The sequence below is a fragment of the Choloepus didactylus genome, chromosome 19, assembly GCF_015220235.1.
Source record: "Choloepus didactylus isolate mChoDid1 chromosome 19, mChoDid1.pri, whole genome shotgun sequence".
NCBI lineage: Eukaryota > Metazoa > Chordata > Mammalia > Pilosa > Megalonychidae > Choloepus > Choloepus didactylus.
The window spans coordinates 10,713,981-11,002,338 of NC_051325.1; the positions used below are offsets into that span (position 1 = coordinate 10,713,981).

At 44.0% G+C, this 288,358-nt stretch overlaps 4 protein-coding genes, 1 long non-coding RNA gene and 2 pseudogenes across 15 annotated transcripts; 3 read left to right on the forward strand and 4 right to left on the reverse strand.

Annotated features, from left to right (window-relative positions):
• Positions 1-10,479: 10,479 nt before the first annotated feature.
• Positions 10,480-76,603, forward strand: NAPB (NSF attachment protein beta). Of its 4 annotated transcripts, XR_005213030.1 has the most exons (13): positions 10,480-10,659; positions 26,100-26,179; positions 53,106-53,222; positions 55,162-55,208; positions 55,365-55,442; positions 61,059-61,114; positions 61,334-61,418; positions 69,598-69,702; positions 71,986-72,054; positions 72,400-72,450; positions 73,514-73,627; positions 75,916-75,978; positions 76,394-76,603. XR_005213030.1 is itself a non-coding variant. In XM_037811366.1 (12 exons), exons 1-11 carry the CDS (start codon positions 10,562-10,564, stop codon positions 73,622-73,624), a joined length of 897 nt encoding a protein of 298 aa, XP_037667294.1. In that variant the 5' UTR covers positions 10,480-10,561; the 3' UTR covers positions 73,625-73,627; positions 75,916-76,603. The 4 variants fall into 4 exon arrangements, 2 of the variants coding, with proteins under 2 accessions (XP_037667294.1, XP_037667293.1); XR_005213029.1 differs by having other exon boundaries at positions 73,514-75,978; XM_037811366.1 differs by having other exon boundaries at positions 75,916-76,603.
• A 1,977-nt stretch (positions 76,604-78,580) lies between these two features.
• Positions 78,581-88,895, reverse strand: GZF1 (GDNF inducible zinc finger protein 1). 7 transcript variants are annotated; one of them, XM_037811363.1, is made up of 8 exons: positions 88,489-88,895; positions 87,899-88,000; positions 86,750-86,799; positions 85,225-86,618; positions 83,709-83,803; positions 81,930-82,097; positions 81,076-81,233; positions 78,581-80,694 (listed from the first exon to the last, which is right to left on the reverse strand). In XM_037811363.1, exons 4-8 carry the CDS (start codon positions 86,595-86,597, stop codon positions 80,344-80,346), a joined length of 2,145 nt encoding a protein of 714 aa, XP_037667291.1. In that variant the 5' UTR covers positions 86,598-86,618; positions 86,750-86,799; positions 87,899-88,000; positions 88,489-88,895; the 3' UTR covers positions 78,581-80,343. The 7 variants fall into 7 exon arrangements, with proteins under 7 accessions (XP_037667291.1, XP_037667286.1, XP_037667285.1 ...); XM_037811358.1 differs by lacking the exon at positions 86,750-86,799 and having other exon boundaries at positions 87,899-88,052; XM_037811357.1 differs by lacking the exon at positions 86,750-86,799 and having other exon boundaries at positions 87,899-88,259.
• Positions 88,896-88,936: 41 nt separating this feature from the next.
• LOC119515846 (NTF2-related export protein 1-like) lies at positions 88,937-137,127 on the forward strand. The gene is made up of 2 exons (XM_037812057.1): positions 88,937-89,167; positions 136,585-137,127. The coding sequence occupies exon 2, from the start codon at positions 136,779-136,781 to the stop codon at positions 137,076-137,078; it is 300 nt and encodes a 99-aa protein (XP_037667985.1). The 5' UTR covers positions 88,937-89,167; positions 136,585-136,778; the 3' UTR covers positions 137,079-137,127.
• Positions 119,910-134,399, reverse strand: LOC119516069 (annotated as a pseudogene).
• Positions 137,128-139,814: 2,687 nt separating the features above from the next.
• LOC119516211 lies at positions 139,815-139,970 on the reverse strand (annotated as a pseudogene).
• Positions 139,971-144,272: 4,302 nt separating this feature from the next.
• Positions 144,273-147,269, reverse strand: NXT1 (nuclear transport factor 2 like export factor 1). Of its 2 annotated transcripts, none has more exons than XM_037811507.1 (3): positions 147,115-147,269; positions 145,726-145,787; positions 144,273-145,011 (listed from the first exon to the last, which is right to left on the reverse strand). In XM_037811507.1, the coding sequence occupies exon 3, from the start codon at positions 144,976-144,978 to the stop codon at positions 144,556-144,558; it is 423 nt and encodes a 140-aa protein (XP_037667435.1). In that variant the 5' UTR covers positions 144,979-145,011; positions 145,726-145,787; positions 147,115-147,269; the 3' UTR covers positions 144,273-144,555. The 2 variants fall into 2 exon arrangements, with proteins under 2 accessions (XP_037667435.1, XP_037667436.1); XM_037811508.1 differs by lacking the exon at positions 147,115-147,269 and adding an exon at positions 146,345-147,108.
• A 234-nt stretch (positions 147,270-147,503) lies between these two features.
• On the forward strand, positions 147,504-159,697 carry LOC119515541. Its single transcript, XR_005213084.1, has 3 exons — positions 147,504-147,590; positions 155,326-155,469; positions 158,149-159,697. It is a non-coding gene; the product is annotated as an uncharacterized LOC119515541 (long non-coding RNA).
• The last annotated feature ends 128,661 nt before the right edge of the window (positions 159,698-288,358 follow it).

Consider the following 288,358-nt stretch of genomic DNA (forward strand, 5'->3'; position numbering starts at 1 on the left):
AACACTCTGGTTTGCTACCAAATGTTTAACTGCCTCCCTTTTCTTCTGCTGCTCCTCCTTTTCCAAGTTCTAAAGCCACAGTTGTGCTCTTTTCCCTCAAACCTGTTTTCTTCTCCCTAAATGGCACTGTACTACTCCTTCAGTTGTGTGAGTCAGGAACTGCAGTCACGCTGGCCCCTGTCTGCCTCACTCCCACCCGTCCCACGTGTTCAGTGTCTGGGAACCTGCCCGCTCCTCTCATCTCCACCACCCCCAAGCAACTCCCACCCTGGCGACAGGCTCCTGCTGCTCTCTCAGCCATCCCAGCTCTCCTCCAGTGTATTTGCGCTCCCTCCACTGGAGTGGCTTGGAGGTACACGCATGAGACACAGCCGCCTGCTACACCTGAGCAGCTCCCATTGCCCTGGGAACCCCCAAAGCCCCAGAGGTCTAGCTCTTAGCATATGCTTTCTCTGTCTTCTTGCTGCAGGCTCTGTGCCCTAAAATTCCATGCTCCTTCTGACTGCCTGGATCCCCTGCTCCATGCCAGAGACCAGACAACTCCTACTCACCTCTCGGAAGTCAGCTCAAATGTCACTTCCTCAGGGAAGCCCCTCCTGACCACTCAGACCTGGTGAGGAGCCCACACCCCTATACTGGGGTAGCTAGATAGAGCATCCCCTGTCCCACCAGTCCGAGAGTCCAGACACTGTGGTTCATTATTCCCGGTGGCGCTTTGGGGTGTCAGGGCTGCCGTGAGGGTTGGGGTTGCTAGGTGACTCAGGGTGCAAGAGAGGGCCACATAGGCAGCCTTTTTTTTTTACACTGAGAAAAATTTGTCACTTTAATCATTTTTAAATGTCCAATTCAGCGGCATTAGATAAATTCCCGATGTTATGTAGCACCACTACTATCTAGTTCCAGAACGTTTTCATCACCCCAAAGGCAAGCTCCATACCTGTTAGCAGTCACTCCCCCTTCCCCCTCCCACCTGCCTCTGATGACCTCTAACCTCTGCATTTGCCTGGTCTGGACATTTCACAGAAATGGACTGGAACACATTCTTTTTCACTGGAGCTTGTCCAGTCGCTTCACAATATTTCCTCATTGCAAAGTTAGTATAATAATAGTAAACATCTCACAGATGATCATGAAAATGAAAAATGGTAAAACGTATAGGAAGTGCCCAGCCCAGCCCCCGGCACATCAAGGCTCAATCCACAACCATTTTAATAAAAAGTAGATGAGGGTCTCTTCCGGGGGTCCATGGAGCAGGACAAGCAGGTACAATGGTGCTGGGGCCTCCTGCTATTTCTGGGAAGCCCCCCCCCCCCTCCATGCCTACTGCCATCGATGCCAACTCTGACAGAATCCCACTTGCAGGAGAGGCATCGGGCAGCGCAGATCTCCATCAGCCTCCTCCGGTGTTGCAGGCTCTCTCTTCTCTCTGGGGAAATTAGAAGTCTTTTTAAAACAACAGTGCTGAGCTCCATTGGTTTCTTCTCTCTGTCCTCTTACAATTTTTTTTTGTTTTTGTTTTTTTGTTTTTTGGAGCATTGGAAGTCTTCTTTGGCTGCTGGCCTGGATGTAACCCAGTCAGGAAACAGATCAGTTTTTGACCTACCCCGTGGACCTGCTTGAACATCCTCCCAAGTGTGGCTGCAGGGGAGACTGCCCCAGCTGCCCGCAGCTGCTCCCACTGCAGCCCTGAGCCCTGAGCCGCTGCAGGAGGACTTGGCTGACCTTGCCTGGAAATGCCTTCTGTGCCAGCAGCAGGCGCGTGGAATATCAACAACGGAGAGGTGATGCAGATGGTTCACCACTGTCCGTTTTCTCTTTCCCAACTCAGAAACCTGAGAAATGGTGACGCTCAGAAAGTTGGAGAGGATCACAACAGGCTGAGCAGTTTACAGGGGATCCCACCTGGGAGAACCAAGAGATGAAGGGTTTGTCCCAGGCAAATGTCGTCATCCAGCTTTCTGGCTCCTTTCTGAAGAATTTTCCATAACACAGTACAGGTTTATGAGCTCCCAAACAGGCTATTCCATTTTACAGCTATCAAGTCCCATTTGAAAGCAAATAAAAGACACTGAGATTGGCAGGGTGTTTGATTTTTCTGCAGGGAACAGATGACTCAACTGTCCTACCAAAGCAATGAGCAGCAAACCTAAGAGGCAAAGACGTTAGGAACTTCAAGTCTTCAAGTTCAAGGACTCATTTTCGTTCGTGGTTGCTTGTCTTCCATTGATTTGCACCATTTCTTTATTCTTAGTAATTGCTCTTTGTGGGTATAGGTATTGCAGATATCTTTTTCTGGGTTGTGGCTTGTCTCTTCATTTTATTCATGGTATTTGGTGAAAAGACTTCTTAATCTTGATGTGGAAAATGTATCGATTTATTTCTTCTATGGTTTGCATTTTTGATGTCCTATTTAAAAAATCAAGGTCATAAAGCTATTTTCCTGTGGCTTCTTCTAAAACTTCTGAAAGTTTTTAAGTTTGGCATCTCCTATTTATGTCCATAATCCTTAGACTTTTGTGCGTGCCATGTTGCCTAATGTTTGATTCAGAATTTCTGCATCGATGTTCATGAGTGAGGCTGGCTTATGATTTTCCTTTCTCTTATCTTTTTCTGGTTTGGATATCAAGGTTATATAGGGCTCATACAATGAGCTGGGGCATGCTCACAACAGGAGACGCCATGTGAGATTGTCTTCAAGGGGGGGTATTTACAACAGGGTGGGTGCTACAGAACCACTGACAGCCACATAAGCACATGGGCCAGTTTGGATGTATTATGGCCCCCAAAATGCCATTGTCTTTGATGCAGTCTCGTGGAGGCAGACGTATTAGTCTTAATTAGGTTGGAAACTTGGGATTAGATTGTTTCCAGGGAGATGTGACCCACACAACTGTAGGTGATAACTCTGATTAGATAATTTCCATGGAGGTGTGGCCCCACCCATTTAGCATGGGCCTTGATTAGTTTACTAGACCCCTATATAAGAGCCCAAACAGAAGGAACTCAGTGCTGCAGCTTACAGAGACAGTTTGAAGATGGATGTTGAAAGCTGACAATTTGGAGAACACCATTTTGAAATGCAACCTGGGAGCAAGCAGACACCAGCCATGTGCCTTCCCAGCTAACAGAGGTTGTCCCGATGCCAATGGCCTTTCTCCAGTGAAGGTACCCTATTACTGATGCCTTACATTGGACACTTTATGGCCTTAAGACTGTAACTTTGTAACCAAATAAACCCCCTTCATAAAAGCCAATCCATTTCTGGTATTTTGCAAAAAGGCAGCATTAGCAAACTGGAACACACCCCCCTAGCCCTGAAGGGCGAGAGGAGATTCAGGCAGTGCCAGCTGGCCACCTTGGGGAGAAAGCCACCAACACACAGCATCTTTACAGGGGAAAATCGAGGGAATAAATAAATATTCTGACTTCACTCACTGCTGGGGACTTGATCATGTTCACCCCCAGCCCCCAGAGACACGTTCAGGTCTTAATCTGCACTCCTGGGTGTGGGAACCCATTTATCAATAAGACCTTTGAAGATGTTAATATCAGTTAAAGTGTGGACTCATTTTTAATAGGATCGTCAAAGATCCTCTTTAGATGAAGCCAAATTGACTCAAGTGGGCCTTAATCCATATGACTGGAGGCCTTGCAAGCAAAAGGAATTTGGATGCAGTCAGTCCATAGAAGCCAGAAGTCGGTGGAAATCAGAGGGGCAGGTACAAGGAGAGAGGGGGCCGTGTGATGGAGGATGGGAGACAGCCAGCCCCACCTGTACTTTGACATTGGACTTCTGGTCCCCCAAACCATGAGACAATAAATGCCAGACTCAAGGAAGAAGGGGGCCATGCGACAAGAGGATGGGGGACGGAAAGCCCCGCCGATACCTTGATGTTGGGCTTCTAGTCTCCCAAACTTGTGAGACAATAAATGCCTGTTGGTTAAGCCACCCCACTGTGCAGTGTTTGTCATAACAGCCCTGGCAAACCAGGGCTAAAAGTGAACAGGTGCCACTGCCACACCCGAAAAAACACAGGCCAGTGATGAGAAAACTCCTCCCTCTTCTCAGGACAGACCCAAAATGTTTTGGTAATAGCCAAATTTGATGCAAACCAAATATGCCGCAATAGGAAAGGGTTATGTAAAATTTGGTGCCTTGAACTATTAGCTGTCAACAATATGAAGACTTTGTAGCCAAACACAAATAGCCAAAATAAAACTGTGAACAAATACACACCCAAATAATACTTCCCCCACCCCCCACTCCTCAGCATTCAAGCAGAGGCCAAAGCAAACCCCCAGGGCAATGACAGGTGCTGGTAGCTGGGACCAGCCCACATGGAGCTATTACGTGCTATCATGTGCAGAAGTTTCCTCCCTGACTGTGGAACCAGAAGGGGGCGGGGGAAGGATGGCAAATCTACCCCTGCACTAAGTGAGCTCAATAAAGGGCAGCTGCTTCTGGAGCACTGAGAAGTGGGAGTCCCCTGCACTCAGCTCTGTGGGAGATACCTGTGCCTGCAATGGACCATCAGGACACCAGCCCCCAGCAGTCCTGGAGGTGCCCTTGGCACTCCCCCACCTTGCTAGACTCCACCCAGCCCCCTCCCCATGCTGCAGCCCACATACACATCCATGCACAGATGCAGGCAGAGTCACACCTGCTTCCACACACATCTTCTGACCCTGCCTCTCTTAGAGCTGGGCAGCTCAAGTGGCTTCTTTGTGGACCACCTCTTGGGGTGGAGAGGGTGGGCACTTCATATTCCAGCCTCTCTTGGGGACTGATTCAGGCTTAGCACCCCTGTGTCCACCTCATCTGCTCATAGGAAAAGGCCAGCAGGTTCTGTTCAGTTTCATCTTGCTCAGGGTGCAGGATCCTCCTTTCCCACTCTTTCTTCTTAGAAAGCATCTGTTATGGGTTGAATTATGTCCCCCAAAGAGATGTGTTTAAGTCCTAACTTCTGGACCTGTGAATGTGCCTTTATTTGGAAATAGGGCCTTTGAAGAAGTTATTAATCAAAATGAAGTCAAAATGGATGAGGGTGGGCCCTAACCCTATGGGACTAATGTTCTAATAAGAAGAGGGAAATTTGGACACACAGACCTAGGGGAGAAAGCCACGTGAAGACCAAGGCAGAGATTAAAGTGCGGCAGCTAGCTGCAAGCCAAGGACTGCCGAGGATGGCTGCAAACACCAGAAGCTAGAAGAGGCCAGAGAGGGTTCTCCCTGACAGGTTTCAGAGGGAACATGGCTGAGCCAACACCAGGATTTTGACTTCCGGCCTCCAGAATGGAGATAATGCATCTCCATTGTTTTAAGCCACCCCGTTTGTGGTACTTGGCTGTGGAGGCCCTTGGAAAGTAAACAGTGTCCAAAGTCTCCTTCTCTTTTCTGGCAAGTGTCCGGGTATGCCAGAAGGCAAGTTGTGGATAGTCCAGCACCATCCACTGGAACTTTATTTAATGATAGAAACGTCCTATATTTTTGCAGTCCAAAATGGGAGCCACCAGCCAGGTGCACCTATTGAGCACTTGAAATGTGGCTGACGAGGAATGGAATTTTTAAATTTTAACATTAATTTGTTTAAGTAGAAATCTAAACGGCCACAGGTGGTGAGTGGCCACCCTGTGGGACAGCACAGGTCTAGATGATGGGTCCTTTGGCTCTACTCCAGGACAGCTCCTGCTCTGAGGCATTTTCACTCCCTCCCTAACACGGATGGGTGCTTCTCCTTCTCCATCCCACTTGCAAGATTCGTTGTTTCTCTCTAGCCAGTCCTTACTCTGCTTGCCCCTCTGCTAACCTAGCCTCTAGGAGGAGAAAACAGCATCTGCAGAGCAATTAAATCTTAAAATTTCCCTCCACTTTGGTGTGCACTGGAGTGGGGGTGGGGGGTAGGAGCACCCTCAGGTTTCCTGTGAGAAAGAAAAGAGTGAGAAAACACCCAGAAATAACCAAAAATGTCAAGATACACCTCTGCCACTCAAAATCGCAAGTTCTAGCCTAGAGGAGCAGTCCATCCTGGCTCCTTTTTTTCTCTGTCTCACACAGTTTATTTAACAATAGGTAATAAGAAATCAAATTTAACAGTCTATACAGTGATCCAAAGTTCATATTTATAAGTAATCAAATTTAATTGTATGATTTACAACAGTTGAGGGTTTTTGCTTTCTATTTTCAAGTTTTACAGAAAGTGTGTGTGTGTGTGTGTGTGTGTGTGTGTGTGTGTGTGTGTGTGTGTGTGTGTTTAGGCCGGATAGGGTAAGAAGGAAGAAAGCAAGCTAAGAAACCTCAGGGACATTTTGCATGTTAAAATCATCCCGCTGGAATCATTTCTTACCCTCTTTTTAATTTTTTTCCTTTGTTAGATGTAAAAATAACAAAAAAAACTCTTTCAAGAAACAGAAACCACAATATATAATGCGGGACACTGATTACGTGCTTCAACTTGGCGGGCCTGGGCTGGGGGACCGGATCCACCCCTGGGGAGGGTAGTGGGTACGGGTGACAGCGCCCTCCACAGCCCCCCGGGCCTGGGAAAGTGAGGCCGGAGGCAGGCCCCATTTCCTCACCCAAAATACCACTGTTAGGGGAGGCTTGCCGGAGGGAACCGCCTTTTCCCCACCCCCTTATCTTGCCCGGACACTCCCCGTTGCCAGTGCAACTCCCATCACCACCAGTGCGCATACATTGTTGCCAGACACCGTTACCGGAGCAACTCTCGCCCCTTTTCAATCAACCTCCGCGCCCTCTCAGAACCAATCCAAGCCTTTAACCCTTACAGCTACTCCGCCCTCTAAACCGCCCGATATAAGCTTGTACTCTCCCCCAATAAAGTCTCTCTCTCTTGTTTTCTTCACCCTAAAAGAACCGTGTCCCGCCTGTTCCTTTTTCGCCGCCCTCCACACCTTGCACGCCACCGCCGGGGACCTGGCCAAGTCCCCCGCCTCGCCTTCGCCTCCGGGAAAGAGCCCCCGCCGCCGGTACCCTCTGAGCAGTCCTGAGAGCCTAGGATTTAGCAACCGGCCGCCACCCCCCCCCAGACGAATCAACTGCGACCGCAATATAATACATCAATTTGGCAGCTGCCCTTGTATATTTTGAAAAAGTCATTTTTCATTCTACATGTACAAATTACTTTAATACCTGAAGTTTTACGTTCAGACTTATGGAATAGAAAATTTTCTGGAGCACAAAAGTTGACTTGAAGCAAGGGGAAAGGGTTTTTGTTTTTTTGTTTTTACAGTTTTAAAAGTATGGCCATCCTTGTACCCAGAGAAAAATTGTTGTGTGTGTGTGTGTGTGTGTGTGTGTGTGTAATGTATATATACATATATGGTGTATATGTATATATACATGGAATGTAATTTTAAAGTAACATTAACCCCTTTTGTCCTCTGGTTTTAGAAATGTTTTTTTTTTTTTTTTAACTTTTCCATAAAGTGAGGAAAATAGGGAAAAGTGTCAACCATCTGCACCAGTAAATAACTATTAATATTACATATTTTCATTAATTTAAAAAAATTATAAAACCTATTGGAAGTGCAAGGCAGGAGCATGTGGTTGGCTTCACAGACCTCAGCCTCCTCCCAGTGCACACCTGAACCACACACACAAGGGGAAAAAAAGACCGATGGTAACCAGCCATAACAAAAATATATTCTTTATATTCTGTCTTCCCTCAGGTTCATCTTGCATGTTTGCTTTAAACCACAAACAGTTATTGCACAGTTCCTATGCGTTCCAAGGAAAATTGTCTTTTAGGCTAAGAAAGATTCAAAAAAATTGTTTTCAGTACAAAAAGTGTTGTTAAGAGAAAATAAATTTTTTGCTCCCAAAATACTACCAGGTGTCTCTAGTGTATGGCTAGTGTACTCTGTGAGAGGTTTGCCTTCAAGCCTGCATTGTCCAGGTCCATGGCACTTGCACCATGTCGGTTTGCCATGCCTGAATTGCATCCTAGCTCCTTTTAAGCTGACAACAGATTTGAAAATCTAGAATTATTGTGTGCATTAGAATAGTTGTGCTGATTTGAAGCTCTTATGTACCCTGGAAAAGGACATATTCTTTTAATCCATTCCTGTGGGTGCAGACCTGTTGTAGGTCAATTATTTCAATTGAGATGTGACCTGCCCCATTCAAGGTGGGTCTTAATCCTTTTACTGGATTCCTTTATGAGAGGATAAAAGACAGAAAAATTTGAGAGCACTTGGAGAGAAAAGCCCCAGAGAAGCTAAGAGAGGACCCACAGAGGAAGCCACTGGAACCAGAAGCTGAAAGCAACAAAACCCAGGAGCAAAGGACCAGCAGATGCTGGCCATGTGCCTTCCCATGTGACAGAGGTGTCCCAGATGCCAGCAGCCTGTGTTCAGAGTCCACGTATTATCCTGTTGACGCCTTAATTGGGACATTTTCACAGCCTTAGAACTGTAAAACATAAGTTAATAAATCCCCATTGTAAAAGCCAACCCATTTCTGGTGTATTGCATTCAGGCAGCTTTAGCAAACTGAAACAATAGTGGTGGAGAGTTCTTTTTAGAATGTACACTTCCTAGACTCAGGGAGAGGAGATCCTGGTACAAAAGCCAGCAGCAGCCCACGGGTTAGTGTTTCTTGAAGATACCCAGGAGTTTCTGAGTTGAGCAAGGTTTGGGAACTGCACTAATTCATACAGTGAAGTACTCAGGAGATTTTGAGTCCGCTCGTCACCTACCAACCGCTCTGCTTTTCAACTGCCTATGTCTTCTTTTTTACCATTTTTTCTCTCTTTACTTCTGCATTTACTGCCACCTGCAATCTTCTGCCTCCTCCCCCCCACTAATACCACTCCAAAAGCACACACACAATTAGGTTTTTGAAGTTAGAATAATGCATGTAGTAATAGCAAATAAGCTCTGCATGCAGAGCTGAGATTTCCCCCTTTCCTCAGTGCCTTGCAATGTAATATTAAGTAAAGTAAAACTGCCACCCACATTGGGCATTGCAAGGCAGCACCCCTCCTTAAAAAAGGATTTTCCGGAAGACAAAAACAATGGACCTGCAGGGGCTTGCCAAGAAAATGGAACAATAGAATGCACCCTGTAGAATTGCAGATAAGCAGATAAACAAGTTTCTGTCCAGCAGAGTTAGTTTATCAGAATGGACAAGCATACCATACTAACCAATGTGTATCTGCTCCCCACCCCCAATGTAAAATGGAAACTTATTATCAATCAGAATATTTCTCCACTTGATTCCATATTTGCCCTATATAAGGTCCCCTTTCCCAGTCCCTGGGTGGAGATCCTTTCCACATGCAGTTCAGATGCTGCCTGACTCATGAATCATAAACTACTCAAACTCCCAAAATTAATATCTTGTCTAATTTTTTTTTAACAGTATGAATTCTGTGACACAGGCTTTATTATCTTTCTTTCTAGGAGTTTGGTCCTTTCTTGCCTTGCTCTCTAAAGACAGGCTACATTTTCTTAGATAAAGTTTGTGTGCCAGTGTCCACAGTGTATTTATTAATAGTTTGAAATTGTCACAAAACCTCATTTGGCAGTGATTTTTATATTGGCTTTGCCATCTCTGCTTTAGCATTGCCAAGTGTAAATGGTCTAGACATTGAATTAAAAAATAACTCTCTGTGGGCCAGGTCTGGAAATCTCTGGCACAAGGGTGCAGCTAAATCTATGGATACTTCTCCCAGGAGATTAGACGTTTTCCTGGCAGGCAGGAAGTTTGTCCCAGAAGACCCACCACCTATGGGCAGCCTTATATAATGGATAAGGGAACTCAATCGTGCACTCAGAATTAAATCAATATAAAGAGTGGATTATGCATATTAAATGCCAATTTATTTATAACCAAGGAATAGAGGACCGACAAAAAGTTGCAGTTTGGGGGGAGGTAAATATAACTGAATTCCTATTGGATGAAGATGATACATTCTTAAACATCCTGTTCTTGGAGATAAAACTGGCTGTTTCTGCCAGCTGTTGTCTTTTTGGTGGGTGGATGTGGGCATCACATGGCTGACAGAATTACTTTCGGTGACTGCATTAAAAATTTAGACTCCCTTTTGCGGAATTTGCATCTGAGAGTTCCAGTCTGTATCCCCTGGTCCTTCATTCATCCCTTGTCAATCGTCCTGAACCAACTGGAGGTTGCGTGTCTTCGGTGGTCTTTACTGGAAGCTAAGCGTCATTTTCCAGGGAAAAGAGTGGTGGAACCACTAGAAGGGATAAAATCCTCAAGTCCCTGCACACCTCAAATACTGAAGTACATCTAGGCCTAGGACTCCTCCAGCAGGTCACGCCCCCCTCCCCGAACCCGAGAGCCGGGGGTCTGCAAGCTCGGATCACCCGCCCTGCTCCGTGGCCTTCTGGGAAATGTAGTTGTCCCCTCGCGCATCCCGGCCGCCGCGGCAACTTTACGGACTACAACTCCCGGCAGGCAGTGCGAGCGGTGCTTGCGCACCCGGGCTGCAAGGAGGGAGGGCGGCAGCGCGGAGGCGCGTCGCGAGCTTGTAGAGGAGGCTGTGGTGGCGGCTGTGGCGGCGGCGATAGCGGCAACATGGACAACGCTGGGAAGGAGCGTGAGGCTGTGCAGCTGATGGCGGACGCCGAGAAGCGAGTCAAGGCCTCCCACTCCTTCCTCCGAGGGCTGTTTGGGTGAGCGCCAGCCCACGCGCGCCCCAGGGGTCTCCGTCCCGGGACCCCTTCCCGGCCGGTCGCCCTCATGCACACCCCAGCACCCCTTCGCAACCCTCCAGATCACCACCCCCCCCCCCCCGGGCCCTCAGCCCCCATGCTCCCCTCAGAGACCTCCTAGAGCACTTCAGAGTCCCCTGGGCCCCCAGACCCCCGTGAGATTCTGAGGGCTCTCTCGGAGCTTCCCAGGGGCTGTCAGTCCCCACGCAACCCTACCCCCGGGACCTGTTAGGGCCCCTCCGAGGCCCCCCCTGAACCCCCGACCCCCTGATACTCTCCCCGGGTCTCCCCAGGCCCCTCCCGGCCAGCGCTGGCCGCGCGCTGGGGCAGGGATCCCTTAGCTGCGCGAGTCCGCAGCGCCCCGAGCCCCGTCCCGTGGAACCCCCCCGCCACCTGGTCGAGCCCGCTGTGCTCCTTTGGCCGCGGCTCTCGGACAGTCACTCGGGAGACCCGTGTTCGAGCGCTGCGGCCTGGGGGTCGCAGGAGAGCAGTCCGGGGACCCCGGTGGGGGCGACGGATCCCCCGCGGAGGGGTCCGCATTGGGGGTCCCTGTGCCGGTTCGCCTCGAGTCGGGAGCTCTGCACCGAGGTGTCACTTAACGAATACTGGTTGAACAGACGAGTACGCCTTCTCAGCATAGCATTTTTTTTTCATTAGAGATTGATTTACTAGCCAAGGCCTCCTGCTCGATTAAAAGACCACGAAGCTCAGGGTTAAGTCACTGTCTTTCGGGAATCCCGTTGATTTCCTGTAATTCTCCCCTGCTCTCCCACGGAAGGTTTAAATTCGAGACCTCTTAGATAAACCAGAGCCCGCACTGACACCCCTGGGAGGAATTCTGGGCTATTGAAAGTGTGAATGATTCAGCTGTTTAGGATGAGAGAGGCTGAAATTTCGTGTGTTTTTTTCCCCCTTCCTTTGGAAGTGAAACAGCCTCTGCTGACACCAAGAGCAGATTTTTGTTTATTCTTGAGAAGGACCAGTGGTTCATACTTAACCACTGAATTATTAGACACAATTTTATTTCTGTACAAATTCAGTTCGGAACCTTAGTTCCAAAAACACAGGTAAGGGACTCCTGACTTGTACCACTTTCATTCTTGTGGCTATAAATAATTTTCTAGTTGTGGCTACATCTCCAGGAAATGCTTAAGTGCAAGTTGTATGCAATGCAGAGTAGTGTGGGATACAAAGAGACATAAAAACATGGGTTCTTGTCCTCGAGAACACCTTAGTTGGAGGGCACTCAGCCCAGCTGGTTTCTTAACTTTCTCACCTGATAGTTCTTTAAAAATATGACAGTGAATTCTAAATTTTGTTTCCTCTTTAAATGTTATGACAGTGCATATAGAACAGTCCCTAAATACTTAATGCCAACACCAAACATAGCTTTTTTCTCTGCATCACAAAACATTAACAATTTATTCAGATGAAATTTAATGTCATAGCACCTCTTGCCCTGGGGGTAGCTTAATGTCACACCATATTTCAGGTCGGGATATGCTTTTCTGGCAGGGAATCTGCAGTTGGTAGAGGAGAAAAGCTTGTTGTGACAGCACTTGATGCTTGTCTCAGGCTTGCGCTCCTTTTTGTAAAGAGGTGTTCTGTTGTTTTTGTGAAACTAGGCCAAATCTTGCACCAGTAATCCTAAAAGGATTTTTGAAAAGGCTTTTTGTTTTAGAGAAACATCTTTTTCCCCATACACTGTTGATCACCTATTTCATAGGCTGTCCAGGAAGACTTCCATCTTTAACGGTCTCACTAAGTTTGCACTACAGGCGTTGCATCATGTATCTAACCTAGATGCAGCAGGTCAGGGGTATTATCCTAGCTTTAACTTGGGCCTAGCAACAGCCTCTCTCTGTTTCTTCTGTTGTAAAGTGGAAATAATAATAATAGGACATCTCATAGTTATGAGGGTCTGATGCGTTTTTATGTGTAAAATGTTTAGAACTGTGCCTGTTGGGGTTGATGATTATGAAAGTATTAATTAACATAGTCATCAAAATTGCCAGTACCACTTTTTTTATCAAGGAAGCAACTGAGGGCCAGAGTGGTTAAGTGGCTTTTCCAGAATTTCAGAGCCAGAAACCTTTAGGACTAGATCATTAGTCCCTAAATTGAAATAAAACATGTAAAAGAGTTTTGTAATCAGTTAACATACCACATAAGTGTTATTTGTACTATGAGGACTGTACTATTTTTATTAATACTCTACTCCAGGAAAGCTTAGGGGAAGGAAAGTATTCAGAGTTGCTTATTCATGAGAAGGGATCAGCCACATAGATTATCTGCCTGCGAAGCTCAAGTCCCATGCCTTGTGTGAGTTTAGATAGTGTTATACATTTGTAATAAAAACCAGGCCTAGTTTCTCCATCAGTTAAAATAGGAAAATAAGAATTTTTTATTAATTCAAGATGTTTAGAATCCTGAATTATATCTAGCATCACTTTTCTATCATCTCTTCATCTAGGTTACTTCCACAACTCACCTCCACCCCCCATTCTTTAGCTGCTGAATTTTCCCATCTTTGTTATTAATTATCAACACATTATCTTTTATTCAAACTATAGTGCAGTCCATCTCCATATCAGACTCCTGGATTAATAAGAACACACATTAGCTCCCAAAATATGGACACCAAGTGTCATCCAAGTTCACATTCAAGAACTGAATAGATACACTTTTTAGGGGACAGATGATGTTCTTTCAAGGAAGTGGTCACCATTTAAAGCTGTTGAGCATACTGCAGATATTTCACATCCCAGCCTCATTCTCAGTATCCTAACTACAGCTTAAAGTCCCTCATGAGTTCATCTACTGCTTCAGTGTTTATCTACCACCCACCCTGGATTTGTGGCAGTACTGTGTTCTCAGCACTATTCTGCAGCTTCCCTTTTTTGTTGCTTTCCATAAAATGAGATGAAACTGCGTCACTTACTCATGAGAAGGGGCCAGCCATCTATTTCTTCTTTGTGTGAGGCGAAGGTCCTGTCCCTTGCCTGCTTGCTATGTGAGGTGTCAGAGTTCTTTCCCCATTGCCACCTGCAGGAAAAGAGCTGGAGGGGGACGCAAGCACTGTGAGGAACCACCATGAGCCAGGACTGTTTTTCTGCCTAACTGCCAGTTGGTTAAACAGTGCTATGTCTTTGTATTTGTGAAATTAAATGAAAACTTGACACTTTCTGAAGGGTATACTTTCTGAAGTATAGTAAAACTGCTCCTTTAAGAGTAGTGCTGTCATGTACTTTGTGGCCGTATACAAGCTATAGAATTATGTCATTAATTGCAAATTCTAAATTAGAATCTTAATAAGCTGCTAGTGGGATTCTAAACTGGCCTGGGACTGATGGTAGGTACTTTTGAGTTGTGGGGGGCTCTCTGACTAGCCTCTCCATCCTGTCACCAGGAAAACACAGGTTGTAGGTAACCTACAGGATGCACCTCTAAGAAAGTAGCTGCTTGAGAATGACAGTGAAAGGTTGCTTGATGGTTAATCCTATCTTCCCTTGCTTTTGAATGTTCTTCATCCTCAAAGCTCATAAAAGAACCATAAATCTAGCAGCCTCAGTGTAAAGTTAATAAAATGTCCTGTTGGGTTATCTTGAAATAATCATGAATCTATAATTTATTTGCTATCTGTGATAATCTTGAATATTCCTTAAGCATTGCAGCTATTAATTGTTTATCAGCACTCAGCTGAGCTTCACTTTGACAAAGATTAAACATTTAAATTTTGCCAAAATATGGTGAGGCCCCGTGATATAGTGTTTATAAAGCATTTAGGTCTTCTCCAGTTGTAGTTGATATTTAAATGCAGATTGGACTTTTTTTTTTTTTTAATCTTCATTTTATTGAGATATATTCACATACCATGCAGTCACACAAAACAAATCATACATTCAGTTGTTCACAGTACCGTTACATAGTTGTACATTCATCACCTAAATCAATCCCTGACACCTTCATTAGCACACACCCAGAAATAACAAGAATAATAATTAAAGTGAAAAAGAGCAATTGAAGTAAAAAAGAACACTGGGTACCTTTGTCTGTTTGTTTGTTTCCTTCTCCTATTTTTCTACTCATCCATCCATAAACTAGACAAAGCGGAGTATGGTCCTTGTGGCTTTCCCAATCCCATTGTCACCCCTCATAAGCTACATTTTTATACAATTGTCTTCGAGATTCATGGGTTCTGGGTTGTAGCTTGGATTTACTTACAGGGACAAGTGCTGTAGTAAAAGAAATATTTATGTATAGAAGAAACAGAATAGTATATGTAACTATTTATTTGCATATATTATTTGCATATATTATAAAATATATTATAAGAAATATAATATATTATGTATGGGAGGACCAAATATGGACCCTAGTTCTCTCGTTTCCTACTTTGATGACCCTGGCCGAGTAAGTCATACTTGTACTTCTGGTTTTCTAGCTTTGAAACAGGCAGAGGAACAAAAGCTACTTTTCAGGATTGTTGTAAGGATTGAATGAGATGTCAGAATGCTTATTAAGCTGCACAGCACTGTATTACTGTTAATTATAACCATTTAGTTTTCTAATTTCAGTGTCAGGTTACAGTTTGCAGGTCAAATGATACGCTAGTACCAGTTTGGCCTTTTTCTGTTTGAATTTTTATAGTGTTCACATATAATCTCATTCTTCCGAGCCTTGTGAGATACAGTGCTGCTGAAAAAGGTAGGGAGGACCCAGTGGTGGCTCTAGAACAAGCTCCTTGGGAGTCCTTCCTATTTACTGGCTGTGGCCCAACGTCTCCCCCAAGACATGGTGAATAGGCATGTGGTGAATATTGGTGGAGAGAATGTGTGTGAATGCTAATAAAAATACTGATAATGTTTTCTTCTATTCTTTTGTCTAGTTTTCAAAAGCAAGTATGTGTAAAAATCAAGGGAATTCACATCATGTTCTTCCATGTTTTACTTAAATACTTATTATTAAAGCAGGAGAAAAACTTAAGGAATACAGATGGATTTCAGTTGAAAAGTAAAATTCTCCCACAGTCTTCTCTTTCCTACATTTTACTCCCCAGAAGTAATCATTTTTAACTATTTCTTTTTAGTTCTTCTGATGTTTATCACCATAATCTAAATAATTGTAGAACATTTCTCCTTGCTTTTTAATTATAGACAGTGTTTATTGGTTTTGCTAAAAATGACGAGGAATTCCGCTTAGTTTATGTGGCTTCACATTTCCCTCTTTATGAATCTCAATTTACTTAGTTACTTCTCAGTCTCTAAGTGTTAGCTTTGTTATGTAAATAACATATTTAAACTTCTTAATCTGTCTTTCCATGGTTTAAATAATTTATAAATCAGATTGCCAGTAAAAAAATAAAGTAATTTTTTGTTAATCAAAATAATTGTTTAACACCTTTGGTTTTTTCAAATAGTTTCCTCTTTCTGTGAGTGGTCATGAATATTTTGTCCAAACTAGGCTGTTTTTGAGATGCCATGAAAATGAGTGTGAACCTACAGTGTCTAGGCAGCCAGGACTCAGGTGTAGAAAACTTTATTCTTATGCTTTCACTCTGTATTTATTTGATTAGATGATGCCTCCGAGGAATTTTCAGTGAGTGTTACTTATACTTCACAGGGAACTTGGAAGTAGAATTTCAGAATGTTAACTTTACATTTCTGTATTTATATGGAGCTTATTGTAAGTAGTGATAATTTAATTAAAATCTAAAAACTAATAGAGCAATACTTCTTTTGGACTAAGGTATGTATTTTTTCGTGGTAGGCAAGAATCTGTCAAGGATGTTTCCATTAGGGATTGGTGTTATGTTTTGAAGACCTTTTCAGTATTTATGGAGAAAAACATGCTTTCTCTCCTTAGAATTATTAATATGTTAATTCACGGGTTTCCTCATTTTGACCTCTTTTTGCATTCCTGGAATAAATCCCCTCAGTTGTAATGTATTATTTTTTAATAGGCTGCTGGATTCTGTTTTTAAGTACTTTATTTGAAATTCTTTTATTTACAATTCTGTTATGTGTGTAGTCTATCGGTTGAAGTATTATGTTACAGGTACTTCATAAAAAGAATTTGGAAGGTTTTTTTTTCCCTATCATCTGGTCTTTGAAGGCTTAAGTAGAATTTCCTTGTAGTGAAGCCTTCTGAGGGTTTTTGGTAGATGTTTCCTTGATAACTTTTTTCTCCCTCTCTGGAAATTAGAATGTTTAAATTTTCTATCTATGCTGAGGTCAGTTTTGGTAAGTTATGTTTTCCTAGGAAATTATTCATTTCATTTACATTTTAAAACTTATTTGCAGAATTGTGCAAAATAGACTTTTATGACTTGAAATGTTCTATAAGGTAGACTTTTATGACTTAAAAATGTTCTTTTCCAGTATTTTTTCCCCTTGCCACTTTTTTTGTATTTGTGTGTTTCCCCTTTTTCTTGATTCTCTAGATTATTTTTTCCAAAAACCAGTGCATTTTGATTTATTCTGCTGATTTTCTGGTTTCTGCCTCATTAATTTATGCTTTTACCTTTATCTCTTTCTTTTGATTTACTTAGTTTTTCTCCCTAGTTTTTTTGTTTGTTTGTTTGTTTGTTTTGTTTGTGATTGGGAAATTTAATTCACTTATTTTCATTATTTTATTTGCACGGATCCAAACATTCAAGGCTATGAATTTTTCCCTAACTGCTTTAATTGTGTCCCATAGATTCTGACGTTGCAGTTTGGCAGGTCCACTCACAGAACTCACAGAAAAGGACTCACACAACTCAGCAAAGCTGTTAGTCTCACAGTTATAGTTTTATTACCATGAAGGATACAGGTTAAAATCAGCAATAAGAAGAGGTGCATAGTGCTGGGTCCAGGAGACACTAGGCACAAGCTACCAGTTGTCCTCTCCCAGTAGAGTCATGCAGACAGTGCTTGCTTCTCCCAGCAACTGGGTGTGACAACGTGCGTGGAGTACTGTGTATTAGGGAAGCCCATTCGAGCCTTGGAGCCCAGGGTTTTTACTGGGGCTTGGTCAGTGTAGCCGTGGCTGACCACCTGCGTGGCTGTCCTTAGTCTCCAGTCCCGCCAGAGATCAAGGTGATACGGCGTCACCCAAGGCTCCCAGGCACACAAAGTTACTCTTTGTAGCCAGGACATTCCAAGGGCTTAGAGGTTCCCTCCCAGGAGCTAGGGGCAAGGGCCAAACCTTTCTTTGGGCAGATGCATAGTGTTTTCATTGTTTTGTTTTCCCTTTGACCCAAGAGTTGTGTAAGGGTAGAAGGGCCTTTTTTTTTTTGTATGTTGTTACTAATTTCTAGCTCTATTTCATTGCAATCAGAGAACTCACTGAGGATTTTTTTGCCACGTAATATATGGTTGGTATTCATGAATGGTCCTTGTGCAGTTGAGAAGAACGTGTATTTTCCACTACCAGGGTATATAGTTTGATAGAGATGCTTAAGATCTAATTATAAATTATGTTGTCTTAACCTTTTGTGTTTGGGTTTATTTTTTGTCCAGTTGACTAGAAGGGGTATATTAACATCTCATAGTGTATTTCTATCTTCTTTCATCTCTTGTAGTTTCTGTTATAAAAGTGGCTGCTGTGTTTTGGTACATAAATATTCACAACTAATGTAATTTCATTATGAAGTGAATTTCTTTATCTCATTTAACGCTTTGAGCCCAAAGTCTACCTTGTCTGACACCAAGATAGCAATCCCTGCTTTCTTATTGTTTGCTTTTGCCTGCTTGAGGCAAATTTTTCTGCTTTCTGTGAGAGGATTATGCATTCTGCCAGTTGCCCTGTAACTTGTGCTCCCCAGCTCTGGAAAGAGTCTACTTCCCCTCCCCATTGAGTCTTGTCCATGTGTCTGGCTTTCAGTGATGGAGTGTGAGTGAAAGTGATGCATGCTATATCTGAGCAGAAGCTGCTGGGGCCATCTTGCGCTTCTTCTGCCGTAGCCTTTTCCTCTCTGTCAAAAGAGTGCGTCCCAGATAAGGGCTGCTTCTTCAGCATGCATTACAGGGTAAAGAATGGTGACACGTGGAGGAAGGCCACCACCAACCTGCTGTGAACAGGTAAAGTGAGAGAAGCCTTTGGGAGATCTGGGGGTTGTTTGTTGTTGTGACAAATCTAACAAAAGCTGATTGATAAATTTGGTATACCTTTGACCGTCACTTTATTTTAAGCCTTTCTGAATAGCTTTATTTTAGTTGTGTTTCTTTTATTGAGAGCAGAGTTGGATTTTGTTTTATGAGCAAATCTGAAACTTTTTTCAGCCCATTTACCGTCTCGAAATGACTGGTATATGACTGGTTCTTAACTCTGTCAAACTATTGCACATTATATTTCCTGTGTATTATGTTCTATTTGCTGATTTCTTCATGTGATCTCTTTGTTTTTTATTTTGGAAGGTTTGTATTTTTGTTCTACTAGATATCTTTATACCCTATATCTTTTTTAATACCCTTACCTCCATCTCCTTACTTAGGCATCTGTTATCTTGTGTCTGCTTTGAAAAACACCTATTTCCTTAAGTGCCAATCAGTGAATGTGTTTTACTTCCCACTTTCTCCATTGTTCTTATGTTTTTGTTGTTTTAAATTACTTCTACTTTTTCTGAGTACTTAACATTTCCATTCTATTCTTTGACCTTTTCCCTACTTTTACTTTAGTCTTTGATCAATAAGAAAACGTAATCAGTGCTACCCCCAGTTTTCTTTCTGTTGTTTCCCTAGCCATCTCTTAGTAGGAAGTCTGTGCAGTTCCGTATTCCTTGAGTTCTCACTCACTTAAAGTGCTTATATCAATGCTACTTGATAGATGGCATAGCTGGTCATATAATCCTTGGCTTACACTTTTTTTTTGATCTTGAATTTCTTGAAAAAATGTTCCTCCTCTGTTGTCTAGTTTTGCGTGTGGCTGTTGAAGTCTGCTCTAACCTGGTTTTCTTTTATAACTTTTTGCCTGGAACCCTAAAGTTGTTTGTTTTTTTTTTTTTAATCTATAAAATCTTATATTCTCACTGTGGGGTGTGCTTCGGAGTTGACCACTCTGGGTCACATTTCCCAGCACATAATAGACCCCTTCAGTATTTAGATTCACGTCTTCTTTCGTTTCTAGAAAATTTTCTGATATTGTAGTTTTAAATATTAGTTCTGTTCCATTGGGTCCCCCTCCCCCTCCCTTCTCAGGGACTCTGTTTACATGGATACTGGTTCTTCTGTGACTGCTTCTTGTCTTTTTCTGTTTATTTTAGAGTGTCTTGGAGTTTCCTGACCAGTAGTAGCATGTGTGTCTTTGACAGGAGATGGGGGTTTGGGTGGCTTCACAGCTTCCTTAGTTTGAATCCTCTCTTTAAGGAGCGGTGTCTTGGAGGGATGGGTAAGGGCTTGGTGTGACTTCTAATTCCTGTGTTTCAGTTAAGAGTCTTAATTTATTTCCACCACTTGCTTTCTTTAACCTCACTGCTAAGGCTCCATAGAAATGCCTCCCTTTCTCTCAGAAGCCCTGTCTCTTGAAGACTTCCACCCCTGGTCCAGCCCCTTTCCTTTATTTCCTACCTGCCGGTGCTCTGGTCCCCCAGGTCTGCCTGCTCCCAGTCTGTCCCACTCAGGGTGGGACCTGCTCTTGCTGGACTTTTACTCTGTTTTGTCCAGATAGTTCCTGCTGACTTCACATCTCAGCTTGGGCTCTCATGTTCGCTCTGCTAGCTTTGGACTTTTATTTACCCAGTTATATTTAAATTGATGTTCTTTGTATTCTGTCTCCTAGTTTTGCTGCTTGCACGGATTACGGGCATGCATTTGCTCTTTGTTGGTACGTATGGTGTTTGGAGGATGTGTGGAAAAATTCATATTTAAGCAGCCACTACTATCCTTTGGGAACCAGAAATCTCATTAATATTTTTTAAAGATTGAAATTCACTTTAAAGAGGATATTTATAAAGATTGAAATTCTATTTAAGAAGTATTTTTGTGTCTGACATTTGTTTCTGAGTTTCCCCCTAATTATTTTTCTTAGCTTTCTTATATATTTAAATATCTTAGTTTTGTTTTGTTAATGGGTCCAATCTGTACGCATTTTCCCTCCATAAGAAAATCTTGAGGCATTGAGACATATTACTGAAATAAAGTCCAACTAGTTTTCTTTGGTATATCTATTCTCATAAACTTCCTTCTGTAAATTATGCTTAAACACAAATACTTTTATCAGATAGTCCTCAAAAAAAGTCTCAGATGGTTTCCTGTGTCTGAGAATCTATGATTATTTTTTCATAAGTAAAGTGAAAAGTTCTCAGAAAATCAAGTCATCGACCAACTGATTGAGGTATTTTGCTAATCCAGGAGTCCGAGGCTGAGCGCACTGCATGTGAGGGATAAAGGCGAGTTCATTGTGCCCTGGTGTGGGGCTGTCATCTTCTGAGGTGAGGAAATAAGTCCGGCTCGGCAGCCAGCTCTGCTCTGCTCTGCTCCTGGCAACACGCCACTCGTAAAAGGCAGCCTTCATCTGTAGGTAGTCTGACTCCAAAATCCTCATGCTTTCCACTACCCTGGGCTTCTTTATTACTGGTTTGTGGAAAAACAAAGGAACGTTGAAATGCTGCCTCAATGTTGTGGTCCCAGGCTCCCTCTGGCTGTGAGAATGAAAGGAGCAGTATCTCCCTCCTGCCTTCCCCTACAGTGTCCCCTCTGGGGCCTCTGCATCTCCCCGTAGCAGGCTGCTCTACTTCCTGCATCCCTTGAAAAAGGTTGGACTGTTTATAAATGTATTAAGCCTAGAAATAAAATAGCCTTGGAAGGGTTAGGGAAAACCCGAAGATTTTAGAATCTTTGGAGATTACAGAAATGAAGCATCAGATGAAAATAAGTTGCTATTAGACGGTTAAAAAACAACACCACAGAATAGTTCTCTGTGGTGGAGTAGGGTTTTGAAATTTCCTCTCCTTTTCTGGATGCTTTCTGTATTTGCTTGTTGTCTGGAGGGACACATGGGAAAATTCTTTTTTTTTTTTTTTTAATTCAGTTTTGAGATTGTTCACATACCATACAGTCATCCAAAGTGGGGAATTCTTTTTTAACCTGCAGTGTAGATAGTTTCCTCCATGCACACGTGACGCAATCACTGTGTGCCAGGCCCTGTGCTAGTCCCCTTCCCACCCCAGCATCGGTCCATTGGGTGAGGTAACATCGCTAGGGAGTTGATGAGAAGAGGGTCTAGCCTAGTTGTTTTCCCCCCATCCCCCAGGGTTTAATATTAGGTTCAGGGTCCCAAGTACCACTAAATACTATCCCTGTTTTCTATTCTTTGGCACAGCTGGGTTGATATCTCTATTCTGATAATAGAGCTCAATTTTGTCTCTGTTGTCCTGGGTCAACACCATCAGAGCATTGTTGTTACTCTTTTTGATATTTCTCTCCTAAAGTCTTGTGATCTTAGAGGCAACACTTACCACCTTTTCTTTTGCATACAGCTCATGATGTGTGTACCATTACCCCCAGAGATTCTACTTTAATGTCTCCTTCCTCCCTTCCACAGTTTAAAAACAGTGTATACTATAGTGCCAGAGTTTTCAGGATGGGGGATAAAATCAAGACTTTAGGTTATTTGAAGATAATAATGGCTGCAATTTCCTGTGTTAGTTTTCCCCCACAGCTTCTAAAAGAGAACAGACATGGTGGGACAGTGAAGAGAGGCTGTGACTTGCAGGCTTGACTCCAGCCCTCGTCCTGCTGGGCACTGGCTCTGTCCGGGTGGGACATAGCACCGCTTCTGGCCACGTGTCCTCATCGGGAATGAGGGGTTGGATGCTCTGTCTCCTACCTCATCCAGCCTGGAAGTTTAATACTCTTTCCTCAGTGTTCTGTCCACCTCGTGGGCAAGAGCTTTTTTCCCTTATTGATTTCTGGTACATGTAGATCTCACACATGTTTCCTGAGTAAATGTGGTCATGAATTGAGGGAATTGGGTTCAGCTGGGGCTTCGTGGTGGTGGTGGTGGTTGTCGTCATGCAGGATGCTCCGTGTTTTGTCTTCACAGTGGAGGGCACATTTTCTTCTACAGGTGGGAATATGGTACTCCTTTACTTCCAAAAAAAATGGTAACTTGGCTGCATTTAGCTTTCTTAGTGTCAGTTTAGTGGTAGTACTTAACTTTGTATCACTTTATCATGTAGATTCCCTCCAGGAAGCTTATTTGTATTTTCAAGGATCTTCTGCTCTATGGGGGCTCTGGATAACAATCAGCTGAAGTTTTGAATATGAATTCTGAATATTTGTCCTCTAAAACTGATAAAAAAAAATTATCTTTCATAGATCTAAAACGTAGTAGACATTTGAAGGAATTGCAGAAGTACATTTTTAAGTTTAAAGTTCTGTTCTGTTGATGACAAGTGAGTTTCTTTAAAGTGTTTAGAGTATGACTTCTGGTGATTTAGGAGAGGTGAGGGTCTCAGTCTAGCAGTCTCTTTCAGTATCTTATAAAGATCACTGGAGTGGAAGTCAGCTGTCAGCTCCTACCTCTGACCTTAGCCAGGTGACCTTGGGCAAGCCGCTTACTCTACATACAGTTTTCTCTTCTGTAAAACAAAGATATCTTTTTTTTTTTCATGGTTGTAATAATGAAAATGTGTGGAAATATCTAGCATAACGCCTGGCATAATGTAGGAGTTCTATTATTCTTAGCCAAATCTAGCTCTGAAAATAATAGGATAAAGTACATTTTAATTAAGCTAGTTTTATTTGGAAACCTTTAATAAGAATGATTGCTCTATAATTACAGCTCAGGATTCTTGGTACGCTTTAGAAAAACAAGTCATAAGAAAGGTGGCAGGTTTTTGTTAGCTCCAAGGAGTTGTGGTAAGATTGAAAACTTTCTCATGTTAGATATATTCCACTGGGGAAATCTGTTAGCTAATGGTTTTTGCATATGTTTAATGTGTAGATTTGAAGTGGAGGAAAAGGGACTTGGAGGTGTGAGTGAGAGAAGGCTTTGCATATCCTGACAATTTGTGTAGCTTGTTGCCTTCTAGTTACTTGCTATGTGACATAGTCCCCAGAAGGGTTGTATAGGGCTTTGGGGTTGTTGTTTTTTGTTTTTGTTGGTAACACTTTTAGTAAGATATAATTCACATAGCATGCAATTCACCCGTTTGAAGTGTACAGTTCAATGGTTTTTAGTATAATCACAGAGTTGTGAATCAACACATTGACATCAGAATACTTTCATCACTCCAGAAAGAAACCCTTTACCCTTTAGGAGTCAGTCCCCCCATTTTCCCCCAACACTTACTGCTCTAGGCAAGTACAGACCTACTTTCTGTCTATAGATTTGCCTACTCCAGACCATTCGTATAAAAGGAATCAAATACATTCTGTGTTTTTTTTTTTTTTTGAGTCTGCTTTCTTTCACTTAGCATAACATTTTCAGGGTTCGTCCATGTAGTAGCATGTATCCATACTTCATTACTTTTTATTGTTGAATACTATTCCATTTTATGGATATACCACATTTTGTTTATCCATTCATCTATTGATGGACGCTTGAGTTGTTGCTGCTTCTGGGCTCTTATGAATAATGCTGCTGTGAACATTTGTGTACAAGTTCTTGCATGGATACATTTTTTTATTTCTCTTGTGTGTATACTTAGTGGAATTGCAGGGTTATATGGTAATACTGTTTGACCTTTTGAGTAACCGCCAGACTGTTTTCCTACAGTAACTTTACCACTTTACATTCCCACTGGCAGTGTCTGAGATTCCAAATGTCCCACATTCTCACCAACATTTGTTATTTTCTGTTTGCCTTTTTAATTATTATTATTGTTACCATCCTCATGGGTATGAAATGGTATCTCATTGTGGTTTTGATTTGCAGTTTCTTGCTGACTAATGATATTGAGCATTTATTCATGTGCTTATTGGCCATTTGTTTATTTTCTCTGAGGAAATGTCTATCAGGTCCATTGCCTGTTTTTCAGTTGGGTTATCTTTTTGTTTTTGAGCTGTAAGATTTATATTTATATTCTAAATACAAGTCCCTTATCAGACATATAATATGCAGATATTCGCAAAAGTTTTTATGCCTACAATCTAATTATCATAGCCATCATGATTGAATACCTACTCTGGGTCAAGCTCTGCAGTGAATTATCTCTTTTGATCCTCAGAATAACCCCAAAATCATAGATAATATTATCCTCCGTTTATACATACAGAAACTGAGGGCCAGAGAAGTTCAAGACCCAGCCCAGGTCAAGCAGCTGGCAGTTACTGCCCAGGGTCTGAGTCAAACTCGTCCTGACCCTGAATGCCCAGCTGGCCTTCATTCTGCTCTGGGACTGTCACTGGCCCAGAGCTGCCTGGCTCTGTCCTGGAGTTTGGAGCTTATTTGATTTCCTGGCATGTCTGTGTGTACCTACTCATGTCCAGTTGTGCCCAGGCTCCAGCTGTCAGCCTTGACCTCTCCTGTCATTTAGTCCTTTTATCTGTAGTCAACTATGAGTTTCTCATGTGCACTGCACAGTCTACTATGTCTTGCTTTTCCTCGGGTTATTTTATGCTTATAAATATGAATATAATGGATGGAGATAAATGTCTTTCTTGGTGGAACCTTCACTTAGTTGAGTAAAAACAAGGTTGAATTTGAAAACTCTGCCAGAAATTACAGAGAATTATTTTAGCTTTTGCATAAGAAGACATTTCTAAGCAGCTAAAGCTGTCCCTCAGTGAAATCTGCTGCCTGGTGAAGAACTTTCCAGAGCTGTGTGTCTCCTGAAGCACTTGGAGTGCCATTCTGTCAGGGTGTTGTAACATGCATCTCCACAAGGATGGGGGAGGCTGGACCAGATGGCCTCCGGGGGGCCTCTTCCACATCAGAGAAGGGCTTGTCCTCGCCAGAGCCGACAGATAGTACAGCCGCAGAACAGCGTGGTGCTTTCCCATTATGCTAGGAGATTGAGTTCTGGCTTCAAGTTTTGCTTTATTTAAGTTTGAATAAATATGGTGATAAACTCTTGGAAATTAACAGGTTAAAGATGTATTTATCCTTCAAAATTTAATCTTCTTTGAAAAATATATTTTCAGTTTCTCAGATGTTGAAATTCTTCCTGTTTTCACACGTGGTGAGTAGCATAAGACTGATAGGGGTGAAGGCTCTGGAGTCAGCCTCATCTGTATTTGCATCTCAGGTCCACAGGTTCCTCACTGTGTGTGACTTACTTTACCTGTGTATGCCTCAGTTTCCTTACCCAAAAAGTGGGGCTAACAAGAATATCTCTTTTGAACACCCAATAATATTCTGTAATGCTGGCATATAGTAAGTGCTCATTTTAAATGTTTATTATTTGAGGAAGGGAGCTTTAGGGTGGTGAATGGTTGTTATAATAAAACTTAACCTCATTTTAAAATTTTTTTCAGAGGAAACACAAGGATAGAAGAGGCTTGTGAAATGTATACCAGAGCTGCAAATATGTTCAAGATGGCTAAAAATTGGAGTGGTATGTACAAAGTTTTTGTTTGCTTTAAAGTAGGAAATGGCTGTTTGCATTTCCGATAGATGGTAAGACTGTGTGCATATCTAAAGCCATCATGTTGGTCCATAGACAGGTGTCAGTGCTGAAAAGCTGGTTAGCCACCATGGGGTGCAACTAAAGAACCTTGATGTAAGTGACTCAGCGTGAAAACCTGATTTAAGGTTGAAGTGTAAGGACTGTGTATATTTTAGTTTCTGTAAACTACTTAATACAGAAGACACTTGGTAATTACAAAGATTTAACCTTACTTGGAGTTGGAGTAATGTTTGCTTATCCCTAGTGTGCTCAAATAGATCCAGGGGTCTAAGGAGTGAAAGTTGTGGTGAAACTTACTGAAAGCTAGTAGTATAAATACACTAATGCCTGGTTTCCTTTACCTAAACATTGGTTGAGGATGTCTGACCATTCCCTATTCTGAGAACAGAGCTCTGTGATGACAGATTGTGATTCCATCGAGAATTATGACAGTGGTGAAGTCATTTATATAAACCCCAGAAGACTCATCATCATCATTTTTTTTTAATTAGAAGAGTTGTAGGCTTATAGAATAATTATGCAGATACTACAGAGCTCCTATGTAACCCTTCCACCATACACACATTCATTTTTCCCTGTTATTACCATTTTGCATTAGTATGGTATCTTTGTTACCATTGATGAAACAGTATTATTATAATTATAGTTCATTCTTTGTGTTGGACAGTACTATAGGTTTTGTTTTAATTTTTATTATGATAACATATATGCAACTTAAAATTTCCCATTTATCCACTTGCCATTATACAATTCAGTGATGTTAATTACTTTCACAATGTTGTGCCACCATCACCATCCATTACCAAAAGTTTTCCATCATCCCAAACAGAAACTCCATATCAAATAAAAATTTAGTCTCCATTCCCTACCCCCATCCCAGCCCCTGGTAACCTATATTCTAGTTTCTGAGTTTATGAATTTGAATATTCTAATTATTTCATACAAGTAAGATCATATAATATTTGTCCTTTTGTGTCTGGATTATTTTACTCAGTGTGATGTCTTCAAGGTTCATCCATGTTGTAACATGCATCAGAACTTTATTCCTTTTTACAGCTGAATACTATTCCATTTTATATGTACTTACCACATTTTGTTTCTCCATTCATCTGTTGATGGGCTTCTTCCATTTTTTCGCAATTGTCAAAAATGCTGCTGTGAACATTGGTGTGCTAATATCTGTTCAAGTCTCTGCTTTCAGTTCTTTTGGGTATATCTAGAAGTGGGATTCCCAGGTCATATGGTAGCTCTATATTTAAGTTACTAAGGAACTACCATTCTGTTTTCCACAGGGGCTGCAACCATTACATTCCAACCAATGATGCATGTGGGTTCCTATGGCTCCACATCCTAACACTTGTTATTTTCCATTCTTTTTGATAGTAGCCATTCTACTTGGTGTGAAATGTTACCTTATTGTGTTATTGTTTTGGTTAATGATGTTGAGCATCTCTTCATTTGCTTATTGACCATTTGTATATCTTCTTTGGAGAAATGTTTATTCAAGTCTTTTGCCCATTACTCAATCAGTTTGTTTGTCTTTTTGTTGTTCAGTTGTAGGAATTCTTTATGTATTTTGGATATTAAACCCTTATCGGATGTGTGGTTTCCAAATATTTTCTCCCATTCTGTAGGTTGTCTTTTTACTTAGTTGATAATTGGTGAAGACTTTTGATATACAAAAATGTTTCATTTTGATGAAGTCCCATTAATTTTTTCTTTTGTTGCTCATGCTTTTGGTTTGTAAAATCTAAGACAAGGTCCTAAAGATCCTTCCTTATGTTTTCTTCTATGAGTTTTATAATTTTGGTTTTTATATTTAGGCTCCAACCCATTTTGAGTTAATTTGGTATATGGAGTGAGGTGAGGAGTCCACCTTCATTCTTCTACATATGGATATCCGATTTTCACAGCACCCTTTGTTAAAGAGACTATTTTTTCCCCATTGAGTGGACTTGACACCCTTGTCAGAAATCCTTTGGCCATAGATGGGATGGTTTATTTCTGAACTCTCAGTTTGATTCCATTGGTTGGTCTGTCTTTGTGCCATTACCACTCTGTTTTGATTACTGTAGCTTTTTGGTAAGTTTTGAAATTGGTAAGTGTGAGTCCTCCACCTTTGTTCTTCTTGAATTTTCAAGTGGTTTTGGCTATGCAGGACCTCTTACCCTGCCATGTGAATTTGATGATTGCTTTTCTATTTCTGCAAAGAAAGCAGCTGGAATTTTGATTGGAATTGTGTTGAATCTGTAAACCACTTTGGGTAGAATTGGCATCTTAACAACTACAAGTCTTCCTGTCCATGAGCATGGGATGGCTTGCCACTTGAGTCTCTAATTTCTTTCAGCAATGTTTTTAGTTTTCCATGTACAACAAGTTCTTTACATCCTTGGTTAAATTTATTCCTAGATAATTTGATTCTTTTAGTTGCTGTTATAATTGAAACTTGATTTCCTCTTGAGATTATTCATTATTAGTATATAGAAACACCGCTGATTTTTCACGTGTTTTATATTATACCCCACAACTTTGCTTAGTTCATTTATTACCTCTGATAGCTTTTTTTGTGGACCTTTCTGGATTTTCATACGTAGACTCATGTCATCTGCAATTTCTTCCATTCCATTTTGGATGCTGTTTGTTTCTTTTTCTTGCCTAATTGCTCTGGCTAGAACTTCCGGTACAAAGTTGAGTAACAGTGGTGAAAGTGGACATCCTTGTCTTCTTCCTGACCTTAGGGGGAAATCTTTCAGTCTTTCACCATGCAATATGATGTTAGCTGTGGGTTTTTCATATATGTACTTTATTATGTTTTAACTTTTTAGTGGAAGGACTGTATCCTTCTAGCCATAGTTTTTATCAGGAAGGGGTGCTGGATTTTGCCCAATGCCTTTTCTCTGTCAATTAAGATGGTCATGTGTTTTTCTTCATTCTATTAATGTCATTCTTTTAATTGATCTTCTTATGTTGAATCACCCTTGCACAGCTGGGATAAATCCCAGTTGATCATGATGTATAATTCTTTTAATGTGCTGTTGGATTTGGTTTGATAGTATTTTGCCAGGATTTTTGAATCATATTCTTGAGGGATGTTAGTCTGTAATTTTCTTTCCTTGTGGTATCATTACCAGACTTTGGAATTAGTGTGATGCTGGCCTCATAGAATGAGTTCAGAAATGTCCATTCCTTCCTTTTCAATGTTTTGGAAGAGTTTGAGCAGAATTAGTGTTACTGTTTCTCGGAATGTCTGGTAAAATTGACCAGTGAGGCCACCTGGGTTTTCCTTTATTGGGAAGTTTTTAATTACTGATTCAGGCTCTTTACTTGTTATTCGTCTGTTGAGATACTCTTATTTCTTCTTGAGCCATTGTAGGTGATTGTGTGTTTCTAGGAGTTTGTCCATTTCATCTAGGTTATCTCATTTCTTGGCATACAATTGTTCGTGGTACCCTCTTTGTTCTAGTTTGCTAATGCTGCTGGGATGCAAAATACCAGAAATGGATTGGCTTTTATAAAGGGGGTTTTATTTGGTTACAAATAAACCATAAAGTGTCCAAGGTAACACATCAACAATTGGATACCTTCACTGGAGGATGGCCAATGGCGTCTGGAAAACTTCTGTTATCTGGGAAGGAATGTGGCTGGCGTCTGCTCCAAGTTCTGGTTTCAAAATGGCTTTCTCCCAGGATGTTCCTTTCTAGGCCACAACTCCTCTTCATAGTGTCACTCCCAATTGCTCTTGGGGCGTTTGTCCTCTCTTAGCTTCTCTGGAGCAAGAGTCTGCTTTCAATGGCCGTCTTCAACTGTCTCTCATCTGTAGCTCTTCTCTCAGCTCATGTGCGTTCTTCAAAGTGTCCCTCTTGGCTGTAGCAAGCTCGCTCCTTCTGTCTGAGCTTATATAGTGCTCCAGTAAACTAATCAAGGCCCATGCTGAATGGGCAGGGCCACACCTCCATGGAAAGTATCCAACGAAAGATCTCGCCCTCAATTGAGTGATCACATCTCCACGGAAACATCAATCAAAAGTCTCCAACCCAATCAACACCAATATATTTCCTGCCCACACAAGACTACATCAAAGATAATGGCATTTTGGGGGATGTAATACATCCATACCAGCATACTCTTATTATCCTTTTTGTTTCTGTGGAGTCAGTAGTAATGCAACCCATTTCATTTCTGATTTTAGTGGTTTGCATACTCACTCTTTTTTGCTTTGCCAGTCTAGCTTCAAGTTTTATTAATTAAACTGATCTTTTCAAAGAACCAACTTTAGGCTTCATTGATTCTCTCTGTTGTTTCATTATTCTCTATTTCATTTATCTCCACTCTAATCTTTGCTGTTTCTTTCCTTTTGCTCACCTTGGGTTTGGTTTGCTCTTCTTTTTCTAGTTCTTCCAGTTGTGAGGTTAGGTCTTGGATTTGAGGTCTTTCTTCTTTTTTAATGCAAGCATTTAGAGCTATAAATGTTCCCCTTAGCATGCCTTTTCTGCATTCCAGAAGTTTTGATACGTTTTATTTTTGTTTTCATTCACCTCAAGATATTTCCTGATTTCCATTGTGATTTCTTCTTTGTTCCATTGGTTGTTTAAGTGTGTGTTATTTAATTTCCACGTTTTTTAATTTTCCAGTTCTCCCTCTGTTACTGATGTCTAGCTTCATACCATTGTAGTTGGAGAAGATACAGTGTATGATTTCAATATCTTTAAATTTATTGAGATTTGTTTTGTAACCTAACATATGGTCTGTCCTGGAGAATGGTCCGTGTGCACTAGAGAAGAAGATGTATTCTGCTTTTGTTGGGTGAAGGTGGTCTGTAAATGTCAGTGAGTTCTAGTTGGTTTATAGTATCATTTTAAGTCTTCTGTTTCCTTACTGATTTACTGTCTAGATGTTGTATCTGTTCTTGAAAGTGGTATACTGATCTTTCCTGCTATTAATGTAGAGTCAACTATTTCTTCCTTCAAATTTGTCAATATTTCCTTCATATATTTGGGGGCTCTGCTGTTAGCTGCATATATATTTATAATTGTTATATGTTCTTGTTGAATTGTGACCCATTTATCAGTATATAGTATACTTTTGTCCCTTGTAATAGTTTTTGACTTAAAATCTGTTCTGTCAGATTTTGGTATAGCTACTCCATCTCTCCTTTGGTTACTATTTGCATGGGATTTTTTTCCCCATCCTTTCACTTTCATCCTACTTGGGTCTTTGAATTTTAGGTGAGTCTCTTGTAAGCAGCATATGGGTGGATCATGCTTTTTTTTTTATCTGTTCTCCCATTCTCTGTCTTTTACTGGAGAATTTAATCCATTTACATTTAAAGTAACTAGTAATAGTGCAGAATTTTCTTTTGCCATTTTGCTAATTGGTCTTTTAAGTTTTGTGCTGTATTTGTCCCTCAATTCTTTTTTTTTTTAATTTTTATTTTGAAATAAATTCAAATTTACAGTAACAGTTGCAAAAATAATACATACCGCATACACAGAACTCCAGCATATCCCAACCCCCTTCCCCTGATACCCCCATCTATCAACTTTAGTATTTTGTCACTTTACCATTTCTTTCTTTCCCTCCCTCCCTCCCTGCCTATCATCCGTTTTCTATTGCTCTGTTTCTGAACATATGAGAGCAAGTTGCACACATCCTTGAACAAACAATATAATTCACATATCCTTTTACTATGAACAAGAATATTCATTTATGTTATCACATTAAGTGTGTTTAAGAAGTTCAAGAAATTTAACAATGATACAAAGCTTACATTCTATATTTCATTTTTTTCTTATGTCCCAGTTGTGTCCTTTTGAGCCTTTTCTCCTCTATTCTTAGATCTCATCCAGGATCATCTATGGCATTTAATTGTCATTTTCTATTTAGACTGTCTTTTTTTTTCAATTGTGGAAACGTATATACAGCATAAATCTTCCCATTCCAGCCCCTCCCAAGCATTCCATTTAGTGAGATTAATCACATTCACAGTGTTGCAATGCCATCATCTTCCCACCATCCATTACTAGAAGTTTCCCTTGTCCCCAAACAGAAACCCTGCACTCATTTCTTATTAACTCCCCATTGCCCCTTCCCCCACTTCTCGTAACCCATACTCTACTTTTCATCTCTATGATCATATTCTCTGATGCTTTCTTTGTGTTTACTGTGGGGCTTAAATTTAGCATCTTAAGTCTGTAACAATCTTGTTTTCTTTGGTACCAACTTAACTTCGATAGGACACATAAACTATGTTCCTGTATTCCTCCATTCCTCTGCCTTTATGTAGTTCGTGTCAAAAATTACATATTTTACATTGAATCCAAAACCACTGATTTATATTACACTTTATGTATTTTAGATCCTGTAGGAAGTAAATAGTGGAGTTACAAATCAAAAATACAGTAGTATTGGTATTTAAATTTACCATGTGATCTTTAATGAAAATCTTTATTTCTTCATGTGGTTTCAGTCAGTTGTTTAGTGTCCCTTCCTTTCAGCCTGTACAGTTCCCTTTAGCATTTCTTATAGGGCTGATCTACTGGTGATGAAGTCCCTCAGCTTTTGATTATCCAGGAATGTTTTCATCTCCCCCTCGTTTTTAACCTCCAGGTGTTTGTGGATTTTCTGAGTCTTTGATGATTATTGACTTCTATTTGTATTCCATGGTGGTCATAGAATGTGCTTTGAATAATTTCAATTTTTTTAAATTTATTGAGACTTGTTTTATGTCCCAGCCTATGGTCTATTCTAGAGAAAGTTCCATGATCACTAGAGAAGAATGTGTGCCCTGGTGATTTGGGATGTAATGTGCTATATATGTCTGTTGAATTTCTCTATATCTCACTCTCCTTTCTTTGTTTCTTTGTCAGTAGGGCTCTCTTTAGTATCTGAAGTAGGGCAGGTCTTTTATTAGCAAATCTCAGCATTTGTTTGTGAAAAATTTAAGCTCTCCTTCATATTTGAAGGAGTTTTGCTGGATAAAGTATTCTTGGTTGGAAATTTTTCTCTCTCAGAATTTTAACTGTGTCATGCCACTGCCTTCTCACCTCTGTGGTGGCTGCTGAGTAGTCACTACTTAGTCTTATGCTGTTTCCTTTGTATGTGGTGAATTGCTTTTCTCTTGCTGCTTTCAGAACTTGCTCCTTCTGTTCAGTATTTGACAGTCTGATCAGAATATGTCTTGGAGTGGGTTTATTTGGATTTATTCTATTTGGAGTTCACTGGGCATTTATGCTTTGTGTATTTATATTGTGGAGAAGGTTTGGGAAGTTTTCCCCAACAATTTCTTTGAAAACTCTTTCTAGACTTTTACCCTTCTCTTCCCCTTCTGGGACACTAGTGAGTCTTATATTTGGACATTTTATTTTAGCTATCATATCCCTGAGGTCCATTTTGATTTTTTTCCCCATTCTTTCTTTTGTTCTTTCATTTTCCATTTTGTTGTACTCCAGGTCGCTGATCCGTTGTTCAGCTTCCTCTAGTCTTGTACTGTGAGCATCCAGAATCTTTTTAATTTGGCCAACAGTTTCTTTTATTTCCATAAGATTATCTATTTTTTATTTACTCTTGCGATTTCTTCCTTATGCTCTTCTAGGTTTTCTTCGTGTCCTTTATATCCTGTGCCATGCTCTTCTTAATGTCCTTTATATCCTGTGCCATGGTCTCGTTGTTTGTCTTTAGTTCTTTGGTTAATTGCTCCAAGTACTGTTCCTCCTCTGATCTTTTGATTTGGGTGTTTGGGTTTGGGTTATCCATATCGTCTGGTTTTTTCATATGCTTTAAAATTTTGTTGTTTTGGGGCTCTTGTCATTTGCTTTACTTGATAGGGTTCTTTCAGGAAATGAAGGATTATTCAGACACCAATCTCTAATTTGTCAGATCTACAGCTTGGTGGTGTACAGTTTAACTAACCAGCAGATGGTGTCTGCGAGTCACCTATTCCCCTCAAGTCAGTTCTCCCCAACTTTGTGGTGTGTGGGGATTTGATTCTTGTGGGGTCCAATTGGTGTACCAAGTTTGGGTGTGTCATTGGTGCTGTCTGCCCTGAATGTGGGGCATGTGTCTGAGCGGTTAGGGTGGGAGGGCAGCTTTAATAATCAAACCTCCCAGGTGTTCCTGGAGACTTAAGGCTGTTGCAAGAGTCTAAACCTTCATTTCAATCTTGCCACAGATTGTCTCTCCTGCTGACCCACAGTGCTTGGTATTGGCATAGGGTCCCTGGGATTTCCAGGTGGGTTCCTCTTCCTAGCTGTGCCCTTCTAGGGCCTTTGCTGAGGGAGGGCTGTGTCACGTCACAAGTGTGCACCATCCCTCAAGGGAAGCCCTGGGCCGCCGGGCCATGCAGGGGCGTTCCCGGCCTGCTGTAAAGATGGCTGAATGGGGCGTGTTAATTTCCCCCTTTTTGCACAGCTCCGCCTTTCCAGCTCTGGGACAATTAGCCATGGGTGTGCGAAAGGCTATCTTCCACACCAGATATTGAGGCGTTCGCACAGCCCTTTCCTGCCGCGCTTCACTGTGTGGTTCTCGCTGCCATATCTGCAGCCACTTTTGGGTTTTTTTTTAAAAAAGGACTAGTCTGCCTCCAAGCACCAACCCACAGTTTCCCCACACCGCAGCGAGGCTGCCGGACATTCAACAGGCTTACTCACTCGCTTCAGAACACAGACTCCTGGTTTCACCAAGTGCACTGTCCCTGTGGATTCAGTAGACCTTATCCAGCTGGTGCATTGTTGGAACTGGTGTTCTGGGTCACTTTCTGGCCTCTGTCTAGTATTTTTCACGGAGGTGTTTTTTTGCCCTGTCTCTTCTAGCCCCATCTTAGGTTCTCCATCTGTCCCTCAACTCTTTATTACTGCCTACTTTCATATTTATTTGATTGTTTGTAGTGAATTTTGAGTCACTTCTCATTTCCTTCCCTGTATTTTTCACATTTTTCTTTGTGGTTACTGTGGGGCTTGAATTTAACATCCTAAATCTATAACATTCATGTTTGATTTGATACCAGCATAACTTCAATAATGTATGCACACTATGTTTCCATATCCTTCCACTGCCCACCTTTTTGTAGTACTTCTTGCAAACTATATCTTTATATACAGTATGTCAAAAACCATAGGTTTATTATTTTTTATGCATTTGCATTTTAGAACCTGTAAGAAGGAAAAAGTGGAGTTGTACACCAAAAATACAGTAAAGTAGTGTGGCACTTATATTTATGCATGTCATTGCCCTCAACAGAGATCTTTATTTGTACATGTGACTTCAGTCTGTATCTATTGTCCTTTCCTTTTACCATCCAGAACTCTGTTTCTCGTATTTGGTAGGGCCAGTCTAGTGATGATGAACTCCCTTAGCTTTTGTTTATCTAGGAATATCCTAATCTCTCCCTCATACATAATTTCACTGAATATAAAGTTCTTGGTTGGCAGTTATTTTCTTTCAGCACTTTAAATATTTCATCTCACTGCCTTATTGCTTCCATGATTTGTGATGAGAAATCAGCATATTTAATCTGATTGGGGCTCCCTTGCACATAGCACATTGCTTTTTCCTTATAGTTTTAAGAACTATTTCCTTGTCCTTGGCATTTGACAGTTGACTACTATGTGTGTGGGCATGATTCTCTTCAAGTTTATCATATTTGGGGTTAATTGTGCTTTTTGATTGTGTATATTCATGTTTTTTCATTAAATTAGTTAAATTTTCTGCCATTATTTCTTTGACTATTCCTTCTGCCCCTTTATTTCTTCTGCTTCTGGGACTTCCATAGTGTGTATATTGCTACACTTGATTTTGTCCCACATGTCTTTTAGGCTCTGTTCACTTTTCTTCTTTCTTTTTTCTTTCTGCTCCTCAGCTGGATAATGTCAATTGTCTTATCTTCTAGTTCACTGTTTGTTTCTTCTGCCAGCTCCAATCTGCTGTTGAAACCCCCCTAGGGAATGTTTCATATTAAGGTCTTCAACTCCAGTATTTCTGTTTGGTTCATTTTTATAATCTCAATCTCCTTATTGAGATTATTGTTTTAAAGTGTTTGGGATCTCCATGTACTGATTTTTTTCTTTGTTGGTTTGTGAAATTTTATCTTGTTCATTTGGATGGGCCATCATTTCCTGTTTCCTTGTTTGCCCTGTAATCTTTTATTGCACACTGTCAATTTTAATATTTTAATATGTTAATTCTGAAATTTATTTCCTGAACTGCATGATCCTTAAGTTTGTATTCAGCTAGTGATATTACAGAGATTTCCTTGAGTGCCAGGAACAAAAACAAGCCAATACAAAAAAAAAAAAAAATGCATTTCACAGTCTTTGCGACATTGGCTCCGTATTATCTGGTGTTCTCCTTCAGAGTTTAGCCTTCTACCAGGATCAGCCCTAGTGAATGCAAATTGCAGCATCCTCTCTATCTTTTCGGAGCAACAGCCCTCTCCTGGACATGTGCTGCTGGCCTTAGTAATTCCCCGGTTTACAGGGCTATGAATGCCCCTTCTGCTCCCTTTGAAACAGACTTTCTTCCTGCCTCAAATGCTCTGTTATATGTCTTGCCCAGGGCCCTTTGATTTATTTGACCATTTCTTATACTGCTCTAGTTTTTGCAAGCTACTTCTGCCTTTAGGGCAAGTTCTGGTAAGGTGAGCCAGAAATGAGTATCCTGGCCCAGTCTTTCGTGCTACCACAGGTTAGATTGGCACTGACATACTGGGACCTCCGTGTGCACATAGGGGTTTCTCTGCTCCTCCTGAAACATGGCCAGAGACCCACAGTGAGAGCATAGGCCGGCTCCGTGTTGTGATGGGGAGAGGGTGGAGAAGGGGACAGGAGCTTCTAACACCATTTTTAAGCTGCATTTTCTTGTTTCGGCACTTGCCCAGTTTCTGCAACTCTGTTTTGCAGAGCTATGAAGAAAATGGCTCTGCCAGTTTTGCTAGTTGTTCAGATTCTGTGGGGGAACAGAATCATAGAGTGGCTTATACCACCATCTTGGTCAGCTGGAAGTCATCATCGTTGTGTTTTTTTTTTTTTAATTTTATTTTTTATTATCACATTTTTTTTTAAATTGTGATTGTTCACATACCATGCAATTATCGATTCAAAGTGTACAATCATTTGCTCTGGTACCATCATACAGCTGTGCATCCATCACCACATTTAATTTTTTTTCAATTTTTAGAATATTTTCATTACTCCAGAAAAGAAATGAAGACAGAAAAAAAAAGGAGACTCCGATCTTTCCATACCCCTAACCACCCCCACTGCATTGTTGATTCATAGTATTGGTGTAGTACATTTGTTACTGTTTATGAAAGAACATTGAAATACTATTAACTGTAGTATGTAATTTGCAATAGGTATATATTTTTTTCCTATATGACCCTGTATTATTATCTTCTAGTTGTAGTGTCATACATTTGTGCTGGTTCATGAAAGAGATTTCTATGTTTGTACAGTTAATCTGGAACATTGCCCACCACAAGGTTCACTGTTTTATACATTCCCATCTTTTAACCTCTAACTTTCCTTCTGGTGACATACACGACTCGGAGCTTCCCCTCTCCACCACATTCGCATACCATTCAGCACTGTTAGTTATTCTCACAACATGCTACCATCACCTCTGTTCATTTCTGAACATTTAAGTTCAACCTAGTTGAACATTCTGCTCATAATAAGCAACTGCTCCCCATTCTTTAGCCTCTTTCTATATCGTGGTATCTTATGTTTCATGTCTATGAGTTTACATATTATAATTAGTTCCTATCAGTGAGACCCTGCAATATTTGTCCTTATGTGTCTGGCTAATTTCACTCAGTATATTGCCCTCAAGATTTCTTCATCATCCCATTTTTTTTTAAATGGTTTTGTTCACAACCCATGCATTCCATCCTAAGTAGACAATCGATGATTCCCTGTATAGTCACATATTTATGTGTTCACCACCCTCACCACTGTCAATATAAGGACATCTCCGTTTCTTCCACAAAGCAGGAGGAAGAGTCAGAGAAGGTAGAGAGGCAAAAGAGAGAGAGAAAAAGGGGGAAAAAAAGCATGACAGCTAGGAAGCAGCAAAAGGAAAGATAACCTTAAACTAAAGTAGAATAAAGAGTCAGACAACATTACCAATGCCAAGAGTCCCATATCCCTCCCTTATGCCCCCCTCTTAGATGCATTTAGCCTTGGTATATTGCCTTTGTTACATTAAAGGAAGCATAATACAATGTTTCTGTTAATTATAGTCTCTAGTTTACATTGATTGTATTTTTCCCCCAATACCTCCCTATTTTTAACACCCTGCAAGGTTGACATACATATGTTCTCCCTCATGAAAAAAACATATTTGTACATTTTATCACAGTTGTTGAACACTCTAGGTTTCACTGAGTTATACAGTCCCAGTCTATCTTTCCTCTCTTCTTCTGGTGTCCCACATGCTCCTAACCTTCCTCTTTCAACCATATTCAATTATCTTTGTTCAGTGTACTTACATTGCTGTGCTACCATCACCCAAAATTGTTTCCCAAACCTCTCACTCCTGTCTTTTCCTGTCTGTCTGTAGTGCTCCCTTTAGTATTTTCTGTAGAGCAGGTATCTTGTTCACAAACTCTGTCACTGTCTGTTTGCCAGAGAATATTTTAAACTCTCCCTCATATTTGAAGGACAGTTTTGCCGGATATAGGGTTCTTGGTTGGTGGTTTTTGTCTTTCAGTGTCTTAAATATATCACAACACTTCCTTCTTGCCTCCATGGTTTCTGCTGAGAAATTCACGCATAGTCTTACTAAGCTTCCTTTGTATGTGATGGAGCGTTTTTCCCTTGCTGCTTTCAGGATTCTCTTTGTCTTTGAAGTTTTATAATCTGATTCTTAAGTGTCTTGGTGTAGGCCTATTCAGATCTATTCTGTTTGGGGTATGCTGCGCTTCTTGGATCTGTAATTTTATGTCTTTCATTAGAGATGGAAAATTTTCGTTGATTATTTCCTCTATTATTGCTTCTGCCCCTTTTCCCTTCTCTTCTTCTGGGACACCCATGACATGTACATTGTTGCATTTCATTTTGTCCTTAAATTCCTGGAGACGTTGCTCATATTTTTCCATTCTTTTCTCTATCTGGTCTTTTGTGTGTAGGCTTTCGGGCGTCTTGTTCTCCAGTTCCTAAGTCTTTTCTGCCTCTTGAGATCTGCTGTTGTATGTTTCCATTGTGTCTTTTCATCTCTTGTGTTGTGCCTTTCATTTCCATAGATTCTGTCATTTGTTTTTTCGAACTTTCAGTTTCTGCCTTATGTATGCCCAGTGTTTTCTTTATAGCATTTATCTCTTTTGCCATAGCTTCCCTAAACTTTTCGAATTGATTTAGCATTAGTTGTTTAAATTCCTGTATCTCAGTTGAAGTGTAAGTTTGTTTCTTTGACTGGGCCATAACTTCGTTTTTCTTAGTGGAGTTTGTAGTTTTCTGATGTGTAGGCATCTGGTTTCCTTGGTTACTCCAATCAAATTTTCCCATACCAGAACAGGCTCAGGTCCCAGAATGAGGAAATATTCAGTATCCGGTTTCCCTGATGGTGTGTCTTAGAGGATTGACACACCCGGTGCTTTTCTCCTCAGCAAGTGGCACCCATCAGCCTGTCACTCCAGACTGGTGTAAGGAGGTGTGGCCTGTGGCTGTTTTCCCCCAGGCTCTGGGGTCTGGTTCTGAATGGAAGGCGGGTAGTAGAGCTTGGCACTGCCTTCTTCCTCTTAGAGAAGATATGCCCCCTAGAGAGGGATCATTTGCATATAAATAGATTCTTTGTTTCTCTGACTCGGCTATCTCCACCCTTGTCTGGGTCAGAGTGCTGGGAGTTTAAAATGGCTGAGGCTTTCTTTACTGCAGAGCACTGCGAGCTGAAAATGGCTGATGCTCTCCACTGAGCTGCCCGGGTTGAGAGAGACAGAAAAGGACAGAAAGCCTCCTTTCAGGGTCAGTCTACAGCCCCCAGATTCAGTCATCAGCCAGAGATAGCACCTGATCCTTTGGGCTCCCCGTCCCAAGACAGATACATCCCCTGGCTTTCCAAGGTCACTCATCACCAAAAGCTTCTGTCTGCTTGTAGGGGATTTGTAGTTTGTATTGAGCAGTTAACATTAAAACCCCAGTTGGAGCTGGGCTGAGGTATATTTGCTTGTTCAGAGAGTGCTGCTCTCTAGCATTGCGAGGCTTTGCAGTTCAGGCTGCTGTGAGGGAGGGGTTCCCGGCTCGGGACCGTAGTTTTTACTTACAGATTTTACGGTGCGATCTTGGGCATCTCTCGCAATCCAGATTGTTTCACGATGTGTGGACAGTCACGGTCGTCTCCCAGCAGTTATTCCAGATCTTTAATTAGTCGTTCTTTTTGCTTATAGTTACTCTGGGGGGACTAACTTCCACCACTCTCTATGCTGCCATCTTCTCTCTCCTCCATCATTTTTTTTAAGTAATGCTTTTTACTAGTGAAATAACATATAATAAACAGAATCATTCATTCATTCATTGATCTGAGAGCGGATGGCTCTTTCTAAAACTGATTTGAGAGAGAAATCCACTCTCCTCCCCCTGGAAAAAGAGACTTTCATGGCTCAGTGATAAGATATTTCTGTAGTGAAAATGGAGTGTGTGATGTGACGGAGATGGCATTGGATCAGATCAAGGAAACCTGGATCTCTAGCTCTGGCTCGCACCAGCTGTGTGACCTAAAGCAAGTCCTTTTCTTCTCCAAGTTCATTCCCCCATTTCTTTTAAGGCAGGTGCTTTACATTCATTTCAAAGGAGAAAATGGCTTTTGAACTAGATGAATCCGTATAGTCCCTTCTGACACTAAAGTCCTGTTACGTATTTAGTTTTTAGATAAAGTTTTAGTTTAAAAAGATGCATTATATTTTTAAAATGCACTTACTCATGAATTCTAATGTATTGGAAAAAGATGGAGGAGGTAAAAGTTTCATGTCAGCATTCGCATCTTTCATTTTGTTCACATCCTATAATCATAGGTAAAAAGTGACCTTAACTAAAAAGACCACTTATTTATCTGGTGATCGGATTTCCTGGCCTTTAGAAATTCCATTTCAGAGAGGCCATGTAACATCTAGATACCTAAGGAGGCTCTGTGTGTATTACCCCTCTCCTCTCACATCTGTCTGTTGTCTGGGCTGCTGCTCTAGCTCCAGCTTCTTGGCTGTCTCCATGCTTCTGCTCTTGCCCAGTTTGTTTTAATGAAGGAACCAAAAGAATCTTGTTAGAACATAGGTCAAATTTCAGTAAGGTCTAAAGTCCTCTTACAGTGGCCTTCAAGGCCCTACTGGAACTTTCTTATCCTCCTTCCCATCTCTGACCTCATCTCCAGCTTGTTCCTCTTCTCCACCTGGCTCCCACCTCAGAGCCTGTGCATGCACCATTCCCTCTGTCTGGAACAGTCTCCCCCAGATAGAAGTGTAGTTGGTTCCCTTACTTTCTTCATTCCCTTCCTTGAATGTCATCTTAATGAGCCTTCCATAGCTACTCTTTGCCTTTTCTAGAAATCCCCCTTCCCTTTTCTCCAATACCCTTATGCCCATCTAGCAAAAATAAGTAAAATATATCATGTCTTATTCGTTTGTATTGTTTTTTTATGTTTATTTATGTTTATTTATATTATCTGGCATCCCTCCTTAGAATGGAAGCCTTTGAAGGCCCTATTTGTATATCTTACCTCTGCCATATTTACAGGCCTGGACTATCGCTTGGCATGCTGAAGTCGCTCAGTGTATTTGTTGAATGAATGAATATTAGACTCTGAAATGATAGCCATATGGCAATGTTGGTGAATCACACTACCACCATAGCTCTTTATAGTTTGCAAAGCTCTTTTATGACGATAAACTAATTCATTTGAGAGAACATCTGGACATGTTTTAAGACTGATTTTATAGATGAGAAAATTTAGCCTGAGAAGTTGCCTGACTCCCTGGAAGCCATTTAGTTTGGTATATCCTCCTTTAAAACGCTTCCAAGGCCCTTGGAGAAAGCAAGCCGGCATTTGTTAGTAGTGATTGGAGCGAGTGAATGCTTAAAGTGAAAAAGTAAGCCAGCAGCTGCTTTTGGAAGGTGGAAGCATAAAATGTAAAATTAAGGTCATTTATCATTTTCTGGGGAAACAAAGGTAAACTGAAAAAGCCTGCATGTGCTGGTATCAGAGTCAGTGAAGGAAAGGTGGCCATGCCTGGCCCTGGGACCATAGGTAAACTCTCAAGGTAAAATGCTGCTGGGGCGGGGCAGGGCAGGTGGTAGAAGAAATGTATAGTATGATAGCATTTCTGTTGTTTTAAATGTGCCAGACCACTGGTACAGTTTACAGATATATCTGTATATGGTAATAATAATAGCTAACATGTGAGTAATGTGTTCCAGGCCCTGTTCTTAGCACCTTACCTTTGAGGTCCGAGTTTTTACCACACTCTTCTGGGGCAGATCCCATCAAAGCTGCCATTTAGATGGTACTTGCTTGAACTGCGTGTTGGTAGTAGCTGAGGCCCCAGGTACCCTAGGCTCTTGCCTGCTACCCTGGCAGCAGCCTGGCTGCCCGTCCGACATCCCCAGCTTCGCCATGATTCACCAGCAAGAGGGTTAAAGCCTGGCCAGCAGTATTCTCCAGTCCTAGCCCCAGCATTGTGGCCACCTTCCATTCTGATTCCTTAATGCCAGGCCATGCCGATTTGTCAAATATTTTGAAAAACTCTTTTTGGAAACTGAGGTGCAGGTGGTTGCACAGCAAGTAAGGTTGGAGACAAGCATCAAGCCTGAGCAGACTGGCTCCAGTGTCTATATTACCTCTTTTAAATTACATGGTAGCCTCTGGAGAGAGGTGAGGGGAAAGGCATGGTAGCTGAAGCCATATCTGAATTGACTGTTTTATTTCTACATGTCCATTACTATTTTCTGTACTTTTCTCAATGTTTTTGAAATATTTCATGATTTAAATTTTTTTTTTTTTTTTTTTTACAAAAAGAGATTGTGCTGTTCTTACTCATGCTTGTATTGGTGGTGCAGATTCTTTTCCCTCCATTCCAGTTAGCCCAGACCCTACTGATCTTTGTCCAGATTCCCCATGTCTGCAGAGGCCTTTGTGCTGCCTACTCTATCTGACTCATTTTTCTTAGATGCTCTGCCATGTTGCTTTCCCCAAACTCAGAGTCTCATGATGAAGTGGGTTAATCCAGGTGCAGCCTCCTGACACTTAAACCCTCAGCCATCGACTTCACTGCCTCGCTCACCGATTCTCCCTCTGCAGGCAGGACAGGTACCTGGCGTGTCGTGGCCTCCGGTCCCAGCCTTCTCACCTCCAAGCAGGTGTCTCTTATTGGTGCCACTCCTCTGCTAGGGACTCCTTTTCTCACCCATTTCTGCCTCTAAAATCTATGGGGCCACAGTCACTGATCCAAAACCTTGTCCAAAAAACTTAGTGCTGATACTGTTGTGACATGTCCCAGCAGAGACCTGGGCGGCTTCCAAGGCTCATCAGTGATTCTGCAGGGAAAACGATGGATTTTCACACTAAATGGATAAAGACAGGTTAAACGACATGTAAATTTTGGTGAGGTTTGGCCCAAATTTACAAGAAAACTTTGGATTTTCAGCTGTTTTGTATTTAGAAATTGTTTACCTAATTTTCAGTCTTTAAGAAACCTACTTTCTCCATGAAGCCTTTGTTCACAATTTCTTCACCTCTGCCACTCTGCCTTTGGGAAGTCCTATCTCTATTTAACTTTTTTTTTTTTTTTTTTTCTTTAATTCAGTTTTATTGAAATATATTCACAAACCATACAGTCATCCATGGTATACAATCAACTGTTCACAGTATGATCATATAGTTATGTGTTCATCACCACAATCTATTTCTGAACATCTTCCTTACATCAGAAAGAATCAGAATAAAAATAAAAAATAAAAGTGAAAAGAGAATACCCAAACCACCCCCCCATCCCACCCTATTTGTCATTTAGTTTTTACTCCCATTTTTCTACTGATTTTTTTTCAATTTTTTAACTTTGTTTATCAAAAAATTAAAAACAAACAGGCAAACAACAACCAAAAAAACCCCACAACATTTCAAACAAAGCAATGGATTAAGGAAAACAAATAACCTAAAATAACTACTTTGCTTCCAATATGTTCCTACCATACCCCAAGAAAATTAATAAACCATGTCCAAACAGAGGAGTAAGAAAAACAAATAATCTAAAATAACTACATTGCTTCCAACATGTTCCTACCATACCCCAAGAAAATTAACAACCCCTAAGAAAACAAAGGAATAAGAGAAAAAAAAAACCTAAAATAACTCTATTGCTTCCAACATGATCTTACTATATCCAAGAAAGTTTACAAACCATAATCATTCCTGAGCATTCCCATAACCTTGAGATTACCCTCCATAGTTTATCTGTTCTTATTAGATTATCATTCCCCCTCCACTAATTGGTATCTCTAGGTCCCCTACATTCTACAGTATAAAACATTGTACATTTTTCACAGAATTCACATTAGTGGTAACATACAATATCTCTCTTTTTGTTCCTGGCTTATTTTGCTCAGCATTATGTCTTTTTTTTTTTTTTTTTAATCTTCATTTTATTGAGATATATTCATATACCACGCAGTCATACAAAACAAGTCGTACTTTCGATTGTTCACAGTACCATTACATAGTTGTACATTCATCACCCAAATCAATCCCTGACACCTTCAATAGCACACACACAAGAATAACAAGAATAATAATTAGAGTGAAAAAGAGCAATTGAAGTAAAAAAGAACACTGGGTACCTTTGTCTGTTTGTTTCCTTCCCCTATTTTTCTACTCATCCATCCATAAACTAGACAAAGTGGAGTGTGGTCCTTATGGCTTTCCCAATCCCCTTGTCACCCCTCATAAGCTACATTTTTATACAACTGTCTTCGAGATTCATGGGTTCTGGGTTATAGTTTGATAGTTTCAGGTATCCACCACCAGCTACCCCAATTCTTTAGAACCTAAAAAGGGTTGTCTAAAGTGTGCGTAAGAGTGCCCACCAGAGTGACCTCTCGGCTCCTTTTGGATTCTCTCTGCCACTGAAGCTTATTTCATTTCCTTTCACATCCCCCTTTCGGTGAAGAAGATGTTCTCCATCCCACGATGCCAGGTCTACATTCCTCCCCGGGAGTCATATTCCACGTTGCCAGGGAGATTCACTCCCCTGGGTGTCTGATCCCACGTAGGGGGGAGGGCAGTGATTTCACCTTTCAAGTTGGCTTAGCTAGAGAGACAGGGCCACATCTGAGCAACAAAGAGGCATTCGGGAGGAGGCTCTTAGGCACAACCATAGGGAGGCCTAGCCTCTCCTTTGCAGCAACCGTCTTCCCAAGGGTAAAACCTGTGGTAGAGGGCTCAACCCATCAAACCACCAGTCCCCTATGTCTGTGGTCATGTTAGCAACCATGGAGGTGGGGTAGGTGAATACCCCTGCATTCTCCACAGGCTCCTCAAGGGGGCACTGCATCTTTTTTTCTTCCTTGTTTTTTTTTTTTTTTTTAACTTTCCCTTCTTTTTTAAATCAACTGTATGAAAAAAAAGTTAAAAAGAAAACAAACATACAATAAAAGAACATTTTAAAGAGACCATAGCAAGGAAGTAAGAAAAAGACAACTAACCTAAGATAACTGCTTAACTTCCAACATGTTCCTACTTTACCCCAAGAAAGTTACCTAATATAGCAACATTTCTGTGAACTTGCTCCTACTATATCCATCAGAAATTAACAGACCATAGTCATTCCTGGGCATCCCCAGAATGTTAAATAGCTTATCTGTTCTTCTTGGATTATTGTTCCCCCTTCCTTAATTGCTCTCTATTGCTAGTTCCCCTACATTCTACATTATAAGCCATTTGTTTTATGTTTTTCAAAGTTCACATTAGTGGTAGCATATAATATTTCTCTTTTTGTGCCTGGCTTATTTCGCTTAGCATTATGTCTTCAAGGTTCATCCATGTTGTCATATGTTTCACGAGATTGTTCCTTCTTACTGCCGCGTAGTATTCCATCGTGTGTATATACCACATTTTATTTATCCACTCATCTGTTGAAGGACATTTGGGTTGTTTCCATCTTTTGGCAATTGTGAATAATGCTGCTATGAACATTGGCGTGCAGATATCTGTTCGTGTCACTGCTTTCCGATCTTCCAGGTATATACCGAGAAGTGCAATCGCTGGGTCAAATGGTAACTCTATATCTAGTTTTCTAAGGAACTGCCAGACTGACTTCCAGAGTGGCTGAACCATTATACAGTCCCACCAACAGTGAATAAGAGTTCCAATTTCTCCACATCCCCTCCAGCATTTGTAGTTTCCTGTTTGTTTAATGGCAGCCATTCTAACCGGTGTTAGATGGTATCTCATTGTGGTCTTAATTTGCATCTCTCTAATAGCTAGTGAAGCTGAACATTTTTTCATGTATTTCTTGGCCATTTGTATTTCCTCTTCAGAGAACTGTCTTTTCATATCTTTTGCCCATTTTATAATTGGGCCGACTGTACTATTGTCATTGAGTTGTAGGATTTCTTTATATATGCAAGATATCAGTCTTTTGTCAGATACATGGTTTCCAAAAATTTTTTCCCATTGAGTTGGCTGCCTCTTTACCTTTTTGAGAAATTCCTTTGAGGTGCAGAAACTTCTAAGCTTGAGGAGTTCCCATTTATCTATTTTCTCTTTTGTTGCTTGTGCTTTGGGTGTAAAGTCTAGGAAGTGGCTGCCTAATACAAGGTCTTGAAGATGTTTTCCTACATTATCTTCTAGGAGTTTTATGGTACTTTCTTTTATATTGAGATCTTTGGTCCATTTTAAGTTAATTTTTGTGTAGAGGGTGAGGTAGGGGTCCTCTTTAATTCTTTTGGATATGGATATCCAACTCTCCCAGCCCCATTTGTTGAAAAGACCATTATGACTCAGTTCAGTGACTTTGGGGGCCTTATCAAAGATCAGTCGGCCATAGATCTGAGGGTCTATCTCCGAATTCTCAATTCGATTCCATTGATCTATATGTCTCTCTTTGTGCCAGTACCATGCTGTTTTGGCAACTGTGGCTTTATAATAAGCTTCAAAGTCAGGGAGTGTAAGTCCTCCCACTTCGTTTTTCTTTTTTAGAGTGTCTTTAGCAATTCGAGGCATCTTTTCTTTCCAAATAAATTTGATAACTAGCTTTTCCAAGTCTGCAAAGTAGGTTGTTGGAATTTTGATTGGGATTGCATTGAATCTGTACATGACTTTGGGTAGAATTGACATCTTAATGACATTTAGTCTTCCTATCCATGAACATGGAATATTTTTCCATCTTTTAAGGTCCCCTTCTATTTCTTTTAGTAGAGTTATGTAGTTTTCTTTGTATAGGTCTTTTACATCTTTGGTTCAGTTTATTCCTAGGTACCTGATATTTTTAGTTGCTATAGAAAATGGTATCTTTTTCTTGAGTGTCTCTTCAGTTTGTTCATTTCTAGCATATAGAAACATTACTGACTTATGTGCATTAACCTTGTATCCCGCTACTTTGCTAAATTTGTTTATTAGCTCTAGTAGCTGTATCGTCGATTTCTCAGGGTTTTCTAGATATAAGATCATATCATCTGCAAACAATGACAGTTTTACTTCTTCTTTTCCAATTTGGATGCCTTTTATTTCTTTGTCTTGCCGGATTGCCCTGGCTAGCACTTCCAGCACAATGTTGAATAACAGTGGTGATAGTGGGCATCCTTGTCTTGTTCCTGATCTTAGAGGGAAGGCTTTCAGTCTCTCTCCATTGAGTACTATGCTGGCTGTGGGTTTTTCATATATGCTCTTTATCATGTTGAGGAAGTTTCCTTCAATTCCTACCTTTTGAAGTGTTTTTTTCAAAAACGGATGTTGGATTTTATCAAATGCTTTTTCAGCATCTATTGAGATGATCAATTGATTTTTCCCTTTTGACTTGTTAATGTGTTGTAATACATTGATTGATTTTCTTATGTTGAACCATCCTTGCATGCCTGGAATAAACCCCACTTGGTCATGGTGTATGATTTTTTTAATGTGTCTTTGGATTCGATTTGCAAGTATTTTGTTGAGGATTTTTGCATCTATATTCATTAGGGAGATTGGCCGGTAGTTTTCCTTTTTTGTAGCATCTTTGCCTGGTTTTGGTATTAGATTGATGTTAGCTTTATAAAATGAGTTAGGTAGTGTTCCATTTTCTTCAATGTTTTGAAAGAGTTTGAGTAAGATTGGTGTCAGTTCTTTCTGGAAAGTTTGGTAGAATTCCCCTGTGAAGCCGTCTGACCCTGGGCATTTATTTGTGGGAAGATTTTTGATGACTGATTGGATCTCTTTGCTTGTGATGGGTTGGTTGAGGTCTTCTATTTCTTCTCTGGTCAGTCTAGGTTGTTCATATGTTTCCAGGAAATTGTCCATTTCCTCTACATTATCCAGTTTGTTGCCATACAGTTGTTCATAGTATCCTCTTAAAATTTTTTTAATTTCTTCAGGATCTGCAGTTATGTCACCTTTTTCATTCATTATTTTGTTTATATGGGTCTTCTCTCTTTTTGATTTTGTCAGTCTAGCTAGGGGCTTGTCAATCTTGTTGATCTTCTCAAAGAACCAACTTTTGGTGATATTTATCCTCTCTATTGTTTTTTTGTTCTCTATGTCATTTATTTCTGCTTTAATCCTTGTGATTTCTTTTCTTGTACTTGGTTTAGGATTGGTTTGCTGTTCATTTTCTAGCTTCTTCAGTTGATCCATTAGTTCTTTGATTTTGGCTCTTTCTTCCTTTTTAATATATGCATTTAGTGCTATAAATTTCCCCCTTAGCACTGCTTTTGCTGCATCCCATAGGTTTTGGTATGTTGTGTTCTCATTTTCATTCGTCTCTATATATTTAGCAATTTCTCTTGCTATTTCTTCTTTAACCCACTGATTGTTTAGGAGTGTGTTGTTTAACCTCCAGGTATTTGTGAATTTTCTAAGTCTCTGATGGTTATTGACTTCTAATTGTATTCCATTGTGGTCAGAGAATGTGCTTTGAATAATTTCAATCTTTTTAAATTTATTGAGGCTTGCTTTATGTCCCAGCATATGATCTATTCTGGAGAAAGTTCCGTGAGCACTAGAAAAGTATGTGTATCCTGGTGATTTGGGATGTAATGTCCTGTATATGTCTGTTAAATCTAATTCATTTATCAGATTGTTTAGGTTTTCAGTTTCCTTATTGGTCTTCTGTCTCTTTGATCTATCTATAGGAGAGAGTGATGTGTTGAAGTCTCCCACAATTATTGTGGAAACATCAATTGCTTCCTTTAGTTTTGCCAGTGTTTCTCTCATGTATTTTGTGGCACCTTGGTTGGGTGCATAGACATTTACGATTGTTATTGCTTCTTGCTGAATTGCCCCTTTTATTAGTACGTAGTGGCCTTCTTTGTCTCTCAAAACATCCCTGCATTTGAAGTCTATTTTATCTGAGATTAATATTGCTACACCTGCTTTCTTTTGGCTGTAGCTTGCATGAAATATTTTTTTCCATCCTTTCACTTTCAGTTTCTTTGTGTCCCTGTGTCTAAGATGAGTCTCTTGTATGCAATATATTGATGGTTCATTTTTTTTTGATCCATTCTGCGAATCTATATCTTTTAATTGGGGAGTGTAATCCATTTACATTCAACGTTATAACCGTGAAGGCATTTCTTGAATCAGCCATCTTATCCTTTGGTTTATGTTTGTCATATTTTCCCCCTCTGTCTATTAATATCCTTTATTGTACCCATACCGAATCTCTTTAGTACTGAACCTTTCTCCAAGTCTCTCTGTCCTTTCTTTGTTTCTCTGTCTGTAGGGCTCCCTTGAGTATCTCCAGTAGGGCAGGTCTCTTGTTAGCAAATTCTCTCAGCATTTGTTTGTCTGTGAAAAATTTAAGCTCTCCCTCAAATTTGAAGGAGAGCTTTGCTGGATAAAGTATTCTTGGCTGGAAATTTTTCTCACTCAGAATTTTAAATATATTGTGCCACTGCCTTCTTGCCTGCATGGTGGCTGCTGAGTAGTCACTACTTAATCTTATGCTGTTTCCTTTGTATGTGGTGAATTGCTTTTCTCTTGCTGCTTTCAGAACTTGCTCCTTCTCTTCTGTGTTTGATAGTGTGATCAGTGTATGTCTCGGAGTGGGTTTATTTGGATTTATTCTATTTGGAGTTCGCTGAGCATTTATGATTTGTGTATTTATGTTGTTTAGAAGATTTGGGAAGTTTTCCCCAACAATTTCTTTGAATACTCTTCCTAGACCTTTACCCTTTTCTTCCCCTTCTGGGACACCAATGAGTCTTATATTTGGACGTTTCATATTATCTATCATATCCCTGAGGTCCATTTCGATTTTTTCAATTTTTTTCCCCATTCTTTCTTTTATGCTTTCATTTTCCATTCTGTCATCTTCGAGGTCACTGATTCGTTGTTCAGCTTCCTCTAGTCTTGTACTATGAGTGTCCAGAATCTTTTTAATTTGGTCAACAGTTTCTTTAATTTCCATAAGATCATCCATTTTTTTATTTAGTCTTGCAATGTCTTCTTTATGCTCTTCTAGGGTCTTCTTGATTTCCTTTATCTCCCGTACTATGGTCTCATTGTTCATCTTTAGTTCTTTGAGTAGCTGCTCTAGGTGCTGTGTCTCTTCTGGTCTTTTGATTTGGGTGCTTGGGCTTGGGTTATCCATATCGTCTGGTTTTTTCATATGCTTTATAATTTTCTGTTGTTTTTGGCCTCGTGGCATTTGCTGAACTTGATAGGGTTCTTTTAGGATTTGTAGACCAATTGAAGTCCTTATCTCTACTTTATCAGATCTACAGCTTCGTGGAGTACACTTTCTCTAACTAACCAGCAGGTGGCGTCCACGAGCCACCTGTTCTCCACAAGCCAGTTCTCCCCTGCTTACTCTTTTTGGTGAGTGGGGGAGTGAGTCTTGTGGGGTCCAATTGGTGTACCAAGCTTGCGTGTGTAGTTGGTGTTCCCTGCCCTGTATATGGGGCTTGTTTCTGGGCAGTCAGGGGGGGGGGGGGTGACTCTAACAATCAAATCTCCCTGGTGATCCTAGAGTTTTAAAGCTGCTGCAATAGTCTAATCCTTCAGTTCAGTCCTGCCACAGTTTGTCTCTGCCATTGACCCAGAAGTCCTTGGTATTGGCGTATGGCTCCTGAGACTTGCAAGTGGGCCCCTCTTCCAGGCCGTGCACCCCGGGTCCTCTGTTGAGGGATGACTGTGCTATGTCACAGGTGAGTGCCGTCCCCCCAGGGCAGTTCTGGGCTGCTGGGCTGTGTAGGGAGGCCCCCAGTCTGCTGAAATGATGGCTGAGTGGGGCTTTGTTAATTCACACTGCTCCACCTTCCCAACTCTGGGACAGTCAGCTGAGGTTGGAGGGAAGGCTAATGTCCATGCCCAGTTTTGTGGTGTGTGCCTGTTATTTGAAGCACTTCGGTCACACTGGGTTGTCTGGGGCAGTTCTGGGCTATGGGGCTGGCGATGGGCAGGAGTGTTTCCTGTCCACCAGGATGATGGCTGTGAGCGGACACCCCCCTTTTCTTGGGAAGTTGTGGTGTTTAGTGAATTTTCTCAGCCACTGGATTATTGCGTTTTGTCTCAGAGCTCTCCTAGTTCTGCTCTTGACTTGACCTGCCCAAATAGCAAGTCTTTGAAGCTTTCTGTATTGGGCTTCTTAGAGTAATTGTTTTAGAAAAAGAAAAAAGGATTAAAAAAAAAAAAAAAAAAGGGCCCTCCTCAGAGATCTAATGGGTTATTGAAATGCTAAGAGACAAAGCAACCAGGGCCATTAAGGAAAGGTCCACAGGGCAGAGAGATCAGCTTTTCTTCGGAATTTGCATATGCGCCTCAGGGCCCTTCCCCTTTCTATGTTCAACAGAACTCCAAAAATCCTCCGTTTTTATTTTGGAGTTTTTCGTGTTGTTTTTTTTTCTCTATGCCTGTCTCCTCTCTGCTGGGCTGGCCGCTCTCAGATTCTCTGGTGTCTGGTCTCAGTCTATCTATGGTTGGAGTTTGGATCAGTAGAATGAGATTCCGATGAGGGCTGCCACTGCAGTTCTCCCTTCTCCTTCCCGGAGCTGACAGCCCCTCCTCCCACGGGACTGAGCCTGGCAGGGAGGGGCGCGGGTCCCCTGGCTGCAAAAACATACAGATTTCGCTGATCTCAGCAGTTCCACGTTTTCATGAGTGTTGTATGAAGTATGCCCAAAGTCAGATTGCTCTGTGGTGTCCAGTCCATGCAGTTCCTGGCTTTCTACCTACTTTCCTGGAGGAGTAACTAAAACATACAGCTCACCAGTCTGCCATCTTGCCCCGCCTCCTCTATTTAACTTTAAACAATTATTTCTTCTCTTCAACAATGACAAGTAAAGTAGACACTTGTAAGATAGAAAGATGAGCAAGTTAACATCCTTGATCTCCATGTGTTATCTTTCTTTACTCATTTGTGGCTTGAAGCGCCAGTCTATGTTTATTATTTGCTAATGGAGTAGAATTGAACGGGTCAGGGCTTTGCTGTTGGTATTTAATAGCCAGGTCAGAAAATGGGGACTTGGTGCCCAGGGCACTTGGAAGGGTACCTGGGGCTGAGATGGAAAAGCTTTTATTTGCTGTTTGACTTGGTTCTGGTTATTTTCATAGATGGCTAAGGTGCACTTGCACATATTTGCATTGCTTCTTCCTGGACTATAACTTTGAAGGGGATGCCTTCACTTCAGGCAGGGGCTGCTCTGTGGGGTGCTTCTTCCTCTGTTTTTAATCATAGCTTCTTCTTCTTCAGCGGCAGGAAATGCGTTTTGTCAAGCAGCCAAGCTCCATATGCAGTTACAGAGCAAACATGATTCTGCTACCAGTTTTGTAGATGCTGGAAATGCATACAAAAAGGCAGACCCTCAAGGTAAGACACACTGTGCATGTTGGGCAACCAATCCATATTTCCGCTCGTCAGGTGTGTGCTCCGGTGGACGTGGGTGTCCTTCACAGGTAAGCTGCTGGACCTTTGGAGTAATGGTAAAAAGAATTATTGTACTTCGGAAGACAGGAGATTTTGGTAGCTTTGGCAATTGTTCTTTCATCATTTGGGGCTTTTTTGAGGAGAAAGTGTTAACTGTGTCCTCACTTTTCAGTTGTCAGCACCATTTGTGTAGATTCCATTTATGTTGAATTTTAGAGAATTTTTTGGAAATTAGTTTTAGTTTTATCTCAGACTTCTTACATCTTAGTATTATGAAATACGCATCTTGGTCATAAAAGGAGACCATTGTTCTCTTACTCCTAAATATCTAGTGAGTGTTAAAATACAGTTAATGGGAGATTGTAATATCAGAATGGTTAAAATATTTGCGTAATATTCATCTGTCTTTTAAAAAGTATTTTTCAAAGTATTTATTTTGAGAAAAGAGTGAAATTGGGTATTTAAATTGGTAATATCACATAAATGTTATTTCTTTTTTAGTTAAATAAGTGTTACACTTAGCAATTAAAAGTATTAATTTCTTCCCCCACCACCCATGTAAACTGATAGCTTTTGAGTCTCCTTTCTTTTAACAGTCCATTTTAACATGAATTTAACACATAGTCCCACTTTTATGAATGTATCATAAAGAAATAAGAAACTTTCCAGGGCTTTTGGGTAAAGATTAATTAATCACAGTTTATTTAAAGATTAATTAATCGCAGTTTATTTCCAAGAATGAAAAACTAGAGACTGCCTAAACAAGCAGTCAGAATAGAATGGTAAGATTGTAGTGCATCGGTATTTTAGAATATGAAGCATGCATTAAATCTTTAGTGAACTGGTAATTGTTCACATGGTAATTATTTAAAGAACCACATGGGACTGAATGTTGTATGGTCCCAATTTCAGAAAAAGGTTTGAACACGTAGAAATGCACTCAGAAAACACTGGAAGGAAAGTGCATCAAAATGCTGCAGTAGAGTTGAGTGGGATTGTAGATAGCTTATGTTTCTCTTTCTATTCTTCTGTATTTCTAAAGGTGTAACAATGAATCTACAGTGCTTATATTGTTCAGATTAGAAACAGTAGGGAAAATTGCTTTTAAAATTCATTCTAATGTTAATCTTACTTTCCTTTCTAATTCTTCAGTTGTGACTTTTCACTTTGCTGCCCCTTTTAAACCAAAAGCAATGAACTTGGAGCTGTTAACCATGTGCCAGCATAGTAAACAACATTATTTTATGACGGAAATGTGTTAGTTCACTTTCTTAGAAAATTAATATAATTTATTGGCATTATCATTTATTGGAACTTTCTTTTTCTTTTGTGGATACGTTAATACACCAAAAATGAACATCTTTGAATGTTGTACAAAATGTAACTTCACTTACAAGTTCTTTGAACAGGTACTGCAAAGTCCTTTTGGTTTAGGCTACCAGTAGGCTCTACAGAAGTGACCTATCTTGTAAAGCAGCACGGTCTTTTGAAAACAGATTACATACTATTTATGAAGAATACAGCTACATGTATATTGTAGCACGTATGATCTGCCAATGTTGGTGACAATGCCCATGGTTTTGTTTGCTTTATAATAGCCCCTCACTTGGTGGCATCCTCACCTTAAAGTTCAGAGAGCTGGTCCAGTATTGCTCCAACTCCAGTTTCCTAAGCCACATCATAGCTACTGCAAACAAAGCCAGGCCGGTGAATCCCAAGTTGTGCATGCTTTGTGTTTGCTTTCTGCTAACTAACCTGCCCACTCTCCGCCCCAAAACTGTACCTCATTCGCATTTTAGTAATAGCCAAGAAGGCAGTCTTACCTGAACCCGCTTTGACTGAATGGATTTTTCATTGTTTTTCTTAAATGCCTTCCCTTCAGAGGCTATCAACTGCTTAAATGCTGCCATCGACATTTACACAGACATGGTAAGACCTTGCATTGCTTTAGCTGCTGTGGGGTGGAGTCCCTGAGATGGCTTAGAGTTGTGTGTTTTTCGTTCTGTTTTCATTCATTCCCAGTGGAGATGGCTTTCAAATAGGTAAAACAGGTGAATGACTCTCCTTTGTTACCCCCTCCCCCAGGGAAGGTTTACAATTGCTGCCAAGCACCACATCACTATTGCCGAGATCTATGAGACTGAACTTGTAGACATCGAGAAGGTAAGCGGTTGATGCACTTGCTCATGAACTTGATGTATGCCTGCTAGGTCAGTGCACTCAAGGAGCCCTCTCCTCTCCAAGCAGAGTGAGGGGTGCAGTGTGACCATGACTGACTGCAGGTGGAGGGCTTGGGGGGCCTGACAGACCAGTGTTTTCCTACAGTAAGATGTGCTGTTTTCCTGAAGTGTCTTAAGATGTGACAGTTAGTTAGGATATACCAAACCCACCAGTTGTTTCCACTTCTGTTTGATTCATGTCAAAACATTTGAGATTACCAAAAGAATCTTCAACTCTATCATGAAGGACTCCGAGGTCCTGGGGAGGAAGCTTAGGTACTGAGGGCAAATTCATACCTCTTAAGGCTCTGACCTGGGGGAGGAAGGTAGATGAGGCCGACTTGGGCACCTGTGTGTGTCCTGTGGGTCTGGTTTTCTGAGTGGTGGTTTATGCTAACAGAAGAGAGGAAAGAGGCAACACTTACTGAGCACCTAACCGTTTCCCAGGCTTTGTACTTGGTGGCAGTCCATGAATTTTACTGCATTTCAGGTTTACAACACTGAGGCCCTTTATAGGAGTGGAAATCAGGGCTCTGAAAGCTTGCATTGCCTAGAATCACTCAAGTTGGAACCAGTGGGGCTGACTCCAAAGCTGGCCCTAGCACTTGGGCTTTCTCCTCTTTTCCCTTGTCTCCTTGAAGAAGCAATTGCCAGCCGGGGTGGCAGGTACATTTGTTAGACTCCAGAGTCTGTTTTAACTTAGATTTAAGAAAAACGTCCATATAAAACTGTCCTCCCAAGTACCATGGATGACAGCAGGTGTGACTCAGAAAAACAGTAGTGAAGCTGACTGGTAATTGTTGTCAGATTACAAATGCTAAGCATGCTCACGAGAGATTAAAATGCCATATTGTTGGAATGAGTCACCTCATTCCCTGTGCTTCCAGCAGCATGGGACACAGCTGACTGCTCGCTTCTCTTCATTTCACTCTCTCTCCTGGCATCTGGGGCACCTGGTTTTCCCAACACTTCACTGACTGCTCCCTCCTGGCTCCTTGGTTCCTGTGGTGTGGGGACGCCCTAAAAGGGTTGGCTCCTTGACCCTCTTCTCTCACTCTACACTCACTCAGCATCGCAGTTTTAAATAGCATCTGTATGACTCACAAATCTAGCGTGTCAGCCTTCTCTTTGGATCCTGGAGAAACATGGGGATGCCCCAGAACCAGGGAACAAATTCCCTGGTGCAGAACTGGTGGTGAATGGGAAGGTGCCAGAGCTTTCTCCGAACTCTAGATTCCTGTATCCACTGCCTTCCAGCCTCTCCACTTGGATAACTCTCCAGTTGGATAACTGGTCATCTCAGACACATTCCAAGACTGAGTCTCCACCTCCCCTCCCATTCATGTTCCCATCCAAGCTTCAGGCATCCTTGCCTTCTCTCTTTCTCCATATCCAACCTGTCAGCAATTTCTATGGGCTCTTTCCTGAAAAGTGCCAAATCTCAGCACTTCTTACTGCCTCATTGTCCTCTCAGCTCACACTTGATCACTGCCTTAGGCTCCTAACCTGTAGCCTCCGTGCTTCTACTGTCCTCCACCCCCAAAAGCAAGAGAGAATCTGGAGTGATTGTTGTAAGCACTAAATCAGGTTCTCTTTCTCCACTGCTTACAGCCTTGCACTGGTTCCCTACTTTACTTGGAGGAACAGCCAGAGCCTTGCAAGTAGCCTTCAAGGCCACTGATCTTCCTTCCCCGCTCCCTCCCCCACTCCCCGCCAGCCTTTCCTCTTACTCTGCTCCCCTTTTGTACCCAGCTCCAGCCGCCCTGGCTTCTTGGCTTCTCGTTACACATGCCTGGTAAGCGCCTACCTGCCAGGCACTTTTCCAGGTGGCCACATGGCTAACTCCCACATCCCTAAGGTTGGCTTCACCATGTTCTTCCAGTTTTTGCTCCATTACCATCTTTTTCATGAGGCCTACCGTGACCGCTTAGTTAAAATGACCACCTCACCCCCTGAGGAATACCTAGACCCCCCCCACCCCCAGATGTTTATTCTTTGGTCAGTGCACCTGTCACCTCCATCATGCTCTCTCATGTGCTTGCTCATCCTTCCTGCTGTCCATTTCCTCTCCTCTGCTAGGAAGGGAGCCCCCCAACAGCAAGAAACTCTTCCTCTGGTCTACTGATGTATCCAGGAGCCCAGAACTGGGGGTCACAGTAGGCTCTTGATAAATATTTGTCAGTTAAACAAACGATGTCCTCATTTCTGCTGTCCCAATGTGCCTGCCAGAGCAGAGGGAGTCTTTCCGTCCTGGTCCTTGGAAGCATCTCTTGGTATTAAAGTTGGGCCAGTGTTAACATTCATCCCTTTCTTCATGCTGATCGCCACTTTTTGGCAGTTTTTGTCATAACTGTCATGTCTGTTCTTCTTGATTAAATTAGGGACCCTCTGCCTTGGCAGCATGCATGTCAGCCTTCTCTTTGGATCTTGGAGAAACATGGTGAAGCCCCAGAACCAGGGAACCAATTCCCTGGTACAGAATTGATGGTGAATGGGAAGGGGCAGGGGCTGGCATGGCTGGGATCTTTATGTGCTCAGAGTATCTGGATAGGCACAGCATTTTTATTTATAATTGGTGAGACACAGGGGAAGAGCAGCTGTGAGCAAACTTTTGCCAGCTGAGGCCCTGGGGTACTGTGCCTGCGCTGCTACTGGGGGGTGATCTCAGCCGTACCCCATCACCAAGTGGGGAGAGGTTGTTGGAAATTAAAATGGGCAGGAAGGGAATAAAATAATCTATGGCATACTCTTTTTTTTCCTTCTTTGTTAAAAAAAAAAAAAAAAGAATGGATGATTTGGCCTGGCAGCTTCTGAAATCCCCATTGCCTTATGTTAAACTGGCCATTTGGTGCCATCTCCTCTCATCATTGTGTGGGTCCTTGTAAAATGAGTTTTTAAGAATATTACTGAACACATGCCCATACAGAGTTAACGTCCTGGGTTCCCTGGTGTTTGGGTTCCTGTGTTATTTAGAAATGTCACTGTCTTCTCTTCCCTGGTTGGACTCTCTGGGTTGTGGTCAGTTGTGTGAAGTTAAAGTTCAAAAAATCAGTCACACCAAGGTCCCAGTATCTGGTTTGTTACAAGTGAGTTTCTTCCCTTTTAATACTAGCCACTGTTTGTTCTCTGATTCATTTCACAGATTCTAGGTAGTGGATAATGAAGCATGAAGTTTCATAAACTCAGAGATGGCTTCTTTTACCTTATAAAGTAAAACATGGAACCAAATCCTAAACGGGTCCTCTTTAGATAGCCTTTTCAGTGATCCTGAGGAGCTCTGACTCATTTCCATTTTTAGCCACTGAAAAACATGATTTAATCCAATCTTGTGACAAAGTAGGATGGGTGCATATGGCAGGTTCATGTTAGGGCCTGTCTAGGGATATTTATTCAAAAGAAATGACCCCATTATGAGGCTTTTTCATCTACAAAGCAAACTCTTAAGTTTGAACCCTGAAAATTGCATTTGTTCTGAAACAAATGAACCTAAAGCATAATCATTCAAGCACAGAAGTGTTTCTTTTTCATAAAACTGTCCAAGGTGAATGCTCAGGGGGTGCTCTGCAGTCCGGGACCAGCCTACTGTGGGCTCTGCCACCTTTGACCTGTGGCTTCTGAGGTGGCTTTGCTCTCAGGCTCTCCATAGCTGCCTGCAGGGAGGGAGGCTTTCCGTTGGCTCTGTGTGCCGTAACAGCCACCTAAGTGATTCTCTAGCATCGTCTCCTCATCAGTTTATTTGCAGTTTTCTTGTCTCTATGCTTGTCTTAACTCATTGGCAGCTGCTTTGAAACCATTGAAATGGTGGGCTTGGCTGGAAAGGAGCATCTTTAATCTGATTTTCACATAGTGATAGTTCCCGTTCGGGGGCTTAACTTCTTTTATTTAACGCTGGGGTCTGTAAATCCACCACCTGTTTCTGTATGCCCAAAAGCTAAAATGGTTTTTGCCTTTTTTAATCATTGAGGGGAAAAGAAAAGAAGAATAATATTTTGTAACACTGAAAACTCATATGAAATGGAAATTTCATTATTCATAAATGAAGTTTTATTGGAACACAGCCATGCTCCTTCGTTTATGTTTCATCTATCTGTGGCTGCTTTTGTGCTGCTTTTATCTGGCCCTTTGCAGAAAAAGTTTCTTGATCCCAGTTTAAAGCATTGTTCAGACTTGCCTGCTGCCTTTTGGGGTATAGGCTTTTCTAATCCTGTGAGGCCCTTATTCTGGACTTTGTCTATTTCCTTTCACATATGCCTGGAAACCAGTTCTTCCCCGAGTTCATCTCTCCCCTAAAATCTTGCTGAGAACAGCGGTGCACGCTAATATCTGGCTCTCCCCAGCTGCTTCCCATAGAGCTTCAGGCTCTGGAGGGCACATGCTCTGCCCTCTGAGTCATCACATGCTTGATTTCACTAAATCTTCTGCCACAGCCTGACAAGAGTTTCTAGCTTTCCAGCCTGCAGCCTCTGATTCCTTCCCACATGACTGTTCACTCAGTGCCACCCATGTTAGAAGGCAGCCCCCTTCTAGATGGCACTCACAGTCTTAGTGAGAGTAGTGCATCTCTCACATAACGGTTCAGGGCAGCTGGGTTTGACAATGGTGGGGACACAAGCCAGTGATCCTTATAGTCGTTTAAGACCCAGGTCAATACAAGTTTTGCTTTCTTCAGCTGTGGTGTCCAATATTACTCTAGATTAGGCCGTCGCCGTTACAGATTGTGGGATGGGAAAGGCCTGGAAAAGGATGCAAAGTAAGGTTCATGGACTGTTTCAGTGACCTGGCTGCTAAAACAGATGCCATGCAATGGATTGGATTAAATAATGGGAATTTATTAGATCATGGGTTTGAGGCTAGGAGAAGTCCAAAATGGAGACAATCAGCAAGGCGATGCTTTCTGCCCAAAGACCCTGGCATTCTGGGGCTGGCTGCCAGCAACTCTTGGTCCTTGGCTTTTCTGTCATTTAGGGATATCTTCTCCTTTCTCCTCTGGGTTCTGTTGACTTCCACCTTTTTCCTCTATGGCTTTTTCCCTGGTCTTTTTATAAGGTTCTGGTAATAGGATTAAGACCCAACTTGATACAGTTGGCCATACCTTAACTAAAAATAACATCTTTAGAGAGTCCTATTTACAATGGATTCACATCCACTGGAATGGATTAAGATTAAGAACATGTTTTTCCTAGGTATGTTAATTGCAAGCCACCACATGGGCCAAGCCCAGAAGTGGCCCTCAGCATGTCTGTTTACATTCCATTGGAAGGAACTAGTCCCATGGCTACCGCTAACTGCAGTGGAGGCTGGGAAGGCTGGCGTGGCTCAGCAGCCTAGGTCTAGCCTCTGCCCTGCTCTGGTGGGGAAAGAGAAGAGCAAGTGTTGATGGTCAGTGAGCATTCTGCCACCAGGAGGCTTCTGGAGCTTCCCCTAGATAAAGTAGGTGAAGTTGCAAAAGGTGTGATGTTGAAATAGGGTTACTTATAGAAAAATAGCTATGCAAGTATAATTTTTAAAACCCAACTCTTCAAATAAATAGCTTGTAAATAACATATGTGTGTGTTTTCAGGCTATTGCACATTATGAACAATCTGCTGACTATTACAAAGGAGAAGAATCCAACAGGCAAGTTTTCTTCCTAATATAATTAACTGGGTTTTCTTGCATGTGATAAAAGCCAAGTCTTCATGACTCTCTGTTTGTACCAGGTGAAGGTCTGTTGGGCCTATGCACATGCCATTCATTCATTCATTCGTTGAGTTACTTACTATTTATAAACACTGACATCTTTTGTTTTTTTCCAAATGAATTGTTATTAACTGTACCTCTGGTTCTTGATTTCAGTTCTGCTAACAAGTGTCTATTGAAGGTGGCAGCTTATGCTGCCCAGCTTGAACAGTACCAGAAAGCCATCGAGATCTATGAGCAGGTCAGGACATCATCATCTACTCAACTTAGGATAGGGACCATTCTGAGCCTTTTTCTTTTTTTAATTAAACTTTTAATTTATTTTGATTATTTTTCTTCTTATTGAGCTATAATTAACTTACCAATAAAATTCACTCTTTTAAAAGTAAAATTCAGTGGTTTTTAGTATATTCACAAAGTTATAAAACCATCAATATTGTCCAATTTTGGAACATTTTCATCACTCCAGAAGGAAATTGCATACCCATTGGCAGTCACTCCCTACTATCCCCTCACCCCAGGTCCTGGCAACCACCAGTCCACTCTGACTCTGGGGGTTTTACCTATTCTGGACCTTTTAGGTAAATGGAATCATGCAATATGTGGCCTCTTGTGACTGACTTCTTTGACCTAGCAAAATATTTTCAAGGTTCATCCATGTTGGAGCATGGATCAGTACCTCATTCCTTTTTATAGCTGAATGATATTCCATTGTATCGATATACCACATTTTGTTTATCCTTTCAAAGGTTGATAGGCATTTTAGTTGTTTCCACCTCTTAGCTATTGAATAATTCTCCTGTGAACATTCTTGAGCGTGTATTTGTTTGAATCCCTGCTGGGTTGTGTGATAACTGTTTAACCCTTTCAGGAGCTGCCAGACTGTTTTTCATAGCTGTTGTACCATTTCACATTCCCACCAGAAATTTAAAAGGGCTCCAGTTTCTCCACATTCTCACCAGTACTTGTTATTTTCTCTTTTTGATGGGTTTTTGTTGTTCTTTTTTAATTATAGCTATTTTAGTGGTTGCTAAGTAGTATCTCATTATGATTTCAGTTTGAATTTCCTCAATGACTAATTATGTTGAGCATCTTTTCATGTGTTTGTTGGCTATTTGTATTACCTTTGGGAAAATATCTGTTCACATCCTCTGCCCATCTTGTAATTGGTTGTTTATCTGTTTTTGTTGTTGAGACATTTGGTGGAATTCATTGATTTTTTTTCCCCTAGTTTTCTGTTTCATTTTCATTGACTTCTGCCCTTATCTTTATTATTTTCTACCTCCTGCTTTATTTGAACTCATTTTGCTCTTCTTTTTCCAGGAAATTGAAGTGGGAGCTTAGATGATTGATTTTAGACTTTTCCTTTTTGTTTAAAATGTATGCATTTTAGTGCTCTCCATTTCCATTTTGGCATTGCCTTGGCTGTGTCACACAAATTTTGTTATGTTCTTATATTTTCAATTTTGTTCAGTGTATTTTTTTATATACTTGAGACTTCCTTTTTGACTAATGAATTATTTAAAGTGCTTTGTTTGATTTCCAAGTATTTGGAGATTTTCCTGTTTTCTTTTTGTTATTAATTTCTAGTTTGATTCCATTATGGTTAGAGAGCACATTCTGTATGATTTCAGATCTTATAAAATTTTGAGGTTCGTTTTATGGCCCAGAATATAGTCTATCTTGGCATATGTTCTGTGAGCACTTGAAAAGAACATGTATTCTTTTTTAAGGTGGAATGTTCTATAAATGCTGGTTGATGGCATTGTTGGGTTCTTCTGTATCCTTGCTGATTTTCTTTCAGCTCTTGAGAGAAGGGTGTTGATGTCTCACTGTAATTGTGAGATTATCTATTTATTATTTTAGTTCTGTCAGTTTTTGTTTCTTACATTTTGCAGCACTGCTGTTTGGTGCCTACACATTTAGGATTGCTGTGTTGTCTTAGTGGATTGAAACCTTTTATCACTATAAAATGTCCTTTTTCTGACCGTGGTAATTTTGTTTGCTCCAAAATCTACTTTTTCTGATATTAATAAAGCCATTCTTGCTTTCTTTTGATTAATGTTTGCATAATAAATCTTTTTTCCATCCTTTTATTTTCAGTTTGCCTTTATCATTATATTCGAAGTGAGTTTCTTGTAGACAGCATGCAGTTGGATCATGGTTTTTAATCCACTCTGCCAATCTCTCTTTTAATTGGTGTGTTTAGACCATATCTGCTTAATATAGTTGTAGCTATGTTAGGGCTTAAGGTTCCCATTATATTTTGTGTTTTCTGTTTGTGCTGTCTTTATTTTTGTTTTCATTTTCCTGAGTTCTGTGGGTGCATGAACATTTGTTAGAATTCACTTTTGAGTTTTCTGTAAGGTTTTGAGTGTATTTCTTTTAATAGCCTTTTTAGTGGTTGCTCTGGGTATTATATATGCTTACCACAGTGTAGTGGTGTTGTCATTTGACCATAGCAAATGAAGTATAGAAAAATCTTATTTTACCCTCCCCCATTCAAAACATGATTGTCTTAAATATTTGCTTTGCATACATTTAGAGCCACATCAGCCAGTGCTATAATTTTCGTTTGAACCGTCGAACACAGTTTAGAAAACTCAAGAAGAGAAGGAAAACCTATTGTATTTACCCATATTTTTGCTTACCATGTCCTTTCTTCCTTTCTGATGTTCCAAGATTCCTTTTTTTAAAAACATAGTTTCCTTTCTGTTTAAAGAAGTTCCCTTTACCATTCTTTTAGGGTAGGTCTACAGGTAACATTCTTTTGGGGTTTCCTTGATCTGAAAATGTCTTGATTTCCTTTTCATTCCTGAAGTACATTTACTTTGCTGAATATACAACTCTGAGTTCATCTTTCCTTTCAGCAGTTTACAAATATAGTGCCACTTCTGGCCTCTGTGGCTTCTGATAAGAAATCTGCTGTCATTCTATTTGTTTTTCCTCTTCAGGTAAGGTGTCATTTCCCTCTGGCTGCTTTTAAGGTTTTTTCCTTTGTCTTCAGTTTTCAGAAGCTGGATTATAATGTGGTGTTTTAGTTTACTGAAGCAAACACCATACAGTAGGTTGGCTTAAACAATATGAATTTATTGGCTCATGGATTTAAGGCTAGCAGAAGTACAAAATTGAAGCATCATCAGCAAGGCGATGCTTTCTTCCAGAGGACTGTGGTATTCTGGAGCTGGCATCCAGCGATCCTTGGTTCTTTGCTTTTGTGTTACATGACAGTGCGCATGGCGGCTTCTTTCTCTTCCTGGTTGTGTTGACTTCCAACTCCTGGCTGTTCCCCATGGCTTCTCTTTCTGCCTACATTTTACTCTGTTTATAAAGGAGTCTGGTAATCCAGATTAAAGCTCAGCCTGATTCAGTTGGGACACGCCTTAACTGAAGTAACCTCCTGAAGAGCTCTTACTTACAATGGGTCCCCACCCACCACAGTGCGTACCAAGATCAAGAACGTGTCCAAACTGGGGTGCACAATTTGTCTTGGCATGGACTTGTTTGGTTTTATCCTATTTGGATTTCACTAAGCATCTTGACTCTCTAGGTTTATGTTTCTTGCCGCATTTGGAGAGTTTTCAGCAGAAATTTCTTCCACTACTTCTTCAGCCTCGCCGTCTTTCTCCTCTCCTACCAGGTCTCAGGTGGCGTGAGCGTTCATTCTGTTGCTGTAGTCTCACTGGCCCCTCATCAGCTATTCATTTCTTTTCCTTCAGTCTGTGTTCTCTCTGTTGTTCAGATTGGTTAGTTTCTATTGTGCTGTCTTCCAGTTCATGATTCTTTCCTCTTTTCTCTACATTTTGCTACTGAGCCATTCATTTTTTCAGTTAAGTTACTGTATATTTCAGTTCCAAAATTACCATTTGATTCCTCTTTATATCTTCTGTTTCTTAGCTGTGACTTTTTTTCTTTGCTTGTGTTTTCTGCTTTTTCATTTGCTTCAAGTGTCTTGTAATTGTTCACTAAAGCTACATTTTTTATAGCTACTTTAAAATCTCTGTCAGTAATTCCAACATTTCTGTCATCTCGGTGTTGTCATCTCTGGATTGTCCTTTTTTTCATTCAGTTTGAGATCTTCCTTGTTTTAAGTTTGACAGGTAATTTTCAGTTGAAACGCAGACAATTTTTGCATCATGTCATGAGAGTCTGAAATTTATTTAAACCTTCTTTTACAGTTGACTTTTTTTTTTTTTTTTTTACACTGCTTGAGTAGGGAAGGGGGAGTGTCACCTCATGAATTCCAGATGGAGGTGGAAATAATGGTTCCCCACTCGACTCACTGACATCTGAGGGGGAAGGCCTTCATTTCTGCTGGGCAGGGGTGGGTGTTCGATTCCCCTTTAGTCTCCACCAACACCATTGTGAGGTTGTCTTGTTTACCACTGAGTGATGGTGGAAGTCCTCACACTCCCTTTCACACCACCCCACTGGGGGAGGGAGGCTGCCCAGGTGGTCTCCACTGGCTCCTGTGGTGGGGTTGGAGGGTGGACCTTGTTACTAGCCAGTGTGGATGAGTCTCAGCTGCCTTTTCTTAAACCCTCTTGGTGAGGTTGTTGGGCCCCTTGTTATGGCCTCCAAGGGTGGATGTCTCTTTGGCCTTTGCTGGTGTGGGTGGAGGTGGGGCCATCATTTTTCTGTGGTGTTTGGCTGGAGTAAAATTGTGATTGTCTGAAAGTTTTCTGTCTTGGTAGGCCTGTACCAAGCATTTCTGGGTCATTGACTTCTTTAGCTCCACATCAGGGTTATATGAAGCAGAAAGAAAACGCAGTGGACTCACCATGTCTTTCCTCAGGTCTTGATGTCCCTATCTGGTCTCCCCCTTTTCTCCACCTTTCAGAGTCCTCATGTTTTTTTTTATGTATAAAATATCCAGGGTTTTTAAGTTGTACTCAGTGAAAAGAAAAGGAAAAAGTATTCTACTCCATTTTCCTGCAAGTGGAAGTCCCTCAGTTATTTTTTTTTAATTTAAAAATTTTTTTATTTATTGAGATTGTTCACATACCATACAATTATCCAAAGATCCAAAGTGTACAATCAAATAATCAGTTGCCCCCAGTACCATCATACAGCTGTGCATCCATCACCACAATTTTTTTTTCAGTTTTTAGAATATTTTCTTTACTCTAGAAAAGAAATACAGACAAAAAAAAAGGAAACTCAAATCCTCCCATACCCCTAACTACCCCCCTCCATTGTTGACTCATAGTATTGGTATAGTACATTTGTCACTGTTGAAAGAACGTTAAAATACTACTAACTGTAATTAGTTTGCAATAGGTATATTTTTTCCCTATATGCCCCTCTATTATTTTTTTTTAAAGTTTCAGAATAATATTTAATTTTCAGATATTTATAGTCATCTTATTTGATATCGCAAAATAGTGGCCGTGTTATAAATTTTACAGATGAGGATATTGTTGCATTATTCTCACCATACATAGTTTGCAGAATAAATCTGAATAGAGGTCAATACTTCCCTTTCTTCCTCCTTTGTATATTTACAAACATGCCTACACATAACCCTTGCTATTCAAATTATTTTTATCTGAACCAAGGAACTAAATGCATTGAGATAATTTTGTTTTGTTTATAGGAATTCTCACTGTAAACTATACAAACTTAGGGATCAGAGAGTAAATAGATTTTTTTTTTTGCCAAACCCTCTATCTGAACTCAGAAGCTAAAATGGTTCAGTATTTTCCATTAACTTTGCAATAAATAGCAGCACTTGGGTCCACAATTAATGTTCTTTTGTTTCGGTGTATCAAATAGAAGTTAATAATTGCCACTTAAATTTAATGGTTCAGTGACTACAATAACAGATATCTCTCTATATATAAATAGACATTTTCACCAACACTGCTCTCTGTATGCCTTTGCTCTATATGTCCCATGCCTATCTCCAGACAATGGCATCTCATTACACCAACCAATAAAACATAATTAAGAATACACATTTTTCAGTGGTCTCAAAAAGTGTGAGAGTATTCCTTTGGATTTTCAAAAGAAGTCTATATTTTCAGACTTAAATTTTTTAATACTTTTTAATTATTCTTAGTCTAATTCCTGTTTTATCAGTTAGGAAACTAGGAGTCATCTTACAGGTTAAGTGGGTTGACCACATTTACAATCAGCAAGTCAAAAAAGTAAGGCAAGTATCTTCATCTTCTGACTTCTAGTGTTTCAGAAAGAATGCCATACCATAAACCTGAATTATCCATTTGAAATAGAGTGAAAGAAATGGTAGCATGGAATAGGATGTGATACCAAGTATATTTTCTCCTTCATAGTGTCACCATTCTGCAATGTCTGTTTATTCCTCTCTGAAATATGGAATTAAAAATAATTTAATATAGGGTTGTGTCTTGTGATGACTATGATGATAATAAAGCCAAACTTATATTCAGTGGTCACTATATGGCTTAAAAATGCATCTTCATCTAATATTACAGAACCTTTCTCCATCTCTCTCTGTCCTTTCTTTGTTTCTCTGTCAGTAGGGCCCCCTTTAGTATCTCAAGTAGGACAGGTCTTTTATTAGCAGAATCTCTCAGCATTTGTTTGTCTGTGAAAAATTTAAGCTCTCTCTCAAATTTGAAGGAGAGCTTTGTTGGATAAAGAATTCTTGGTTGGCAATTTTTCTCTCTCAGAATTTTAAACATGTCATGCCACCGCTTTCTCGTCTCCATGGTGGCCGCTGAGTAGTCACTACTTAGCCTCATGTTGTTTCCTGTGTGTGTGGTGAATTGCTTTTCTCTTGCTGCTTTCAGAACTTGCTCCTTCTCTTCAGTATTTGACAGTCTGATCAGAATATGTCTTGGAGTGGGTTTATTTGGATTTATTCTATTTGGAGTTAGCTGGGCATTTATGCTTTGTGTATTTATGTTGTGTAGAAGGTTTGGGAAGTTTTCCCCAACAATTTCTTTGAAAACTCTTTCTAGACCCTTACCCTTCTCTTTCCCTTCTGGGACACCAGTGAGTCTTATATTTGGACTTTTTTTTATCTATCATATCCCTGAGATCGATTTCAATTTTTTCAATTTTTTTCCCCATTCTTTCTTTTGTTCTTTCATTTTCCATTTTGTCGTACTCCAGGTTGCTGATCCGTTGTTCAGCTTCCTCTAGTCTTGTACTATGAGTATCCAGAATCTTTTTAATTTGATTGACAGTTTCTTTTATTTCCATAAGATCATCTATTTTTTTATTTACTCTTGCAGTTTCTTCTTTATGCTCTTCTTGGCTCTTCTTCATATCCTTTATATTCTGTGCCATGCTCTTCTTCATGTCCTTTATGTCCTGTGCCATGCTCTCATTGTTTGTCTTTAGTTCTTTGATTTATTGCTCCAAGTACTGCGTCTCCTTTGATCTTTTGATTTGGGTGTTTGGGTCTGGGTTATCCATATCGTCTGGTTTTTTCATATGCCTTAAAATTTTCTGTTGTTTTTGGCTTGGCATTTGCTTAACTTGATAGGGTTTTTTTGGGATATGTATGCTAATTCAGAGACTTCTCTCTAATTTGTCAGATCTACAGTTTGGTGGCGTACACTTTCTCTAACTAAACCGCAGGTGGCATCTGTGAGCCACCTATTCCCTCAAGCCAGTTCTCCCCAACTTTGTCTTTGTGGTGTGTGGGGGTCTGATTCTTGTGGGGTCCAGTTGTTGCACCAGTTTTGCGTGTGTAGTTGGTGCTGTCTGCCCTGAACATGGGGTGCGTGTCTGAATGGTTAGGGAGTGAGGGCAGCTTTAACAATCAAACCTCCCACGTGTTCCTGGAGATTTAAGGCTATTGCAAGAGTCTAAACCTTCAGTTCAGTCTCACCACAGATTGTCTTTGCCGCTGACCCACAAGTCCTTAGTATTGGCGTATGGTCCCTGGGATTTCCCAGTGGGTCCCTCTTCCAAGCTATGCCCTTTTAGGGCCTCTGCTGAGGGAAGGCTGTGCTACGTCACAACTGCGCACCTACCCTCAAGGGAAGTTCTGGGCCGCCGGGCCATGTAGGGGCATTCCCAGCCTGAGATTTTATGCTGTGATCTCGGGCATTCCTCCCAATTCAGGTTGGTGTATGATGAGTGGATGGTCACGTTTGTCCCCCCGCAGTTATTCCGGCTTATTTACTAGTTGTTTCTGGTTTTTTTAGTTGTTCCAGGGGGACTACTTGGCTTCCACTCCTCTCTATGCCGCCATCTTAGATCTGATCCCTCAGTTATTTTTAACAGTTCGGCACTTTGTTGGGCATGTATTTAATATTGTTTCTTGTCTAGATTTTTCTAATATTTAATATTGAGTTTAAAAGAGTGGATTTCATAGCTAAAGCAGTGTAAGATACTTAAGTATTGTCTAATGGGCAACAGCTGAGCATCAGCTTGCTAAACACAGAAGGTGAACATTTCAGATTTGTTCTGTTCTCTGTACCTAGGTTGGGGCAAACACTATGGATAATCCTTTATTGAAGTACAGTGCAAAGGATTACTTCTTCAAGGCGGCCCTCTGCCACTTCATAGTGGATGAGTTAAATGCCAAGGTAAGAAGTCCTTTATGAGTAGTTTTCTGATACATTTTACTCATGAGAAAAGGCCTCGGTTACTCTGTCTTTCTTGATGTCATTTTATGTGGGTGCTAATAGCAGACTAAACCAAATAAGTTAAGAATAATAGTTTATAATATGTATCCAGGCTGTAATCTTGTAACAGCTGCTAAAGCTGTGCTCTTAAAATTCCCTGGCAGCCAAGTTTCCTTTCGTAGTTTTGCTTTAAAGAAATTGGGGGGCTAAGAGTAATTAATTCTAAAAGTAGAATAACACCCTGTTTTTAAAAACTCCAATATCAGAAATTCTTTATTTCCTTCCAAAATAAACCACATCTCTTGGAATAAAATGCTGACTTGAGTAAGCAGACTTTCTCCCAAATCACCCTTCAGTTGTTTAAGAAGACATGGCTGTGATGTCCTTATTAGCTTGAGAATATTCTCCTACAAGTTCTAAGTTATGTAGATGTATACCTCTGTTTTAAAAAATTTGAACCAGCCTGACTGGCTTAAAATTCTTGCTGACACGCTGTGCACTGGCCTCCTGACCGTGCACCCTCCGCCCTGATAGTCGGTTCTCCCCTCATCAGCCAGAGTGGTGTTTTGGCATCCTGTCGCCTCCCTTCCTTTTCTGTACCCTTCAGGGGCTCCCCGTTGTTCTTGGTGTAAAACCCGCCCTCCTTGGCCTGGCCTGCCGTGTCCCCCACTTCCTCTTGCTCATTGTGCGCAGTCTCCCAAGCCACCTCCGTTTCTCCAATACCCCGTGTTCGCTTCCACCTCAGCCTTTGCGCCTTTCACCTTCTAGTTTCCTCAGATCTCCCTGCAGCGTTGTTTCCTCACTTTGCTCAAGTTGCTGCTCAGATTTCATCTTCTCCAAGAGGCTTCCCTTCCCCCAGCTCACTTCCGCGACTCACTGATTCTTACGAAAAAGAAAACTCCAGGTTTCCCACCTCAGTAGCTGCCACACACACACCCACACACACACTCTCCCACAGGATCCTGCCTTGCTTTCTCACAGCCCTTGTCAACCTGATGTTGAACTGTGTTTGTGTTTGTCTGTTTACCCCCCTGCCCATTAGAATGCAAGGACTGTGAGGACAGGGCTTTGCCTGCTCTGATACTACGGTTCCTCCTAGAAAGTGCCTGGCATGCAGTAGGAGCCCAGACCATACTTGCTTAATGAATTAATGAATGTTGTGTGAACCCTGGCGTTAAACACACACACACACACATACACACACAGTGCTTAAGGGCATGTTTTTCTGAACCTGCCCTCTTAATGCATGTGTTAAGAGGGTGGAGTATAATCAAATAATCTTTCTGCATTATCCTCCTTACACCTACCCATGTGCTCTTCTGGAGTTGGGCAGCAGGGTTTTTTTGTTTGGTTGGTCTTTTGCTTAAGAGATCTGGACTGTATCTACTTAGTGCCCAGTTTAGAACCATACGATTTAGAACCATACTCAGCAAGAGAACTGATGTCTTTTGACATAGACCATTAGCATGTGACCAGGGTATTGCCGGATAATCTTGACTTCTAAGTGAGGGACTTCATCACAGCTGAGGCCATAGTTGAACACTGAAAAGACAAGGGGTTTCCCACCTGAGGGCCTTTAATCTGACTATGTTGTATATAGTATTCCAAATAAGTTACGTAAGAGTTTTCTCATTTGTTTTGATTGTGGCAAGGTAATTTCACTTTATTGAACCAGTCATTCATTCATTTAACAAATCTTGAGCATTTTTTCTTACATATAAAAATTAAACAGTGGTTAAACAGTTGTTTCTCTAGCTACTCTCATCTCATGGAGGATTTGGAGTGGAATGAAGACTGGGGAGAAGTTGGAAAACAAGAAAGCTGGGAGATAAGAGGCCTACACTTAGGTAGCCTTGGTGTTGGCAGTGTCTATCTAGAGTTTGAGGAGCAGAATTGAAGCCACTAAAAAAAAAAAAAGTTCTTCCTGCCAATCTCTATCAGTGATTTAAATGTTATTTATTTGGAATCTGGACAGTATAGGAATTGCTTTTCCATTTATTCAGTGATACAAAGAACCTAGTCTGTAAGTGTTTATGAATTAGATTTGGTTTAGCAAAGTATTCTTAGTTGAAATTTAAAATTTAAAATATGTAGGTTTCATGTGTTGATTTGATGTTGAGTTTAACATGCTTAAATCTAAGTATTAAATAGGATGTAGATAAATCTTTTTAAAGTTATTGAAATGTTGAAACTTGTTTTCTACTTCAGAAAGTCTGACATTAACAAGTGGTTTTTCTCTCTCAGCTTGCTCTTGAGAAATATGAGGAAATGTTTCCAGCATTTACTGATTCAAGAGAATGTAAATTATTGAAAGTAAGTCATAATAGAACTTCAAAGGAAAAAAAAATTGTAAGTGGGATGTGTGCTAAGAGAAATCTTAATTCTGTGAAGCTCTATGAAGTTCAGTAACTGAGGGTATCTGGGATATAAGCATTGTGTTCTGGCACAGGCAATTCAAAACACTGATTAAAAAAAACAAACTCTGTCTCTGACTTGGGTGAATTCTTGGTTTGTATTTGAATATTTCCCCAAGTTTGTGAGGTAATTGGCAACAGCAGTGAATATGATACTAAAGCTATTCCTGTGTTAAAAGTAACTGTTAATAGATGGGACTTCTCAGCCCACCAAACTAACTTTTCCATATTTTTATGCTACCAGAAACTTCTAGAAGCTCATGAAGAGCAGAACAGTGAAGCTTACACTGAAGCAGTAAGTTGTGCCTTTGGGATATAGTACATTCTTTGAAGGATTAGGTAACAGAAACTTTCCTTTACATTGGGCAAATTCTGAACATTTATGTAAATATTTTTCCAGCATACCTCAGCTGTATTTTCCAAATGTCATTTTTTATATATCCCACAAACCTTTAAAATTAGTCCTGTTAGCCATTGCGGTGTTCCAGAATCCCAGTTGCACTGAGCACTGTTTCTTGGCTTAGGCTCAAAGCTGTGATTAAGGCTAGTTCAAAAGTGAGTACCACAGAGTTATAATTTGTTGTTTTAATATTTTCTTTGGAAAATAATCTGATCCATAAATAACTTTAAAGTAAAATTAGCTAAAATACAAGTTTACATATAAAAATTAAGCAGTGGGAGTTTGCAGTATTCTTGGCATAGAAGATTTCTTTTTTACATTATCTTTTTTTGTTTTCCCATCTTTCACCATCTTATGTTTAGAATCAAGCACATTTCTCAGTATCCTCCATTAATATGGTAATCGTGGCTTTGAAGGGATAGTGGAAAGGAATGTTGTACTATTTAACTTTTGCTTCCAAACCATTTTCATCCTACTGAAGTTTCATTCTTTGGTATAACATTGAAATTCATTAAAAGAATTCTGCTTCCACACATCTTAATTTTGCCAAAAAATTTCTCCATGTTAAATAAATAATAGAGCAGTATTAATTTTCCTTGTTCCCTTCTAATTCTTATACAGAAATTCCAATGTTTCCATCTAATTTCCTTTGTCACATTAAATGCACTTTCCAGTTATGAAAGCTGATATGAATCGTTGCCTTGTACATGTTATCCCACAGAAACAGAACCACATATAAAGCTCAGTAATTTGTCAGTAGCACATCAGAATACTCACAGGATAGTGGAAAAGTAAACTACTTTTAATAAATAAGGTTATAAATAGAAATGACCTTTTTTATATTGAAGATAGTTAACTGGATTATCACTGTAAATGTTAAAACACTTTGGGGCACTGTTGTTTTGTGTTTTGATTGTGTTTCCATGGGTTAACTCCTGTCCATCTTCCCTTATACTAGGTAAAGGAATTTGACTCCATATCTCGCTTGGATCAGTGGCTTACTACCATGTTGCTTCGTATCAAAAAGTCCATTCAAGGGGACGGAGAAGGAGACGGAGACCTAAAGTGAAATGTATATATCTTTGTGGCATGCAGCTAACTCCTCTTTATTTTTGACTTAGGGCCAAGTGATCTTTATGGGATACCCATTTCATGGCTTACTTTTGTTGCATATGAACCAGATGATCTGTGTATTGTTTAAACACACCAAGCTGGTGTTAGAATGAAGTGATGAGTGGGAGGCCCCTGTTCATGTTGTGTGTTTGATGGGCTAATTCACACTTGTCAGAATCCCCGGAGTTTTCTGAGAAATACTTCGTAATCTACTCCTATTATTTTGGTATTTACAGAGCCCATAGCTAATCCTGCCACGTGTTTTTATGTCCTTTTTCTTGGGGCTCAAGTACCCAACCCAGTTGTTCTAATACAGGCTTTGCATATTCTTTGTACGTTGGCATCTGGATGTATTCTCTAAATGTGTGTATTTAGTTTAGAGTGGTTGTTAGGAATGAGTTTAGAAGTTTCTCCATTAGAAATTGTTTGTTTTTTCCTTATCCTGTGACTGTTTTGATGGTGCTAGTGACAAGTTTTGTGCTAATGTGCACATGGCAACAGTTCAGAGCAGCCCGAGTCTGCTTGCCTCACTTCCATGGTGAGGAGAGTGCCTGGCAGTTCTTGCTTTCCTGCCTGGGTGAACGTCAAGGTGGATTTGACTGACGTGTCCTTGTGCACACAACCCTACAATATACATTCTATGAGAAGTAGAATTTTTCCTTTTCCTAGAGATATTTTTCTCCTTTTATTTTGGGAGGAAATCCCTTTCTTTTATAGTCACATAATAGTATATTAATTGGCACTTACTTCTTTTGAATTTTCATATACTTTCCCACATCGAGATGGTGGTTTCTGTGCCACAGTCACAGAAGGCCATGGGGTAGGTGATCTAAGTTGAAGCTTAAAAGTGAATGCAATTAATTTTATCTATTTATAGTATGTGCTGGGCATGGTGGGATAAATCTGGCTCGGGTTTAGCTTATGCCCTGTTGGGCAAGAGCCCCCAACTTGCTTCTAAGGGGATTTGATTTTTCTCTTAGCTGACAAAATTATTTTAGTTTGTGTGTTTGAACTCTGTCCTGATTGTTTTAGTTTAAATAGTGTATGCCCTCTTGATTCATGAACCTGATCCTACCCATTGTGTTATATGCAGATATTGTACTTTAGTTAGTCTTGTTTCCTGAATTACCTCTGTAAATATTTCCATGCTTAAATGATTCGTGCTTGGTATGCATTTGTTAGGAGATACAAACCTTGGTTCTTTCAGAATTATGCTGCTGTAATTAACGATAGATAATGAAATCCTCCATTTTATGTCAGATAATAACTAGTATTTGAATGGTGTTTTTATTCTGGGACGGTGCTTAACCGGGATTATCAGTAGGATTTTGTTGGGCAGAGGTAGATTGGTGTGCCCAGGCCAAGCGCAGAGCAAGGGAGTAGGAGTTGGGAATGGTGGGAGGAATGAAGGGTAGCAGGAAATGAAGCTGGAAAGGGCGGACTGAAGCCAGATTGTGGCAGTCCTCCTTCAGGCAACCGAGGGGATTCCCTGCCCGTTTTTGTGGTGGGGACCTGTGCTTACAAGGCAGCCCCGTGGATCCAGTAACTCAGTGATGTCATAGCGTCAGGTACGAGGAGAGGAATGAGCCAGAGGCTTGGATGCTCTGACTGTGGGCCCTGGAATCCGATTGCAGGGTCTTTGGGATTCCTTCCTTCCTCAAGTTCTAGGATTCTTAAATGGAAGTTGAGTGTCACGTAAGGTAAACTCTGGAGTGGAGCCCAGTGGGTACTGCTTCACTTCTTCTTGGAATCCCTTGGGAAAAGTGATCAGAGAGAGAACTGGGGTTTTGTTTTGTTTTGTTTTGTTTTGTTGCTGTTCCTAATAAAATCTAAAATCAGCCAAATGTACTTCTGTGAAAATGAGGCATGCGGCATGAAGGGTGTTTTCGTAGCTTGTGGCAACATTTTATAGTTCGTATAGTTCTCCATTTGGAGAACGTTAAAACATTAAACACTAGCTAGCCCGTATGTAAGTTTCATGGCTAATTCACAAAGTTTCCTTCTATTTCTAAAAGTCTTCTTGTCTGACCACTTAAAGTAAAAACCAGATGGTCCCTTGTAAGGCAGTTATGTTTAGCTTTCATCATAATCTCCTAACAGAACTCTGTCTCAAGAGGAATGGCTTTTAAATATATTATTTGTAAAATTTTATGTCCATCAGAGACTTGCTGTTTATATTGAAATAAACACTGGGATCAGTGCCTGGGTGAGGAATTAATTTTTATCTTTTACATTTCACATGAGAAGAATAAAAATAGTTACAGTGACCAAACAAACATGCCAAAAGGAGGATGGGAGGAAAAAAGCCAGGTAAGCAGTATGCCAACTTATATTCTTTGAATGTCCATTGATGTAAGATACTAACATGTTTCCTTCAAGATGCATACAAGTTAGGTTTTCAGGATTTATAGACTGTTACTTACAAACAAAACATAATGATTAGTTAGGCTACAGTTAGCATATTGTAGCAAATCTGGAGTTACTTCATATTCATGGTTAAAATTTCTTACAGAAAAGCTTTGCTTTTTGTGGCAACATTTTTATAGTTCGTATTCTTTGGGTTCCTTTTTTTATTTAAGATATAAAACGATATTTTTGCAGTTGTGACCTTGTGTGGTGGTGTCACTATAACAAAGTATATACACCAGCCTTTGTGCAGTTCTTGTTTCCTCTGATATTGCGCATTTAAACCGTCTGAATGCAAACCTTTATGACTTTTTTTGAGGATTTGGCAGCATAGCATGTCACCTGTAACCTACCGCCTGTGGTATGAACGGTGGTTATAGCAGGTTTCCTGCCTCGTGAAATTCCAAGCTGGTAGCTGCTGGTGTTCACCTCCCTAACTAACCTGTAACAATAAATCTTCCTTAGCAGAAAGACCATGTATGTTTTATGTGAACCCGTACAATAAATAAAGTGGAAATTATGAGTAATATTTTTGCTAGTCTTTTCTAGCTACATTTACACAGCTCAAGGAGTTTCCTTTCCTTGAAGTTGTTCCTATTAAGTTTAAGGTAATGTGCGTTAATATTTTCTGGGCTATTTGAATACCCATTCAAAAATTAGTTTGACCATACTAAAATCTCAGTCATTTGATAGAAATTTAGGGCCCAGTAACACTGTTCTGCAGGTACTAAGGGTTTATGAAGACAACCCTGGGTTACAGGCTGTTGATGCAGTCCACTAAATTTGCATAATCACTGTGCAAACCTCATATTCTCACCCCTTCCTGCTGCCCCGTTAGGAAATCTTGTTTGAAAAGTGTAGGCTGTCACTTACACAGTTGAGGAAGGAGTGGTTCCTGAAAGACTGTGAGATGCTGGGTAGGTGAGGAACTCTGAAGTCCAACATCCCGCACCCCCAAGAAATTGCTGCCAACTATTTTGGCATCGTAGACACTTCGTTTCACAGATGTTTGCATAGGGATAGCAGGTGCCCCTGGAGAAGGGTTAGGCCCACTGGCCACTTGATCCTGAAGTTCTAAGAGAAGAGGACCCCAGTGTGGGGATAGTGCAGGCTGCTTTATCCTGTTCTAGAACAGTGATTTATTAGAGTCCTAGCAGTACACTCATGATGGCCTAAAACAATTCAAGGCATATTTTTAAAAATGAATGATGGAATGGGCCATCCTATTATTAATTCTCTGGGAAGTTGTTGGTTACTCAAAGTTAGTTTATCATTCAAATTTCTCTTTTTGGAATTATTTTCTAACAAATCAGCACTATGGTTTAAAAACATGATCTTGTCAGCTTTGGTCAGTCCCTTTATAAATCGGCAGAGGTAAGCGGGTAGCTCAGGACAGCATGGCTAGGTGACCCTCTGACTTGGGTGTGTAGCTTAGTTACCTCTAAGCCCAAATGGCCCTTCTTAAATCACACCTGCCCCTGTCCAGTGACATAGATGCCAGCAGCCCCCAACTGAAATGATGTTGATACTTCCAGGTGACATGAATACTGTTCAGTTCAGTTAGGTGGACATGCATTCATTTGGTTTCAAAGAGTTGAACTCCCTGGTGTGACAAGGTTTAACTATCACCAGGTTAGAATTAAATTATAATTTACAATTAAATTAGTTGGTGTGGATATGGCTAATCACCTACAGCAAAACTACATTTCTTTTAAAATCACATGGTAAATTTTTCAAACTCTACTATAAAAATTTTTTGGTACAACCAAAGGTAGCAGAGCTGTTTTGAGTGTGGTCCAAGAGTATTTCACACAAATGGCTGGAAGCCAAGGAATTGCCTCCTAAATGTCCTCTGTGGATGCTCTGGGAGAAGCAGTGTACCACACAGGGGGCATCCTCTGAGGGGCGGATCTGGGGCAGATATACTCAGTGTGGGGCTATCTGTGAAAAAGAGAAATAGGGGGGATACCTTCAGTATCCTCTCTAAGACAGTCTTCTGCAGGATTTGCGGATTTCCCTTTGTCAGAGACAGAGAAACGTATATAAACGAGTCTGTTTTATACATACTTCATATTACTTGGAGAAACTGTGGCACGGTACCACTGCTATTTATACACTCAGCACCATCCAGCTATGTAAGCAGATGTCAGTTTTATGCATCGTGGGTCCTTCATGTCTAAAAAATTAAATGTGGAATCCAAGTAATTAAGAGGAGCACATTTTAAAATATGTTAATCTTAGAACAATCTTAAATAAAGGCTTATAGATCCGGATTTTTAAATTTCATCATTTGTATAATTAGGCAAATGATGCTTCTCTCAATTAAGAATTTTGTTTCTACAGAGCCTAAATTCTAATAATGGAAATAAACTCAGAACTGCAAAACTACTTTTACAAAGCAAACATTTATTAACACCTCAAACGGTTTTTTGTAGAACTTCTAAAGAAAGAAATTCAAGACAAAATTCTTTCAGTAGGTAACAAAATAATCTATTATGTAAATTCCTTTTCATCAAGATGACTTTATTTCATGAAATAGTACATCAGCTGGACAGGTTCATTCTTCTCTTACCAAGAGTAAAATAGTTGTGTGACAGTTTTAGTTACTATTTTTTGTTCTATAAACACAACTATAGGATATAATGACATCATAATTGGATTGAAAATAACTTTGGACTATTACTTTCCCTATTACTTTTGGGACTACTGTTTTCCAGAGTAGGTGGGAAACATGTCAGCACCTAAAACAGTTTATGGTGGCTTTAGTATTTACTTTAACGTTACAAGTTAAAACAAAATATGCTCTTAGGAAAAATGTCTCCCCCCTTTAGTTTCTGGCATAGTACTGCTGTCTTCATCCTGAATAGATAAAGTACCTTCGTCTTAGAAAATGAAACTGTTTTCATAGCAAGTTTAATAAATTAGAATGTAGGAAACAAAAGCAACTAATGAGCAAAAGAACGCTAGTCCTTTGAGGTTCTCTTTTTTTAAATTAATATGTTCAAGGGTTACATGTGAATGAAAGTGCTTCACAAGCATGTGGCAAAAGACCAAAGTTACAGAACCAAAAATTAGGCTTAGCAAATACAGGAGAATTATCTTTTCAATGCAAATTCATTCTGAGCAAAATTCATTTCAGTAGGAGACAGCCAAAGGAGCATTTGAGACAAAAGTTACTGATTCTTCACAGTCACTCTTAAGGTGCAAAGATGAGCCGGCTCTTCTGTCATATTCACACATGCCCCCGAGGAAACAAATATGTGGCAATTACTGACCTACATCAATCTTCATATGTGGAAATGAGAAAGTCTAGATCTCTGAAAATTACAAAAAAAAAGAAAAACCTGGCAAAAATACCAATACTCTGCTCTAAGATCTGCCATAACCACCTCATTCTGTTACGACTACACAGCTTTCAAATGTTCCTGAAGCCTCTTAATATTTCACACCTCTTTGCAAAAAATACACTTTTGCTGCTACAGTCTTTGGTAGGACTGCCTGTACCTAATCGGATTTTTAGGAATGAAACCAGATTGCCACACCTTATTTCAAAGGTTGACTTGATGACAAATCTACCTGCATATGTACTGTGAGTAGACTATCCTGAGCTGTTTTGCAAGTCTTCAATTTGCCATTCCTTTTTTAGTGCCTAAAACTAGTAGAAAAAAAGGAATGCAGTAACCCATTTCTTCAGTCACATTTAAGGGTCCTCAAAGCAGACTGATTTGCTTCAACTTGATAGGGAAAATCCTGGAAATACACAGCCCCAGTTTCACTTCAGTCTTGACTCAGACATGGTAGAAAAATACCTTAAGAAGTATCAGGGAAATAAACTTACACAGAAGGATAAGGCAGGGTGAGAGACCAGGGAGACCGTAATAGCAAGTTCACAAACTGGACCAGTGCTCTGTCCTCTACAGTTAACTCAAGCAGTTGTCCAAACTTCATAGACATCAAGATAAGCATTAGAAAGATAAATGAATACAATCCACCCCAGAATTGAGTGAGGTTATGTTAACTGCCTCCTTTGTTGATAAAAGGGTAGCTGAGATCATGCACATCAGGATTTTTAAGGGAACGCTTTAAAAATGCTTTCATAAAGTCGTGCAAGTTAGCAGACATTCAGGAAAAGCTGTGGAAGCCATTCTAGCCCGCATCTTCTTTGCCCATGGACAATTCTTTTTCACAGTCACTGGCATCACCTTGAGTATTGCTGTAACACTCAAAGACTGGCAGTACGGGACCTAGTTAGCAGGTAACGCCAACCTCTTACTCCATGTTGGTCAGAGAGTGAAGTTGTGGAGGGGCTGAGTCTGTCTGTGGCGTCAGCTGACTGAGGTCACCGATGGTGGTGGCAAGCAAAGTGTCCTGGGGCACCATGGAGTCGTCCGCCTTGCAGGCCACATCTGCAGGGCTGTTCTCTTGCATGGCTGGTATGCTGCCTTGGACTGGGGCCAGGTGATGAAAATGGCCGTTTTCTGCAAAGGATAGCAATTTATCCGGAAGTCTAGGTGGCACATACTCTTCATCAGGCTGTTCAGTCTTGTGTCCCTCATCGTTCTTGGGTGAGCCATCTACAATAACAAGGAAAGACTTCCATGGAGTATTCTTATCATGTATCTATAAATCAAACACAAACAAAAGTCACTCAGTGTGTCAAAGATATCACCCAATTCATAGATACTAATGAGCAGTGCATTTTTTAAAACCACAGTAACTTCAATTTGGTTTCTACTACGTGAAACCCCCTTGTTTCCCTAATTGGCAGGTGTCTTCCTTTTATAACCATTATTGTTTAACAGTATTTATCATGGATTGGGCTCTCCTTGCAACTTGATTCTTTACTCCATTCTCCCTATGAATGTTCTCACTGCAGAGAAAACCTGAGGAGAAAATGCCTGTTGTCTTCTACAGCCACCCTATGGAATGATGACAGGCATTTCTGACTATTTATGGATACATATGTCTAATGCTTCCTAAACAAGCCTGGCTGTTGCTTACTGAGGTATGCCGCCGGAGAGTGGACTTGTCAGTGAAGGTCCGTCCGCACGCGTTACACATGAACGGCTTCTCACCCGTGTGTATCCGATGGTGGCGCTGGAGGGCGTTGAGCTGGGTGAACTGCTTACCACACTGGTCACAACAGTAGGGACGTTCCCCTGAACAGGAAGAGAAGACGACTCACTGGTGGATCTCTTTAGCCTGCAGTTAATTGTGAAAACACTCGGGAATAATGCTGTTTGCAAACCACTGGCAGAGCTTCCAATTCCACTCTGAGGAAGGCTGTGTTAGGTATGACTCAAGGGCCAGCCGACAGGTTCAAATCTGCTATCCCCTACCAAGAGTTCACAGCCTACTGGAAAGAAGAACCAAAATCCCTACCTGCAGCTGGTATTACATCTATAGAAATTATCACCTCTTCCACAGTAATGGAGTAATTTTTAAAAATTCCAAGTCCCTTAATAACTGAATCTGTGTGTGTGTGCGCACACACACAGAAATGTCTAAATCATTATCCTCATTCCAACCTGAAAATGTAAAAAGATTCACAATGTCTACATGCATATTCAAAATCCACACCACCTATAACCTGTCCTTCTTAATAAAAATGCCAAGTAGCAAAGGGACTTGGTTGTCTCTCATTGCACACATAAGTGATCCTACTTTTCAGTTTCTCAGAACCAGAAACAAGAACCTCAAAACAGTAAAAATAAAATAAAAACCTATTATAAAAAATTTGGTCAAAGTTCTCTCCTAAAGCTTAATTCCAAATGATTTTCTAATAAATGTAAAGCCTTTGTCATAATTTTTCCTGCCACGCTGAACTCCCGTCTCTGGTGACGTTCCAGCCGTACCTGTATGGACTTTAATATGCTGGTAAAGTGAATTCCGCTGGGCAAAAGTCCTGAAACAAACTTCACATTTAAAGGGTTTGGATCCAGTATGGATTCTATTGTGATGTTTTAAATATTCTTTAGAAGCAAAACTTTTGCCACATGTTTCACACATAAAAGGTCTTTCACCTAAATGGAAAAAAAAAAACAAAAACTTAAGTTAGAAATAACACAGGCATCGAAAACATAAGGGAAGAGTAGGTTCACTCTCCTAAAACACCTCACCATGGATTCCTCCAAGTGCCCTGGGGGATAGCACGTTACAGCTTCTGGCTAAAACTATTATAAAACCCCTATTCCCGTAAGCTGCTTGCTACTTCCTGAAAGTCAGTGTGAAATATCCTTGGAAATCTCAAGAAAAGATTCCACGGGATCAGAATTTAAAGAGGTCTTATTCAGTCAGCTTGCCATTTTGGAAACAGTCATTCTAAATGAGAAAATCATTTTACAACTTCTGTTTGGAGGAACTGTTGGATTATCTCCAAGGAAACACTTCTGTGCATCTCTATGAGAATAAAACTCCTCCTGAAAGAAGAGTAAGTTTACAATGGATATATATGCTTATCTATTCTAGAGTAGCAACCAATCAACCTGACTGGATTATAAGACAAGTAGAAATTTTAATAGTATCTCCCTTTCTGTAGTTTGAGAATCCTTCACAGTCCCATAAATTGGGCTCATTTAATTATCAGATGTGTCCCTGATGTCACAAACATCAAAATAATCAAATCTGAATACATTCTCATCAAATGACCAATTCTATTTAAACTTCTTTGACCTGCCCTTGCGCCCACCCCCAAGCTGCCAGGAAGCACCAACTCTGCTCACTTTGCAATCTAGTAATTTATAATTCAGGTCACTAGTTGCCTGATCTCTGTCTCGCCTGTACTTGAACTGGATGCTCATGTGCTTAGGAGTGAAAGTAAAGAAGCAAAGCAAAGGAGGAACTGGATTCGTACTGCCACAGTAGTGTACAACAGTTTGGCTACAGGAGGTTCAGAATCTCAGGATTTCGGTGCCAAATCAGAGTAGCGCCAACTTAATTTTTCTTCTTCACGCAATAAAATCCTACCACAAGAAATTTGAAAAATAGAAATGCGATGATCCCACCACCTTAATACATCATTTAACTATTTTCTAGTCTTTTTCCATGCAGGTATTCAGTATAGTTGGGATCAACTGTATGCATAATTGTGCATTTTTTCAATTCCACAACCTACCACTGGTGCTTTTTCATACAAGTTCAGAGCTGTTAGTCCAAATGGCAGGGTCATAAACCAGGATTTACCCAAAGTTTACAGAACCACTTCCAGGTTGGACATTTAGGTTGTTTTCAACTCTTGGTTATTAAAAATAGCAAGAAGATGGATAATAGCATATAGTTTTTCCCACATTTTGGGAAATTTCTTAAGGACAGATTCCTGGAAATGGGACTTTGGCTAAATCTGTAAGAAATGTTTCAGGCCTGTTGATACATAAGACCCAGAAAATAACTTTCCATAAGGTCTATGCTAATTAATACTGCCCCAGGGAGGTAAAGCCCATTGCCAGGAGCCCAATGGCAGGCAGTGGGCGCAAGAAACATGTTTTGATTTATTTTTGCTTATTTAATAAATGGAAAAGCTGCATCATGGCTTTAACTGAACCACTTTTATAGATACCAACTTGTAAATTAAAATAAACCGTAGTTTCCTTCTACAGCTAGGAAAGACATTCAATCACAACAGCATGAGTATTTACCTGTGTGACACCTTTTATGATAAATCAGCATGTGGTTCTGAGTGAATCTTGCACCACATTCATCACAGACAAAAGGTTTTTCCCCTGTATGAATTCTGAAAGTACAACATTCAGATGGTAACTTAGGATGTATTTCAAACCTCACTTTGCAGTACAATTTCCACAGTTTACTCTGAGAGACCTAACGAGGGCTGACGTGAAAGGCGAAGAGGCCCACAGTCTCCATCCCAAAGCCAAGTCCAGTTGTGCACGAGGCCAGCAGTGATGCCTCCCTGGCATGCAGAAATGTGGACCTGCAGCTGCTCACGTGCCTTACTGTTTCTGCTCTGAGGCATTTGCAGGTAGAGACCACGCTATTACATGTTTTATAAAAGACTATCTGTAAAGCTTTCTCATTCAGAATCATCAACCACAAACACCTAAGGAACATACTGCTCACAAAGTACCGTATGATCAAAAATCCGACTGTTGACTAATACTTCATTATCAGTCTGGAAAGGAGAATTGCCCTCAAACCCTGAATAAATCTTGTTTCTGAGGAATATACATAAGCATTTTAATTTCACAACTAGTATAAAGTAGCAGTCAGCCACGATCTACTAAACACTTACTAAGTCAACTATTTGAAGCTTAGCGTATGGAATAGAAGACGGTGAACACCATGCTGCCACCCCAAAGACTGGCCCAGGTTTGAGGGCAAAGCTAAAACAGTAGTAGAAAATGTAACTGCTTGTCTCAATTTCAGGCACAAATACTAAGAAGTGTAAGGAAACTTATTTCAAACCAGAATGCCATCCTCCTACACTTCACAAACAAATCAACAAACAGAGAACACTTTCTGTACTAATTCTGGAGGTCAGGCTCACCGCTGGCGCACTTTCAAGCCTTCGGAACTGAAAGACCAGAAAAGTGTCCTAAAGCCCAAAATGTCATCTCACTGGTCTTCAATGGGCTCATGAGACCCAGATGGTCACAGAACCCAATACTAAATGAAGAGTCAGGAAAAGTGAAATCCAGGTAACTAAGCCCCAACTCATCGTCAAGTGTGGAGGCCCTGTACACTCTACAGGCTCCTCAAGCACCTGACAGACCCTGTCCCCAGTGCTTGTCAAGACAAGCTTCTAGGGGCCTGGGGGGTGTCGATGCCCTCTGCAGGTGCAGAGGCGCTCTCTTCTGTCTGCAGGTGGAAGAAAGGATCGCCCCCTGTGGCTGGGGCCTATAGGAACGCTACAGTGTTTCCGCAAAGCTCAAGAACCATTTCTCATAGCCTCTTCACCCAGCAAGAAAATTCAAAGATGTCTCAAAACAGTCTCCCAACTTCTAGAGGGGAAGAAGATAAGGTGTGAAAAATCTAGATATGTACCCACAGTGGCCCAAATCCTAGCACACCCTCATTTACCAACCTCTGCGTTTCAAGAAAAGAAAATCCCAGTAAGCAAACAAGCCACATTCTGAAAAGAACCAAATGTCTCCGACATCCCCCAGCACGCTCCAGTGTGTCAGCAACCTCCCGTACCTCATGTGGGTCTTGAGGGCTGAGGGCTGCGAGAACCTGGCCTCGCACTCGGTGCAGCCGTAGGGCTTGTCCCCGGTGTGTGTGCGCTCGTGCAGCCGCAGCGCCGTCTTGGAGCTCAGGCCCTTGCCGCATTGCTGGCAGTGGTGCCGCTCCCCGCCCCCCTCGTGCACCTGCAGCACGTGCCGCTTCACGTCCTTCTTCCTCTTGAACTTCTTCCCGCACAGCTCGCAAGGAAAGTGGCGCTCGCTACTGTGCACGTGGCGCTGGTGGCCCTTGAGGTTGCAGCGGTTGGCAAAGGTCTGCCCACAGGTATCGCAGCGGTAGACCACCTCAGCAGCAACGCCGTGGCGGTGCTGGATGTGCTTCAGGAAACTTTTCTCATACAGAAACGCTTTCTCGCAGGTCGTGCATTGAAAATTGCTCTTCTTCTTATCCCCCTCCTCGTCCTCCTCATCCTCGTCCTCCTCCTCCCCTGCCTTTTGCAGCACTCTGTCCAACTCAACACCGGCACTGCCCTCCTCATTTTTGGGATTCACATTTTTCATAACTGGCTCCACCTCTGTTCCCACATTATCTGGGCTTTGGTCTTGTGGACACTTGTATTCCCCCATGTCATCCTCAGCACTCTTCTGCTGCTCTCGGAGTCTTCTTGTGTATTTCTTTTTAGGGATTTCTACAAACACCTTTCTTCCAGCCAGCCTTCCACTGGCTCGCCTGATTTTAGGGTAGAGAGGCTTAACTATATCTTTTTTCTTGTCGAGTTTCTCCTTGGACTTCCTCGGTGGCATAGCTGGCAACATGCCATTGCTGATTCTCTCTACCGGGTAATCCGAGGACTCCAGAAGGCCATTGGAGTGAGGCCCATCCATGGCTGCATTGGTCCTAGGGTCAGGAACAATGATGACTTGGGAGCCACTGCTTGCTTCTGTTTCCTGAGACTCTGAGAAATTCTGCAACTCCAAAAGGACTGATTCTAACATCTGTTTCTTTAATTGAAAACAAGTCTCCGACAAGTCCAAACATTTTAGCTTTTCAGCCATTTCCAACATTCGCTGCACCCGATCTTCTTCTACCTGTACCTTTGCTGTGTAGACAAACTCAAGAAATGAAGCAAAGTCAACAACTTGCACTTCATTTAAGTAGACATTAGTCCTGGTGCCGTCCACGGTTTTTTCATTAAGGAACATTTCCTTGAAGAACTTGCTAGTGGCTGCCAGCACAGCTTTATGGGCCATAAATTCTTCCCGGACACCCTGATATTCCACGCTGACAGTCACATCACACAGGTGACCAAGAAGGCGGAGCTGATGCATTTCATTCAAAAGGTTCAATGGTGAGGATTTGGATTCCAGCAGAACTGCACCACTTTCCATCTTTCTGCTTTCTAGAAACAGCTTTGAAACAAAAACAAGAATGAATGCATATATGAGCAACCCCTGAAAATTATGAGGATGATTTCAGTTCTTCAAAGGATACAAACTAACGACCTGACATTCCTCAGGTAAAAATCCAAATCACATTTTACCTATGACAGCTTTCTGAAGAGAAGTCCTGGATATGCCTTCATAAGATGGTCTGTTCATGAACAGATAGACTGTTACTAAGATTTCCCCCACTGATAAACATAAGTGATAAATAAACCATAACTTCGCTATGATTAATGAAATACATTAAAGCGGTAATATGCTTATCAAAGTAATTTTTCTAATTTGCTTACAGACATAGATCCCAAAACTGTAACCATTTATGGCAACAATAATGCCTAGTTCTTTGGTCTAGAAACCAGGTAATCCCAATGAAACACATGGCCACCACTGCCCAGGAACAAACCTTAGAGAATCCAGGTGTCCCTCTGAAAACAACCACCCAAATAAGTAACTCTCCATGAGGAACGCTTACTAGAAAAGTAGTCCACAAATTGATGGGCATTTCCAGTACCCCTAAACACCTCATAACTGAATTACGACTCTACTAAAATAACCCAAGTTCCCAGAAGGCTGAGTGTGTGCACGTAAAGGGCTGGCAACAGGCCGGCGACTAGCTGGCCAGGTTTTACTGCTTCACGGGCACCAGGCACAGGTGCTCTTGTTAACCCCTCTTCACACATGAGGAACTAACAGGATCTCAGGAAGTGGGGAAGCTGGGCTGAACTCCAGGCCTGGCACTACTCTCTGGACTCACATTGAAACTGCCCCACACTCCCTGCCACAGCCTTGCCAAATGTGAAGAGCTGCCTGTAGTCCCTTGATCTTTCCACAGTGGTTGACACTGCAGTTTTCACCCCCCACCCCTTAGGAGTCTCCTCTCCTTGGCTTCTGTGGGACCACACCATCTTGGGCCACTTCTGCTCTGCTAGCTGCACGCTCTCCTGGCTTTCTCCTCAAGGTTCAACCCCAACACTGCCCCCTGAAATCTACCTGCCTCTTTCAAGTTCACTTTTGACTCCTGAACTTCCACCCCTCCATAGTACCCACTTTCCCTTTAACAGCCTTCAGCCACATTTTAGATGAGGCTTGAGAATCTGCAGTAAACTGTGCAAACATACAAAACCTAAGTAAAGGATGTACTTGGAAGGTGAGGAGAAGGGTGGTTAGTCAAAGGACTGCCACTGATGTCAGCCCCACCCTTGGGAGAAATGGCTGCAGACGACCTGTAGCCTGAGGCCCATACTCACCACCAGCCTTCTGACTTCCCCAAACCTCTGTCGACAGGGCACCGTGCGCAGACGCAGCGTGACAGTCGATGAAGTGGTTTCTGAACCCGATTTCCTATCTTGCTGGATTACAGGGCGAGAATGCATTGATCATGGCGACAAGAATACTTCCGGCCTGGGTGACAGTTCTCATTGTTAATAGCCGGAATTCTGGCCGCTCCGACAGCCCTGCATCTGCACTAAGGACGGCCATTCCTTCCGGCCAGTGTTCTTCCTACTCCGCACGGTTCCACTCCTTGGGGCACGGCAAGGCCCCTTGGGGCACGGCAAGGCCAGGGACCTTCTCCCGGAGACCCAGCTCCGCCCAATAGCCTTCCACAATCTATTTTTAATGAGACTGCAATTTCCCAGTTTCTTGGGCTTAAAACCTTACCATCCCCGCTCTGCGAACGTACACCCGGGGTCCAAGCACGCACAGGCCCCTCGGCCCCCGCCCACCGCCTGCCAAGGGCCACCAGCGCCGCCGCTCTGCACGCTCCACCCCCCTTCACCTCCCAACCCGACCCTGCCCAAAAAGACACAGCAAACAAAACCAAGAAGTCGGGGCTCACTCCTGCCACAGCCAAGTCCACTCCTCAGGCTGACGTCGACGGCCTCGGAAATCCGTCTTCTGCTTCTCCGACGCAGGCATGCACTGTGCACCCGCGTGGACTCCGCTCGCCGGACGCGCCCGAGTCCTCCGGGCAGGCTTCAGGGAGGCCCTGCTCCTCCGGCCAGGCCCCGCTCCTCCGAGAAGGCTTCAGGGCAGGCGAAGGGCCTACGCCTCCGGGGAGGCCTCCGGGATAGCACCGCCCGACCGGCCCGCCGCTTCCCAGCTGCGAGCGCCGCGGCCCCGCAGCCGAGGAGAGCCGGGAGGCGGAGCTCGGGGCGCCGTCCTTGCCCCCTCACCTCACTGCGGGGCCGCCGCGCGTCAGCCTAGATCCGGCCAGGGAACTGCAGCTCCCGCTGGGGCGGCGGCGCGGTCCATGGACGGGCGCAGCCGATTGGCCGCCTCAGCCTTCGCCCCGCCCCCAGCTGGTCCCGCCCCGACAGGAGTGGGGGCGGAGCTGCGCGCGCACGTCCGGCTGCGTGGGCTGCTCCAGCAAGTTACGTGGGCCGGCAGACGCGAGGGTCTCTCGACGGGCCGGCCGCGCCAAACAACGTCACTTCCGCTAGCCAAAGCACGCCTGCGCGGAAGACGGCGAAGCTGGTGCTGCGAAGTGTGGGGTTTGTGCGGTCGCGGAGGATCACGTGAGTGTGTGGGCGCGTAGGCTCCCCCAGGTCCGCTCTCCCGCCGCTAACCCCGCGGCCTTGGTCACTGTCCATGCTCGGAGGCTGCGTGCCTCCGAGTCAGCGGCTGAGATGGGGCGAGCTTAAGGCTACGACCCTACGTTGGGGTCCCCATGGCCCACGGGACAGGCGTCCTCCGGCTGCACATCTGCAAGCGGTGAGCACCGCCGGAACAAAGAGCCCCTCACTCTTAATGCGGAACACTGCCGGGGCTGGGAGCTGGAGTGTGCTGCTGCAGCAGCGCCCCTCACTTCCGTCTTCTGCGTCCGGTGCTTGACCTTGGCGGGTGGGAGAACCGAAACCACCCATGGCGCTGGTCCAGGCGTTTCCTGACCCGGCGAATGCCTTGATCGTTACGGGAACTTCCAGAAAGATCTGACGACTCATTGAGGGAAACGATCAACAGACAATTTAAGCCCGGAGATTTGTTGAATCCCTCAGCCCAAAACCTTGCAGTTTTCCACCCATCCTTGCTCGATCCTAACCCATTCTCTCTTTTTGAAAGACCCGCCTTAAATCAGATTTACAGTTCTCAGATTCCATCACGTCTTTCTCGTGGGAGCCACTGTCTGCTCCCCCTTACTGTGCCCGACAGTAAACTCAGCTTTGTTGTAGCAATAAATTAGTAACGTTTGGAGAGCCAATTTCTTGCATCTAGTAGGTGCTCAATAAATGTTTGCTTAGGCAGAATGTCTTTATAGTTGCCTTATGTGATTTCTGGGACTTGAAATGATGCAGTTTTTACTTGTGGTTCCAGAAGGCCCAAAATCACTTTTTTAATTTATGACTTTGTTTTGCATTATAGGCAGGTAATCAGATTACACTCTTCAGTAGTACCAAAGCTTATTTAAAATATTCAAATAAGTTACGGAGGAGAAATATAAAACTACTACCTGCATCAGAATTCGTATGATGCTATCATCACTTATTGGTAATCATAAAATTTAATCCTAAATTCTGGTGAAGTCCAATTTATCTATTTTTTCTTTTGTCCCTTGTTCTTTTGTGTCATATCCAGGAAACCATTGCTAAATCTAAGGTCACAAAGATTTACAACTATGTTTTCTTCTATGAGTTTTTATAGTTTTAGATCTTAGATTTATGTCTTCATTGTTATTTAATTTTTGTATATAGTGCGAAGTCCCACATCGTTCTTTTGCATGTGGCTATCCAATTATCCGAGCACCATTTGTTGAAGATACTGTTCTTTCCCGGTTAAGTCGGCTTGGCGCCCTTGTGGAAAATCAGATGACCACAGATATGTTATTTCTGGACTCAATATTATTCCATTGATCTATATGTCTATCCTTATGTTAGTACTACACTCTGTAGATTATTGTATGCATTTTTTCTTTTGACAGCGAAAGGTTTCAAATTTGGGGGTATCAGTCTTTTCTTGTGGGTTTCTTCTGCTGATTCCAATCTCAAAAAATACTTCCCTTTCCAAAAGTATAATATTCAGTTCTACTTTTTTTTAGCTTAATAAATATTCAATTCCACTTTTTTTTTTAGCTGTATTATGGTTTGATTTTTTATACGTAACACGTGAATTTCTCTGGAATTTATTTTAATATATTGTGAAGTAAAAGGTGATTTTTCTCCCAAATTATTAAGCACTGATACCCAAATCACTTAAAAGATGTTCCTTCAATTCCTCATTGATTTTGATGCCTCTCATCAAGTGTTAAAATCTACCCAGTCCCTGGCCACCAGGTTCTCTTTGCTGTTCTGTTCAGTGGTTGAAATTTATTTGTATCCAATATTGTTTTACTGTCCGGTGGGGCTGCTCTACCATCATAACTCACACAGGGGCTCACCATCTACTTTTTCTTCCAGGTTAGGATTACAGTATTTTTGCATAATTAAAAACAAATTACACTGGTATAATGAGGTCAATAAATTAAATGTCTTAATCCACCTTGGAAAAAATTAACACTTTTGTGATATTGAGTCTTTATATCCAGAGTATAGAGGTTTGTAGCCATCCATTTACTTACACAATTTTTTCTTTCTCAACAGTTTTATACTTTATCTCATGTAGATATCACACATTTGCCATTAAGAGTCCCTTAAGTATTTGAATTTGTTATTATTATTAAAGAAGCCTTTTACTCACCCTGATCGCTTTTAGCTGTGTTACAGGACTGCTGTTGATGTCTGTATTTTGTTGTGTTGGGCCTATATTGGACTCCTTTATTCTCATGGTTGATTTCACATTCTTGCACCCTGTAGATACATATATATATATATAGCTATGCAGATAATAATTCTCTTGTCTCTTGTCCCCACACCATACCTCTCACTTCTGCTTCCTTAATTCTGTGCCAGCCGGAACTGCCACTGTCTTACTATCCTGCTGACCCCTGGCTTATGGATCCTTCCATGGCTTTCTCTAAGACCCATCCTGATTCAGTTGGCCACACCGTAACTAAAAATAAAATCTTCTAAAGTCTTGTATATACAATGGATTCACACCTACAGGAATGAAATTAAGATTAAGAACATGTTTTGTGTGTGTGTATTTTCCCCCTAGGGTATTGTCAAAGAAAAACTACCTGACAGTGTTAAACAGGCAAAGACAACTTGATAGCCACCGTGGTAGGGGAGAGCAAATAGAACTCAACCCCAAGGAAGTAGGGGGTAGGTTGAGTTTTATAGTCAGGTCGAGGGCAAGGTAGAGAACTTGGAAAAGCTGGTATCTGAAGTTGTCTTTGTTTTCCTTTTTCTGCAGACGAGTGGGTTTTCTTTGCAGTCCCACATCTGCAAGATTATTTTAAGGTAGTTAGGGTCGGGGAAGGAACAAGGCTGGCAGCTGGGTCAAGACAAAGAAAAATAATCTTGGGCAGCACATTACTCAGTCTGCCACAGCCTGCCCTTCCTCTGGACCCCAAAAGACATGTTCTTCCTACATGCAAAGTACCTTCATTCCATCGCAAAATTCCCCAAAGCCTTCAGCTATTACAGAACAACTCCAAAGTCCAATGGTCAATCCTGGAACAAAATTCCTCTCTGTCTGGTCCTAGGAAACCTACAAAACAAGTTATCTGCTTCCAAAATATAGTGGTGGGACAGGTGTATTTGTCTGCATTCTCCAGGGAAACAACCTGCAGGAGATTATAGAGAGATTTTAGATAGATAGATAGATAGATAGATAGATAGATAGATAGATAGATAGAAAGAAAATATCAGATTTATAGGAATCAGCTCACATGACTGTGGGGATGGGCAAGTCTGAATTCCATAGGGCAGGCACCAGCTGGGAAATCTGATGAAGGGTTTTGATGAATTCCCCAGGAGAAGCTGGCTGGCAGAAGTAGAGATGGAAATTCTTCCTTCTGACTGCTGAAATCATCAGTTCTCCTTTTAAGTCCTTCAGTTGATTGAATGAGACTTCTTTAATTGCTGAAGGTAATCTCCTCTGTTGATTGTGGATGTCTTTAGCCATAAAAGCAATCAGCTGATTACTGATGATTTAAATCCATGAAATATCGTCACAGTAACAGGCCATATGACTGGACACCATAACCTGGCCAAGTTGACCCATGAACTTAACCATCACAGCAGGCATGGGGTAGACCTTCCCATTACAGAAGGGAGAAACTGGAAGGAAAACAGGGGTCATGGGTCCCAAACAAGTCCAAACCCCGGCAGGGCAAACTCCTTTAGATGTCAGTGTCTAAGAGTTATCTATGGATGAATGTTTTGTCCTCTGGGCATGCTAGAGAAGCAGCCCCACCTTTTCCAAATGCTAACCAGCAGCCACACTCTCCCTGAATGCTGGGCCTAGGTCCCATCCTCTCCAAGCACTGGAGTGGTGGTCTCACTTTTCCTGAAAATTGGGGTATAGGCCCCACCATCTCTGAGCACTGGGGTGGCAGCAGTCTCCCCGAACATCAGGGTGAAAGGCCCACACCTCCAGCACCGAGGCAGAAGGCCTACCCCCTCCAAGTATAAGGGTGGACCCACTCATACACATGTGGGTGGCCCTGCCCTCAGCCTGAGGAGATGTCTTCGGTCCAGACCTCAGCTTCCAAGATTCTGCCCTAGAAGTCATTCTTGCTTTAATCCATCCCTTCTCTGTCCCTTTCAGTCCAGGATGGCAGTGCTTCTGTCCATGCAAATTTCACAAAACCCTTGTCAGCTTTGCCTGCAGTCCAGGGGGGTCCAAACCATCAGACAAAAGAACTTTTCATAAACCCTTCCTGGAAAACTGCATTTCCGGTCCTGACTTCCTTGGAGCTATCTGACTGGATCCACATTCAGCCACATCCTATTTAGCAAGGGGTTGTTTGGTTAAACCCTCGTATGGAGCACTGCTCTCTTGGAGTCATTTCTCAGAAGCACAGAGAGGTCCCTGACAGAGCTGCTTCTGGCATTCCTCTCAGAGCACACTGTCTGGATAGGCTCAGAATTTTCAAAATCATCAATTTCTGGTTCCTTTATGCTTAAGAGTTCAGTTCTTCCCTTATCCCTTTCCTCTCTCATTTCACTGTGAGTGCTAAGGAGTAAAAAAGAGGCTGCACTTTCTATACTTATCATGGAAATCTCCCCAACTAAATATCCAAGTCCATTGCTTTCAAGTTCTGCCTTCTATCAACATCAGAACTCAATTTCACCAGGTTCTCTGCCACTTTGAAACAAGGATTGCCTGTCCTCCAGTTTACATCTCTTCAAAACCATCTAGGCCTTTCCTATCAAGCTCCTTGCAGTTTTTCCAGCCTCTACCTATTACCCAATTCCAAAGCCCTTTCCACATTTTTAGGTATTTGTGGTAGCAGCACCCCACTCTCCTTGTACCAAAAACTATCCCAGTTTCTTGCTGACTTTCAGTTTCTGATTCTCACTATGGCTGTGTCTTTTCCAGTGATAGGATTAAGATCCTTTTTGATTCAGTTCACCACACCTTAACTAAACATAACCTCTTCAAAGGGTCCTATTTACACTGGATTCACATCCACAGGAATGGGCTTCAGATTAAGAATGTGTTTTTTCTGGGGTACCTAACTCAATCTGCCACTGCCACGTAATATTAAACAGCAATGAAAATGCAGAATATACTGATTTCTCCCTAATTTTAAAGAAAATAATTTCAGTTTTAACCATTAGGAATAATGTTGGGTTTTAAACTGAAACAAACATTTTATCATGCTCAGGGGCTCTCTTTCTTTTTAGGAATGACTACTGAATTTAATCAGATGTATTTTTGCCATTTACTGAGGTGAAAAATTGATGGGAAAGAAACATCCTAACATAAAACATACATGTGGATTATTCTTTTACTATATTGTTAATCTCAATTTGCTACTATTTTACTGCCGGGTTTTTGATTTATATTTACATCTGATACTGACCTGTGGTTTTCACTTTGAGATGTTTTTGTCCACTTTGGGTATCGGGGCTATATTTGTTTTAAAAATGAATTGAGCAGTTTTTCACCATATTAATGCCCTGAAAGAATTCATATAACATGGATTTATCTAAGAATAAAAGTTTTAACAGGTGTTAATTGTAACTCAAATCCACCGAGAATCCCCGGCACGGTGGCAGTTTAACTCTCGGAAAAGTGTCTCCTCAACCTGAACATGTCTGAAGTTTTCACAAAGGCTCAGTGCTTAACCAGCTTCTCTCCGGTGTGCGTGTGCTGGTGGTGACTGAGTGAGCACCTCTCCACTCAGCCCTCAGACGTAGGGACAGGACCAAAACCAGTATCACAGTCAGCACAAGAACTTGCTTCCAGCTGCACCGGAAGACCAGGTGAGAAACACATGACTCAGTGCCCTTCAACCACTAAACCAACAGGAAACTACAAATGCTGGGGAGGATGTGGAGAAATTGGAACTCTTATTCATTGCTGGTGGGATTGCACTGTGCATGGGTTTTCAAAATAGCTAATCAAGAAATGCATTATTTTCGAGTTTTTTTCCTCCTAGAATTTTTAGATTACACACATACACACCCACACACACACACACACACACACACACACACACACACACACAAACATATATATTTACTTTTTACTTTGAAATAGCTTCAAACTTAAAGGACAGGTGCAAAAATAATACAAACCCCATACAGAGAACTCCAACATACCCTACCTGCCTCAGATACCCAGGTCCACCAATTTTAAAATTTTGCCACATTTGCCTTATCATTCTGGCTATCATCTTTCTATCTATCTATCTGTCTGTCTATTCTGAATATGTGAGAACAGGTTATACCCATCATACTCCTTGAACATGTAATACTTCTATGTACATTTCCTACAAACAAGGATATTCACTGATTGTTCCGGTTTGCTAATGCTGCCATTACCCAAACTACCAGAAATGGATTGGCTTTTATAAAGGGGGTATATTTGGTTACACAGTTAAAGTCTTAAGTCCAATAAGTGCCCAAGGTAAGGTATCAACAATAGGGTACCTTCACTGGAGAAAGGTCATTGGCATCTGGAAAACCTCTGTTACCTGGGGAGGCATGTGGCTGGTGTCTGCTTGCTCCCAGGTTGTATTTCAAAATGGTGTTCTCCAAAACGTCTGCATCAGCTTCCAATGGCCATCTTGAAAGTGCTGTCTCAGCTGCAGCTGCAAGCTTCTGTCTGAGCTCCAGTGAACCAATCAAGGCCCATGCTGAATGGGCAGGGCCACACTTCCATGGAACTTATCTAATCAGAGTTATCACCTATAGTTGGGTGGGTCACATCTCTATGGAAACAACCTAATCCAAAGGTACCAACTTAATCAACACTAATAGATCTGCCCCCACAAAATTGCATTAAAGAATATGGCTTTTTCTGGGGGGACATAATATATACAAACCAGCACACTTAATCACCTTAAATGAAATTATCAAGTTTAAGAGACTTAGCATTGATATAAAACTTACATCCTGTTTTCCATTTTTTATGTTCCAATAATTTCCTTTTAAACCTTTTCCATTCTTAGATCTCATCCAGTATCAGGTATTGCATTTAATTGTCATTTTCTCTTTCTCTTTTTTTAAACTTTGCAAACATATGTACAGCATAAAACTTACCATCCTTACTCCTCCCAGGCACACCATTCAGTGGGATTAATCCCATTCACAATGTTGCAGTATCCTTGTCATCATCCATCATCAAAGGTAGAACTTTACCTTCATCCCTACAGTCATTTTGCAGTAACTCCCCCCCCCCCCCCCCGCTCCTGGTATCCTGAACTTTACTTTCTGTCTCTATGAGTTTGCATATTCTCTGATGTTTTCTTTGTAGTTACCATGGGGCTTAAATTCAACATCCTAAATATAATTTGCTCTGATATCAACTTCAATAGCATACATAAGCTATGTTCCTATACCCTTCTGCCCCCCACATTTAGGTAGTTCTTGCCACAAATTACTTATTTCTACATTATGAGTCCAAAACCATTGATTTATTATTACATTTTATACATTTGCCTTTTAGATTCTGTAGGAAGTAAAAAGTGGAGTTACAAATAAAAAAGATAAGAGTACTGGTATTTATATTTATCCATGTCATTGTCTTTACTGGAGATCTTTATTTCTTATGTGGCTTCAGTCAGTCAGGAAGGAAAGTCCTTTCCTTTCAACCTGCAGAACTCCCTTGAGCATTTTTTGTAGGGCCAGTCTAGTGGCGACAAATTCCCTGAGCTTTTGTTTATTTGGGAATATCTTCATACTTCCCTCATTTTTTGAAAGGCAGTTTTGTCAGATGTGGAATTCTTGGTTAGCAATTTTTTGCTTTCAGCACTTTAAATACGTCTTCCCACTGCCTTCTTGCCTCCATGGTTTCCAATGAGAAATCAGCACCTAATCTTATTGAAGCTGCCTAGTAGGTGACAACGTTGCTTCTCTCTTGTGGCTTACAGAATTTTCTCTTTATATCTGACATTCAACAGTGTGATTATAATGTGTCACCATTTGGGTCAATTTGGGATTATCCCATTTGGAGTTCACTGAGCATCTTAGATGTATATATTCATGTCATTCATTAAATGGGGAAATTTTCAGCCATTATTTATTTGAATATTCTCTCTGCCCCTTTCTCTTTCCTTCTGGACTCCCGCAATGCATATATTTGTAAACTTGTCCCACAGATTCCTCAGGCTCGGTTAACTTTTCTTCACTCTTCTTCCTACTCCTCAGACTGGATGATTTCAACTGTCTTATCACCAAGTTCATTGATTCTTCTGCCAGCTGTAATCAACTGCTGAACACCTCTAGGGAATTTTTAATTTCTGTTACTGTGGTCTTCAGCTCAGTTTGGTTCCTTTTTATAATTTTCATCTCTCTATTGACATTCTATTTGTGTTCACCTATCATTTTTCTGATTTTCTTTATTTATTCTTGTTTTCCGTTAGCTCTTTGGGCCTATTTAGGACCATTTTTTAATAAAAGTTTTTGTCTAGAATGTCCTGGTCTGATCCTCCTCACTGATGGTTTCTAATGATTTGCTTTTCTGCTTTGCCTGGGCCATTTCTTCCTTTTTCTTTGTATGTTTGGTAGTCTTTTGTTCAAACCTGGACATTTTGATATTTTAGTGTGTTATTTCTGGAATTTAGACTTGGAGGTGACTTGTTCTTTTAGCTCATATCCAGCTAATGTTATGATAGAACTTTCCTTGAATACCAGGAGCTAGCAAGGAGGGAGGAGGAGGAGAAGGAGGAGGAGGAGGTGAAGGAGAAAAGAAAACACCTTTCTAGTCTTTAAAGATTGACCTGTAACAGAGTGCTTTCCTTCAGAGGTTATCCATACAATGAGTTTAGAGAATAGCTCCAGCCAAAGTGTAGGGGCTGCCCTGATCCTTCCTGCTCCTACCTCTTGTCTAGGCATGTGCCCTAGAAATCCCCCTCTTATCGTGGAAATGAATGTCTCCTCTTCCTGTGTAAACAGTTCCCTCCTGGTCCTGAGCATCACACTGCATGTCCTACAGCCAGCAATCCCTGACCCCAGGCAGCATGACTTGACTGCTCTCCCGTGGGATTCTGTAGGAGATCTTGGGGAGCCACCTTCTATATGAAGGGCAAGTTCTGGGGGGGCAAGTCCTTCAGGCCACCAGCAGACAGACTGGTTCAGACGTACATGTTCCCAGTATGTACCTGAGGTTTACTCTGCTCCCTCTAGTACTGGGACCAGGAATCCACACTGGGAACTCAGGCCAGCTCCATCATGAGCCAATGAAGGGGTGGGGAGGGGCCAGCCTGGAAACCAAGAGATCAGCTTGATTCAGAACTCACCCGATTACTGCTGTCCTTTGTTTTCTGGAGCTTCAGGAAGAGATGTTGCTGCAAGTTCTTGCTGATTGTTCAAAGGTTCTGTGAGGGGATGGAGTCCTGAAGCATCTCAATCTGCCATCTTGGTTGGGGCAAGGCCTACAACTGTTTTCTCCTGGAATTTTAATATTTTACCTTTAAAAATGTAATCCATGGCAAGACCTAATCACATAGCACACTGTCAGACCATGTAAAGATGACAACCTAGAGAATTATTAATATACAGTAGATCCTTTTAGTACTCACAGATACGTTAGCTAGACATTCAAGTACCAAAACCTAGAAACCAAAGTGCCAAGACATGAGGACAAAGATTATCACAGCTGTCCAAGGTCATGTGGAGTCAGATGTCTCTCCACTTGGTAGACTAGGATCAAGAACTGCCCTGTCCATGGAGACTCAGGAAGCTACAGGCTAATGGCTCTGGCTCCCTCCTGTGAACCTAGAAAAATGGATTGCATCACACATTCTTAAGAGGCATCATGCCCCAAGGCCACCCCCAGGTTTGGCAGTTTGCCAGAAATGACTCACAGGACTCAGCATGTGATTGCACTCATGGCTAAGATCAATTACAGTGAAAGGACAGAAAGCAAAATCAGTTATGGGAAAAGGCGCTTGGAAACCAGGAGCAAGCTTCCAAAGAGTCCTCTCCCCGGGGAGTTGCACAGGATGCACTTGAAATTCCCCAGCAACAAGTTGTGACAACACACATGAAATGTTGTCTCTCAGAGAAGCTGATTAGAGACTCGGTGTCCAGAGTTTTCATTGAAGTCTGGCCATGTACATATCTTCTGCTTGCACCAAAATCCCAGGCTCCCAAAAGGAAAGCCCATGTCCAGCACAGACCACAATGTTTGTAGAAACAGTCTAGGCCCTGAGCTACCTTTATCAATAAGGGAATGGCAGGAATCCTCCCAGAATCTGCATTCCCAGATGCCAGCCGAGGCCATTCTCACGAGCAGGCCTTTGTCAGGCCTGCCCTGCTAGTCTTTATTGCACAGGCTCAAATGTCTTATTCTATAAACATCTTATCAGGACCTGAAATTAGGGGACAATGAATCTGGTTCACCTGGACTCCACCAAAGGGCATTTTGTGCCGTGGGGATGTTGTAACCACCCAGGGATTGCCTGGAGTGTAAGGACTGCAAATTGACTGCAAAGGTGGATGGCCCCAGGTGTGCATTTATGAGTCTTAACTTTTATTTATAGGAGATCAGCTATGAAAATCCTCCTCCTCATAACTCTCTGGGCAACTAAAGAGCCATGATGGACCCAAGGGTGCAGACCCTAGGCCCACGGTGGCCAGCTCCAAGCATCTCTGCACTGACTGAGGTCCAGGCCCCCCTGGCAGGTCAGGATGCCTGGGGCTGGGTGCAGGATGGTGGTGGGTGGTGATAGGGGCAGGAGGGATGGGATGGGGGCAGGGTGATGATGGTTGGAGATGGGAGTGGGGGCTGGGGCTGGGGTAGCAGCTGGGGCATGGGGAGTGCAGGGGGAGGAGAGGGAGGAAGTGGAGCAGGTCCTTAAAGTTTTGTACCAGGTGACTAGCAGGGGTAAGGAGGTGCAGGGGCAGCTCTCTGCCCCCCTCCATGGTTCTCTCCTCAGGTGCACAGGCCCATTTCCAACTCTTGCTGCTGAAGGTGCCCCAGACTCTGGTTCATTGTTCAGATCCACTTCTGCTTCTGTGTCCAATACTCTATGTGTCCCCAGAGCCCTTCTAGGAATCCTGGGCTCGCGCCTGCCAGGTTCAGACCCAGGCACCTCATTCATCTAAGGTCAATGAATTATTCATTCCTTAATGCTGCCATATTTTGTGGTAGAATAACCAACGTTGTACTCTAACTTTATTCACTTTAAAAATACCTATGGGAGGAAGACAGCCACTTATACCCAAGACAGCTGTCGCATGCCAGGACTCTGGTTTTGAACTGCTCAGTCCTAACCCCAAGGAAATCAGACACCTGGGTAGGGAACCAGAGGAGGCAGCCAGAAGTGCTGCAATTTATATTCAGCAGTCTTCTCCACTGTACTACTTATACAACCACAACATTGAAAATAACCCCATGTCCACTTTAGGGTAATTAATGCAGGTCAGAAAAGATTACATAGCCATTAAAAATAGTAAAGAAGTTTTACTGACATGATGAAATATTCATGATGGGACATTAAATGAAACCAGAGGTACACAGAACCCTCCAGATAATATCTAGATAAATGCACATGTAGAAATGGAAATACGTTGGGTTTTAATGTTCTTATGCTTTTCCTCTCTTAAAAATTATGTTCTAATTGTATACTTACAGGTGGTTGAAATGGGAAATTTTGTGTTGTAAATATGTTTCCAAAATAAGTTTGAATTGTAAATATGTTTCCAAAATAAAAATTTTCAAGAAGAAACTCATTGCAAAAAAATAAAATAAAATAAAATATTTTCTCTAAATAGAGGTATGAACGTAAATACTGCTTCCTACGGCCGGGCCTCTGGCAGGTGCCGCCTCATTCTTGGCTAAAGCTTTCTTCCACATTAGAGACCCACAGGTTGTCTAGCACAGGAGCAGCCTCCCGGCAACAGCGACCCCCAGCAGGAAGCGTGCACTGCCTGGCCCACCCGAGAGGTTCTGGCTCAGTAGGTGGGGGCAGGGGCTGGGACTTTCATCTCTGAGTCCCCAGGAGGTGCAGCTGCAGGTCGGTGTCACGCCTTGAGACCCGCGACCCTCAATCTAATCCTGACCGTGCAGATGGAAGGTTCACGAACCTCCTGAGGTCACCCGGGAGGCATGCCCATCTCCTACTGCCTGAGCTACTGCTTGCTTTACCCCATCGCCAGCACTCCAAAGACCCCCTCCCGCGGACAAATGTCAGTGCCCCCGAAACCCCACGTGTGTCCATGTCTGCAAACATGATACTTGAGGGATCCGTGTAATCTGCTCATCCCGCTCGGGTTGATTACACTGATTGCACAATGGAGCTGATATTTGTCAGGAAGAAAGCAAATGAGCAAAGCTTTAATGTTGTATATATGTGTCTCTAGCAACATCAATAGTTTGATACCCAAAATGTAGTCCCTGATCTTTAAAGCCCCTAATCCAAAAGCTTTCCCAACCACCCCACCCTCCACCCCCAGGTGGAAAGTTCAGCTCCCATGGGAGAGCATCTGCAGCATTCCAGGTACTCACCGGGAGCAAAATTGTTTCCACATACACTGCACTGGGAAAGCTGTTCCCTCACTGTCTTGGTTTTCCAGGCTGCCCTGACAAATACCACATGATGCTTACACAAGCATTTATTGCCTCTCAGTTGGAGGCTGTCTGTCTCACATCCGGGCATCTGCAAGTTCATGCTTTTGCCCCAAAGTCTGTAGCATGTGGTGCTGATTGGCCACAGTCCCCAAACTGCTCTTAAACCTCGGAAGAATTACAACAAAAATAAGGGAAAAATAACGTGTTTTGTGGGGAGGAGGTGCCATGCACTTCTACCACACCCTGTAGGACTAGCGTTATGAGCCCCATTTTACAAATGAGGAAACCGAGGCACAGGGAGATATTCCAATCCAGATTAGCCCCCAAGCCAAAGAAAAAGCCTGGCACAGAGTTATCCTTGAGTTTAATGAAGAACATAAACACAGGAGACAAATCTTCCCAATTGGGGCTGTTCGGGAACGGTAAAGTCAGCATTCCACACGTGCACACATACACAGACACACAGAGCGGTGCCAAGGGGGATGTTTTATAAAGGTTGTGACAATGGAGTCTCTTGTGAGATTTGGTTACAACAGGATCTCCTGAGGTTTGGTTGCTAACAGTGATTAGGGGAGGGAGATTTTAATGCTTCTCCCCCACCTCAGTGGAGGGGTCCATTGCCTGGTCATGTAGGTGGCTGCGTGTATCTGGGTAAAGTAGGGGGGGGGTGTGGCCCTGGGTGCTCACAATCCACCCCCATGCCACAGACTTCATTGACCATAGGACAGAAGAGACAACAGAACACCAGGGGTCCCACACCCCACACAGAAATAACTACCCCACAGAGAGATGCTACTGACAATTGATAAAATCTGTGATTTTCAGTCTTATTTTCTGATGTGTTCAATTCCAGCAGTGTTCCACACAGTCCAATTCTCAGGGGTTACAGTCCAAGAAAGGCTGGTAGCACCTAAAGGTGGCATGTCCGTGCAAACCCAACACTAGGTTCAGTTGTGGGCACAAGTTACCACTGAGGCCCCTAGTGTGCTATGGGTAAAAAGAAAGATGTTTATGGGGAACAATAAGGGGTAATTATTGATCTAACAATAGACAAGCTAAGTTTTCGTTAGTGGACAGAAGAGTTCCTGGAGAAGGGGTGCCGCGGGGGCATTTTAGATAACATGCTCCCCCCTCCCCCCGCCTGCAGTTGCAGGGAGTCTACTGGAGCTAAATCTATGGTTAGTTTCGGCAGGATAAGTGTCCATGAAGTTATACATACAGTACCTTGAGGTATGGGGGGGTCTCAGGTTAGTTATATATACAACTTTTGGGATTTTGTGTATAAACTGTGGCTTAATGCTTACATTTTGGGTTACCCTGATACCCCATGGGCTACTTTTGCAGATTTCCCAGTGAGTTTTTGCAAAAAAGTGATTTTTCAGTCTGGGAAAACACCATAGGAGTGAATGAAACCTGTATTCAGCCTAGTTTTCAAAACAGTGCAACATTCTGCTTTCACAGAGTTCCAAGGAACCGTATGCAAAAAAAGGGATTTTTCAGCCTGGGAAAACAGCATAGGAGTTCATGAAAGCTGTATTCAGCTTTGTTTTCAAAATTGAACAACATACTGCTTTTGCCGACTTCCAAGTGACTGAGTTCAAAAAAGTGATTTTTCAGCCTGAGAAAACTTCAGAGAAGTGAATGAAAGCAGAATTCAGCTTAATTTTTGAAATGGAGCAACATAATGCTTTCAGAGATTTCCAAGAGTCTGTTTGCAAAAAAGTGGTTTTTCAGCCAGGGAAAACACCATAGTAGTGAAAGAATTCTGTATACAGCTTAGCTTTCAACCAGTGTAGCTGCACTGGCCAGGACCATAGCCAATTGACCTTACTTTCCCCAATTTCTACTGCTTGTGCTGCATGCAAGAGCAAATTATTTTCATTATTTCGTCTCTGTTGTAGCATCATTGGTCTCTCTACCTGTATTTGCAGGGCTGGCACAGGTCCAGCCATTACTAATTCAATGGAAGAAGGAGCAGCTGCTCGGGGCCATGAATTGAGGTTGGTGAGGGCTGGACACGACAGGCATGCCCTGCTGTAGAGATTGCTTGTTATCTTTCAACTGCTCTTTTAAAACTCATTCATTCTTCCAATTAATCCCGCTGCTGTAGGCTTTAAGGCAAATGAAATGACCATAAGATGTGAAGTTTGGTAGTCCAGGCTTGGGTTAGCTGTCCAATAAAGGGGGTCCCTCTATCACTGTCCACACATGTGGGGACCCTGAAAAAAGGCACTTAGCTTTTCTAGGCTACATATTGTAGCTCTTTGGTTAGCTTTCCCTACTGGAAAGGCCAGCATCAGTCCAGTGGTTGTGTCGTATTTTGCACCCTCAGAGGAAGCGTTCTTGGCAGTCACAGTGAGCAGGAGGGGCAGGTGTCCAAAATATTTCAGCTGTTGCCACATGATGGGTAACTGGAACTGCTGTGCCAGCCCCCACAGAGTCTGGTATCCTCAGTGTACCATCTTCTTATGTAGCCAGTCAGCAGCCTTGTGCAATGTTGGCTTCAGGCTACAAATTTTTGCCAAAGCATCTGCTTTAATAATGCCAGGTAAAGAGTCAGTGTTATGGGCAGAAACATGAAACACAGTTACCCTGTGCTTGTGGCATGCAGCCCAGATGTCTTCCCGCATTTCTTTCCCCCATGTTCTAGTTTGCTAATGCTGTGGAATGCAAAACACCAGAGATGGATTGGCTTTTATAAAAAGGGGGTTTATTTGGTTACACAGTTACAGTCTTAAGGCCATAAAGTGTCCACGGTAACACATCAGTAATCGGGTACCTTCACTGGAGGATGGTCAATGGTGGCCAGAAAACCTCTGTTAGCTGGGAAGGCACATGGCTGGCGCCTGCTCCAAAGTTCTGGTTTCAAAATGGCTTTCTCCCAGGACGTTCCTCTCTAGCAAGCTTGCTCCTCTTCAAAACATCACTTACAGCTGCACTGAGTTCCTTCTCTTTGAGTCAGCTCATTTACATGGCTCCACTGATCAAGGCCCACCCTGAATGGGCAGGGCCACGCCTCCATGGGAACATCTCATCAGAGTCATCACCCACAGCTGGGTGGGGCACATTCCAAGCAAATCTAATCAGCACCAAAATGTCTGCCCCACAAGACTACATCAAAGATAATGGCATTTGGGGGACACAATACATTCAAACTGGCACACCCCATAAGGGGAGGCCCACAATGGTTCATTGCTCTTGCTTCCACGTGGCCATCCACACTGTTAAGCCCCAGTACACTGCCCAATTTTCGGTACAAATGGCATCTCCTGGTTCATGAACAATGACTATCCATCCAAATTCAGCCCACTGGCTGCTTTGCATAGTCCCAGTTTCCCACCATATAGTGTCTGTACTAGGTTGAACAGCTACTGCCATGTGCTGGTCCATCAGTATACCCAGGCAGACTCTGGTGTACTGCCACATCTGTCAACAGTGGCACAGAAGCAGCCACCTCAGGAGGATCAGCTGGTGTGCCAGTTTGGATGTATTATGTCCCCCAAAATGTCATGTTCTTTAATGCAATCTTGTGGGGGCAGATGAATTAGTGTTGATTGGGTTGGAATCTTTTGATTGTTTCCATGGAGATGTGACTCAGTCAACAGTGGGTGAAATGTTTGATTGAATTATTTCCAAGGAGCTATGGACCCACCAATTAAGGGTGGGTCTTGATTTAATCACTGGAGTCATACAAAAGATTCAGTCAGAGAAGCTCGGTGCTACAACCAAGAGAGACATTTTGGAGATGGCCCATTGAAAGCAGACTTTTGCTGACACTTTGCCCTGGAGAAGCTAAGAGAGGACAAAACACCTCAAGAGCAACATTTTGAAGAATGCACAGGATCTGTGAGGAGCTGGAACAGCAGGCATCCGCCGGCTAACAGAGGCTTTCCAGACACCACTGACCTTCCTTCAGTGAAAGTATACTTCTGCTGATGCCTTAATTTGGACATTTTCATGGCCTTCAGACTGTAAATTTGTAACCAAATAAACCCCCTTTATAAAAGCCAATCTATTTTTGGTATTTTGCATAAGGCAGCATTAGCAAACCAGAACAGCTGGGAAGGGCAAGCGCACACAGGAAACCGGTCCTAGAATATCATGCATTTCTGCACTTAAGGGGCTGTTGCTAAGGACACTGAGTTGCAGCAGATAGACTTTCCATTTTGTCAGAGTGCTCAGCTGAGCACTCCCTGAATGCAGTTTATTTGCTGTGTATTTCATCCACCCCTCTATGGGGATGGCAGTGTGCACTGACACAGGGCACCCTTGGGTTTGTCCTTCAACTTGCAGCAGGGCATAACAGGCAGTGCATAGTTGCTTTTCTAGGGGGCTGTATTGTAGCTTGGCCCCTTTCCAAAGCTGAGACCAAAAACCAAGGTGAGCTCATTTTGCCTGTTGCCTTTGCCACAAGCCCCACCCAAAGCCAATATTGGTACTGGCCATATCCAATTCACAGGGCATGTCTGGGTCCACCTCCCTTAAAGCTTGAGCCTGTGCAATGGCTCATTTAGCCTTTACAGAGGTAGTCTACTGTGGAACATCCCATTCCCATGTTTTCCCTTTCCTGTCTAGGACAAACAAAGGATTAAGGATTTCTGCTAAATGAGGTATAAATGGTCTCCAATAACCCAACAAACCAAGGAAAGCCATTAGCTATTTAGGAGTATTTGGGGTGGGATAATTTTGCACTTTATCAACATCAGCAGTGGGGATGGTCTTAGTCTTACCCAACCAAACAACACCCAAGAATTTGACAGAGTACCCTGGCCCTTGCAATTTGTTCTGATTCTCTGCCCAACTACTGCTTTGGCAGCAGTCTCCAGTTCTGCAAGACAATTACCAGTTAACATCAATATAATGAAAAGGAGTGACCTCTGCTGGAGGTTTCCACATTTTTAAATCTTGGGCTACTAGACCATGGCAAATAGTGGGAATAGGGAGATATCCTTGTGGTAGCATGGTAAATGTCCATTGTTACCCTTCCCATGTGAAGGCAAATGCAGTCTGGCTTGGAGGGGTCTAAGGAAATACTAAAAAAATGCATTAGCAAGGTCTAACAAAATGAAACTGGCCTAACTGCATACTTATGTCCTGTACCTATATTTGGTACATCTGCAAGCAAAGGAGGAGTTATTTTGTTAAGCTTTCTGTAATCAATAGTCATTTGCCAGGTTCCACTGGTTTTTCTTACTGGCCAGACTGGATTACTAAATAGGTTGTGTGTGGGGATTATAATGCCCACTCTCTAAATCCTTGATGGTAGCAGTCACTTCTTGATGGCCCCCTGCCAGCAGCTGTTAGGTCAGCTCACATCTATCTGTGTTACACATGATTTTGTAGTGTCATATCTTTTTGGGGCATGAACCATAGCCCTGACCCAGCTCCTTTTCCCCTTAGGCATTCAGGTTCTCCTAGATCTGCTATTACGTGGGCAGCTCTGGAGATGGGTTGCCCCACCAATGGGCTAAGAATGGGCACCAGTGTCCCATACCATTGATTCAGGGCACTATGTGAGATTGTGTCCTTTAAACTCATGATGAAAGTTTTATTATCTGGTCCCACAAAGTCTGCAACATAAACTGCATGCTTCATTCCTAGGCCCTTTAGTATATCTTGTAATTCATCAAGTTGTTCCAATGGGGGTGACCTGGGATAGATCCCCCACACTGGGCCAAGTTTCTTTACACTTAGTCACTAACCAATTTAATAAATGCACTGGACTCAGGTTGGGTCACTAAGGAATATATATACTGGCAGAGGGAAGGGTGAATTGTAATTGAGGCCAGTTTGCTTATTTCATGTCCTGAAAGCAGTATTCCTTCTGTGCCAGTGTCCCACAGGTGCAGCAGCAATTCAGTAAAATTTCTTTGGGTTTTTGTCTGTATTGATTCCCAATTTCCCATAATTTGATAGCAGTATAATCCCACATTGTAACCGGCACCTTTTGATCAGGAGGTGCTGCTAGGGCAGTGGGAGCTGCAGCACCACACACCCCCTGCCTGGGGATCAGGATGTTGTATCTGCTCAGTTTTGACCTTTTGTTGGACCAGAGGCCAAACATGCTTACTTTCCTCAATTTCAGGTTCCTTGCCTGATGGGGGCTCATCCTCATCTGAAGAAAAATCAACAGAATCCCACACTTTGGGATCCAAGTCAGGGGAAGTCACAATAAGCCTGACTTGCCCTTTGGGCAGCTTGTGCCTTCTCACTCTAGTATACCAGCATGCTAATATTTCTAAACTTTTATCTACACAGCACAGCCTCTCATTTAATGCATCCTTCAAATCTGCTTGGGCTATCTGCATTGTCTCTTTCTAACTTAAGTTCCTCTTCTAGGTGGTGAACCTCAACTTTGACTGCCAGAGCCTCTTCTGTGGCCAAGTGCACAGCTCCTAACAGAGGACATGCAACAGCTGTGCTGGCCTGATGGCTCTCCCTTTTCTTATGAAATCCTAACTGTCTTGCTGCAGGAAAACCAGCAATCCAGTCAGGGAATTCTGGGCATCACCGTAATCCCTCGGCAGCCCCCACTTGTCCAGGAGGGCTGCCACCCCTCCCCATGTGGATGTTCCCCCAGGTCTATCTCCTTTCCCCAAATTCAGGCTTATTATAGCTGGTGATTCATTGGCCTCCTGGCTGGCTCGCCAGATGTTCCAACCCAGATTAGCCCCCAAGCCAAAGAACATGCCTGGCACAGAGTTACCCATGAGTGTAATTAGGGTCTTACATAGAGGACATGAATCTTCCCAATTGCAGTGGTTTGGGAACAGTGACATCAGTGTTCTGCAGAGAGAGAGACAGAGAGGAGTGCCATGGGGGTCCTTTATAAAGGTTTGTGACAACAGAGTCTCTCATGAGATTTGATTACAACAGAATCATGTGAGGTTTGGTTATTAACAGTGATCAGGGGAGGGAAGTTTTAATGCTTTCCCCCCGGGGGGGGGCAGGGCCTGTTGCCTGGTCATGTAGGTGGCTGCATGTATCTTAGTAATGGATGAGGGGCAGAGCCCTGGGCCCTGGGTGCTCACAGCAGGTTAAAGAAACTTACCCAAGATCATACAGCAGACAAGCACAGAGTTCCAGCTCTGCCCAGGCCAGACCACTCCCCAGCTAGAGCAGAATGAGGCTGCTCAAAGACTTGTGTCTGTCAGAGTTCAAAAAGAAAATCAAAAGAGACCTAAGGAGGGGGTGCAATTCAATAAATTCCTGTCTTTGGTTTGCAAGGAGCCACAGCCAACACCAGGGAGAAGTGCAGTGTGTGAGATAATGGGACATGGGCAGCCCATGGCAGCTTCTTGCCAGGCCATTGTCCTTTTGTATCCCTGCACCTTGGGGACATCCTGCTTTCTGTCCACTTGGCCTGGGTCAGATCCGGCAGGGGCCGCACATCCCTCAGCACAGGCCATTTGCACATCCCCTTGTGCTCTTCCCTCGTCCCTCAGTTAACTTGTTCTTACTGCCTGAGACCCCAAGCGATCATCACCTCCACCTCCCTGAACAGGTCAGAGCCCCATACGATAATCTCACAGAGTTCTACTCAATAGTTACACAAGCGATCACTGCAATTTCATATTTACTTGAGATTAAAATCTCTCCCCCCCAGGTTGTAAGGTTTAGGAGAGCAGAAACTGAAGTTTTGACTCTCTTGGGAACCCCTAGCCCCTCGCACTGCAGCCTGGCACATCAATACACGTTAAATGAATGAATGAGTGAATAAATGAATGAAAGTCCACTTATTTGTGTCAGGAAGATCCTGCACTGTGTCCCCAGGGGGGCCAGGCTGTGAGCTGCCCCCCAGCTCATCAGTCCCCCTGGAATTTCACAACAGGTGAAATTCCCAGCCCTATCCCGCTATGGCACTCAGGATTCGGGACTTGTCCTAAAGAAGGCCAAGTTGGAGACAGCTACAAGATTCCAAATGAGTATGTGGCTGAATTGCCCATCCCAGTTGCATGAAACAAGAAGAAATATTTATTTCATTTCCCTAATGCCAGAGGAACTCATGAAATGCAGGGTGACGAGGCCTGGGACGCAGGAGAAGGGGTCATTTCAGCCCTTATGGAGGAGGAACTCTCAGGGGCTCTATCATTTCAGGTTCAGCTTAGAGTAACCATTTCTGGGAACCAAAGCCAGCTGCTATCTGCGAGGTGCCTAAGCAGTGATCACGCAGTGTTTTGGCTCTGAGCTTTCTTTAAATTCACATTCTGCTGTTCTTAGCCTTCACAGCCCTGAAGAAGTCTGATCACCTGCTACAGACCTGTTTCTGAGAAAAAAATGAAGATGAACAGTGACACAATTTGGCAAGCAGTTTCAAATACCCACAGGAGGGGGTGGAGCAGGGCCTCTGGTCAGCTCATCTTAGAGCAGATATTAATTGTGAGTTTTTTTTCTAAGTGCTTAAACGTCAAGAAAATTATGTGCCTGGGTTAAGGTTCACTTCTCCTTCAGGTTAGCCTCTGCCCACTTCCAGATGTTTCCATCCCATGAGATTGCTCCACTCCACAGCAACACTGAACCCCATCTCTGCAGGACTCTGGGTGTGGGAATGGATTCCGATGTATTCTCGGCAGAGCACCCCTCATCAGAAGCAAAGCGGAGCCCACCGAGGGACCGTAACTGTTGTCTGTTGCTGGGCAAGAAGGGCAATATACCACAGCACAGTTTCAGTTTTGCTGCATGACTCCTAGGTCTCTAGAGGCATTTAGGAAATTTGTGAGAGAAGCTCCATCAGAGCACTAGAGATGCAGGAGTTGGGAAAAGGTCATTTGCCTTTAAAAGATTATTTTAAAACTGCAGACACTGTTCCTTAAAGATTTTTCTAAATCATCTTATTATGGTTTTTAAGCAAAGGATTCATACATATACACTGTTTCTTCAACACAATAGTCTATTTATCAAAACTCTCAATAGTTTAAAAAAAAAAAAAGCTCTCAGTCTTCAGGATGAACTCAAATAAAATGTCTCCAGGAAAAGCCTATATATATTTCCTGATAGAAGATGGCAAACACGATAATGCATGGCGTCTTATTTTGGAAAGAGTTGCGATTCCAGTAAAAGTTAAAAATACATATATTCTCTCATCACGCACCACTGTTGGATGGTTTTAATCTGGTCATAAATGCTTTTAAGTCAACTTTGTGTCAACACAGGATGTTGAAATCAGTGATGCATCACTTTTTATAGAACAATTTAAAATAAAACCTTGTTTCAACACTGCCGTAACCTTACATTATGACCGTCAAGGATCATATCTAAGTATTTGCAATACCACATGAAGCATTTACAATGTCTTAGAAATCTGAGGAGGCTTAGAGCAATATGCCAGGAAGGCAGCAGCCAGGATCCTGGGATCTGCCAGGTTCCAGATATGGAAATTAGCTTCAATGTTATTCAAACAGCCTTTGGAAATCCATAATGAAAAAAACACCAGTAGCCCACTAGAAAACCAGCAAAGAACACAGACAATTCACATAGGAGTACCAATGGCGGAGACTTCACTGACAATGAAAAACAATAAAACCAATGACAAACCATTGTTTAGGTCAAATTGACAAAAATGTTAACATAATGTTTGATGCTGTAGAAGTTTGCATGAGAAATGCAATCTTGGGGTTATAATACAAACTTTCCTGCTTTTATTAAAAAATGCAAACATGTCATTGTCCCTATCCATTAGCCATCTGGAGGAGTAAATTGGAGTGAACAGCAATTTTCATGTAAGGGCATTCATTGCAGCATCCTTGGCAAAATTTAGGAGTAAACTATTAGCCAATAAAGAGACGACTGAATAATTTGTTATCTAGGCACTGGAATATTATGCAACCTTAAAATAGCCTTTTTGAAAAGTGTTAGTGGAGGAAATGCTCATCATATAATATGAAGTAAAGATGGCTACACTATTTTAATCTGATATTTAAAAACAATGCTATAGAAATGAATTGGGAAGAGTCATATCAAAACCTTGTGTATCACACTCCCTTTATCCAGTGTATGGATGGATGAGTAGAAAACTGGGGACAAAAACTAAATGAAAAATAGGGTGGGATGGGGGGGATAGTTTGGGTGTTCTTTTTTACTTCTATTTTCTATTCTTGTTTTTATTCTTTCTGGTGTAAGGAAAATGTTCAAAAATAGATTGGGGTGATGAATGAACGACTATAAGATGGTACTATGAACAGTTGATTGTACACCATGGATGATTGTATGGTATGTGAATATATCTCCATAAAACTGAATTAAAAAAAAAAACAACAAAGCTATAGAAATGAATTGGAAATAGTCTTATCAAATTTGAGACCGCCCACGGCGGCGCCCCACCCACCGCCCCCTACCCTGCTCTGGGAGGCCGGTGGGCGGCCCCAGGACCCTGCTGCTTGTCTCCCTCCCTGCAGAGCTGGCTCCAAGCCCGACAGCCGCTGGCGGCCTCGCTTCTCCCCAGTCCCCTTCTGAGCTGCCCTGCGCCCCCATTGTCCTCTCTTGGCCTCGTGGCCCTCACGCTCCGCAGGGTGCTCTGGGCTCCCAGGGCCACTGAGGACTTGGGGATGGGGCGGCCATGAAGGCAGGTGCGCCCCAGACCTGAGGCTGCTGGATGTCCCATGTGCAGATGCAGAGGCTTTAACATGCTGCTAATTAGGACACGTTCCGTCGAATTAGACACACTTAGGGCAGCTTGGTGAGCCATTCCAAAGTTCGAGTTCTGACACGTCTTTAGCTGCCTTAAATTTGGACAAATAACCAGAAGTTTAAAATAAATCATTTCCCACAAGATTAGGGGGTGATTTTTTTTTCAATTGAATATATTTTGGTGAAACCCAATATGTCTCCAGGAGCTATGTATTCAGAGACTTCTCCATTGCTTGGATGGTCTCCAGTCCGGTGGGAGAAGGGAGGCCACCCCTTCCAGACCTGGTGACCTGAATGCCCTTGACTTCAGGCTCCAAGAGCTCATTACTAATTTTGGGGCGGGGGCTCCATTTGCTTTTTTTGTTTGTTTGTTTTAATAAGACTAAAAATCTTACATTTTTATTTAAAATGGTCCTTAGAACATGTGAAACTCATGATTATTAATTTTTATTTCAAAAGTTTTATTTCTTAGATAAGCAGATCATAGAACCAATTATCACAGCTGTGAGCACTGAGTTCCTATGTTCACTCACACCCTGGATCCAAGAACCTTCTTTCTTTTTTTAATATTCATTTTATTGATGTTACGGTGCCTGCGAGTTAAAGTACGAGACAGCCAAACAGAATTTAAAGAGCCTTTATTAGCCAGCTAGCAGGCGGCTGCCGTCTCTCACTCCACGCAGGGAGTTCAGCAAGCAGCCCCCACCTGTGTGCGCTGGTGCCTTATACAGACAGAAACCGTATCCTAGAAATGCAAGCAAGCAAGCTATTCTAACAGAAGCAGAGTTGGCAGCTTAGCTCTTGATCACAAAAAACAATTACACAAAGAGTTTCACTTGGAACTGGAGCAGTTATGGATCACAAAAAACAATTTCACAAAGAGTTTCACTTGGAGCTGGAGCAGCTATTGATTATTAAAGGGTTACAAAAAGTTTCACTTGGACCTGGAGCAGTTATTGTTAAAAGGGTTATGCTTGGCTGATGCGTGCAACCACAGCTTTGCCTCCCCTAAACGGTAAAGTTTTGATTTTTAAAGAAATCAGGCCCAGTCTCACTCCCCCCTCCTCATGGCCTAATGCTGTTTACACAGCACTGTTGCTTTGCAGATGTTTTGGGATTAAGGGAAAGGGACCTCACTTCATTCCCCACTGGTTTTTAGGGAGAATCAAATCATTGTTTCTTCTGAGGATAGGTGTTGGTATTGAGATTGCAAAACCATGAGTAACATTGCACAATTACTTTATGTCATATAAGAACCATGGAAGAGCAATTTTATGGATTTCTAAACATGACATAAAAACATGACTGCATACTTACTATTTATTGCACATCTCACTTCCTTGATAGAGTTAAAAAAATTCCATAAAGTAGATGGATTTCATAAAGTAGATGGCAACTTAACATTTTACTGTATTTTACATTCACTTTGCTAACCAAAAGCCTTTAAACAGGCCACAAGACACTGCAACAACACATTTACTTCCTAATAAAACAAACCTTTTTAATAACATTGAAGTAAAATGGTTTTATTTTTGCATTAAATGATATACCATGAACTTCTGCAATATAAAACCACTTTAAAAATGAGTATTAAAAGATATTTACAAACTTTGGAGTGGGAACAAGGGGTCCTCCTGAACTTAGGGTAGGGGGGGAACCTGAACTATTTCCGGAAAGGGCCCTGCGCTAGGGGCAGAGGGTCCTATGGAATAAGGTGGGGGCCGTGATAAGGGGGGACTATCCTGTGGAGTCGAGGACTGGGGGCCTTTTGGGTGGCCCTTTAGAATGAGCACATCTTGCTTTTTGGACAGTTTAGGTGTTGAACAATTTTAGTCCCAGGGAGCTGAGTGGCAGCCTGTGCCTCCCTGCCTTCAGGTGGCCTGCCTTGCCCCCTGCCCAGGGAAGTGGCCTCTGGCCCCCAGCAGGGTTCCTGTGAGGACATGCAGCACTCGTACCATCATGGTGCCTCAGACATAGACAGGTGGGCTCCAGCAGGACAGCTGTCACCTGGCGGGTCAGCTCTAGCACAGCTCAGTCACAGGGACGAGTGTGAGGCTTACCATGCCCCATGGGGAGCCTCTGCCCCCACCCCCACCTCCTGGCTGAATGCAGAGAAGCCACTTGTCTTCACTAACCTCGACCCCCCGCCCTGACCTCGGCCTTTCCATGTGGCTGTTTCTGATGCCCAAATATGCTGTTCAGTGGGGCTCTGGCCGACACTCCCCAACAGTGGTCTGCCATTTCTAGAAAGTACAAAAGGATTCTCTGAGGTCAGAGGCTGCAAGACGAAAAGCAAGTGGTGTCACTAAGAAGAGATGAGCCACTTTTTAAGCACCAAGCCAGCAGTCAACACCACCTCCCAGGGGGCTGGCATGTCTCCAGGATCTGGGAACACACTGGCTTCTGAACACCCCTGGATGTACAAGCAGACAGATGTCCTGTGACCCATGATGGAACAGAAATATCAAAAACAAAGGATGTTGGGGACCACTCCCTGGCTCACATACTTAGGGACCCGTCTCTGCTCTCTCCAGTCAGTGTCCAGCTGGTGACTGCTGATCATTGACAAATAATTTACTGGCAGCCCGTTGCACAGGGGAAAGGCTGCACCCTGGCCAGAGGCAGGTCCTGGCACCTGCTCACCACTCCAGTGCTTGTTTACCAGCGCTCAAACCATGGGGATAGGCTTGCCTGCCTGGACCGGCAGCAGGAAGGCAACACCCGAGTCTGTAGCCATGCACCACTGCCTCCAGACAAAGGGCCTATTTACCCCCACCCCAGCCCTCCTGGAGCCCGTGGACAGCAATATGCAGAAAAATGATTAAGCCATTTGGGGCGGTCAGTGAGGATGTCGATCCAGGTTTCAATATAGGGAATCTGATTCGGATGTTTTGCACTCCCGTAAATGACTCTTTGAACCTGAAAGGTAATTAGCAAATTTAGAGTGCCCTCGGGGGGGCCGATTAGAATCTGGAAAGGTTGGCCATTTGAATTTGTAAAGGGTCCGGAGAGTTCCTGGGTTAACAGTGGCTCCCAACCCTGCAGCTTGTTGCTGGATGTCCTGGAAATTTTTTAAGAAACACTGCAACGGAGAGCAAGCGGAAGCAAACAGAGACTGACCCATTGCGGGACTGACGGTTGACAAAACAGAAACAGAACAGAACAAAGACACTAACAACAAAACACAAAACAGAGACTAACCAAAACCTGAACCTGATGCCACCGGCCACCATCGTGGTCCGAGGCCGGGTCTCGGAGTTATGGCTGCATCCAGCCCTCCTAAAGACCCTTAAGGGGTACCCCACCAGACCAGATTAGAGATCTCTTACTGTTGTGGGCCCACGTCCAGACGGCTCCAGAGGCGGATTTTTGAATTTCGAGGCTTGACCACTCGGTTCTCCGCCGGGGCTGAGGAACGTCTCTCAGCGCGTGCCCCCTAGGGGAGGGCCGGTAGTCAGACCTTTGTCTCGACCTATGAGCCTCAGCAAACGCTGAGATTATCTCGCTGGGGCCTCCAAATGTTACGGTGCTCACGAGTTAAAGTACGAGACAGCCAAACAGAATTTAAAGAGTCTTTATTAGCCAGCTAGCAGGCGGCTGCCGTCTCTCACTCCACGCAGGGAGTTCAGCAAGCAGCCCCCACCTGTGTGCGCTGGTGCCTTATATAGACAGAAACCATATCCTAGAAATGCAAGCAAGCAAGCTATTGTAACAGAAGCAGAGTTGGCAGCTTAGCTCTTGATCACAAAAAACAATTACACAAAGAGTTTCACTTGGAACTGGAGCAGCTATTGATTATTAAAGGGTTACAAAAAGTTTCACTTGGACCTGGAGCAGTTATTGTTAAAAGGGTTACGCTTGGCTGATGCGTGCAACTGCAGCTTTGCCTCCCCTAAATGGTAAAGTTTTGATTTCTTTAACTGGTACAGGCCCAGTCTCACTCCCCCCTCCTCACGGCCTAATGCTGTTTACACAACACTGTTGCTTTGCAGATGTTTTGGGATTAAGGGAAAGGGACCTCACTTCAATTGAGATATATTCACATACCATGCACTCATACAAAACAAATCGTACATTCGATTGTTTATAGTACCATCACATAGTTGTGCATTCATTACCACACACTGACACCTTCATTACCACACACACAAAAATAACAAGAATATTAATTAAAGTGAAAAAGAGCAATTAAAGTAAAAAAGAACACTGGGTGCCTTTGTTTGTTTGTTTGTTTCCTTACACCATTTTTCTACTCATCCATCCATAAAATAGACAAAGCAGAGTGTGGTCCATATGGCTTTCCCAGTCCCATAATCACTCCTCATAAGACACATTCTCACACAATCTTCTTCAAGATTCATGGGTTCTGGGTTGTAGTTTGATAGTTTCAGGTATTCACTGCCAGCTACCCCAATTCAACAGAACCCAAAAAGTGTTGTCCACACCGTGGGCAAGAGTGCCCACCAGAGTGACCTCTCAGCTCCTTTTGGAATCTCTCTGCCACTGAAGCTTATTTCATTACCTTTTATTTCCCCCTTTTGGTCAAGAAGATGTTCTCTGTCCCACGATGCCAGGTCTACATTCCTCCCTGGAAGTCATATTCCACATTGCCAGGGAGATTCACTCCCCTGGGTGTCTGATCCCACGTAGCGGGGAGGGCAGTGATTTCACCTGCCAAGTTGACCCAGCTAGAAAGAGAGGGCCACATCTGAGCAACAAAGAGGCATTCAGGAGGAGGCTCTTAGGCACAGTTATAGGCAGGCCTAGCCTCTCCTTTGCAGCAACAGTCTTCCCAAGGGCAAGTCCTGTGGTAGAGGGCTCAACCCATCAAACCACTAGTTCCCTATGTCTGTGAGCAAATCAGCAGCCATCGAGGTGGGGCGGCCCAATATCCCTTCATTCTCCACCAGCTCCTCAAGAGGGCTCTGCATAGTTTTTTCCTTGTTTTTTTTTTTTTTTTAACTCTTTTTTTAAAAATCAACTGTATAAAAAATAAAAAAAATAAAAAAAAAACATAGAATAAAAGAACGTTTCAAACAGACCATAACAAGAGAATAAGAAAAAGACAACTAACCTAGGATAACTATTTACTTCCAACATGTTCCTACTCTACCCCAAGAAAGTAATCTAATATAGTGTTCTAGTTTGCTAATGCTGCCAGAATGCAAAACACCAGAGATGGATTGGCTTTTAGAAAAAGGGTGTTTATTTGGCTACACAGTTACAGTCTTAAGGCCATAAAGTGTCCAAGGTAACACATCAGTAATCGGGTACCTTCACTGGAGGATGGCCAATGGCGTCTGGAAAACTTCTGTTAGCTGGGAAGGCATGTGGCTGGCATCTGCTCCAAAGTTCTGGTTTCAAAATGTCTTTCTCCCAGGACGTTCCTCTCTAGCAAGCTTGCTCCTCTTCAAAATGTCACTCACAGCTGCACTGAGTTCCTTCTCTTTGAGTCAGCTCATTTATATGGCTCCACTGATCAAGGCCCACCCTGAATGGGGGCACATTCCAAGCAAATCTAATCAGCACCAAAATGTCTGCCCCACAAGACTACATCAAAGATAATGGCGTTTGGGGGACACAATACATTCAAACTGGCACATATAGCAACATTTCTGTGAACTTGTTCCTACTATACCCATCAGAAATTAACAGACCATAGTCATTCCTGGGCATTCCCAGAACGTTAAATTTACCTACGATAGTTTATCTGTTCTTATCGGATTATTGTTCCCCCTTTCCTAATTGCTCTCTATCACTAGCTCCCCTTTTATTTTTTTTAAATCAATTTCTGTCCTTTACAATGTGTTGCCACACACTTGTGTGTGCACTTACACACAACACACACCTGAGATGGACAGAGAAACAAGGATAACCGACAGTTTTCATTGTTTTTTTTAAAAAAATTCAAAGTAGATTATGTTTATGTGCTTTTCAGTCATTACACAAGGTACAGACATGATGCATTTAAAGATTTATGCTCCCCAAATCATTAAACAATGAGGATTTTCTATGAAAGAGTATCCATGAAAGCTTTTTAGAACAAAGTCCTGTTTCCTGCAAAAACCAGTCTCAGGCATACATTTTGTGTTTACATATAATCCTTGAGAATACTGTTAGGTTTAGGCCCTGGGCCCTCACCCCACCCCCGCCCTTAGGAATTGTACAAGTTTGTGATTAACGTTTAAAATTTTAAACTTTCCTGTTCCCAAGCTCCTGCTCTCAAGCTAGCCAATGGAAACCTGCCAGCTACCCTTTCCCCCAAAGTAGCTGCTGAGAAACTGCCAACCTAGACCTGCCAGCTCCCCATCCCTGGACAAAGAACTTCCCACCAATCATCCTATAAAAGCCCCACTGCTCCCCTTGCTCTGGGCTGTCCCCATCCTAAGCTTCAGCCAGCATGTGCACGGACAGACAATAAAGCTTCTTTGAACAAGTTTTGGTCTCTTCTCTTCCTGATTGAAAAACCTAACAAATACTACAGTAGCAGTGCATAGGTTCATTCTGTAAAATATCAGAAAGATGATTGCAGAACTCTTCATAAGCCTTGTGCTCTCAGATAAAAATCCTAAGTCAAAAGATAGTTAACAGTTCAAACTGCATATTTATATCTGAGATCAGAAGAGGCTGTAAAGAAATGTAAATAGGTGTGTTTACGGGACTTTTTTTTGTCAAGTTGTTCTAATAATAAAAACAAAACATCTGAGAGACTGATACAAAATAGACACAGATATCAAGAATTTTCTATACTTGGCTTAGAGTTTAAAGGGAAAATAATCCACCCGTGAATGACACAGCATCTAGTAATCCAATTTGGGCAAGTCATTACAGTCAGTCAAGCAAAGGGGCTTGGGAGAAAAGATAAAATTGTTTTCCCCCTGTTAACATAAAGACAGGGTGACCCTACTAGCTAAACAAATGCCTTCCTTCCTTTAGAACTATTATACCAAACAGAGGTCCCCTATTCCTGGTAGATTTTAATTAAAAAAAAAACTCACACGCTTGGCATCTGGACCACAACCTCCTCTGTAGTTCACCAGATGAATTAAACGTCCCATAATTTCTGCAAGACCCTAGGATAAGCATGATCTCTCAGTACCTTATGCTTTTTTTAACCTTCACTCACAAACTGTAAAACTTTTATTTTAGACATACCATGGCATCTGTTTACGGTGCTGGAGGACAAAGTGTAATTTACATAGTAATGTTGATGCTGGTAGCCCAAGAAATAAACATAATTTTTATTTTTAGGCTGGTCAGTTTGCTCTTTCAGGCTTTTAACTTTGAAGGACATATGACCTTAATAATCAAAGTGAACTCAAAAAAAAAAAAAAAAAAGACAAAATAACAAATGTTTTAATTAGTCTTCTGCACAATAGGTATAGATACAAAAAAAGAATTTCTTCAAATAATTTCGTAGGTGTCACTCAGAAGCATCCTTGCTGTTTGAAATTATTTTAAATCATTCAATAGTTTATAGCATGTTAACAGACTGAGATAGATAAAGGCAGCCCTCATTCATGATATTTTGAAGATAAAGTTACTTCAGAGGTTAATTTAAATCCTTGCTCATGTCCTAAGGATAGCCATTGTAATAAGACCGAGAATATAAATGGCCACTAAGTTTTGATTCCCACTTAAGTGCAGGTGAAGAGGTACCAGAGATTCCACATCCCCCAGTGTAGGAAACATTACGACTGCAATGCACAATCCCCCACCCCTACCTCCAGGAAGACAAAAACAAACTTTCTGTTAAATGATCCTTTATTCTTTATTTCTCTTCTTCCTTTCGTTGTTCTTTTGCAGATGGAAGAAGCATAGCAACAACTTCTTTCCTTCCCAAAGCCTTCCTCTGGCTTTGCTGCGAAACTTGGAGATGGAATTTGTCTATTACGCCAGAGTGACAGAATCGATCGTCTCTGTGATGAAAAACTATCCACAAAACACTGAGGCTTTACTGCACTTGCAGCATCAATCAATGACAACAACTTATTTAGTTTAGTACACAAAACTTTGAATTTAAGGCAAATTCATAGGGATTATACAGAGTCAACACTTGTGTGTGTTGACTGATCTTCTGCATAAAGTATTAGCTCCACGGGAAACACAAAAACAGGAAGATTTCTGTGATGGTTAGGTTTATGTGTCAACTCGGCTAGGTGTCCGGTCAAGTGAGCACTGGTCTAACTGTTACTGCAAGGACATTTGTGGTGGTTAATAAACCAGAGGGCTGGTTTATTAAATCATCAGTCAATTGACTGCAGCTGTGACTGATCATATCAATGAAGGGAGCGTCTTTTGCAATGAGAGAATGCAATCAGTTGGATTTAATCCAATCAGTTTAAGATTTTTAAGGGAGAGACAGGACCTTCACTTCTTAGGCTAGCCAGCGAAGCATTTCCTAAGGAGTTTGTTGAACACCTTCATTGGAGTTGCCAGTTCGCTGCCTGCTCTAGGGAATTTGGACTTGCACATCCCCACAGTTGCATGAGACACTTTTATAAAATCTTACAGTCACAGACAACTCGTTTCCCTAGAGAACCCCAACTAATACAATTTCCTTCCACTAATTCTGGTTGTCTTTTTTTTTTTTTTACATTTTTTTATGGTGAAATATATACAGAACAGTGATAACTTTCAAAGTATGATTTAACAAGTAGAGAGCAAATTTCAAAGAATGTTATGGGTTACATTTCCACAGTTTCAGTTATTTCCTTATTGTGAAACATAACATAGATACAGAAAGGTGATAACTTTCAAAGCGATTTAACGAATAGCTATAGAGCAAATTTCAAAGAATGTTATGGGTTACAGTCCCACCATTTCAGTTATTTCCTTGTAGCTATTCTAATACCCTTACAACTAAAAAATATACATTTATACAAACATTCAGTATTCGAAATATTTTTTTAAATACTATCTTGTCTGTTGCTACCCATTCTTCTCATTTAATCACTTTCTTGATCTTCAGGGGTGTCTAGGCAGTGACCACCCTAACTTGTTCATATTGAAAAGGGATGTTGACATTAGGGGGAAGTGGGCTACATCTGATTGTTGTTCTTAAAGAGGCTGTTACCTCTGGGTTTAAGGACTAATCTGGAAGATTTAAGTTAACAAAAAAACTTAGTGAGTGAAACTGTTACAGAGTCTCAGACAGAGACCTCGGTATTTTGGCCTGGCATACCATGGCCATTTGTGATTTCCAGCTGGAACTTGCATAAGAGTAACCTCCAGGATAGCCTCTCAACTTTACTTGAAATCTCTTAGCTCCTGTAATCTTATTTTGTTACCGTTCTTTTCCCTATCTGGTCAAGAAGGCATTTTCAATCCTTCAATGCCAGGGCCAGGCTCATTCTTGGAAGTTGTATCCCATGTTGCCAGAGAGATTTACTCCCCCGGGAGTCACGTCCCATGTAGCAGGGAGGTTAATTAATTTATTTCCAGAATTGGGAAAAGCCACATCTGAGCCACAAAAGAGGTTGCCTCTTAGGTGTAATTACAGGTAGACTTAGCCTCCCTTTAACAGCCGTAAGTTTAACAAGAGCATTCCTCAAGATTGAGGGCTTGACTTATTAAGTAAGGGGTTCCTCATTTCACATAGCATATATTCTGTCCAAGATAAAAAAAATCAGTGTCTCACATTATCTCCACTTAGTTGTACAAACATCACTCTCAATTTTAAACAATTATCATAACCCAACATACCCCAAAGCTCTTATCAGCCCCTAATCATTTATCCCTAGTATTAGTGTAGTACTGGTAAAGTATTCCTAATAAATATGGTCTATAATATGAAATGGGTAGTTTTTCTCAGATACCATTCTGTTGTTAACTCTTTTTACCAGTATCATACCTTAGAAGTATATCATGCAAGCACTTATTTGTAGTGCTATTCTGTGGGATATGTGACTTTAAACAACCACTTTTGATCATGTTCACCTTCAATTTGGCACTGATACTTATAATCCCGTTAACAAACAGGCATCACCCCTGTCCTTTCCCATACCTTCAAGGTCATCCGCATTAACATGTCTCTACGTATTAGGTTATTATCCCCGTTCACTAGCTTCTGTCCATCTCTAGGTCCCCTATATTCTACATTAAAGACACTGATTTTACATCGTTCAGAAAGTTCACTTTGGTGGTAACATACAATATCTCTCCTTTTGTGTCTGACTTATTTCACTCAGTGTTAAGTCTTCAAAGTTCATCCATGTTGTCATATGTTTCGGGACCTTGTTCTTTCTTACTGCTACATAGCATTCAATAATATGTATATACCACATTTTGTTAATCTACTTGTCTGCTGAAGGACATTTAGACTGTTTCCATCTCTTTGCAATTGTGAACAGTGTTGCTATGAACATCAGTGAGCAAATGTTGTTTGTGTCGCTGCTTTCAGATCTTCTGCATATATACCAAGAAGTGGAATTGCCAGACTGTAGGGTAACTCAATATCTAGTTTTCTGAGGAAACAACAAATTATCTTTCACAGAAGCTGTACATTCCTACCAGCAGTGCATAAGAGTTCCAATTTCTCCACATCCTTTCCAGCATTTATAGTTTCCTGTTTGTTTGATAGCAGCCATTCTTATTTGTGTGAGATGATATCTCATTGAGGTTTAGATTTGCATTTCCCTAATAGCTAGTGAAAATGAACATTTTTTCATGTGTTCTTAGCCATTTGTATTTCCTCTTTGGAAAAATGTCTTTTCATATCTTTTGCTCATTTTATAATTGGGCTGTTTGTACTATAGTTATTGAGTTGTAGGATTTCTTTACATATGCAGGATATCAGTTTCTTGTCAGATACATGATTTCCAAATATTTTCTCCCATTGAGTTGGCTGCCTCTTCACCTTTTTGACAAAGTCCTTTCCTTTGAGGCACAGAAGCTTTTGATTTTGAGGAGTTCCCATTTATCTATGTTTTTCTTTCATTGCTTGCGCTTTGGGCGTAAAGTCTAAGAAGCTACATCTTAATACTAGGTCTGAAGATGTTTCCCTATATTATCTTCTAGGAGTTTTATGGTACTGTCTCTTATATTGAGGTCTTTGATCCACTTTGAGTTAATTTTTGTATAGGGTGTGAGGTAAGGGTCCTCTTTCACTCTTTTGAATATGGATATTCAGTTCTCCCAGCCCCATTTGTTGACAAGACTTTTCTGTCCCAGTTCAGTGGATTTGGGGCCTTATCAAGAATCAGCCAGCCATACACTTGAGGGCCTATTTCTGAACTATCTGTTTGATTCCATTGATCAATATGTCTATCTTTGTGCTAGTGCCATGCTGTTTTGACCACTGTGGCTTTATAATAGGCTTTAAAGTCAAGAAATGTAAGTCCTCCCACTTCCTTCTTCTTTTTTAATGTTTTTGGCAATTTGAAGCCCCTTTTCCTTCCAAATAAATTTGATAACTAGCTTTTCCAAGTCTGCAAAATATGTTGTTGGAATTTTGATTGGAATTGCATTGAATCTGTAGATCAGTTTGGGTAGAATTGACATGTTAACGATGTTAAGCATTCCTATCCATGAACACAGAATATCTTTCCACCTATTTAGTTCTTTAATTTCTTTTAGTAAAGTTTTGTAATTTCTGTGTAGAGTTCTTTTACATCCTTTATGAAGTTCATTACTATGTACTTGAATTTTTTTGTGAATGGAATTTTTTCTTGTGTCCCTTCAGTTAGTTCATTTCTAGTGTATAGGAACATTATTGACTTTTGCACATTAATCTTGTATCCCACCATTTTGCTGAATTTGTTTATTAGCTCAAGTAGCTCTGTCATCAATTTCTCAGGATTTTCCAAATATAAGATCATATCATCTGCAAATAATGACAGTTTTATTTCTTCCTTTCCAGTTTGGATGCCTTTTATTTCTTTGTCTTGCATGATTGCTCTGGCTAGAATTTAAAGCAGAACGTTGAATAATAGTGGTGCCAGTGAGCATCCTTGTCTTGTTCTCAATATTAGGGGGAAGGCTTTCAATCTCTTATCATTGAGTACTATGCTGGCTGTGGGTTTTTCATATATGTCCTTTATCATATTGAGGTAGGTTCCTTCAATTCCTACTTTTTAAAGTGTTTTCTTTCTAAAAGGAATGCTAAATTTTATCAAATGCTTTTTCAGCACCTATTCAGATGATCATTTGGTTTTTCCCTTTCAATTTGTTAATGTGTTGTATTACACTGATTGATTTGCTTATGTTGAGCCACCACTGCATGCCAGGAATGAACTCCTGTTGGTCATGGCATATAATTATTTTAATTTGCCTTTGGATTCGATTTGCATATATTTTTTTTTTTGAGAATTTTTACATATATGTTCATTAGGGAGATTGGCCTGTAGTTTTCCTTTGTTGTAGTATCTTTATCTGGTTTTGGTATTAGAGTGATATTAGCTTCATAAAATTAATTAGGCAATGTTCCTTTTTCAATTTTTTGAAAGAGTTTGTGCAGGAATGGTATCAGTTTTTTTCTTTTTCTTTTGTTTCTTGGAAAGTTTGGTAAAATGCCCCTATGAAGGCATCCAGCCCTGGGCTTTTAACCGTAGAAAGATTTTTGATGACTGATTGAATCTCTTTACTTGCGATTCATTTGCTGAGGTCTTCTATTTCTTCTTGGGTCAGTCTAGGTTGTTCATATGTTTCCAGGAAATTGTCAATTTCCTCTAAGTTGTCTAGTTTGTTGGTGTACAGTTGTTCATAGTATCCTTTTATGATTTTTTAAAATTTCTTTGGGATCCGTTGTAATGACCCTGCTCTCATTTCTGATTTTGTTTATTTAGGTCCTCTCTTTTTTTATTTTGTCAGTCTAGCTAAGAGTTTGTCAATCTTGTTGAACTTCTCAATGAACCAAGTTTTGGTTCTATTTATTCTCTGTATTGTTTTTTGTTCTCCAGGTCATTTATTTCTGCTTTAATCTTTATTTCTTTTCTTCTGCTTGCTTTAGGGTTAGTTTGCTGACCATTCTCTAGCCTCTTCAGTTGTTCAGTTAGGTATTTAGTTTTAGCTCTTTCTTACTTTTGGATGTGTGCATTTATAGCTAAAAATTTCTCTCTCAGCACTGCCTTTGCTGCATCACATAGGTTTTGATATTTTGTGTTCCCATTTTCATTCATCTCTAGATATTTACCAATTTCTCTTGCAATTTCTTCTTTGAACCCCTGGTTGTTTTGGAGTGTCTTGTTTAACCTCCATATATTTGTGAAATAACTGGTTCTTTGGTGGTTATTGATTTCTAGTTGCAGTCCATTATAGTCAGAGAATGTGCTTTGAATAATTTCAATCTTTTTAAAATTTTTGAGGCTTGTTTTGTTCCCCAGAATATGATCTATCCTGAAGAACATTCCAGGAGTGGTAGAGAAGAATGTATACCCTTATAATTTGTGATGTAACAATCTATATATGTCTGTTAAATCCAATTCATTTATCACATTGTTTACGTTCTCAGTTTCTTAATTGGTCCTCTGTCTAGTTGTTCTATCTATAGAAGACAGTGGTGTCTTGAAGTCTCCCGTTATTATTGTAGAAATGTCTAGTACTCCCTTTAGTTTGGCCAATGTTTGTCTCACATACCTTGGATCTCCTTGATTGGGTGCATAAACATTTATGATTGTTATTTCTTCTTGGTGAATTGTCCCTTTTATTAATATACAGTGTCCTTCTTTGTCTCTTATGACATCTTTGCATTTAAAGTCTATTTTGTCTGATATTAATATAACTATCTGTTCTGGTTTGCTAATGCTGCCATTTTGCAAAACAGCAAAAATGGATTGGCTTTTATAAAGGGGACTTATTTGGTTACAAAGTTACAGCCTTAAGGACATAAAGTGTCCAAGGTAAGGCATCAACAATAGGGTACCTTCACTAGAGAAAGGCCATTGGCATCCAGAAAATCTCTGTTAGCTGGGAAGGCATGTGGCTGGTGTCTGCTTGCTCCCAGGTTGTGTTCTCCAAAATGTCTCTGTAAGCTGCAGCTCTCAGATCTTCTGTTTGTCAGCTGCTTTATATGGCTCCAGTGATTCAATTAAGATGCACCCTGAATGGGTGGGGTAACACCTCCATGGAAATTATCCAATCAAATATCTTGCCCATAGTTGATTGAGTCACATCTCCATGGAAACAATAAGTTCCAACCTAATCAACACTAATATGTCTGCCCCCACAGGATTGCATCAAAGAACATGGCATTTTGGGGGACATAATACATCCAAACTGGCATGCTGTCTCTGCTTTATTTTGGTTGCAGCTTGCGTGGAATATTTTTTTCCATCCTTTCACTTTCAATCTCTTTGTGTCTCTGGGTCTAAGGTGAGTCTCTTGTAAACATGAAATCAGTGGGTCATACTCTTCCATCCATTCTGTATCTTTTAATTAGGGAGTTTAATCCATTCACATTCAGATTATTGCTGTGAAGACATTTCTTGAACCAGCCATTTTATCCTTTGGTTTTTAGTTGTCAGATCTATTTTTCCCCCTTTGTCTTTTCCTCTTTTAAGTTACCCCTGCTAATACTTTTCAGTGCTGTGCCCTTCTGCAGACCTTGCTCTCCTTTCTTTTTTTCTCAGTTAGCAGAAATCCCTTTAGTATTTCTTGCAGGGCAGGTCTCTAATTGACAAATTCTCTCAGTATTTGTGTGTGAATATTTTAAATTCTCCCTCAGTTTTGAAGGAGAGCTTTGTTGGATAAAGAATTCTTGGCCAGCAATTTTTCTCTTTCAGAGCCTTAAGTATATCATACCACTTCCTTCTCCCCTCCATGGTGCCCACTGAGTAGTCAGTACTTAGTCTTATGTGGTTTCCCTTGTATATAGTGAATTCCTTCTCTCTTGCTGCTTTCAGGACATCTCCTTCTTTTCAGTATTTGACAATCTGATTAGTATATGTCTTAGAGTGTGTCTATTTGGATTTATTCTATTTGGTGTTCATAGAGCTTCTTTGATTAGCATATTTATGTCATTTATAAGGGTTGGGAAGTTTTCCCCAACTATGTCCTCACTCTTCCTATCCCTTTACACGTCTTCTGGGACATCGATGATTCTTATATTTTTGGCTTCATGTTGTCCTTCATTTCCCTGAAATCCATTTCGAGTTTTTCAATTTTTTCACCATTTGTTCTTTTGTGCATTTACATTCAATTGCATGTCCTCTAATTCACTTATTCTTTCTTTTGCCTCTTCAAGTCTTCTATTGTGTTTCTCTAGAATATTTTTAATTTGATCTACAATAACTTTGATTTCCATAAAATCTGCTACTTTTTGATTTACTCTTTCAAATTCTCCCTTATGCTCTTCTAAATTCTTCTTGATGTCTCATATTTTTAGCCAACCCTTTGACGTTGTTTTGGAGATTTGTGTGTACATCTTTGAATTAAATGCTCCAGATTCTGTTTCTTCTCCAGCTTTTTAATTTGATCATTTGGCTTGTCCATATCTACTTGTGTCTTCATGTGTTTTATGATTTTCTATTGGCTTTGGGGTATTTGATTATCTTGATATGGTTATTTTGGGATATGCAGGATTACTTGAACATTTATCTATAATTGGGCAGAGCTGCAGCTTGCTGTAGTGCATTTTCAACATCTTCCCAGCAGATGGTTCTCTTTAGCAACACTTACTCAAATCAGCTTTCTCCCAACTTTAGCTTTGTGCAGTGCAGGGTCAAAACCAGGTGGAAATTCAATCAGCCCAACAGTTCTCCATGCGCACTAGGGACTGCCATCCCTGTGGTTGGGAGGCAAGCTCTGTGCAGTTTGGCAGGGAATCTGCTTCAGGGCACAGTGGGTCTGGCAGTTCCCAGGGCTCTGGGTGGACTACTCGAGGGCTGTGGAGCTATGTGTCTCACCCTCCAGCTCAAGTGCACCACAGTCCCTGCCTTCCATGTGCCCACAAGGATCTTGGTTGGGGATGGTCTCCTGGCACTTCTGTGTGGCTCCCTTGACTCTCCCTGCCTCTTCCCCATGCACACCATTGGCTTCCATGAAAGAAGAGTAAATGTGGTCTGCTGAATCTCGAGTTCCCTCATGGAAGTTCCTGGCTGTGGGACTGTGAAGGGTTATCTCCCCAGCCAACTGCTGAGATGGTGCACAGGGAGTGGATAGCTGGTCCCTCCCTGTCTTGGCAGCTGGCCCCAGCCCCCAGCCCACAGTGGTAGTCCCAGCTGAATACACTCACCCCATCCTTTCAGAGGCAATTTCTCTGCTTTTTCATCCAAGTCCCCACTATGTGTTATAATGGTCCCTGTCCAGCCAGTCTCACCCTGGAACGGCTGTTCTGTGGTGCTTTCTTCCCTTTATCTAGATTTTTTCATGGAGGAGAATTTTGCACTGCCTCTTTTAATCCCACCATCTTCTGGTTGTCTCTTTTGTTGATGCATTGACACACATCCCCCCATGCTGCAGCTTCTGTTTTTACAGTCTCATCTATTCTGGACCTTTCTTAGACTCAGTTAAAAACCTCAAAGCATTTCGGCAATTTCATATTGGGGAATGGGGTACCTTTTCTTGTAATTTCTTAATTGGTTTATGTTTTCAGAAACTGAAGTTAATGTAAAAGTCCTTGTGAGCACTGGTTCTTTGGAAAGCAGCTGTGACTGCTCCTTCAGTCCTTGTCAGCATCTCTAGGCTGCAGTGCCCACTGGGGCATCAGCGTCCCTCGGCTGCACTGCCTGCTGGGGTGCCAGCATCATGAGGCTGCACTGCCTGCTGGGGTGCCAGCATCCCTAGGTTGCACTGCCCGCTGGGGTGCCAGCATCTCTAGGCTGCACCGCCCACTGGGTACCAGTGTCCCTAGGCTGCACTGCCCACTGGGGTGCCAGCATCCCTAGGCTGCACTGACTACTGGGAAACTAGAGGACTCAAATACCACCTCTCTCTGCCCTTGAGGATGAGCTGCAACTGGGGCTGGGTGGGAGGGCGGAAAGAGAGAGACAAGGTGGAGCTGGGGTGGGCCTGGGCTGGAGGTTGGGGGGAGGCTTGCTATTGCCCCCTGGACTCTTGATAACTGAGAGTTAGGAAAAAATACTCAGTATAATCCTTTAGCTGGAAAATGCTTACAGTATTCAGTAGTTAGAAAAATGTTTATTATGATCACTTCACTCAAGCAGTCTTGGGGTATTTTAAGCCTAAAAGCCTTTGTTGAAATAGCTTGCTGTTGATCCAGTCTCAAAAGTTTACTGTCTGTTCCTAGAAACCTTCCTAGTGTTGTGAGCAGGGATGAGATTATAGTCCAAAGTAGGATAGAATGATGCAAAAAAAACACCATATGGTCTAATAATCAGCACCTTCCTCTCCTTGAAAAACAAGATCAAAGCCTGAATGAGGGGAGGACCTCTAAGATAACAGGACATCTTAATCAAACAGCTCTTCCTCATCTATTTTTAATTTCCATCTTTCTTTTATTATTTTTTTCCTTCTGCTTTCTTCTGGATCCTAGCCATTTCTTTGTCTGTTTGGGCTAATAAAGCCCAAATCACTATTGTCACTCCGAACTGGTCTTGGCAAATATCTCCTTCAGTTCCTTACATATTCACCTGTAATAAAACTCACCTTCTCACCAAAACAAAGACACTCGTTTCTCTGTTTGATGTGAGATCAGGTGGGCCTAACTACTGAAGTCCATGTTTTCTGATGGTAACACTCTCAGGGTTTCTTCTTTCTCGCACATTCCTAATTTTTAATGGGATTTTAGTTGAAAAACCAAGATGTGCACACTGTATTTTAAGAAAATCAGAATCTAAGAGGACATTCAACAGTAAATGCCTGTCCCCACCTAAAAGCCCTGGGACCCAATCCCCCTAGGCAGTTGTTAAATTTTTGCCAAGGCTTCCAGAAGATCTATGCATCCATGATAAGCCTATTTGGAATGTCCTCTTTAAGAAAACAAAACAAAACAAAAAACACACAAATCAGTGCCATCATCTGTGAAATGAGATTGAAAATAGTGCAAAATGTCTTGGGCAGTTCTTGGGATTTGGTTCACCTGTGGTCACTGTTAACCCTCTAAAAAGAGTTTATGCTTTTCTTTGAATCTCAAACCTCATTTCATGTCACATTATGTCTGTGCTGCACAGCATTCCATTGCATGGAAATCCTGTAATTTGTTTAAATGACTTCTCAGTGGTGTACATGTAGGGTGCCTTCACTGTTATCACAAAGGATGCTATGATGAGTAATCATGTATAACCACCATGGCCTGTGTACAGTCTGTTGCATCTGTAAAATACTTACAAGTAGAAATGTGTTCTAGTTTGCTGATGCTGCGGAATGCAAAACACCAGAGATGGATTGGCTTTTATAAAAAGGGGGTTTATTTGGCTACACAGTTACAGTCTTAAGGCCATAAAGTGTCCAAGGTAACACATCAGTAATCGGGTACCTTCACTGGAGGATGGCCGATGGCATCTGGAAAACCTCTGTTAGCTGGGAAGGCACGTGGCTGGTGTCTGCTCCAAAGTTCTGGTTTCAAAATGGCTTTCTCCCAGGATGTTCCTCTCTAGCAAGCTTGCTCCTCTTCAAAACGTCACTCACAGCTGCACTGAGTTCCATCCCCCTGAGTCAGCATGTTTATATGGCTCCACTGATCAAGGCCCACCTTGAATGGGTGGGGCCACGCCTCCATGGAAATATCCCATCAGTTATCATCTACAGTTGGGTGGGCCACATCTCCATGCAAACAACCTAATCCAAACATTCCCACTTAATCCCCACTCTTATGTCTGCCCCACAAGATTGCATCAAAGAATATGGCTTTTTCTGGGGGACATAATACATTCAAAGTGGCACAGAATGGAACTACAGGCTTGCACTAACCAACACCCCCAACAGCTCAGCCAGAATGCTCCTTTTCCTGAATCCTGGTCAGCCAGGGGTATTGGGAAAGGTTTTGGTCCATTATCATTATAATAAATGAAAAGTGGCACCTCACATCAGTTGGATGACTTTGATTGCAAGTAGCAGAAAGACTAATCAAACTGTCTTATATATTAGAATAGGATTATTGGCTGCCATAACCATAAGGTCCAGAGTAGATGTGGTGGTTTGAAGCTGTCTGTACCCCAGAAAAACATGTTCTTAAATCTAATCCATTCCTGTGGGTGTGGACCCATGGTAAGTAGGATCTTTTGATGAGGCTACTTCAGTTACGGTGTGACCAGCCTCATTCAGGATGGGTCTTAATCCTCTTACTGGAGTCCTTTATGAGAGAATGAAATTCAGACAAAGAGAAAACCAAGGAAGCGAGAAGTTGAAAGCAATGAAATTCAGAAGAGAAGGGAGAGACCAGAGGATGCTGCCACGTGCCTTATCATGTGGCAGAGGAACCAAGGATCACTGGCAGCCAGTCTTTGGGAAGAAGGAATCACCTTAATGATGCCTTCATTTGGATATTCTCACAGCCTCAAACTGTGAGCTCATAAATTCCCATTGTTTGAAGCCAACACATTTCATGGTATCTGCTTTAAGCAGCCTAGCAAACAAAAACAGTAGGGCATATGGGCTTTGGGATTGGAGTGATCTGATGGTACACCCAAACCAGCAAGACCCCCATGTCCCGCTTCCCTTGGCTCTCCAGGTCTGTTTGCTGGGCCTAGTTTCCTGAGTCAGTGACTGTTGCAAGGGTGGCAGTAGTATTCTGAAGACAATCCGAGGTTCCAACCCCTGAAAACCAAATGGCTACTACAAAGTGGGAGAGAGGTCCACTTTGGATTCCAGAGAACCTGCCAGAACATCTACTGCCTTTGTAATTTATATCAAGGCTAAATTTCTTGAACTTGATAACTGCATTTAAAGTGGTTACATAACTGAATATCTTTGTTTTTAGGAAACATACACGTTAGTATTAAGTGTTCAAGGAGCATGATATATATCTCCTACACTCAAGTGTTCAAAAAATGGATTGATAAATAGACAGACAGATATATGGATGCATAGATAAATGGACTGATTGATGGATAGAGAGAATGATAGGGAAAATGTGGCAAAATGTTAAAATTGGTAGATCTGGATATCTGGGGAGGTATGGGTATGTTTGAGTTCTCTGCATGGGGTTTGTAAAATTTTTGTAACTCTCCTGTAAGTTTGATAGTATTTCATAATAAAAAGTTAAAATAAATTTCCTGTAGATATTTTTGCAGAAATGGAAAAGCCAATCCTCAAATTCAGAAAGAATTTCAAGGGACCCCAAATAATCAAAATAATCTTGAAAAAGGAGAATTAAGTGGGAGAACTCATACTTCCCGATTTCAAAACTTACAGCAAATCCACAGTAATAAAAAGTGTGGTACTGGTGTAAGGACAGACAAATACACCAGTTTGATATAGCACTGGGAATACAGAAGGAAACTCTCACATCTATGGCCACTTGATTTTCTACAATAGCACCAAGTCCAGTCAATGGGGAAAGAATAGTCTCTTCAACAAATGGTGGTGGAAAATTGGATATCAACATGCAAAGAATGAAATTGGACCCCTGCCTCATACCATATACAAATATTACTCAAAATGGGTCAATGACCTAAATATAAAAGGTAAAACCATAAAACTTTTAGAAGACAAACAGGAAATCTTCAGGATCTTGTATTTGGCAATGAGTTCTTAGATATGACACCAAAATCATGAGCAACAAAAATGTATATACAAGTTGGACTTCATCAAAATTAAAACTTTTGTGCCTCAGAGTACATTATCTAAAAAGTGAAAAGGCAATCTACATGATGGGATAGGAGAAAATAGTTACAAATCATATATCAGATAAGGGTTTAATAACCAGAGTATAGAAAGAATTTCTAGACTCAACAACAAAGATGACAACTCACTCAAAAAAAATTAGCAAAGGTCTTGAATAGACATTTCTCCAAAGATGTACAATAGCCAATAAGCACATGAAAAGAGGCTCCACATCATTAGTCATTAGGGACACACAAAGCACTGTGAAACTGTTTTACATACACACGATGGCTATTGTTAAATAAAAAAACTACAAGTGTTGACAAGGCTCTGGAGAAATTAGAACCCTCCTGCATTGCTGGTTGGAAGGTAAAATGGAGCAGACACTATGGAAAGCAGTTTATTGGTTCCTCAAAAAAAAAAAAAACAAAACCACATAGGATTACCATATCACCTGACTATTCCACTCAAAGAATTGAAAGAGACTTAAAAGATACATTGTTCATAGTAACATTATTCACAATAGCCAAGAGGTGGAAACAACCCAAATGTCCATCAGCAGATGAATGGATAAACAAAATGTGATATATTATTCAGCCATAAAAAGGAATAAAGTTCTGATGCATGCAACAACATGGATGAACCTAGAAAACATTATATTGAGTGAAATAAGCCAGACACAAAAAGACAAATATTGCCTGATGCTGCTTATATGAAATATCTAGGATAAGTAAATTCATGGGACAGAAAGTGGATTAGAGGCTACCAGGGGTGCGGGTGGGGGTGGGGGGCAATGGGAAGTTATTGCTTGTCTTTGCTCTATATAAGCTTCCTCTTTCCACAACCTGGGAGGAGTGCCTTACCACTTTCGGTGTGGCACTGCCTGATTCATGAATCGTTTGCTGCCCAAATAAGCTTTAACGGAATTTTTAAATAGCCTCAGTTTATCTTTTACAGCCTTTAATCTCAGGAATGATGTGCACAAATTAAGGATGAAAAACTGGACTTAAAATTGCTGGCTATGGAACTCCCCACACCCCAGGACCTCTCTGTGGCTCCCACTTAACCTTCCTAAGCGCCCTAGGTTGGATCCTGGGAAGGGGGTATGGTAAGAGGCTCTCACTGCTTGGTTCTGCAGCCTGGAAGGTGGTGTCAGCACAGAATGGACGGATGAGGGGTGAGGGCTCAAGGAGGGCAGGGGAATGAGGTCCTGAGGAGGCCTGTGAGGGAGGGAGCAGATGTGCACTGGGCAGCCCACAGTCCTCTGGGGACAGTTCCAGGCAAGAGGAGAGCCTGTGCCGGGGCCCAGGGCGGGAAGACTGAGGGAGCGTGAAACAGAGAAGAGGCTTCCACTGGCGGACCGGAGAGCCACGGCCCACCATCGGTCAGGGGCCCCATGTGAGCAGGGCGGAGTGCGTAGAGGGCGGTAGGGAAAGCATGGGGTGTGCCCTCTTCCCCTCCCCTGGGTGTGGCCCACGGACAGTTTACAGCCACTGTCGCCCCCCAGGCACACCAAGGCGAGAAAGACACAGGCAGAGCCCAGGCCAAGATCCAGGCAACACGGAAGGCGGGAAGGAGACATGCAAAGCTCTGCCCACGCCCCCCGCCATCCAGGAAGGTGGGAAGGGCCTGTTCAGGGCCCAGGCCACGCCCCCAGCCATCCAGGAAGGTGGGAAGGGCCTGTTCAGGGCCCAGGCCACGCCCCCAGCCATCCAGGAAGGTGGGAAGGGCCTGTTCAGGGCCCAGGCCACGCCCCCAGACATCCGGGTAGGCGAGAAGGGACGTGCTGAGCTCAGGCCACGCCCCCGCCCGGTGGGACACTCGGGTGCTCCTTCTCTTTCCTGGCGGGCGCAGCAGAGAAAGAGACGCTGAGAGTATCGTCTCTGAGCAGGTAGCGGCCCGGCCTGGGAGGGTCGGGGAGGGCCCCATGCTCGCTCCTCTCTCCCCTCTCTAGGGCCTCCCCGCCTGATGGAGGCCCTTACCCCTTGCCCGTACGCGCGCGGCCCCCTTCTCCCGGGCCCTACCCGAGCCCCTGGTCTGAGACCCCTTCCCGGTGGAGATCCCACCCGGCTGCGGGTGGATGGGGGGGATGTGCGGGGTCCACGGGGTCCTGAGTGGGTGCTGGGGTGGCCGGAGTTCGGGCTGGAGAAGGGGATCCACATCGGGGCCCAGATCCCCCCACCCCCCGCTGTCATTCCTTAGGTCACAGGACAGGCGGGCAAAGCATTTTGCCACGTTGGGGGTGACGAGTGTAAATTTTAAAAGCCCCTCCACCCCACGGTTGGGTTGATGCTCTCATCATCCTAGCGATGGAAACTTCAGATTACACGGCCGTCCGTAACGTTCAAGCCTGCAGCACTCAAAAGCAGACGGGAGGGAATAAGGATTGCTAAATCTGGTTTAGAAAATTAATTGTGAGCAAATCTGGAGAGAGTTTTTTTGGTTTTCCTCATACTGTTCCTAATTTGGCAACTTTTAAAAAGTTTTCAATTAGTCTCAAATCCAAAGTTTAAAAGTTGCAGTGAGGAACGACCTCTAACAACACCTTGTGCGATTATTATTATTTTGGTCCGCATCCGCAGACCTCTTGGTGTGGAGACAAAAGACCTTCCACCTTCTTTTCGCCATTTTCCTCAACCTTTATTTCCAGGTCCCAGTAGCTCAGGACGTGGGATAGCGCCGGCGAGGCGGGCACGGTGAGCCGTGCTGGTTTCTTTCTGTGACTTTGGCTTGGTTTGACGGAGGCCATGCTGGAGCCGTGGGGAGGGGGGTGGGGAGAGTAGTGGGAGCAGTGGGTGGGTTGGGGTGGGGGTGTGGGGAGGCCCCAACGGGCAGGGGCAGGAGAGAGGGGACCTGGGGAGTGGGGGATGGAGGGTGCGGGGAAGGGAGAGACCCAGAGGATTCTGGCAGAAGAGAAACGCTGGCATAGGGAGAGGGTGAAATGGACAGTGGGCGGAGCTGAGGACGCCCCTGTGGGCCACGTGAACTGAGCTCCAGACATCCCGGGAACTCCAGGAGTTAAAGCAGCTCCTGCATATGATCCTTTTCCAGCACAGAAGGTGCATCCAGTTCCCACTGGCTTTTTTGATTAGAAACTGTGTGGCAGGTTCTGTACTAGAACACTGCCTGCCCCTAATGCCCTGGGTCATGGGTGGTCTTATCCCCATGATCCAGATGAGGAAAATGAGGCAGAGCAGCTGCTGAAATTTGAGGCCACTTCATATTTCTGCAACCCCCAGACTGTAACCCTTCAGTTCCTTTGATAGATGGTAGTTACGGCCCAGAGAAAAGGAGGGATATTCCTGAAGACCCCTTAGTTGTCAAGCTTCAGGGAGCAGCAGAATCACCCAGACAACTTGTTAGCTCAGGTTCCTGAGCCCTGGAGTGTCTGGTTCTGTAGGGCTGTGGTGGGGGTCTGAGAATCTGGGTCTCTAGCAAGTGCCCAGGTGCAGGTGCTGCTGCTGCTGGTCCATCCACAGAACCCTACTCTAGAAGGGCTGGAGTTAGCATGTGTTGAGAACTAGAAGTCCATCTCTAAAGATTGCCATTCTCAGGGTCCTTTCCTGGCTTGGCTGTCCTGCAGCTCCTGACATCCAAGACCGAAGCGTTCCCGAGGCCACCGTGTCCACTGCCTGAGAACATGTCCTTATCGTCGCATTTCAAGAAGTGCCACAACCAGGCGTGCAGAGCCACCGAAGAGTTTGTTGACGTTTAGTTCGCCACCTTGGAGAGAACAGGGACCAGCTGTCCCTGCTGTACCTGGAGGAGAGCACGCTGATGTGGAATGGGAACCCCATCTTGGGGCAGAAGGCCATGGGCAAGTTTCTCAGCTCCCTGCCTCCCAGCTCATTCCATGTCAGCACGGTCGACTGCCAGCCTGTGAAGCATCCGGAAATGAATGACCAGGTCCAGATCCGCGTCCTTGTCGTGGTCTGTGGGATCGTGAAGTTTGAGGGCAAGCCGCAACGCAACTTCCACCAGACCTTCATTTTGAAGCTGCTCACCTCGTCTGATGATACCAAGTGCAAGTGGAAGATCGCGCACGGCTGCTTCCGGTTCCAGGACTGGGACCAGTAGGACGGAGCGCTCCTGCGGGGTCTCGTGACGGAGCTGTTATGGTTCCCTGTTAACCACCTGTTTTTTTTTTTTAACTGGCCTTATAAAAATTCTTAAAAATAAAAACGCAGTAGAAACTTTGCCAGGTTTTGTGTGTTTAGGATTAGGGGTTGGGGGAGGTGTTTGAGGGAAGGGGCCCTGAAGGGACAGAAGTATACACGCATGTGTGCACACACACATGTGCACATCCCTTCCTTAGAAAGTAAAACAGTTCATCTTCAGCCTTCAAGAGGAGATGCAGAGGTGAAAGCTTTATCCTGCTCGACCCCTTTGGAGGATGGATCATTACACACCTTTTGCTACTTCACCCAGGTCACCTTTCCTCTCCAAACAGAGATGACAGCTAAGCAGTAGTTGTAAAGACACTGAGCAGGCAGGGAGGCAGCAGGTTGGCTCCAACCAAGAGTGGTTTGGCCAACAAATGTCCTTATGTGTTTTAAATTAATGCAATATTTGCCCAGAGCTGTTTCAAGTCCATCTTACTGCCTGATATCAAAGGTGAAGCAGGTAAACTGGTTCTCAAATGTCCCTTGGGGTTTCAGGGAACGAGGTTCTTTTGAATGCCCCTTTGTGGAGTCTGAAGGGCAGGGGACAGTCTCTCCTTGGGAGGACAGGGAGGTGTGGGGCATCTGCACTTCCATTCCTGGGCCCAACCGGGAGTAGGGCTCATGCATCACCCAGCTCTGCTCCCCTCGGAGCACCCGGGCTGCCGGCTGTGGTGTCCCTTCTCTCCTCTGTTCCAGTTTTTCTCAACGAGCTGCCTCTGGACCAGTAATTCTGCTTCCACTGCACACCGAATGTGATGGTTAATTAGGTTTACGTTTATTAGATTAAATAAATTTCAACACTTAGCTCCTCAGTCATGGGAGGAGCATTTCCAGCGCTCGGTAGCCACACGTGGCTACAGGTCTAGAACATTCCTTGGCGGCTAAGAAGTCTGTTGTATTGACTTGCTGCCCTCCCCTCTTGGTAATGGATGGTTGCAGCCCAACCCCATCCCCCCTTCCCTCTCCTGCTGTATTTCCAGAGATCATAGTGCAGTGTAGAGTTTCCTTGCCTGCAGCTTAAACTGGGCTGAGAGTACCATGGCCACCTCATCCCAGTTTTCCCAGGACTTCCTTAATTTTGGCACCGAAAGTCCACATCCCAGGAACTCTCTTGATCCTGGTCAAACTGAGACAGTACGTCCCCCTAGTTGAGGGCAACAAGCGCAGGGGATGTTTTGAACCTGCTTCGTATGTCCCCACTGTCTCTTAAGTAGGGGGCACCTTCCCTGTCACCCTGATGCCACCTGGTGACTTTTCTGCTCATTGATAGTGGATACAGACCTGCCTTCACTTAAATTCCCCCCAAGAGTGTTAATTAGAAGGCCCTGTGGCTTGTCCCTTCCCTTAGCTGGGCCAAGCTGCCATTGCAGGGGGAGATGGGCTGCCCCTGTCCCCCTGCAGCTGCACCCACCTCTATCACTGTGATGGTTAGGTTTATGTGTCAACTTGGCCAGGTGATGGTGTCCAGGTGTCTGGTCAAGCAAGCACTGGCCTAACCGTTAACATTTGTGGCTGGTCAATAAGCCAAAAGGCTGGTTTATTAAATCATCAGTCAACTGACTGCACCTGTGACTGATTACATCAGTGAAGGGCGTGTCTTCCGCAATGAGAGAATTCAGTCAGCTGGATTTAATCCAATCAGTTGAAGACTTTTGAGGAAGAGAGAAAGGACCTTCACTTCTTCAGCTAGCCAGCAAAGTATTTCCCAAGGAGTTCATCAAACACCTTCATCAGAGTTGCCAGTTCACTGCCTGCCCTACGGAATTTGGACTCATGCATCTCCACAGTTGTGTGAGACATTTTTATAAAATCTTATATTTACAGATATCTTTTGTTGATTCTGTTTCCCTAGAGAACCCTAACTAATGTAATCACCTCTGAATTTCTCAACTGTGAACCTTTGGCATTGGAGCATGGCAGTAAGAGGATGTTGTTCTCTCCTGGGGCACCCGAGCAGATTTTCTGAGATCCCCCACACTGCTGAGGTCTCTGTCTCGCTCTTCCCTTCTGGGAGCTCATGCTCCCCTCGCAACCATGGGGAACTCTGAAGACCACCTGCACCTCACTTTCCACCGAGATCTGTGGCATCCAAGGACCCAATCACCCAGGACCTAAGGCCACCCTCACGCCTCAGGCACATCTCCTCCCCAGGAGAGGGACCTTTGTTTGCTCCCTGAGGGCAGGCTGAGGCCCATGCAGCAGCCCCTGTCCTCCTTCCCACCCTATCCCTTCAGGCCTGAGGCTTCCTGACTGGTCTCCAGGGTCAAGCCCCACTGCTCCTTGTCAGGGGAGTGACATTGTCCCCAGCAAGGAAGCAGCTCCTGTCCTCAGTGCTGCCCTTCCGCGGATGCCATGGCGGCTGGCCCTGAGGCCCCTGCAGCCTGCGTCCAGGGGGTCTCGCAGACTCAGGGCTGCTCCTGTTGAGCTCTGTAAGTCCTGCTGAAGCCCCTTTCTTTTTTTTTTTTCCAAGCAGAGGGCCTCACATATTTATTACTGAACCAACTTATTTATGCAGAGCATAAAAGCAGAGAAAAACCAGGTTTTTCCCCAATAAAATAAGTCCAACTGTTCAGAAAGGGGGACTTTTTCAACTTGAAGGTGCTAGTGAACTTGGTACAGAATCAACACATGTGCCATCACCTGCCATTCCTTACAGACCCAGCCTGGTTCTTCTCCAATGTCTCCTCTTGGAGTTGTACCTGATTTTATTGCCAGTTTCTATTCGAATCCATTGAGGAATGGAACCAGTCTGTTTTTGCTTCTTGGCCAGGAATTACTTGATTCTAAAAGTCTTATGAGAAGACATGGCGAAGATGGCAGCCAAAGGCACCCACAGTGATGGCAGATGAAGACAGCTGAAGCCTCTTTCTTTGGGTGAGAGGCAAGGGAGGTGGCTTCTCCCACTCTGTTAGTCAGGGTTCTCCAAAGAAACAGAATCGGCAGGATATGTATGCATAAATATAAAGAGATTTATTTTAAGGATTGGCTCATATGAACAAGGGGCTTGGCAAGTCCAAATTCTGTAGGGCAGGCTGCAAGTTAGGAACTCTGATGAAGGTGATGGAGAAGCTGACTGGCTGAAGTAAAGATGGAAAGTCTTCCTTCTGACTGCTGCAATCGTCTGTTCTCCCTTGAGGCTTTCAACAGATTGGATGAGACTTCTCTCACTGCTGAAGGCAATCTCCTCTTTGACTGTAGATGTCATCAGCTGTAACTGCAAATGCTTTTGCAGTCTGTGTCACCGATGATCATGTTTAGCTGCAGGTAAAAAAGCTCCCAAACAACAGTGGCTTAAATAAGATGAAACATTATTTCTTGCTACCCTAAGAGCAGCTCAGAAGGAAGTAATCCAAGGTTAGTGAGAAGACTGCATGAGGTTGACAGGGACCTCAGTTCCTTCTGCTTTCCATTCCTCCATCCTTGCATGTGGTTGAATGGGCTTCCTGGCCCAAAAGAGCTGCGATGCCACCAACCCTTACACCTGCTCTCCAAATAGTCGGATGAAGGAAGGAAAGAGGGAGGGACTGCCAGTCTCTTTCTAGACTTCCCAGAAGTATTTCAAATTCTTCCATGTGTCCCATCTGAGTCACATGACCACCCTTGCTAAAATGGGGAAGGGAAAGTTGGTCTTTCGTGTTATTGCCTTTGCAACTAAAAACCTGTTTTCTGTTGGATATTGGGAGGACTCTCGAGGTCTGTCCCTGTACCTTTCAGAATCTTGTTTATACATTTTACGTCCAAACCTTTTACCTCAGGGGGCCACCTCCAGTCTGTTTTTCTTGAAGCTTCTCAGGCCAATGTGATTCAGACGCCAGGGAACCCTTGTCAAGCTCTCCAAGGGCACTATTGAGATGACACCCTATGTCCAGGCTTGAGGAAAGGGAGGTGGTACCCCACCTTGCCATCGAGAGGGAGCAGGAGTGGGGAGCTTCGAGATCTAAAGCTCAGCAGCAGCTCCCTCTTAATCAGTCTCTGTACAAAATCCTTTCCGCACCTCAATGCACCATCTTCCCTTGCCCATCTCTCTTGTGAGTGTTCTAAGTCTCAGACAATTCTACATCCTTATTTGGAATCTTACACGTAATTTACTAATGTCAGCTGAATATCCGTTTTAACACCGTTTGTACAAGTCTATAATGTCTGGTTCAGCCACTCTTCACATGTGATTTTGAAACTTGCCAGACAGGGTTACTACTTAAATTGCCATTTCAAAATCTGGCTTCCTGATTACATCATGGACCTGTGGAGGGCAAGGAACACAGCTGAGTCTACTTCAGTTCCCCTCCCACACCCAGGAGCTCCCAGCCACACACTGCTCAAGTGATCGGGGACATTTTCTGATTTGATGACACCCAGGGCTCTGCTTTCTCTCCTTCAGCATAAGACACAACGGGCCTGTCTTTTGATGGAGACGTTTTGAATTAGCTGGAGTTGGAGAGTGAAAAGTCTGGTTGCAGTACTTAAGAGGAGAGGTAACCAGAAAAAGATCAAAATTCAGCTTCAGAATAGATGATGGTTTTCATTCAGAATATCTGCAATTCAAGGAAGTGGAAACATTATAGGGTCTTGCAGGAAAAATAGCCACAGACCCCTTCCAGCAGCATCTTTCCAAGAAGGGAAGAACAGCAAGTGACTGAAATAGGATCATTTCCAAAGGGTTAATTGCTCTCCAGCCAGGAAACCAGAAAAAAGTTCCAATTCACTGATTGGAGGGTTTATGAGAGAATTCAGATAGATGAATGTTTTCAAAGGAAGCACATACCTGTGGACCCCGGCAAGTTTAAAAACAGATATCCCCATACCAAATTATTATGTAAAAAGCAAAGTGGAAATGATTTGGGGTATTGCATAACATGCAGTTCCCACCAGGTAAGTCCTGTGGAGCCACTGCTGTCCCCCGCTAACGTTTGACAGCAGCCAGGATAAGAGTCCATTGGACAGAACCCTGGGGAGTGAGGGACAGCCCAAGGACCCACACAATTAAAGGGATCTCCCAGCTCTCCCAGACATCAGGCCAAACCGTCAGCTCTTTTTCTGTCCCTGCTGGCCATGGGGGGCTGTGCCAGCTCCTTCCACAATCCCCCTTTGGGCGTTTCCCTTCCTGTAGGGAGACCTCAGGGCCTTCGATTGGGCTTTTAGACTCCCTCTGCACTGGATTGGGGCCTGATTGGATTATTCTCACATCAGTGGATACCTCCACTGGACCAAGACAATGGGCTGATGCTGAGGTCATCAGACTTCCTGAGGCCCACCTGACCTAGAAGCAGGTTTAAAACCGAGACTGTTAAGAGTGGATTTCGGGGACAAACCTATTGCAATTCCTAAAATCATTTTTCTTAAATCGGTTAGATTTGAGTATCATTTTAAAAGTTTATAAACCTAAAATTTTTATATTCCTTCCCATTTTTTACAGTGTGCTGTCAGCCGTTGTTGCTACTGACTTGCAGAAGTTGTTTAAATAAGAAGGAATGTTAAGCCGACAAGCAGTCCCTAAGTTGTAGTGTGGTGGCAGCTGCCAGGCTGGCTTGTCCCACTCCCAGATCTGGCCATTAAGGAGACAGCATGTTCAGATGGATACATTTATTACTTAGAGTCAGCAAAAGCAAGACTGCTTGGCCCTGGTCCTGCAGAGGACACTGAACCCAGGGCCCAGTGACTGCACAGGCAGTGGCTCACTGTCACTGAGGAACAGCCCCTCAACCCCAGCCAGGCTCTCAGAGAAGGATGCAGAAGCCGGCAGCTATACCTGAAGGGTGTGTGCCTGTGAGCATGTGCGCAAAGTCCTGTGCTAAACTGAAATAAGGTAGACGGGCTGTGGGGGCTCTGACAAGGTAGGGATAAGGAACCAGACAGCTGATCTCCCCTTGCTCCAGGGGGCAGCCCAAACTCAGGTGGGACTACCACCAAGTCTTGCTCAGGTGTCCAGGTTGCCGGGGTACTATGCCCCTCCAATAAACCCAAAGTTCCACCCTGTTGTAAAGACTTTTCCCCCACTTAGGATTAGGTTCAGTTACACGTCACACAAACCCCCAAACAACCATAGCTTAAAGAAGATAGGATTTATTTCTGTCTCATTCAAAGGAAGTCTGGGGGTAGGCAGAGTAGGGCTATTTTAGCAGTTCCACACAGTCACCAGGGGGCTGGCTCCTTCCAGCGCAACACCATCCCGCCTGTTGGGTAGAGCGAGCTGTCCTCAAGATCTAAGACTGAGCTGGAGCCAGGGGTCCTCAAGTACAGCCCTTCTGCTCCTGCTTCACTGGCCAGAACTAAGTCGTACGCCACACTGTAAGATGAGCTGGGGAGTCCTTGTCCTGCTAACACTGGGCCTCGGTGACTAGCAAAGAAGAGGGGTTCTGGGAGGCAACTGGCTGGCTGTGCTGCAGGACCCATTAGAATCCTTTTCCTTCTCCAATCTTCCCCTGTTCCACTATCCTAACCCACAACCCTATCACAAACTAGCACTGGTGTCAAAGAAAATGTACCTGGGGAAGCTGCATGGTCAGCAGATCTCTTCTGTTGGTGAAAGAACAATGCAACCATATAAAGAGTTTTCTATTTGCTTACATGGGAGAAATTCAGTTAGGGCCCACATTATGCAAGCTTGTAAAACAGAGTTGATCTTTAGGGTCAATAAAAATAGCTTCTAATTCTGACAGCCCCACCCCAACCTCTGCTTCTTTCTTAAAGGAGGTTTTTAGTCTTTCTCTTTAGAGGACAGTAATTAATATCGCTGCCTCATTTACAAGCAGTTTTTAGTGAACTCTTTTAGTATTTTACCTGTTCTCATCATTGAAATCTCAGCAAAGGTGCTAAGGTTGGGCCTGGTCTTCTCTGCTGGGTGATCCTGGTGGACGCTGAAGTGAGCTACACACTGGGGCACCTTGAGTGCTTCCCAGAAATGTTGGTGCCAAGTCCCGCCCTCAGATTCTGGTGTAGTTGGTCTGGGGCCTGGCTGGGCACAGGTCAATTTTCAAAGCACCTTAAGGGACTCCAGTGTGCAGAGGGCTGTGTGCACCTGTTATGGGGTGGGGGCTTCGCCTGGGCCTCCCAGCTCTGCAGGAGATTCCCACTGTGCTTCCTGCCTTGAAATCGAATCAAACACACTGAACAAGGCAGAAAAAGCAACATCTGTATTGCTGTTTAGTTGGAATTTCCAGAACCAGAGTCTCTGTGGGGCAAGTAAAAAAATACAAAACTTCCCTAATTTCAAAGGCAACTCTGACAAATTAGGATATGTTCAGAAAAGGGGCTCCTAGAATTTGAGCTAACACAGAGTTCTCAGCCTCAGGATACTGTCACCTGCAGCATCTTTGCAACAGCAGAAACGAGCCCGTGCTCCCAACGCTTCTCCACGCTGCGGGGCTGATGCGGGGAGGCTTCCCCTGCCCCCACTAGCTGGCCCAGTCCTGAAAGCGGAAGCAGTCACTCGCAATCTTCCACACCATGTTGCTGGATGAGGCCTGGGCGGTCAGGATGAAGTTCTGGTTGAACTCCCGTTGTTTGTTGCCCTCGAACTTCACCGTCCCACAGATCACAACGAGGACCGTGGTCTGGCTTGGTGTGGCCTCATCGGGGACAGGCTGACAGTCTACCACGTTGACTTGGAACTCACTGGAAGGCAACATTTCAAAAAACTCGCTCAGGGAGTCCTGTCCGGAAATGGCGTTTCCGTTCCACACCAGCGTGGCAGTGCCCATGTACAGCCGGGGCAGCAGACGCCGCCGCTTGTCCATGGTGGTGTAGTAGATGTTGACAAACTCCTCGGCAGCCCTGCATGCCTGATCCACGTAGGTCTTGAAATCCACCAATGCCATCTTGGTGGTTTCTTCCCCTCAGGAGGCCGGGGGCTGCAGGACAGTAAGGTTGAAGAGAAGCTGTGTAAACACCAGAGCTCATTCTGCCCTGACAATGGGATCATCCTCCTTTTTCATGGGTGGCAAAACAAGTACATGCCCATGGAACATAAAGGCAAGAGTATATATACTGCAGAGAGATGGACCTAGGCTCTAATTCCGACCAATGCCTAATCTTACTAAGCCTTGGATTGCTCTTTTTTAGATGGGGATATCACCACTCACGGCACAGATGTATTGAGAATTAAATGAGATACTGTCCATCAAGTAAAAAAGCCTGGTAATTACATAACTAGGAAATGGTAGCTATCTCTATGAGTTTTAAACACCCCATTTTATAAACTATAGCACTTCTGATTTTGGAAGGCCTGGAAGCTTAGGACAGGTATGACTGCCCCTAGGGAAGTGGGGACAGTATTTACTCTAGGAAATGATAGAGGACCATGCTGACGTGAGCAGTGGCTCAATAAAGAGAGGCCAGACAATCAACTGGCACATGGGAGTCTAAGAAAACTATCACAAGCTCACCCTACAGGGCCAGGGAGGGTGCAGAAAAGGCAGGTTTCTTAAGAGGCTAAGGGAACAAAGGCCATGAGGACAATACAAAACAGTGGCTATAACACCCACCGTCAGCTGTAGAAGCAGACCTCTAGGCTGACTGGGGATAAGAAGGGAGGACACCCCGCTTCTATGAGCTTTGATACCCACCAGATTAGTCCTGTGGAGCCACAGTCAAAAGACAGCTGGAATTGAAGACGTTCTAGATCCGCCTAGGGAGGAACGAAAAGAAATTCAACTGCACCTGAAATGTCACATTTCCTTTTTAAAAAAAAGTCTGAAAGCATAAAGAAACATTAACATCTGCTTCTTTCATGGCAGAAGTACTACTGTTTATAGTTCTTTGTTCCTTTTTGTATGATTAAAATATTTCACTTAAAAAATCCAAGCAACACACAACAACATTGCTAATTGTAGAGGTGTTTAAATATCAAATAACTTTAAAAAAAATACCAGTTTATGAAACAGATAAAAGACCCCACATAGGGTTTGGAAAGAGGCATGGGCTGGGAAAGGGGGTGGCGGCTGACTCTACTGAATCCTGAATAGTTGGTTCTAGAAATGGCCCATCAGGCTGGTCTTTCCACTCCTTCCCACTCCTTCCCAGACCACCAAGTTAAACCTGATAAACACTTACCCTGTGCCAGGCACTAGGCTAAGACCTTGACACACGTGGCCTCATTTAGTTGCCACCACACAGGGACAACAATGCCACCAGCGAGAAAAGGGACATTTGGGCTGGGTCAAGGTCCCAACCCTATGTACACACCTGAATTATCATCTGTAAGAATCTGCGAGGGCCTTGAAAATTTTGCCAAGACCCTGCTGTCTTTTACTTGAAGGTCCACTGTGCTTTTTAGTTCAGGTTGAATTTATCTACCACAGCACAGTTCCAGGACTGCTGGTTTGAACATTCCCTTCTGGAAGCCCACGTTTCTCTCTAGCTGGCATTCCCAAATAACCCAACTTCCCACCAGAAAGAGAAAATAAGATTATGAAACGAAGGGGAATAAACGAGAGGCTGTAGACGTGCGCCTCCTTTACTCTAGGGTCCATACTGAGATGATGCCGCGCCGCCACAGGCCTCATTTCGGGGATGAGCTCTTTTCAATCAAATACACAGAAACGCGTGCGGCCGGCCTTCTCCCGGCCAAGAGCTGCTCCGGTGCACGGCCGCTTCTGCAAGCGCACTGGGGGTCTGGTTTTTAAACCGGAGCTGTGTCCTGTCTCATGCAGAACTGCAGTGATATGGGGGGAAGGACGAGACCCGCGTGGCTGATACCTGGCAAGGGGAGGAGGGCGTGGGGCTCCCCGACGTCCCGCTCCGGGTCTGGGGACTCCCTCCGCTCGCCCTGGGTGTCCCCGAATGGCCAGGCGTGGGTGCGGAGACCTGCCTTCGAGGGCGGGGTCCCCGGTCGGCGCGGGGCCGGGGGTCGGCGTCCCGGGTCAGGGCAGGGTTAGGGACAGGGGGAGGAGGAGGGTCCACTCTTTGAAGGTCACGGCCTGGGCCAACAGAGGCCCCGCTCTCCCACAACTCACCTCCAGCAGGCGCTTTCCGCCTCTTTCTCCCCTAGAATCTGCCGGGCCCGGTACTCCGACACTAGAATAAAACTGCCGCAACCAGGCACCTGGACACCCCCGACGCGCCGCGAATTCCCGCGCAAGGCCCGCCGGGCCCCGCGCAAGCGCACTACACTCCAGACGCCACCCCTGCCAACCCGCCCTGTGACCGGCAGCTCGGTCAACCAGTGGCACGGCAGAGGGGAAGGCTAGCCCCGCCCAAGTGTGGCTCGAAAGAGGCGGTGACTTCCGGACAGGGGCTGTCCCAGAAGAGCCGGTTAGATGGTACTCGAGTTTTCATTGGTCCAGCCGGACCACGGAACCCGGCCCAACTGGAGAAAAGCTATCTGATTGGATTAAAGGCCCAGATCCCGCCTCTGGGGGCAGGGTCGCCCTCCCCCGGCCGCTTGGAGGTCGCTGGACCAAAGGGTGGGGGCTGAGCAGGGCGTTGGCAGGTGAGTGCTCGCATGTACCTTGTTAACCTGCGCTTGCAGTGATTGCGGTTAAAAGATCCGCAACTTCATGACTTGATGCCATCACGGGAAACCAGCAGCAGACAGAGACCCAACTGAGGCCTTCCCTCAGACGGCGCCCGTGAGAACTCCTTGATAGTTTAAGCCACTTGAGATGGCATCCTGAAACGGATGCACAGAGGAACGCCAGTTTTAGTTAAGTGGGAAACCTAACTGGAAGCAACCCAAGTGTTGAGGGCGGCATGGAGGTGTGAATGAGGCTGGGAAGTAAACGATGCAGCGCACCTTCTTGTGTCCTGTGAATGGAAGGGCTCCTAGGAAAACCTCCCGTTTTCCCTGCATTCGCCTGACACTGTAGTTAGGCTCTAGCACTTGCCTTTCAGCTTGGTATTGTGATTCTCTTCTCCAGCACCCAAACTAGCTGCATTTGGGTGCATCTGGAACCTGGGCTGAATTTTTGCTGGATGTTAATAGCGACAGGCTGAACACAATGTTATCCTTTATTGTGTAGACTCGGAGGACCTCTAAAGCATAAATAAAAGACACAAGATTCTCAGCTCTCTTCCCTGGCCCTTGAAAGGCTGATTAATTCCTTGCAAAGCTGAGGGAGCCCTCTGGACATGGCAAGGTTCCATGAAGTTGGGGCGTCTTTAGGGTGTGTATACATCCAACTGGTACCTTCTTGGTGTCTTCGGCCAAGACGTTGCTTCTATTCCCTTGCTCTCAGATTTCAGGACAACTTTAGAAACTAGGTGGGCTATTTAGCATAGTAGGTGAAAACGTTGGATTATAAAGAAATAAATTGGAGGCTGACGATGTAACCGAGAAATTAGGAATTAACAAATGATTATGATTACTAAATCATCATGTAGATACTTTTTCTTACAGTGGAATAACCAGAAGGAAATACTTAAAATTACTGAACCGTACCGCAGCTGCCTCCATCTTTGATAATGATTATATAACTATATAATATTTATCTTGTGATTGTAAAAACCTTGTGACTGGCCTCACTTGTACCCCCTTATCCTGTTTTTAAACTTGGAAGTCTTATAATCACAAAAGACAGACCCTAATGTTTATTAATGAAGGAACTTGAATCAGCCCAGAACTAACCCACCCCAATTCCTAAACTATCTTACTAGACAAAGCTGGATCTAACCAAAATTGGGCTGCCTGACAAACGTGTGGTAGCTTAAACTTTAACCAATAAGTGACCTGTGCCTCATTATAATACTAAAAATTATGCCCATCATCCTATTAAGGCTGCCATTTTCTTATATACGTTCTGTGACTAAGCATGTAATCAATCTGCGCATGCTCAATAATCAGATCATCTCTAACTTTGTCATCCTGAGCCATTGTACTCATTATCCTAAAACCTGCCCATCTTTTTTTGTTTAAATTTTTTATTAGAGAAGTTGTGGGTTTACAGAAAAATCATGCATAAAATACAGGATTCCTATACACCTCCCCACCACCAACACTTGCACTGGTGAGGAAAATTTGTTACAGTTGATGATAGCACTTTTTTTGTGGTTCTATTTTTTTTAACATTAGTTACTTTTGTTACAATTGATGAAAGATTATTAAAGTAGTACTATTAACTATTTTCCGTAGTTTATGTAGAGGTGTTTTTCCCCCATATTCCTGACCTATTATTATTATTATTTTTTCATGCATGTCTTTATTTTTATTACTCATCTACCCATACACTGGATAAAGGGAGTGCCAGTCACAATTACAAAGTCACAAGATGAAAGCTATATCATTATACAATCATTATCAAAGATCAAGTCTACTGGATTACAATCTAACAATTTCAAGTATTTCCTTTTGGCTATTCTAATACACTAGAAACTAAAAAGAAATATCTATATAATGAAGCAGTAGTCATAGTCATTTGTTAAATCCTAGCCCCTAGGATCTAACACCTCCTCCCTCTCATTTGATCATTCTCTCAATCTTCAGGGATATCTGGGCAATGACCATTCTAACTTCTGCATGCTGAAAAGGGTGTGTCAACATTATGGGGTAGAGGACTGAAACTTGTACCTCTGGGTCTCAGGGCTTATCTGGCTTAGGAGCTACCTGGAGGCTTTAAGTTTCTGAGAAAATAAACTTAATAGGTAAAACTTTTATAGAGTCTTAGATAGAGCCCAGGGTATTCTTTAGGGTTTTCAGGAATACTGTTGGTTGGAGCTTGATATACTGTGGCAAATTGAAATATCTGGCTGAAGCTTGCGTAAGAGTAAGCTCCATAATGACCTCTTGATTCTATTTGAAATCTCTTAGCCACTGAAACTTTATTTTGTTGCATTTCTCTTTCCCCTTTTGGTCAAGAAGGCATTGTCAATCTCGTGATACCAGGGCCAGGCTGTTCCCTGGGGGTCATGTCTCATGTTGCCAGGGAGACTTAAACCCCTGGGAGTCATGTCCCATGTAGTGGGGAGGCTAGTAAATTTATTTGCAGATTTTGGTTTAGAGAGAGAAGCCACATATGAGCAACAAAAGAGGTTTTCTGGGTGTGACTCACAGGCATCATTATAAATAGGCTTAGCTTTGCTGTTACAGAAATAAGTTTCAAAAGGGAAGCCTCAAGATTGAGGACTTGACTTATTTAATTGGGAGTCCCTAATGCTTGAGAGAATATTAGGATTTCCCCAAGTGTGGAAGTTTAATAGTTTCATATTTTTTCTCCAGTCCCTTAAGGGACTTTGCAAATACTTTTTTATTTTCTGCCCCAAATATTCTGGAGTGTATCAGGGTATTACAATAACTTGTACAGAATAACAAGATTTCATACCCTATTCTAGTTTCCATGTAATTAGGTTGTTTCAATAAACTGAACAGACAGGTTAAATTCTATAGTGTGCTACAGAAAATTTAAATTTTGGACAAAGTAAGCATCTCTTCCTTTGGTCTCACACAGAAGTTGAAGTTTTAAAATACAGATGATATCATCCTTTACCCTGTATTCTGATTTACCTTAGTCCTAACCAGATCAGCTTCATTCATATCTCTAATTGAAGTCTGATCTCTTTTTCAGCTTCTTTAACAGTTGCTTTATGGAGTAATGCTGACTTTCAGGGCTTCAGAACTCGAGATCTGAGTCTCAGGTGTTATACAGATACCCAAAGTTTCAGGGAACTACCAGGTTATGCAGAAAGAGCACAGCATCTCAGAATTTAGAGATAGCAGTTAAAACTGAGGAATAAATGTGACTGCTGTAAGAGCGTACAATCTAGGAACCTTTACAATGAGCCTTATTAACATTCTGTACTCCTTAATCAATTGCCCAATCTCTGCCCCTGTTCTATCCCTGGATAACCTATGCTCTCTAATTTAGTTCTCAGAGTTTGCTCATTACTGTTAGTTTATATTAGTGAGACCATACAATGTTTGTCCTTTTGTTTCTGGCTTATTTTGCTCAGGTTCATTCACCATGTTGCATGTCTCATGACTTCATTCCTTTCTGTAGCCACGCAATATTCCATCATATGTATGCACCACAGTTTGCCCTTCCGCTCATCAGTCGATATTCCCTGGGGCTGCCTCCATCCAACTGGTAATTGTCAATAATACCACCATAAACATTGGTGTGCAAATGTCTATTCATGTCCCTGCTTTCAGTTCTTCCCAAGTATGTACCAGGATCATGTGAGAACCTTTATACTTAGCCTCCTGTGGAACCACCACCAAAGGGGCTGCATCATTCTACTTCCCTACCAACAGTGAATAGGGAAATCTCTCTCTCCGCATCCTCTCCAGCACTTGTATCTTTCTGTTTATTTTTTAAGCAGTTTTGTTCACACCCTATACAATCCACCCGAAGTGTACAATTAGTGGCTCTTGGTGTAATCACATAGTTATGCATTCACCACCGCAATCTAGATGAGAACATTTCCATTTCTTCTGCAAAAAAAGAAGGAAAAAAAAAAGAGAGAAAAAGAAAAAGAAAAAAAAATCCTATATCTTTCCCTTATATCCCCCTTTTATTGATATTTAGCTTTAGTATACTGCCTTTGTTACAATTAATGAAAGTTCACTACAATGTTACTGTTAACTACAGACTTTAGTTTGCATTAATTGTATTTTTTCCATATGGCATCCCATTTTTAACACCTTGCAATGGTGACATAAATTTGTTTTTGCTCATGTAAAGACTGTCTTATATTTGTACGTTTAATCACCATCATGGTCTACTCCAGGTTTTGCTAAGTTATCTGGTCCCGGTTTTTATTCTCTAGCTTGCTTTCTGGTGACATACATGCCTCTAGCCTTCCTCTTTCAACCATACTCACACTCAGCTTTGTTCATTATACTTACAATATTGTGCTACCATCACAGTATTGTGCTATTCATTTCTGAATCTTTATAATAAATCTTGTTTAACATTCTGTACTCCTAAGCATCAAATGCCCAATCTCTACCCTCTTTCTATCTCCTGAAAACCTGTGTTCTTAACTTTAACTCTCAGAGTTTGCTCATTATAGTTAGTTCATATTAGTGAGACCACACAGTATTTGTCCTTTTGCTTCTGGCTTATTTTGCTCAACATAATGTTCTCAGGGTTCATCCACATTGTTGAATGCATCATGGCCTTATTCCGTCTTACAGCTGCATAGTATTCCATTGTAGGTTTGTAGTTTTGTTTATCCACTCGTCTATTAATGGACATTTGGGCTATTTCCATCTATTGGCAATTGTGGATAATGCCACTGTAAACATTGGTGTGCAAATGTCTGTTCGTGTCTCTGCTTTCAGGTTTTCTGAGTATATACTTAGTAATGGCATTGCTGGATCTTATAGCAATTCTATACTTAGCTTCCCGAGGAACCACCAAACTGCCTTCCAGAGCAGTTGCACCATTCTACATTCCCACCAACAGTGAATAAGTGTACCTCTTCCTCCACATCCTCTCCAGCACTTGTAGTTTTCTGTTTTTTTTTTTTTTTTTTTGATAATGGCCATTTTAGTAGGTGTGAGATTATATCTCATTGTAGTTTTGATTTGCATTTCCCTAATCTACTGAAGTCGAGTTAGTGAAGTTGAGCACCTTTTCATATGCTTTTGAGCCATTTGTATTTCCTCCTTGGAAAAGCATCCATGTCTTTTACCTATTTTTAATTAAGTTGTTTGTCTTTTTGTTGTTGAGTTGTAGGATCTGTATATTTTCTGGATATTAAACCCTTATCTGATATGTGGTTTTCAAATAGTGTCTCTCATTGCGTAGGCTGCCTTTTTATTTTTCTGATTAAGTCTTTTGATGTACAGAAGTGTTTAATTTTGAGGAGATCCCATTTATCTATTTCTTCTTTCATGGTTCTCACTTTGGGTGTAAGGTTTAGGAAACCACCTCCTATCATAAGATCTTTAAGATATTGCCCTACATTTTCTTCTAAAAGTCTTATGGTCTTAGTGCTAAAGTTTAGGTCTTTGATCCATTTTGAGTTAATTTTTGTATAAGGTATGATATAAGGGTCCTCTTTCATTTTTTGGATATGGATATTCAGTTCTCTGAGCACCATTTGTTGAAGAGGCTGTTCCATCCCAGTTAAGTGGACTTGGCCACCTTATCAGAAATCAATTGTTTATAGATGCAAGGGTCTCTTTCTGAACTCAAAATTCAATTCTGTTCATCAGTATATCTATCTTTATGCCAGTACCATGCTGTTTTGAGCACTGTAGCTTTGTAATATACATTTAAGTCAGGTAGTGTGAGATCTCCCACCTTTCTCAAGATATTTTTAGCAATTCATGGCACCTGCCCTTCCAAATCAATTTGATTATTGTTTTTTATATTTCCACAAAGTAAGTTGTTGGGATTTTGATTGGTATTTCATTGAATCTATAAGTCAATTTGGGTAGAATTGACATCTTAACTATATTCAGTCTTCCAATCCATGAACATGGTTTGTCCTTCAATTTATTTAAGTCTTCCTTGATTTCTTTCAGCAATGTTTTTTTATTTTCTGTGTATGGGTCTTTTATGTCTTTGGTTAAATTTATTCCTAAATATTTGATTCTTTTGGTTTCTATTATAAATGGAATTTTTTTCTTGATTTCCTCCTTACATTGCTTATTACTTAGTGTATAGAAGCACTACTGATTTTTGTGTGTTGATCTTGTGTCCTGCCACTTTGCTGTACTTGTTTATTATCTCTAGTAGCTTTACTGTAGATTTTTCAGATTTTCTATATATAGGATTATGTCACCTGCAAACAGTGAAAATTTTAATTCTTCTTTTACAATTTGGATAGCTTATATTTCTTTTTCTTGACTAACTGCTCTAGCTAGAACTTCCAGCGCAGTGTTGAATAACAGTGGTTACAGTGGGCATACTTGTCTTCTTCCTGATCTTAGAGGGAAAGCTTTCAGTCTTTCACCATTGAGTATGATGTTAGCTGTGGGCTTTTCATATATTCCCTTTATCATGTTGAGGAAGTTTTCTTCTATTCCTCTCCTGTGAAGTGTTTTCATCAAGAAAGGATGCTGAATTTTGTCAAATGTCTTTTCTGCATCAATCAAGATGATTATGAGATTTCTCCCCTTTGAATTATTGATATGATATATTACATTAATTGATTTTCTTGTGTTGAACCACCCTTGCATATCTGGAATAAAACGCACTTGGTCATGGTGCATAATTCTTTTAATGTGTTGTTGGATTGGATTTGCAAGTACTTTGAGGAGGATTTTTGCATCTATATTCATTAAAGAGATTGGTCTGTAATTTTCTTTTCTTGTAGTATCTTTGTCTGGCTTTGGTATTAGCTGCCCGTCTTTGATACTGTAAAACTATCAGAATTACTGCAGTTTTGGGAGACAGATTTTTCGGCAAGGCCATCTGATTTGCTTTGCACTTAACAATAAACTATTTCTCTCTTTGAAGCCCCGCTATGTCAGGAATTGATCATTTGAATACATCAGGCAGAGAACCCCCTGCATTTGATTGTATCAACAAAAGCATCTTTGGAGCAGTATTCACACTGAAATGTCTTTAGAAAGCCCAGGGTAATGAAATTAGGATTCACTGTATACAAATCCAAATCGCAGCATCAATGGAATGAACAGGGAATTTGACTTATTGCCTGTAGGATGTTACACTACTTTAAGTTTCCTAAGATTTCCTATATAAAGCCGTTTCATTTCCTTCTCATAAGCTTTTGGAACAGGTGTCGTTGTTCCCAATTTTATAACCGAGGGACTGCGACAGAAATTAAATTATCAGCCTGGAGTCACTGAGCTGACTCAAATGTAGAAAAGCTGTCTAGAAGAGTGTTTGTCCACTTCCAAGGCCTCATAAAACCCTGGGGCTTTAGCCTGAGAGGCAGCAGAGATTGGCAGGAGTATGAGAGGACAGGAACTTTTCAGGTTTGTGTCTCCAGCGTGGAAAATTGCACCGGACCCACAGGAGGGGGGCTTTGTTAGAAAGAACAGGCTTCGGAGCCAGAAAGGCCAGGGTTTGAATCATTGTTCTTCAACATTCTGGTTGTGGTGATCTCTCCCCAACACCCACTCCCCTGTTTTTTATTCCCCTTGCTGTGCTTGAGAATGGGGAGGTTAGAGACAGCCCTGGCTCTAAGGCCCTCGGTCCTGGCATTGTGTGCCCTAAGCACAGTTCAGGGGTGGTGGGAGATCCAGTTAGGGCCATGGAGGCTGGAGAAGGTGTTTGCTTGGGGATTTGGGGAAAAAGTGGTTTTTCTCTCTCCAGCTGGATGCATGGTGTGTGGATGGTACTGCTGCAGCCAGATTGCCACAATGAGGGAGGCCCCTTGTGGGAAGAAATTGGCCCTGACAACCGCATGGAGACCCTGAAACAAATCAGCTCTGAAGACTGGACTTCACAGTTTCAACAGTTAGTAAATCAATTTTATTTCCATGCTATTTAAAGTTGGGCTTTATGTTACCTTTAACTTAATTAGTATGGTTTGTAAACTGGTAGATGACTGGCAAGTGAGTGAGCCTCCCTGAGGCTCAGCTGCTTATCTAGAATGGGGAAAATAATCACAGCTGTCTCTTCAGGCCGATGTCCGGAGTGAATGAAACAATGAGTGGAAAGGCTTCTTATGAGGCTGGGCACAAAGCGAGCACCCAGAAGACATTCCCAAAGCAGAAGCGTGCTTTGATATTTTGCATTAATGCAACTTCCTCCATTGCCAAGAAGCCTTTCAGTGAATTGCTTTTAAACTTGTGACAAGCGTATCGACAAATTAGTAGGATTTAGCACCAAATCTCTCCGGCACCTTCTGGAAAATGGAGCCCAGCTTAAGCAGGCAGGGAGCCAGCGGCCCCATGTGCAGCCTGGAGGCTGTCCAGGGAGGAAGGGTGCATCTGGTCAGATCTGCACTCTTCAGCTCTGAAGACAGCCTGGCTTAAGGATATTTAAGTCTGCAAACACAGACTGCTCTGCACCCCCATCCACGGGCGCTCTCTCCAGTGTGGTATCGCCCAGCGGTTGTTTGCCATGAGAGGCTGCATGATGTGGTCACGTAACCCACAGTGATGATTGATTGTTGTGCCTCTAATGCATTTCCACCAAAACCAGCTTTTGTTTTCTTTTCTTTTCTCCATTTGTTTGTTTCTGGGTTGAGATTTCAGGAAATAGCTGAGAATCTCTTGTACTGAGTGGACAGATGGAATAAAGAGGAGTCCCTGTCTTAGCAGGCTCCTCCCAGCTGTTACTGCATCAGGGCAAGCTGGGGTTACATTTCTGGGATGGGGGTGGGGGGCCACTTGGGGACCCAATTTTGGGGAGATCCTGGGCCATGGGAGAAGCACATCCTATGGGGTCAGACGCTGTTTCATGGAGTCCTGGTTCTGCTACTCTGCCTTCTCTGTCCTTTAGTTATGTCCTTGGTGAAATGGGGGTGAGATTCCATCGGAGTTAATGGCAGTGTGATTAGGAGGCACCATTTGGAGTGTTTGCCCAGCCTATGGTGATGCCCTTTGTCTGGGAATGTTCTTGGGGTCAGTACTAATTGGGTGATCGGTGGACATCTCCCCAGCAGAGCCATCAGATCCTCTTTCCCAGCAATCTAGGGTAAGAAACTATCATTATGCCATGGTGCATGGCTAGAACTGACCATGGAGATTAACTGAGGTTTCAGGAAAGACTCTTGGTGAATAATTTTCTAAGTGGCTGCAGAAATCTCAGAGGCAAGTAACAGAAACCAATTCTGGCCAACTTCAGCCAAAATGCGTTTATCGGAAGATGGCAGTTTGGTTGCAGAGTCAATAGTGGGCGTGGGCTAGGCGACACCTGGGACCTGGGGAACTAGAACCGCGCGGTGGGTGCTTCGAGGTGCTGCATTGGATGGACAGAGCTGTGACCCATTTTCTGCCATGGGATTCTCCACGCAAGATTGAGATCCCTGGGAGAGAGTTGGGTTGGCCTGATGCTGGCCCGTGCCTCCCACCTCTTGGTGTGGCAGCTTGACTGACAATCCCCCTGGAACCTGTGGGAGAGGACACAGATAGGTCCTCACCCAGGGCAGTTCAGAAACACCTGGGAGGGAAAACCCCAAGGGCTGTCTTCACCCAGTGGCAGATAGGAGCTAGAGGATAGAGAGCCCGGCTTCCTTGCCCCTCGGGGGGACAACTCTGAGGGTTCCAAGGATTGTACCCCAGTTGCCCACAGCTCCTGGGCCCATTCCCTTCCTAGTCTCACTTCCCCACACCCAACAGAGCTCACCTCCCAAATAAACTGCCTGCACTTCGATTATTGTCTCAGGGTCTGCAGCCCAAGACAGTGCACAAGAAGACAAAGATATACATCGAAAGCCCTGGTGCACGTTTCGGGGGGTTTCTTGGTCCCTTGGAGGGTCATTGCCTGCTTTTCTGGTCTCTGTTTCAGGATAGTCAGTTATGAACCCAGCTGCATCTGGGGCTTAAAACTGAGCAGTGGTTCTTGAACTTCAGGGGAGTCGCGGAATCCTCTGGAAGATGAGTTGTCACAGATTCCAGAGCTCTGCCTTTGCAGTTTCTGATTCTGTAGGACTGGACTGAGGCCAGACTCTGCATTTCCCAGGGGGTGCCAGGGCTGCTGGTCCAAGGATCACACTTTGAGAACCCCTGCTGTGGACCAGCGAATAGAAGTACTCAAAATTGGGGGTCAAGATGCCTGCTGTGAGGGGCAGAAAGTACTTGAAGTACTAGCCTCTGGTGATAATGCTCCCCTTCCTTCTCTCAGTGCACCACTGAAAGTCTTACTTTTCTCATTATTCTAACATAACAATTTAGTTCCGTGCTTGACTGAGCCTACTTTTTCCATTTTCCAGCTGTCCGGGTTTGTCAGATCTTTGCTCTTTGAAAATTGCTATTCAAAGAAGCAGCCGCACGAGGGCGGTCTCGGCTTTGAAAAGAGCTGCGTCTGTGCCTGCCTTAGAAACGGGATCTGAAGGGGCTTCTTGGACCAGCTTAGTGACCCCAGGACGGCCACGGGTTTTCACATCACGAGACAAATGCCTCCTTCCCTGGACCAAACATTCTAAAATCTTTTAAAAATATCTAAGAATATCTCTTTTTGTCTTTACAGGTGGCCACACAGAGGGGCTCTTCTTGTTTCCCCAAGAGGATGGTTTAGAAACATCTGTGGGAAAGCCTTCCCAAAGCCCAGAGCCTGTATTGTTTGGGATTCTTTCATGTCTTTGAGTGGTGCTGTCTCAAAAAAAAAAAAAAAAAAAAAAAAGCTTCTGTGTTAGCATTTTGGCCAAATGACTGACCTCTTGGCCCAGGGGTGGTCTCCTGGCCATGGACGGACATTTGACATGGGGCAGAATGGATGACTAGGTGGAAGGAGTTGCTCAGATCAATGGCTGAGTCCCTTGGGAAGCCAGTTCTTGTCAGCCAGGAGTCCACAGGTCGGGGCAAAGTTGCTGAGAAGATGTTACCCCTTACGGAGGCAGCTCTGCTTCTTCCCAGCAGGGAGAAGGGTCTGGGCTGAGCTACGCCAAACCCTGCCAGCCTGGTCTCCGTCCCGCCTCCAGGGGCCCCGGGAGGGACACTCAGCTCAGGAGGACTCATCTCCATGGGGTCACTGAGGGGCCCTGAAGAGGGGAATGTTCCCCCTTCTCGCCCTCCGTAGTCCTCGGGGCGCCTGGCCTCCTAGGGGCAAAGGGCAGCTGTGGGCCGCTGGCCATGGGGGTTTTCTCCCTTCTCCCCCTGCTGACTCTTCTGTCTCCCACTCCAAATGGAAGCAGGGGTGGCCTTTAATGTAATTTAAAAATGTAAGCCAAAGAACAGGCACATGGACCACAATCAATAAGTATAGAGGGTTTATAACGCAAAGAAGTGCCTCTTGTCCTGTCCCTCTCTTCCCCTCTCCAACCCAATTCACGGAGACAAACACAAAAAATAGAAATCTGTTTCTATTTTTGTTGTTGTTGTTCTTTGGATAGTTGCCACTGTAATTCTAGATAACATGCTTATAATTCAGTTACTTGATTTCTCAACGTTAGACAATTTCCATTGATGCCCAGACTCCACTCCTGTGAAAGCTCATTACAAGTTAGACTCTTGCCTAATTCTGGTTTTAATTCTAGTGGTTACTTTGGTAGCTTTTGATAAATAATTACCCCTCTGCTTCTTATCCCATCAACAATAGAGAATCTCATCCAACTGCCCTCTGGGATGAGGGTAACAGTCCTTTCCGCATCTTGTCCTAAGTCCCATCTTCCTACAGAGTCGGCAAGTTGCTGTCAATACCCTTCTTCCTCCTGCTCTAGTGACAGAATCTACCTATGGCCACCCAGTCCGAAGACCACAGTTCTTAGCTTCTCCTACTCCTCGCTGTTTCTTGGGACTCTTCTGGTCGCTGAGATATAAGTGGAGGTGTTTTGTGGAACCTCCTAAAATTAAGGAGACTGAGTCTGTCTTGAACCTTTTCTCCTTCCTCCTACCTGAAATGCAGATGTTATGGCTGGTGCTTTGGCTGCCCCTTTGGACCAGGCAGATGTGGGCCGGGATGGTAGAGTGGAGGGCCAGAAGGGCTTGGTTCCTTATGATTTCACAGAGCTGCTGTAACAGCTCTGGATTGCTTCCACACAGACTTCTTTTAGGTGAGAAATAAAATTCTATTTTGTTCATGTTGTTCTGGGTTCATTTGATAGATGTGACCAAATCTAATCCTAATTAGTATAGTGAGAAAGATCAAGGTTGACTATCCTTATTCTCTGTTCCAGTTTGTGAAAGCTGCCAAAATGCAATATACCAGAAATGGATTGGCATTTATAAAAGGGATTTATTAGGTTTGAAATGTACAGTTCTAAGGCCAGATGGGCAGGGGGAGTGGCCCCAGCGACCCTTGTGGATCTCTGGAGCTGCAATGACCCTGCAGTGTGGTCCAAAATGGAGGCAAGAGTCCCCTCCAATCCTAGACCAGTCATTGGACCTGTAGGCAAGGCGGCCTCCCTGCAGCAAAAGAAGGGACCCAGCTGTCAGTTGGGGGAATGAGCTGCTCCAGAGAGGGCCTGGGGGGCTCAGCTTGACATCTACCACATGGGGGTCCTCCGACAGCCCCTCCTTTAGAGACAGTGAGGCAGGCCCCAGCAGTCAGGGCTTAGTCCAAGGCCCTAAACCTAGCCAGTGGCAGCATCAGCACATGGACCTCAGAGCTGATCCCCCTTTCACTCTGGCTGGCCTTCCAAAGCTCTCCACTGACAAATATTGTCACCTGTAGGCCTGATGGGACTGCAGCTGCAAAAGGCTCAGTCCATCCAGTGTGCAGGAGACAACTGCCAAAGAAGTAATAAGAGCTGGAGCAGCCGAAGCAGGGGAGATGGGCATGGATGGTTACCTGGGGGGAGGTGGATGCACAGGCACAGTTTCCTTAGCCAGTCACTCAGCAGTCGGGTGCTGCCTCTCAATATGGGTCCGGTGATGGTTGGGGGGCACTTGTGGGGCCTCAGCTGACCCCCTTACCTCTCTCATCCTCTCTGGCTGGGCCCCAGGCACCCCTGAGCCTTGGCCCAAGGGAGCCACATCTCCAGGACTTGGGTCTCTGCTTTTGTCACTGTCTCCTGCCTCTGCTGGAAGCCCTCCCAGTGAGCTCTGCCCACTGGCCTCTCAGACTTCTCTTGAGGCTGTGCCACCCACTGGAACTCACCGCTGTGGAGCAAGCTGCCCACCGGTTGGGCCTGTGTGGGTGCAGAAGCTGCAGTGGCCAAGCCCGGAACCCTGTGCCGGGGGGGTGCAGCCCAGGATGTGGATTTCTTTAGCTGCTGTTTGCAGAGGGCAGACAATGAGCCAGGCCCTAATACACACTTTGAAGAACATCCATTGCCTATCTCTTTGCACCATACCGTGCTGCAGGTCCAATGTTAAATTTTCAGTTTCAAGGAGAATAAACTGAGGCTCAGAGAGGTCACTGAAGTTGCCTCAGACCACCAGCCTCTCAGTGGGCAGGTCAGCGTTCTTGCCAAGGACTGACACTGGGTCCCGGAATCTACAAATGGATTCCCCACCCTTCCTTTTGGAGGTGATCCAGGGAGCCCCGATAGGGGTGGGGGAGCGAGGCAGGAAAGAAGGTGTGGTCAGCAGGTGGCTGCTGTGGGCTCAGTCCCATGGAGCCCCTGGGAGAACGTAGAGCACGCTTCCGCATTGTCATCCTGTGGCTTGGAGATGCTTGGGCGTCTGACCACTGACTCCTCATCCACTATTGCCATCAGTAGAGGGCTCCTCCCTCATGCTACAGTGGCCAGAGGGTCCTAGGCAGGGTCCCAAATGCAGGCAGGGGCAGCCTTGGGGGGGCAGAAGGGAGTGCAGGGGAAGCTGACCCCAGAGTCCAGGAGGAAAACCCTCCCACCCTGTAGATGCTGCTGGCCCAACATCAAGAAGGCGACCTGAGGTGGCATCTGAAGACTGCGTAGTAATTGCAGTGTGAAGCATGGAACTTAGTGTGCACTCATGCATCTGTTCATTGCCAAAGTGGTGTAGACAAACCAGACACTGCCCCCATCCCCTGGGGGCTACGAGTCTGGAAGAAGTAGACAGACTTGGTAAGGCAAGTAAACAAGCTCAGTACCTGTGCCATGATGCACAGACTTAAATGGTAGAGAGGAGCCCTGGGAGGGAGTGGACCTTCTCCCCAAGGCAGTGTGTGCACACTGGCTCTCCTCTGCGGGTGGAAGGACAGAAGGGGAGGCTTACAGGCAGAGGTAGGCTCAAGTGAGGAGGACAACAAGGGGAGAGGTGAGTTTCCACAAGAGTTAGGGCAGGAGAGGCCATTGTGGTAGGTGGTAGTCTGGGCAGCCAAGCTGAAGCGTTTTCCTGGCAAGGACAAGAAGATGGTGAAGGGGGTTCTGCCAGGGAATTATGTTCCAGATCCCATGGCCAGGAACCAAGTACCTCACTTGTTATGCTTACAAATTCTGTGGGTCAGGGATTTGGATGGGGGAAGAACGGGCTGCTTAGCTCTGCTTTGCTATATCTGGCTTCAGTGTGAAGACTCGGTGGCCTGGGGTGACTGGATGGCTGGGAGCTGGACTCATTTGAAGACTCCTTGCTCCCCTGGCTGGCCGTTGATGCTGGCTCTTCGCTGGACCTTACCAAGGTCCAGGGATTTCTCAATAGGATGTGCCTGGGTTCCAAAGGGGAAGTCCTGAGAGGTAGTGAGAACCTTACAGGTGAATGCTGTATGACTTTTTATGGCCTTCCCTGGGAAATCACGTGGGGCAACTTTGGCCTTGTCCTGTTGGTGGAGGTGGTTATAAAGTCCTGCTCTGCAGAGACTCAAGTCTTGTGGGAGAGACATTGACACCACACTGTGCAAGGGGCATGTGGGGTGGGATACAGGTTGGAAAATCCAGTATGGCAGCGTGGAGGGTGCTCTGGGTGGGGGGGCTGGACCGAGGCAGATGATTAGGAGACCAGTGCCATGGCTACCTCCAATGTAATAGCCCTGGGGCTGGGGACCATGATGAAATACCAGCAGGGAGAAAATCTCTAAGACTTGGAGGCTGATTATGGCGGTAGTGGAGACAGAAGCATGTGGACACATCCAGAGCCATACCTGAATAATTCCATGCATGTTGACCCCACTAGATGACGTGAGAAATACAGAATAAGGAGTGATGGGGGGAGAGAGAGATACAATTTTGGAATCCCGTGTTGGGTGTGTGGTAGGGGGCATGTCCAAGTGGAGAAGACTACTGGGCATGGTGCTGGGGCATGGGTGAGATTTGGGCTGAGGGTGTAGCTTTGGGAATCTGATTGCAAGTGGGAGACAAAACCATGGGAATGGTTGACTGTTTCAGAGTATAGTTGCAATGAGAAGAAAAAGGCTAAGTTTTTGTTTGTACCTGGCATGGAGGAAGCCATTATTATCATAGCACGTTGTATGTTCTGAGAGCACCTGGTGTTTATGCATCAGGCGCTGCAGTAGCTGTGGTTTACGTCCTACAGATTCTTCTGTGTGTGTGTAATATTAGAATTTTATTCTACTTGGAGCAGAAAGGAAAAATAGAAGTGGCAAGATGGATGGCGTAATAGAGCTGTCTTCGGAGTTAAATTCATCACAGGGTGGATGCATCAGCGTTTGAACAGTCACCTGGGGATGTTTCTATGTGTTAAGTCCCAGGAAATACAAAACACATGGGTGGTTCATGGAGGAAAGTTACTGGAAGCAGTGTTAGTGGAATGTCTGGAAGGATTTTTAAGGGTGAGGGGAACGCCTAGAGTTGTGGTTCCAGGAAAGGGCCAAGTGCAGGACCTTTTCCTCTTTCCAGGAGAACTGAGGTCTGAAGCGGTGGCTATAGCAACTGAGCGGCCAGCCCTGGGCTTGAGTGGATGTGGAAGGAAATCCATGGAGCCTCCTGGGTCCCTGGCCCCTGAGATTTCCACAGCCACTTGGCAGTTATTCACCAAGAGCCTGTCCTGAAACGTCCCTCCGCAGGCCCATCTGTTAGAGTTTTCACGAAGTAACACATAAAGAAAGCAGGCAGGGAAAGGTGGACCAGCCGTATCTGGGACCCTGCGTTCCTCAGCGGAGGTTGATGACTATAGCTGGGCCGCTCCCGTCGGTGGAGGCTGAAGAAAAAGTGAGCTACCGGTGGGAATATTGTTTTACTGAGGGTTGATGAAAAGTGAAAAGGGACTCTGGTTTCATGAGAGGGAGGACAGATGAGATGAGAATCATGACTTATTCATTTTTGTTTACATCTCTGGAACAGGCCGAGAGGCTTATTTAGCAGAAAAGTGGGACTCAGCTGGGGTTGGACGATAAATGACATCTGGATTCTGAATTATTTATTTGTCTTTATTTGTATGTGTTGGTTGTTTTCCGTTGATGGTAGCTCTTGTAAGTTGAATCCATAGAAAAAGGGCTTGAGAAACAAGCTAAAAATATAAAATGGAAATCAAGGGTTATAAAGCAGCATTTATGCAACAAACGGTAATGTTGTTTTGCAATAGTGGGTAGCAATTAATAATGTTAACAAAACCCCTCAGGGGCTAGTTAGATGATGATGGGATCTCTTTTTATTGACCACCAACCAGTGATCAGTCTTGCAGAGGATGTCGAAGAAGGATTCCTGCAGGGAGCATAATGTCCAGGAAGCAGAGACCTGCTGTGCCACGAGCCATGCCATTATTGTGCCTGCACCACCAAGCAGGAGGATTGGAGCCCGGCCTGCCCACTCCAGGTTGCGTACCTTGCCTTCCGTCCCCTGAGACAACCTTCCATGCCCTCATGGTTTCACATCTGACCAGTTCTGAACCAAAAAGGGTTTGCCTGGATGAGTGGATGAATGGTTGAAGGTATTGGTGGGGGAATCAGAAGCCCACCCCTGGTGAAATGGTTCTTTCTTCTTAGTGCTTTCATTTGGATGATTCCTTAGAAATCCTCTAGCAAGCAGAGGTTTTTGCAGATGTGAACAAGTTGCTCACCCTTTCCCAAAGAAGATATTTGAGATTTGTGATGGGAAGAGATGGGATTTGCCAGCATTCTATTGGGATGGCCATTGACGGAGTTGTTGGGAGAGAAAGGTAGACTGTTCTATGGGGTTGGGTCCCCAGGAAGGGCCTTGGCTGGTCAGCAATGGCTCTATGGAGCATCTGAGAAACCAAAGAAGATTCGGGCTGGTCCATTTCTGTCAACGATACCTTTATCTTCCTCAAAACATTAGCATTGGTCATCTCTTCCTCTTTTCATTCCCCAGGCTTTTGTCATATTTTCTAATAAATGTTGCTTAGGAAAACCACCAAAGGAAAACCATACAATCAAACCCAGCAGATCCTCAGAGAGGCAGCCTCTTCTGTGAGTTGATTACTTTTCTCCTTCTAACACCCATAATGCTCCCTCCATCAACCACTGACACCCATTTTTTTCTTGACCCTGGGTCTGCAGGGTGTTTGAAGGCACTGGTCAGGGGTGTGTCATAGGCTCTGCTGGAGAGCTGCCCAGATCCCTTCCACTGGGTCATAAATAGCCAACACTATTGAAGTGGCCCCTTGGCTTCAAGGAGGGTGAACTCCAAGGTGTGATTTGAGCTCCAGGGCTCCCTATGGGGTCAAGTGGAGGCTTGTGTCCAGCCGAGACCACCTCCTTGCTCAGTTCCTTCTCCTGTCCTATTCTGCCTTCCTCCCTCCCTCTCTTCCTCTGGAGAGCCCTCAAGTCATGGGGTCCCAAATCTCCGTCGTAGGCTCTGCTTCCCTGAGATCTGGCACGAGAAGGGTGTTTCAGTCTCTTCTTTCTCCATCTTGCTCCTGTCTACCCCCTGCATTTTTCCATTCCCTCCTCACCAGCATGCTCCCCTCCATGTGGATTATTGCCAGGGCCCCTAACTGCTTTTATCTTCTCCAGGAGCCCAATGCCCTGCCCCCCTGCACTGAATACATTTTATGTAAACTGCCAGACTGACCTTCTTAAAATGCACCTCCCACGTGTAAATCCTTGTTCCTAAAGGCCCACAGCATTGTTTTTCAAACTTAAGCATGTAACCACAGCAAAAAAAAAAAAAGACACAAAGGGTTTGTCTAGAGTGTGGGTTGCCAATCTCCAGCCCCGAAAAAAAAATTTTTATTAAGATTTATTCACACGCTATACACTCATCCAAAGTATAAAATCAGTTGTGCACATTACCATCATATAGTTGTTCATTCATCACCCTGATCTATTTTTTGAACCTTACCCTTGTGCCAGAAAAAGTGAAAATAAGAATAAAAAAATAAGGGTAAGAAAAGAACAACCAAATTGCTCCCCCACCCTATATTTCCTTTAGTTTTTTGTCCCAATTTTTCTACTCATTCATCCATATACTGGATAAAGGGGGTGTGATCCACAAGGCTTTCACAATCACATTGTCACCCCTTGTAAGCTACATTGTTATTCAATCGTCTTCAAGCTTCAAGGCTACTGGGTTGTAGTTTGACAGTTTCAGGTATTTACTGCTAGCTATTCCAATTCATTAGAACCTAAAAATAGTTATCTATATTGTGTGCAAGAGTTCCCACCAGAGTGACCTCTCGACTCCATTTGAATCTCTCAGCCACTGAAACTTTATTTCATTTCCTTTCACATCCCCCTTTTGGTGAAGAAGATGTTCTCCATCCCACGATGCCAGATCTAGATTCCTCCCCAGGAGTCATATTCCGCATTGCCAGGGAGATTTACACCCCTGGGTGTCAGATCCCACTTAGGGGGGAGGGCGGTGATTTCACCCACCAAGTTGGCTTAGTGAGGGAGAGAGTCCAGCCCTGAAATTTTGACTCAGTTGGGCAGGGTCTGGGAATCTGCATTTTTAACCAGCCCCACAGGCAATCTGGATTTTGAGAACTACTGTTTATAGGACCTTGACTCTTTCCTGCTTTTCACTGCAGTTCTGTGCCAGTGTCATTCTCCTTTCTGAAGTATCTTTGAGGAGTGGATGTGCAGCCGTTTTTTCTTTGTGGGGGACATGCCTAGCCCAGCCTCTGAGTATCGTGAGCCCGTGCCATAAAGATTAGCTAAAGGAAGAAAGGAGGAAAAGAGAGGCAGGAGACAGGGTCAGGAAAGGGAAGCACATATGGGGGAGATTGTCCTGGGTTATCATGGTCGCTTTGGATCTCATCACACTTGGTGAAGTTTTATCACATACTTGAACCATGTGTGCCAGGCTTGCGGACAGGGTACAGCCACGCAAAAGAAGACTGAGTTCCACAGAATGTGTTTGATGGAGAAACTCTTCCACATTCAACCCATACATGGTGACAACAAAGAATGAATCGAAGATGACTCTTGGAGCAAAGATCAGTAACTCACTTGGTCAGATAAAATTCTTTAGATGGGGCAGTGTTTTAGCTTCCTTGTTGCTAAAGTAAATCCCATGCAATGGTTTGGCTTAAACAATGGGAATTTATTGGCGCATGGTTCTGAGGCTAGGAAAAGTCCAAAGCAAGACATCATCAAGGCGATGCTTTCTTCCGGAAAACTGGCTTTCTGGGCCTGGCTGTTGGCTCCTCTGTCACCCAGCAATGCACAGAGTAGTGTCTTCTAGCTGCTCCCTTCTCTTCTGAGTTCTACAGACATTCAGCTTCCGGCTGCTCCATCTGTGGCTTTCTCTCTGTGTCTGAATTTTATTCTGTTTATAAAGGACTCCAGCCATAGGATTAAAACCCATCCTGATTGTGTTGGGCTACCCCTTAACTAAAGTAAGCCCATCAAAAGATCCTACTTACAGTGGGTTCATATCCACAGGGCTAGATTAAGTTTAAGAACCTGTTTTTCCAAACCACCATGAGTAAATAATTTCATCTCTCAAGGACTTAATTGTTTCAAAGTTGGCAAATTAACACATCCATGCACATGGCAGGGCAGCAAAAGAGAGAGTATCCGTCTAACCTGAGGCAGCTCGTGCATCCTCATTTAATCTAATTTTTTAAGTGGACAGGACCCAGTGTTGACCTCAGCAGCAGTGAGCCTCAGTGGGGGTCTGGATGGCTTTGAGGGTTAGGAGCTGAGCCAGGGAGGAAGAGAACTGAAAAGAGGGATCTGGGATGGACAAGAACTGGTTGGGAACCTGCTGGGGGCACCCACAGGACATGGGGAAGGGGTGAGATCCTAACGGGGATTGACAGGCCAGGAGACCTCACTAGGGATCAGCTAGTTTGGAAAGGGGAGTGGGTCTTAGAGCACTGGGGGTTGTTGTGGGGGAGCCCCCAGGACACCAGGGCAGCCCTGACAAACCAGAAGTTGACCAGGCCGAGGTGACACTTGCAAAGACCATGTTTTGGGCTCTGAATAGGAATGTGGTATTGGAAAACTTGGGGGTTTAGAAACAGGAGCCATGGCTAGGACCCAAAGGGTCACAGGGGGCCTGGGGCAGCATATTCAGGGTGACTCCGTGGACTTAGGGACTGGGGACAGATGACTTCCCTATGGGGGCTCGATAATTAAGCAAAGGGCCCACCAGGGCTGGGTTTTTTTTCTCCTAGAGACCCAAGAAGAAAGAGCAGTGATGGAGAGAGGATTACCACAAAGAGGTCCCCAGGGAGCAAGCACGATGGGCTGCAGCTCCTCCTCGCCCAGCACAACTCAACTAGACAAACAAAACCCCCTTTCCAGAGCCCTGTAGGCCAGCTCTGCTCTCGTCAGTCCTTCCGAAGGCCTGTTCTTGTCGCTGAGGAACGAGCCCTGTAATTTGGAAATCAGATCTGATGGAAATTTTATTTTAAAGAACTTGTGTAAAACAAGCACAAACTTATCATTATGCACTGTCAAGGATTTGGGACTGACAGCAACTCCCAAATTGCAGAGACTTTTTTTTTTGAAAGAAAATTGATGTGCTGAATTCAAAACTGTCATTCAAGGCTCCGATTTAAAAGCTGTTTTTCTTGCCTTGAGTAATAACTCCTTCCATCTGTGTTTTGCTTTAGCGTTTACAGAGATCTTCCCAGTAGGCTTGCAGGGAAGGTTTTTCTGATTTTCTCCGTTTTCTAGAGGTTGGTGCATTGAGTGACAGCCTTGCAGGCTTCGTGGAGGAAGAGAGCAAGTTGAAAGCTTCTTGCACCTTCCCCACCAGCCAGTTGCCCGAGGGTCTCTGCAGTGATGGACGGCACTGCCTCCACCCTCTGCCTTTGGGGACCGCACCTCCCCAGTTCCCCAGGATGGTGAAGGTTCACCCCCTCCTCGGGACCCCTCTTCTCCTTGCCATGGCTCTGCCTCTCTGCCTGAGCCTGACCCCACGGTGGCCACGGCTGTCTATGGAGAGCCAACACGACGCCGGCCAGTTGGTGATAAAATCTGGGGCGCACGTGAAGCTTACAGTGTGGCCAGTCTTTGCAGCTCTATTCCTCCGAGGGAAATAAGATAAATGCCGGCTGAGTTATCATCCTCGACCTAACCTGCCCAATTAGAAAGGGTTTCTGTGTTTACCCTGAGTTCCTAGTATAAGAAGTGGGATAATTAAATAAGAAAGCTCTTTGATCTGGAGTCTGGGGTGGCAACGCCTCCTTTTTGCCAAAAAGGAGAAAACAAAATCTAGAGGTGCAAGCTCCACCCATCAGAGCTGGCCTTTCTCTGCTCCCGTCAGGCTTTTTTGGGGCTCACACTGAGATTCCCCGGAATCGATCTGGGGCATGGGCGACTGGGAAGTGCCAGAGAAGTGGGAGGAGTGCCCCCCTCATGTCCCTTGGGGGCCCCTAGATGGTGGTGGGGAGGGGGTGGGGTGGACAGGGTCCCCTCCAGTCATGCCTGATGCAGGAATTTCCCAGACGTGGCCGCCCTTCTGTGGCTGCCTCCTCCTTTGCCTGCTCCACCCTAGATGCAGATCTTCTAATTCCTGGAAGAAAATCCTCTCCCCACAGCTCTGGTGAGTGATGATGTCTTCCTGAGGACCTCTGGGGCGTGTCACAGAGGGGGTTTTACAGTACAGGGCAAGCCGCAGTCCTCTCCAAGCCTTTCCCACCCCTTTCCCCAGAACCTGCACCTTAGCGTCTGCACTTCACCTTGAGCCTCCCTTACCTGCACCCCACTCCCCGTTCCTGGCAGGTCTCCACTGGGGCTCTCCACAGTTCTCCCTTCACTTATGCAAGCACCGCAGGTTGGTTCGTGACATGCCTCGTCTGTGACAGGGATGACAACCTCATCCTCACGGGTATCGGGAGGATGGGAGGAGACAATGTCTGCAGAGAGCTTGGCACACGTGCTGCCGTGCAGCTGTCTGTCTGTCCCTGGTCAGGTCCCTCGGAAGCAGCTCCAAGATCAGCAGGCAGGAGGTTTATCCAGGATGCTGTGCCAGGAAAGGGGAGGAAGCAGGGCTGCGATGGGTCAGGGCTGTGATGCTCTCTCAACATGGACCTCCGTCGGCTCTCGGGGGGCTCTGAGCCCATGACAGCCCTTCAGAGCTGGCTGAGTCGGGGTGAGGGTGCTGAGCCTGTGACCCTCGGCTGGACCAGCCCCTGGGGGTGGGCTGCTCCCAGGGAGGGCCATGACCTGGGTATGAGGTTCTCTTCGGCAGAGGCAGTTCCTAAAAGGGGCTGATGGCTGGCGGCACCGGCCACCATCCCTCCCAGCAGCAGAGCTGACTGTCCACCCTGCCAGGCCGTGAATAACTTGAGAGAGAGGCCTGCTTCAGGAGACAGGAAGATGTCCATTTCTCTTGGACCTGGGCTATGCCAAGCCTGGGGTTTGAGCAACTCTCCTGATGGCTGGGGGGTGGGAATGGGATGGAATCTGTTCCTTCCCTACAGCCTCTCTGCTAACTCCTAGGGGCACCCTCTGTCCATTGTGTCACGCTCCCGAGAGTCTGTGCTCTTGGCACCCCCTTCCCCTCATCGTGTTCCTGGGAACAAGAATTGATTATGACAGAGGCTTTGTTGCTGTAAGAGACCCCAAGCAAGAGGGGCTTAACAAAGGAAGAACTGAATCCTTGTCTCACCAGAGCTTGGTGTGAGTAGCCCAGAGCTGGCTGAGTTGACCCTGCAGTGTCTTGTTTCACCGTCCCTTGAGTCTGTGCTCCTCTTCCTCCTCATTGTCCGAGATGGTGCACACCTTCTCTGGGTGGTCAGAGGGGAGGGGAGGGCACCCTGTACCTTCCAAGACAACACCCAGAAGCGGCCCATATCCTTCTGCGTACCTCCTCCCAGCTGGGAATTACTTGCAGAGCTGAAAGGGGTACTGAGATGCACAGCTTTTCTCCCAGGTGGCCGTGCGTTTACATGAGAATTGGAGAAGAAGGAGAAATGGATGTTGAGGGGCGAACCCCTCCTTTGGCAGGTGTGTTTATGCTCTTCTGGAGGCGGATGGGGAGGTGGTGCACCCCCCAGCTGTGAGTCAGACGATGGTAGAGAGGGGTCTTCCAGGTCTGAGTTTTGATGAGGGACCTGGCAAATCCCCGTGCAGCCAGCCCGCTCCAGGAGGCTCTGCTAGAGCTTGCTAGCTGCTGTTCCGGAGTAGCTTGTCCTACCATTTGTTGGGTCCTTTGTCAGGCACAGGTGGTTCCTCAGGTCTTCTCGTCATTGCACTGTCACTCTTGATGCCCCTCTTGCCATGGTTTAGAGAGGTTAAGCAGCTGGCCTTGCCCAATGCCGTGGCTGGGCAGGGCAGGGTTTGCACTGTGTCTTGCTTCACTCCAGGGCCTGAACTTGTAGCCTCTCTATCTATGTCTTCTCAACCAGCATCCTCCTTCGGCGCAGGCTGGGCTGGGGGGTGCAGTGGGGACATGGTCGGGAATGGCCTGGTATTGATGTCCCGATAAGAGACTTAGAGTGACAACAAAATGGGCCACTCAGCATTCTTCCGGGCTGCCCTTCCCAGTGAAAATCATCTCAACTCCAAATGCTTCCGGCTTCTGCGACAGGTGTTGGCATGCCCGGCCCCAGACAGGCTGTGGGAAGTTTGTAACTGGTCAGGCCAGTTCTGCTTTGTCCCCTAAGCCATCTTTGTTCTCGCGGCCCTGGGGCCAGGGGAGGGGCTCCCTGCTTCAGCTGTCACCATCCAGTCACCATGGCCAAAGCCATGGGGTGCAGCCCTCGTGGTGATTCTGGGGGTGCTGCTGCCAGGATGCCAAGGCCTCATGTGTGTCCTTTTCAATGGGTGGGGGACAGTCCCCAGCTGGTTAATGAGGACTCCAGTTCCATAGGGCCCGGCAGTCCCAGCATCCACTAAGAGAGCTCAGTGAGCTTTGTTTAAAGCCGGGACCTCTCCTGGGGGGTTCTGGGTGGGCTCACGCTTCCACGGGTGGGCCAGGTCCCTGCTAGGATGAAGTTCTTGCCCTCAGAGCATGAACTACAGAACATCTGAGGTTGCACCACACAGCAGAGGCCCGGGGAGGGTCAGGGTGACAGAGCAGCTCCTAACTCCATGCACTTGGCGTTCAGCTAGGACACCCACTTGTTTGGCTGCTGTCACAGCTGTCCTCAGGAGTGAGGGTCACATCTGCCTCTAAGCCCCTGCATCGACTCTGCCCGCCTGGGGTCAGCCTGGGGGTGGGAGAAGAGCGACCCATAAGGGGCTGGACAGGGGCCCTTCCCAGTTCCCAGCATAAGGGGCTGAGAAGACGGTTGTGGGCAAAGAGTGAAGCCCTGATCTGAGGATTCCAATCCTGGTCCCTGCTGTGTGGCCTGGAGCCGGGTAGCTGACTCACCCCTGGGTTGCTTGGGACAGTTCTGGCTGAGCTCCCACATCATGGGCATCCCCTTGGTCTTGGGTAAAACGGGATGTTTGGTCACCCCCCTTGCTCTCGTCAACCTCTGATCACCAGCCGGGTTTACCAGCTTGAGCAGAAGCCCTGACTCCGCGGCCAGACCCCCTTTTCCCAGTGGACCCTGGGAGAGGTCGGCCGTATGAGCACAGGCTTTGGTTGGCTCAGAACAGCTTCTGGGTGCTGGTGGGTCTGGCCATGACACTGCATTCCGGTGATACCCCCCTGCCGCCGTTCGGCCCACCTAGAGCCGGGCTGGGGTCTCACCCTCACTCGTGCCCAGGGGTGGTGGTAGCAGGGGGTGCAGTGGATGCAGGTAGAATTTCACTTTGCACGTCACATCTTTTTGTACTTTTATGAGATTGTAAAAAATGTGCATCTACGCAACTTAATTTAAATGCAACTAATTTAATTAAATGTTCCCTCCTGGGGCCATGGGCTGGACCTGTTGGTAGCAGATGCAGTCTGGGGGTGGGGGTGGCTGTGAGCACAGTGTTGGGGGGATGCACTGGACACTGTGGCCAAGCTCTGAGACCGTGACAGTGGCGAGGCCGGGGGTCTCGCTCAGCAGTGGCAGCAGACAGCTCCTGCTGTCCCCTTGGGGCTGAGGTTGCAAAGAGCTTGTTGGCTCTTGGTGAAGGGCCTCTCGGATGACCGCACACTCAGGTGGAAACTGGTCATCGGAATTTAAAAGGATGAAACCAAGAAGAGACGCAGAAATGGAGCCAAAAGTGCTGATGGTGGCCAGCCAAGGTCCCTGACATGTGGGTCTCATCTCCCCTGCAGCTCAGCATGATGGGAGTAGCCCACACCACCACCCCGGCTCCCTCTGCCCCATGCTGACCCACGATGGGGGGTGTTTTCCTCCTGGTTAGCCTTCTGAGGATGCGGTCGGCAAGGTCTGCAGCCCCCACGCCAGAGCTGCTGTCCTCACATTGCCCGCGAGGAAGTCCCTGTTTTCTCCTGTTCTATGTCACCAAGGACCTCAGAAGTGCAGGTCTCAGAGGACCCGGGGACTTTCCTGCCATCCCCTTCCCTCTCCCACTTTCTCCCAATGAGATGTGGGGCAGGTGACAGAATCTCAGTATTCTCAGATTCCTCATCTGTAAAATAACATCTACTGTGATAATCACAATAATAGTAATAGTAATGGCACCCGGCTCCTAGGTGGCCTGTGCTGCTTAAATGCGCCGAGGCACAGGGACTTTTCAGCCCAGGGCTGCCTGGGCCATGGCGAGGCCCCAAATGGTATCTGCCTTCATCGTTTTACCAAAGCAAAATATACACAGAGGAGCATTCATGAGGTCTAAGTGTGCAGCTCGGTGCAGCTCAGTGCAATGCATTTTCACAAATCAATGCATGTGTCTAATCTGCATCCAGGTCACTGTTTCATATCATCACCAGCACCCCAGAACAGCCCCTACATCCCAACCAGCACCTCCCCCCCTGCCACCTCCCTCCAAGTATTCCCACTCTCTGGGCTTTCAGTGGCAAGGATGAGATTTGCCTGGTCCGAGCCTCATATAAACAGCTCCCACTGTGTGGACCTGGCATGTCTCACCCAGACTTCAGCTGTGAGGTCCATTGCGGGCTGTGTGCCATTGCAGAGTGCTTTCTCCTGGGTGCAGAGCCACAGTTTTCTAACCCGTCTTCCTTTTGACAGGCATTTGGGTAGTTTCCAACTGGGGCTGTCATTCCGGGGCTGCTGTAACGGACTTGCAGCTCTGCCCCTGCTGGATCAGAGAGGAGATAAAGAAACTTTCAAGGTTGCATTAGTTTCCTATAGCACCGGAAGGTCTTCCGAATCGCAGCCTGCCAGGCCCTGTGACCGCGGCCGAGTCAGAATCCGCACTTTAATATGCTCCATCGTGGTGGAGGAGCCCAGGCCCTGCTCTAACCTTCCGTCCCATGATGACTCATGTCCTGTGTTCTCCTCTTTGCTCCTACTGTGTCCAAATTTCCTCTGCTTTTAAGGACTCCAGCCCTATTGGATTGAGGCCCACCCTAATTTGGTTTGGCCTTACCTTAACTGGTATCAACTTCGGAGATCTGATTCACGAGTTTTGTATTCACAGGATGAGGGCTTGAGACTTGAACACGTCTTTGGGGGACCCGATTCACTCTGTAACAGGAGTTCTGATAGGATATCTTGAATTCAACAACCAAGGCCAAATACTGGACTCGCCCACCTACCCACCAATCTTCCCCTCCTCCATCTCACAGAATGGCAAGTCCAGCCTTGACTGCTCAGGCCAAAACCTTAATGTGGCCCCACAGATGCCCATGGCCCTGCCCCAGAAACTGTGACTATGTGTGCTTACATGGTGTTCTGGTTTGCTAAAGCTGCCATTATGCAAAATAACAGGAATGGATTGGCTTTAATAAAGGGGATTTATTTAGGTACAAATTTACAGTTCTAAGACCATAAAAGTGTCCAAACTAAGGCATCAACGAGAAGATACCTTCACTGAGAGAAGGCTGATGGCATCTGGAACACCTCTGTAAGCTGGCAAGGCATGTGGCTGGCGTCTGCTGGTCCTTCGCTCCCAGGTTGTGTTTCAAAATGGCTTTCTCCAAAATGTCTCTGGGCTTCTGTCTCTCTTCGCTCCTCTCTCTCAGCTCCTGTGCATCCTTGCTTCTTTCTCCCAGGGTGTTTCTCTCTAAGTGTCTGTGGGTCCTCTTTTAGCTTCTCTGTGGCAGACTCTGGGTTTCATCTATTAACTTAGCATCTCCAAGCATCTTTCTGTCTGCATCTCCAAGTATCTCTGTGTCAGCGTCTGGCTCTGGAGCTCTCTTAAGGAGTCCAGTGAACTAATCAAGACCCACCCTAAATGGGCAAGGTCCACACCTCCATGGAAATAATTCACTCAGAGGCTGCACACTAATCAATCAACAAACTAATTAGTTTGCCCTGACAAGACTGCATTAAAGAACTTGACTTTTCTGGGAAACAGTATATACAAACTGGCACACGCAGCAGAAGGGATTTTGTGGATGTGATTAAGTTAAGGATCTTGAAATGAGGAGGTTGTCTCACATTTTCCAGTTAATTATCCAATGTAATCACAAGAGTCTTTACAAAAGGGCAGGTGTAGAGTCAGCGTGAAAGAGCAGGAGGGAAATGGGACAAGACCTGCGGGTGCAGTGAGGCGGGGCCATGGGTTAGGGAAAGCAGGTGCCTCCAGAGGCTGGAAAGGGCTAGCGAACACCTTCTCCCCTCCGAGCATCCAGAAGGAATGGGGCCCTGCTGACACCTCGAATTTAGCCCAGGGAGACCCAGTTTGAACTTCTGGTCCCCAGAACTGTAAGGTAATAAATTTGCATTGTTTTAAGCCTCTGGTTTGCAGTAATTTGTTACATCAGCTATAGGAAACTAATGCAACCTTGAAAGTTTCTTTATCTCCTCTCTGTCACTCACACCCATATCTAAACTATCAGCAAAGCCTGTCAGTTCTTCCTCTAAAACTATTTCTAGAACTTGACCACTTTTCAATAGCTCCACCATTACCATCTTGGGCCTCTATCATCTCTTGGCTGAACTGTTGCAGCAGCCTCTTGGGATGGTTAATTTCATGTGTCGGCTTGGCTAGTTAAAGTGTTCAGCCAGCACAGGTCTGATTATTACTGTGAAGATATTTTGTGTATTTAAATCATTGTTCAGTTGATTGTATCTACAGCTGATTGCATCTACAGTCAACAAAGGGGATAGCCTTCAGCAGTGAGAGAAGTCTCTTCCAATGAGGTGGTTGTCTTAAAGGGAGAAGTGAAGATTTCAGCTGCTAGAAGGAAGAATTTCTATCTCTATTTCAGCCAGCCAGCTTCTCCTGGGGAATTCAATGTTGCTTCCATCGGAGTTTCCAGCTTGTGGCTTTCTGGGGAATTCAACTTCACCGTCATTAAGTATCTGACTTGTGGCTTGCCCTATGGAATTTAGATTTGCTAATCCCTGTGGCTGTATGAGCCAATCCCTATAATAAAACTCTTAATATTTATGCGTATATGGATATATTCTGTCAGTTCTGCTTCTTTGAACAACCCTGACTAATACACTTCCCAAAGCAAAGACGGCTAATGCTTCCCCTATCCATTTTCCTGTTTTACCTTAGGAATAGAACTCCTGAATTTTAGGGATAAAGAGGGCTGGGTACATGGTGTCTCAGAATAAAGGCCTATGTTTCCCAGCCTCCCCTGGAGTTCTGGCTAATAGGATATGAACAGAGGTGTCATATGCAACTTCTAGGAAATACACTTAAATACCCTTTCCTCACTTTGGCTGGCTGGAATGCAGACGTGATGGCTGGAGCTGAAGCACTCACTCCAGACCAGGAGAGAGCAATTAAGCATGGCAGGGAAACAAGCTAGGAGGGACTACCAGGCTTGATCAGCCAATCTCTGGATTTGGTTTACATTAGAGAGAGAAACTTCAAAGTTACTAAGTCAGTGTTATTTGGGGTTTTGGCCACATGTAGCTGTTCCTAACAAACACACATCTCTAATCTGATCTTCCTGCTTCTGACCTTGTCCCTACCCTCTTACCATCTATTCCCAGCATAGCAAACAGAGTAGTCCTTTATAAACATAAGTCAGTCCTGCCTCTTTGCTCAAAGCCCTCCAGTGGCTGCTGTCTCACCCTGAATAAAAGCCAAAATTGAATCAAAGCCAATAAGGTCCCTGTATGATATGCCCCTCCACACACACACCATTTACCTCCCCTCCCTCACCTTATTTCCCCATTCACCCCAATCCTGCCACAGTGCCCTCTGTGCTGGTCCCATTTGCTCCAGTCTCAGGGCCTTTGCAAGGCCATTCTCTATGCACTTGGCCTTTCTCACTGGCTGGTTCATTATGTGTGTTCATTTATGTGTGTGTTGCCCCCCCCCCCACACACACAGCTGGAAAGTTCCTCATGGGCTGCGATCGCCTCTGCTTTGTTTACAGCTTTATCTTCTTTACTGAGGACTGTGCCTGGCAGGCAGTAGGCACTTGATAACTATTTGCTGAATGGAAGAATGAACTGTGTTGGAGGGGTTCCTGGCTATTTCTGGGGCGAGGGAAACAAAAAATTGATGCAGTAAAACCTTGGAGAACCAGGAGACTTAGAACAGCTCACAATAGAGTCTGGGGTCTTGCTTTCTGTTTGTCAACAGGGGCGGTGGGTGTGGAAACTTTTAGACCTGATTCTTGCTGAAAAAGGATCTTGCAGAGCAAAGTAAAGATAATTCTGGTTTTTGTTCCCCCAAAGAAATGTTCAGTTCTTTCGGGTCGTCACTCTAAACCAGTGTTCTCAAGGAGGTTGATTTTGCCTTCCAGGGATTTTGCCAATGTCTGGATACATTTTTGGAGATATTATGTCACAACTGAGGCAGGGGCTGGGGTGAGGGATACTACTGACATCTTTTGGGTAGAGGCCCAGGATGCTGCTAAACATACAATCATGCAAAAGAGAGCCCCCACCTCCTGCCCACAACAAAGTTTCCTGTCCCCAAATGTCAATAATGCCAAAGTTGAGAAACCCAGACTTAAGCACATGCATAACATAGCAGCATTAAAATCACATCATATCTGCTGTTATTGGGTATGGAGATTCTTCAAGGATGGTGTTTTGCTTTCAGCATGGCCAATCCTTTATTATTTATGAGGGAGTCCATCAGTAGATGACGAATCCAACAAGCACTTACTGAACTAACGTGTGCCTGGCCCCACTGTTAATTACAGTCTTATTTCTTGCTCTTCCACCTCTACCCTAGTCCACCCCTGGCCCTTGTCACCTGACTTTTGCAGTCTTACTGTACATGAGTCTCTTCTAATGAATGGATGAATGGATTAATGAATGAAGGAATGAAATACAGTATAGAAAAGAAGACAACATGGAACTCATATGGAGGGATGTGCTGGTTTGAGTCTGTTATGTACCCCATAAAAGACTATGTTCTTTTAATCCACTCTTGTGGGTGCAGACCAGTTGTGGGTGGGAACTTTTGATTAGATTATTTCCATGGTGATGTGACCTCGCCCATTCAAGGTGGGTCTTAATTAGTTTACTGGCGTTCTTAAGAGAGCTCAGGGAGAAAGAGAGATCTCAGAGCTGAAACAGATCTAGACACTTAGAGAGAAAACATCAAGAGACATTTTGGAGACAGCTGTTGAAACCAGAATCTGGAGAGAAGCTAAGAGATGAAATCCAGAGTTTTCCCTGGAGAAGATAAGATAAGGACCCCCCCAGATGCTTAGAGAGAATGCCCTGGGAGAAACAAGCAAGGATGCACAGGAGCTGAGAGAGCGAAGCTAAGACAGAGGCCCAGAGACATTTTGGAGAAATCAATGGAAAGAAGAAGCTAACCCCAGGAGAGAAGGTTCAGCAGGGCCAGCCATGTGCCTTCCCACGTGATAGAGGAATCCCAGATGCCATTAGCCTTTCTTTGGAGAAGGTATCATCCTACTGATGCCTTAAAAGGGACATTTTCATGGGCTTAGAACTGTAAATCTGTGAACTAATAAATCCCCATTGTAAAAGTCATCCTTTCTGGTATATAGCATTCTGGCAGCTTTAGTAAACTGGAACAAGGGGCATATCCATGGGTGATGTGTCTGTCTTTGAGCTGAGGGAAATTCCCAGAGGGGCTTGGCCGGGAGCCATTGGCAGCCAACACTCTTGGCTGTTGGGGAAACAGGTGCCTTGTTCCTGAAGGGGCATTTGGGTGACACACCCTCCAGCATCCCCTCCCGCCTTCCCTACTCCATGTTGGCTCATTTAATCAAGGCTCCATTCTCTAGTTTTATGGAGGGAAACCCAAACATGGATTGTTCCCAAACCATCCCAGGTATCAGCTTCTCTTCTTTTTATTGGGCTTCATCTTAAGCAACGAATAACCAAAAGACATACGCTTGTTTGCAAATTGCAGCTGCTTTGATTCTGATGAACAAGATTTTACTTCAGATGAAAATCAAGATTTGCAAAACAAAAACTGGCAGGGAGGGGCAGGGTAGGAAGTAAGGCAATGATTCACCAGCGTGATTCAGGGTGGGAATTCTCTAAGGAGCCACCATTCTTCAGCATCCTAAATGTAATCTGATTTGCCATAATTTGATTTTCACGTGCCTTTTCAGGGACTCAACTACTGGACTCTTAAGACAGAATATTTCAGCCCCTGCCTTCTTCCAGTATCTCCTAGATGTGTTATGCACTTGATAGCACTTTTAAAATCAGAATGTCTGAAATCAGCAGAGAAGAATAGTCTGTGGGGTTAACTTTGCCTAAACTTAACGAAAACCAGAAAAACAGAACCCCTCCCAGTACTGAGACCCACCCACCACACAGCTCTCTCTGTGGGCTCTGCTGGCTTGCAGAACCAGTGGTGCCATTACAACATCAGCATCTCACCTTTGGGGGATTAAGAGTTCATCTGGCCAAGGGAGGGAGAAAATGAATAAGCAGGGTTCCACAGGCTCCTCCAAGATCTGGAAGCAACAAGAGCACAAAAAAGATTATCTTGGTTTTATCCTTTCACTGTTGTTAGCCTAATTGTTGTTTATCTGGAGGAATAGACCAGCTTTAAAGAAAAGAATTGAGATTGAATTAGTTCAAATGTGAGGAGTTTGCAAAATAAGTCTATCAGCAGGTGGTTTTCTCTTGTTTCCTGTGTGTGTTCTCCTTGCTTCTAGGGGTGGACTTGAACGGGCTTCCACATTGGGCTTAGGACACAGTCCTGAAGTCATACAAGCAGAAATACCATGAAGGAAATAACCTGAGCTTTTCCAAAAAGAGTTTTCCTGTGGAAGCAGGAAGGACCAATATGCAGTTTTGCAGTTTTACTTTTATGTTCCTGTTTAAGGTCGCTGGAGTTGCTTGTTTTTAGCAGGGACCTTGCAACTGAGAGCCTGGGTTCTCTCCCCAGAACTTTCTGGGGAACTCTCTTATCTTGAGTGAGCAAGGGAGGTCTGGGAACTTGGGAGGGCATTTGCAGGGTATTTTGAGAAGTTGAGCTAAGAGGGTGGGAAGCAGCACTCACAAGAGTAGAAAAGACTGGTCACTCTGACCCTGTTATGAAATACATACCATCTAGATGATGCCTTTTCTTCAAGGCCAACAATTCCCACAAGGTGGGTTTGGCAGCCATAAGAAGGAGCCAGAAATCCCAAACAACAGTCATGATTCTCCTGCCTGATTGAGTCTTTCCTTCCTTCATTCAGTTGCTAGATTCATTTGCAGAGCCCTTTCGAGGGGATGAGTGGAAGAAAGCTGGCGACAAGTTGCACAAACCTATACTGCCTTGGTTTCCCCGTCTATGTGTCACAGGCCTTTTGGCTCTTGGCATTGCTCCAAGACCCTGTTGTCACGGGTGCACACCCATTCAAGGGCTCGGGTCCAAGGCCCCCTGCTCAGAAGGAACCCCTCCATGCAGAAGGACCCTGCTCAGAGGGTCCTGCTTAGAGATACCCCATGCTTGGTTGAATGCTCTACTGTTGCTACCCTGAAACTCTTAGTAATTTCTGAACAAGGGCCCCACATCCTCATTTTGCATGGGTACTGCCTGGAGCTTTTGTTTTTCAACCAGGGGCCAAGGGAAGGATTTGATGGGGCATGGTGGGCAGAAGCAAGGGCCTTAGAGAACAGGCTGTGCCATCTGAGCACAGCACCTAGGGATGGTGGTGGGAGGACATTCCATGTTCAAGGATTGGAAGGCTAAGTATTGGTAAGATGCCAATTCTATCCAAATGGGTTTTTAGTTTCAACCAAAACCATCCAGAAAAAGAACAAAATGGGAGGACTCACATTTCCAATTTAAAAACTTGTTACAAAGCCACATTAATCAAAACAGCATGATACTGGCATAAGGGCAAGACCTACAAACCAATAGAATCAAACTGAGAGTTAAGAAATAAATCTTCGTATATGGCCAAGGGTTCCAAGTCCACTCAATGGGGAAATAATCTCTTCAACAAGTGGTGCTGCTGAGAAAACTGGATATCCATGTGCTAAAGAATGAACCTCAAACTATATACAAAAATTAACTAAAATGGACCAAAGACCTAAATATAAGAAACAAGCCTAAAACTCCTAGAAGAAAACATAGGGAAACACCTTCAGGACTTTATAGTAGGCATGGTTTCTTAGATTTTACAGCAAAATCACAAGCAACAAAAGAAAATATATATATACGGGACCTCATCAAAATTAAAACTTTTTGTGCATCAAAGGATTTTATCATGAAAGTAAAAAGAGAACCTATACAATGGGAGAAAATATTGGGAAACCACATATCTGATAAGCGTTTCTTGTCCATAATATATAAAGAAATCCTACAACTCAACAGCAAAAAGACAAACAACCCAATCAAAAAATGGGCAAAAGACATGCATAGATATCTCTCTAAAGAGGATACACAAATGGCTAAAAAGCACATGAAAAGATGCTCAACATCATTAGTAATCAGGGAAATGCAAATCAAAACCACAATGAGATACCTTTTCACTCCTAGTAGGATGGCTGTTATTTAAAAAAAAATGGAAAATGACAAGCGCTGGAGAATATATGGAGGGATAGGAGCATTTGTTCATTGCTGGTGGGAAGGTAAAAAGGTGCAGCCACTGTGGAAAAGAGTTTGGCTGTTCCTTAGGAAGTTAAGTATAGAATTACCATATGACCCGCAATCCCATTTCTAGGCATATACACAAGGAACATGAAAGCCGGGACTTGATCAGATATTTGCATGCCAGTATTCTAGCAGCAGTAGCCACAACTGCCAAAAAAGGGAAGCAACCCAAGGGTCCATTGATAGATGAACGGATAAACAAAATGTGGTGTATACATATAATGGAATGTTACTCATCCATTAAAAAGAATGAGGTTCTGATGCATATGACAACATGGATGAACCCAGACAACGTTATGCTAAGTAAAATAAGCCATACCCAAGAGGACACATATCATAGGATGTCACTTATATGAAAGTATTAGAATATGCAAATTCAAACGTCAGATACTAGAATGTAGGTTACCAGGATCTGGGGTAGGAGTAGGAAATGGGGAGGTAACACTTAAATTGTACAGTTTCTATTTGGAGTGATGGAAATGTTTTGGTAACGAATGGTGATGATGGCAGCACAACCTTGGGAATGTAATTAACAAACACCACTAAATGGCATATTTGAAAGTGGTTAAAGTAGAAAATTTTAGTGTGTGTATGTTACCAGGAAAACATTAAAAAAATAACAACCCATAGAACTGTACAACACAAAGAGTGAACCCTAATGTAAATCTGTGGACTGTAGTTAATAATATAATTACAATAATATTGTTTCATCAATTGTAACAAAGTTACCACACTAAAGCAAAAAGTTAATATGATAGGGAAAATTGGGTGGTATATGGGAACTCTGTACTTTCTGCATGATTTTTCTGTAAGTCTACAACTGCTATAATAAAAAAATGAAATAAAAATCAAAACAATTTTTGCATTTTCAAAAATGTCTTTTCTATTGCCATATCATTTCCAGAATGGAAAGCTTGCTGTAACCTTAGGCTTGGAGCCCTCTTACTCTTCTTTGTAGGAGCACATGGTTTGGGGTGCTATAGCTCTCACCTCAGGACCTGCTGGTAAAGGGGGAGGGGTGGGGATGGCTTTATTTCCACTTGTCAGGAGCTCCCTAGCATGTTTGGGTCAGTTCATCAGTAAAGTTGCTATTACATGTAAAAATCCAGACCTTATACATCATAGGGGCATCCTATATCTAATACCATAATTCAGCCATCAATTTGCTTAAGATTGATTGGATAAATTTGGGTTTTTGTATACTGATCTCCTGTGCTATATCTCAGTGATAGGGAATTTTCCTTGGAATCTGGTTCTGGTTTTGGAACCCTGAGTGGGAGTGTGGAGCTGTGTGCACGATCTCCAGAAATCTGCAGACTTTGCATGGGGAAGGGTCAGGGGTCAGATGGAAAACTTGTTTTAACCACAAACAGTCTTTGGAATGGAAAGGGCTCTGGCAGCCCTTGACTTCTGGAATCAGGGGCCATGAACAAGAGGCACAGAGTTCTGAGCTGGATAAACATTTTCAGTTGGCCGAATGTTTCTCCCCAGATACACTTGTGTGGGAAGAGAAATGAGTTCGTGGCCCCAGTTTGCGGACACTTTCAGTTTAACAGCTACTTCTGGTCTCGGTTGACAGCACGGGTGTCTCCTGGGTAGGACTGGCACGTCCCAGAGGAAAGCGTAGAGCAGGAAACACTTCACAAGAAGGCCTGTAGAATGAACCTGGAGGGGGCAGGAGGCAGATCTTGAGGCTGAAATGTAAAACTAAATGTTAGGGAGAGAATCACAGGCATGACGCAAAATGTAAATCACAGTAAAGGAGACACCCCACAACCCTCAGTGGTGGTCCGAAAAGGGTCATAGTGTTGGGTTGTGGACACTGTCCTCTCTGTCCCTCTCCCCCATTAGCCCCGACCTCACCTGCGGGTAGCACCCCCCTTGCCCACTGCCTCGGCCAGTTGGGAGAACAAGGAGGAGATGGGTGAGCAGGCAGAGAGGGACATTGTAGACATCTGTCCCTGTGCCCTCCCTGCCTCAGCCCCGGGTTTCAGACAGTGGCTGCCATTGGGGATCGGGGCCGGGGGCTCCCCCTCCTGGCTCCAGCCTCTCAGGGGCTGCAGTAACACTGAGCTCTCCTCACCCTCAGCCTTAGGGCTGGTCACAGCTTCCCAGTACTTCCCATTCTGGGCACTCATCACCTGGTTAAGTGTCCCTCTTGAAGGCTCCTGTCTGAGCCGTTCGGGCTGAATTCTGCTTTCTGCCAGCCTGCTGATGATACAGTTAGAAAGAGCTTTCTGATCACTCCAAAGAAGAACAGGTTTCCTTCTTGCCTTGGAGACGCTCAAGGTGCGTTTGGATGTGTCAGTCGCCAAAGCGGATGCCAAGATGGAACCTGAGATTTATTGCAGAACCACTTGTCTGTAAAGGATAAAACGGAGAGGGAGCAAGTGCAGTGCAGGTGTTACGGGTTGAATTGTGTCTCCCCAAAAGACCAATTCAAGTGTGTGACAGTTAGGTTTATGTATCAGTTTGGCCAGGTGATGGTACCCAGGTGTCTGGTCAAGCGAGCACTGGCCTAACCATGACTGCAAGGACATTTGTGGCTGGTTAATAAACCAGAAGGCTGCTTTATTAAATCGTCGGTCAATTGACTGCAGCTGTGACTGATTATATCAACAAAGGGCATGTCTTCCACAATGAGAGAATTCAATCAACTGGATTTAATCCAATCAGTTGAAGACTTTTAAGGGAGAAGGGAGAGGACTTTCATTTCTTCTTCTGCTAGCCAGTGTCTCCTAGGGAGTTCATTGAACACCTTCATTGGAGTTGCCAGTTTCCTGCCTGCCCTATGGAATTTGGACTCATGCATCCTTGCAGCTGCGTGAGATACTTTTATATAATCTTATATTTACAGATATCCCTTGTCGGTTCTGTTTCCCTAGAGAACCCTAACTAATACGAAGTCCTAATACCTGGTCCCATGAATATGATCTTATTTTAAAATAGAGTCTTTGAAGATGTGAGTTCAAAGTGGATTAGAATGAGCCCTGAGACAATGTGATCAGTGTCCTTAGGAGAAAGGGAGGAGGGGCACAGACACATAGAAGGGAGAATACCAGGAGGAGATGGAGACAAAAAGAAAGCCACATGGAGATGGAGGCAGCAATGCATCCATCAGCCAAAGGATGCCAAGGATTGCCGGCAAACTGCAGGATCCAGGAAGAGGCAAGCCAGAGTCTTCTCTTACGGCTTCGGAGAGAGTGTGGCCCTGCAGACACCTTGATTTTGGACTTCCAGCTTCCAGAACTGTGAGACAACAGATTTCTGTTGTTTTAAACCATCCAATTTTGGTCCTTTGTTATGGTGGCCCTTGGAAGCTGATATATTAAGTCTGCAACTTGCAAAAGGAGAGAGAAGGAAGGAGGATTGGCGTTCACAGAAGGATCAATGAACTTGATGATAAGACAATTGAAATCATGTAGTCTGAGGAGCATAAAGAAAGCATGAAGAAAAGCAAATAGAGCCTGAGGAATCTGTGGGATTCCCTCAAGTGTAGCAATATATGAATTGTAGAAATCCCAGAAGGAGAAGAGAGAAAGGGGAAGAGAGAATATTCAATGAAATAATGAATGAAAATTTCCCAAATTTAAAGAAAGACATGAATATACATATCCAAGATGCTCAACGAACTCCAAACAGGATAAAACCAAATAAACCCACACCTGGCCATGATATAGTCAGCACATCTAATGCCAAAGATAAAGAGAGAATTCTAAAAGCTGCCAGAGAGAAGCAATATGTCACACACAAGGAAGCTGCAATAAGATTAAGTGTCAATTTCTTATGAGAATCCATGGAGGCAAGATGGCATGGGAAGACATATTTAAAGTGCTAAAAAGCAAAAAATTGCCAACCAAGAATTTTATATATGTAACACTGTCTTTCAAAAATGATGGAGACCCCCCTATGTAGGGCATGGCACCCAGGGATGTGAATCCCCCGGCAACGTGAGAAATGACTCCTGGAGATGATCCTGGACCCAGCACTGTGGGATTGAGAGGATCTTCTTGACCAAAAGGAGGAAGAGACATGAAACAAAATAAGGTTCCAGTGGCTGAGAGATTTCAAATGGAGTCGAGAGGTCACTCTGGAGGGTATTCTTATGCGCTATATAGATACCACTTTTTAGTTTTTAGTGTGTTGGAATGGCTAGAGGGAAATACCTGAGGCTGTCAAACTGCAACCCAGTGACCTTGATTCTTGAAGACGATTGTATAACTATGTAGCTTGTACAGTGTGACTGTGTGACTGTGAAAACCTTGTGGCTCACACTCCCTTTATCCAGTATACAGACAGATGAGTGGAGAAATGGGGACAAAAATTAGATGAAGAATAGGGTGAGATGGAGGGGATGGAAAATTTTGCGTGTTCTTTTTTGCTTTTATTTTTATTTTGGAGTAAGGAAAAGGTTCAAAAATTGATTCAGATTCTGAACACACAAATGTATGATGGTGCTGTGAATAACTGATTGTACACTGTGGATGATTGTAGGGTGTGTGAATATATCTCAAACTGTATTAAAAAAAGTAATGAACAATGAGGGGGAGGAGGGAAATGTGATGTTTTGGATATTCTTTTTTATTTGCATTTTAATTTTTTTTGGAATAATGAATATGTTCGAAGTTTGTGGTGATGAAAGCACAACTATATGGTGATACTGTGAACAACTGATTGTACAGTTTGAATGATTGTATGTCATGTGATTATATCTCAATAAAATTGCATAAAAAATGGAGAGGTTAAGACACTCCCATATAAACAAAATATGAGGGAGTTTGTCACCACTAGACTAACCCTACAAGGGATGCTAAAGCGAGTTCTGCAGGTTGAAAGGAGGGGATGTTATAAATAGATCAAAATTGCATGAAGAACTAAGGATCTCCAGTAATATTTTTGGTGTGTAACTCTACATTTTACTTCCTACAGGATATAAAAGGCAAATGCCTAAAATAAAATGATAAATCAGTGATTTTGGACCTTTAATGTATAAATATGAAATTTGTGACAAGGACTACATAAAGCTGGGGGACAGAGGGGTATAGGAACATAGTTTGTGTATATCATCAATATTAAGTTGTTATCTTAAGCAAATGAGAGTGTTTTAGATTGAGGATGTTGAATTTAAGCCCTGTGGTAACTACACAGAAAAACTGGAGAATATACAAGCTCATTGAAACAGAAATTAGATTACAGGTTGCCAGGGGTGAGTGGCAGAGAGAATGGGGAGTTAATGCATAATGTATACAGAGTTTCTGTTAGGGGAAATGGGAAAGTTTTAGTAATGGAAGGTGGTGAGGGTAACACAACAGTGTAAATATGAGTAATCCCACTGAATGGGATGCTTGGGTGCGGCTGAGATGGGAAATTTTGTGTTCTATATGTGTTCCCACAATTTTTTAAAATAAAGAACAATCAACTAAAGAGACAATGACAATTAAATGCAATATGTGATCCTGGATGGGATCTAGCAAGGGAGGAGAAAAGGCTCAAAAGGACATAACTAGGACAAATGAAAAAAAAATGAGGTATAGACTGCAAACTTTATATCATGTTAAATTTCTTGAAGTTGGTAACTGCACTTCAGGTCACAGAAGTGAATAACTTTGTCCTTAGGAAAGTACACGGCAGTATGAAGTGCCCAAGGAGCATGATGTATACAACCTACTCTCAAGTGCTCAGGAAATGGATTGATAAATAGATAGTCAGATAGACAGATGGGTAGGTAGGTTGTTGGCTAGATAGAACGATACAGCAAATGTGGCAACATTGGTGGATATGGGTATCTGGGGCAGGGGTATAGGGGTGCATGGAGTTCTCTGTATGGGGTTTGTATTACTTTTGTAACTGTTTTGAAAACTGAAAGTATTTCAAAATTAAAAAGCTGAGAAAAAATAAACTGAGGCTTGGAAAGGGTAAATAATTAGCTCAGTATCACACATCTTATAAATGGAGGATCTGGGATTTGAACTCCAGCCTCCATGACCTTCCAGTCCCATGCTTGGACCAGAAAATCTGTGGGAACAACAGCAACAAAAAAGACAGAGGGCAGTCTGTGAAAAGCTCATCACCAAGACTAGATTTTACCCAAGATCATTGCCATAATATTGAAGCAGATGGAAGAAAGGGCATGTAAGTCACTGTTTCCCTTGCCATGTAGCTCCGGAAGTCTGCTTTTCTTAATAGAGCTGTAACTGCAACACATCCTCACACTGTTGGGCCAAAGACATTGTCCCCTGGGGGAGAAGGTTCTTTGTAAAGACCTTGAGGTCTTAGCAGCATCTTCCTGTTCTGACTTGTTGAATCTCTTTGGGAAAATGATTCTCAGTTCGTTCATCCTCCAAACCCCCCACCCTTGGCCGCATGATAAACAATACTTCACACTTTTAAGGTAATATTGGGAGAAAAAGCAGGTAGGATAAAGAATCAGATTCTCCAGGAATGCTGTTTAACCACTGTTGGCTGCTCCTCGCTCCTCGTGGACAGGGAGAAAGAGGTCTTTAGTTGTCACTGGATGACTGTGCCCTAAAGTTAAGTCTATTTCACATAGTCACAGAGGCTGTGGCCCTGCAAATTGTCTCACCAGCACACCAACCCCAGACAAACAGGATCAAGTGTGGGAACAGTCTGCCTGCTTACGTTTTGTGACGGGCCAATTTGGGCATAGTGGGTTTAGTAGGCTGGTGGGTGTTCACTGAAAACCCCTTCCACTTCCCAGCCCCTCATCCTGCTCTCCACCATGAAGGCAGCATAACGCAGTGAGTGTGCAGAGTTCATACAGCAAAATATCTCATGACTCAGCACGTGCCCCCAGATCTGATGCTATTTTTGTATGGGAGCCCCATTAGCTCATGCTGTTGAGGTTTTGACTCTGTCGCCATTTCCGGGGCCCCTTTCTATTTAATGCATTTGCATATGGCTGCGTTTCAGCTATTAAGTTTCTTCATGTCCCTGGACCTTTTCCTTAAAATAACTGCTCCTTGCTCTTCTGTCCCCCAGGAATAGCCTCTTTCAGTTACTCCTGGTGGAGTGGATTCCTTCTGTCCCCTCTGACCTAGCTCTCCTTCTTCTAGAGTTTTCTGCCAGTAAAAACACTTATTTCACAGCACAGATCCACAACTATATGTTAATAACTGGTTGCAGTTGATTAAAGAAGGCTGAAAATTCCTGGCTGCTTTTTCCTCTGAGACGTGGGATCTAATTCCCCTTCCCCTGACTCTGGTCTGGCCTCAGGGACTTGGTTGACCAGTAGAATGTGCAGAAAAGATGTTCCAGGGCTTTTGGGGCAGGTTGTCCCAGGCCTCACAGCTTCCACCCTGCTGTTTTGGAGCAGCTCACACACACGGCGTTTCCTCTTGGGACATTCTCTCTTGCAACCCAGCCACCAGGCTTTGAGAAGCTCAAGTCACATGGGAAGACCGCGTGTTGCTGCATCTTTCAGCAGCCCCAGCTCAGCATTCAGAGTCAGCCGAGCACAGACCCTGCCATGCACGGCTGTGCTTCTGGGCAGGCACGTGCCCTCCCTGGATTCCGATTTCTCCATCTTCATTATCTTTTTTTTTTTTTACATAAGTTCAACGTGCTTTATTTTTAAAAAACAAATACTTCGGCTATGAGAAAATTAGCTTAGACTTCTAGCCATCCTTTGCTTCTAATTTCATCATTTGAGTCCCTTTTAAGATAGAAACCAGTTGTTTTCCTCAAGGCAGACAAAATTACAAAATATGTAATTTGATTTTGAAAATAAAATTTAAAATGCTGTACCGTTATCCAGAAATATAAGCAGTTCTCACTGGAAAGAGAAGGAATCAAGAACTTAATCCTTTTTCTCCCTCAATCCTTTTGTTTGTGTTGAAGAGAATTTTTTTAAGAATCATATTTATCAGCAAGGTGCATAAACACTTTTTCTTTCTAAAAATTAATTTTTTTTCCAGAGGATTTTAACAGTTAGCAGTAGTTGCTCTTTGGTTGCCTTTTCTTGTCTCGAGTAAAGAGCATTAGATGACTCTTTGAAGATGGGAAATCCATGGAGATAGGCCTCAAGACCTTACATTTGCAATTGGTTTGAAAATTTTCTTTCCAAGGCAGTAGAACTCCTGGGTTGACAGCTTTCTTGGACCATTTATTCTTCTTGGCACTGCCTCATGTCTCCAACCTTTACTTCTGGCTAGTCGATTTCTATTCTGACTTTTGTTTCAGTTTCCCCTTTTAAGTAGGCTTGTTTGGGAGAAATTTCTTTTATTTTCTCCAATAATGAGGTTAGGCTATTGGGAACAGGTTGGCGCAGACAATTTGCTACTCCTGCTCATAGCGCCAGTATTTCTCCAAGACGTTTCCCTCTCTTTGGAATCGACAGCAAGATGCTGTAGGAGGAGCTGCCCCTACAGATCTGGGTTTTGCAGATCTCCTTGGATTCCCTAGTGGATTTTTAATGCCTTTTGAATACTCTGTCAGGGGTTTGGACAGGAAGCCAGTTGTGGTTCCAGAGAAGTCGTAAGTGGCAGTGGAGATGATGCATAGCTCAGTGATGTTAATCTAGAGGAGGCTTGAGAAGAAACAAGATAGACAGTGGACTGAAGAGCAACCCAGAATTGTCAGAACACGGGCAGGAGCAGGCCACAGGTAAAGGGGAGGTAGGAGATGAGATTCAGGGAAATCAGAAATGTGTTAAAGAGTGAGGGACTAGGTCCACTGTGCCACGTGAAGCCAATATCCTGCTGGCTCGTATTTTATTCTTTTATTAGAGAAGTTGTGGGTTTACAGAACAATCATGTATAAAATACAGGATTCCCATACACTACCCCACCGCCAACACTTGCATTGGCCTGAAAAATTTGTTGCAATAGACGATAGCACTTTTTTGTAATTCTATTTTTTAACAGTGGTTATATTTGTTACAACTGATGAAAGATTATTAAAGTAGCACTATTAATTATTGTCCATAATTTATGTAGGGGTATTCCCCCCCCCCATATTCCCAACCTATTTTTATTATTATTTTATTTCCATGCATGTCTTTATTTTATTACTCATCTACCCACACTCTGGATAAAGGGGGTGTTATTCAAATGGTTTTTACAATCACATGGTCACACAATAAATACTATATAGTTATACAATCATTACCAAACATCAAGGCTACTGGATTGCAATTCAACAATTATGGGTATTTCCTTCTGGCTACTCTTATACGTTAGAAACTACAAAGACATATCTATATAATGAGTCAGTTGTCACAATCATTTGTTAAATCCTAACTTCTCTGTTACAATTCCTCTCTCTTTGATCATTCTCTCAATCTTCAGGGATATCTGGGCAACGACCATTCTAACTTCTTTGTACTGAAAAGGGGTGTCGACATTACAGGGTAGAGTTCATCACTTTAAAAATTTAAACATATATGTATGCATACACACACCCACACCCACACTTATATGTGCATATAGTTTTTTTAAAAATTAAAAACAAGTAATAGATGATAAGTGCTTGTGCATTCACCAAAGTGAACCAATATTAACATTCTGTCATGTAATCTTCAGATTTTGCTTGAATATAAAAATATTTACCTGTAGAGACTGCTGAGTCTCCCCTTTCTCTCTCCGTTCCCATTATTTTGAGATGGTGGCAGCAAAGCTTGAGGCCCTCTCAGTGTGGGGCCCTGTGATAAGAGTAATGGGGTTTTGCTTTAGTTTCCATTTCCCTTAAGACGAGGAGGGGTGAGAACTATTGTATGTTCATTGGCTACTAGGGGACAGCTCAGCTTCCTCGATCCAGCTTATTGCATGAAACAATTCCCAAGGGCGGAAGTGCAGGTTCAGGGACGTGTCTGTAAGGGAAAGACTTTTGGACCTGGGGGTCTGTCCCGTACCTCATACAACAAAGCACAGGCGATGACAACTGTGTACTCTGTTTGTGGGTGCGAGCATTTTATATACATTTAAGTGCACTTAAAGAAGATGGATAATTTAGGTGTAATTTTTATATTTACATTAATTAAACCAGGGGCAGTTGGCATCTAAGTCTCGTCTCATCCCCTCTTGGGTCCTGCTTGGGGCTCTTGCTGTGGAAACATGCCTGAGAAAGTGACAAAAACCATTTGAAATAATGACTTTACATATATGATTATATATGTTATATATTATTACGCATTGTATAAATATTCTTGGAGAAATTGTGGGTTTACAGAACAATTAGGCAGATATTGTTGATTCAGAGAATCAAAGTAAAGACACCATGGGACAGAGTCTCTCTCCCTTCCCATTTTCCGAGTTGTCACTTAAGCCCTCGGTTGTCATGTAGAGATGGGGAGCATTTAACAGAACGTGAGAGTCCTTCCCTGGAGAAAGGAACCATGAGTCAGCCCGGAAAATCGCTGCTCAGCCTGGTGCCCGTTCACGGAATATCTCAGCTTCCGCACCCTGTCATTCCAGAGCTGTGGGTCACCTTGGCACATGGCTCCCAGAGGAGACACACACCCTTGCCCTAAACCCATCACACGTGCCTAACAACTCCCTGGAGTTCTTTCTTATTACACTGAACCCACCTCATTTCTCGGGTAGTCGGAAAGTGTGTTTCACTGCAGTTTGTGAGCTCATTACTGTGTCTTCCCAGCATATTCTTCCCAAAGGTACTGGCTCGCGAGGGAAGACCTCGTTGCTTCCTGAGCCTGCCTGGCTCCTGGATGCCGTCCCCACTGCATCAAAGCAGCACCAGAGTTCACCCCTGCGTCTGTGTCCCCGGCATCCGGCTCCTCTCGGAGGCTCGGGGCCCACCCTTTCCTCTGCCCTGCCCAGGACCTCGCCCTCTCTGCCTTGCAGGCCGGTGATGCACCGTGTGCTGGCCTGAGGTCGGGGTGCGGCTAGCTGCCCTGGGGGTGCCCTGGCTCTGTGCTCCCTCCCGGCTTCCCAGGTTCCCACCCCCAGAACAAAGCGACCTTCCTCCTTGCTGCCCTCACTTCCCAGTGTCTCCGCCCTCCCTGTCCCACACCTGTCCTGGGCGTTGGACCCTTTGGGTCCCTGCCAGGTGGCTTTGCTGAGGGTGGGGGACGCGGAGGAGCAGGCTGGAGGAGGGTGAGCGATGCTGAGGGGACGCTGTGTCAAAGCAGAGGCCAAGTATCCGCTGAATGAAATGTGACAAAGGTGCAGTGTCCTCAGGAGGACCCCAGCACTGGGTTTTGGGGGGTGCCCGGGAAGGAGCATGTTTCTATCCCAGAAGATGGTCTCCCAACGCCAACAAAGCATGGGTGATGACGATTGCTACTTTCCCTAACAATCCAGCATGGCCCCTCTGACTTTTCTAGGAAATTTCCAATCAGATTTGTTCATAGATCCTGCCCTTGTCATTGCAGAAGGGCTCTTAGAAATTGCTGCCCCCGGCCCTCCTCGTACAGGGCTGATGGGCTCATCCAGCCTTTATGGGTCCCCCCGGCGCAGGGCTCCTCTCACCACAGGGCCAGTGACTGCTCCAGAAATGGACCTCAGGAAGCCGGCACCATGTCTGCCACGTCACCAGGAGGGAGGATTTGGAGGGAAGGCTGAAAGGGACCCAGAGCGAGCTCTAGTTTTGTCTAACGGTTTTTAAGATTGCTCTTGTGCAGACGGAGCACCCGGGAGGAGTGGATATGGGGGAGTTCTACGCTGTTCCCTGGAAACTCCCACCTGCTGGGAGCTTTACACAACACAGAGGAAAAGAGCATTTATGGAGCACCTGCTGTATGCCGTATCACATATAAAATACAGTGGCCTAAAATTATTTCCTCAAAGCTGGCATCAGGGCGTCTCTAGGAGAGAGAACTCTGTTGCTGAGAAAGTGCTCAGGATCAAAGCTGACATGGTCTCTGACCTCCTCTCCTAAGGGCTTGGGGTTCTGCTGGTTCTAAGACTTCCGAACAAGAGAAGAGTGTGCAAGGGAGGTGCAGAGATGGGAGAGCCAGCTGAGGATGGGGCTGGAGAGATCATAGAAGCCAGTTGTATTAACCACTGGGCATGAGTGCTGAGGCCCAAGAACTTTTCATGGGCCTTCAAAAGTGCTTCCAAAGAACATAGGAATGGTCAATAAGCCTTTCAGCGGGGGCTCAATCTCCTTAGGCATCAGGGAAATGCAGATTAAAACCACAAAGAAATGCCATCCCACACCCACCAGACTGGCTACGCTGAGTAAGAGTGACAAACAGAAGCATTGGTGAAGATGTGGGGCATTGTTGGCGGGAAGGTTAAATGGTACAGCCATTTTGGAAAACTGTTCAGTGGTTTTGTAGAAAGTTATGCATTTGTCTACGCTAAGAGTATCTATCCAAGGAAAATGAAAATCTGTCAACCAAATGACTTATACATACACATTGATAGCAGCTTTTTTTATTATAGCCCCAAACCAACAATAGCCCCAGTATCCATCAGTAGGAGAAAGGAAAAAGATACATCCTTATAAATGGAATATGAGCTCAGCTATGGAAAGAAATGAACTAGTGATCCACGCGACATCATGGTGATTTCCAATCACCTGCTACATGAATTCCAAAAACCTGTGTGAAAGAAGCCAGACACAAAATGCACACATGATTCCATTTAAGTTCTAAAAAAGGCAAAATAAATCTGTGGCACTAGAAATCAGATTATCCCTTGCATGGGGTGGGGGAGAAGGAGAAGGGGTGCAAGGAAACTTTCTGGGCTGATGAAAATGTCTTATATCTTGACAGGGAAGTTGGTTAAACTGTGTATGCATTTGTCAAAACTGACCAAATCACGTATTTCAGATCTCTGCATCTCACTGTGTGTAAAGCATACCTCAAGCAAAATATTCTTTAAAAAAGCACTGAAGATCAGAAAAAAATGGGAAGTCCCCCAAAACACAAGGCACTACCTTAATATTGAAAAGCCCACAAAGTACTATCATCATGCTATCGTAATTAGCTATTAAATATCATGTTACCAAAAAATGTCATTATCTTTGAAAGCAATTGGTGGTTTCGCTTTTCTTACTCCACAAGGATTCTCCAGGATGGGTGATAATTGCTAAGGTGTCTTTGTGGATTGTAAATTAAGAATGAGTTAAGAGAAGCCAAATACTTTTGAAATTAAATTTACAAAAAATCTTTCAAGTTCTTACAGCTCAGTTTAGGTATTAAGTTGAGCTGATGACACCAATATTTTTGCAGGTACAAAATAGATAGCGTCAACTTTGTGGCGTCATCTCAGCCACTGTGGACTGTGCCCCATTTGGGTGTATCTGAGTGGGGTCTGTTGGGGCTGCTGCAGTTAGAGGGCAGGGCTCTCCTCCCTGGGATAAGGGGGGGTCTCCCAGAATCCCAGAATCTTTGGTGAATTCTAAACCCTCTCAATGAGGGTTGAGCAGGATGGGGTGTGGAGGCTGGCTGTGGGGGAGGCAGAGATGCTTTTCTTCTTTAAGCTTTTTTTTGAAATAATTCTACATTTATAGGACAGTTGAAAAAATCGTTTTCTTCTGGCATGTAGCACTTTTTAAATTTTTAAACTTTTGAAAACCATTTTTAAAATTTCCCATTTTAATCACTTTTAAGTGTACAGTTATACTTGAATTGTATTACACTTGAATTACACTTGAATGCATTTAATTCCATTCACAAAGTTGTGTTACCAGCACCACCATCCATTACCTGAACTTCTTCATCAGCTCAAACTAGAAACTCTGTACCTCCTAAGTGGTAACTCCCCATTCCCTCTGCCCCAGCCCTGGTTAACCTCTCTAATCTACTTTCTGTCTCTATGAATTTGCTTATCCTGGCTTTTTCTTACAATATCTGTCCTTTTGTGTCTGGCCTATTTCACTCAACATGATGTCCTCCTGGTTCATCCATGTTGTCTCATGTATCAGAACTTCATTCCTTTTTACAGCTGAATAATATTCCATAGTATGTAGCATTTTTTATTCTACTGTGCATGTGTGCATGCAGCTGCATGTGCATGCATGTGGGTGCATGAATGCCCATGTGTGTATATACATGGGTTGTCTCCCAGAGTCAGACTGCCTTGAGGGTGGTGAACACAGCTTCGTGATCCTTGTTTTTGCAGAGTATACTGTGGTCTTCCGTAGGATACTGACTGTTTGAATGCAGATTGAAGGTCAGCAGGCCCTGGTGGGAGGGATTGGGCATGAGGGGAGTGGGCTTCCCAGTGTTCTCAACCTAGCATGGAGGAAACCACTTTCTTTTCCAGATGGGTATCAGCCCCACGCTCCCAGAGCTTGTTCTTCTCTGTGGTCCTCTCTTAGATTCACCTTATAGCAAGGCAACCTCTCTTCACTCAGCCTTTCTCTCCTTCTCCAAAAGCCTTTTGCTGCTTCATGCCCTTTCTCTGCAAGTGTCAGGACCTTTCTGAGATCCTCTTGGGATGATGTTATTTTCACGTGTTTTTGGTACCCACCTCCTTCCAGATGTGCCGCTCGCCTCCCCCACCATCTTTCCCAAATTCTGGCTGTAATAGCTAGCAGGGACATGCAAGATCAGCCTCGTTCCTGCCCAACCAAAGTGGATACAGCTGCCCAAGTGGCCACTAATTAAATCATTAGCCCCAAATTAAACCTTTTTATGCCATCAATATTTTTTCACAGCAGGCAAAGGTGCTCATTAAATGCAGACCTTGAAGGTTCACTCGGTTTGCTCCCAGGCACCTGTGTCTGTTCTGGTGGGCCCTTCCTTCTTTTGAAAAGTTTTCATCTGGGGTCCTCTGTCACTGGATTAGTAAACACTTCATTAAGTCCTTGTCAAAGTCAAATAGAAGCTGTGGGGCAAACCCAGACTGTGGTGGTGGTCTCTGAGGAGCTTTATCCCTGAACCCAAGACCTCAGTGGCTCCATCCTGATTCAGGCGGCTTGGGTTGCACTTGGGATGGGTTGGGGGGCATCTCTTATCACCCCGAGCCTGGCCTCCCACAGTTCGTCCTGCCCCAGCCTTCTTTTGTCCTGTGCTTGCTGGATGAAATTTTCTGCTCTGATGCTTTGCAGTCCGTGGAAAAGATCAGTCTCCACATAGGAGCAGGGTAATGGAGGAAGCCCTAGGCTAATACATCAATGCCAGCTTTCAGCTGGGGGTTGATGAATGTAGCCAAGGCACCATGCTGTTACAAAGGGCAAGGATGCTTTCCTCCCAATGACCATATACCTGGAAACACTCCATGGGGGGCAAGGTGAGGCCTCATTACCTGGTGGCCCCAGCTTTAGGTGGTTACTCTGCTGGGCCAGGAGGGAGCTTGGGTGGAAGCTCTGTTTTATATCCATCTCCTGTGAGTGGGGAGGCAGGGCAGCACATGCTGGCTGCCTGGCATGAAGGATCTTTCTCATTCCTTGTGGCTTTACTTAAAGATGTACACTGGAACTCATGAAGTCAGAATCTAGAGTATAGGTTACCAGAGGATGGGGTGGGGATAGAGAACGAGAGGTTGAGGCTTAAAGTGTACAGGATTCCTACTTGCAACTATGGAAGAGTTTTGGTAGTCGACAGTGGTGATGGTGGCACAACATTGTGAACATAATCAACAGCACTGAAATATAGATCTGAACGTGATTAAAAGGGGGAAATGTTAGATTGTAGGTCTGGTATCAGAATAAAAATTTTAAAAAAATCCTTGGAACTACACCAACAAACATGGACTACAGTTAATAGAACAATTTCAAAATGTACTTTGATCAGTTGTACCAAATGTACCACACCTATGCAAGGTGTTGCTAATAGGGTGGTATATGAGAACCCTGTACTTTATTTTTATTTTTTTTGACATTTAATATATTTTTTATTGTTACTGTATATGGGCTCTCTGTTCTAATTTTTTTCCTCATATTATCTCAAATTCTTTTTGAAAAGGTGAACTGTACATAAATATGTATAAATTAAAATTTTCTAGCTGATTATTACAATTATATTGGAAGGCTATTGATTTCTGTCTGTTTTTCTTATAATTCAACCCTTATATTTAAATCTAATCAATTTTCAAAGGATTTCTTTGGGTTTATAGTTGTACAATCACTTGTCTCAAAATAAATATAATTTATCTCTTCTTTATTAATACCATTAATTTTGTGTCAAGTCTTATTGCATTGGCCAACTTTTGGAAAAATATTAAACAATATTCCTTGTTTTGTGCCTGTTTTTAATATGAACATCACTAATATTTTAATATTAAAAATTAAAATAATGATGGCTGTTGGTTTTATTTTATTTTATTTTTTCTCTTTGGCCTCCTCCCTACATGGTTTTTATTTTTTTAACTTTATTTAACAAAAAATTAAAAAACAAACAATAACAAAAAAAACCTACATATCAAACAAAACCAAAAGAAAGGAATAAGAAAAACAAATAACCCAAAATAACTACATTGCTTCCAACATGTTCCTACCATGCCCTCCCAAAATTAACAAACCATAGTCAGGGAACTCTGTATTTTATGCATGATTGTTCAGTAAACCCACAACTTTTCTAATAAAGGGAAAAAAATATTAAAGTATACTCACCCTGCTCTAGGCAGCAGGGAAGCAGCAGTGAACAAAACTGGAGAAGTCCCTTCCTCTTGGATTTCAGTGGTGGGACAGACAGACAGACACACACACACATGCACACGCACGTGCATGCCAGCAGGTGATCAGAGCTATAGAAAGAATAAAGGCAGGCAGGGAGTGATGGAGTTTGACTGGCTGCTCTTTGGCATGAGTTGGCCCTGAGGAGAGGACGCTGAGCAGAGAGCTGGGGGACACCTGGGAGGGATGTGCAGGTATCTGGGAAGGCATTCCAAGCAGAGGGAATGGCCCAGCAGAGGCCTGAGGCTGGGTTGGGCTTGAATTATTTGAGAGACTCCAAAGAGGCCGGTGTGGTGGCACAGGAGGGGAAGAGGAGACAGATAGAGGATAGGAGTTGAGGTTAGAGAAGTAAGTGGTCTGACCCAGGGGAGTGAATCTCCCTGGCAACGTGGAATATGACTCCCGGGGAGGAATGTAGACCTGGCATCGTGGGACGGAGAACATCTTGTTGACCAAAAGGGGGATGTGAAAGGAAATGAAATAAGCTTCAGTGGCAGAGAGATTCCAAAAGGAGCCGAGAGGTCACTCTGGTGGGCACTCTTATGCACACTTTAGACACCACTTTTTAGGTTCTAATGAATTGGGGTAGCTGGTGGTGGATACCTGAAACTATCAAACTACAACCCAGAACCCATGAATCTCGAAGACAGTTATATAAAAATGTAGCTTATGAGGGGTGACAATGGGATTGGGAAAGCCATAAGGACCACACTCCACTTTGTCTAGTTTATGGATGGATGAGTAGAAAAATAGGGGAAGGAAACAAACAGACAAAGGTATCCAGTGTTCTTTTTTACTTCAATTGCTCTTTTTCACTCTAATTATTATTCTTGTTATTTTTGTGTGTGTGCTAATGAAGGTGTCAGGGATTGATTTGGGTGATGAATGTACCACTATGTAATGGTACTGTAAACAATCGAAAGTACGATTTGTTTTGTATGACTGTGTGGTATGTGAATATATCTCAATAAAATGAAGATTAAAAAAAAATAATAATAAAAATAAAAAAAAATAAAAAAAAAAAAAAAGAAGTAAGTGGTCTGAATCCCCTAAAACCTTGCAGGCTTTGAAAGGAATGTGTTCTTTGCTGGGAGTGAAAAATAGCACCATTGCCAGGTTCTGGCTGGGGGTGGGGGTACCAGGATCCGACTTAGGTTTAACTTCTTGGGCAGGGGAGCAGTCAGGAGGCTGCTCAGGCAGGTGAGGAGGGGGCCGGGGTGGCCACAGTGGACGAGATCAGAGGGAGTCAGTCCCAGATCTGCATTGAAGGAACGTCAGAGAAAAAGAAGGTCCGAGATAATTCCAGGCTACCAGAATGATGGAGTTTGCTGTTTGCTGAGACGGGGCAGATCAAGTCAGGGGGCTGGGGGAGGAAGGAGGGCTCCTGCTGCACCTGGGGTGAGCTGGGGTTGCCACTAGACACCTACGCGAAGGTGCCGAGCGGGCAGGTAGATGTGCTTGTCCAGAGTTCCGGGGAGAGACCGGTTGGAGGTACATTTGGGAGTCGTCAGCATGTGGACACCATGTAAAGCTGTGGGATGGAAGACACCAGCGGGGGGGAAGGAGTGGACAGGAGAGAGGGCTGTGGCCTGAGCCTGGGCCTCCGACAGTGTCAAAGTGCTGCCCATGGAGATGGAGAGGGCAGGGGGCAGGCAGAAAGCTGAGGCCTGGTGAGCAGACTGGAAGGTGCTGGATTACTGAGCAGCACAGAAGCCCCTCCAGGGTTAGGTTCCACTCTGAGGCCTGTGCTCTGGACCCTCTGAAGACAAACTAGAGAAACCAAGGAAGGGACAGCCTGGGAACCAAATGACTCTTCAGGCCAGCACCCAGAACTGTGTCACTCCTTTGCTGTAGGGAGAGGAGGGGGGTTTTCATATGACGGGGCATTTTCAAGAGTTTTCAGTTTCTGTTCCTTTAAAAAGTGAAGTCATTTGCTTGCACTGCAGAAATTTCCAACAAGCTCAGCCATGGAGGCCCCAAACTGTGCTCTATCCTGGAGAGTTAATGGAATCTAAAAATATCTTGTAGGAAAGAAGGTGCTGTTTCTGGGGGGCAGGTACACTGCAGTCTTCCCCAAGGGAGCAGCTTCTCAAGGGTTCAGGCATGGGTTGGCAAGGAGAAGTACCAAACCAAAAGGGATGGGAGTGTTTGCAATGTCAGTGCAAACACGATATTAGGCTTCCACAGCTGGGAGGCTTGGGCAGACCACTCCAGCTGCTTTACTCCTGGGACCCTGCTCTGCTCCTTCTATAGAGCATTTCTTGGAAGTTGGCCAAGGAACAGTCTCTTACTGGCTTTTTTGCTAATCCCAGCTAACTCTATCTGTGGGCCGGGCACAATTTTGTTGGGGGCGAAATGAGCTGAAGATGCAACAAAAGATCATGACAAGCATTTCCCTCCCATAATTCAGAAGACAGGAGGTCAAGTAGCTGGGTTAAACACAGTAGTGTGTTTCCAGAGAAGTCCAGTATCTTACTTTTCATGTCGGAGCTTGTTCCCCGGAGTCAGGAACAGATGGTTTCCTTAGCTAAACAATAGTCTGCAGAAGGGTTTAGCAAGCTGCACTGCCTCTTGCCAAGGACTTTCTGGAAGTGGGTGACCTCCTGTTAACTGAAGGCCGTGTGTCACTGCCCTCCCTTCCCAACCCCAGTCCCTCTCAAATTCGGTGAGAGAAAAGGAAGTGGGGCCCTCTCTTGACTATCTTTTCCTACCTTTTCCAAGTTCCTGGCAATGCTCACTCAGGCCTAGGTAGCAGCAGGAGGGTAAGCAGAACCTGACTGCTCTCAGTTCATGGAGGGAGAGAAGCCATCTGGTGACAGAGAACCTCTTGGCATGTGAGTTAACCGGACCTTGTTGGATGGAACTTCAGGTTGGGACTGTGTAAGACCAGGGTTCCTTGAGTGAGAAGAGGAGAGCAGGAGCCAGAATGTTTTCCTCCCTTCCTATAAAGCTTGTTCTAGAATCTCATTGAACCAGCAGTATAATTCAGAGGAGTTTGTTCCTTTATAGTGAAAACCTAGACTAAGTCACAGCCACTCAACTTCAAAAAATAGGAGTGTGATGGAGTGAGAGAATAACTCCACTCCCTGGCTGAGTGCCCAGCATATAGAATAGGCTGTTAAACATCAGTCCTCCTCCTTGTCATCAACATGTTGTGGGAAAATAAAATAAAATACTCTCAGGGTTAGAGCAGGGACCCCAGGACCCCACAATAATTTCTACAATTATAATCCAATCATAGAATTATCGTTGTGCTTGATAATTGCATTATCAAAGAAATGTACTTTTGAGTGACTAAGGAAATTCTGATCCTTTTTACACAAATATTCTGAAAAGAGTTTTTGGTCAATTAGAATGAAATTTATCACAAACCTGGTATTATGGTTCAGTGAGGTTTACCCTGTTCTGTAAAAGCAGCACACCCTCATTCACAGAGTGTAACTCTAGAGCTGAAGTTGGTAAATGTTTTCTAAAAATGCCAGATGGTAAATCTTTTTGGCTTTGTGGGCCATATGGTTCCTTTTGCAACCACTCAACTCTGCCATGATAGGGCAGCCATAGACAATTTGTAAATCGAAGTGCATGGCTGCGTTCCCAAAACGGGCATCTGTGCCAACCCCTCCTCCGAAGTGGTGCTATCCCATAGAAATAGAACTCAAGCCATATGTAATTTCACATTTTCTGGTAGTCACATTTAAACAAAGACAAAAAAGAAGCACATGAAATCAATTTTAGTAATATATTTTATTTAACCTAATACATCTAAAATATACCCTTTCATGTGTACCTCAAAGAATTTGTCAAAAAGGCAAAGAGACAGACAACGTAATGGGAGAAAATATTTGGAAACCAAGTGTATTAGTTAGGGTTCTCTAGGGAAACAGAATCAATGAGAGATGTCTCTGATTATCAAATTGTAAAAGTGACTCATGCAACTGTGGGTATGCACGAGTCCAAATTCTGTAGAGTTGTCAACAAACTGTCAACTCCAAGGAAGATGTCCGATGAACTCCTGGGGAAACAAACTGGCAACTTCGACGAACTCCTCAGGAAATGAACTGGGATCTTCCACGAACGTGTTCAATGAACTCCTCAGGAAACGAACCAGCAACTTCAACGAACTCCTCAGGAAATGCTTCACTGGGCAGCTGAAGAAGAAGTGAAGGTCCTCTATCTGTCTTGCTTATAAGTCTTCAACTGATTAATTGGATCAAATCCAGCCAATTGCATTCTCTCATTGTGGAAGGCACGCCCTTTGGTGAGTCATCAGTCACAGCTGCAGTCAATTGACTGATGATCCAATAAACCAGCCTGTTGGTTTATCAACCAGCCTCAAATGTCCTCACATCAATTGTTAGGCCAGTGTTTGCTTGACCAGACAGCTGGGTCACCTGGCCAAGTTGACACATGAACCTAACCATCACACCAAGTATCTGATCAGAGACTGATATCTTGCATATATAAAGAAATCCTCCAACTCAATGACAATAGTACAGACAGCCCAATTATAAAATGGGCAATAAATATGAAAAGACATTTCTCCAAAGAGAAAATACAAGTGGCTAAAAAACACATGAAAAAGTGTTCGTATTCACTGGCTATTAGGGAAATGCAAATTAAGACCACAATGAGATATTGTCTGAAACCAATGAGAATGGCTGCCATTAAACAAACAGGAAACTACAAATGTTGGAGAGGATGTAGGGAAATTGGGACTCATTCATTGCTGGTGGCACTGTATAATGGTTCAGCCACTGTGGAAGACAGTTTGGTGTTTCCTCAGAAAACTAGATATTAAGTTACCCTATGATCCAGCAATTTCACTTCTCAGTGTATACCCAGAAGATCTGAAAGTAGTGACATGAACAGACATTTGCACACCGATGTTCATAGTGGCTGTGCCGGTTTGAAGGTATTATGTCCCCCAAAACGCCATTATCTTTGATGTAATCTTGTGTTGATTAGATACTAACATTTATGTTTGTATCAGTGTTGATTAGATTATCATTCTTTGTCTCCGTGGAGATGCACCCCACCCAACTGTGGGCGATGACCCTGATTGGATGGTTTCCATAGAGTTGTTGCCTCACCCATTCAGGGTAGGTCTAAATTAAATCACTGAAGTCATATAAATGAGCTGGCAAACAGAAGGAACTCGGTGCAGCTGAGAGTGACATTTTGAAGAGGAGCTACAGCCAAAAGGACACTTTGAAGAATACACTGGAACTGACAGAGGAGCCTTAGCTTACAGAGACATTTTGGAGAAAGCCTTTGAGAAAAAGCAGACTTTTGCTTTGGAGAAGCTAAGAGAGGACAAATGCCCCAAGAGCAACCAAGAGTGACATTTTTGAGGAACTGCAGCCTAGAAAGGAACATCCTGGGAGAAAGCCATTTTGAAACCAGAACTTGGAGCAGACGCCAGCCACGTGACTTCTCAGCTAACAAAGGTTTTCTGGATGTCATTTGTCATCCTCCAGTGAAGGTACCTGATTGTTGATGAGTCACCTTGGACACTTTATGGCCTTAAGACTGTAGCTGTGTAACCAAATAAACCCCCTTTTATAAAAGCCAGTCCATTTCTGGTGTTTTGCATTCCGCAGCATTAGCAAACTAGAACAGTGGCATTGTTCACAATTGCCAAGAGTTGGAAAAAATCCAAGTGTCCTTCAACAGATGAGTGTGGATATACAAAATGTGGTGTGTACATATGATGGAATACTATGCAGCAGTAAGAAGGAATGAGGTCTTGAAACATATGACAACATGGATGAACCTTGAAGACATAATGCTGGGTGAAATTAGCCAGACACAAAAGGAGAGATTTTGTATGTTAACACTAATGTGAACTCCATGAAGAAACGTAAAATAAGTATCTTATAATGTAGATTATAGGGGACCTAGAGATAGAAGTTAGTGAAGGGGAATGATAATCTAATATGTTCAGATATGAGGATGAGGGTGAAAATAATGCTATGGGAATGGACAAATGTGATTATGTTTCATTAATGGGATCATAAGTATCAGTGATGCATTGAAGGTGAACATGTTTGTAAATGGTGGTTTAAAGGCATGTAACACACGGAGTAGCACTACAAACATAAATGTTAGTATGATATACTGATAAGGTATGACACTGGTACAAAGAGTTAACAACAGAGTGGTATATGGAAAAACTACCCATTACATATTATAGACTATATTTAATAGGAATATCTTACCAGCACTATACTAATTCTATGGATGAATAACTAGCAGCTGATAAGAATTCTGAGATATTTTATGTTATGATAATTGTTTAAAGTTGAGAGTGATGATGACTGTACAACTAAGTGAAGATAATGTGAGACAGAATATATATTATGTGAAATTAGGAACTCACTACTTAATAAATCAGGCCTTCAACTTGAGGCTTGCTCTTGTGAAACTTAGGGCTATAAATGGGAGGCTAAGCCTTCCTGTAATTATGCCCAAAAGGCACCTCCAGAGAACCTCTTTTGTTGCTCAGATGTGGCCTTTCTCTCTCTAAGCCCAACTCGGCCAATAAATTTATTAACCTCCCCCCAACGTGGGACATGACTTCCAGGGGAATTCATTCAGGGGAATTAATCTCCCTGGCAATGTGGGTCACAACTCCCAGGAAGGAGTCTGGCCCTGGCAGCAAGAATTGAAAATGCCTACTTGACTGAAAGGGGGGAAAAGAAATGTAATAAAATAAGGCTGCAGTGGCTAAGAGATCGCAAATAGAGTCAAGAGGATATCTTGGAGGTTTCTCTTATGCAAGCTCCAGCCAGACATCCCAAATGGCCACAGGATGCCATGCCCTTACCAATAGTAGTCCCAAAATAACTAGGTCACTACCTGAGATTCTATAAAAGATTCACTCACTAATTTTTATCTCTCAGAAACTTAAATCCACCAGAGTGTTCCTGTGCCACACAAGTCCTAAATCCTAGAGGCAGCAGCCTCTTTAAGAACAACAATCAGATGCAGCCCCCTTCCCCATGCTGTCAACACCCCCTTTCAATATGAGCAAGTTAGGGTGCTCACTGCCTAGACACCCCCGAAGACGGAGAAAGAGATTAAATGAGAGGAAGGGGTAGCAACAGACAAGATAGGATTTAACAAAGGATTATGAATACTGAAACTTCATATAAATATTTATATACAGATATTTTTAGATGCGAGGGTATTAGAATAGCTGGTAGAACTGTAACCTATAACATTCTTTGAAATTTGCTCTATAGCTATTTGTTGAATTGTACTTTGAAAGTGTTTGCCTTTCTGTGCATACCTTCTATTTCACAGTAAGGAAAGAACGGAAACTGGAACTGTAGCCAATAACAAGTTTTGAAATCACCTATGTAACTGCCTGTTGAGTTGTACATTGATAGTTAACACCTTTCTGTATATATGTTATATTTTACAATAATGGAAATAGCTGAATATCTGAAATTGTGGAACTATAACCCATAATATTCTTTGAAATTTGCTCTCTAACTACTTGAAAGTTATTACTGTTATATACATATATATATTAAAGTTCACAATAAAAATGCATTAAAAGTGCAACACAACAAACAAAAATGCAATCATAAATAAGAAAAAATATACCATTTCAACACACAGTCGCTACAAAATATCGAGATACTTTACATTCTTTTTTCCTAAAAATTCTTTGCAATCCAGAAGTCCCATTTCAAGTGCTCAGTAACCGCGTGTGCCCAGGGCTCAGCTCTGGACAGCGAATTTCACAGACTGGGCTCCATTTACCTTTTTCACTGAGTAATTCTCCAGTTAGACTTTTGCTTCTTTCCTGCAGGGAAACACATTGCATGTGAAGGGTCAGGAGGGGGTGGTGTGGTGTGGGGTGTGTGTGCATGTGAGTGTGTGCGTGAATTTGTGTGTTCCCGTATACATGTATATGTGTGTGAATGTGACCACGTGAATATGTGCATGTTAGTATACATGTATGTGCACGAGCATGCATGTGTATGTGTGTTTGTGAGTGTGTGGCTGTGTACATGCAAGTTTATGTGAATGTGTGACCATATGTGTGTGAAAGTGTGTATATGCATGTCTGCTGGTGTGTATGTGTGCATATGCATGTATGCACACACATGTGGCATGTGTGGTGAGTGTGTATGTGTGTGCATGTATGTATGTTTGTGTATGTAGATGTGCATGTATGTGTGTGTGAATGTGTATTTGTGTGTGTGTGTGTGTGTGTTTAGCAACCTTGTCCTCTCTGGGAGGACACAGCCCCTGTCCCCAGGGAACCTCCAGGAAAGAGGGATGAAAGAAATACCTATAAAATACAATATGAGGCACGACATCAGCAGGGAAGTGTGGACAGAGGTACTGTGGGAGCTGCAGAGATGAGAGGTCATACTCAGTGTGGGGGCTCAGAAAAGGCCTGGATTTTAGAGAAAGGTGGGCTTTCATCACACAGGGGAAGGGAAAGGCTGGTAGTTTTTTCCAGGACAAGGGCGAGACGCAGACGTCTCGCAGACAGGAAGGTTCTGGAAGCATCCGGGGAGGCACGATGGAGGGTGTTTTGAGCCGGTGGTTGGAAGGGAGCCTCGAGCACCGTGGTGGGGAGTTCGCCTTCATTCCACAGGCCTTCAGGCCCCAGTGGGAGCAGATGAGGGAGGAAGCTTCCCTGAGCCATCCTTCGCAGAGAGGCTGTTGGAGAAGCTGAGCCTGGAGGGCAGGGGCCCACAGTGGAGGCTGTCACGGCCCAGCCAGGAGCCGGGGAGAGGCCGGAGAGGAGCGAGAGGGGACAGGGCCCGGCTGGGTGGCAGGACACGGCGGCAGGTGTCTTGGGAGGAAGGAGGAGGGCTTGAGGGGAGGTGGGCAGGAAACGGTGGTTTCTTCACCAGAGGCAGGATGGCTCCCGGTGGTGAGGAAAGGGGGTGGGTTTGGGGTTTCTCCTGGAATCTCAAGTGTGGCCATGACACCCCAGGAGCATGTGGGAGCCCCTGGAAGGGCACGTGGGGGGCCAGGACCCTGGGCTGGGAGAGCAAAAGGAGGAGAGAAAAGGAAGACCTAGAAGGGAGGGTAAGCTGGCAGGGCGAGAGGTGAGCAAATCCAAGTTGGGTACCTGTGCTGGGGTGGAGGTGATGGGCATAAGAAAACGTGGGTGAGTGTAGAAAACTGGGGCGGGAGGAAATGCTCCTCATGAGCTCCTTTTCTTCAACGATAAAACTCCAATTTACTGTAAAGTTCACTCCACCAGCCTATTAATGAATGGAGATTAATTCCATTCTTTTTACTTAACCTCCCGACCCCTGTTACCAGGCACTTTTCCTCTGACCTTTTCCAAGATCAGATGAATTCCTAAACTTTCGTGGGTACTAAGGAGGACTTCAAAGGCTTTGCAAGGTCTGGGTGTATCGCAATATCCTATTTCCTCACCCTGCACCAAAGTTTAAAGAGAATTGCGTAATCACGTTGCACAGTATTCTGGAGGAAGTCAGTGACGAGGGACTCTTTCATCAATTTGCTCGTCCTTTTAAAAATGCTCTCGGTCAGTCCTAGAGCACAGAAAGGCATTTGAGGTGGGTTCCAGGCTGCCCCTGCCAAGGAGGAGCTGTGTGTTGGTGAGGGGCTCTATGTTTTGCTGGTCTTTTCTGAGTCTGTGAAACAGGGGTACTTTTGGGAGCAATCACTGGATCTCACCCTCTGCTCCATTGAGACAAAGGGTCGAGAAGGGACACAGGAGGGGTGAGAATGGAAAAGGAGGTTCGAGAGGGTTTGCTCCTCTTTCCCCTTACAACCGAGAAGCACCCAGTCTTGTGTTCCATGCAGGGTTTTATTCTGGGGAAAGCAAGTATTCAGGCCACCAAGGACATCATGATCGTTCACTGACATGTGATTCTCCTCCTGTTCCCGGGCATATTGGAGACCACAGGGGTCAATGCCTTGGCGGGAGCGGAGGATGTGTGGGATGTGTGTGGGAGTCATGCCGGCCCCTTCAGGCCAAGGTTGCGGGGACCCCTGCTTGGACCCCACCCCGTCCCAGCTGACACAGAAGAGGCATCGTTGGGGAGGTGTTGGAGCCACAGGAAGACTTGAATTGTTGGGGTGCTGCATGGACAGTCTCCCCGGAGGCCTGTCTGGATGTGGGGCAGACTTGGACTGAGCCAGAAAGAAGGGCTTTTCCAGAAGACAAAAAATAATAGACCTGCAGGGGTTTTCCAAGAAAATGAAACACACCCTGCAGGGTTGCTGATAAGCAATAGCTGGTAATAAAAGTAGATTTGGTCCAGTAGATACAGCTTATCAGATTGAACAAGCATAACATAATAACCTATTTCTGCTTCCCATGTAAGACACTCCCCCCCCCACGCCATGTAAAATGGAAACATACTGTCCACCAACCAGAATATTTCCTCACTTGCTTCCTTGTTCACCCTATATCAGCTTCCCCTTTCCACTCCCTTGGTGGAGCTGCCCTCTAATCTCCGAACTGGCTGATGCCCGAGTCACAAATTGCTTGATAAAGCTGCGAGATCCTAAACTGCATGAAGAGTTTTTCTTTTATCACTATGCCGACAACAAACACTGCTGGTTGCAGTTTTACTTGGGCCAAGCGATGATGATAGAATACCCTTTCCAATGCCGCGTGGAAAGGTGCTATGAGTTTGTAGGCTGAGTTGTACATTGAGGGACAGACCTGGGCTGGGCAGGTGACAAAATGGAGCAGAACTGAGAAATAGGAGGGACTCGCACTGCCCCACAAATCATCGGATTCTCTCCTTGCTGGAGCAAGTGGGGGCGTGAGGATTGACTAGAGGGTTCATGGGGGGTGGGATTCAGGGATCAGGTGTCCAGCCAACTCCTGGCCTTGCAGGGAGGCCTGGTGGCGGGTGGCTGGTGGCAGGGGTCTGCAGCAGCTCTGGGCTGGGGTTCAGGAGAGAAGCTCCATCCCCGAGCTTCCAGGTACGGTCCTGTTACATTAGGAATCCCGGATTTCAGACCGGACGCATGGGGCTGAGGTCGGGGGAAGGGGCAATGTCCCAGGACAACGGAGGAATAAGGCAGGCCATCACGCTGGTGTTTCCATGGGCTAGATGCTTTACCTGTGTTATCTCCTTTTGTTGCCACATCCCCACAAAGCGGGGAAATCATCCCTATTTTGCTCACAAGAAAAATGCAGCATCAATAGTCTAATGCAGGTCTGACTCCAAGGTGCCTACCCTCTCCTCCCCACCAAACTGGTTCTCTAAGGAAAGACCCCCAAACAATGCTGGAAGTTCTTAATTTCAAACTATTGAGTCATGGATCCCTTTGGCATCTGGTGAAACATAGAGATCCTTGTCAGAATAATGTTTCTAACTGCATAAAATAAAATGCAGAGGGTGACAGAGGAAAGCAATGACGTCAAAACACAGTTATCAGAATATTTTTAAAAATATGAATTTGTGATAAAGTCAAATGTGTGCTCCATAAATCACACATGAATTAGTAAGGTCAGCAGCAGGTCTAACAACTACTGTGATTTGATGTGGTGAAGCATGCAGATGACATTTTTATTTATCTGCACCACCTCTGGGTTCTGTTGGTGACTTGCCACCTGCATTCCCAGTGGGATGGAATGACATGTTTCAGTTAGAAGTTAGTAAAAATACAGGCATCATTTTCCCATCCAAGTTTACAGGCCCTCTGAATTAAATCCATGATCTCTTTGCAGATCCCCAGAACACAAACAAAGAAATCCTGGTCTAAAAAGACAGTGAAAGACAGAATGTGAAATTTGTTATGATCAGAATGTATTGAGCCTGGCTCATGTAGGGAGACAGCTGCACAGTACTGAGGGGTACATACCCTCTAGATACTTAAGATTGATGCTTTCATCTCTCAGAAAAAAATTAGCTTTAAAACATTAAGAAGATGAGTCAGCCAGGTACCACCCCCACTTTTCTAGTTTTAAATAGCATTTTGAGAATATTTCCATGCACATTGGCAATTACAGGTAGAGTCATTGCTGCTTGATTGAAGGCAAGAGTTTGAAAACTTGTGTGTGTGGTGTGTGTGTGCATGTGTATGTGTGTGTGCATGTGTATATGTGTATGTGTGTCTTGTATGTGTATGTGTATGCCTGTGTGTGTTGGGTAACTTAGCATGTCCCTCACCCCTCTCCCCACCCCCATGCTTGGGGCTCTGGGTCGGGGCTGATGTGGATTCCCAGCGGGGTTGCCTAAGAGGGCTGGGCTGGAGGGCTTCTGCAGGGGTGGACTCTGCTTTTACAGGCCCGGGTGGGTGTTTGGGACCCCAAACCTGCCAGGATGTGCAGCATGGGCAAGGAGCCAGGGGACAAAATCCAGCCTCTGGAAGAAGATTCTGGGGCAGCAGGGCTGTGGCTGGTCGGCGTTGCCCAGTTTTGCATCTCTTTCCAGTGAGTATAGCCAAGAGTTTTGGTTTAGGCAAGACTGACAGTCTTGCCTCAGCTGGACAAACCTATGGGCAGGACAGAGGGGAACCTCCAGATCTTGGCATCAGTGGGCAGGAAAGGCTGTAAAGGCTGCATCAGCCACGAGGCAAGTGGTCACTCTGAGGTCACTCTGGGGACAAACTCAGCCATGTCACTGGTAGGGTGACCGCTGGGGCACTGGGGAGCCTGAACCTGGGATGTTTTCTTGTAGAATTGGGGTGCCCAAGGTGGGTACCCTGGAATGGGATTTGAACCACGACATCCAGGGGACTCAATAGGGTATCCATGGAGCTGGAGAAATTCCCCCCTGGAAACCATTCCATACGCCAACCACAGGGGGAGAAAAGCACGTGGGACCCCACCTGCCTTCCCGTGCTTGGAAAGCTGGAAGAGTTCAGCTTGTTGGAGATCACCATGACACCAGTGCTATATATTATATTAGTATTACTGTTTAACTTCTAAAGGGTTTGATGATGGTTGTGGAAACACAGCCACAGAGAAAGGCTCTCAGATTCCCCTCTGCACCCCCACTCCCAATCCTCAACCCTGATTAAGATTAAATTCCCTTTATGCTCTACCCCTTGTTTCCTCTCCCTGAAGATTTCTTTCTCTCAAGTGTTTCTCAACCCTCTCGAAGGCAGCCTCCATACATTCTTGCCCCATTGCAACAATTCGAAAGTAACGGAAGCTTCTCCTTTGGCCATTTCCTCCTGCTGGCGTCAGAGCCCATCTAACATGGTGGAAAGGAGTAGTGGGGAGGAGGTGTGGGGTCTGCAGGCAGCCCCAAGCATGGGGGTGGGGAGAGGGGCGAGGGACATTATAGTTATTAACTGACCACTGGGATGGGAAACGTCAGGACACCCAAGCAGATGTAAGTCATTGTCAACTTTTCTAAGAAATCTTGTGTGGCCAATCTTGCGCACTGTGAAAACAGGATTCCCAGGGAAAGACAAGGTTGAGGATGGAGAACTTCGGATTCATAGACAATAACAGAATTGTGTTCAGTAGGGGCTGCCGTCAGTGCTGGGGCTGCCCTCACCTCCCAGATGGGAGTTCAGCCCATAAGCTCTCTCCAGCGTGCTCCACCCAGGAGCAATGAAGGATGGGAGTTGGCAAATAGATCCCTCTTGTCCCTGCTTCCTGGTGGGGCAATTCCGAGGCTCCTGGCGGGATCCAGGGTGGTCACCCCACATTGAAGCCCTTCTATTGTCTGTCCTTCCATCCCTCTCTCACTTTCTCCTTCCCACACAGGCTTCTTGGGATCCTCTCCCAAATAACCTACTGGGCCCTAAATCCTTGTTGCAGCATCTTTTCTGGAAGAACCCAGGTGAAAGCATTTTTCCTTCAGTAATATCATAACCAAAGTTTTATTTTGTTCTAGTTTCTTTTCCTAGTACGATGCTGCCTCTATACGTAGAGCAAAAACTTGACCGAGTCCTCTAAGTGTCAAAAACCTGACTACTTAGAAATGAGTCTAAGAGAGTCTAATGAATTTTATTCACTTTGTTTTTTCCAATGTGAATCCTCAGAAATAAAGTCCAAAAGAGAAAAGGCAAATGCATTCTTTTTCCTCCCTCCATCCCTCTCTCCTTCCCTCCCCTTCCCTCCCCTCCCCTTTCTCTTTCTTTTCCCTTTCCTTCCTGTCCTTTCCCTTCTTTTCCTATCCTTCTCTCCCTTTGCTCCTCTTTTCTTTTCCTTTTCCTCCTTCTCCCCACCCCCCCTTCCTTTTGGCTGTGGAGTTGTTTTCTAATGCTTTCTTCAGATTGATTTCGGGTCAGAACCCATGGGAATTCACTTGGGTTTGGCTGGAGACTAAGGATATGGGGTTGTTTCCTTCCTGAGTTCCCTTACAGACCCATAAATCTTTATTTTGTTTTTAAAATAAGAAATTTCATGGGTCACCTTTTAAATAAACCAACCAGTCCAAGAAACCAAGGAACCCACTGCTAACCCGAACCGCCCATGCTTTTGGGTAAAGACAAAAATCTGAACATGGCCTCTGCTGGGGCTGGTGTAAAGAGCCCCGCGTAGTTACGACCCCATTTTCTGACTAAAAAGGTTCTTGTAATCAGTTCAAATAAAATGGGAAAATCATTATCAAGAAACTGGAAAATATGATTTGCATTTCACTTCCATTTTAAGCATTTACGTATTTGTATATACCTCATAAAAACAAAACAATTTTGCTGTTTACCCAGGAATTGACATTTAATTTGACACGGTGGCAGACAATGAAGGTTCCTTTTACAGCTTGAGCTCTTTGATTTCCAGTTGAATTTAGAAAGATTTCTTTTTAGCTCAAGGGTTAATTAATGTAAAAGATAATGGGATCAGAATGGGAACTATTGGCAAAACTGCATTTGAATGGTCACAGCTCGATTTTTGTTTTAATTTAATTTTCTCTATCAGATATTTTTTGCTTGTGGAGTTTTGCTCCCTGCCTTTGAGATTTGGCTCAACTTTGACAAAAGTAAAGCAAAGCAAAACAAAAACCAAACAAAATGATGCATTATTTAAATACAAGTTGAATTTAAGAGGCAGATTGTTCATTTAATACATTATTTCAACAACGTTTATTGAGTTCATACCATATGCCAGAACATATAGAACACACAGTCACCAAAGTTACAAGTGGGGAAATAAAATGCTTGCATTAGCTTCTTTGGGGAAATCTATGATTTAATACAATAAACAAATTTTTAAAAATCTGTAACACCATCCATGTTTGCATTTAATTTAACACAATGTTGAGATGTTTGTTTCCCATCTAAGACCAATATATTGGGTGTATCCCTTTCAAACCAAAGTAGAAAAGGTGTGTCAAATGTTTGTTTAACTATCAGAAGAAATATGCATGGAGCCGCCATTTATCCCCATGTCTCTTATTTGGGAAACTTCGGCATCCTGAACAAGGCTGAGCCCAAAGAAGTAAGCAAAAGAGGTCTCTGAGCTACCAGTATGGGTGCCTCGATATCAATGAATGGACATATTTCACTCTTGAAGAACCCGTCAGACTATCCCTCAGGGCCCAGTGACTCTTGCTTTACACACAGTCATTACAGACTCCTGTAGCACTTAATATGTAGCACTTAGGGAGGCACAGATACGGCAGCAAAAATGATGGGTTTGAAAATGAGTGAAGACAAAAACATGTAAAAAGTACTGAAAAAAAAATAGTAAAAAGTATAGCAGTTTGGGGCAGTTTGCATAGTCGTTGACCTGGCTCAGTCTAGACATGGAAGCAGGTTTACCTGTGGATTCAGCTGTGTCTGAAGCTGGGGAGGGTGGCCCTGAGTTGGGAACTAAGAGGACTCAGGCAAGAACAGAGGCTGAACTTGGAGATAAGTCAGATATAGACAGAGCTGGACACCAGGGTTGACCTTGGTAGTGAAAGCCCAGAAACCACACAAGGTGAAGCTGTGATTTGACGTTCAGTAGAGCTAGAGCTGGGCAGAAATCTGGAGAAACCAAATGGTTTACCATGGGAGCCCCTTCAAGAAACAGGCTCCAGGAAGCCCCTTCAAGAAACAGCTCTGCCAGAAGCCTGAGAGCTCCCCAGCTGGCTTCCCTTCCTGCTTATCGAACTTGTCTTCTCTCGTGCTGAGTCTCAAAGGCACCGATATCTGGGACAAAGTTTTCATCCAAATGGACATTTTTTTTTTTTTTAATGAGAGGTTCTGTAGGTTTTCCCAGAGACCTTGCAGAACGATGGCTTTAACAGTCATCTATCCTTGCTCTGGTAGAGGACAGGAGAAGCTACTAACAGATACATTCGGAACCTGAAGCATAATGGATGGATGGATGGAATAAACATGCAGCTAATCTCTACCTTACATTCAGTATGGGACTCAGTTATAAATACCTAAGTAATTAGCAAGTTATTACTGTGGGGACTAGGAAACTTCAAGATGGTGGCACAGTTTGCCTGGTGCGTCCTCCGTGTCAGTTCCCCCATGTCCTCCACAGAGCAGCTTGCTTTTGTATCCCACGGAAACTCCCCTAAGTGATTCCACTTGGTTCCCCTTTCCTCGAGATATTTCTTTGTGTTCAGGGTTTTTTCTCCCTTGTATTTCTAGTTTTCTACCTTTCCCCTCAAAACCTCCTGTCCTTGGCCTCATTCTCTTGGGGTTTTCCAGAAACTGCTTTGTGAACCAAGCAATCCAAAGGCAGGTTTGGCAATGAAGCAGTCACAATATGGTAAAGGGAGCCAGACAGATCTGAGTCCTGATTTTGGCATTTTCTGTTTACTAGTTATATGACCCTGGATGAGAAATTTAATTTCCCTGGACCTAAGCCTCCTAATTTATAATGTGGTTACTTCTGGTGGGTTGTGCAAGGATTTAGGTATCTGGTGCCTGGTAGGAATTCAGGGTAATTGGAGTAAATTCCATTCTCCCTTCTCATTCATTATCCTTGCAATTTTGTCAGGGGCGGTGTCCTCCCGCTTTAATCTACGAAAGAGACCCTGATGATGTTAGAAATGCAGAGTCTCAGGCCCCACCCCAGAACCACTGCATCAGAATCTGCATTTTCAAAAGTCTTCAGGTGATAGGTAGGTACATTAAACACTGCTCTGGGGAAAGGAAATGAAAAACGATAATGAACCAGTGGTGTGCCGGAGCCAGCTCCTACCTTCTCAGAACAGTCAACTGTTAAATGTTCAGGAATTTTGCAAGCCTCTTGACATCCTGTTGGTAGCTCGAATTAGCCATGGTGGGAATATTTAAAACCACACATATGGGCAAACATTACAAATCAGGGCTCCCCCTCTCCTCCTCCACAGCTGGCTATTGCCAACATAATACAGGCAATGGCTGTTTTTTAAAATCTCATTATATGTTAGGAAGCCCTACGCATTTAGGGAGAAGATGAAGGAGGAAAATGAGGAGGAGGGAGCCAGAGAGCGGAGAGGCAGCCATTTGCATTTCTAGAATATTCTCCATCTCCCTGAGAGAAAGGACAGGCAGGTCATGAATGGGCAAATTGTTATCAATCAGGAGGAAATCATGAAAAAGTGAAAAGAACATTTTAGGAAAACAATTTTCATTACGGCAGGTTGGTTCTCCAAGAGCCATTATCACTCACCCTGGCAGAATTAGGGACTGTGAGCACAATGACACCCTCTCTCCAGCCATTAGGGTGCGTGAGAAGTTTCTAGCTTCCTAGAGTATTTGTTTCATGAGACTGGGGTCCAAGGAACCCTGATGCAATTGTCAAAGTAGAATTTTAAGAGAGTTAAAAACATGCCTTTCATTCAAACCTGAGGTGAGCACTTGTCCAAAGTTTGCTGAACTCATGGCTGAAGGAACCAGGAGGGCGGTAATACCCACTCAAAGAGCATGTGACATCAGAGGTTTTTTATATAGTTAGTTGGGAAAGGCGGGCTGAAATAAGCTTGTTCATAGAGACAGACCAGTTAATCTCCTACAGAGCAATAAAACTGTAACCTTCTCTGAGGGACAGAAATCACTTGCATCTCTACTGGAGAAAATCTACACGTTACCATGCAACCACAGAGAGTCCATGCACTCATCAATAATAAAGAGTAAGTCAAACAAGGGTGCATCCCCCAGAAAATTAACCAGCCCTTGGTGGGTCCTGTCCTGCTTGACAATGGTCCGGAGTGACTTTGACAGGTCGTATGGCCATCCCATTGCCACCTGATTTCCAAGTTTGGATGATTTTTCTTAACACACACAGTCTACACTTGGAAAACTACAACTCTGAAGAAAAAGATTTAGAAATGTCTCTGTGTTCTGGATTTCATCGGCATATGGAGTCTTCATTAATGCTTTACTTCTTTTTCTAGATCTAGGTCATATTGTTCAGTTTCCTTCTGAAAATGATGCATTTCTGGGCTGGAACTTTCTGTGGATGGGAGCATGTATGGAAAGAAATTATGTTAGATATATGGTGAAGTTTTGCTCTTTTTCACAGATGTTCACCTCATACCATTTTCAGGGCAGAGAATGTTCTTCCTTTTTTTTTTTTTTTTTTTTTTTTTGCCTAATAGCTATTCCTAGAATTTTGATATTTGCAGCACAGGCAACAGAAAAATAATCTGATGATCTAATCTTTCAGATGGAGTAAGGAAAGTCAGGATTGGATTAAGCAGGGCTAGGTAAGAGTTGACACATTTTGTGGCCTGGTGTTAGTTTGTACCCAGGTGTTTATTTTTATTTAACCCACTCTACAGCCGTGGTTTTCATCCTATAGTGTTCCTAAGAATCCAACAGAGTAAACCAAATGTTCAGCCCCCACTTCTCACCTCTCCTACCCTCAGCCTCTATTCTGACCCTGAAGAAGGTGGCTGGACCACACATTGAGAAAGAAACATTCTTCCAAAGTTTGGATTACTTTATATCTTTTTAAATTATGATGTAGCCATCAATAGTTATGCCAATATTTAAAAGTAGTTACATTTTCATTAGAAAAAGGTATAACTGATGACCTTCTTTTATCTCTGTAATCTCTGTCAGAGGGCAAAGCCCACCCACATAACAGCAGAACACTCTCTTCCTCTAAATGGTCCACAAGTGAGTTCAGAGAATCCAAAGACACCTTGAAATTGAAGGCAGAACTTTCAAGGTACCTGTGTTATGTTTCCAGGGTGAGGGATCCCATTGCTTTTCTTTGCACCTGCACCCCAGTCCAGGTTAAGAACCCCAATTCTAGGCAGAGCTTTCTTCCTTTTCATGTCAAGATACACAAAAAGAAAAGGAATGTTTGTGGGACAAATATTTGTGATAGTTTGGGATAAGCAAAGAGGTTTCTCTGGCCTCTCGGGTCGGCCACTGGACCAAGGGGATGGATGGCTCTGCCCACCTGTGTCCCCTCCTCCGCATCCTCACTAATCAGAGGGTGGTCCATGGATCAGCAGGTGCCAGCATCACCCAGCTCCACCCAGACCCTCTGAGTCGGTATCTGCACTTTAGAAGTTCCCATTGGGGTAAGTTCTGTTGACTTTAAAGTGTGAGACCCTCTTGGGTAGAGGGTCATCCTGTACGAGCAGCCCCATGAGAAGTGATGCAAAGTCTTCCTCTGCAATAACCTGAAACTATGGGACACTGTGAACATTTATTCATAAGGAGTTTTAGGAGATGTTAGGGCTGTGTGTTTCAAACTCACTTGATGGTAAGAATCACCTGAGAGCATTTGTTAAAAATCCAAGATGCCTTGAATCACTTTGTCTATAGAACTCACTTTAACTGAATAGAAGGCAACCAGTTAACTGACTCCTGGGATGGATGAGTGACCTGTGTAAGGTTGTAGAAATGGTTAGCAGCTGTTGGGGTGGGGGTGGCTCTGGAGGGGGGACTGCATGTTGTCTGCTCCATTCTCCTGGCTCACTTTTGCCTTTGATTAGTTTCTCTTTTTTTAAAGGGTTTCCTGCCCGGTGCACAGAGGGGCAACACGCTGCCAGTGGAAACAGCAGCTTTCATCCCAGCATCATCACTTATAATTCATGTGACTTTGAGCACAGGGTTCCCACTCCAAGCCTCAGTTTCCCCATTTTTAGTAGGATTCTGTACCTCCCACGTCCTGATGTAGTCATAAAAACTTAAAGGGACAGCGACTGGCCATCTCCTTGGGCAGAGTGAAGCCTCAGTAAACATTCCATTCTCTCTTTGATTCCTCTCCTAAGGTGCAAGAAGCCCCTCCCTATGCCCTACATCTTCTGGGCAAATTTCCTTAAAATAATGGTAGCAGCATCGTCAGCTGCCAGCTCATCCTCTGTTCCCAAGAAGACATCACTGCTCATCTAATTTTTGAGCATAATTATCTTATTGGCTGTGTCCAGAATGATTTTTGGAAAAATGGAAAACCAAAGAATGGTGTTAACCACAGAAGGGTTGGCTCACAGGGGCCCTCATCTAAGGGAGGCCCTGACTTTGAGGCTCTGACTTCTGGGTTTGGTATCAGGGTTGGGAGCTGGTTAGTGGAGAGCTTTATAAATGTCCCACATCCTCAGGCAGTGTGGACGTTGTGTCGTGTTGAATCTGCACACTTGGGGACAGTGTCTGATTCTTCTTACTGTGTCCGGGGCAGCTGAATGCCCTGCTTTGGAGGGGCTCTGCCTGCCTAATGGGCAGTTGTCCTTATGCTGATGTTCTGGAAAGATGCTGGGGTGGGAATTTTTGTTTGTTTTTGAAAGAAGGTTCATGGAGGAGACAGATGTCCCAGTCTTTTTGGGTCAACCATAGATTTATGGTGTGATCCTAATCTAGCCAGTCAATGTCAAGGGCACCGGGCACGTCCTGGGAGCTCCTGGCTCCTGGGTTGGCCTCCATCAGGGGAGGCTGCAGCACGCTCAGGGCTGCTTGGGTAAAAGGCTCCAGGGGAGTGAGAGAGTCTATGCCCCACCAAGCCCCGCCAGAGGTAGCCTTGCACCGCATCCTCACTTCACGGTGTTCTGAACTTGGGCTGGGCAACGTGTAGATGGTCTCATGCTCCAAAACCACAGCTTGTCCATGTCGTCCTTCTGCAGCCACATCCTTGCCATACCACTGTGACTGGCTGTCCAAACCCCTCCATTGGGTGCAGATTTTGAAACCGTTCCCATCAAGACCCACAGCTTTCCAGTTACCACCAGCACCACCTGGGGCCTGAATTACAAACCACTGGTGTCTTGTCCAAAGAATCAGGGTGGTATCTTCTGAATACGGGCATTTAGGACACTTGTATGTTTAATGCTTTATGATTTTAATTATTATAAAGCAACGCTTGCTGGTTGTTACCAAATTCAGAAAATTCAGGTAACCACTGAGAACATCCAGGAGCTTGCCTGTATCTGTGTCTGTGTTTCATGAAAGCCTTACCTTTTACAAACAGACCGGTTTTCATCACGTCCAGGTGACGTGATGTTCAGATGATATTCCGGTGATGATGTCAACGAAGGCTGTTTCAGAAGTTGGCAGCAGTGAGGGTGCTTGTACCCTACAAGCAGTAATTTTCAGCGTGCACAGTGGGACTGGAAGAGTTAACTCTCATGGACCTCCCCGGGGGCTCAGTAAAGCCCTTCAGGTGTTTGGAATCAAGACATGATGTTTTTCCATGATGTTGTTGTAGCAGTGTTTTACTACGGATGTCAGTGGTACTCAGACTCAATATCAGCAAAGCCCGTGAGGCGTGATGTGATGCTTCAGAGCAAACCCATGGATGAGCCCCTGGCTGTGTGCACACTGATCTTGGGGCTGTTTCCCCAAACAGCTGTGGGGCAGCAGAGGAGGAGACTTAGGATAAGGCCAAGAAAGATAACAGGCCTCCCGGGTTGTAGGCCCTAGGTCCATGAGCTGTTTGCCTCGGCCTTTGGGACTCTCTGGCTTTGTACATGCTTTGAGGTTTGGTGTGTTTTGTTTTCCTAAATCTCTTGACTGTGTTGGCACAAGTTTTGCCGGCGGGGAAATGGCGCCAAACCAAGCAGAATAAACAGGGTCCTTGATTCCTGCCCGGTCCCAACCCAACCCTCACCCCACAGCTGGAGAACGGTTGGATGTTTTCTCAATCCCCTTTGGGAAGGAAAAGGAAAACAAAGAAAGAAAAGGCTTTTTTTTTTTTTTTTTCCCCCTTTTGCTTTTTCTTACACCCAACACAGCCCCAGCAGGGGCCTCCTAAGGCTGTGGGCAGGACACCAGGCCCCACACAACGCCTTGCTCTCCTGTCCACGCGCCTGGCACCCTCTCCATGACGCCCCGAGCCCGGGTGGGGGGCCTTCGCCTGCCTGTGGCCTCCTCAGCACCCCCATGGTCCCCTCTTTGTCCCAGACCTCCCAGGCCTGCCCATCACCCCCTGCCCCCTGTCTGCCCAGGCCCCCCACCCCTCCTTACTAATGAATTCTTTCCCAGCTCCAGAAGGATTTCCTTTCCTGAAACAGGTTCCCCTGATTTTTGCTTTCACAAACTACTTTCTTAAAAGACCTTTGCCCCATTCTCTTATATTTAAAAACAGACTTTGAACGAAACTGACATTGAATACAGCTGTATGTTGCCTTCTACATGTGGGTTGCTTGCTCTTTCATTACGGTTTAGGGTCTCGGGAGAATGTCTTAGTGCACACGGGGCCGTGGGTGGTGCCCTGGGCCTCCAGGAGCTGCCTCTGCCTCGGGAGAGCCTTGTCATTTATGGGTATCCTAGCCTCATGCCCAGCAGTTCAGCGGTGGGTTAAATAATCAGAACTCAGTGGTGAAAACCTACTCAGAGCTGGTACCATGTGACCCAGGAAGAGCTTACCTTTTAACCCTCATCCCTCCACTTCTGCATCAAGCAGCACATCCTCCCACTGCACGGATCCCTTTTTGCCTTTATAACGAAGCTTCGAAGTGTCACTGTTTGCTGAAGTTTGTAAGTGAGGCAACGGAGCCTCAGAAAGGTAGTGTAATACCAGGGCAAGAAACAACATCGTAATCTAATTAATGAGGTGCTGCTGTTTTGAGAGTTAAACGCCAGTTGTTATTATTATTATTGCTATTATTAAAGACAGTTGCCACTAACAGCCCCCAATGCTTGCAGCCCCCATCACTGACCCTATTCCATATTTGATTCATCACTACCTGATACTTCTCTATTTGTCTGTTGCCTTATAGACTGTCTGACTCCCCTCATTGACTCCCCTCACAGAATGCAAGTTCAGGGCAGAGGGACATTGTCCTTTTCTCTGAGGTCTCCCCATGGTTCCCTGCCCAGCAAAGGACCTTCTCAGGCAAGTGCTGTAGCTGATTTTGAAGGAGGGACTGTGTGGATAAAGTCACCAGCCCCAGAAACTTGGGTTAGTGTATGGCTGGAGGCAGGATTTGAGCCCTGATCTTTCCTGGCTTTTCTGTCACAACCATCTGCTGTGATGGTCAATTTCATGTGCCAGCTTCACCAGATTATGATGTCTAGCTGTTTGGTCAAGGAAGCACTAGCCTGATTGTTACTGTGAGGCTTTTTCATGGGTTTACATCATTAGTCAGTTGATTGCCTCTATGGCTGATTGCATCTACAATCAACAAAGGGATTGCCTTCGGCAACTAGAGAAGTTCCATCCAATCAGTTGAAGGCCTTGAATGAAGAATGGATGATTTCAGCAGTTAGAAGCAACAATTTCCATCTCTACTTCCATCAGCCATCTTCTCCTGGGGAACTCATCGAAACCTTCATCAGAGCTCCCAACCTGTGGTTTGCCCTGTGGAATGTGGACTTGCTAATCTCCATGGACACATTAGCCAATTTCTGTACTAAATCTCTTAATATTTACACATCTGCATCTATATAGATATATTTCCTGTTGGTTCTGGAGAAACATGATTAACACAAACACACTGTCTCCTGGTGTCCAGGGCCGTGCTGGCTCATCTTATACTGTATTAAAACTACCTTAGTTGAAATAAGTTTCAGGGCCGATGTTTCTGAGGAAGCCACGGCCCTGCTCCAAGAATGCTCATCCTGCTCTAACGCCAAAGGCCAGCTGGGACCGATGGTGTGCAACTCGATCCCTCCCACCCAGAGAAGGTCATCGAGGACGGACCACTGAATGCTGATGCACTAACGCCGGACATCAGAGTGGACCCCCAGTGGGAGCTTGAGTGCCCTGCCTTCCTGGGAGAATGAGCTTTCTGCTGGGCAGCTCCCACTCAGAAAAGCATCCCAGATGGATCCAATGACAGCTTACAGTTAGATCTTACAGTGGTTTCATGTCACTAGAGGCACAGGCAAGCATGTGAAATGAGCATGCTGCTCTAAAGCTCTCTGATGATGGCTCAGTCCTCATCCTGGGGGCTGGGGGCAGTGGTCTCCTGGGCTCAGGGGCTGAGCATTGGTGGCCCGGGAGGTGAGCAGAGAAGGAGGAGGTATGGTGGTGGCTCTCCACTGCAGGGGAGGGGTCTCAGCCCTGGGGTCACCACTGCACATCCAGAGGGCCGGTCTATGTTTGGGCAGGAAACCTCCGGGCCATGGGAAAGTTCACCTCAGAGTCTCAGGTTGCTCCTTTTCAAAACAGATGCTGCAATTGAGACACCTAGTGCTGCAGGTGCAGTTGCCAAGTTCCTGTTGGCATCAGGACCCCTACCTGGTCAGCCAAGAATCAGGCTTATTTTAATCAGCTTCCTGATGTCTAGCTGGCACCCTGTGCAGGAGAGCTTTCCAGAAACAGAAGCAACCCCATGCTGGGGGTGGTAATTCATCCAACGCTTGCAGTCACTCGCTTTGTTCTAAGAGGGAAACCCTATAAGTGCAGACACTTAAAACAAAAACCAAACCAAACCAAAGAACAAGCCAGGAAACTCATAGTTAATAAAAGGTGACATTTCCTTCATATAATTCGAGTCCAACCGAAGACTGTGAACCTTAGAAAATAAGGTAACTATCATTCCAGGATTTTCCCTTTTCTAAAAAAATTATAATTTCTTATTAACATAAAATTTGCCATTTCACCAAGTTTCGAACGTAAAATTCAGTGGGACTAGTTACATTCACAATGTTGTTCTACATCACCACCCTGTATTACTGAAACTGTTTTATTGCCCCCAAAAGAAACCCTGCACCCACTAAGCAACCACTTTCTATTCCCCCTCCTGAGGCCCCTGGTAAACTCTAATCTATTTTCTATCTCTATGAATTTGCCTTTTCTAGATATTTATTATAAGTGGAGTCATATGCTATTTATCCTTTTGTGTCTGGCTTCTTTCAGTTAGCATAATGTTATCAAGGTCCACCCGTGTTGTAGCATGTATCAGAACATCGTTCTTTGCTTATCCAATTTGTTTACCACATTTTTTGTATCTGTTCATGTGTTGATGGATACTTGGATTGCTTCCACTTTTTGGCTATTGCGGATAATGCTGCTACGAACACAGGTGTACAAGTTTCTGTGTGAGTCCCTGCCAAGGCATATGGTAATTCTATGTTTAACTTTCTGAAGCACTGCCAAATTGCTTTCCACAGTGGCTGCACCATTTTACATTCCCATCAGCAGTGTATGAGGGTTCCAGTTTCTCTACATCCTTGTCAACACTTGTTTTCATTTTTTATATAATAGCCATTCTAATGGGTGCAAAGTGATATCTCATTGTGGTTTTGATTTGCATTTCTCTGATGACTAATGATTTTGAGCATCTTTTTATGTCCTTATTGGCCATTAATATATCTTCTTTGGAGAGCTGTCTATTCAAGCCCCTTGCCCATTTTTAAATTGGGTTGCTTGTTTTTTTGTTGTTGCATTGTGGGATTTCTTTATATATTTGGTTATTAAATTCTGTCACCTAGAAATGGGGAAGGGGGCAAGAATGAGATGATGCTTTGAAACTGATTTGTAAGTTTCCATGACAGCAGGGCACAGGGTAGAGCATATTTGGGGAGCTGCTGCTTTTGTCCTCCCTGGAGCTCAACGGCAGCTGAGGTGGACAGTTCTCACGTCCAGTGGCAGCCGTCCCTCCAGCCCCCCGCCTGAGTCCTGGCTTCTCTGCTTGAGGGCTTTCCCCGCAATACTCCCTGGGGCAATAGCCAGTGAACCTCAGCTGGCTTCCCCTCCCATGGGGTTGGGGGGATTCTGGGGCACACCTATCTGGTTCTCCAGGGTTCCCCAGCAGGGTTGAGCCCCAGTTGCTCCCAGGATAACCCCCTCATTGATGTACCCATTGTTAGCTTTTCTCTTTCCCTGACCTCACTTTCCCAAATCCCTCCCTTATGCTTCTGGCCATCACCTCCCAAATAAACTCCCTGCATTTAAGCTCTTGTCTCAGGGTCTACTTTTTGGGAGAATCCAAATGAAGTCCCAAGTCTAACGCAGAAATTCAAACTCACCTAAAGTGGGCAATTAGAAGTTTCTCCTGAGTTTCAGATTGACTAGGTCCAGGTGTGATATGCCTTGGAAGTTTCTAAAATTCACAAGGGTTTTGCACGTGCAGCCACACTGGAGAACCACAACTCTCTAGGTCTCAAGTCAGAGTGAACCCCTTGGGAGCTGACTGTTGAGGCAGGACCTCTTCAGGCCGAGCCCAGTCCCCTCCCCATGACAAATCTCCACGTTCACACAATCCCAGGGGATGCAAGTTGGATTTGGAGTGCTGGTCTGGACAATGTAGCAGGAGAAGCTTGGGGTTCTGACTCCCTTGTCCTGGGTTCAGACCTCCTTGGTGTCCCTCAATTGCCTCCTTGGAGCAAAAGGGCTAATAGGCCTGTTGGGCACAAATAAAATAATGCCTGTCTGTGCCTTATGAACACTATAAGGTGGTGCAAGCATTTCTTGTTTTCTACCTGATGGGTGTTAAATTTCCACCACCAATGAATTGCATTGAAGACTCTGGTTACTGGTGAGCTGCATTCTCTTGCTCCAATCAAAGTTAAAAGGAGAAAGAAATTCAGTTCCTTCTAGCTTCTCTCAGTAGAAGTTTAGCTCTTGAAAAAAATCCCCTGGAGGGCTTGATAGAACACAGATGGATCGCTGGGTCCACCCCCAGATTTCCTGATCCAGTAAGACTGGGGTGGGGCTGAGACTGTGTTTCTGACAAGTTCCTGCTGCTGGCCTGGGCCCCATGCCCACCGCCTTTGAGAGCTTCAGGCCCAAAGCCTCATTCAGCAGCATCATCTCGCAGGTGTGGACACTTAGGAAGGGAAGTCAGAAGGGAGACTTCTCTGGAATGAGGGCAGATACTGAAACCCTGGACCCCAAGGGCTTGCTACTCCTCCGCTTCTTGGTTGTCAATTCATAAAGTTCAACTGGAGTTTCAGCAAAGTCCTGGTTGGCTTTTTGGGTCTAAAATTGGGAACTCCAGCTCAAAGACTGTCTTTGCTGAAATGCTGTTTACACCCAGAGCTCAAGGCCCACACTAAACTCAAAGGGCAGGAAGCAAGTGGGGCCTGGGGGTTGGAAGCTGAGCAGGGGAGGCCCACCCCTGGGAGTGCAGGCCCCGAACTCAGCCCCAGGGACATCGGACGCTCGAGGCCGGGCAGGGAAGCAGAGGAGGGTTGAGCTTGGGGGTTGAAGACCAGGAGATCTTCAGTCTTGGGATCTGTATGTTCCCATAACAGTTCTGCACCACCTAAGACATCTTATCTTGCCTTCTACTATGTGGAAAGGGAGTTACTGGTCCTGCTTCAGGGGCAATAATGGATGACCATTAAAAACCCTTGGCATTCCCCAGCTTACTGTTGGGTTATGATTTGGCCTCAATAAACATGTGTGGATGGCAATATTGATGACGATTCATTCCACGATGTTTGGTATTGATACCAAAGCAATACAAATCAAAGGTGGGGGTGAGAGAGCATAAACAGAGAGGTGGGGAGTCAGGCTGGGACTGTGGCCTCTCTGTGCTCCTGTCTCACTGTTAAGTGGGGATAATAGTCACCATCTCCAAAGAGGGTGGCTAAAATTTGCATAAGATAATTTAAGTCAATAATTTAGCCCGGTGGCTGGCATAGGTTACAGACTCAGAATGTGTTCGTCATCATTCAGTTTTTTTCTAATAATGACCACAATGAGAACCACACAGGAACAGTTATTTTAGAAATTTGCCTCGGCATGCTATAGAATTAAATATGTGTGAGGAAAGATAAATTCAGTTACAAAGAGGCTTTCAAATTTGTTTGGACCATTTGCTGGTAGGGGAAGTGTGTTGACAAAGATCTGCCTCCATCTTTTTCTTTTCAATCCCACAGATTTATTTTATCCATTGTTTAAAAATGATAAACATTTATTAGGAAATGTGAAACAATTACTGAAAATTAGAAAGGCCTTGTGTGCCTAAGGCTGTGATAGTTTTATATAAATATTTCTTTCTGAGCTTTCAAAAATATTTTTAAAATGTACTATTAAATTTCTTTGGTCAAATTTACACATGCAGAGTTTAACAAGTCAGCTCCTCAAGGCTTGGCCTCTTGACTTCCCTCCCTTCCTCTCCCTATGTCTTGCTTCCGGGTGGCAACCGACTCATCTCTTTTAATGAATTCTTCTGGTTTATCTCCCCCTTTCTGAATCACACACATAGGTGGCTACATCTTGATTTTAGGACTTAGATACTGTCTAGTGACTTTTTTATTATTATTATTCATTTTATTGAGATATATTCACATACCACGCAGTCATACAAAACAAATTGTACATTTGATTGTTCACAGTACCGTTACATAGTTGTACATTCATTACCAAAATCAATTCCCGATACCCTCATTACCACACAGACAAAAATAACCAGAATAATAATTAAAGTGAAAAGGTGCAACTAAAGTAAAAAAGAACACTGGCACCCTTGTCTGTTTGTTTGTTTGTTTCCTTCCCCCACCTTTCCACTCATCCATCCACAAACCAGACAAACATGAGTGTGATCCCCATGGCCCCCCCAATCCCACTGTCCCCCCTCATAAGCCACATTTTTATACAATTGTCTTCGAGATTCATGGGTTCTGGCTTGTAGTTTGATAGTTTCAGGTATCCACCACCAGCTACCCCAATTCTTTAGAACCTAAAAAGGGTTGTCTAAAGTGTGCGTAAGAGTGCCCACCAGAGTGACCTCTTGGCTCCTTTTGGAATCTCTCTGCCACTGAGCTTATTTCATTTCCTTTCACATCCCCCTTTTGGTCAAGAAGATGTTCTCCATCCCATGATGCCGGGTCTGCATTCTTCCCCGGGAGTCATATTCCACGTTGCCAGGGAGATTCACTCCCCTGGGTGTCTGATCCCCCGTAGCGGGGAGGGCAGTGATTTCACCTTTCAAGTTGGCTTAGCTAAAGAGAGAGGGCCACATCTGAGCAACAAAGAGGCATTCGGGAGGAGGCTCTTAGGCACAATTATAGGGTGGCCTAGCCTCTCCTTTGCAGCAACAGTCTTCCCAAGGGCAAATTCTGTGGTAGAGGGCTCAATCCATCAAACCTGTCTAGTGACTTTTCCTTGTAAGGTAGGGATTTAATTGCTCTGGGACTGTACCAGAGCATTGGTGGTGAGGGGTGTCAGTTGGCTCTCCACTCCCTGGGCTTTCATTGGTGACCACATTTGCTCAGCTCTGTCACAGGATGCAGGGCAGGGAATGCAGCAAGCCCCACACCTCTGAGCCATCGGAGCCCAGCAGCCACCCATGGGATGTACACAGACTGCCACAGGGAAGGGCCACAGTGAGCTTGGGGCAGCTTCACACAGAGGCCAGGGACTTGGTTTCTCATCCATCTTCCATGCCCTCCTGGCTATGTAGACCCAAGGCCGGTAAGCCGGTTTAGAGCCTCCCCACTTTGGGCAGCCTTGGAGAGCAGGGGCTCTGGAGCCAACCAGGGAAGCACAGTAGCCTCACTTGTCTCACTAAAAAGACAAACTCTGAAGTTTTTTTTCAGGCAGGTCTAACTCAGCCCACGCCTGATATTAACCTTTTATTTGCACACACCACACTCTCCCTGCCTCCAACATATACACACACACAGACATATACACAGGCACACATGGCAACCTTCCATCCTACCTTCTCCATACAGCTCTATTGCTGTTTGGTGAGCTTCCTATTCAGTGCTTATATTTTGTGACTTTGTCACCATCTTGGACAGCTGAGCCCTGTAGTGTACTATGATTGCTTTTTTTTTTCCTTACATGACTTTTTGTTTTCCCTGGAGTTAATAATTGTTTTGTTTTTTGTTTGTGCTTTTCAAATACAAATCACAAATTTATCCTGCCACTCTTCCCTGGTATTTAAATTAAGACATCCTCACCAGATGTTCTTCTGTTTTTTTCTCTCCAGGAGGTCTCTCCTAGCACCCTCTGACACCTTCAATCTGGACTGATTCTAGACCTGGTGCCCAGCTGCCTTCCCTGGATCTTCACTTGGCATTCATCCTGGGACCCCCTCTCCTCTCCTGTGTTGGATTCCCTGCTTCTCAGATTCCATGTTTCCATGCTCTCTGATTCAATACCTCAATTTGCTGGGGCACAAACTCTAGTAGCTTCCTGAGAAAGACAGAAAGGAGGTAAAAGTTCTGAGATTGTACACATTTGAAAATGACTATATTCTACCCTCGTATTTAATTGATTGGCTGCATATAGAACTCTGGGTTGGAAATTACTTAGTCTTGGAAGTAAGAAAGTTCATGTCTTCTAGTTTCCAGCATGGCTGTGGAGAAGTCTGATGCTGTGTGACCCTTAGTTTTCTGCATGAAACCTCCATGGTTTCTCTCCAGAATGTGGGTTTCCTTGGTGTGGGTCAATTTTTATCCAAAGTGCCTGGAAGGCTCTCTCAATGTGGAAATTCCTGTCCTTTGGTTATTTCTTAGTCAGATTTGGGGTATGCATTTGATGAGGATGTGGATTTTTGTGCAACTGGCTGGTTCCCCTGTTCTTGGCAGATGGAGGGGATCCTTCCTAGCTGCCACCACCTGGGTCCTGCAGGAAATTTAGTCACTTCCCGGTGCAAATCACAATATGTCAAAAATGCAAAAATGCTGTGCTTGCAAGTAAATTTTCCACATGTCTAAAGTAACAGAAACTTAAAAAAAAAAAAAAACCCAAAGAATAAAAAATCCACCCATGCTCCCTTGACACTGAATTCTAGGGTTTAACGAGAAATGCCAAACCTAGTGTCGTATTGAAAGATGAATGTGCTGTTTAAGACTCTGCTCAGGGCCCACCCAGGTCAGCTCCCTCTTCTCAGCTTAAGTGGCTCAGGAGTGGGAAGGGAGTTATTGGAAATAGGAGGTTGATGGGATAGGATTCTGTTGACATGGCATTTTGGATTTATCAGTCATCAGGCACAGAGGCTTCTCACAAACGAGAGTTGGCTTAAGTTCAGGACAACTTCGGTCTAATTGATGACATTGTCCTTTCTCTTCTAGAGAAATCATTTTGAGGTTTGATGGGATAATAATAGCTCCTGTTTATAGAAGCTCCATCTGTGAGGCATGGCATTGAGCTTTATAAATATTGTATTCATGCCACTGCACTGCAACACGGGGCAGGTATTACTATTTCTCCTTTTTACCATGAACAAATGAGACTCCTAAGAAGTGGGAGTCTGGGCTCTGAGCTGTGCCTCCAGGGACAAGCCACTCTGCTTCCCAGAACCCTCAGGGATGGAAATGCTGGTCCATTTAGGGTCACAGGATCTTGACGAAGCAAGAAGGCTGCTGAGCAGTTCTGGGAACCGTAAAGCCCTGTGTGATTTTTTTCTCACTTGTCACTTTCAACTTTTTCAACATCTGTCCTGGTGGACATGAGGACAGAGCTGTCCAACGTGGAGAATGCTGTGGATTTAAGTAGTTGGATGTGTTCGCTGCCCACATAAGGGGTGAACAGGGCTTTCTTTTTTTGATGTAGGAGAACAAAAGTAGACCTGCATTTTCCTGGATGGGGAACTGGAACACTGCCTCGTGGTGGAGCGAGAAGAGGGGTCGTCTCGAACCCAGTGTGGAAAAGAACTTCTGCATGCTGGGGATTACAGGATGCTGATTGCCTTCCAGGAAGGAGGGAAGGCAGGGCTTGGAGGAAGTGGGAGGGGTGAGCTCATCTCCTCTCCGACCTTTGTCTGCTCTCCCTGGTGACAGAGGCATGTTTCTGTGTCCGTGAAGTCCAGGGCCAGCAGGGTCTTTTAGGGCTTTATCGATGGTGAGTGACATTGTAGGAACGCTGGTTCCTGGGAGAATGTAAGCTGGTTACTTGAAAGGGCAGGAGGGAGATGTTTGGCATCAACTTCCCAAGTTCCCAATTGTATTTTCCTGGGTTGTTCTTGATAGGAATTGCAAATGCAGAAGGACAGGGCATGGTGGTCTTTGTCCCTGGGAGTCTCAAACCTGATCTGTCCTTTTTCCAGCCCTCGATGGGATGATGAGAGTCGCTGTGAATTAAGTACTTAACAATTCCCACCACTTTGTATGCATTATAAATGAAATCCTCTATTTGGAGATGAGGATGCTCTCTGTTCTCAGATGAAGAAACTGAGGTTTGGTCATTAAGGAACTTGGGCAGAATTAAGCAGTTAATAAGGGCAGGACTTGGATTTGAACCTGGGAAGCCTGACCCCAGAGCCTTTCTTGTTGTCGTCACTCGTGGCTGCTGGTCCACGTTCCTGGGTGATCTCAGTCATATCCCGATCAGAGCAACTTCTTGTTTTGGGGACTCTTGCGTATCTATTGAAGATGAGTTGCAGACCGAGTGGTATTTAGAGATGACCTCGTCGGAATGCCAGGCTGCGAAACCTGCCAGCCTAAACAACCTCATCTCTTGTGGGGTCTCGAATCCCTGCAACACTTGCCTTTTGGCTCAGTCTAGAGCTTATAATATGCGTTGTTGCCCAGCCATCGTTGCTTTTTCTACTTGACTGCAGATGTTGTAAATGAGCCTCACTTAAAGTGTCCTTTCTCTCCTGCACAGAAGGGAGAAGACCAGGCAGGGGCTGTCAGAGGCACAGGGCACTACCCCAGGATGCTTCTTCATGTCGCAGAGCCGAGCGAGTCTTGGGGAGGCAGGTCCTTGGGGGAGACAAGCCAGGCCGCCCACCAAGCAGGGTGCCGGGGTGGATCAGGGCTGGCTCCGTGTCCACGGGCTCCAGAGTGAGTGAGTGTGGGGATGAGATGGTGGAAAGAGTGGCTCAAAAAACCCTCGCTCAGCCTTGAGCTTGTGCCAATGACGCACCTGCTTGCTCAGCACCCCTGGGCTTGCCAGACCCCACAGCCATCCCAGGCTCATTTGACCCCAGGCTTGCCGGCATCTGTGATGGGAACTCCAAGGCCACCAAGCAGGGAAGGGTGTCCACCAGAGACCCAGATCCAGCTCTGATCCGGTGTTCTCTAAAATGCGCCCAGTGTGGTTTTTCCAGATGTTTTCTCATGAATACAGTTTTTTGGGAAGTGCCCTTCCTACCACCAGACAGGGGGTACCTGGCATGCACATGACACTGCAGGTGAACAGCCTCCATTGCTTGGATGAGGCATGACAGCCAGGTGTCTCCACTGGGAAGTTCCATTTCTCTCTTTTCATGTCCTGTTCACTAAGGCCAGGTCCCCTCCAGGTGGAGGGGAATGGAGCTGTACCTCCTGGAGGGGGACATCCCAACATGTATAATTTTGTCCACCCAATTTTAAATCACTCCACCCCCGCTCCCATCTCTGCTCACTATGGGTTTTATGACCCTTAGCCTTAGTGGACATGCTTTGTATTTGCTGATTTTTTTTTGTCTCCTCTCCCAGGACATCAGCTCCAGTGGGAGGTGTGTGTGTGTGTGTGTGTGTGTGTTGGGGGGGGGGTGTGGGCAGAGGTACATCACAGGTGGGAGAAGACATTTATCTAACACTGGGACCTTGAGCAGCCCATAGAGTATTTCTGAGCCCTGGGGAGGAATTCAGGTTGAGGAGACCTGTTTTTTAGGGATATTGTGATAGAGCAATGAGAACGCAGGGAAAGTGCTCCCAACTGAGTAGGTATCAGACAATTTTTTTATTGTTCTTAGGTTCCTTTTGTTTGTTGGTTTAGGGCAAAGTTGCTCTGAAATTAATTATTTCCCAGAATATATTGAATTACCTCAAAGGAGGTATTTCCTTCCTTCTGTCACTTCCCTTTTTGTGGAAGAGTTTTTAAAAGTATAAATGAGGCATACCCTGTACAGACTTGTTCATGGTGTTTGTTTACAGAAGTGCTGTGCAACATGCTAACGAGTTGTGCAGGGAGGTGAACTCTTACCATCTGAGCATGGCTTTATCTCAGCACCGAGGCGTTGTCCAGGGAGAACCTGGCCGGTCTCAGTCCACGTGATCCGAAGCTCCCTGCAGTGAAGATTTCTGCCTTGGCTCATTTCTTTATTCCAGATCTCCTCACTTGCTGAGCGTGCTCTTTTTCTCAACTCAGGACCAACTCGGTCCCCAGAATGTGCATTAAGAGAAGTTACAGCTTTCAGGATAATGGAGGTATCTTGGCAGGATTCAAAATAATGTTTTATGGGAGGAGGCCTTTAAATAGCAATCTTTTTGAGACATTCAGAATACAATTTGATTAGCAAATTTTTGGACGCATACTTATTGTGCAAAGTAATGCTCCTCTGCATTATGTAATCTCTGTTTTTGAAGAGAACTAAGATTTAGCAAGAAACAAATAGACCAGCTAAAGTTTTCTCAGTTGACATCCAATTCAAGGTAGAATCTTTTTTTTTCTTTTTTTTTCTTTTTTTATTAAATTCAGTTTTATTGAAATACATTCACACACCATACAATCATCCATGATATACAATCCACTGTCCACAGTATGATAACATAGTTATGCGTTCATCACCACAATCTATCTCTGAACATTTTCCTTACATCAGAAAGAACCAGAACAAGAATAAAAAATAAAAGTGAAAAAAAACACCCAAATCATCCCCCCATCCCACCCCATTTGTCCTTTAGTTTTTATCCCCATTCCTCCACTCATCCATACACTAGATAAAGGGGGCATGATCCACAAGATCTTCACAATCACACTGTCACCCCTTGTAATCTACATTATTATGTAATTGTCTTCAAGAGTCCAGACTGCTGGGTTGGAGTTTGGTAGTTTCAGGTATTTACTTCTAGCTCTTCCAATACATTAAAACCTAAGAGGTGTTATCCATATAATGCATAAGAATGTCCACCAGAGTGACCTCTCGACTCCATCTGAAATCTCTCAGCCACTGAAACTATTTCGTCTCATTTTGCATCCCACTTTTGGTCAAGAAGATACTCTCAGTCCCACGATGCCGGGTCCACATTCATCCCCGGGAGTCATACTCTGCGTTGCCAGGGAGATTTACACCCCTGGGAGTTGGGTCCCACGTAGAGGGGAGGGCAGCGAGTTCACCTGTCGAGATGGCTCAGTTAGGGAGAGAGAGGGCCACATCTGAGCAACAAAGAGGCACTCAAGGGGAGACTCTTAGGCACCATTACATACAAGTTTAGACTCTCCTTTGTGGTAATGAGCTTCATAAGGGCAAGTCCCATGCTCGAGGGCTCAGCACATCAAACTGCCAGTTCCAATGTTTGTGATAACATACGCTAGAGGATCAGTATCTCAAAGTTTAGAGATAGGCCTTACAATTCAGGGATAGAGTTAACTGCTGTAAGAGCTTACAATCTAGGGACTATTACAATTATTGTGTCCACGTTAGGCTATGTTCTAAGATTCAATTCTGAGTTTACACATTGTAGTTAGTCCATATTAGTGAGGCATCATCCCTCTCACCATGTTTTCTCCAACACTTTTACTCCCATATATATTTTCCTACAATTTTACAGAGTTATATTCACATACCATACATTCATCCACAGTGTACAATTAGTTGTTCATGGTATCATCATAAAGTTGTACATTTATCACCACAATCAGCATTTGAACATACTGATTACTAAAAGAAAAATTGTTTTTTTTTTTTTTTAGCAATAAGAAAAAATGATAAAAAGAAAAATAACATGTCATACAATACAATATACTACTAAGGACAGCAAATAACATCAAGGTAGAATCTTAAACAAACAATTCCTTAATGAAGACATTTTATCATCCTAGACAGATATGTGTCATGTTTCTCTTGCTTTAATTCCCCTAAACACATCTGATTTGTATTTCTGAGCTTCATTGCCATACATCTTGACAATGACAGAGTTTCAATTTCATAGTTCTTCTCTAGCAAAAATATGTCCCTTTCTTGTTTATCAGTGGGTATTCCACTTGGCATCCCCTTAAACATATTAATTGTCAGACATTCAAATAAAACATGGGTGAAGTGAAATCGATGCCTCTGCAAAGTCCTAAAACCCATCATACTCTGAAGATTGAAATGAGCCACGTGGGGGTTGACCAGATGATGTAAGTTGGCCAGAGGAAGCTGGACACAGTAGCTTCATGTTTGTCTCCCAATGTCCTTTTAAATTTCCTTGGTGGGCTAGAATGATGTCCCTGGTTGCAAAAAGAAGCCCTGTAGGGGCACTAAGTCAGAAAAATCCCTGAGCTCAGTATTTCCTGTGTCTGGACCACTGCAATCATCAAAAGCTTTGAACTTTGTTCAAAGCATCTCTCTTTTTTCTCCAGGACCCACTGCTGCTGGCTGCCTGGGAGGCAGGGTACCGTCTTATCTCTCTTTTCTGCCTCGTGTAAGACACTGATCAACTCAGGCCCCTCCAGGACTGGGGAGAGAGGGTGAGCTGGGCAGTAAGTGTCATGGGGATAGCAGGGAAGTTTTTGCTTGATTTATGCTGTTGTGAGGAGAGCTAAGCCCTCTTGGGTCTTCTCCGGACTTTATAACTGACTTGGTAGTTCCTCGTGGGCTCATGAACAATCTTCAAATGGAGCCTCTTTTCTTCATTCCTGTGTTGGGATCATACATTCCCAGCTCTTGTTCTCAACAGCCACCCCTTCCCTGTCCTCCATGGACGCATCCTCTGTTGGAGTCTTGTTTCCCCAGAACTCCTGTGATTTATGTCCCATCCCTAGAATGGCCACATTAAGCTTCTGCATCTCCAGACTGAAAGGAATTGAGAAATATTCCCCTTTTAGGGCCAGGAGGTAGGAATATTTTAAATCTTAACTCATTGACTGAAAAGATCTCGATTTACTGGGAAGTAGGAAGAGGGTGCAGTCACCACGGAGAGAAGAAATCAGCATTTGCTATTTGTTTGAACGTGCGCCTAGAAGAGTGATGCTTCCTGGAAGAGATGTACACTCACCATTGATTTTTTTTACATATGTCTTCTTCCATTTGCCTTTTGTCTTTCCCTTGAAGGTTAATAGACACAACTGAGAAACATTCGTTCATTTATTAAGAACTATTTTTGAGCACCTATTATGTGCTAGGTGTGATTTCAGGGACTGGGGATTCACCACCAAACACCCCAGCCAGCAATCCCCACTGTTGTGGCTTTTATGGTGACATTCCATAGAGCTGATAGTCAAAGGGGGGTGGCGGTCAGCCATAAGGCTCTTTTGGGGATCTTCGTCGGAATTCATTCTGTGCCCTCTATCGTGGGAGTGATCAGTGTTTGAGGATTGACATCGAAGTGGGCAGCTGTCAAGGCCCTTTTAGCAACTGCCACCATGGTTCAGGCTTTGCAGGCAGCTGGACTTGGGTGTGAGGCCCAGATTTGTTCCAAGCCATTTACTTAACTTGCGCAAGATGTGATTTCCTAACTCTCGGAGTGGTGATGGCAGTGCCTGCTCTATAGAGTAGTTTGGGGTTTTAAAAAGATGAAGTAGGTTTACAGATTATCACAGAAGCTGCCTCATCCTGAGCGCTGAATGCTGATGGACAGATAGAGGACAGACAGACTCCTAGCTGGCCCATCCCACCTGGTTTCCTGAGGCTGGAAATCTTATGGACAGAGGGCCAACATTCCATATCACATTGGGAATATGGCAGAGAATGGAATATGGCCAAGAGTTTAGTGGCTGATTAGGCACAGTCATCTGTTCAGAGCCCATTTTATGTCAGAACCAAGTGTTAGTAAGTTTATAAGACAGTCAGCTGCACAGTCAAGGGATAAGTTCAGGATCAGAGCTTCCCCTGCTAGTGCTGGGCAGGGAGAAGCTGAGGCCCTGGCCCAAAGCCTCCGTGAAATATTACAGCCATGGCACCAGCATGGCTGGGCAAGCACCAGAAATTCCTGACACCCAGGAGGAAGGAGGAGGAAGATGACTTCCTCATCTCAACCACAATGGCACCTCTATGAAGACCCCCATTGGTAGGCTAAGGTGAACCCAATGGGCAGATGAAAGTATTCTCAGATACAAAGAGGAACAAAGCAGCACTGTGAAAGTCATGCATTTGGTTCAACAAATGGAAATGACACTTGAGGAAACAGAGCAAACAGGGGGTGATTTTAGCACACACACAGCAAGACAATTAGACAGATGGGGGAGGAGATTGCATCCATCAAAGAAGCAGCTGAAGATTCTAAAGCCCATGTGGAGACAAAAATACCCAAGAATAGTCAAATATTCTGAAAAGGAACAATGAAGGGGTACTTTCCTCCCAGATATCAACATGTAGTATAAAGAAATATTGGTTTAAAGAGTGAGGAGTTAGTATGGGGATAGAAAAACAGATCAGTGGAACACAAGTGAGTGAGTGCAAATTAATCCATTAGTAGAAGAATTTAGCATATGGTGAGAGCATACGGCCTTTCAAATATGTGGGGGATTTTGGTATATCTAATAAACTGTGTTGTAATCCTTGGATATAACTCTGGGAAAAAATTAGATCCCTCCTGCATATCATTAACTTTTCTGGAATGCATTTGTGAGAGGGACCTAAATATATTAAAAAAAACTATATTTGGCATAATTGATAAAAATTGATATAAATAAGCATAACTGATGTAAATAAGATAAACTGTACCAAAGTTATTAAGAAAAAGATTGAAGGCTTTGATTACATAAACATAATTTTAAAAAATCTCATACCACCAAGGAACCTAAAAGACATTTAAGAAACTGGGAGAAAAATGATTGCAATGTGTATAACATAGAAAGGCTCAACACCAGTTTATAGAAAGAAGCTCAGAATCGTTTTAAAAAGACTTGCAACCCAAGGGGCCAAGATTACGAGCAGGTTAGTCACAGTGGAGGAAACGCACCAGCCAACGTAAACACCACCAGCGTTTGATGGATTCAGGGAAATCCAAACTAAAACAACCATGAGATAAGACTTTTCACTCATTACAATGTCTGATGATTCCAACATTAGCAGGTGTGGGAAAGCAGCAGTCCCACTTTGGGTGGAGCACACCAGCATCAGCACAACTATTTGGAGACTCATTTGGCATTACTTACTAAAATTAAAAATGTGCACATACTTTGACCTAGCATTTTCACTTCTCCATGTCCATTCTAGAGAAAGGAGTGTGTGGGGGAGACTTGTACAGAGATGCTCAGTGCAGGGCTATTTACTTAGCACACGGGAAGCCAGTCAGTGGGGGAATGAATGAACGTGGGGGGACCAAACGAGGGGACTCTTTATTTTCATATTGTTGGAATCTTTTGCAATGTATTCAGGTACTGATTAAAAAAATAAATTGACAAGCAAGAAAAATAGGTTACAGAATGAACTTTATTTTTTGCAAATTTTTATTTATGGATATATATGTTATATGTATTAGAAAGAAAGCCTGGAAGGAAAAACATCAAAGTGTCTGTCCCAGTGAAGTGGGATCATAGGTATTTTAAAATGTTTTTGGTTTCACTTCTCTACATTTTCTAACTTTTCCACAAAAACATAGAATTTTTACACACACACACACACACAGATATATATATTTTTGTAAAGGGTGTCATCACCCAGGGGCTGTGTTAGCCACTGGGGGCTGGTTTTCAGAGAACCCTCAGCCTTGGGCGAGACTGACAGCAGGGCCCATAAAGAAAAGGTGGGGCAGGGCCCCAGAGAAGGATGCTCCTGTGGTTCTGGGGTCACAGAGTCCTGTGGGATATCCAGACTCAGCCTCCCCATCGAGTAAACCTTACTTGTTCAGAGGTGGCGCACCCCCCTCATTTCTTCACCGTGAGCCCGGGGTCTGTCCTCGATACAGGTTCCCCTTCAGGTTCCACCACAGTCCACTTGCTGGAACTTTCCACACAGCTCTGCAGACCCTTTAAAATACAGCAAAGCCTAAATGAGTTGCTCTAGGGAGGGTCTTCCTGAGGTGGACCTGAACCCCAGCAAACACCACACAGTGAGTGGGCACAAAGCACTGGACACAGTGTCAGGACATCCATCCTCACCTGCTCCTGTCCGTCTGTGTCTTGGCCAGCAAGTTTGGTGAGGAGTTCCCTCCTCTCCTTCAGTCTCATCTGGAGGCAATGACACCACTCCTGCTGCATCCTGGGGTCATCGGGAGGAGGCTCTGCATTTGGGTATGAAAGCCACTCGACAGTGACCCGGCAAGGAAAACTGAACAGGCGCTTTCACAAGTTGCTCATGGAGCCACAAACTGTGGTGGGAAGGAGATCGTCTCCCGAGATGAATGGCCACTTGCTCAAAGTCTGGCTGCAGATTTATAAGAAGTCACAGCCACCCAAAGGAACCAAAAGAAGCTCAGGGTCCGAACACGGAGTTGGGTGGTGCTTTCCTACAGCTGGTGCCCAGCATCTGAGGCCCTGGGGTCAGTGGCTGTTGACATAGAGCAGCAACCCCCCCAAACACACCCCCACCCATTTCTTTTAGAGAGGAATCTTTGCTGAGCAGCCACAGCTTGCCACACAGGTGTGACATTCACCCCCTGGGAGACAAGGATATTACTTTATAAGAAGACCCTGAGACTTTCTGGAGGTCAGTGGCCACCATTAAAGAGTTCATAAAAGGTCTCATTCATTTTAGTTCTTGAACTAAATTATGAGAAGGGTTATGGCTTCAACGGCAGCTCAAGCCCCCTGAGCCCCCCAGGGTTTTACTCAGAGAGGCTGTGTTAGAAACATTGGCTGTTGGGCAATTCCTCTGCCATTCATTTCAGTGCTGGGGAGATTTGCTGAAAATCAGAAGCAAAAGTCATAAACGTCTGCACAGGAGCAGTGCTGATATACCTTTGAATCGGGTCCTCGGCATCTCTCTGTTCCATCAGAAGTGCTGATCTTCGGTTAAAATCAAGAGGTCTCAGCAGCCAGGAAAGGAAGCCTTTTGAAAGAAAAAGTAGAAAGGAAAAAAATTTTCTCATACTTCAGAGAAAAATTAAGGGGAAAATGCTGTGTCTAAATTAAAGGCATCCACGGGTCTGGGAAACCATGACTGACAGTGCCAAGGGTTGCTCATAACCACCCAGCTGCTGACAACTCCAGAGCAGAAGCAGCAGATGGTTCCGAAAAGCATGGAGCTGGAGGCAGCACGTCCTGTGGGGTGGACCCCAGGCCACTTCCACAGTCCTTTGCCAAAAGGTAGAGCCAAACATTCCAGACCAAATTGAAGTCCTGACCCCAGGACTAATTTTGCAGACAACAACCAAATGTCCCTGAAAGCGAGGGGCCTGGCAGAAAGAGGCTGTAGGACCTGAAGATGGTGGCATGCTCAAGGTGGGCTCAGGGGAAAAGCTGTAAACAGTGATTTCAGGTCTAGGTCATTTGTAAAGTACCCAGTGAAAATCGGTCGCAGCCTCAGGGAGTGGCACAGCCCTACACCGCCGAGCTCCATGACATTTGGGCCATGTCACTTGGCTGAGCCCTTGTCCTTCCTTCCACTGCTACTTTGCTTAACAACCTCTTCACCTATTCAGTCTATGACATTCTATTTTCCTCTGCATATTAGCAATTGTGGTGGTTTGAAGCTGTTTGTATCTGGAAAAGATCATGTTTTTAAAGCTAATCCATCACTGCTCTCCCCCCTACGTGGGATCTGACACCCAGGGGAGTGAATCTCCCTGGCAACGTGGAATATGACTCCCGGGGAGGAATCTAGACCTGACATCATGGGATGGAGAACATCTTCTTGACCAAAAGGGGGAAATGAAAGGAAATGAAATAAGCTTCAGTGGCAGAGAGATTCCAAAACGAGCCAAGAGGTCACTCTTGTGGGCAGTCTTGTGCAGAATATAGACAACCCTTTTTAGGTTTTAATGAATTGGGGTAACTGGCGATAGATGCCTGAAACTATCAAACTACAACCCAGAACCCATGAATCTTGAAGACAATTGTATAAAAAGGTGGCTTATGAGGGGTGACAATGTGATTGGGAAAGCCATGTGGACCACACTCCCCTTTGTCCAGTTTATGGATGGATGAGTAGAAAAATAGGGGAAGGAAACAAACAGACAAAGGCACCCAGTGTTCTTTTTTACTTTAATTGCTCTTTTTCACTTTAATTTTTATTCTTGTTATTTTTGTGTGTGTGGTAATGAAGGTGTCAGGGATTGATTTTGGTGATGAATGTACAACTATGTAATGGTACTGTAAACAATTGAATGTACGCTTTGTTTTGTATGACTGCATAGTGTGTGAATATATCTCAATAAAATGAATAATAATTAAAAAAAGCTAATCCATTCCTGTGGATGTAGATGTATTGTGGGTGGGACCTTTTAATTAGGCTATTTCAGTTGAGACATTCCCCAGGTGGGTCTTAATCCTCTTACTGGAGTCCTTTAGAAGAGATGAAATTCAGAGAAGTTCACACAGGAGCTGAGAAAGAAAGAAGAGAAGCTCAGAGAGAAAAGCCAGAGAAGCTGAGAAAGAAGGACATGTAGGAAACAGAGAGAAAACACAGAAACAGAGAGGAAGTCACTGAAGCCAGAAGCTGGAAGCAATGAAACCCAGGAGAGAAGGACCAGCAGACGCTGGCCATGTGACTTCCCATGTGACAGAGGAGCTGAGGATCATTGGTTTTCGGGGAGAAGGTATTACCTGTTGATGCCTTGATTTAAACATTTTCACAACCTCCGAACTGCAAGCTTGTAGGTTAATAAATCCCCATTGTAAAAGCCAACCCATTTCTGGTATATGGGCAGCTTTAGCAAACCGAAATAGTAATAGAGAGCTAAACAAGTACCTTCATTCTTCTATTAATCTTTTTAAAAAAATGATCTCCCCCAATTCTCCATGAAAAGGGACCCCAAACACAAGTGATTTAGGAGAGCAGTGGGCTGGAAGACAGAAAATGTCCTTACTGGGGGTCTGGCAGGCACCTCAGCCTTACCAGGCCTCCTCTCTGGATCTGTAATACGGGGATTTGGGCATCCTTCTCAGAGGTTGGCTGTGGAGATGGAACCTCATGGATTGTGCCATCATTAATATTAATTATTTTTACGATTCTTCTTTAGTTTGGAAGATATGCAACTGTTGTACAAATTTCACTGACAGTTAGGGGTGGAATTACCACCCCCCCCCCGCCCCTGCCAAAAGACATGCTCAAGTGCTAATCTCCTGTTTCATGGATGCGGACCCATTTGTAAACATTTGTAAACAGGCTGAACCTGTAATCAGGTTCAGGTGATTCAGGGAGGGCCTTACTCCTGCGTGACAGGAGTCCTGTAAGGGGAGGAAATGTGGATGCAGTAGGAAGACACAGATGGGAGAGATGTGGCCGGAGACGGGGACAGAGCCCGAGTTCAGGGCCATGGGCCAGCCAGCACCGGGGCGCTGCAGACGTTGGAGAAAGAGCACGGCCTTGTCGCCACCCTGACTTTGGGTTTTCAGCCTCCAGACCTGTGAGCCAATAAATTCCTGTTGTTTAAGCCAAACAGTCTGTGGTGTTTGGGACAGCAGCCCTGGCAGACGAAGACACTGACCCTCATTTGATTCATTCAGAAGCTCTGAGGATTACAGAAGTGTTCGGGATCCCTTAAAGACAAGATAGTTGGTGGCTGATTGGCAGAACATTTCAGTCTTTATTTTATGTATGACCAGGGCAGTGCTTAGGGACAGAGAAGACAAGGAGACTGTTGCAAAAGAGAAGAGGATGGTAGAAAGCCCCAGAGAACATCTCTCGTGAACCTAAGGCTTGGCCTTGAGGACCAGGGGGACGGCCAGTGGGTGAGAAGGGGCACTTCTGCCAACCCAGGCCAATAGTGACCAAAACTGACGTCTGACAATGACTCAAGAGCCCTCCTGCATCTCTGTGCCAGGCCCTGAGCTGCACACTAGAGGTCAGGGCTGAACAAGGCTGACACCCCCCCATCCTCTGAATGGGTCTCAGGTTGGATTCGAGCACAGTGGAGGGGATGGGTGGTGATGCCAGGAGCACAGGTGGGGGAATGGGGAAGGTGGCAGGTGGAGGAGGCAGCAAATCACGGGTGCCCTGTCCAGCAGGTATCACAGTGGGAGACTGGAGCCTAGCCGGGGGAGGACCTCTGAAAGCTGGGGTGTCCACATGTGTCAGGTTTGTCCCACCCAAGGGTGAGGAGCTGAGGAGCTGTACACCTTCTCCCAGAGCCATGGGCTGAGGGGTGCCACTAGCCAGTTTTTTACCCAGTGCTTCCAGCCTGCTGTGTGTGCATGCACATAAGTGCATGCTTGCGTGCAGGTGCAAATGGTCAGGACAGCCTTTGGCCATTCCGGAAGAAAGCTGTCAGGCACAGAAATGCACACCTTGGCCATAGAAGTCAGCAGGAGCAAACCAAACAGGCCGGAGGAATGAGGGCAGGACAGGACAGTTTCTGCCTCACCTAGGCTACTCTCTAAATGTGACAGGAATAGGAGAATCATTTCACACATTAAGTGTTGCCTTATAGTTGTTAATGCCACAGAAGAGATGTACTGAAGTTGATGAAGAGACTGATGATCAGAGGGAACCAAGGAAAGCTCCCCTGGAGAAGCAGTGGCCAAGTGGAGACCTGGAGGATGAGGAGGAGTTGGCCCAGGGGAAAGAAACATTCTGGGCAGAGGTGACAGCATGTGCAGTTGCCTGGAGAAAGGATGGAGACTTTTCACTCTTCCTGAGTATTTAGAGAGGAGTGTCATGGTTCCATCGTGTTTGAAGATGGCACTGGGCTTGGAGTGGATCCTGAGGGCAGGAGGGGAGGTGGGGAGTTCTGGTAGGAGCTGTTGCCATGGGCTGGGATGGCAGCCAAGGGAGAGGGGAGACACAGGCAGGAGTGAGAACTGACAGGCTTTTATTACTGATTTGTTGTGAGACCTGATGGTGAGGGAGGGATCGGGGCAGCCTGAGCAACTGGTAGAAGGTGCCATTTCAATGAGATTCCCTTCAACTCAGAATTGCTCCTGTTCCACTATCCTCTCCTCACTGGCCTTGAGCTTCTCTGCATGTGGACCCTCCTCAAAGCCTGTCCCAGCTTCTCCATGGCTCTCTGAGTGTGGTCCCATCACAGGGGGCTGGTCGTGTCATCCTAAGACACTGCCTTGGCTGCATTGAATCTGGGACCTCTAGATTCTCATCCTTGCTGGGCCACTCATGTATTGTGTTATCCTGATCAATTCTCTGAAAGGTAAAAGGCTTACTTTTTAAAGTGGTCAACAATGACCCATTATTTAAGCCAGGTGGAAACTGAGAGAGTCCACAGGAAGTGCACACACCTCAGAGAAAGGACCAGGAAAAGGCCGAGTGAGGTGGAGGAGGTGAGCGCTGCAAGAGGGAGGCAGATGTTCCTTGTCCTGGAGGTGGGAGGGCTGAGAACAACTGGAACGTGGGCAGGGTGTGTGTGACGTTCAGCTTGAGTGGATCATACTAGGATTGTCTGATGGATATTTAGCTCATTTTGGTTGTTATTTCTTGCAAACAATGTGTCTTGGTTTCCCAGCTGCTAAAACAAATACCACACAATGGGCTGGCCTAAACAACAGGGATTTATTGGCTCATGGTTTTGAGGTGAGGAAAAGTCCAAAAGTTGAGGTGCTACCAAGATGATACTTTCCTCCTGAAGACTGGCGTTTGGAGGCTGGCTGCCGGTGATCCTTGGGTCCTTGGCTTTTCTGTCCCATGGCACTGCACAAGGTGACATCCTCTCCTTTCTTTTCTGGGTTCCACTGACTTCCAGCTTCTGGCTCTCCCTATGGCTTTTTCTCTCTATGTTTGCATTTCATTCTGCTTGTAAAGGAGAATTTAATCCAGTAATCTAGTTTAAAGCCCAATTTGATTCAGTTGGGTCACACCTTAACTAAAAAACCATCTTCTAAAGGTTTACAATGGGTTCACACCCATAGGAATGGAATCAGAGTAAGAACATGTTTTTTTTCCCCCCTGGGGGACATAATTCAATCTACCACACAGTGTTTAATAAACATACCTTCTTTGCATGCCTTTCAAGGTTTCTGTCTAGATTATCTAGCAATTCTGCTGAGTCGTGGGGTAAAAATAAGCCCCATTTTCAACTTTACTAGATACTGCCAGTCTCCTCTTCAAAGTTATCATTGAAATTTCCATTCCCATCAGCAGTGTATGAGATGTATGGGATTTCATAATTCCCCACCACATCTCCAACACTTGGTATTTGTCAGATTTAATTTTTACCCCATGACCAGGAGTGAAATTGTAATTTGCTGTTTAATTTGCATTTCTCTGATTTCTGTAAATCAGATTAATTACTTCATCTTTTCTCTTGTTTATTGGTCATTCAGATTTTCCCCTATGTCAGTCTGTTTATTTCCTGTGTTCCTATTTCTGCTGGGTAGTTAGAATTTTCAGTACCAACCCTTTGCCATTTATGTGCATTAGAAATATTTTTTACTCTTCTGATGTTTGACTTAAAATTTTTTTTTATAAAATCTTAAATTGTGTACACATTTTAAAGTTTTAACATAGTTGAGTTTATTGGTATTTTATTTTATGGTCTACTATTTGTGGGTCTTTTAGAGGAATATTTGCATCTCACTGTCATTATGATAGTCTCCTGCAGTTTATCTAAATAGTTTGAAATAATGTTTTTCATAGCTAGAGCTCTTATTTAGTTGAAATTTGCTTTTACATATGGTGTGAGAAAGGGATCTAATTTTTATTTTAAGTGGTGGGTCAATCACTGCAATACCAGTTACCAGATATTCCTTCATTTCCACTTGATATAAAATGCCATATCTATCAAATATCAAGTTCCTATATATTCTGTATTCATTAAATCTAAGATGCCATTGATGATTCATCATGTCCGATAAAGTGGTTTTGACCTACCAGCTATGGCTCTCTGAGTAAGCTGCTAAGACTGTGCTGAACTTTGCTAATTTATAAATTGGGCACCCTGAGACCTACTTCTTAGAGTTATTTTAAGTATTTGAAATGATGCCTACTCAATAAATGCTGGTGATTATTAGGAAAACAATTCATGAGTGGTAATACACTTCAGAGAAGTATTTACATTTCTAGGGGATAATTTCTTTTATTAAAGGAATTATTACAAGATTGCCTTCTGTCCTAACTTTTAAAATATCATATTAACTCATTAGTTGTGCAGTTAAGAGTTCTCACTGGACAGCACAACTGTGTCCCCATTTTTCACTGTTCTGATTGTCCCTTTCTCCTTTTTTTTTCTCTCTCTCTCTCTTTCTTTTTAATTTATTTTTTTGTTGTTGTTGGAGGAGCAGGGCCCTGATTTTATTTCTGAATATTTCACCATTTTGACATATGCAGTTTTTAGTGCAAACTGTCACAAATCCTTTGAGGGATGAGGTGGAGCTATAAAGAATAAGTGGGAGAATTAGAATAGTCTAGATGGCTTATGTCTTGGGACCGATAGCCAAATTAAGCCAAATTGAGAAAGTAAGCCAAAGCACCATGGTTGAAAATCAAACACATACCTTTCAAGAGCCATAATGAAATTGTACTTGGTTTATAAAATATTTGATTTGCATCCAATTTGGGGAAGTCCTTGATTCCTTTTTTTTTTTTTTTTTTTTTTTTAAATTGGGGGCAAAGAGGGATAGGAGTTGTGGTTTGATAAAGGAAATGTCACTTTGTGGTCTGTCTAGGGGCTGGGAGGATGCATTAAAACAAGAGAAAAAAAGAGATATAAGGATTGGAAGCCTGTCAGATAAGGGAATGTCTGCCTCAAATTGACTCAACAAGACAACAGCCGACTGACCTGGGGAAGGCCTGATGGCTGCAGCCAAGTCTACGCACATAAATATGAGACACTAAGCCCTGGTGTACTCCCACCATAGCTCCTGTTTTCATCCCTGTGGCCTCTTTACTCAAATAAACACCTTCTGATTTAGGGGAGAAAGGAGGTTTGTTGTTAGAAGAAAATGAATGGAAACAGGACTTTGGCTTTTGCCCAAACCAGCTTGAGGAAAGAATTTGGCTCAATCCGTGTTGTGTTCCGAGTCACTTGAACATTCGCCTTCCCGAGAGGGGGGCAGGAAACCGAAGGGGACCCCATTTAAGACTGGTCTGCTATTGGTTTCACAGTGGGTTTTATCTCCCCATCACTTGACTGACCCACATTTATTTGGGAAAATGTAGAGGGATGAATTTTCTCCCCGTGTCCCAGGCAGCATTTCAGGAGAGGGGGGCAGTATAGGATGGGGGAGGCAGGATGTATAATAGGGAGGAGTCTTTTGGGTTGGTTTTGTCGACAGACAGCTATGGGTTGGAATTTCAGACTTGCTACCACAGCTGGGTGTCTGCCAGTAGGGGCCCCAAGTTCTCAAAGCTTTTGTTTCCTGGTCCCTCGAGTGGGGTGTTGATATCACCTGCCTCCCAGCATTCGTTCAGAGGAATAAACTAGGAGACCTTGCAAGGAGAAAATGAGGAAAAACTTAGAGGGTGCCGGTTCTGGGGAACTGCCCATAAAATGCCCTAGTTGAAAATAATAAAAATAAGAGTAAGAATAATGATAACCAGGAGCTCATGGATTCCTTTTATTTGAATTGCAAGGGCAAGAATTTTAAGTATGCCTTTGTGTTTATTTCTCTGTGGGATGCCTTAGGCGGCCATCACAGGTGTTTTCTTACCCCACTGAAGGTTGTGTGTGAGCTTCCTCCCATCAGAGATCCCACACCAGCCAAGCTCTGGGATGCCGTCATCTTTCTCCCAGTGTCCTGAGCTCTCTTTCTGAGTTGGTGACCCTGCAGGTCTTTGGCCCTCATTTTGTTCTGGATGGTCGTGCTTGATGGGGACCTCTGGGGGGTGCTAAACCACAAGGACAGAAACACTGCCTTCCGCTCCTGGGTTGGCAGGCACTGAAGACCCTTGGGGCTTAACCAGGTTAATAAATAACACAGGAGACCTCCTGAGGTGATCAGCGATTTTGGTCTTTTCGGATATTCTCCAAATACTAGTTTCAAATTCAACTCTTACATAGTCCACTCTCTGATAACTTTCATCCGTAATGCTTTCTCACATATATAACCTTTTACATGCTTTTCATCTTAGCACGCCGTTAGCAACACATTGTGTGGGATACTTTGTATGTGACACATGTTTGTGCTGCATGATTAAACAGTACATTGACTGGAATGTGATATTTCACTGTTACTGTAGCAGAATCTGTGGCTGCTCTACCCATATCTCCTTACCACCAACACATGTTGGGTGGGTGCATACCAGTCTTTTAACTGCCTGCCCAGGAATTTTGTTGCCCATGAGCTTTCTCTGGCCTTCTGACATGGCTTTGCTGCCTACTGATGGGCTGGAAGGACCCAAGAAGTAACAGGTCCAGGAGCAGCCCTGACTCATGGCTGGGGTAGTGGCTGTGTAAATACCCAGCTCTCTGTCAACCTCAGTGGGATAACTGAGGCATGTGCTCCACACTGCCTCCTGGAGTCTCCCAGTGGGATGGCACTCCAGTTTCCCACAGTGGTATCTTGCCTGATAAGACATCCTTTGTTTGCTGCCTTTGAATCAATTTCTTTGAATCAATTTCCCACTTCCCTACCAGTGTTTTCTGGGTTCACCAGGCTTCTGGAGGAACTCAGCTAACATGATTTCTGAGTTTTCTTTCCAAAGATCAGTTTAAGTTCTCTCTCCTATAAGGAGCTTTCTCTAACACCTCAAGGTCACATTGCTTTCCCACATCATAATGTTTTATACACTTGTTGACCTGACACATGATTGGCAATTTATTGCATATGATCTGATTTAATTGTACTGCAAGAATGGGCTCTGAAATGGATCACAATTTGGCATTTAAATATTACCTTCCAGCCTTAGGCTATGTGACCTCTTAATTCTGAGAGCATCTGACAAGTATTGGGTACGTGTTAGGTTCTCATTAAATATTTGCTAGTTGATTTTGACGAAGCAAAACATATTGTTCTACTCAAAGTCATTGAGAGCATATAATCTAGGTATGGGAAATAGGCCAACCTTTCCCTGAAAACTACAATACCTTATTCTTTGACTGCCCAGAAGAAGATATTGTGGACACTGCTCCTTTTGTGACTATCCACTGCACTCATATTATATTTCTCATCAAACTGAAGCTTTACTTACCCAACAGATGGAAAGACCCAATTCTTATGGAGAAATCATGAACACCTAAGGGAAATTAGTAATTTTTCATTGGAGTTTGTGCCAGTTTGAAATTATTATGGACCCCAGAAGAGCCATGATCATTTAACCCAATCCTGTTGGGTAAAACTTTTGATTGAGTGTTTCCATGGAGATGTGACTCACTCAACTGTGGGCGATACTTTCGATTAAATTATTTCCATGGAGGTGTGCACCCAACCCATTCAGGGTGAGTCTTGATTAGTTCCCTGGAGTGTTTATGAGAGAAGCTAAGAGCTAACACAGACCCAGATGCTTGCTGATGCTTGGAGATGGTTGGTGCAGATGCAAGGACATTTGGAGATGCTAAGCTAAGAGATGAAGCCCAGAGTTTGCCCTGGAGAAGCTAAGAGAGGACCCCCAGACACTTAGAGAGAAACATCCTGGGAGAAAGAAGAAAGGATGCACAGGAGCTGAGAAAGAGGAGCTAAGAGAGACCCAGAGACATTTTGGAGAAAGTTATTTTTAAATGTACCCAGGAGCAAAGGAACAGCAGATCCCAGCCACATGCCTTCCCAGCTGAAAGAGTGAAGGTATCCTCCTGTTAATGCCTTAGTTAGGATATTTTTCTGGCTTTAGGACTGTAAATTTGTAAACAAATAAACCCCTATTATAAAGCCAATACATTTCTGGTATTTTGCATAACAGCAGCATTAGCAAACCAGAACAGATTTGTTAGAAGTATGTGACACAAATGTATGCATTTCTGCCTTTTCTGGGATTAGTGGAGGGATATTTATCAGGTATCTACTACGAGTCAGAATCAGGATTGTAATCCAGGAGACACTAAAGCTCACTGGAGGAAGTAGGCCAGCATATAATGTTATTCCACCCCATGACCGTTAATGTTTGCTCCATGAATAATCTTTTGACACAACCTGAGCTATGAATCTTCCAAACAATAGTTTATTACGTGGGGGTTTTAATGAGAATGTATTGGCTCAAGAACTTGCAGGAAGAATGGCATATATAAGATATTGTCTTGAATAACAGAGACTCCCGAGTCTGAAAGATTCCTAATAAATCAGTATAATTTCAATCTGCACTCTCTCTATGCATAACGCTTGGTGGTGGAGGAATTTTGTGCATGGGTTTTCTGGCCATAACTGATGCACTGTCACGGGAGAGTTATATAACCTGGCATCAGCGCCATTCCTGGCCAAACAGGGCTCTTCCCATGAGTCCCAGGTTTTATCTTTGAACAATGACTTCGTATTTGCAAGGCAGATAGTGTCACTTGCTGTGGGCAGCAAATCCAGGGAAAACATGTGGTTTCCTGGATGAGTGGGAAATTCTCTACCACCGCTGGGGCATCCTGGAAATGGCCCAGCCACTTCCTTTCCCTCTACTTCCATGGCTTTCTCCTGACAGTAGCAGACTCATGCTGGAAACTTATTTTTGCATGAAAGCAAACATTGGCAATGGCAGGTGAGGGAGATGTTCTTGCTGTGGTTTGCCCTTGTCTGTATTTGTTCATGCACTGAAGTTGCCATGGCCAGGTGTCATTTTTCTAGAACTATGCCTCTGGTGAGTTTACCTGGAATCGTCCTCTGTTGTCCGGAGATGCTCAGGAGGGAGTTCACAAGCTTGCAAAAATGGTTTCGTACTAAAAAAACCACACACCAATTTTCCCATTTAATTTACCACCAGGTCACTTAACTAGTATTATCACCTGGACTCTGATACTCTTTCACCTGACTATATAACTTGGTAAAGTCTATGCTTACCTGCATTGCTAGGTAAACATCACGGATGGATTCGACTTGTCAGTCAATTGCTTATAATATTATGTCAACCTAACTTATTTATTTAGTCACTAAGGATTCAAAAATATGATGTTGATTGGAAAAATATTTCTATAAAGGGCATTATATGGACAATTGATGGAATGCAAATATGGACTGTGGATTAGATAATAGTACTGTACAGTAAAATTTACTGATTTTGATCATTGTACTGTGAGTATGTAAGAAATTGTCTTTGCTCTTAGGAACTACAGCTATTAGGTGTAAGTTAGGTGATAATGCCTCCAACTTATCTCAAATAGTTCAGAAAAATCCGTGCAAACATAAACAAATAGAAAGTACCATCAAGCAAATGGAGTAATATGTAATTAATCAGTGCATGTGGAAAAGGGAAAAGAGGCATTCCTTATACTATTATTAAAGCATTTCTTTAAGTTTGGAATTATTTCAAAGTAAAAAGTTATCAAAAAAATAGGTATATTGTGGAGAATGCAAATATAAGGTGCACATATATCCAGGATGACCTGCTCCAACGAAGGTGGGGGGTGGGGCGAATGTGGTCTTTCCCTTTATTTCTGGTCTCTATTTCCATTAATTTCTTAAAGAGGAAGGCCATCACCTATTTTTTGAGCCTCCACGGGGCTTATTGACAGAAGAGGGAAAGTCAACCTTCATTCAACATAAAGAATTGCATCTCTCAGCCCACCGCCGCCGTTCCCGCTGCCTGCCACACGGGGTCGCTGTTGGAGGCGGCTCTCACTTGGTCTGTGCTGTGCAGCCCAGGGCTGCCCCGAGGCCTTGTTGACTCAGACCCCTGCAAGAGCTGCTGGGATTTGGAGGGAAAACCAACAGGTAGACGCAACATGCTGCGGAGAGAAGAGGGAGATGGAGGTCGTTGAGGAAGTTCAACAATGCTTCATGAGGTTGAGATAGTTCTGGCCTTGATGGGTGGCATTCAGCTAAGAACAGAGGAATGGGGAAGAGATGCTGCAAAAGGGGCAGTGGATGTAGAATGAATCTAGAACATTCTAGCCACTCTAGCCTGAGCAGAGAGTTTTACAGGGAGGGCAAAGAGCTGATTAGTTGGGGTCTTTGATAGTTTGGGGTCGTGTGTCCAGTTGTCTGTGACTGGAGGCCATGGTTGGCTCACGATAACTATGTATTGAATTAACTATTTCAGTGCAGTTAGTTGTTTGTTTGACATATTGCAAAGAATGGCTACAACCCTCCACCTCTCCCTGTATCCATGGTCTTTGCAATATGACTTTGCATCTCCACCCATTCCCTCTCCCCTTGTATTTGAGCTGACCTGTGACTTGCTTTGACTATAGAATGAGCCAGAAGCAACACTGCGCTGGTTCTCCTGAGGTGCCATGCAGGCTTCTGCTCCCTCTCTTGGGGCCCTGTCCAGATGCCTAGTAAACCAGCCTGTGCATGCTGGCCGGAGGGTGAGAGACCACCTGCAGCCATGCAGCCAGCCCCCAGCTAACCTGGCAGATGATCGCAGATACACGAGTAAGCCCAGCTGAGATGGGATGAAAATGCCTGCTCATGGTGGTGGCTCTAAACCACTGCTGTTAGAGGAATAATGACTCCCAGAAATGATCCTGACCCATATCCTGATCCCTGGAAGCTGTGACTATGTTACGTTACACAATAAAAGGACTTTGCAGATGTGATTGCTAGGAATCCTGAGATGGGGAAATTATCCTGGATTATCAAAGAGTGTACTCACAAGGGCCCTTATAAGAGGGCAAAGTGAAGGCAGTCAGAGAAAGTGACATGACAATGGAAGTGGAGATTGGATGGATGTGTGGCCAAGGGCCAAGGAATGTCAGAAGCCTCTAGGAGTTGGAAAAGGCAAGGAACCGATTTTCCCCTGGAGCCTCCAAGAGGAAACAGCCATCCTTACACTTGGATCTTGGTCCCATAAGACTCATTTTGGATTTCTGACCTCTGGAACTGTAAGAGAATTAATTTGGGTTGTTTGGAACTTCTAAGTTTGTCACAGCAGCTATAGGGACCTAACAGAGTCACTAAACTTTGGGGGTGTTTGTTACTCAGCAAAAACTAACTGATACAACTCATGTTCTTCTAAAATTATTGAAGCTGTAGGACAAGAAAGAGAGAAAAAGAATGGAACTAATATTGATGGGAGGAGTGTGTATATACAGACCCCAAAAAGTCATGTTTTACCAGACATTTTGATGGAGATGATAATGTTTTATGATATATATCTGTTTTTTTTTAATTTATCTGTGTGACCATGTTGAAGATCAGTAATAATTATGTTTTCATTTACTTGTGAATTTATTAATTTACATGCATCTATGTAGCATGTGCTGGGAGTTAGGAAGCAGATTCAAAGTTAAATGACACATTCTCTATGTCCCTTTGAAAGTCACAACTCCTCCAACCAGAGCTATGCCTTCCAGAAGCTGCCCTGACTTGTTTTTTTTTACCACGTCTTCCTCCCTAGCAGAACCCTTGTCTTTTCTCTGTTGCTTGGCACATGCGTAGACTACTAAAGTGTCCCATTTTATTTTCTGAGGCCTTCAGGATCACCCCAGCCTCATCTGAGGATGTGCCCCACCCAGTCTGCTCTCTGTTCCGGAGGAGGGGTCGGCAGGCATACTGTTGGGAAGGGACCCAGAGATGAGTCCTATTGTCTACAAACCCTTGCACAGCAGCAGAAGCCAAGCGATGGGGAAAGAAAGAGACGGCTCTTCCCTGGGAGCTCAGGGACAAGCAGCATTTACAGGGAAGAATGTTCTGTCCTGTGGGAACGGCATGAACGAAACAAAGAGGGACAAGAGTACAGGCAGTTAATAATTTTAAACAGTTAAAACCATGATGCTCACACAAATATTTGGGCGTTAAATATTTATTTTATCTCATTCATGAGGGAACCAGCAGGATGATACAGACTCAAAAGAGGATCGGAAAATGGATATGTAGTCCATGGATAAAGGAATCCTGGAATACAGTTATAAAGTGTGATACAAAACTGCTTAATGTCCTAGAAGGTGATAAAGCCACTAGCTTTGAGGTTCTCTACTTGGCCAGCAGAAGTCATCTGAAACTTACTGACATTCAATAAGTTAGCACCTGACATTAAAGAGTCTGGTCCTTAATCCACAGTAAACTTAAGTCAGGTTAGTTATCTATGGCTGTGTAACAGATCTCCCCCAAATGTAGCAGCCTAACATAGACATGTACGATCTCACCTGGTTTCTGAGTGCCAGGAATCTGGGAGTCACTTTGCTGGCTGTCCCAGCTCAGGGTCTCTTGTAAGGTTGCATTTGAGTTGTTGGCCAGAACGTGCTGGAGAATACATTTCCACACTCACACCCGTGGCTGTTGTTCTGTTTCTGACCACGTGGACTTCTCCCTAGGGCTGCTCACAGGACACTGCTGCTGACTCACCCTGGAGAGAGTGATGAGAAGGAGAAGGAGAGGAGGGGAGAGAGGGACAAGGAGAGAAGAGGGAGAAGGAGAAGGGGAGAAAGAGAGAGAGAGGAGGGACAGGGTGGGGGAGGAAGAGAGAGAGAAAGGGAGGGAAAGAGAAAGGAGAGAGAGAGTGGGAGTGGGGAGGAATGGGGAGGGCACAGAAAGATAGAGAGGGAGGGGGAGAGAATCCTAGATGGCAGCCATAGTCTTTTCCTATCTTAATCTTGGAAGTGCCATCCCATCCCTTCTGCCCTAATCTGCTCTTTGGAAGTGAGCCTCTAAGTCCAGCCTGTGCTCAAGGGAGGGGAACTACGCCCCACTCTTTGGTGGGGGTTGTCAAAGTATTTGTGGACATGTCACAAAAACCACTGCATGACCTTCAGGTAGACCTGTAAGTCAATGCTCCAGTATAATTTTCAAAGCAGCTAACAGTCATTTTTGGATTTATTTCCATGCTTGGATAATTCTTTTAACACAGTGGTATGTTTGGTGAACAAGGGGGAGTTCAGCATGGCCAGGTACCGCTCGCTTGGCAGAGAGAGGGGGACAGGGCTGGTGGCCCCACAGGGCTGGGCTGGAACACACCTTCCATGCCTGGATTACATTGCCACACCTGCAGCAGGTGTTGGTATGGGCAGGCCCTTTAACCAGGTCGTGACAAACATGTTAGGAAGTGCCCACTGCAGCTGTGGGGGGCAGGGCAGTTTGGGAGTTGGCTTGGCTGGTTTAGCCTCCTGCCAGGTGAGAAATGGTGAGAGCCTGAAGGCAGGTGTGGGGTGAAGGACAAGCTGGCCTTAGAATTAACCAGACATAGTGGCCCATTAGCACCAGGACTGCAAAAGAAAGCTGAGGTGGGCAGTGGGTGGCCAAGACAGATGCCTTCTGCTCTCCAGGTGAAGACCTTTCATCTTCTTGCACTAAGGGGACTGAACAGGGCACAGGGAGCCAACATGGGTGGCTGGGAGCTTGGCTGAAAAAGTCCCATGTGGTGCACCTGTCTAGATTTCCTCCTCCCTGCAGGGTCCTGGGGAGCAGGGATTTTTTTGGGGTGGGGAGGGCACAGCAAGTCCGCAACCATGGGAAGGCAGGTTTTCCCAGCAGCCAGCACAGTTCTTATACCCTGATCAGAAAGGCTTGGAGTTCCAAATGCCCACCTAGCCCGGGGCAGGCTGCCAGGTGGCCGCAGCCCTGGGGCGGGGCGGGGGGGAGGGCGGGGCCAGCCTGGGCAAAGCAGCTCTGTCTCTTAGATAAGGTGAAAGCATTTCCTGTCCGGGGCCAGGAGAGTGATTCCCTCCCAGAACATTCCAGAACTGGAGGCAGGGAGCAGAGAGCACAGGTGACTCACTGCTGCAAATGCACCTGCCGATAAAACCCACTTTCTCAGCTCTAGTCCACACTCCTCTAGAAAATACGGCGCCATTGATTGTGCAACCCGGGCAGCACATGCTCTGATGTGGGGGAGAGCCGGAGGTGCATGCAGTCTGCACCCACCATGCCTCGAGGTACCCCTGGATAGAAGCTGAGCCTGTTGGACCTGATAGCACGTGTCTGATTTGGGTTATCCGGAAAGCAGACCCTGAGATCAGGCACTGGGAGGTGACCCCAGGAAGCAGGTGTGAGGGAGTGGGGGAGGGAGACAGGAGGGGATGAAAGATCAATGAGGGGGCATTAATAATTAATGAGCAGGAACTGCCATGGCAACCTGGGCTCCATCCAGCTGGGGGCTCTGTGCAACTGTGCAGAATATGCCTGTTCTAGTTTGCTAATGCTGCGGAATGCAAAACACCAGAGATGGACTGGCTTTTATAAAAAGGGGGTTTATTTGGCTACACAGTTACAGTCTTAAGGACATAATGTGTCCAAGGTAACACATCAGTAATCGGGTACCTTCACTGGAGGATGGCCAATGGCGTCCGGAAAACCTCTGTTAGCTGGGAAGGCATGTGGCTGGCATCTGCTCCAAAGTTCTGGTTTCAAAATGGCTTTCTCCCAGGACGTTCCTCTCTAGCAAGCTTGCTCCTCTTCAAAACGTCACTCACAGCTGCACTGAGTTCCCCCTGCCCATAAGCTCATTTATATGGCTCCACTGATCAAGCCCCACCCTAAATGGGTGGGGCCATGCCTCCATGGAAATATCCAGAGTCATTACCCACAGCTGGGTGGGGCGCATCTCCAAAGAAACACTCAAGGAAATCTAATCAAAACTGATAACGTCTGCTCACACAAGATTACATCAAAGATAATGGCATTTGGGGGACATAATACATCCAAACTGGCACAATGCCAGAGTGTTTACTTGCCCTTGAGCATTCATTAGTTCACACGAGTTTCCTGACATATTGCCTACCATCGGCTCAGCACCATGAGGGGCTTCTGCACTTGTATTTTATTATATTTTGTTCATTCAAGGAATGTTTGTCCTTTTCTTGCTGTCCCTGATGTCTAAAGGTGTTAGATTGAAACTCTTCAAGGTTCAACTCCTGTTTTCCTTTCCTTTTGCCATGCCATCATCTCATTGTCAACTTTCTGAGCAATTGAAAGTGTCAAGAAAACGATCTGCTCCTCAGAGGCCAACATGTTGTAAATGGTGTCTGTGTGTGTGTGTGGGAGGGGTACATGTGCACATATCCATGCTGGTTGATGAGAGCATGAAGGGGAGACAGAGGGTCGGACAGGAAGAGAGAGGGGGCTCCCTCCACAGACACCCAGAGTTTTAATGCTTCCAGATTGGATCACTGGAATTTCTTTTTCTCTGTTATTCCAGTACAGGTTCTTGTTTGCTTTGGCCAGTGCTGAGGATCTGCTTGGGTGTGGGTTCCACACTCACAGTTTTCTCAAAATACAGCTTCCGTATGTTTTTGGGCAGTGAAGGAGCAGGTAAGGGATAAGCAATCCTGATCTCTAGTGAGATGAAGGCTGGAGAGAAGAGGTGGGCTTTGTGAGGTTCCTTGGCTGGTGTGATGATTAAGCTCATGTGTCAGCTTAGCCAGGTGATGGTGCCCAGTTGTCGGGTCAGGCAAGCACTGGCTCGACTGATACTGGGAGGACATTTCATGGACTTAAATCATCAGTAAGTTCATTGCATCTATGGCTGATGACATCCACAATCAACTGAGGAGATTGCCTTCAACGATCAGAGAAGTCTCATCCAATCAGGTGAAGGCTTTAAAAGAAGTGAGGATTTCAGCAGTCAGAAGAGAGAACTTCATCTCTTCTTCAGCCAGCCAGCTTCTCCTGGGAAATTTACTGAGGACTTTCATTGGATTTCCTGGCTTACAGCCTGTCTTATGGACTCTGGACTTGCGCATCCCCACAGTAGCATGAGACAGTTCTTATAAAGATCTCATAATATTTACAGATAGTTCCTGTTGGTTCTGTTTCTCTGGAGAACACTGACTAATATGGCTGGGATGGATAGCCAGGAGACTGGGATTACCGTGTGGCATCTTGGGGTCCCCCACTCAGTGCAATCATCTGGGCACTGTGATCCCTGACAATCTATTGAGCACTCATCCTCCTTATATTAACACAAACATACATGCACACCTATATATTACACACATACATCTATCTATCTATACACATGCATACACATTTATATACACAACCCCCCCACCACATACTCTATATTTGAGTAGTATATTATCTGGATTACGGAACATACACAAAATTAAAAATATGAAAAAGCAAAGAAGGAATAAGCAATATTTTAAATAGTTTTTATTTTTTTATTGAGGTTACAATCTTGCTGCTTCTGAAAGCAACGAAGCATGCTCACTCTTGCTAGTAATCTCCTGATTCTACTCCCACAGCCGCCATCTTGCCACCCTCACCCCTGCCTGCTCCACTCCCATTTGGGCAGGGGGACAGGGGGTCCTCCCAGTTCAGATCTTCTCACTTTTTGCTGCAATGAAACATTGCCCTAGGATTGCTAGACCTACCTCCAAAATGTCCTGATTTGCCACAGTCAAAGCTGGTCCTAAACCTCTTCCAGCCAGCTGTCATGGGCAAGCTCAGCTTTCATAGAACTTGTCTCTGTCTTGAACGAATTGCCCATTGACCAGGCTCATTGACCAGGCTTGAGGTGAGTCAATGCATCTCCATTAATTTGAAGATCTCCCTGCCTCCCATCTCATCATGGATGCCAAATTCCCAAACTGTTAAAACCTTTAGATCATACGTCCACATCTTCTCAAAAAACTAGGACTTCCTGCTTTTAAGTTCAGGGAGTTTCTTTAAAAACATAAACAAATGGAGATTGCTTTGGACCTCGAATAAATATTCCCTAAGAGCATTTTGTGCGAAACATGAACAAGCAACATACGGGCTTATGTTTCCTTCAAAATACACACGTTTCACACGAGAGGGGATGGGAAAACATCCTGGACTTTGCTGAGTGGAAAAATATCTGGAAAACTGACTGGGTCTGATTTCCATTGTTTAATTTGTTTCCCAGTGATTAATTATCACATCTGAGTACAATTTCTGAGGTTGGCATTTATGGGATGTCCATTTTGGAAAAGCATCCTCTGCCTTTGTCTTCATGCCCTCGTGAGATTTGCCTTTGCTGCTGACAAGAACTTGGCATCTGTCCTAGAAAATCTAGAATCCTGGCGTGTTGGGGCTGGGAGGGAGGGAGCATCTCCTCTTGACGGTTGAGGTGAAGAAAGGGTTGCCCTTGGAAGGCCTTTGCCTCTGGCCTCTGCTTTCACCCCCTTATCCCCCTACCCCATGGTTTCTGTATCAGCTGGTGCGAACAGAGGAAGAACTTAATACACGAGAACCTGAGAGTTCACATCACATCACTTTCTTGTTTCTGCAGGCAAAGGAAACTGACTTCAGCCACTTGAGATGAAAAAGGGAATCTTTTGGCAAGATGCTGGGATTTTGCTCAAGGAATTCAAGGAAGAGTTGAAAGGGCAGGTTTCGAACTTCTCTCTGAGGCTCCTGACTCCCAATGCAGAGGGTACTTCCTGGGTTCCTGGAAGGTCTCCCCAGGATCTTCCTCCTTCCTCCTCCTTCCTGCCCACTCAGCAGGGCTCAGAAGTCCAGAGGGGGTGACCCTGCCCTGCTACCAGGAAGTAACTTTCCATTTGCGGGGCCAATATTTGGTAATGAGGCATGTCCAAATAGTCCTTACCAAACTCTTGTGGCTGGATGAGTATCCACAATTTCATCTTTGCACTTCTGTATCTGTCAGGGCTCTCCAGAGAAAGAGGACCTACAGAACATATGTATCCATCCATCCATCCATCCATCCATCCGTCCATACACATATTTATACATACATATGTGCATTTGAGTACATATATAGGATTTATTATAAGGAATGGGCTCATATAACTGTGGGGGCTGGCAAGTCTGAATTCCATAGGGCAGGCTACAGGCTGGAAATTCTGGTAAGAGCTAATGTTGAAGTCTTGAGGCAGAAATTCTTCTGACATCTGGAACCCTCCCTTCTTGCTGTTAAGGCCTCCAACTGGTTGGATGAGACCCACACACGTTATGGAGGGTCATCTCCTTTACTTAAGTCAAGGAAATAATAGTCAACTAATTATAGATTTTGATCCCATCTATAAAATAACTCCATGACAACAACCGGGCCAGTGTTTGACCACACAAATGGGATATCAGAACCCAGCCAAGTTGACGTGTAAAATTAACCATCACTACTTCTAAGGCACGTGTCTTGCCCCTCTCTTCTTTCCTTCCTCCGTTTCCACCTTTCTTCATTCTTTCTTTTCCTTTTTCTTTTCTTCCTTCATTCCTTCCTTCTTCCCTCTGTCCCTCTCTTTGAAATGTAGGCATTTATTTCAAATGACAACAGCTAATTCAACTTCACCTAATAATTTACTATATACCTGGAACTATTCTAAGGAACTTCATTGAGTTACATCATTAATTTGCACAAAGACTCATGAGTACATGCTCTTATTATCACCCTTTTATAACAAGGAAACTGAACATGAAGTATTCAGTAAGGAGTGAGGATTTGCCCCCCAGCCCAGCCTCCTTGTCACTTGCCCATTACATGGGAGCTTCTGGAGGCCAGGGTCAGAGCAGAGCCCACCCTGCACCGCCCAAACCCAGTGCAGAGCTCTGGGTGCCATGGGCTGCTGTCCTTGGTGAATTACTGAATGGCTGGGTCTGCTCCCTGGAAGCGCCTGGCCCGGAGAGGAGGGAAGGCAGGGTTTGGTGAGCACAGAGGTGAAGAAAAGCCAAGCAGTTGTGTATTCAAACAAGCCCTAAGCCTCACTCGGCTGCCACCAGCCTCGCGTTTGGCACCAGCTCAACCTGCTTACTGAGGCAGGGTCTTTGCCATGTCGGGGTCTTCTGTCTGTGGACCCAGGGCAGGGACTGGGGTGGGGGGCGCACCAGGGACAGACATTGATGGCGTGAGGAAACTGTGGTTTCACTGTGAGGCCCTGTGGGATGTGCAATCACCCTCCGCAGACACTCGGGGTGCATCTGCTGATTTCTCAGCCATTGGGGCAGGGTTGGGCAAGTGGAACATTTCCCAGTCTTGCAGAGATCAGGGGAGAGAATAAGCTGAGCAGCCGACAGGCTGGTGGAGTGCGTGCAAGCGTGTGTGTGTGCGTGTGTACCAAATCTTTGCTATGAATCAGAATGAGTTCAAAGAACAGAATGTACTGCAGGTTCTGAGAGGGGAGGGGGCATGGAAGGGCTGCCCTATTGCCTCAATGGGCATTTGATTCTTCTACAACAGTTCCGCTTTCCATTCGCAGTTGGTGGTTTTCCTGTGGTTGGCTTGGGTAGGGAACAGAGGGGGTGAAGAGGAGGAAGAGGACTACCACCTTCTTTCCTACCATTCTTTGTTCCTTCCTTTCCCATTCTCTTCTTCCTTGGCCTTCCCTAGTCCTCTTGCCCTCCTGGTCTACCTCCTTGTTCCAACAAGGATTCTGAGGTGGCTTAAGCATCTATAACCTGTTTTCTTTTGGCATCTCAAGTTTCCACATGACACTGCTGCTTTATTTTGCATGAGCACTCTTTCTTTCCACAGTCACACCTGCAGGTCATGGGGAAAATGTGTCAGTGTCATCCAATCCTGGAAGCCCAGTACCATTCCCTGTTGGCCATTCCCTTAGAGTTCCATGGCCACTCTGAGATGCCTTGTCTTCTAAAGCTCCTTCCCAGGCTTCCTCTCCAGGAAGGTGGGGGTTGTATGGGGCTCATTTGACCATGTGGACTGGCTGCAGCATGACCTTGGGCATTTGCCCACTGGTGTCCTTGGGTGTGTTCTTGGTCCAGTGCTGCTCCTGGGCATTCATAGGCTGGCATTGGCTGCTGCAACCTGGGATTGGGGTGAAGTGTGCTCTGCCCTGCCTGGGTCCCAAGTGGGAGAAGCAAATGCCATTTTGTCTCAGTTTTCCCGCCAGCCTAAGCTTTGGCCTGGAGACAGCAGGTCCCTCTGCTGCTGGCCTACTTTTGGCTCTCTTTTCCTCCCCAATCCCTTAGGGCAGAATGGGGTGGGGGGCATCCCCACCATCTTGCTGACTAGTGATGGGTCATCTAAGTTATAGTCTCTGCTTTCTCCAAGTGGCAACTGTCTGTCCCTGGATGGAGCTCAAACAGACTTACCTACCTCTAATAAACCTAAGTCAGGAGTGAGTAAAAAAAAATATGGCAATATATCCATACAAAGACATGGTCCAGTTTCTAACTGGAAAAGAGAATTATTGCAAGGACACGGTTTTGGTTTGCTAAAGTTGCCAAAATGCAATATACCAGAAATGGGTTGGCTTTTACAATGGGGATTTATTAAATTACAAGTTGCAATTCTAAGGCCATGAAAATGTCCAAATTAAGGCATCAACAAGAGGATACCTTCTCTGAAGAAAGTATGCTGGTATCTGGGATTCCTCTTTCAGATAGCAAGGCACATGGCTGGCATCTGCTGGTCCTTCGTTCCCGGGTTCCATTGCTCTCAGCTCCTGTTCTCTCTAAGCTCTCTCCAAATGTCTCTGTCTTTTAGCCTCTCACAAAGAACTCTAGTAAAGGATTAAGACCCACCTTGAATGGCTGGGTCACATCTCAATTGAAACAACCTAATCAAAAGGTCCCACCCACAATAGATCTGCACCCACAAGAATGGATTAAAAGAGCATGGCTTTTTCTTAGTTACATAACAGCTTCAAACCAATACAGACACCCACAAGAGTATGGACGGACCCAGAAAGACTAGGGGTGGTGGAGTTCTTCTCTTCTACTCTCTCAGGGTGGGGGTGCCCTTCCTGGTGATCTGCACCCCTCTCCTTGCCAATCTAGGATGGCTTGTCCCCCAATCCCTTTGCTCAGTCAGCTGTGGCCAGGGAGGGGCAGGTCATGTGGACCAAAGTGAGGCCCTGGGGGAGACAGATTCTGTTCAACAGGCAACGGTGCCATTTCTAGTACATTATACGGCAAGATTCAACAAACATAAAAGCTTTCCCATGTACTTGAATTAAAAGAAGTCTTTACAAAGTGGGAGGTTAGAACTGGGAAGCTCTTTGGAGGTCACTTAATAAAGCTCAACCTTGTTTCACAACCGAGGTGACCTGGCTTGCTGAAGGGGGCCCGGCTGGCTGGACCAGGCTGGGTTAGTGTCCCTGCCCTGCAAAAGCAGGTAGCTGGGCTTTGTTCTGTGTCTGGGGCAAGGCCAAGGTTAAAGGCCTGCCTGCACATATCCCTCTTCTGCTATGTGGGGGTGTGAGACCTGGGCATATATTTTTAATCTCTGTTTCTCTGATTGCATAATAGGGATATCCACAGAGCTGCTCTTAGTCTTGGTATGAAGTTTTAGAGAAAGTGCTAAATACTGTGCTCAGCCTATAGGTCCGTGAGATTTAGCTGATGTTAGAGATCATAAAGATGGGGTGGGGAGTGCCGGTTGAGGCCTTAGGGTACTTCCATTGACTGCACTGGGTACCTGCTCTCCAGACCCCATAGCCTCCTGTCTGCTGCCCATGCTCTGTTTTATCCAATATAGTTGCATCAGCAGGAATTTCAAGGAAATGTGATCAAAACCGCCCAATTAGAATGATCTTTCTGATCTTGATCTTTGAAAATCAAGAAGTTTACTGGGCTTTGCCCTTTAGCGGGAGCTGGAAGAGATCTTTGGGATGACTTGGATTTAGGAGGCTGTAGGAATTTGCTCATCTTCACCCCCCACCCATGTTGAGTTCATTTGTGCATCCATCCATCCATCCATTCATCCATCCATCTATCCATCCATCCATCCACCCATCTCTCCATCCATCCATCCATCCATCCACCCATCTCTCCATCCATCCATCCTTCCACCCATCTGTCCATCATCTGTCTGTTCATCTGCCCATCTGTCCATCCATTCATCCATATGAATGTCCATCTGTCCATCTACACACCTACTCATTAACAAATGTGACAAATGTGTAACATACAATTTTCAAGGTTTGGGAGTAATTCAACCATGAATAGGCTTAAACCCAGCCCATGAGGAGTCTGTACAACTCAACCCCAAGGAGGCATTGTGGGGGGTCCAAGAGGCTTGGGCAGGTTCTGTGGCGCTCACAGGAGGGCAGGGTGCAGTGGGGGAGTCTAGGACTGAGGTGGTGGCATTCAGAGTGGCCTGGAAGGCTGAGAAGGCTTTGGACCTGGGAGCAAGGACAAAGTTCTCCAGGTAGAGATCATAATCATAGGTTTGATGCCCTCAATCATTCACTGACAAATATTTATTGAGGACCCACCAAGTGCCAGGACATAGTAGGAAAGTCAGACAAAATCTGTGCCCACATTTAGGTTATGCACAAATCACCCCAAATCAGTTCACATGGCTTGAAAGACATGGTTTACTGCATAAGAAATTCCAGAAGTGGGAAGTCAGGTTAATGTGTGGGTCAGAGACTCAGGCCGTGTCTGTCCTGGGGGTGGCTGTCCTCAGCATGTGGGTCTTTCACCTTCAAGCTTACACCTCAGGCTGCAGTGTGGCTGCCACCTCACAGGCATCACTGCAGATGGCAAGAGGACAGAGAAAGAACTCTTGGGAATGAAAGGGTCTTTCCAGGAAGCCCTGTCCTCCTCACAGCTACCCCCAGCTGCAAGGCAGACATATCTGGCTCTTTTGGCTTCTGTAGTGGCAGGTGGTATTGGGAGTGGCTGCTGGGTGGTCAACCAAGAGGGTCTGCCTCATAAGGTAAATGGGCAGTCCCGCTGTTCAGTTGTGGAGTGGCACATCTGTCTCAGGCTGGCAGGAAGTGAAACTGGATGCTTGGGTCAGCATGGACTTGGGCAGACAGGCTTGGTCCTTGAGCAGCTGGCAGTACCAGTATCCAAGGACAGACACTCCCTATCCTCTAGCATGGGGTCAGGCATCTTCTGGGGTCTGCTCCTTTGAAGAGGGCATTTCCTGAGTGTCACTGGAGCTCCAGCATGGGCACCAGGGTTTCAAAACAAAGCAAGCTGCTGGCATTCATGAAACTTCCAACATCAGGTCTAGTTCACATCTTATGGCTTCCCCTGTCCCAAGCCTGGTTTGCTGTGTGGCTGGAGGAAGGTCAGAGTGTTCTGTCCACCCAGGACTCAGCACTTGGGGTGGGCCCTTTGCATGGTGGGCATCACAGTTGCCAAATGTCCGATGAGTTCAGATCCTGTCAAGCAAGTTTTGGAGAAATATTGACCGGGGTGTGAAGGCTGATTGACATTGTAGGAAACTCGCAGCTTTTGAAAACGTCTTGAATGTCACACTGTTGCTTTCTGAACACATGGCAAGTGTCAGGAAGATGACACAGCGGGACTGATGGAGCCGCCCCACTCAGCTGGTCCCCACTGCAGCCTCTTCTTAGGGTGCAGCCCCCTCCACTCTAGCCTTGGTACAGAGGGGACCTCAGGCAGGGGCTGCTTCCCTTCCCAACCCAGACCCCAGTGCCCACAACCCAACCTGCCCACTCTCAAGTGGCCAAGATACTGGAGGGTGTGGTAGATGCTGTGATGTGTCACCCAGAACCCCTTCAGCTGCAAGTGCACTGGGAGACGGCCCCACCTGTCATGCCAACCCAGTGCTCAATGGCTGGTGCTGGAAGGGGTCAGAATACACACCCCCTTGGGACTACCCAGCCCTGTCCCAAGTGCTCTACTTCTTTATTGTTTTTTTAAAAGTGTATTTTAAAAAAAATCTTCAGATTATAGTAGCCTATGTACAACCCCCCATTTTCCATCTTACCCATTGTTTAGTGTACAATTCAGTGGTACTAATTATTCACCATATTGTGCACCCATCACCACCATCCATCACCTGAAACAGAAACTCTGCACCTATTAGGTAATAATTCCCCCTTCAACTCACCCCTGGCCCCTGGTAACCTGCATCCTACTTTCTGTCTCTGTGAATTTGCTAACTCTAGTTATTTCTTATAAGTGGACAAATACAATGTGTGTCACATTGTGTCTGGCGTACTTCACTCAATATGATGTCATCAAGGTTCATCCACGTTGTAGCATGTATCAGAACTTCATTTCTTTTTACAGTTAAGTAATATTCCATTGTGTGGATATACCACATTTGTGCACCATTCATCTGTTAATGGACAGTACAGATGGAATACCTGTTGCTAGGTGTGCAGAAGTGCTTTGAAAGCTATCAAATAGCACCTCACTGAGAGCAAACCCCTCTATTTTCTTCCCTTAGGGTCTTGGCGGTGGAGACAAATGGAACTCTTGTCTGTCTGCAGTTTGTCAGAGATCGACAGACAAACTGAACCCCCAGTGGAGTGCACACCCAGAGCTGCCCCTGGTGGTGGGGCACACCAGGGAAGCCTCACTTCCCAGTTGGGTGAAGTGATCAATCCAGCTTCAAACTACAGAGAGCCTTCATCCCTGCTCACTCTTCCCAAGGGGGTGGTGTTCTGACCTCCAATCCCAGGGGCACCAGTGAACTGGTTCTGAGGATAATAAAAACCCACCAACACTGTCTGTTTGCCATGGCCCCTTAGATGAGGATGTAGGAGAAAGCTGTTAAATTCTTTCCTCTGATGAATTTCTACTTCCAGAGCAACCAGGAAGTGCTCCCCCCTTCCCCCACTCCCCACCTGTATGGACTGACCCCCACACACGTCTTGGCATCTGGCCCTTCCATCCTTCTCTTCTTGACTCCTGTTTCTTCTCTCTGTGCATATTACTCACTTGGTACTTTCCATGCTTTGGCCCAGGCTGGTGTGCATGTGTGTGTGTATGTGTGTGTGTGTGTCTATGTGCTCAAGCTCACTCCCTTAGTGTCTTCATTGCACTTTGCAGTGACCTTCAGATCTCTCCAAAAAGCCTTGGAGACACATATCTGCATCTGATTTTAACATCTATTGGGAAGGATATAAGCATAGTTGTGCCTGGTACATACATGATCCCAAGTGACTTTTCTGGCAGATAAGATTGGCAAGAAGAAGGCAGACATTTTCTTTTAAATAATGCAAAGTAATCTTTATAAATAAAAACTGGTCAAACTGAGGCAGTAGGAAGGCACAATGCCCTCCTGTCAAGTTCTCTGGGAGGACTGGGTGGGCAGGGGAAGGCGAGGGTTCTGGAAGACACAACATCTGTCCAGTGTGGGAGGGACAGAGCGCATGTCCTAGGATTCTGCTTGGCCTCATGCTTCATCTGCCACAGAGGCTTTGGGCTTCTGGGTTCCTCCGAAAGAGAAGCAAGGAGTCCCCAGGGCATCCACAACTTCTTTGATGGCTCAGCCAGAAATCCACGGGGCGTGTGATGAAGAGAGGTGGTGCTTGTGGGGACAGAGGTTCTGCCAGGCGGCACAGAGGTCCAGATTGCGGAGGGGGTGACAGGGAGCACAGACGCTTCCTTAGGGGGGTGATGCCTTTGGGGCTGGCAGAGATGTGCTCGAGGGTGATAGCTCAGGTGCTGAGAGCTGTGGGGAGGGCAGGCCTGGGAGGTGCTGCAGCTGTGACATGGACGGGGACAACCAGGGGCTGCAAACTCCCTACTTTCGGCTCTTCAACGTGGGTTCCACTTGGGGGTGCAGAAGTGGCTGCAGAAGGTACAGAAACAGGAGGGTGGGGACTTGGGTTTCCATCATTTCTAACCAAATACATTGCTTGGTGGGAGGGGCAGGGTATGGACAGGGGTTTGGGGGCTTGGCAGGCCTGTGGGCTGGAGAGGAAGGAGGTGACTGCTGGTGTCACTGTCCCATCTCAGGGAAGAACAGGTGACAGGAGGATGACGCTGCTGTGGGCTGGAGTCTCTGGGGGTGGGGGTGGGTTCCCGTCTCTCGGAAACCAAGGACGTCAGCAGGCTGCGTGTGTCCAGGGGCAGAGGGGCCCCACAGAGGCTGCTCCTGGACACTGGAGGGAGGCCGGAGGTCCCAGGAGTGCTGCATCTGTCCCCGCCTCTCCAGAGGAGGACCTGTGCCCTGGGCTGGCGCTGTCCCTGCAGCAGGCTGGGCGGCAGACGGGGAAGGCTGGACGTGGGGCCTGGGGACAGCCTTCCCCTGGCAGACAGTCTCTCTCCCGGAGTGCAGTCTTCTCTTCACAGGCCCGGGTCTGGGCACAACGGAAGGGGCCACCCTGCTTCTCACCACAGGCTTGAAGGCAGAGGGCCTGGCCTGGGGGCTGAGCCTCCTTCTCTTGCCCTCCGGGATCTCAACCCAGAGGGGCCCGTCAAACTTCCTCTCGCCTTTGTTGCACTGGCTGAGGGCCCTCAGCACGGTCTCCCTGGCACAGAGTCTGGGGGCTTCTCGGGGGGTGGGCACATGGTAAAGCGGCTGTCTTTGCTGTCAGGAGGGGCGATTTTGACGGTGACCGGGCTCCAGACCCCCCTGGGGTTCCGGGCATTCCTAAGCCGCCTCTTCCTGTGAGTGTCCCATGCGCAGGACAGACCAGGCTTGTTGGGAAAGCGCCTCCAGGCCTCGGGGACCAGCACCCTCCGGAGACTGATGTGCTCCAATTCCGGCGGGATCCGGGGCAGGGTCCGGTGCGCACCCAGCGCTCACGGAGAACGGGGCGATCCCAAGGGGGCGGGTTGGCGACCAGCGGGCCTGGGCCGGGGGCGGCGGCGCGGGCTGGGGCGCGCCCAGGTAGCTGCCCAGGTTGCTGCCCGTGACAGCCGCGTGGCGGGGGCGGTTCCTTGGAGCAGGGATTCCGCTTCCAGAAGTTTGGAGTCTGCGGACGCGGCCGGAGGCGAAGCGCTCAGGGCTCCAGTGACTGTTGGCCTCGCAGCACAGGGACAGCGCGCGGGGCGTCGGGGCGCTCGGGACCCTCATGCTGCCGCGTCCACGTGCTACACCACTACCCCGCGGACACCCCATCTCGGTGCACAGCGACAGCTTAGAGGGCGCCCCGGGAATCAGGAGAACAAGGGAAGCTCAAGCCTGTGCTCTTCCCGCTGCTGTCCCAGGTGTTTGGTTCTGGGGAGAGGGGCCTAGGGTGATGGTTTGGAACTGGATGCACCACAGAAAAAAAAGGGAATCCATTTCTGTAAGTGTGAACCTATTGTAAGTAGGACCTTTTGAAGATTAATGGGTGGCCCAGGGTAGGTTTTAATCCTTTTACTGGAGTTCTTTAAAAACGGGATGAAATACAGAGAGAGTGAGAAAGCTAGGGAAGCAAGCAGCTGAATGCAAGGAACCCAGAAGGAAAGGAAGAGACCAGTATTCATCAGCCAATGTGCCTTGCCATGTGGCAGAGGAGCCAAGGATCTATAGCAGCTGGTCTTTAGGAAGAAAGCATCACCTTTAGGATGCCTTGATTTGGACACTTTCACAGCCTCACAACTGTAGGCTTGTAACCTAATAAATTCCCATCATTTAAGCTGAGACCATTTCACGGTCTCTGCTTTGAGCAGCCTAGGAAACTAAAACGCGCTGCTTCTGCTTTGGTACTTGACCCTTAATGTAAGAAAATATGATAGTTTCTACCAGGTCATGAAAAATGTAGATAACATTCCACAGAAGAGCACTCTTTCATTATTGTAAAAAATGAGCATAATACACCTGGGTGCTGTGCACTTTTAAGGAAAACCAAATACCTAATTTATTTTTTTAAAATTAACTTTATTTATCAAAAAATTAGAAAAAAAACATTTCCAAATAAAACATAGCAAAGGAATAAAAAATGTCCTACTTTATTTTTATCAGAAAATGTGGTACCTATTTCATTTTTCTATGATGGTTGTAAATGTCACTTTTTGCAACTGAGCTCCTAAGGAAATGGTGAAAGGTGTCCATGATCAATCGGCAATGTTGATTTTATGTGGACTTTCCAATAATGTTTTTTTTTAGGATTTAAAAATTGTTTAATGTCTATATACAACACAAATTTCCCATTTTAACCACTTTCAAGAGTATAATTCAGTATTATTAATTACATTCCCATTATTGTACTACCATCACCACCATCTATTAACAAATTTTTTTCATCATCTGGGACAGAAACTCTGTACCCAAGAGGCAGTAACTCCCTGTTCTAGTTTGCTAATGCTGCGGAATGCAAAACACCAGAGATGGATAGGCTTTTATAAAAAGGGGGTTTATTTGGCTACACAGTTACAGTCTTAAGGCCATAAAGTGTCCAAGGTAACACGTCAGCAATTGGGTACCTTCACTGGAGGATGGCCAATGGTGTCCGGAAAACCTCTGTTAGCTGGGAAGGCACGTGGCTGGCATCTGCTCCAAAGTTCTGGTTTCAAAATGGCTTTCTCCCAGGACATTCCTCTCTAGCAAGCTTGCTCCTCTTCAAAACATCACTCACAGCTGCACTGAGTTCCTTCGCTTTGAGTCAGCTCATTTATATGGCTCCACTGATCAAGGCCCACCCTGAATGGGTGGGGCCATGCCTCCATGGGAGTATCCCACTAGAGTCACCACCCACAGCTGGGTGGGGCACATTCCAAGCAAATCTAATCAGCACCAAAACGTCTGTCCCACAAGACTACATCAAAGATAGTGTCATTTGGGGGACACAATACATTCAAACTGGCACACTCCCCATTCCTGCTCTCCCCTTGCCATGCCTCATCCCTCACCCTGTTTCCCTGGTAACCTGTACTCTACTTTATGTCTCTATGAATTTGCATATTCTAAGTGTTTCATATAACTGGAATCATATAACAGTTGTCCTTTTGTGTCTGACTTATTTCATGCAAAACAATGTCTTCAAGTGTCATCCATATTGTAGCATTTATCAGAACTTCATTCATTTTTATGGCTAAATAATAAGCCATTGTGTGTATATACCACATTTTGTTTATCCCTTCACCTATTGTTGATACTTGGTTTGCTTCCACCTTTTGGCTTTTGTGAATAATGCTGCTACTAACATTGGTGTACAAATGTCTGAGTCCCTACTACTTTCAGTTCTACAGGGTATATACCAAAAGTGGAATTGCTGGGTCATATGGTAATTCTATATTCAACTTTCTGAGGATCTGCCAAACTGATTTCCATAGATTCTGCTCCATTTTACATTCCTACCAACAATGAATAATGATTCTAATTTTTCTACATCTTTGCCAACACTTATTATTATTATTTTTTAATAATAGCCATCCTAGTGGGTGTGAAGTGGGATCTCATTGTGGTTTTGATTTATTTTCCTGATGCCAATGATGTTGAGCATCTTTTCATGGGTGTATGTGTGTGTTTGTGTGTGTGTGTGTGTGGCCATTTGTATGATTCTTCTTCACTTACCATAACTTGCTCAATCCTTGTAATAACCCCACATGATGGTACTAGCTTTATGTCCATTTTACAGATGAGGAAATGGAGGTTTGGGGAGGCTAAATGACTTGTCCACCTCACACAGCCAGTAAGTGGCAGAACCAGGATTTGAACCCAGGCTGTCTGGCTCTCGAGATGGTTGTTAGCAGCATTTGAAGCTCAAGTAGGAAAAGAGAAGGGAAAAAAGGGTTGTGCAATTTTAAGTCTTGAAGGGAAACACATCAGCTTTTGACTAAACTGAGGGAAAACACCACTTGCAGCCCTCCATCGTTACTATAGCATATCTCTTGTATTTAAGGCTTAAATTGAGTGCAGTCAAAAACCGCTCGTAATAGCCCTAAGAATCAGGAAGCTCTTCTTATTTCTCTCTTCCTCACTAAAGAGAAAAGTCTGCATCAAAAGTGATCAGGCACATCTCTGCAATCAGCTGAGCTCCAGCTCCTTCTTTAATTGCGTGAGGAAAATGGATATTGGAAACTGGATACAACAGATGTTGGGGCCATCTCCAGATTCCAAGCTCAGATGTTGTTATGGGTTGAATTGTGTCCCCCAAAAAGGGCATGTTTCGAGTCCTAACCTGGAAATGTGAACTTTTTGGAAATAGGGTCTTTGGAGATGTGATTAGTTAAGAAGAGGTAATAATCCAATATGAATGGTGTCCTTATAAGAAGAGAGGAGGCACAGACAAATAGAGGGGAGAAGACCGTGTGACAACTGAGGCAGAGACGGAAGACTGAGGATTGCTAAGAAACCACCAGAAGCTAGGAAGAGGCAAGCAAGGATTCTCCTTACAGATTTTGGACTTCTAGCCTCCAGGAAAGATTCTTTCCTATAGATTTCATACTTCTGGCCTCCAGAACTATGAGACAATAAATTTCTGTTGTTTTAAGACATGTAGTTTATGGGACTTTGTTAGGGCAGCCCCAGGATATTGAGATGGATATGGATGAGACACAAAGCTCACCCCCCAGGCATTGTCCTCGACATCTACAACTCTGCTCTCATTTCTGGGTATGTCCTGTGTTTGTCCAGCCAGGGGGACCATGGAAAAATTATTCTTCCTGTGTCTGTTAATCTCTGAGGGAAAACCACACAGAGCATTGTCATTCAAAGTGGGGTTTGGGTCATGGACACTGGAATCCCCCAGGATACTGGTGAGTGAGCAGAATGTCAGCCCCATCCTCCTGGTCCACTGGGTCAGGAGACACAGGGACAGAGCTTGAGGATCTGCTATTTTAAAGCCATGAAGGAGAAGCTGTGCTCAGTCTCAGGGGTTGGGGAGGGGCTGATGTGGGCTGAGGCTTTTTGGAGAGAGGCTGAGGGACTTAAGAATCACAGCACAGAGGTGAGCCTTGGGTGAACATGCCAGAAGCCAGGAAGAGGGTAAGGATGGAGAGAGTTCACCCCGAACTGGTGGGCTGTTGAGGCCAAGGGAGTCAATTCAAAAGTCTCCCATGGAGGCTCTGTTTCAGTTTCCCAGCTGCTAAGACAAATACCACACAATGGATTGGCTTAAATAACAGGAATTCATTGGTTCATGGATTTGAGGTTAGGAGAATTCAAAAATTGAGGGACCTGCAAGGCCATGCTTTCTCCCAGAAGACTGTGGCATGCTGGGGTTGGCTGCCAGAGAGCCCTGGTGCTTGACTTTTCTGTCACATGGCAGTGCACATGGTGGTGTCTTCTCCTTTCTCTTCCAGATTCCATTGACTTCCAGCTTCTGGCTGCTCCCTGTGGCTTCTCTTTCTGTGTCCATTTTATTTTGCTAGTAAGGACTTGGCCACCTTGGATTAAAGCCCACCCTCATTCACTGTGGGCGCAGCTTAACTAATAACATCTTCAAAGTCCTATTTACAAATGGGCTCACATCCAAGGAACTGAACATGTCTTTTGTGGGGGACATGAGTCAATTTCCAATGGGTTCCATATCAACAGACTATGTTTAATGCAATTATTGAGATATAGTCACATTCCAGGTAATCATCCAAAGTGTACAATCAGTTGTTCACAGTACCACCATATTGTTGTGCATTCATCATCACAATCTTTGAACATTTTCATTATTCCAAAAAAAAAAATTAAAAATAAAAATAAGGATAAGAATAAAAATAAGAGCACCCCAAACATCCCATACCCTTTATCTCTCTATTATTTATTTATTTTCTTGCTCATCTGTGCATACACTGGATAAAGGGAGTGTCAGTCACAAGGTTTTCACAATTTTACAGTGTTCTGATTTTCTCAAGTTGTCGGAATACAACATTTGAGAAATGGATTGGCTTTTACAATGGGAGTTTAATAGTTCACAAATGTACAGTTCTAAGGCCATGAAAATGTCCCAGTTAAGGCATCAACCACATGATACCTTCTCTGAAGAGAGGCTGATGGCATCTGGGGTTCCTCTGTCACATGGGAACATACAATGTCTGACTCTGCTGATCCTCTCCCAGGTTTAGCTTCTCTCTTTGTTTCTCTGCTTGTTTCTCCCAGGGCATTTCTGTCTAAGTGTCTCTCTCAGCTTTGCTCGGCTCTGGTAGGTCCTCCTTGCTTCTTCCAGGGTCAAACTCTGGATTACATATCTTAGTTTCTCTCTAAAATGTTTCTTGCAGCTTCTCTCAGCTCTCTCTCTCTCTGTGAGCTCTCTTAAAGGACTCCAGTAAAGGATTAAGACCCATCTTGAATGGGCAGGGTCACATCTCCATGGAAACAATATAATCAAAAGATCCTACCCACAATAGGTCTGCCCCCACAAGATTAGATTAAAAGAACACAGTCTTTTAAGGGGTATGTAACAGCTGCAAAGCAGCACACACAGTCACACTGTAAAAGCTATATAGTTATACAATCATCTTCAAGAATCAAGGCTACTGGATTACAGTTCAACAGTTTCAGGCATTTCCTTCTAGCTATTCCAATACACTAAAAACTAAAAAGGGATATCTATATAATGCATAAGAATAACTTCCAGAATGGCCTCTTGCCTCCATTTGAAATCTCTCAGCCCCTGAAATTTTACCGTTTCATTTCTCTTCCCACTTTTGGTCCAAGAAGGCTTTCTCCATCCCATGATGCCAGGGCCTGGTTCATCCCCAGGAGTCATGTCCCATATTGCTGGGGAGATTTACATCCCTGGGAGTCATGTTCCATGTAAGGAGGAGGGCAGTGAGTTTACCTGCAGAGTTGGCTTAAAGAGGCCGCATCTGAGCAACAGAAAGGTTCTCTGGAGGTGACTCTTAGGCATAATGATAAGTAAGCTTAGCTCCACCTTGGCAGGAATAAGTTTCATAAGGGCAAGCCCCAAGATTGAGGGTTTGGCCTATTAAATGGGGAGTCCCCAATGTGTGCGAAAATATCCGGAATTCCTCAGGTGGGAAGTTTAATATTTCCACATTTTTCTCCAGTCCCTCAAGGGGCCTTTGCAAATACTTTTTTTATTCTCTGCCCAAATTACTCTGGGATGTACTGGGGCATCACACTAAACTGTACAAACCAACAATATCTCACTCCCTATTTAAAGTTCCATGTAATTATAGTGTTTGAATAAACTGACTATACAAGTTAAATTAGATAGTGTGCTACAGAAAATATAAAATTTGCAACAAATAAACATTTCTTCCTTTGGGCTCACTCGGAAGTTGAAGTTTTAAAACAAAGTCAATGTCGTCCTTTACTCTTTAGTCTGATTTGCCTTAGTCCTAACAAGATCAGCTTCATTCATATCTCTAATTGAAGTCTGATCTCTTTTTCAGCTTTTTTAAACAGTTGATATATGGGATCATGCTGACTTTCATACCTGCAGAACTCCAGCTGTGAGTCTCAGGTGTCTGTGTGACCAGGGAACTACCAGGTTAAACACAAACGCTTAGCTTTGCAGAATTTAGAAATAACTGTTGCAACTCATGAATAGCAGTGACTGCTGTAAGAACTTACAATCTAGGAACCTTTACAATAAGCTTTCCCCTGATAAGTGATGCTCTCTAATTCAGTTCTCAGAGTTTGCACATTATACTTAGTCCATATTAGTGAGGCATTATAATATTTGTCTTTTTGTTTCTGGCTTCAACAGGCTATTTTTGACTTCTCACCTTAGCCTTACTTTTTCTTTTCTCAGTCAATCTTAACTCAAAGCACCCCTGGGCTGCTCCCCAGCAAATGGAGGGATGGAGGAAAGAGAGATGGGAAGCAGAAAGAGACATTGTTTATATTTGAAGAGAAGGGACAGAGAGCTCCCAAAAATTCTTTGATGATCAGGAGGGTGTCCCTGTTCTCCAATGTATCTAGGGAGCTTAGAGACAAACTTCTTGAATGACAAAAATAAATATCAATAGCAGGTCCATTTCCCCCCTTAGCAAGGCCCTTCTTACATAAAACCAAGATGACAAAACTGTCTGCAAGTATGAATCAGTCTTAGTTTTCCTGCTTCCTGTGAAATGATGGTGCAATTGTGAGAAGACAGAGTTCTTCAAAAAAGATTTTAAAATTTGGGAAGAGGTGCCCTTTCTCTTCAAAGAGTAGCAGGCTGACTTGTAATCTCTTCACATTACTTCCAAGATGCAGCATCCTTGCTCTTCCCGAGGGTGATAACTGGCCCTCTTCTTTTGGAAATATTCGGAATTTTCTTAATAAATGGAGACTGTTGTTCCCACTTATCCTCTCAGCCCAGTGGCCATTTGAGGTGACGCCACTTAAAATATACCAGCACTCATCTCAAACCAAAAATCTGAGGCAATTTGGTATAGCGGAGAACACAGGGATTGAAGTTTTGGAGATCTGAGTCCTATATCTGGTACCCATTTCTGTGCATTGAGAGTGGCTCTTCATTGAGTCATACACACTCTCCGAATCTGTTTTCTTATCTGTCAGTGAGGAGAAATTCCACTCTTTGCCCTTTCTTCCTTACAGGGATGTTGTCAGGGTAAAGTGTGAGCTGGTGTGTGATGGAATGTGATATTGTCTTGTAAAACGAAAGAGTTATGGGTTACTACACACCCTACCTCTGATTCCCGAGACCTCCCCACAGCCTGAAAACACATAAACTGAGCTTTCTTCCTTTATTTTCTTTTTTACTTTCAATTCTCTCAAAGTTTCTATAAACCATAGCCTTTCTTTAAACGCACTGAAAATTTCTAGCTTGATCAGTAAGATCCTTAAGCAAACCGGCCTCGGTTATTCTCTTTTCCATTACAATTAGAAGACATTCTCTTGCTAATACTACTATAACTTAAGCTAGAAAAAGAAATTTAAGCAAAGGAAAGGAAGAAGAGGATATGTAGGAGAACTGGACTCATTGAGGAAGGAGCTGTTGGTCATTTCCTCATCTTTACTTAGCATAGCCTTATTAAGCCTAGGATTGGAAGGAACAATTTAACTGAAGTTAAACAATTTAACATCCATTTGCATGGACAAGTGTCTGTTATCCGGGGAAATGGACAGAGATCAATGTTCTGTAACTAGTATAAATTAAGCCAGTTCTTCCAGAACTAGAGAAATTCTAGAGTGTTCACATCAATAGAAATCAAACCTAGACACTGTCATCTACTTTTCCAGGCTCTCAATTTTATCCAGTTAGGTAGCTGTCTTTATGAAAAGGAAGTAAATATTTGTCAGGCTCATCATAAGCAGAGTGACTTATAAACCAGTGGTTTTCACGGTGTGGTGCCAGAATCTGCAGGGAAAGCATCTTCCGGGAACTTGTTAGAAACATACATTCTTAGGCTCCCCCCAGACCTATTGAGTCACTCTCTGGGATGAGGCTTAACCATGTGGGTTTTAACAAGCCCTCAGGGGATTCCGATGGGCCCTCTAATTTGAGAACCACCGTCTTAAACCAAAAGGATATGTATTTAACTCACAATAGAGGAGGTCCAGGGGAGGCGACCCCAGCTGTACTGTGGTCAGGGTTTGTACCCCCCATCTCTGTTTATATGGGTCACCTCTTCCTCTTGAATTGGCACTATCCTCAGGCCAGCTTTTCTCCTTGTCATAAGATGACTGCCAACAGCAACTGGGACACAAGGCTTCCCTTTCTATGGCCAATGGGAGAGAGAATCTGTCTCTCAGTCATGGAATAAAAAGCTCTCCTTCCATCCTGATTGGGCCAATTTAGTACATGTGCTTACCAGGCCCAATAACATCCCACGGGAATGCCATGTGTTAATTGATGGAGGTCTACATTCATGAGCCAATCAGTGACAGGAAGGGGCGGGTCCTTATGATTGGCCTTGCTTCATCAGAAGCCAGGCTTGGAGCTAGGGATGCAATCAGTCTTCCATGGAAGCACTGGAGAGGGTAGAATTATGTACCCAGTGTAGATTCCATTAGGAGGGAGAGCAGGTGGGATTGATTTGGAAACCACCAGATCTTAATAATTTCATACATTGATTGCATACTGAAATGATAACATGTTAGATATACTGGGTTAAATAAATGTATTACCTGGGTTAAATAAAATATTAAATTTAAACAATAAAATACAAAATAAATATAATAAATAATATGATTATTGATAATTATTAATCAATAATTAATGAATAACAAGTAATAATGTACTGAATAAATACAAAATAAATATAAATATAAAAAATACATAAAATAAATATCAAATAAAATATTAAATAATAAAACATTAAATGATTATAATAATAAAACATAATATTGATAATAATAAAATAATAATTTATAACAATTTATAATGCTAATGTATAATAATTTATAATATTAATAGTATAATATATTATAATATATAATATATAATACATTATAATTATTATAAAATTATAACAATTATTATGATAAATTATAATAGTAAAATCTAATAATGTAAAAATATAGTAATAAAATATTAAGCATTTAATATTAAAATACTAAATATTTATTTAAATATTTAAATTTAAATAAAATATTAAAATATGATTGCATATGGAAATGATAATATGTTAGATATGATGGGTTAAATAAAATATATTACCTGGGTTAAATAAAATATATTAAAGACATGTATAATCAACTGAAAAATTTTTTCTGGCCACAAAATCTCTCTTCGTACTTAAAACCTCAACTGAAGACCAAAATTGAATGGAGATGGGAAAGAAGTAAAGGTGTGAAGTGGATAATATGGGAAGGGCTTTGCACCAGAAAGCCCAGGAGAGACCTTAGTTCTACTGGAAGCTCTTGGCATCTTCGCCTTCTCCCTCTGAGGTGCTGAGTAAGAATGAAATCTGGCTATAATGCAGCTCGCTTTACCTCCTGTGGTTCTCCTTTGGGTGTGAACATGGTTCTTAGGAATATGATGGTGCTTGGCATCTCCATCCTAACACAGAAAGCCCATAACATGAGCCCTGTCCTAGGCTCTCAAAGCTGGCACTGGGGAAGGTCAGAGGGCACTAAACAGAAAGAAAACAGAAGAACTCAATGCAATGCACTGCAATTAATTTAGGACTAAACAGAAGGGAAGAAGAAAAATCAATGCAACACATGGAAAACAATTTCAATTTTTTCCTTGAAGTATTTCTTCACCCACTGTGTGTGCAATGTTTTTGTTTCTGTGAGGGTTCTCCCAGCATGAAAACAGGCAGGAATGTTGGGGCAAGCAGGTGGGCAGTTTTATGACCCTATTATATCAGTTAGCCAAATCACATTAAGGAGAAGAACAAGCATGATGGTGGGGAAAGCAAACAAAAGAATGTTCCTGAAGCTCCTAGAATAAACAGATCATTTCATTAGACAGTTTATGGGTAGCCATTAACATCTTGCTGGATAATCAAATAGCGAAGTTTTCTATTTCTTCTGACAACACGGACCCCAAACAGATATCATCCTTTCAGTACAAATGTCATCATCCCCAGTCTTCATGGGATGTCCTAGATCAATCAATAAATAAATACACAAAAAGGAAAGATAAAATGAGAATGCAGCTCCTAGGGTGGGAGTGACTTTGAGCTGCACTTTTGACAGATGTCAACTATGATCATTATTATCTCCTAGAAACTTAACAGTCTTTGTGGCCCAGCTCTCATTTCTTTGCTGTGGAATTACAAGCACCAGGAATCAGTATCCAACTTTCAAAGCCCACCTTGTGGATGCTGAGTACTCAAGTAACCCTTCTGGGGAAAGGGCCGAAGAGAGTATGGTGGACTCTGGGCTGGATTTCCGGCCTCAGAAGTTGCAACTGGTCAGTCGATTCAGTTGGTCTCTAATAGCATAAAGGTTGCTCATTTGTGGAACTACATCAAGAAGAATTGAAAGCTCACCATGCAGAAATCCCTGCAGAGGAGAATATGAAAGTGCTAGAAATGCCCATCCTAAGAAATGTGTTTGAACTGAGACGTTGAAGATCCCTTGGACACTCCAGTGACATCTTGAAGGACCAACCCACATCCGAAGATCACACATTTGGTGCCTGAGCTAGAATCAGTTTATAACTCTCAGCCCAGGAATGGGTGTGAGGACTGCATGGGTGCTTTGGGTCAGAGTTAGGTTCAGAGGGTCTGCGGTGGTGCTCAGCTCTGTACGTCTGGCTCTGATGGCCTGTGCCTGCCCCAAGCCCCAGCCTAGTGCCTGCTGTGCTCCCTGCTGCCCCTACTCCTTGTGCTGAAGGTCTTCTGTGCAAGCACAGCCTCCAGGAGACCAAGTCTGCTTGGAAATAGAGGTAAATTGGGGGGAGGAAAGAGAGGAAAAGAGTTGCCAAGGGAAAAAGCTCAGGAAGGCCTTTCCAAAGAGAAGGCTTCTGAGTGGGGAGCTGGGGGGTGGGGAGAAGCACACCACATGAATCTCTGAGGGGCATCTTGGCCAACGAGAAGTGTGAGTGGGGGAGTGGTGAGAGAGGAGGCTGGGTTACATGGGGTCTTGGAGGCCACAGAGATGAGTTTGGATTTTATCATAAATCAAACAGGACAGATGCAATGGAGAGTTTTAAGCAGAGGAATGGCGTGATCTAATTTATGTCTGTGAAAGAGCATGGTGGGTGTTGGGTGGGGGACAATAGACCATAAGAGGGAAGACAGGGAGAGGGAAGAAGGAAGACCATTTGGCGGTGATTGGAAGAGTCTGGGGGCAGTCTCAGATGAGTGGCACCCTGTGCCAGTTTGAATGTATCATGTCCCCCCAAACGCCGTTATCTTTGATGTAGTCTTGTGTGGAAAGAACTAACAGTGTTAATTAGATTGTAATTCTTTGAGTGTTTCCATGGAGATGCGACCCACCCAACTGTGGGTGATGACTCTGATTGGATAATTTCCATGGAGGTGTTGCCCCCCCCCCCATTGGGTGGGTCTGAATTAAATTACTGGCACACTATGTAAGATCAGACAGAAGGAGCGAGCTTGCTACGGCCAAGAGGGACACTTTGAAGAAAGCACAGGAGCTGCAGGTGAGAGACAGTTTGAAGACGGCCATTGAAAGCAGGCTCTTGCTCTGGAGAAGCTAAGAGAGGACAGATATCCCAAGTGCAACTGAGAGTGACATTTTTGAGGAACTGCAGCCTAGAGAGGAATGTCCTGGGAGAAAGCCATTTAGAAACTAGAACTTTGGAGCAGACACCAGCCATGTGCCTTCCCAGCTAACAGAGGTTTTCTGGACACCATTGGCCATCCTCCAGTGAAGGTACCTGATTGCTGATGTGTTACCTTGGACACTTTATGGCCTTAAGACTGTAACTGTGTAACCAAATAAACCCCCTTTTATAAAAGCCAATCCTTCTCTGGTGTTTTGCATTCTGGCAGCATTAGAAAACTAGAACACACCCTTATTCAGAACCAAATCTTTCTGGTTGACCCAGGACCATCTCTGACACCAAGAACTTACTCCTTCAAAGCTCCAAGGGTGCAACTCACACTGCTTACTTCCCTTTTCCAGCTCTCTGGCCTCTTCAAGTTCAACCTTGAATGTTGGCTCAGCACTTCATCAAGATGCATAAGAGTTTCTATTTGTCAAATACCAACAATGTGCCAGACACCCTGCTGGAGACTCTACATTCATTTTGTCATGTAAACCTCATTAAGACCCTACAAATGATGAACTATCATTGTCTTCCCACAGTGAGAAGACAAGGGCTAGTGCTGCTTGTTCACTTGTCCTTTGTCATGTAGCTAGAACATGGCAGAGGTGAAGATTAATTGGTCTAGTCCCCAAACCTGTTGACTTCCTACAGGTTGGTTTGAGCCTCAAGGGGCTTGATTCTGGATATCTCCTCTCCCCACACCAACTCTACTAGGTATTTATTTATGGTAAAAATAACTGCTTGACACCAAATTGGAAAGTAATTTGTTCTGATATTTTAAAAATATTGCTAATCCAGAACTTGATTATGAAGATCAACAATACCCAAACGTTCAGGGTGCCTGGCCACCGGGAGACCCTCCTTCTTGAAGGGGGTCTGTTGTGGTCACTTCCTTCTTCATGTTTGTTCCTGGGGGATGGAGACTCACAGAACAGACACAGACACCAGTGTCATGAGGACTTACATGAGGTGAGGATTTGATGTCCTGCACAGGGATGTGTCTTGTAGAAACATATCATTGAATATATCACTGAGAATGAGCAGGGGACCCTGTGACCCACTGTTGGCTTTCCTGAGACTTCCCATCAGGTTGAAAAGCCATCTTTCATGGAAAATCCCACCAGCATGGTACCCCTTGGATGCCCCAAACTGCTGGAGGTGACCAGAGACCTTAGGGTGATACTGGTAGTGGAATCGTTTGCCCAGTCTGGCTGGTGACATTTTAAATGTCTGTGGATGGACCTCACATCCTCCCAAGTCCTGTTACAGATGGGGCATTTCATGCAGCACAGGGCAGGGGAGAAGAGGGCATGACCTCAGGGCCACCAGCAGGGTTACCTCACTGAGCCACGCCCCAGTCAAGGGGTCTGTTCTTTCGGCAACTTCCACTGTCACTGCCAGTGGAGCGACAGCTGTTCCTTTCTCTTTGTAAACATCTGGATGCATTTTTCTCTGAATGGCACTCTCAGATTCACGTCAGGGAGATAAAAGCTTGGTTTATAATTTATATTATCTATAAATATCATAGCTTGCCAGGGATGCTATGACAGTTACCACACATTAGTTCGTTTAAACAGCAGGAATTTATTGTCCCATGGTTTTAGAGATTAGAAGTCCAAAATTGAGGTGTCAGCAAGCCATGTTTTCTTTCAGAGTCTGTAGGATTCTGGTGCTGGCTGGCTGCAATCCTTGGGGTTCCTTGGCTTGCATTTCTGCCTCCATCACATGGTGATCTACCTCCTTGGTCTCCTCCTGAGACTTTCTCTGACTGAGCACCTGAATTTCCTCTACCTTCTGAGGACTCCAGCCATGTGGATTAAGGCCCACCCTGATTCAATTTGGCCTCATCCAAAAAGGATCATCAAAGATCCTAGTCACAAATGAGTCTACCCCTCAACTAATAACATCTTCAAAGGTCCTATTTACAAATGGATTCACACCCACAGACTAGGGATTAGGACTTGAACATTTCTTTATAGTGGACATGATTCAACCCCAAAAGCTTCTCTCTAAGAACAGTCACACCCATGAAAACACAGACTGACTACTAAAAATCACCAACACTATGAGCACCAACTGTTTGCCAGGCAGCAGAATGCTAAGTAGTTTCCATGTCTTTTCTCATTTAGTCCTTTCAAATACCCTATGAGGCAGATATTCTTGTTACCCTAAACTATCCATTTATTTGACAAGTTGAGCAGCTTTGATGTGCCCTGTACCTAACATCTTGTGTCAAGTAGGAAGAACAGACCCCTGCCTCGGTTTGGATGGGGAAGACAGATGAGGACTCTGGAATCTAGAGTGATTAGCTAAAATGTCACAGTCACCTAAAGTAAGATATTTAACCCAGGGCCACTGATGGGCCATAGACAACCCTAGATACCACCTCGGCCTCCCTATGGAGTTCCCTAGGGGATTTCTGACTCCCAGAAATTCTGCTCCTATGGAGCTAAGTGTGTGGTCTGGACATTGGGGTTTTTCTAACATGGGAACCACTTGTCTAAACTCTTAACCAGGGGCAGGGGCTCTTTCTGCTTTTGTTCATCAATAATGGCAAACTGGTGAACAAAGTTGTAGGACAACTTCCCCCAATGTCCTACAGCTTCAGCTTGTGGCACCCAGGGAGACAAGAAATTCAATCGCAGCCACTTAGACCATTTGCAACCCCCACTTCCCATGTGGTTCCCCTTCACCCAAGGGAAGGCAGCTTTAGGCTGGAAGTTTCCGAGTTCTTGGGCTGCTGAAGGGGTTCTTCCAAATCCAGTGAGTCTCACAGGCTTTCTTCAGTCTGGAAAAGGATTCTGTCTGAGGATCCTCTATCTGAGGCCAATTCAGATCAAAAACTGATGAATTAAACAAGTATCAGACTCACCCAGTCCAAGGAAGGGAGACTGGGTACAGCCTCTCTTTGGGGTTAGAACTGACATTGAGTAATCTCAGCAGAAACTTTGGTTTGGTTTCGGTTATAGGAAAACCTGTCTTTCTCTAAGTTGGGGATCCTCCAATGTGAGCTGCATCTATCAGGACTTTCGAGAACACAGATTTCTTTTCCATAGAGTGAGTTTCTGATTCAGGGGATTTGGGGTGGTGCTTTGAGAACCACTGCTCTAAGGGGGGAATAAGAAATCTCTACACATGACAGGAGCATGTCAGTGACGATGGCCTTTTGCTACATTTCTACTGTCGATCCCAGCATATGGCAGCCTCTCTTGTGTTTCAGAATCATGTGGTCCAGGATGTCAGAGTTAAATGGGATCTTGGGAATATCTGCCTTAGTAGTTCTCAACCCTGGCTGCTTGTGAGAATTGCCTGGCAGGGATTTTGAAAAATTCTGATATTTGGGCAGCAGCCCTGATGAACTAAATCAGATTCTTTGGGGATGGAGCCCACGAGTCAGTAGGTTTTAAAAGTGCCAGGGAAGGTTCTCACAAGCTGATTCGGTTGAGAACCTTGATTTTGTTTAGTGGTTCTCAAAGTGAGGTCCTGGGCCGGCGTTGCTTGGAACTTGCTGGAAACACAAATTCTCGGGCTCCAGCCCAGATGTCCTGAATCAGGAAACCTGAGGGTGGGACATGGTCAACTGGGTTTAACTGGTCCTCCAGGGGATGCTGATGCACGCTCAAGTTTTTGAACCCCTACCCTAGCACACGCCTCCATTTTTATAGATAACGCAACTGAAGAGTAGAGGTTAAAGGATTTTGATCACACCCCACAACAAACCAGGGGCAGGGTTGGACTCAGGATCCAGTGCTCGCTGGGGTCCACTGTGCTTCCCTTCCATAGAATTCTGCCCGGGACCAAGCTCACCTCTGCTAGGCCCCTCGTCACCCATAGCTGTTGGCACAACCAGGATTGATAGTACTAATGATCGTTCTTTCCCCAACTTCTCTACTGACTTCTCTACGCAGTCATGAATCTCCTTGCTCAGGCTGAGCTGGTGAAGGAGGATGCCTGGGGACCACTGGATTGCTCCATATACAGGACAGCAAGTCTGGCTTGCCAGACCCCATGTGTCATCCTCAGCTGCAGGAATAGCATGTTGAGCTGGAGCATCGCGTTGCCAAATCACATGAACAGGACTTTAAATATGGTGAGCAGCGGGGACATACGTTTTTAAAGCTTTGGAAATCCAGGTGCTCCTGTAAGGAGTAAAGGGATTTGCAGGGAATTGCTCAAGTTGTCTAAGGGTGACAATGTGAAAATTTCTCATAAAAAGAAAAAAGAGAATTGGACCTGTAAAGACCTGGGTGTTAATACTGGGAAGTTAATTAGCATATATGAGAGCGTTTATGCATTTTTTTGTATTCAGGCTTAGGTTGCTCCCCCCTGCCTCAGTTTTTAGGGACAGGAAGAAAAGAAGCTCTGGGGTCTTTATCAGCTGTACCAAAAAGGCCTTACATCTGGGACAGATTGCCCTTGGCTACAGAGCCACTGGGAGAAGGAGGACACAGAGAGAGCCCTGGGGAGACACACCTGTGCCACTGTCCCTGTGTCTGTAGCAGTGTTTCTCAAACTTCACTCTGTTTGATCTTGTTATCAAACCACCTGGGGATCATGCTAACAGGCAGACTTTGGCTCACTGGGTCCATGGTGGGAACCAGGGTTCTCAACTTCTGACAAACACGGAAATTTCTCCTAAAAAGAAAAAAGAGAATTGGGCCTGTAAAGACCCATGAGCCATACATATTTTGGGTAGCCATGTTCTACAGATTGCTACTCAGTGAGTATTGGGGCAAATGAGAAGTGTCCTTCAGAAGGCAGGGCTGCATTGCCCCTCCGGAAGGTGAAGCACAGGATGTCGTGTGTCCCAGATATGGATCCGCAGGAGGGTAAGGAGAAGAGGCTTCAGGGGAGCATTGGGTTGAGTCCTTTCTCTTTGCAGTGTTAGAATGGCGTCAAATAAAAGCACATCCAAACATGGGTAAGGAGAGACTGCATTGGTATTATTGCAATAAGAGGGAGATTATTGTAATAGGGAGAACACTCCAACCATGAGATCTTCAAGTGTCTCAAAGGTTAGGCAGAAGAGAATTTTTTATGGGGGTGGGGTGGGGGAGTGGGGTGGTAACAAGGCTAGAAAAAAACGGGTGTGGGTGGGTGGGATGAGGGGGTGGCACGGTGGGACGGTGGGAAAAGTCTCTCCTTTCATTTTGCCCATTCTTGGGAGCAGCCGTTAAAGAAGGGGTGTTCCACAGTCTGATGCTGGCTCAGGCTGAGGTCAGGTCAAAGTTCAGGGGCTTGGAGGCAAGGGACGAAGATTGCGTAATGATAGGTCAAGTTGGCAGGTATTTTGTCCAGATACAAACAGTTTGGCTAATCATTTATGAGGCCAAGAACAGGGATGTGGAGGGCCTGTGTCTGGACTTGTCATAGTTAAACAAGGGGGCTGGCTGAAGTCGTGGGGAAGGGTAAGTCTTTGCAGTAAGCCCTTTTGGGAACACAAAAGGGTGTGTTCCTAATTGTCACTGTTTTCCAGGAGTACAGGGCTCAGGTAAAGTTGAATGTGGCTAATACCCACCTCCCGATTCACCCCCAAAGAGGCTGCCTGGCCATCATCTTTATAATTTATGGTTCCTGTCAATGTACAGTATTCAGAAAGTTACAAGCAAGACTACTGCAAATATAAAATGAACACTAGTCAAATATTTAATTCAGCTCATCTGTAAGGGACATTGATAAAAGTAGAGGAATGGGGTTTCAGCCTACTAGAAAAAGCACTGGTTATCCTACAGGGCAATCCAATTGTAACATTTGGGTGCTATTTCCTTCCATACAGAAATTATATTAATTATGTTTTTAATTATGCTAATTAAATGTAAATATATTGTAATAATTTATTAATATAAATTATATTAATTAAACATCATTTAATTCCACAGCAGGCAGGACCCAAATAATCGTTTGGAAAGCAGATCAAACATTGGTGCATTCTCCTATAAACTTAAATAATCCTTGGGTGGTCTTGTTAAACATTGCCCCAAAGTGGTTTTGAAAGGTCTGTCACCTACATGTTTGACCTATTTCAAATTTTAAATACTTTTTCTTAATACTTTCAGAAATAGATATGAGGCCTGATTATATGCTGACCTGTCAAAGGCATATCCAAACCATAACTTATTCCAGACAAGCATTGACATCTGGTTGGAGAACAGTGATATCGTCGTCGTGTTGTTTGGTGCCCCTGGATTTTCCACAAGGACCATTTGGGAAATGTGAAAGGATTAAGGGGGGAAGAGGCTGTTTCTATTAACATCACCCCACAGAGCAAAAACAGTTTAGTTAAGTTTCAAAACAAAAAGATTTTCCCGTGGGCTGAACAAAACAAGGTCTCAGAAGCCTGATGTGTTGAGGTTACGAGCTGCCAAGTGAAGCTATTATTAGTTCTCTGGTGACCAAGAAGAACTTGTTTGTACACTCAGATGAGTCCCCACTTCCTAAAAACATCAAAACCCACTTTAATGAGTCTGTTCATAGAAACTGGTTGTGAGCCAGTTGCTCCTTGCGTCCAAATTTTGCCTCCAATATCAGTTAATTCAGTGGAACATCACGTAACAGGAGAAATCCAGAGATTTTGTTAACAAAAATAAGCGGACTTATCGGGTTTTAATGATCAGATTGGAAAATGGGAATCATTTGGTAAGCTTTCCAGCTCAAATGTGAATTTAATGTTTGTTCTTGGCAAACCGTTGGGTTTTCTAAACCATTTAATTGCCCTTGTTATTTACAGAGAAGGTGTTTTGGAAATTGAGGTGCAACAACGAGGCTCTCCCTGAGTGGCTGAGCTAGATGTTCTGCTGGGGATGCCCAGATGTATATAAAGGATCATTATTACTGAAGGAGGATGAATAAACTAAAGGAGAATATAGATTTTACATCGTAAAGGTGATGGAGGCCAGGGAGACAGGGGTGTGCCGGGGGAGGGGGACTGTTTAAAAAAAAAGTGGAGGGGAGATTCATATAACATGAAATCAACCATTTTACAGTGTGCCACCGTTCAGTGGCACGTACCACATTCCCAGGGTTGTGCAACCGTCACTTCTACCTAGTCCCAAAACATTTTCATCACACACAAGGGGATCCCTGAACTCCTTAAACAATCACTTCTCATTTCCCCCTGGAAACCACTAATCTGCTTTCTGTCTCTATGGATTTATCCATTCTGGATATTTCATGTAAATGGAGTCATACATTATGTGACCTCTTGTGTCTGGCTTCTTTTTACTTAGCATAGTATTTTTGAGGTCCCTCCATGTTGTAGCACGTATCAGAACTTCATTCCTTTTCAGGGCTGAATAAAACACTACATCATATGTATATACCACATCTGCCTCCATGAAGGCAGAATTTAAAAGATAATTTTATTATTGCTGTTAGAACCATGCTTGATACATGGTAGGTGCTCAAAAAGTATTCGTTGAACAATAATAATAAAAAGAATGAATGAATGAAGCCCATTTCTCAGGAGCAGGAACTCAGAGCTGGAAGTCCGTGGAAACATACATCTCTGAGAAAGGGCAGCAATCTTGGTGGGGGGGGGGGGAAGCGGGCTGTGGGACTCGGGGCTTGAGCCAATATCTTGGCAATGCAAAAAATGAGTTGCCTTTATGCAAAAGAAAAAAAAATTATAAACTTGTAACACCCCAGACATCCCAGAACCGGAAGTGCACCAGAACCAGCATCATTATCCCCTTTGTTCTCCACAGTCCCAGAGGGAGGGTTCGGTCCTTAGCTTGTTCAGGTGCTTTACCCCTCCTCACCTCACTATCTCCCTACCCTGTAATGCTGGGACTTCCCTAAAGCTCCACGCCACTTCCTGCCCCTTGACTCCACGCCATCTCCTGCCTGGAATAACTGTTCCCTCCTTGTTGGCTTTGGATGAACTCTTGTTCACCCGTCTAGACCTGGCTTTGTACAACCCTCTCTACCTCCAACTGAAAATCTCACCTGCCCCCCTTCCTGCTTTGTCCACCTTTCGTAACTAAGTCTATTCATACTACTCTGAGTGATGATAATTCCTTTACAACAGGAGCAAACACCCCAGCTGCCAGTTGTTGAGGCTCTTCTGTGCTGGGTACTGGGCTAATCCCTGGCATTGCCTCTTCTTTAATTCTCTGAGTACCCATGAGGGAGGTTGACTTATTGCCACTTGGAGGATGGGTAGGCTGTGGTTTGGGGAAACTGAATAACCTACCCTCAGAGCAGTGGAACTGTGGAATCTGTGGATGTGTCTGATTCCAGGGGCCATGATAGTTTATGATACGATGACACTAAGTGACACTCCCTTGAGTCTCAACCACTAGTGGGGTAACTGCAACCTCAATTCCATGGGTTCCTCCCCCATATCCTTGTAGGACTTTGGATTCCTTCAAGTTTCCTC

Excerpts from the sequence above, each read along its gene's own strand:
- NXT1 (XM_037811507.1), bottom strand. The coding sequence starts at position 144,978 with ATGGCATTGGTGGATTTCAAGACCTACGTGGATCAGGCATGCAGGGCT.
- NAPB (XM_037811365.1), top strand. The coding sequence starts at position 10,562 with ATGGACAACGCTGGGAAGGAGCGTGAGGCTGTGCAGCTGATGGCGGAC. Across the intron at positions 26,180-53,105 it reads GATGGCTAAAAATTGGAGTG|CGGCAGGAAATGCGTTTTGT; the intron begins GTATGTACAAAG and ends CTTCTTCTTCAG. Across the intron at positions 55,443-61,058 it reads AACTTGTAGACATCGAGAAG|GCTATTGCACATTATGAACA; the intron begins GTAAGCGGTTGA and ends GTGTGTTTTCAG.
- GZF1 (XM_037811358.1), bottom strand. The coding sequence starts at position 88,024 with ATGCATTCTCGCCCTGTAATCCAGCAAGATAGGAAATCGGGTTCAGAA. Across the intron at positions 83,804-85,224 it reads GCCCTCAAGACCCACATGAG|AATTCATACAGGGGAAAAAC; the intron begins GTACGGGAGGTT and ends TTGTACTTTCAG. Across the intron at positions 80,695-81,075 it reads CTCTCCGGCGGCATACCTCA|ATACATGATAAGAATACTCC; the intron begins GTAAGCAACAGC and ends TTTGATTTATAG.
- LOC119515846 (XM_037812057.1), top strand. The coding sequence starts at position 136,779 with ATGTGGAATGGGAACCCCATCTTGGGGCAGAAGGCCATGGGCAAGTTT.